Raw genomic sequence first — 287,314 nt, 5'->3', positions numbered from 1 at the left:
TCTTCTCCAAGTCCCTTGGGTATTCAGCCTATGTGCCAGCATTATGCCATTACGTGCACCTTGCCTTATTTACTTATTTAATTCATCTCCTCTGTGGAAAATATGGTTCCGCTCATTTAGCTGAGACCCTTTCAATACAAACACAGCAGCCTAATAATTTTCAAATTAATCCTTTTTCACGTGAATTGATTAATTGGCAAGGTATAACCTCCTTTGCACAGGCCTGTCCCCGCCATGGTGGTTGGTTGAATGTGTGCATTGTGGCTCTGAGGACATGGCCTTTGTAAAGAGCGCGTGGACCCATAATGATGCTAATCACGCATTTGCATTTCAAGATAGGCTATCACGTGTATAAGGAATAATTGCCCCCCCCCCCCCCCCACCCCTGGTGTATTACGGTGAACTGCGCAAGCGACAATGTGGACAGTAATGAGCAGATGCTGGAGCGGAAAAAAAAAAAACAATTTCCTTTGGCACTTACTGTACCTGACACAGTGTAGACAGGCCTCTTATCTGCAGATGGGGTGTTGGGGGCGATTTCAGCGGTGACCTTTTGCTTTAATGTAGAGTGAGTTTCTCTCACCAGCACAAAGGCACCAAGGTGACAGCAATTGGGTTCCAGTTCACGTTTCAAAGAAGCAGGTGTGTGTGTATGTGCTTTTTTTTTCTTCATTGCTCTCCAATAAAGAACCATGCAAAATATTACAGCAGGGGCCTCACCTCAAATCAAAATGAACAAAAGGACAATATACATTTGGTGTATTGGAGTGTTCTGAGAGATAGGTTTGATGCTGTGATTTGCAGACTTTCCAAGCTTCCAATGGTTTCTCTTGCCAAAGTACCCCCACACACCAGATCTGGAAGTGTGTGACTCATTTGTTTCACCTGATTAAAATAAAAATAAAATAAAATAAATCCAGGGCTCTACTGTTTTTTATTTAATATATCCCATATTTCATTAATACACATTTTACAAAGCATGAGATGTGTAATATGTAATGGAAGCATATTTATTAAATAGAAAACAAACACGTTACAAATATAAATTATTGCTGATGCTTAACATTATGAAGGTGATTCACATTTGTCTCTATGAAGCTATTTAATTACATGAAGCCTCCTCTACGACCAATCAGGCAGAACTCATGTAAAAGGGCTCGATAAAAACTGAAATACAGATTATCAATAGATGTTGAAAGTATTTGTGATTAATTCATTCATTTTTGCTTTGGTCCACATAGACTTTCTGAAAACAACAGTTTGTATTAGTTATATTTTGTATACGTGTAAAATCTGACAAAACTTGTGGCTTCATTTCATTAATACACCCAACAGAAAAATCCTTCAAATGCAATACACCATCATCATCATCATCATCATCTTTAGTCTTACTAATTGCCTGCACTATCATTTGTATTGTCCATTCTATTTTGACAGCATGTTAAGTAGTTAAGGCATGTAGTATAGTATACCATATTTTCCACTTCCAGCAAAAATTGCAATCCCATTTTTGAAACAATATATGTTCATCAAAAAGATAAAAATTAATGTGCATTACAAATTTAATAAAATAAATGCCTGTTACCTTTGTGACCAACAAAAAATGCCTGTTACGTTTGTCACACACACACACACACACACACACACAGAATTTCTTTTATTATAAAGTTCTTGTCACACACTGAATCTCAGTATGAACAGTTATATTGAAAGAGTGTGGGCATGTATCTACATTGTAGATTGTATTATTTGACCTGCGATGACTTATGGCGCTGATCCATTGAGGTGCATGCCAGTGGAGTGCAGAGTTTTCATTATTCGAATTTCAGCGGTTGAACAGAAAAAAAAAACAGCGGAATGTCAGAGGGCCTCTCGTAGCTTCATTTTGTATTCAGTTCTCAATCCCTTCAGCAGAAATATTACACTAACTCATAAATACGATCAGGAGAGAACCAATGACAGCTGATTAAAGTTGTTCAGGTGATGAAGGCCAATGAGCAGAGGGAGCTGCCGGTGTTAAGCTGAACGGCAGCTGTGACCCTCATTACCATTGGCTGATTTATTCTTGATGTATTCTTCTCTTTCGAAAAGAGTAGATAGGCTACTTACGCACTTAACTTAAATAGTAGCAATCTTTGTTGGAAACAAATTAACGTAGCTCCTGTGGGAACATATGGCATATTTCTCTCTTATTAATAATTCAAATGAAATGGGTAAAATGAGTTCGCTCGGTTACTGCTGCATTTTGTTTTGCATCAATTTCGCAGACATTTTGGAAATGGGGCTATTAAGTCAAACCCGAGGCTAACACTTCAAAAAAACTGTGCATTTGAACCTACAAAATATCTTTCAAAATAAAATTTAAAAAGATTGCTCAGAACCAGTAATGAATCACCTGTATTTAAAACTGGTGTGCCTTTTATTGTTGTTCAAGTTGTTGTTGTTGCTATTCCTGTTGTTGTTTTTGTTCTTGTTGATTAGTTGAATTTCTTTCAACTGAAGTGCTTGAGATTTTTCCAGGAGTACAATAATTAATCTATGTGCAATCTAAGGTTAGTGAAGTAACTTTATTTCCCAGTCTAGACAAAAATGATCTGTTCTATTATTTCTTCAGCAACAAAGGAAGATCAATGTTTCTTTCAGTTCATCGTACTAGCATGCATATGAGTCCCCACACAGTAAAATTTACAGTGTAACAAAGTACATAAAATTGCAGTTGGAGTTGGAGCTGAATTAACACTCGACATTTTACTGTGCATGCATGACTGTGCTTCATGTATACTAAAAAGTGCTCCACAAAAACAAATCTCCCTCTGTTCTTTCAACGCGAGTTATGTGATAGCCCAGTGCCTGACTTTCATCTACAATGCAAGGTTGTTTAGCAGAGCATATCTGGTCAGGCACTCGGCATGTCACAAGGAAGAGCATGTCAGTGCACCCTTTACCAAAACATAAAGCCAGCTGTCAGAATAAAAGCGGTGCATGATATAAAGAGGAACACTCTGGAGCACACAACTCGCCAGGCAACAGATATCAAATCATGCTCAGGCTCAGAGGAAGTAGAACCCCTGGAGCACACCACACGCAGAAGAGTCAGACCCTACGACCCTGAATAGAGTAAGTCTAATTTGACACATCATATCCATAAAGATCCACAGACATAACAAATTTCAAACAAACAGGTAGGTCAACTGCACTCTGAAAGACTCTGTACCAGGATTACTGCACTCACAATCTCAATGTAAAACAGTGCAGATACATTATTGTCTTATTTTTGGAAGCTGACAAGCGATGGTGAAACCTCTAGGCAGTCTAATTCTGTCTGAGCTTCCCTGACATCACCACAGGCAGGGGGGAGGTGTATCTAAAAGGCTGTAATACTGTCCACATGTGTTAAATGCTGACACTGAGATATAGGGGGCTGCTGATTCATGACAGGAAGCGTGTGGCCGTGTCATTACCCCACATGACAAGTGACAAGGCAAGGCCCTCTGCCCAGCTCACAGTGGGCCCCCTCAGGCAGTTGTGTTAACCTTCGGCGGCTGTAATCCCCCTCGCCCCTCAAGTCTCTGCAACTCTGTCGGGTTTTTTTTTTGTCACCGTCCACCGCGCCCCAGGGGTCATTTGGGCCCAGAAGAATGGAGAGCCGCTTCCTCCGAAGACCTTCCTGCCAGAGTGCCTGGACGAGGCGGTGAAGTGCAGAGCGAGGATGGGCGGCCGGGCGCCGTGCCATTAGCTCGGACACGTCATTAGAGCCCGGAGCGCGCCGGGTGACACGGGGGGCCAGCGCACACACGCGGGGACTCGAGGGCACTCTCGGCAGAGTTCCCTTAAGGAAATGACCCAGGCTGGCACAATGGCTGAATTGGAGGCTTTTAGACTGTGAGTAGGGGCGGAGAAAGCCTCCAATTCAGCCCCCCCTTTTTTTTTTTTACTTTCTGGTACAATACATGACCCTAATGATGGGATAAAGAGGGGGTCGGGAGCAGGCACCACTTCACTGTCAGCTGTTGACCGGGTCTGTAGATTTTTGAGGTTTGCCGAGGAGGAAAAATGAGTCTATGGATCAGCAGGGGAGAAAGAAAACAAAATGTGACACCAGTGTCCACTGGCTCAACACTGTTACCTATATGTAAAATCACCATGTGATTTGGACATTGTATTGCATATTTTTAAGCCGGAGTTAGTTCAAGGCCAAAAAATGGGCATTGCTGAAGTGAATTTTTATCTGTAAAATTAAATTATAATAATATGTGGAGATTCTTTATTTCTCTGTACATTTAAGACAGAGAGAAATTGAATCATTATAATTTCAGTTTTGTAGAGTATAAATAAGAAATACGTCAATCATATTTTTGAGGTGACATATTTGTCATCTTTTGATAACATTAATCTTAAGTATTACCTTAAACATATTATTTATGGTTTATACTAGAATACTACTTTTCCATGCTGGTGATGCTGCAGGTAAGATTTATACAACATCCACTACTATAATCACATGGCTTTACCAGTCAGTGAATTAACTTTTACATTTTAATTCCATTTTTTTTCCATTGCATGATGGGAGCAAAAATTACCTACATGAATAATGATGGCATACATTATTAATTCATGGCTGGAATGTCGAATAAATTACATTACAGAATTATAAGGTGCCTTTCCTGCTACAGTAATTGTGTACCATTTTATAAATTGTATGCAATCCTGTTTTTTTTTTAAGTACTCCATTAGAAATTCTGTTAGACAAAGAATGAGTGTGGAATAAATTGACAAGGAAGTGAAGAATACAATTCATATTTATCTCTCCCCTTTCTCTGTAGCTAAAGATGTTATCACAGCTGCCACAGAACCCATGAGATGGGAAGATAAGAGAGGGAAGGATCCATCAGAATCTCGTCAATCTCATGAAAGCATGCCAGAAACTGAAAACTGCCTCTGCATCTGAAATAAGAAACGGTGTCTGCCAGTTTAGCACTGAGTGAACATTTTTCCACTGTAGATTTAGATGTAGAATTAGACTAGACAATGAGTGTGCCTTTAATTTCCTGATTATAAATCACATACTATTATTCAACTCCTTTTACCTTGAGGCCAAACACATTATCCTAAGCGACATTTTATCTTCCGACCCATAAGTGATGGTCTGATGAGAGGACCATCACACAAATCATACTTTCTCTGGTAGCTCAGAATATATCTTCCTTTCCTGAATTAGACATAAAATGTAAGTATCATTTCCTGCACTAAAGATTATCTTACATGAAATATAATAGTCCTTTAACTCGTAAACATATTACAATATCACACTGTTCACCTATCATGCAGGGTGAATTTGATCTGTTCCAAGATCACAGATAGGATTTTGAGAAGCTGCTTTTTGTGAGTCTACTTGTCTGAAAAAAATGTAAAGAATTTGTGGGTGTTTTGTGTTTGGTGTTTATGTCTATTTGCCTTGATTTATTTTACATTTGAGAAGGAGTAGGGGATTTCACAAGTTATCTGTCAAGCGTCTGCATCTTGCAGTCATTGTTTGGGTAAATTGGTTAAAATCTGAGATGTGGCTGAGGAAAACTGAGACTGAGGTTTCAGTGCTTCATATCACATGACCACATTTGGAAACTGTTTCAGGAAATTCCCAAATGTTTTTCTTTGCCCTGAAGTGAAAATGGAAAGCATACTTGATAGAATGCTAACATATTTTTTAATGAAAGACTGCATTAAAGACAACCTTTCAGTCCTCATATTTACATGTATTTTTATGCTTTTAAGGCTTCAGCCTATTTCAAATATCCAAACAACTTTAATTATGTTTTGAATGCTGACAATGTGCAGACTAATGGGATGACACAAACAGTGAAACTAGTCCGTAATGCAATTTCAGCTTTAATTATTGCTGCCAAGATTTTTTTTGACTGTGTTTGCCAACTGGATTATTTACAGGATGTTATCAGATAAGATATATCCAATGGAATAAACCTATAGGGAATAAGGAAATACATACAGTATATCACAGCAGGCTCAAATGTATTGTACATATCTAGAATGTATGCCAGCATCAATATCCCAATGTAGCCTTTTTCATTTAATAGTTGGAGGTAAGTAGTGCCACATTCGGTATTACTTGGGTAAGAAGGGAAGTTGGGAGCACTGAAGTTGCTGCTGCTGTGGCATTGGTTGGCCAGCATGTGGAACCCTCTTTCTGGGCCAATGAGATGGCAATAACAAAGAGTAATGATGGGGACATTGATGCATCCATTCAATTATTTTTCCCTAAATTTGATCCACAATTAATTGTTCGAGTTTCTTTTTTTCTTCTTCCCAAACATAAATTTGCAAGTTGGCACTTGAACCTGGGGAAAACAAATTACATGACAGCTTTTCATCACATGATGAGAAGCATACTTGGTGCACATTTAACTTGCATCATTAACCCTCTTGTTCCCTTTTAATTGCAACCAATGCCATTGTATCAAAAATGCTGTTGCAGATCACTACTTATGTTACAGCTGATGAAACCTTTGCAGTTTGTGCAATAGGTGAGATGAATGGAGGTAACTTCAGTAATTTCTTTATTTTTACGGCTAGATCTACAATGATGCTTGCCAATGAAGTGTGGCTGGAAATCCCCAGTGTGATTTCACAGGAATTTGGAAAATAATCATGTTCGATGAACAACAAGGGGTCAAAAAGTATCGCAGTCTAGACATATATCAATGACAACCAAATGTTAATCAACATGGAGGAAATGCTATTCTACAGGACGTCATTATACTGTAGTATATATATATATATATATATATATATATATATATATATATGTATATATATATATACATATATATATATACATATATATGTATATATATATATAATTACTTGTGCACCCTTCTCCACAAGTTATGATACATTTTTTGAAATATGAATGAGTGAAACCTGATCGAAAAAAAACCCTCACTGAGTTTTATAATAACGTCCACCAGAAGAAATATGGTCCCCGGAAGCTTCATCACACTCAGCAGTCTCAACACCACCCATAAATTGCGAAATCATTGTGTTATGCGTCCTCCTCCTCTACTGAGCGTGTAAGTGACAGAATAGGTTTTGCCGATGACATTGAAAAATATTTATACTGACAATGCCACGAATCACCACAAAGCGAGTTTAAGACTCAATGTTCACAGAGTGGACATCTAGTATATTCTTGTTAAATTCTCATTCACTGTGTGATAAATATAGAAGCCTCTTTTCTCTTCTTCCTTGTATCTGAACACTGTTAACTATAATAGTGGTAATGAGTTACTTAAAGCTAGAACAAAGTGAGGAAGGGGGAAATCCCACTTCCTTGGATGTATCCAAAGTAACTGAAAGATAATTCTTGTAACAATAGTCTCTAACTTTACTTGTTAGGGATTACTTGTTTAATATGTACAATATTACAAAGAAGTGATATATACGAGTTTCCATTTGTGTTACAGTAATTGCAGTTATATTGATTTAGTGATTCACTGACTCAGTCTCTGCAGCATATGTAAGCCAGTCCAAGGAATTTATCCAAGCGGTGTCATAGTGCTTTTTTTTATCCTTAGACTACCAAGGTTTGATTTTCGTAAACCATTCTATACCATTAAATACCTGATACTTTACGCAAGTTTAGGTTCTGTCTTGTGATTCCAGCTGTTGTGAGTGCTGTCCCACCCATGCTTTTATTACCGCAGTAATGAGGGCCCCTGTTTCAAGCCTTATTAGCCATAATTTTTTTAATGTGCGTGTGATATTCTTCAGTATGTCTACTTTAGGCAGATTGTTAACATAAGCTCAATTCTGTAATATAGCATGGACAATTAAGTGCACAATTTTTGTGTGAATGCAAAAAATCCCTCACTGTGAATAATTTAGTTCAGCCACTAGAGCATATTTAATAGAGGTCTTTCAGCAATGGCTTTGGCCACAGAAAACTAATTTCATTCTGTGCTTTGATTTAATTAGATTTTGTGATGTATGCTAGCGCTAATTCACCAGCTCCTTTTGCGGTGTCTAGGTATCTCCCCCGCACTGGTGGCGAGCTGTCAGGCTTCCATTTTTAACAGTATTGAAAAATTCAAACTTTATTATTGCCCGCTCAGTTGCTCTCTCCCATCAGATGTAAAGTAATGAGCTCTTCCCTTTTTTTGAGAACTACCAGAGAGAGAGAGAGAGAGAGAGAGAGTCAGTCCCTCCCCTCTGCTCCAGGCTTCCAGCAGTATTTACAGCCTGATTCATGAGTTAAGTTTCCTAACTGCCTGTGGCTATTAGCTTTCAGTCATTTGGCTGTCGTTTCGTTAAAAAGAGTCTTTGGTTAATGCATGGCTTTAATGAGATTCCGTTGTTCGTCTATATTTTTTTTTTCTCATGAAAGGTCACAACAGGAAACAGGAAATATTAGCGTGGATGTAACGCGACGGCGATACTGTCAGAAGGCGGGGGGTGGGGGGGGGACTGGCAGGCAGCCCGTCTCGCCCCAATGCTGTAATGGGCTGCGGAACTGATGGGCTCGCGCTCACCTTAACGCTCGCGCTCCATCCATCACGAGCGCTAAGCAGAGAGCGAGCCCGTTCGCGGGGCCAGACACAAAGAGGAGGCATGGATTTCATTACCCATATAATCACCCACATGATTGCCATACAAGTAATGGAGACGCACATCAGCTGAGCTCCTGCAAATGTATGAATTTAAGCTCGCTTGACGTTCACAACGTGTTTGGCGTCGACCAGAGAAGTTTAGCAGGAACAAAACACTTTTTAATTAGAACTTATACCTAATATCAGCTCTAGAAGGCGGATTTTTACAAATAGGCATTCTATCGGTTTTGTTAATTTCCTCTTTTCATTATAGATGTTTTTTTTTCTTGTATGCATAATTCAGTCATAGTAGCTAAATTCGAGAGAGACTACATACTATGACGTTTTTAAAAACGAACCTGTTTCCATGGAGTGGTTCTTGTTATGGGCAAGCAGTCTGCACAGTTTTGTCAAGGCTTATGTGAGGTTCTGAATTGTTACCATAAATATACATTTTATGCGCAATTTAAACATTAATAGGCATGTGTGTTCATATGTTAAAAAAATTAAAAACTGTACCCCCCCCCCCCCAAACCCTCAACTTTTTACATCATACCTCTTATGTTCTTCCGGATTTTTGATCAATTTTCTTTTCAAAACTCGATGCAATTTAGATTTAAAATTATGACATGATATATTTTTTTCAATAGTTGAAAGCAGTTTCTTTTGTAACTGACAATGTGGGAACTGATAATGTGGGATGAGACAAATCCAACAGTATGTCAAATGCTGAATTAATGAGCAATAATTATTGAATACACGGGCTCACGAGGGCAGCATAATGATGCTCACATTGTTAAAACTTGATAATTAACGGATAATGGAGACAGAGAATTAGATTATAGTCGCCAGCTGAATTCTGATGTGTCATGCTGAATTACCACTTCACGCTGGCCTTAATTAATTTGATATGCAGAAAAGAGAGTTCAGGAGAGAGAGAGAACATGGCGTTCTTCCTGGAAGTGCCAGGAACTCCAGCGTGCTCTGTGAGAGCGCGTGCAATCCAATGACTCTAGGAAAGGCCAGTTTTCTGGCAGAGAGCGCGTGTGCTGCTGTGTTGTAATCAACAGCCGTGCATCAGTCAACAAACAGCCAGGCCCAGCCTCCCCCACTGTCCGCCTGCCTGGCATGCTGTCAAGGAAGGATTAGACAGGCTAAGGGAACAGAAAGGTGCCCATGTTAACCCCTGAACCGCATAATCTAACACTAATCCATTCCAAAGTAATCAAGCATTTACGAGGCTGCAGAGGCAGCAAGGGAAGTTAATCCATCATCCCCGCACTCTCATTACCTTCCCGGGCATCTCAATATGCCCATGCAAATGAGACAGGGGAGCTGTCGTGGGTGTGTGTGCACGCACAGAAAGTACAAACAAATATTCATCCATAACGCTGGCACGATTCATACATCTCCAGCAATAACCGTGGCTGCACTCGCAGTCCGCGGTATCAATTATTTATAGAGCAGGAACTGACGTGGCTGTCAAAGTGAATTAGTGGCACGTGCCAAGCTTAAATTGTAAATCTCGGCTCACTGTAACACTTCATTTTCTTTGGATATATGGGCACAGTACATGGAGGATGATACAGTATATTGGAATAACAAAGCAGCGGAGGAATTCATCAAGGAAACTTCCGGAGAAAGTGGGTTGAGACTGGACTTGGGGAAAAGGGGGTGCAGTGAGGTTATGTTGAGTCAAGATTTGGGCTAATAAATGTTCTCTTATTGATAATAATAATAATAATAATAATAATAATAATAATAATAATAATATTATGGAGGAGAAGAAGTGTGCTTGATGTTGAGAACTCACAATTCAGCCCGTCTAGTCTTGACATTTGGCTACAGTCTAGAAGAACCTGGCTCTGATTCAAGAATGGCATTTCATACTCCAGGGGTCTTTGCATTCTCAAAGACCCCCGGGAAGCTATTGCATGTATTATTAACTCACTATATGAAAATAAAATATAAATAATTTCTGTTTATGCTGATGCTGTGCTGACATACATGCGACATATAGGGAGCAATAAACGCAATATAAACACAATAATATGTATGCTTGTATGCATGTTCTCATAAGGTCTATTTGAAATACAATAATTTTAAACAATTTGCCTGTAGGCACATGAGGTTGCAGGGTTTTTGTTTTACGAAATTAAGGAGAGACCAGAGTCTGTAGGGTAGCCAAATCAACGCAACTCAACCCATCCATGAATCTGCCAGGGTTTTGACTCCCCAGTATGCTAGTTTCTGTACAATGATCCCATCACTATATGTACCCTCTCTACTCTTAAAAATAAACAAATTATTTACTCAGCCAAATACTATTTTTCATTTGGATACTATGGATACTATGTATGTGTAATCATATGTATAGTGCATGCTTCATTCATTCATTCATTCAATCAATCATTCATACTGAGATCATTAAATATATATATTTTTAAATAAATGTACATTATGTGAAAAAAACAGACATACTAATCAAATTACAATGCACAACAGAACTGCTTGCAGAATTAATCAACATCTTTCTTTTGCATCTAGATAATGCAAAAAAGTTTCATTTTTGATGACAATGTCAGTAAAGATTGAAAGCTCATTATATTTGTAGATGTTTTCAGTTAAATTAAAAATACATGTCTTTATACACTCTATTAATATTTAGGTGGGACAAGGCCATCAACATCACGAAAAATGGTTTTGTTCAAAGGGAACATGCCTGATGGTATTGCATTTTGACCAGCTTATTAACATTTGATATTTTTTCATGCGATCTCTAGGGAATTCCTTAAATTATTGCTGAAATGATATCAATGCAAGATGCTAGCAGAGAAATATAGCAGCTCGTGGCAGGCTTAACATTATAGGACAGGGGTATAAATATGCAGGCCCATACATGTATTTGTGTCAATAGCCTACCTGGCTAATAAGCACCACGAGAAAGGTTATAGATAAATAAAAATACAAATTGCATCCAATAGAAGGGAACACAAAAGGGAAGCAACATATACACTTTAAATAAATGGCATTGCTTCTAGGGATGAAGTGAAATGAATAAGAACGATGAAATGGAGTTGAATGGTGAATTCTAAACAAGCAAGGTGACGTATTACGCTGAGTACGCAGCGTCACTTCTGTTCTAAAGGGGGAGGTTCCGTGGAGGCTCCACGTGGCTTGTTGTTTACATCTTTCAGGAATGCCAAAGAGGGGGCGAGAGGAATAACTGGAGATTGTGAAATCGCGTTGCTGGGTAAGATTACACATCAGGGCTAGTCATTGCATATTTATAGTGTAAACGTAGTTTTAACATTTGAGACATGTCATATTGTTGATTAAAGCTCCGCTTGCTGCAGTAAGAGGTCAGTGAGAGACAATTGCCTTTGTATTGTTTGCCAATTGGCTAGTTAGCTGGCTAGCGTAGCGTTAGGCTGCTGGTGAGCTTTGTTCTGAAGCTAGTTTGATGCTTTCGTAGCACTTCAGTAGCAGTAAAACAAACAAACAAACACTTGTTTTCTGGTGTTGACGGATATTTAATGACGTACTTGAATGGATATGATAAGGCTATCTTTTTAAAATCTTGAATTTGTTTGAATTTAAACACATAGGATATCGATCTACTGATAAGAAACGTTTAAACTTGAAACTCGTGTATTCACCAGGCCAACTGGTGCCACTACTTTTTGTGTCAAATTATAAAAATATACTGTTATATTTTTCTATGACGTACAAAAAGACAACAAAAACATGTGCAGCCAGTTTACAAATATGTTTTGTATATTAACTTCTCCTGTTTTTTGTAGTTCATGTAGTTATTTCTTAATTTGGGCCAGGTTGTCGAACATCATAAAATATATCCTTGTTTTATGTTTTAGGGATTTTTTCAGTAATTCATACTGTTTGTGTACTGTTTCAGAAAGACTTCTGTTTTTAGAAACTCACCAAAATGTTCCAGCTTGGAAGCAGACTGGTCCAGTTTCAGTTGACTGCAGATCCCTCTGAGTATCGTGTAGAAGATGACGACACAGAACAGCTATCGCACAGTTTTAACGGATTTCTTGATAAAGTCAGGTACAAATCGCTACTAATGGGAGGGCTTAATGGACTACCTATGCAAAGTTATACCTCATTTTCGTCTGCGTGAAGGTTTAATTGATATCACTGACGAGGAAGAGAAATTGTCAGTCGTGGTAACAAAGTGTAAACTGTTACGCAATATCTGACTTTCCTTTCATGTTGATTGCTATGAAGAAACGTTGGCGGACTGAAAAAAGAAGACATGTTCTGCAACTTGCGGATTCCTAACCAGCATAAGATAGCTAAAGATGAAATCAACCTAGTCCTTCTCACAGGTAACAATAGATACTGATCGCATTAACGTTATCTGTATGCTACATACTGAGGATGTTTTTTAAAACAGTTAGTGATACTGAGTACCACAGCTTTAAGCAAGGAAGCAAGATGTCTTTTTCATATTTCCTTCTATTTTGTAAGGATTAAAGCCTAAAATTGATGTAGGAAACTGTGTTTATGAAGTTACTCTGAATCTGATAACTGTTTTATTTTTAAGAAGACTCCAGCCTCTTGTAACAGCTATTTTTTTAGCAGTATTGTCAGCAATGACTGCAGCAACGTTTTTTTTTTAAAGCTAATGATAGTTATCAGCAAGTTTGCTCAACTTTGGCTGACATTTAGGTAGCTTTTGCTGTTAATTTTCACTTTTCAGTGATATGTTAGATCAGGAATATTCAATGGCCCTGTCCCATGATACTGAAAACCAGACCAAGAAAAATTCTTAACTTAGTGATCTGATCTTCAGGTGTAATTAATGATTGCTGCACCCGAAGGCTGCCTTGAGGTGATAGAAGAAATGAGTTTTCCTTCTCAGCAACATGGTGTGAGATCATTATTTGAATTCTCTGTATGAGTTAGTCATTATAGATACCTCTCATTGCCATACTGAGCTAAAAAAGGAAAAAGAAACACACAGAGAAGGGTGGATGTACAGTTTATTTTCCAGTGTCCCCAACTCCTCTTTGCTTCCCATGCACAGGCCGTGCTGTGTTCTGCATTGACATTAAGTGCTGGAGGGGCAAGGTGTCGGCGCAGAACCAAAATTGGCAGCTCCAGCAGAAAAAAGAAGACCAAAACTTTACCAACACCTCCATCCAGCAGGTGGCTGACCCCATTGAAGCCATTACGGTAAGGTCACAACACAGGAGCATGTGCCATGTGGTCAGGCTTTTCTCAATGCCACGGTTTGTTTGAGCATCAGTTTTTGACTAACCTGTAGGTGTAGTTTGTGATACATACAGTATTACCTTATTCGTGTAGAGAGTGGCAAGATGGAGAAATGCTTCAATAATTTAACACATTAAATATTTCCACCATATATATTTCAATAATTAAATAGTTAAATGAATTATAATCGATTAGAGGTTACAATTTTTTTTGCACAATATCTGATATTAGTTTTTGATTGATTCTTTTATATTTAGTTTGTTTAGAATTTGGGCAACAGCACATTTTGTATAGCTGGGTAAGTGCTTCCAGTATGTGAATTTAATGTAACATATTGTTAGGATCAAAGACACAAGTTTTATGTTACTGTAGTTAATTTCCATTGAACCAGCCAACTGGAACATGTATTTAATCCAAAAATGTTTCTGGAACTCTTTGCTCAAACTACCTACAGTCTCATATTGATCATGCATATAGAGTATGCTTTATCATTGTAACAAAATTTTAAGTAAGTACATTTTCAGGATTTTCTCTGGTAAGATCTGCAGGCCAATAGTTTAGTTAGCCATTCTATATTTTTTATAGTTCTGGATTATGCTCTGAGTGCTTTTTTCAGTCGAAATGATGATTTATTCAGAGGTAGCACATTACTTTGCTGAAGAGCATGGCCTTACGTTTGGATTGCTCTAATCATAGTCGCTAGAGGAACAACAAGGCCTCACGCCAGCTGTGTGCCAAAATCCTCTGCATAAAAGTTCTGTTTCAGCAGTGGCTGGAATAAGCATGGCTCACTTGCACACCTTAATCGTGATGGACAACACTCTGCTCTTTCAGACCAAAACAATCAATCTGTGGAACCACATGAGACGCAATGGGGTGTCCGTGCGACAGACGGTCTTCCTGCCCAGGGTGCTCTTTCTCTCACCCGACTGCCAGCTGGAAGAGGGACTGAGGAAGAGGAAGGAGCTGGTGTCTCATGAGGACTTGGAAGCGTTCCTGCGTTCCTTCAGGGAAGGCTATGTGGCCTGGTTCTCCGACGCACTGACTCCATCGTGGTTGACTGGTGAGCAAAGCTGCCATCTCATGAAAGGAGACACTGTAGGAAGCAGGACGTTGTAAACCCTAAATATGGTAACCCAGAACATCTGCTTGGCTAGACTTGTACTCTGTTCCAGTGTTTGTCAACCCACGTTCTTCACGTTCCTGTGCATATCTCTGGGCCATTGCAGCCCAGTTTGCCAGTAACTGACCATGCTCTAAATGTATTCTACAGTGAGCTAGCAAAGTCTTTAGTGTACCTGGCATTGATTGGCTATAATGTAGTGTGTCATTTCAGTCTGTGTGTTTATCTTACACCACCCTGTAGTGGATATCATGATAATTCATGTTTGCGTTGGCAGCAAGTTTCAACAAAAGGCCGTTAAAGATGTTAAAATGTAAGCTAGCTTGTTTAGTGCATGTTATCCACTCTAACGTGTTCCTGAGCAATTGCAGTGTAGCGTAACGATTGAGTAACTGTGTTTGTCTATGAGGCTGTAGGTGCCCAGGTGGGGCACTGTTGTTGTACCTTTGAGCAATGTACGTGAATTGCCTTGGTAAAAATCCAGCTGTAAAAATGGATTGTATGTAAAGAGCATACAAGTTGTACCACTCTGGATGACAGCATTTACTAAATGCCTAAAATATAAATATAAAGTTAGCATTATCAAGATTATAGAAATTATGTAGCATCGATAGCAGCAAAAAACATTTTTACATAACCTAAATAATCAGGCAACATTTGTGGGAAAATGTCCCCCAAAAAATTAAGGGAAACACTGCAATTTTTGGTAATGCTGTCATTTGCAGGCTAAACTAGCAGTGACAGGCGGTTCCACAGCAGAGCTCACACAGCTAATGCTCATTTGAGGGCTAGTATCCATGACAGTCAAAAAGTGCACTTAGCAACAAACCTTTATCCCAGAATTTTTCCTCCACTCCAAAAGTGCGCCTGAAGGGTATGCTAAAAACCTGAAATACTGTATTTTTGCCAATTGTCAAATTGAGAGGTATCGAGAAAGTTAATTGGATAAAATCAAGCTATGCTAAATTGTAAAATTGACTGTCCATATGCTCATTGCGAAACCGTGACGTCGGCGGTTCGAGTTTGACCGTGCAACCTTGTCGGACGTCTCTCCCTTCCCCGTTCTTCCTGTCTCTCTACACTGTCCTATCCAATAAAGCTGAAAATCCCATAAAAATATATAGATATTTTGCTCTATTGTTATTATTATTCAGTTTTCAGTATTCAGTTCAGTTTCAGTTTGTTGAGTCCTGTGTGCTTTTATGTTGCAGGTCACCTGTCGTACCGACAGCTGGGGGAGGCGAAGGAGGTTCTGAAGAAAATGGGCACCTGGGACCTGGTGAGACTGCACTGCGGTGAGCAGCTGAAGGGAGACTACCACGGCTGCCAGCACATCGCTCTCAACCGGCAGGAGACGGACAAGCTGGAGTTCTCCAAGCTCAGGGCGCTGTCCGCCGGTTCCCTCTGGGCCCTGCTGGGACACACGCCGCAGGTAAGCACGGCCCCATCCTCCTGTGCGATTCGCCTCCCGTGTTTCTCAGGAGATGCAATGTGTAGGTGAATGTACGCTTCCAGACAGGCAAATGCAATAACACACACACGCGTGTGTGCACACGTGCGCGCACACACACACACACACACATGCACACACCGTAAGGTGCAAAGGAAGAGGCTTTCAATGTGAGAACAGTAATTATGTTAAAAGAATAGTAGGGTCATCTGTTTAAGTCAAAACTTTTTGAAATGCTGCATGATAAACTCTATTCCTCTTCTTGCATCTGCTTTATGTTGAATAAAATAATTTAATCTGGAGATAAGTACTTATTCAGTCATAAATGAGAACAACAGTGAATATACATTTACTGAAACGCATGAATATCCCATGGAGACGCAAGGATACAGAAATACAATTAAAATGTAAATTTTTTTTGCAGATTGTTGTTAGACATTCTGAAGTATTGACTCGAATGACAACGCTCTTGTAATCCACTTCAGTTTTTCGAGGAGTGCACTGATTCGTGATGTAGTATTATACGGGCTTCAATTGAAGAACTACCGCAGGACAAAAGAGAAAAAAAAAAAAGAAAAAAGAAATGATGATAAATAATGAAGCAGAAATAATTCCCATGTTTGGGTGACAAGAGAAGGCCGATAAGTTTGCTTTTTTGGTTTATCGCGGGGCGTTATCCAATCGGCGGCATGCGTTTCGTATTTCGCGGTAGCCCATGAAAATGAGGGATGTCCAGGAATGTGCCGGCGGTGAGGCTGGCACTTTCAATCAGGGCCCCGGCGACGGGGGACAGGCCCTTATCGAAGCCGTAATAAATTACCCGCGAGTCCCGCGGAACAATAACAAAAAAGTGTGCGCCATCCATTTCGCCGCCATTTACAAGAAATCAATATCAATACTTAATGCAATACTGCTGAAAAATGAGCAAAGATACAGGGAGCATAAGAAAAGCGCCAACGAAAGACCTTGGGGCAGTTCACCTCCTGGGGGGGGGGGGGAAGGGGGGAGGAAGAGAAAACCCATTTTCATCATGTTTTCACGTTTGTAATGGCGTGATATTTTTCATCGCGGCCCGCTTTGATTCGGTGTCCTACCTATCGGGTGCCGCGCAGTCACAGACCTGTGGAAAGTGAGGGGAATCTGTCATTCTTCTGCAGACAGTAGTCTGTTGTGTCTCTTTGGTGTGTGTCCTCCACAATCCCAGCATGCCTGATTGCTCTCGCCCCACATGTAAATATATTTTATGGTACTGGCTACCATAAAGCGACACACTGTTTTTCACTGATAGGATTAGCTGTTTTGTTTCTTCTGGGAAACTAGTAACATTCTCAGTATCTCAGTACACCTGTTCCCTGTTACAGGTACCTGTGTGTCAGGACTTGCTTGAACTTGCAGGGCATGAAAAGCATGCGAATGTGTATGCACGTCAACACGGCCTTGTGAATTTTTTATTTGATTCATGCTACCCATGGTCAGCTTTGAGGTGGCCAGAGTGGCACACAGTTACCCCCTTGCTTCATCTGTTTAACGCAAGATGAGGTAGTTTGAATAAAACAGAAAAATTGTATGGCTTCCTGACTAAATCTGCCCGATAAAAAGCATTGCTTTAAATGTTTCACTTTTTAAAGTGTTGTTGCTTTTTTGTATACCCTGCAGAGTGATGTTGTGATACATACATTATGCTACGCTGTACTTTTATTGTCAAAATATAGTATCGTCCTCTTGAAAAGTTACTTTTTCCTACAGGCTTTGTTACACACATCCTGAGTTACTTGTCTTTGCTAGTTTCATTACCTGCAGTTCGGGCCAACTTTAGATGTCAGGACAGACAGGTATTCATCACTATGGGTAAGAACATTAGTGCGGACGAAGTGTGCTGATAGACTTTTCATCTAAATTCTGAGGACGGAGTGTAGCACAGTGTAGGACTAGATGTACGAAAGGTCCAGTTCGATTCGGGTAGGAACGTGTACCTGGCAGTACTTAACAAATGCTTCAGTATTTCCACGTTAATGAACAAGTAAATCATGTTAGTGCTCTGGATAAGCGTCTGCAAATGCCTGTAAGTAATGTAAGAATATGATGTAATGTCATAGATCAAATCTCCATTATGAATACAGTCTGGAATCTGAATGCGAAATTAAATCTTGTAGGTCCTGAGCAGGTTATTTTTAGTCGGACCTCACTGTTTCGACAGTTTTCCCTTTGTAAACATATCAGAACACATCTCTCTTTTAGTCCAACACATCAGTGCCACAATTGTTTATATGAATTAGTGAATGTATGGTTGATTTTCCAGCCTAGAACATGCTGGTTGCCAATAGTGTCACCAGTGTGTGGGCTGTGGGTGGCACGTTCCCTCACACAAGACTTATCCGTGCATAGTTCCAGTTTTTCCTCACCTACCAGTAGATGGCACTGCCGTCAAGTTTTACTGGGTGAGCAGCCAGACAGATCACATTGCTAAATAGAAATGTTCAACTGCATTTCTGTTTCTTTGGTACGGTGCAGGCTTTTCACAGTTGTGGGCAGGAGACGGCTGTGGAGGGGAGCGCACAGAGAGAGTATCAGTGACGGTTGTACGGGTTGTCCGTGAACATTGCCAGCGGTTCCAACTGCACTTATACCCTGATTTCCCTTAAAGGCTACCTGATCAAATGACTCTCTTTCTGAGAAATACAAATGCTTCTGGTCATATAATAAACAAAATGGCCACCCCCACCCCCGCCTTACTCAAGTTTCCAAGCCTCAAAAGCACTGAAGATATGCTTAAGATTTGGAATATCCCTTTCTGTATGATAAAAAGGTGAATAACACCAATTAGTCTTTAGAGCATCGAGTGTTTTGTATTGTTGGGGTAGGTATCAGGTTCAGGAAGGAAACTTTGTCATTGTCTTCAGTTAAGGCCCTTAGAGAGTTGGTAAGTGTTTATTAGACTCAATAGAAAGCGAAGAACAAAGGAGTCAGATATTCTTACGGACTCAGATAGTTGCGTCGTAATTACAGTATATAAGCTGCAGCAATCACCAGGGGTAGAAATTTGGCAGCATTTCAAATTAAGCTTTTGAGTCAGCTGGCCCAATTGTATTATGTTTTCCACCTGGGGATGCTGGCAAACATTTATTACCAGAACAATGCTTTTTTACTTTGACGGTATCACGTATTACGTAGCTGGCGTAGGGCGAGCCTAGTCGAATTCGGGAGTGGAGCAGGGTGACCTACATAGATAAAAGTTCACAGGACGATGTGCCGGGTCTGTCTTGTCAAACGGATACTGCATTAAGTGCTGTAGTCTCCGTTTGAGTTTTGGCCTGCCCGGTGTGTGTACTGTTGAGTTCATGAGGGTGTTTAGTCTTACAGACTTGTGTGCTGTTTTAAAGGTTTTGCATGTCCAAATCATGTTTGAATGAATCAGTAAATGACAAGTGTTTCTAAATTGTAATGTTCAAGTAATCCGGCTGTAGTTAGGTAAATACCTGTTTTTTTTTCTGGCCTGTATGAGAATTTGCAATGTGTTAAGTCTCTATCACGTGCTAATATGTCGCAGATTTTGCTCGATTGTTAAAAGAAAAAGCACAGTAAGAATAAATATATATATATATATATATATATATATATAGTTGTGAGAGTATCAGTCTTTCAGTAATGGGCCCTAGGAAAGCATGCATGCAGAGATAGTGTGCCCCTTTTTAAGGCAAGGACATTTTGAGAGCTGTTTTGATGAGTCACCGACCTTTAAAGAAAGGAATAAAATATCTAGATATGGAGGTTTTTGGAGAGTAGAGGCACTGTACATGACCACAATCAGTCAGTATGCATTTTCTGTGTTCTCCAGAGAGCAGGCATTGGGGATTCATATATATATATATGTCTGCATATTTGTGTGTGAGTGTTTGTGTGTGAGTGTTTCACACATGCATAACAACAGTGTGAAAACTGCATAACTACAAGGATGTGAATCAGTTTGCAGGCCAATCTGTGTGTGCGTATGTGCGCTTGTCCATGCATGCATGCGTGCATGTACGTTATTTGGAGAACATCTGATCCCCCTGTAACTAGCCCTGTTGAGGAATAGTGTGCACATATCGTCCAAAATGTATTCACCAATTACAGTAGACGGTGCCATTTTGAAAAGTAGCGTGTGTTTTTATGACACAGGTCAAGTGCTCTGTTGCTCTTACTTGTATCTCTCAGCTTCATTAACTTTTACGATCACTTAAAATGGCTGTTTTTACCTGCCATGTGCATTATGCTGTAGGTTGGCTGCACGCCTTTGTTTATGTCATCTCAATGTAAGAACTGGCCTCGTGACTCACAGATGCTCTCCGTGATAATGGAGGAGAGTCGCATCTTTCGGCAAATGCGCCTCTGCACTGGCCGTGCGAAACATTGGCAGTCAGATGTTTAATGTGAAAATGTAGTGGCAGTGAAGGACGCATCACAGAAATGCCAGAGCAGCTATTACATTTTAGTTGAGGAGCGGCAATCTCAGATGCGCGTTTTAGCATTTCTGCATGCGTGCTGTGCTGTGCTGCGTCTGTTTTATCACAATGATCTGCGGGAGAAGGAGCTCTGATTGGGTGGTTCTGGCCAGGTCATGTGATGTTGTGTGAGTGTGTCTCCACTCAAATTGCCCTAACTCGTCCCCCCCCCCCCCCCCACCGCCCCACCACACCACACCAGCCCCCGCCTTTAATTCCCCTCTTTCCTGGCATTGATGATTTTTCAGATCACTTCCATTAACATTGGCATGCCGAGCGCTAATTACTCACTCGCTGTTCTGGGCCGCCAAGTGCTCGTCCCGGTAAGCAATGCTGTCCGCTTGCAAGATGCTCGTTAACCGAACGCGCTTAATTATATAAGAAGGTAATTGCATGTAAATGTTGCGTCTAAAAGCCCCTATCAAGCCCGCTCGCCATTTTAATAGGCCGGTGCCTGGGATTTCTGTTTTGTTTATTTTAGAGGGAGGCAATTAATTGATTTACCTAATGAAGTAAATATGCCAGATGCTCTCTCTTGGTAAGGTGGCAGGCACCCAAATTGGATCCAGTTAACATATACCCAGTGGCCATGTTTGATTTTTTTAAATTTATGCTCTTTGAGATAATCTCCCACTAAAGGTGCTAAATGCACAACTAAGTGTGCATTATTGGCCGGCTCGATCTGACATACTACCTCGCTCATCAGTCAGTTGGTGACTGTTTTTCTTTTTTTTACAAAACACCTTGTTAATATACTCCTGATGAACAGCAAAGCTCCATTACAAGAATTGCTTTCAAATATATATTTTTTTTCTTGTGACACTCAAGGATTGTGGGTGGATCTTATAAATAGCAGACGCATGTTCTTCTGCCTCACGAGAGTATTTAATATATAATTAGCATTCAGAAATAAAATACCATGTCATGCTTTGCAAGTGCTATTCCCTTCGCAGGACTTACATGATACATTGTAGTAAAAAATGTATATACATTAGTTGGAGACACAATAGAAGCCCCACTCTTTACCTTTATTTAAACACTTCTTTAGAAAGAATGAGCCAGCATTTCCTTTATTAGTGTTTCATTGCCAGTGACAAACGACGTGGCTTTAAATCCCGTTTAATTTGAGTGCTGTCAAACGAAAGCCGTTCGGCGTGTTTTTAAAGGAAGGGAAGTCAAGGGTAAAGACAGGCCCAAGGTCAGAGGTCACGGGGGTCCCGCGGGACAAACCGCCGCCCCCGCAGAGAAGCGCAGCGTCCATTAGGTGTGGTAATGGAGGGGACCCCTCCCAGAAACAGAAGGCAGCGCTCCTGTGGGACGGCCCGGTCTGGACCCTTGCACCAGGATCCATACCGGGCCTGGATCACACCACCCCCCCGGCACACGGACATCCAGCTGCTCCGCATTCGATATGGGCCACACCGGTCATCGGGCCAGTCTCCAGTGAGCCTGGACCGGCCCACTGGGACATGTTGTGTTAAAACATGATATGTTATTTTCCAAAAAATATTTGTAAATGGAGGCCACAGTGTTCATCATTATGCACTCGCCCCCCCTGCCTCCACCCCACCATCTTTCAAAGGGAAACGTGATAGGCCTGCTTGTTTGAAAGATGTCACAAGACGTATGCCCCAAAATTCCTTTTCTGTGTAACGTGTCCGTCTTACTTTGCTGCCAATTGTTTCTGTCTTCCTTCTGATCTCCATTGACCAAAACCTGTTATCTAAATCTTTCCGATCCCACGTGATCGGTGATCTCACACAGTCGCGCCGCACACTACGGGAAGAGGTGTGAGAAGAATGCAACGCCGCTCTGTAAAATATTGGTGAAATGCATACGTTTATTTATTTCTTTTGTTCTTGCCTTAGCCGCCGAAATGGAACCGCTAAATTCCTGGAAAAGTGCAAATGAATATTAAACATGCGGTGTTTCTGGAATGAGCCCTTTTAGATAATAAATTGACATTTCGATTAGATTGTCTTTTTGCAGAGCCACTCAGGAAACAAATCCGCCACAAGAAACCAAATATTGTAGAGAAGCTGACAGAAAACGCTCCATTGATTTTCTTCTTTTTTTTTCGTCTTCTTATTGTACATTAACAAAATCCAGCCATTACGCCCAGTGCATTTATACAGAATGGCAGATAATATTGTAAATCACGGTCGAAGTAAAGGCAACATACAAGTATTTAGCAATGCTAAGTTGCATTCAGCATAAGAATAAATGGGCATGTCTGGTTGGTTCCGCATCATCTGGAAAAGGAGTTGGAGTGAATTCACATAGGATGAAATTGTATAGATGGATCAGTATGTCAAACTCACAGTATGTAAAAAAACAAAACAAAAAAACAAAGTATCATACAGCATCTATCTTGTATCAGGGAGAAAATGTTTCTTCTGAAGGGTTGCGGCACTTGCATGTGAAATGCGTCCAGTGTGTTCGCTTTGCAGATGCATGGATCATGTGCTGTAAGTAGCCGCTGCTCGGGGACGCTTGAGTGTATCGGGGAAACCCGATAGCTCCCCCGACGCGTTTTCAGCCCCAGAAATAAGATGCATATTTGATTTGCTACCTGTAAACAAACGGAGACCGGGGACGGTTCTGACCGTTCGGGCTGAAGTACGACTCCGAAATCTGTTTCGAGAGAAGGATGATCACTCCACGACGAGTGCTTTCCCTGAAACCACCTGCAGTGGTTTTCGGGAGTTCAGTGCAAACAGCACTTTAAGTTTGGCTGTTCTCTCAAAATATGCAAATTTGGCTGCGTCGTGGTTATCGTTCAGAATGCATGCAAATAGGAAATGGATTCGATTTTCACAGTTGTTCAGGTAATATCAGCACTGATGTTGAAATTTTAACGCTGGGGATGTGCTGGGTGTTCTGAGCACATATCCGCTGGATAATCTTCGCAAGCGTAATTTCTCTCATGGTGATATGTCTGTGTATTGTTTTCAATTTTTCCCAATTCGGAACGTCGAGTCCTACTTCTACGCCTAGGTACATTCAGAAGAGCTGGAATTAGCGTGTGCATTCTCCACCTCCACAGTCGCACGAAAGGTCGATCTATGAATTTTGAGGAGACAGTCCGCTTATTTATTTATTTGTTTGTTTGTTTATTTACTTCTATATGCATTGTTTTAAATAATCAGAGGTGCGTGTTATGGAGAGGTGCAATATGCCAGTGACATGGCAGGCTCTCAGTCGTAAGGGTCAGACGTAACTTTTGTGGAGTGCTACTTTCTGCCACTCTACTCCTTTTTTCAAATAAAGTTCATCATCTCAGCATTCATTGATGTGACATTACATAGAAACAGAATGAAGCAGTTCAATTATTAATCGTATGAATGTAATAGAGGGGGGGGAAAAAGTCTTGTTCTTTAAATACAATAAATCCAGTTCATCTGACGAAATGATAAATTAGCCAGTTTTTCATGCCATTCGGAAGTCTGCTTTTTCAATCAAGTTTCCTTCAAACGTTTCGCTGATAGAGGCCAGCTGAGAGAGGGGAGGGAGTCGGGGGGGGGGGGGGGGGGCAGTGTGGGTGGAGTTGATGTGGTGTGTGCAGGAGGGTGGGGCGGGGGGGGGTGAGATGTGACCCCTGGGTGGAGAGTGGACGAGCAGAACAGGCTACAATTAATTAATTACGGAGTTTATTTGCAGACCGCTGTGCTGGCCTTATTCAATTTCTATGGATTGAGGCGTAATCAGTACTGATGACTCATAGAGCAGCCCTGGCCATGCATCCTGGCCTGAGTGCTGTTCCTCCTGTCTCTTTGAATGTAGCGTGCCGCTGGATTGTGTCATTGCTGCAAACTATTGACAGCCTCAATCCCCACACAGGCAAACACACACACACGCACGCACACACACACACTCAAAACGCAGATATGCTGTAGATTTCCCCCCCAAGTCCCTCCCGGCAGTCTACCCTTGTCGAAAGCTTCACGGGGAAAAAACCATGCAAATTCATGGCCATCGGCATTAGGGCCACACATCGACGCTCGATTGGATTACGCAAGAGGAAATTTGATTTCGCGCTGGGAAATTGTGTGTTTGATCAAAGTTGGGGGATTCAAATGGTACCTCGTTGTGTCATGGAAGTCCATTTACAGCATTTTGCTCAAACAGATGGCCACTGTCTATCAGTCCGGTTACCCAACAAGGTTTAAATCAAGATGAACATTATGGCGTAGCGATCGAAAATGCAGTTCGGCAAAACGCTCTGACGAAGGTTATCGACCGGACGGTTAGCACGAGCAAACATTAATTTTTTTGTACAGTATACTATGCTAACGGTATACGGGAGCTTATCACTGAAGTTATTTTAATGCCTACAAGGAAGAAGGAAAATAACTTTCTGTATTTAATAATTACGTCTAAAATGCTAGGACCATTTCTGCTATGCTCAGTCTTTTCCATTGGCAGTGGTGACATACATGACAAGTCTTCACAGGAACAGGACTGGGGTGTTTTGATGCCGGAAGGTTCCGCTGCGGCCAGCGTAGCCCCTCTTTGACGCACGGGTCTGCGTGCAGCACAGCAGTAGTGGGACCGGGCCCCCGGCTCGCTCCTTCCTCCTCCTCCTCGGTCAGCTGAGCCTCTCCCGCCCGCGCTTGGTCACGCCGATTGTTTACCCGCACGGACGAATCGGGCCTTAATTGGCCATGATGAATGTGATTGCCTTTAATAGCCTCGCCCGTGTCATATCTGAAAAATGAACCACTTCTTAATTTTCCAAAATAGACGCAATTTGCCTTCCCGTTTTTCTTTTTGTTCCTTTTAGCTTGGGGGGGGGGGAGCCGCCACAAAGACCCTCCAAAAAATAGACGCGTCTATTTTTTTCTCCGCGCTAAAAGCTGGAGCGCGAGCTGTAATTTCTCCCCCCCCCCCCCACACTTTTCCCGGTGTGTCCTTTCCTTTGTCTTTGACTGGTGAGAAGGACAGTGATGAGTCAGGTCTGTTTAGGCGCGCGGCAGGCCAGCGCCGGTAGACTGTCTGCCTCCAGTCTGTGAACTTGACTCGGCGCGGTGGGGCTAATGTGGCCGGCGAGAGCCCCACAGGAAGGGGAGGGGCGGCCGAGACGTCAAGTCCGTCGGTCGGCTCACGATTAGACGTGACACCCCACGTTCCATAGATCAAATTTTGGACTTAAAAAAAAAAAAAATGTTAAAATTCTTGCTTTTTTCCCCTTTCTTATTTTTCGTCTATTTCGCGTACGTATTGTACCCGCTTCAACGCTCTGCGACCGTGATGACTTCTCATTGACCTGAACTCGTTATGCCCTCCCAGAGGAAGACTCAGGCAGTCAGCGAAGATGCGCCGAAGAAATGAAACACCGTAATAAAACAGCGCTCGAAATATCAACATCCTCGGACTAATTAGAGTCGGGCTAATGGGCCCTAATTGCAGTATCCGAGATGCGCCCGATGAGTTCTTCCAGTGTAACTCGACCACGCGTCTCTTTGTACTGATTAATGGAACCGGAGCCACAAACTAAAACGCAGTTCATTTAGCGTAAGGACTATCAGAGGGTATGAGAGGGGGAGATCGTGAAATTATCAGCCTCCTGTCGCTGGAGTTACGTTTCGCGTCTGACTCACTGCCGAGTCCGTATAGATTAAGCTTGTTCATTTTACTTAGCCCTAGCATTCTTCTCCGCATTTCTGCAGCCCTGCTTCCGTGTTTCCTTTGGGCTGAAATGGGCTGAGGTGATTGGGGGTGGTGGGATTTGAAAAGAATCCACATCCTGAACAGGTCATGCTAACAGTGTTGTGCTTTTAATTCATCTGATTACTGAAAAGGGGGGGGGGCAATTTTCTCTATTTTCAGGCTTAGGCTTTTATGGTTACTTTCTCCATTTTTTTTTCTTCAATCCTTTTAGTCATAAAAAGATTGAGCTATTTTCTTCCAGCAAGCAGGACAAATATTTTTATCAATAAGAACAAAATGTATTAAAACCCACCCCCCTCACCCCAGAAACCTTCTGCAGTGGGTTCCTTTTTAATCAAAAATATATTTATTTCATTCATAGTTTTATGTTTTAGTGTCTTCAGTCCTGGGTTGTGGGACCCATCCATGCAGTAGAACAGTGCCTTAACAGGATGTGCCTCCCAGGTTAATGTATTTTAAGTGGTACGGTAATCTGTTCTCAGATTTAGCCAGGGTCTTTTCAGTTGAGGCTTCATGAACTTGCTTGTTCAAATTAAAAGTAAAAAAGTACATCCTCAGCATCATTTATACCATCATGCTTTGGGTCACCTCTACTAAGCCTTTTGCCACTTGTTTCAGATACAGATATGACTCATTCTGCCCCAGAAACGTGTGTTATGTATCAAACAGGCATCCAGGGCTGTAAGCACAGTATGCGTGTCATTTACGCGGGAAACCTACACTTAATACATATGTATTTAAGGGAGGATCGTGCAGTAATGGGTGGAGATATTATAAGTGTGGCTGGTTTTGTATTCCATTGAATTTATTACAGTTCATGCATTATTACAGTTTTTGCATGGAATTTGTCCACCTCTAAAGAGCAGGGATATGTAAGGGGAGGTACCACAGGTGAATAAGAGGGAAAAATTCCTTTCCTCCTATCAAAATAATATTTCTTTCCACCTGCATGTGTTTGCACTCTGTTGCACTGTTTATTTATTTTCCACAGGGCAAAGTTTCCAGAATGTATATGGTACTCGCTTAAAAAAAAAGGAGAAAAAAAAAACGATTGAAAGCCACAAATCACTGTGGTGATTGGACATCTTAGTTTGACAGGACTGTAAATGTAAGTACCTGTCATTCTTGTGCGGGTCAAGAAATACTTTAAAAGTTTTTGAAGGAAATGAAAATCGATAATGGAATTTTTCATAATGCAAAACTTTTTCTTTTTTTTTTTTACGTGCTGCTCCTGAAATTAGTGGAAATTATACCCATTTTCAGATTTCTACACTTGGGAAATGGTTCTTCAGAACTGGCAGTGATTGGAAGTAATTGGCTGCAAAGTACATATCGGAGGTTCTGTGTAATTGCATATTACTTAAGTACCACGAATCTAGCCGGGCATGGAAATAACTGCAGAATCACAAGTATCATTAATGAGTGTTTTTCTTCCTGAGGGGCAAAGTCAGGCATGTACCTGCAGAGTATGATTCATTACATTCTAGCCCCTTTTTTCATCAAAACATTGTTCCTTGAGTAAAACATGATGTGGGGAGAATCATTGCCTCTCAGCATCCTGGTCACTCTGGCAAAGGTTTGGTGAAAGCACTGAGCTGAACTTTCTGTCGACAGAAACTTGTGCCGCCTGTTCTTAAGGAGGTTTCAAATATTCCCTATTATTATGTTAGCATTGAACGCATAGACACTTGTCCATTTTTTGTTTCATATTTTCCACAAGAATAGTGATGATCAGCAAAAGCACAATTATCTCTTTCTCTGTTACAGATAAATGAGTGTTCGTTTCTCAGTGTTTGAACGTTGTTAAACAATGACTGAAGTAGAGCTTCAGTGTCTGCCGATGGTAGACCTGTCTAATTGGCACTGTGGAAGAAGGCCCAGCCATCTCTATCACAGACTAAGGGTGTTACTGAAGAGTTTCATGTGCTTCCATTAATGTGACATTCCTTGAGCCATTTATTTTAATACTTGACTGGAGGTTGAGTTTACATCTTTAGTTGAATTCACAAAACCAAATTTGTGAAGAATGCTGTATTACTATAACGCTGTGATTTTTAATGCAGTGTTCAAGTTGACATGACGGGTTTTTGCTTTCTCAGAAAGTTAGGCAGGGATTCAATCATAACACAGATCCCCCAGATTGCTATTGATTCAAATTGTGTTCGATGCCTCTGAGAGGTAATGAGCAGTTTTCTTGAAAATCCTTCAACAAAGATGTGTTTTCAAGGTGTATAAATATATCCAGTATATTATATTTAATGTAATACTAACAAAAAATAATGAAATAATAACTAAAACAGCAGTTTAGCAAATGGTTATATTTTTGCATCAATAGTATCTTGGATCATCAGGACAGTCACTTCTGGTGATTGCATAATGAAATAACCCAGTGACTTAAGTATTCAAAAACCAAAACGGACAACAATTGTTAGTCAGGCATTATCTTAACCCTTTATTAGAAGGAGCATCAGTTTCCCCACGAACAGCTTGTTTCAAAACTACATTGAAACATATAGACATAATTGCATAATTTCACACATTGTGAGTGTTAGTAGGAGAGATGCTAAATTGTATTGAGATATCTTGATTGACATCATAAATTTGTGTGTACCGGTTCTTGGAGGACATGAACAAGTATTTGCCATATACAATGCTCAGAGTGATGTCATTGATCTGTGAAAATAAAATGGTCAACATTTGCTCAGCCAAGGAGGCATTAAGAATGCAGTTCATTCCCTCTTCCCACATCTGTACTTTATTTTGAAATTATCCATTTATTTTAAAAGTCTGTGGATTGACATCATCAGTTTGTGTGTACTGCTTCCAGGAAGACATGACCACTAGCTAAACCTATTCAGTGTGTTTTTGCTTCCAGGAAGACAAGAGCACTAGCTAAAAACCCTGTTCAGTGCGTATTTGAAAAATAAGACCAATCTCTGCCCTAGATTTAATGGTAAATGCTGGCGTAGAAAATGATTGTATTTTGAATGCAGTATGCAAGTGGCAGTTAGTTATGGTAAATGTAAGACATTAGTCACTGCGCTTGTTAATTAAAAACATTCAGAGTAAGATGGAGCTTATTGGGTTTCCATGGTCACTCATCTCTTTTTGCCCTCTGGCTGCTTTCAGCCCGTCACGTCGTGCGTAATGGAGAAACCTCAAAAGAGAAGGGGTTGCCAGCGCATTGCTCGCAAGCTTGCGACATTTCAAAACTTTTATTTGTTTTTAGTTTTTTTTTGATAAAGACACTAGATCTACACCACCGGTTAGAAGTTTTAAGTACACCCACAATTTTCAAGCAAGATTAAAAAAAACGAATAAAAAATAGACACCTTTTGTTTTACAAAAAAAAAAAGTATGTGAATCAGAAATAACTGCTGAGCATATTCATGGCATTTGTTCTACAAGGACAGTCATATGGTTCAGAAAGTTCACACCTAACGCTGCTGTAGAAGTTCCCACAGATGTGCTGCACTTGTGGGTTGCTTCTCTTTGACCTTTCTGTTCAATTGTTTCCAAACCAGCTTGGTTTTTACTTCTCTTGTTGGGAATGGAAATAATTTGTTTACCTGTTTTGCCAAAAATGGGTTTTTTATTCATTTCAAAATTCCAAAGGAGTGAACCGTGCAGGTAACCCTGAGAGCAAAGTCAAATCAACAGTGAGTACGCTAATGTCAAGCAGTGGTCCCCGCTGCTGCAGAGCCACATGGTCTGCTTGTCTTTGTTTTCATCTTAAAATCAGCAACTAAGACCAAAGACCGAAGTAACCAGGCAAGGAGACTTACCCGTGTAACTACAAGTTATGAATTAAATGTTGAGTGACAACAGAAAGAACAATAAAGCAACGCAGTACAAATGAACCCTTCCGTTTATTTACTGAAAGAGACTTGTCAATGGAATAACATAATCCACAAGCGCACCCCCAGGTTGACATACACACAGTAGATAAATACCTCCCGCTAACGAATAAACAAACAGCACCTGGCCGATTAAATGCTACGTAATTCCTGCGTGACAATCCATCCAGCACGGTTTCCAACGGATGCTGCAGAGCTGTTCAATAGAGGCACTTTCCCCCCCGCTCCGTAGTCGGGCTTCAAATCAGCTGCCGTGTTTTCCACTTGTAGCGTATTGATTTATGGGCTAATACGCCTTCCATTGTCTGACAATTAAGGGATTTTTTGTCACCGCGTTGGCATCAGCACACGCCTTCGGTACCAGTCGCTTAATTGCCTGCCGTAGCTCGGCGTAGGAGTTGGACGACGTTAGCATTAGCGAGCGCCTTCTGCAACGGCACATCTTCTTACCGATTGTTGCCTCTCGGATGCCGTTTACCGTCGTCGTTTTTCTTGTTTTTGTTTTTGCGCCGTTACCGTTTGGTTTTTTTTTTTTTTTTTTTTAATTGGACCCGGTCATGAGGCGCGGAGCGCGGTCAGGGGTTGCACTTTAAACATCCATTTGTTTAGGCCCCCTGGACTTTTACGGTCGGGCAACAGATAGAAATAAAAGGGAAATCAATAGCGGTTCATTAGAATGGCGGATGGACCGGGCCTGCTGCACACGGCTTAATTACAGTTTCAGAAGCGTTTGCTTTAATTGGGAAGAATAAAGAGAGTGAAGTGGAGTGGATGGTGGAATTAGCATATCTATCAGTGAGTCAGATCACCCCCTGGCCCCTCCACCCTCTTGCTCTGAAAAGTGTTCGCTGCTGGTCCGGGGAGGGGGGGGTGTGGGGTAGGAGTTCTCAGGAACGGACTGTAGAAATATTGGATGCTAATTTGCAAATAATCTGTTTGCAGTAATTCAAAACGAACTTCATCATTTATTTTCTTAATTATTTTTATTTCCGACTAGATTGTGCAAGCCAATACCGGGATGGAATTGGCAACGTTCCAACGGAGGTCTGCTCTGTGCTGTGTCACGACCGACAATGAAGTGTGCAGTTTATTTAGCCGGTGATAGTAAGAAATGCGTCGGTTCCTTTATTGTTGCAGCAAGAGCACATTTATTTGAATGGAGACCGTGACTGTAGAAAGCGGCTGTTTTTTTTCCCTGCGGTAAAATCCTGCTTTATCATAGATGTTCCTGAGGTAAATGGCCAAATCGCATTCATAACGGCAGAGGAGATTTGCTAGCGATCGCGCGCATTCGCGGGAGCCGGTTTACACCTGTCACGCTGGGAAATAGTGCGAGTCATTCGAACCACAACACAGGGCTATTAAAGTCTGCCGTGGCGCGTCCGCAGGACTCGGCCCGGTACATCACGCCGAGCCGTAAACATTACGGGGAGAGAAGCGGAACGGGGGGCTGGGGACGGGCGGCTGAGATTGGGGGCAGGACCATTGAATGCGTCTGTTAGAGCAATTACTCATGTCATCATCTGTTTCTAGGCCCCGGTCCCCATTCCCCCCAAAAAGGCAGCCGCATGTTTCAATTAACTTAATGACTCAAAAAGTATTTTATTTTTTTTTTTCTCCCTCCAAATGCTTTTTGTTCGCGGGCTCTGCGCCTTCGCGAGGCGAAGGTCCAGCATGCACTTCAGCAGTGAAAAGGTTGATTTATAATTTGCGGCATTGCCATCTGTCGTAGTTACGCGAAATTACAGATAAACCAGTTAGTAAACACTTTGCCCCATTGTCTGTTGTTTTGATAATCACCCATAATAACATCCAGCATCAATATGGTCTTTAAACCCGATTTAGGAGTTAATGGAATAAGAGGGAGGCAGTCAGTATATGCACCGGGGGTAATGTCATTAGAAATGTTTGTGAAGAACAAATTAAATCAGCTGTAAATTGTGCTCTCAAGTCAGCCAGAAAACCAGCCTCATTGAAGAGAGGGGGGATTCATATTTTAACCTCTTGCAGAAAATGCACTTAAACAGATTAAAATAAAGTAGGGACTATGTGGATGGATGTAAATGGTAATTGCTGCAACTCTAATGGCTTCCTGTTAGCCATGTCAGACTGTAGGCTGAGCTATTTTAAAGTTAGCCAGTGATTGAGGTCATAGCTTTGAGCAATCTGGTGATTAAACTGAATTGTACATGTCACCAAATAGCAGATTATCTGCCTGATGGGCTTGTTCAAAACAGGCAATTTCCACAGTTTTTTGGAGGGCTGGTAGTTTTTACACCTCCGTGATGTGGTGCTTTTTGCAGCGTTTTCTGTCTTGTTGAGAATGTGGCGTTTTAAATGTGCGAGAGTGGTCACACTTGTCACCGTGTGCCTTTTTCCCCTAGCTGCAGTCTCCTGTTTTAGTGTGGCTCTGTGTACCCGTGCCAGGGCAGTCGTTGTGGGGACTTAGACGGCAACAACACCAAAAAAAAAAAACATAATAATAGAATTATACATTTTGAAAAGTGATAAGCAGGTTTCAGAGCAGAAAAATCTCCAGCTGCTACTTCTTATTTAAGCATTGTTGCATTTTATAATTTAGTATTCAAAATTTAGTGTAACTCTGAAGGTTTGTGTCTCTTCTAGTTTCCAGAATACTCTGGTTGTACCTTGATTACCTTTGATTAGTTAGTATAATAAAACACTAAAAATGCTCATTTAAATTGCACTTTATGGGCAAGTTTAGCACACTAAGAGTAAACTATAGCATGGCATTAAACGTTGGTGATTAATACAGTGAGCTCCATAATGTTTGGGACAAAAACATTTTTTTTTGTGATGTGCCTCTGTAATCCACAGTTTTAAATTTGTAATCAAACAATTCACATGGTTAAAGTGGCGATTCTCAGCTTTTGTTAAAGGGTATTTGGTATTTTTATACATTTTGGTTTCATCATGTAGAAATGACTTTTTATATGTAGTTCCAAATTTCAGGGCGCCATAATGTCTGTGACAAATGGCTTCTCAGGTGTTTATGATTAGTCAGGTGTGTTCAATTGTTTCCTGGGTGCATGTATAAGACAGCTTTCAGTATCTAGTCTTGATTTTATGCTATTGATTACCTTTGGAGTCTTCTACCGTTCAACATGAGGACCAGAGTTGTGCCAATGAAGGTCAAGGAAGCCATTATGAGGCTAAGAACCTGCAAAGAAGATGGCCAATTGCTTTAAAATGTCATGGGTTTAAAACAATGTTATTAGTAAATTATTATGATACGTTACTGTATTACTAGGTGTGCAGTGCAGTCTTGATAATGATTTCCACCTAAGACTTGATTGTACTAATCTCATTATGTACACCATGAAACACAAATAGTAAAAAAGTTATCACGTGGTCTGCAACATGAATCCTGGTCTAATCGTAACAGTTTAAGCAACAAAAAGCAATGATGAGTAGTAGTTATCACTTAGTTCATTTAGTTCAGTTTATCATTTAGCTCAGTCCAGTAAGGTTTGTAGGTTTCTGAAGGGACAGAGCCGCGATCACATGGTGCCAGCCCGTGGATGTTACGGCCATGCTCGGCGAGAGGGCGCTTTTTTCAGCGCTCTCAGCCGTCTGAATCCGCTGATAGATGGGCGGACAATAGAGGCGGCCGTCCCCAAGGCTCGGTGTGGGCTTACACTCGGTCCGGGTTCACCTGAAACGCGGCACCTTCAGCCCCCGGGTAAAAACGGCCTCCCTGATATTCCCCCGCATTGTGTAAATTTACAAGGGGGAACCTTGTGCATATTGAATGGCAAACACGCGGGTGCTGACACGTCCTCCAAGTTACAAAGTGCGTGTCATCGCTCACGGAGCGTCACCTGCCACCCCGCCGATCCGTCACCTGTCCCCCGCCGGTCCGTCACCTGCATAGACTCTCAGTACCGGCACATCTCCATGCTGGAATGCTGGATTTTTAAAAAAAATTTTGGAGGGGGAGGGGGACCGATATCGAGTGACATTAAAGGTTGTCATGAGGTCATTCAACTTTTATGAGTGTTGCTGTCCTTATAAGCTGGGAAAAATAATGAGTGATTTGGGAAGATGGGGAAAAAAATGCAGAGCTTAGCTCATTGTGGCAGAGCAGTACTCTGTACACCCCAGCTATATTTTCAGTGTCTGCATTGGCTCAATGCTGGGATTCACTTACTTATTGTGTGTGTGTGTGTTGGTTTGTTTGTTTGTTTGTGTAAAATCACAAGATACAAGATAGATTTAGCTTGTTGCATTGTGTACATTGTTTAGTCACTTACAATATAATGCATCATTATAAAGATATATTACTTGGCAGTTACGATTTATGCAATTGAGATTTTTAGACCTAGATAACCAGTGGGTTATCCTAAAATTGACCGAGTTTGTGATATGAGCTCATGGTGGTATTGCATCTACAGGTGGATAACAGGAGAGACCAGTTTGCATCAGAGAACACTGGGAACAGCTATAAATTCCCACGATAGCTCTTTTGATGGGGGGTGGCGGGGGGAGAGAAAGGTTCCATATCAGATAAGGAGGGCAAGAGGTGAAAGGTAAGAGCAGAGGCACAGCAGAAAGCGGCTCCCTCGGTGAAATGCGAGGTCTGATGTCATAAAGGCGTTTCGCATGACACAGAAAGCCCCTACCGGGGTGTGAGGATTTGGGCGGTGATGTCATCCTCATGGCGGGCCGAGGCGAGCGCGGTTAGACGAGCTCCCGGCCCTTTGTGTGGCTCCTGGGGCCCCGCCCACCATCCCACGTCCCCAGGGGCCCCGCCCACCGCCCCGCGTCCCCAGGGGCCCGGAGCTCTCAGTGGAGCATTCTGAAGAGGTTCCCTCCCTCGGGCACAACGGTTGACACACCACAGCCTGATGGGGATATTGACTGAGGGGATTGTGCTGTATTGTAGCCAAAAGACATAGATCTCACTACAACTTTGGGGGGACAACAAACAGGAATTTTCTTTAGGATTTTGTTTTTTGGTTGGTGGGGAGGCATTTCCTGTTTTTCCAAAGTTGGGGGGGTGGGGGGGTGGGTAGATCTCCATGCTTATAGGCATCGTCATTCTCCAAACCCAGCTTAGCACATGTGTTTGTGACCCTCCCACCTAAAGACTTGATCGTGACCCTTAACCCCCCCCCCAAACACCATTCCCTATTTTCACTCAAAATGTAAATCTGAGGCCTGTTCAACAAGCAGGCAGAGATGTCTGAGTTAAAGTACAGATGTTCACGGATGTGCTGCTTGTTTGGGGGTAGGTACCTAAAGGTCTCAGACAGGGAGGAGGAAGGATTGGGTTAATTAGTACATTTTTCAGCATGTTAACACACTTCACCATGTTCCTGCTCTTATCTCAGATTCCCCCAGACCGCCGTCTCCAGTGTACATAAAATAAAAGCGCAAGGAAAACCATCTTCCTGACACCTAATCCCTCCGTTTTACGCCGGTTGTCTCGACCGCGCCCGTCAAGAAGTCCCTGGAAGGCAGGTTGAGTAGACCATGCCAAATTCCCCTATGCTCTTTCCTTGAATTATTTGTCAGCTTGGGCAGGCCAGGAACCCACCGGGACTGCGTTTGTGTTCTGGTTTTGCGTGTAAGAGAGCTCTTTCAACATTGCTGTTCTTGTTGTTTGTGTTCGGCGTTGGGGAATACAGTTGAAGCGGTAAAGAGAAAATCCCTCAGACTGATGGAACAGATGCTGTCAAGGGGGTGGCCGCAATAATCTCTGTGGCTCATGCTCTGGCTCCTATTCACCCATACCCCCCCCCCCCCCAGAAAAATCCCCAAAATACAGGACCACATTCTCTTCTTTCACCTCATAAATTCATTACAAAATAATTATATGTGTTGATTCAAAATGCAAACAGCCTAAATCAAGTTACTTTTCATGTCAAAGTGTGACAGTTTATCTGTATGCACCATGAACAGTGAATATTGTGATGCTCATTTTGACGAGAGCTCTCAGCTCCATCCTGTGTGTTTCCCAAGTCACATAAGTGTTAGTCTCGAGCTGGCTGGGTTTAGAGCTGTTATCAGCTTGTCCTTATAAACGGCAAATATTTGGTATGCATTTATTATGTTAAGAATTTTCAAGTGCTTTTCTACAAGTTTAACTTTTCCCTGGAAATTTGATAGAAAATAATAAAGGTAGTGTTAACAGTGTTTCAGAATGTCAGATGAGATTACAAAATGGGGGTAAGAGCACTCTAAGATGTTTTGAAATTATACTTTGTTGCATTTCAACTAGAAACCATAATCATAATATTCTGCCGCAAAATTTAAAAAAAACAGAGTACTTAAAGTATAAATCTAGGTAAATTTAGATGGTCTAAATGGACTGTTCTTGTCATTCTGTATTTTTGTTCTTATGTTATAAATTATAGGGTGAATTGAGAACAGGTTGAGAACTTGTTGCTTTTGAAGTTACAGATAAACCTTGTGTATGAAAGCATCATTGCAGTACTCTTAAAAATGGACTTAGTCTTTCATTATCTTATGTCAGTATTGAGGCTGGCTGTCCCAGTTATTCCAATTGACGATATGATGAAAATTGCCACAGCATTTGCAGTACACTTAGTCTGGCTGTCAGTTCAGGCTGTATATTGCAACTTATGTGGCTGTTGAAGCATTTTTAAAGGAGACCAATTGAGATTTTTAGTAGATTCTGAAAAATGTAGATGTATTTCCCTACATCAGATGTTATATTTGAAATATGTTTCATTTCTAAGACAGATTAAAGTAGTAGAAGACTTTTTTTTTTCCATTCACGATAACTGTTTTCAGTTTTCATCTTGTTTTTCGGTTCATATTGTTTCATTTAGTTTTTCATTTTCTTTGTACTTTGTCATTTCCATTCTGTGTTTTATCTGTAGAATGGTTTTGACATTATCATATTGATTTAAAATATAATCCACTTGCTAATGTGCAATCAGTATTTCAGGCAATTATCAATAATCTGTAATCAAATTATAGATGCTAAAGTACTGTCATGTGGGCGAAACCACAGCTCAGCCAGTAAATGCATGCCTAGCCAAATGTGACTGGGATAGCTAGGTGTTCCAAATGGAGTATTTCCTTCTGGGACATGGAAACATATACAGTGTTTAAGGAAATCTGTAAATGAAGAACAGGATTTGGGCTGATTCCTCTTCAACAGAAACTGCCAGGGGTGGTATTTCGCCCTGACAAAAGGCAGTGCAAGTACGACTTGTGGCCACAGTAATTCTGTCTCTGATCATACCTGGCAACCACGGTTATAAAGTATCTTTGTCCAGACAAGAATGCCCCCTGATTACGGAAGGAATATAAACTCCTGACAGGTTCCAAGTCCTGAATGCTATTTAAAGAGGAATTCAGCACAACAAGCTAGAACAAGGGGAAGGGAGAAGTTTGTCTGGAGTCGGCGATGCAGTGCATCTTGCTGGGAAACTGATGACAGGAAGCAAGGCCAGTGTAAAAGGAGAGCAGCAATGACTTTCTTACCGTGCTTTTCTGGCGAAGGGGGTCACACTTCCTGGCTAGTTCAGCAGATGTGTGCGCAGTGTCACGGTGCTATTTATCAGTGTCGGGCTTGGTCGTCAGTCGACCGCAGAAATCCAGAATAGCATATTCTATAGTGAGCTGTTTTATTATTACCATTCCCAAGAAGAGCAAGTGCTGGGCAGTTTAAAGAAATACTCTAAACTGATGTACAAAAAGGCTTTGTGGTTTTGTTTCCTTCCTTTGACTGCAATGACACAAACTAGCACTTTGTTCTATCTCCATTGCCTTTACACAAAAGGAAGCAATGTCGCTATGATTTATGATAAATGTATAAAAGCACATCAAGTGCATGGACAGTCAGGTAGTAAATAACATGCACATGTGTGGCTTTGAATCATATTTTTGAGTTGGGAACTTGGAGTGTGGTAGTACTTGCATGTGAACTAAATGAATGCAATCTATCATTTCCTTCATTTTCTTTGACTTAAAAAAAAAACACAAAGAAGGATGCAGCATGTGATCAATGTGCATGTGTCCTAAGTTGGTGCTCCGACGGTTTTGAACATATTTTTCTCTTTGTGAGCGGAGACAAAAGTTAAGTCTTTTATAAAGCATACCAGTGCATGCATAGCACATCTCTTTATGTGGCAGACATGAAAGTAATTTGAGAAAGAAACCAAATAGTCTTGTCACACTGTCTTCCATGTCTTACACTCCCTTAGGTCAAAACTTATGAGGGCCAAAATAGTGCCTCAGATGCTACCTCCACTTTATTATGACACCCCCACCCCCAACTGAAGAACTGTCGAACTTACCTCCACCCCGACTTTCCACCTTTCTGAATCTTCTAGAACACTTTTCCTTACCTGAACTACATCCACGAAAGTAGTATGAATGCCTTTTTGTTGAAACTGTAAATTATCCCCCCCGTCCACTCCAAAATGCGCAAAACAAAGGAAAAAAATTGAGCGCTAATATCAAATGAACCCAGAAGATAAATAATACAGGGTGTTTTTCGGAATTAAATACATTATGCGGCAACAGCAGACCCTCTGGGCTAAAATATTGTTTTCTTCCTTGAAAGTCACACTTTTTTTTTCATACAGCACTACAGCTACAGGGATGTCTAAATGGGAGAAACTAGGCACTGCTTCCCCTGAAGGCAGACCATTTGATGGCGCTTCAGGAGTATGATTTATGGTAGTAGCATTCTGCTACACACAAACAGGCAATGCTGTTCTTCTTAGGGCCATTTTCACGCCAGGTTCATTAATAAAGATCCGATTTTGAATTCACTTAATGTCTCGCTGAGACGCTGCCATGTTGGCTTGCGTTGTTTCACGCTACAACGTTCTTCAGAAATGTAATTTTCTGTGGCTCTAGATTAAGTTTTCATGAACCGATATCAGTACCTAAATTGTAGTGGATTGATTGTGTATTTTATTTGGCATCTTAGAAGATTGTTTTGATAGAGTTGGTATGTTGAAAAGATTTTTTTCTGATTGTTTATATTGTGTTAATATGAGCTATTTTTTTTGTCCATGGCAATAGCTGCAACCACAGGCTCTGCAGTAATGGAAAAGCACTAACGCAGGGTTTTCAGGGGAAAATACAAGTACAGGGTGCCCGGTATATAATTGCTATATAATTTAAATGTAGTTGCACAAATGACTAAATTGGTTTGTACACACTGCACCACAAACTGGCCAATGATCATTATTTACCCACACTTTCCAGGCAGTTTTTTTATTTTTTATTTTATTTAAAGTACCTGGTAGTTATTCCCTCCATTAGTCCACATTCACGTATTTTGATGAAAAATAAATAATTCAGTTGAAGGCATGAGTACATCTGTGTCCAATAGCGTGAAAGTGATTTCACTCTCTTGCCAAACCACAAGGAACCCATAAATCCATTATATGAATTGTAATAATACGAGTATGAATACCTGGCAGTGTGAATTAAAACAGGCTGTTAAGGAGATATCCCGAAATATGATTTGCCGTGTCTGACGCCGTATAAGCAGCTCTTTGATTGCATAGTGCCTGATTGACAAGTGTGGTTGTACAGAGAGTTCCTCAAGAGATCGTGAAGTGTGTCTGTGCGTGTGCGTGTGTGTGTGTGTGTGTGTTGGGCGGTGGGGGATGAAAAATGAAAGTTACTAGCAGAAAGTTATTGTCCTAAACTTTTATGAAGATTCATGCAACCAGAGGTGGCTTTTGGTATTGTAATAACAGATGTCAACTGATAGCCACATTTTTTGATTTGTGTGTCTAAAAGCATGCGTGTGTGTGTGAGGGAGACAGAGAGAGAGAGAGAGAGAGAGAGAGAGAGAGAAATTGCACCCGCTATTGTTTCGCGTAATTAGTTTAGCAGATTGAATGTGCGGGTGTCGGTGAAGTGTGGTGAACGCGAGGCGCGGTATCACACAGCTTACGGTGTAAGGGCCCGGGGGATGCAGTCTTCCCCAATCACACAGCCGCGTAGCTCACCACCTCTTCACTATTAAAATAATCACGTACAATTACGGACAGAAAAGAAGGGGGAGAAAATCCTGCAGCGAGTATTTTTCTCCACCTCTGATGCTTATCTGGCTTTTGATGTTTTTGTGTGGAAATAAAAGGCCTTTTGGCCGTCCGCGATGACCCAGACAATGGTCTTCGGCTGCAGCCACTATTAACTCAGAGGACCTGACAGTTTATTGAATGCCGGAGATGAAAGAAAAAGAACAAATAATTTAGAAAAATTGACCACCTCCAAAAATGAAGAAAACAAGAACTGCAAAAAAGGCATCGAAATATACTTTAATCTTCCTCCGCCCGAATGCAAGGAAAATAAGAAATGCCATTAAATTGTCCTTTGAAATGGATGCGGTCCAATTACGCGAGTGTCCAAATCTCATTAATGGACCCATTGTCAAGGCGAGTAAACAGGAACAGCAGTACGCAATACAGGTGTAGGGTGTGATAAGTGTGTTATTCAGACTCATTTGAGAGATGAAAGAATGAGAGCAATTAAAGTTAAGTCTCTCTCTCACTCTCTCTTTCTCTGTCTATATATATATATATATATATTTATATATAGATATATAGATATATATGAACGTATGAGGCTGAAGAGGCCAGTTGCAGGTGAAAGAAAAAGATTGAAAGCTCAAATTGAATTTCTGTTTGCTGTCAGATTGAGTACAAGCAGAGCTCTCTCTCTCTCTCCTCTCTCTGGGAGGGGAGAAATGAGCGAGCCCGACCACAGAGATGAAAGCCCAAAGTGTGATTAGACTCAGCGACAGTCATTTTAATCAGAAGAGGTGTTTGGCTACACCAGCCGTGCTTCATGTAAGTTAGGCTAAACAGGCTTACGAGGGGCTGCTGTCACTGCGCCGCATAGATGAGCTTCTTCCTCATTATTAATGAATGTGGCTCCAAGTCTCTGCTGCGCCTCTTTGAGTGCGAGAGATGTTCTGCCTTCTTTCGAATTGGCACAGTCGGCGCCTAGTTTCATCCATCTTTACGGTCCTTTTACTTTAAGGAAATATGCTACGCATGTCGTCCTTATCAAACCTGTGTTTCTAATTGAACCTGTGTTTTGTAGATGACCAATGATCCAGGTATGCACTTTTGTATGTCGCTTTGGATAAAAGCGTCTACGGAATAAATGTAATGTAATGTAACAGTGAAGGATACTACAGAGATGGACGCATGAATCTGCTTAGTAGTCACTGTGCATGGGCTTGTCCAGACCAGGTAAAAGCATTAAAAGCTACAGACTAGTTTTCCCAGAAGCCTTTGCCTGACACGTGGAGGCAGTGTTCTATATGGAAGGTAAAGACCTGCCGCGGAGGCCCTCCCTGATGCCCGCCTCAGGTCCGCGCCAAGCTCGTATCGATCTGCGGCGCGCGGGACGCGGACTTCCTGCGCCGGCCGCGGCGACAGCTTGCGTAGGTAAAGGGCAAAGGTCAAAGCCCCGAGAGCCCGCAGAGGTCCAGACTGAGGTCAGGAGGTCTCAGTCAGTGTTAGGACCCCGCTGACCCCCCCGGCGGGGTCCCCTAACAGAACCAGAACCTCACCTTCACCTCCACGCTCGTGGAAACGGGGGGGTTGCGTAGACCTCTGAGTCAATCTGGGAGGGGAAGAAAACAACAAAACGAACAGCCATATATTTAGGTGTTCAGATTTTATTTAAAATCTGCACACATATTAAATGGAGGTGCTCAAACATACAGAGAACGTGCTGATTTTATATGTTGATTTGTCAAACAGGAAGCGATGGATGTTAAATATATGTGAAAAACATGGCAGCTGAGTCGAAGGCTGTGTTAGAGGTAGGTTTGAAAAGGTTAAATGTCAGAGACAGTATTTTCTGGGACTTCCAAACCTTTACAATTAAAATGTCCAAGGACTTTTTACTTTGCATACGTGTGGCCCATCCAACAAATTATTAATAAGTTTCAAATTAAACAGCATATATTCAAAGACTAACTTATATCCAGAAGATTTTGGAAATGGATATTGCGTCTTGATTAGTCTGCTCATTTTCTTGTTTAGTTAACCCTTTGTCTGCTTGGTTGAGAGTGATAGTCTGGGTTCTCATTAATGAAAGCTCATTTCTCCCACCCCCCCGGGGTAAAACACAACGAGGCTCTCGGTCAGACCTGTCAGCTCTCGCGCGCGAGAGAGGAGCCGGGCCGAGGAGGAGGAGGAGGAGGAGGAAGTGGCGTGTGATATTGAGACCGTAGACGCCGCATTCCTCACCTTTCGCCGTTTGAGATTTATGTCGGAAACGCAGCCCGCGCGAGGAAGGGAAGAGACACATTACCCCCGGCGATGCGCTCCCTGTCAGGAGGAGGAGCTTAATGGATAGGAGTCCGAGCAGAACGCCGTAAAGCTCGTTTGACACCGACCATTTTGTGAATGCCTTGTAGTGTTCTCTGCAGCACTGTTAGCCATAAGTCGTAATGGTGTGTCGAAGGAGCCGGTATTTGTGTGTGCGTCTCTATATAAATATATATATTTATATATATAATTTACCTCATTATTTTATACAAATATGATTAACTTGTAATGCACTTTACACCCATTTACCTTGTCGGCAGTCCTACTGAAGAGAGCTTGCGCTTGACTGACTGTGATTTACAACTCATTTCAGCCTGCAGTTCCATTTACCCTGCTTTTCAATTTACCGTATAATGATGCCATTAGAAAAGAAATACATCTGGAAGTTCATTTGGGGGCACCTATTCCATTTTATCTTATTATTTTTTTGTGTGGATATAAATGCAACAGGTTTTGAGAGAGTGGCAGTATGCATAGCCAATGCCTTTTTTGAATGTAAAAAATGTATATATACATTTTCTTTATATCAGTACATTTGTTTAATATTTTAATATTTATATTTAGAATTCAACACTACAATAAAATAATTTTAATAGTTTGAAATGGCGCAGTTTTATAGCTTATTCCCTGTAGTTGAGCAGATATGACTGTAGCATTATATTACATTACAGGCATTTATCAGACGTTCTTATCCAGAGCGACTTATGCAACTTTTTTTACATAGCGTTTACATTGTATCCAATTATACAGCTGAATATATACTGAAGCAATGGGTACCTTGCTCAAGGGTACAATGGCAGTGACCTACCGGGGAATCGAACCTGTGAGCTTTAGGTTACAAGACCAACTCCTTACCCATTATATTACACATAGCGGTACTGCTACCCCCGGGGCAGTCCTGGCACTGGGGCGGCACGGCGACCTCTCACCCCGGCTTTCCCCCTCCTCGCGCAGGTGACGGTGAAGATGTACAAGCGCGGCGGGCAGGCGTGGCTGGGGAAGCCCCTGAGCGGCACCGCCACCATCCCCTCCAGCGCCCACGTGATGTTCCAGGTCAGCGGCGAGGACTCGGACTCCCGGATCCCCGCCACCCGCATCCACACCATCACCCTCAGCATATGACCTTCCCCCTCCCCCGGCGCCGCGCCACCCGGCCCAGCCCACCCCCGACGCAGTGCTGCCTCACGCCCCCCCCCCGCACTGGCCTCACCCCCTCCACTCATACTGTTAATGAGAGGATGGCTGGCTGCTGGATGAGTTTGAGATGCTAGGCGAATGCTAACACTTCGCGTTTATTCTAAAGGTTGGTTTGTGTAAATATAGAATTTTGTGTGTCGTTTTGGTCTTTCTTTTTTTTTGTACGCTGATCCGATCAAAGTTAAAGCAGGCCGTTTTCTATTTTATAAATTCAGTCCGCATCCTGCAAGCGGTCTACTCATCAGAAGTGAAAACTGCTCAAATGAATGTAATAGGTATAAAAGGTTTTAAATTATTTAAAATTCATATGCTATGTATAAATATGCACATAACCAGAATGCCCCTACCTCAAAAACCGCCGCATAAAATTCCCACAATTCCACTGCCTGCTCGCCCCTTTAGTGGCCTTTAATCCTCGCTGACAATATTATGTTAATGCACCTTTTTCCAGTAATTAGTGTGATTAATTTTCTCTTGTTTTGAATGACAATTACAGTGCCTGCCAACACTTTAAAGTACTCATTAATTGCCAATTTAATCAGCACGCTAGTCTGTTTCGCCGAGGCACAGTCCTGTCATGTTTAATGTTATAATTGGGGGTGATTAAAAAATGTGTGGCCTTTACCATGAGAAGAGGTGTAAAACGTATTACCAATATTGTTTTAATGGTTCGGTGATTCATCATCTGCTCGTGGGGAGTTATGCTTTTAGTGCTTCGTAAATATGTTCCACCGCGGTAATCGGGAGAGGATAACTTGTTTAAGAGTTCACATATGCTCAAAGAGCACCATTCATTTTTACTAGATTTGTGTTTTATGGCGTTTTTAGTTCTCTACACTGCTCTGTGCGATTCTCGGTAAGAGAGCTGCATTAACATCTTACAACTCCATTTGTCATGGCTGGGATTGACTCAAATGAAGTTACTGCTACTTCCATCGGAACATCAGTGCCTTAAGCTAAGCTCGGGGGGGAGAAGGGCTCTCTCTGTATCCTCATCTGATCTCTGTAAGCAGCACCTCTCCACCTGAAAGCAAATTAGGTTTCTGCGGCAGCTCTCTCACTGGAATTGTCTGTTTACAAAATTCGCTTAGGGAAAATGGCCGCCAGTGAACAGATTTGGTGGTGATCTCAGGCAACGTTTCTGCACGTGCTCTGCCTAGTTGTCAGAGAGAATACACATTTTTTTACTGTATTTTTCAGCTTTTATTTACCCATACATAAGAGAAGCAATATGTATACAACCCTTAATGACAGTCTCAGGAAAAATACAGTTATGTACTCATGTGGTTGTTGGGTGGTCCCACAGCTATAACATATTACTTAATGTACTGTACATATGTAATTCTGTTGGCACTAGATTTTTGTTAATGTTCAGTTCCACTGTTTGTTGAATGGATGATGTACTGTAGTTTTGGTTTGGCAGTAAATGTACGTTACAGGAAAGAATTTGCATCACTGAAAAACACACACACACACACACACAAATATAATGTCACTGTCACATCTACCTGATTCTGAGACACTGTCACCACTGTTTACAAAGCCTCACTTTCTGCGAATGTATTTCCAAAGTCTCTAAACCGTTTGCCTTCTGGAACTTACTCTTCTTCAGAGGGTTCCTTGAAAAGACTCGTAGCACTGGTCCAGATTCATCTGAGGTTTTCTCCAATGGCTTTAACACGTGCCTTAAGAATGTTCCCACCACCGAGACCGTTTACAAGGCCGTTTGTCCTAGCATGTGCCCTTCATACAGCACAGCTGATAGGACCTCGGGCTTAGGGGAAAGACGGCGAGGTGGCCTGAATTTGTATCGCCCCCGATATGATGTCTTGATGGGGCACATCTGCGTTCCCATTTCAACGAGGTCTACATCTACACTTCCTCAGTGCAAGAAATCACTCAAAGTAATTAGCTGCCCACACTTGTGCAAGGCTCGACGAACACACAAGAACAGATACTTATGGGTTATTTTCAAATCCCATTCAGGACAGACCACAATATTGTCACAGCACAGCACCCTTTGTTGGCGGTGATAGAGAAGAGTGGGGTGATGAAATAGAACAAAATGAGGCCAAAGTGTTGAAGGAGGACTCGAAAAGATGCAATTTACATGTTGCTTTAACCTCCTCTGTGTTTGGAGTACGCAGGTCCCGGATGAATCTATTACCTCTTTTAACAATCCGAACACCCTGAATTTGAGTTATTTTCGTTGTTTTGTTCAGAGATAATTTATGGATCTTGAGGAAAAAGCACTTTCGACAACACTGAAGCATAAAGATGATTCAACCCCTTTGTACTAAGCTGGGATGCTTGCTTGTTTTTATCTTTGCGATTTCATTTAAATGGAAATGTGATCATGTACTCTGTACTTGCATGTCTTTATCCTTTGGTGTTTACAATAAAATAATATAAGAATCACTCCACTGTATTTGTTTTTTTTTATTTTTATTGTTGAGTGTCTGCATGATGATGATGTGCAGTCGTGTGGGTGGGGGGGGGGGGGGGAGGCTGAGGTGACAGCATGCCGAGGATGGTTTCTCTATCCCAGAATCCCAAGGGTGATGGATCGGCTGGGGCGTGTCCGCTCTAGCGTGCGTGTTGACTGATAGGCCTCTGAGTTCTGCGCTCATATACAGCCCAACCGCGTGTCTTACCTGTAGCCCTGACTGACCGCACAGCCATCCCTGTAATCTTACATGATGTGGACCTTCACTGATAGCACTATTGAACTGGAGTGCTTGTCTATGGATTTAGAACACTAAACCAAATGTATAAGCCACGCTGTTCATTCGCTAGCCCCTCTGGGTGCTTTACACAGGTTCTCACACAGGATCTTGCATTATGACGACATGACAGTTTGTTTTCATATTTTGATAACTATATTTTGTGTATGTATGTGTTGTTTGTGTGTTGTATGTGTTTGCCATATTTAATCATTTATTTGCTTTGAGGCTGCTGATGTATTCCTGGTATTTTAATTGATGAAGAAGAATCTCTTGACTGTGTTTTGTGAACAAGGGGTCAGAAGAGTACATTCTAATGGTGTTGTTTTCATTTAAGCCTGAACAGCATGGACAATGCTGCTGCTTCACGGGTGTTACACATGATTAGAACTAGTCCAAGACTGAAAAGCTGTGCACTGACCATGCTGACACACAAACCACCACGTATTCAAACAAACCCTCCTGTCCTGTCTCAGCAGGGAGGCCTGTGGACGAGGTAGCGGCTCACAGGTAGTCTTTTCCCTCCATGTCAGTTAACACTGTGTGGTTATTGTGTCAAGCCCATAAACTACAAGCCCTCATCAAAGACTTCAAAGAGGGAGATTCAAAACGTCCGTCAGCGACTTTCTTTTTCGGGCTCTGGAGAACGTGCATGATATTTCGAGTGGAGGGAGGGGGTGGGGCGGGGGGGATTGTTGCCTCCACCCTGCATGCGAGCGGATGCCAGGACGGGGGCGAGGGGGACAAAGGAGCCTCTGTCGGGTGGAGCGGTGGCAGTTGGGAGGAGATGGCGGAGGACGACTGGAGGGAGATGGGGACCGGACGCACCTCCACCAGGTATCAGAGTAAGCTGATCCCGGCAGGAATTCGGCAGGTCCCACAGCCAAGATCAAGGGGGCTCTCTGTCTGACGAGAGTCTAACAGGACATTGAGCTGAAGTGCACCGTGCCCCGAGGCAAAATTATTCGCGTCCCTACGTTCAGTCACACCCTTTTCAAATGTCTAAAATTTCTTGTTTGCTGTGTCTGCCCTGCATACTTTATCGCACACCTGCGGACGGGGATTTGTAGCCCGATAGCACGATATTCACTGGAGAATGTATTGTGATTTTACAACAAGTGGCCATGTGTGAAACAATTTTATGAATGTGATTATGTGTGTGTGTGATGTGTTTGTATGACAATTGTCGTCTATGACATCACAATTGCCAGTCCACTTTTCTTTTTTTTTTAACAGTTTTTATGGTTGTTTGAACGGCTGTTAGGACAGCCAAATGTTTTTGAATTCATGCATGCAAATAGATGAACTGTCAGCAGAAGTATTCCTGTTGCAGTCACTCTGCTCCTCTTGCGAGGGCCATTTCATTGTTCGGCAGAGTCTACGCGCGCCTTTTCACCGCGGCTCGTCCACGCCGCTCTAAGCCCTGTCCTTCCCCTCGTCCTGCCTCTCCGGGGGTCTGTCCGGCCCCAATTTAACCATTATGTTCCATTCAAGCAGCCCCATTATGTAAATACGGCCACAAAATGAACACAGTTTTTTTCGCAGCGTGTTTAAGTTAATGCCCCCCCTTAGCGGGGCTTTTGCTTTTCGCAAATTTTAAAATTGCAAGTTTAATAATACTATTTCTGCTCTCTATTGAAACCGTCTTGATTGTGAGGCCTCAAAGTCCACAGCCATTTGCAATCCATTAGTGGTGCTGTGTATGATAAAAAAGATCATTCAGGGTGCAATGTGTTTTACACAACTACGAAAGTGCATTTGGGTTGTTATTTTTTAATTATTATTCTCAAAGGAAGTGACACAGAAATCCTTTTTTTATGGCCTGACATTTGAATTGATTTTTTTTTTTCAATAGGCATAAGTACCTGCATTAAACAATCTCTAGTTTTAATTAGCGTACCTGCATCGCTGGTTCTTTTGTATTTGTGATGTAAATTGCCTCACGTGCATTTCTACGACTATTGGATTGGGTAGCTCAATATAATACACACTGGGGCCCTTCTCGTGTGCGTTTTTTTTATTATAAGCAGCGGCACAATGCGATCCAGCTTACTGCCGCCTTTGATGTTGCCAAAAGCAACCCATTTCAATGCCAATTTGTCCCTTTTTCCCTCTCTTGGCAATCATATCCCCTTCTCCGTAAACACATAACAAAATGTTGCACCCAGGAGAGCCTCCCAGAGTGACTGGCGTGAACGTAATCAACTGCCGCCGTATTACCGTGCACTCCCGCATAAAGGCTGGCCGCTCCTCCGGCGAGCGCCACTTTCTGAGTTCGCGAATAAATAGACCTGAATAAATAGGGTGCAGCGGATTTTTTTCCCCCCCTATATTTCCCTCGTTCTTCCCGAGCGCTGCCCGGGGTGGCGGTTGCTGAAATAAAGGTCCTCCCTCATCTGTCCCAGCACGGCCGGGAGAGGGGGTGTGGGGTGTGGGGGGTGGGGGGGGCAGGCAGGGAGCGGGGCTGAGGGGGGAGGGGGGGTGCATCTGACCAGACTGTGACCCAGGTGCCCGACCCTGACCTCTGGACACGGAGCAGGTCTTTCAGCCGCGGTCCCCCGGGCCCCTCGGCCGGGCCCCGCTGCACTGACCTCTCAGGGGCCGGGCCCTTGAACTGCGGAGCGGGGGGACAGAGGGAGCGGCTCCGGCTCGCTGCACCATATGTGACGGGCCATTCTGTTCTGTCCTCACCGCGTGCGCCGGCCACTGCGCCATTCACGCTCCTACAATAGCGGCCAGCCTCTGCATATGCTGCACGCTCCTATCGATATTGGAGGGATCAAAATATACAAGCGGGGTAATCGATGCAAGTGTCCCAGCATGCCACTGAAAACATTCCAAGCCCCCAGCAGTTACCGACTGAAATAAAGCTCTGGCTTTGTCAAATGTAACTGGAAAACTTTTAGAGCATTTTAGATTATAAACTAAGATATATTATTTTATAACATTGTATTGGTAATAATTATTTTAAAAAAAACAAGTAAACTGGCCTGTGTAGTTGGTACTGAGCAGGCAGGGAAATGCAATAGTCTGTTCTGCTAAAGCGGTGTCATATCATAGCTGGCTTCATCTTTCACATGACATCAGATGTGGTTAAAGCTAAGGTCAGCGTACCATGAGAAGAGTTTTGTATGCGAAGCAACATGAAATACGTTGTGAAGTCTATGGAATCTAATGCTGGTTGCTGTGCGGGACATCAAACACCTATGTGTCTTCTGTATCAAGTCTCACCCAAGTGAAAGCTTCTAGCTGTTTTGCTTAATAAAACAGCCAAGAAAGTTTCGAGATGGAGGGCAGAACCACATCTTCATGTGCAAACAGTATCATACTATTTCTCTCTAGTTGATGAAAGTGCTTGTTTGGCAGAACCTTATACAGGCTTTGACTCATTTACACAGCTGAGAAAAATGTATTAAGTTTGAAGTCCTTTTGCAGAACACTGCTGAGATTTCATGTTGAAGCTTCTCACACAACTGGGGTTTCCCCACTTCAAAACGCACAGAACCGGGGTCCATGAAAAGCCGTCACGATGCACGTGTGATTGGTTAGCCCCTGTTCCTCAAATGCAAAAATTCCTTCCTGCTGAACACCATGGCTGGGGCTTACAAATCATCGCCGTATCAATTTGGGCCTAACAGCTTGCCAACAGCCCCGTGAGCACACGGGCAGCTGGATGTACAATTTTAATCTCCATATCCCAGCAGGCTGTTTGTGTGGCTGAATAGGTGAATATTCCTGGCCCTGGTTTCCCTTGTGTGGTTGTGTTTTATATTGTATTGCAGTATAATAAGGATCAGTACAATTCACAAAAAAGAGATTGGAATAATACGAGCATTTGTTACGGGATATGTACTGGCACCATTCTCACTGTCAGTGGGTGGTTCCTGTTCCCCAGGAGCAGAATACTTTCATAGAACACAGTCTCCCACCTTATAAATTTGAATACCTCCTTTAGAATTACAGTTTTATATTTATTTCCTAACCCATTTTATCTCCGGTGTTTTTCTTTTCTTTTCTTTTCTTTTCTTTTCGTTTCTTTTCTCAGATTCTCGATTGGCCAATCGTATCCACGGTCCCGTCTCGTTCTCGTAACATCTTCGGATGAAATGGGAGAGCGCAGCCAACCGCGCGTTCTCCTCTGAAATGCGTGCTGCCGGGGAGCCGCAGCTCCGCAGTTCGCAAGCTGGGCTGCGCAGTCACTGCGTCTGTGGGGGGCGTTTTATGCACATCCCGTGCAGGCAGACTTCAGGTGCCCGATCAACCACAGGGGTAACTAGAGCGGCATAAGATGAGTACTGTCCTGCAAGCTGAACCCCTCTCTCCCCGGACAAACAGCCACACTGCAAAATGCGCTATGTAAAATCAACCCAGAGTGCTTTTACCAAATACAAGAGTGTGTATAATCCCTATCAGTGTCATACAAATTCTGTTAGAGCTGATTTAACACTGTGAATTTGCTGTTTATGAACCTACCCAAGGGCTACAGTTCTGCACAGAAACAGGCACTAACACGGTCAAAATTCAATACCGGACCACAGGGCACATCGCTCACTGAAACACAATGTTTTAGCTGGATAAGCTGACCATTAGCTGAAATTTTGTTTTTGCACATGACACATGGAAGGATTACATGAAGGACATTGGAACAAAGATGTTTAGAATGCAAAACTTTCAGCATGGTGGACCATCCCCGAACATCAACATGGGGAACTCAGCCTGAAATTAGACACTGCAGAACTCGAGGAGCAGCCGGTTTTGCAGACCTCCCCTGTTTAAAGAGGAAAATCCAACAGTGCACAGGATTGCTACCATAAATGAGGAATAGACAAAATGCAGATGCTGTACTCAGTAAACCCCTTTTCATTCGAAAGGGATCATAGTAAAATAATTTGATTTCTAGTATGTGAACTCTCTGTATTTTTAAAAAAGAAAATAATTAATATTTAATTTCAGAAAATGTAGTGCATAAATAGATTTGATATTTATTGTGTTGCATACATAAACATAATAATATAATAAACCTATATTATACAACAAAAATATAGAGAACAATATAATTACAATATTTTTTGCATTTACGAGATATTTATTAAAGCTTTTTGTAATTTTATTTACATATTTTTGGTATGGGAAAACAGAGTTCAGATTTTTCTGATTCTTGTTTGTGTGTTGTGCACATAATTGTCTCTCACCGGTAGAACCTAACATAAGAGAGCAAGCCGGGTGGAACAGCTCTATCCTTACCAAAGGACCCATGGAATTAATTTGTACAACTATATGTTATATGTTCTGTTCATTACAAGCACACCCACACACACACACAGGCGCGCGTGCACACACACACACAGGCGCACGCACACACACACACTTTTCGCAGTGTGTGTACCAACGTGACCCATGAAGTGGTGTTCAGAGTTTACAAGAGCACAGGGCTCATTCACTTCAGTCAGCCTGTAATGTTTAATCTGGTTCATTTTTTCAGGTATCGCAACAAACACCACTTGTAGAAATTATGTTCATCTGCATGTTCAATTGCAATAACATTTCAGGTTAGAAATCAGAGAAAATTCCCATATTCAGAAATCTTATAATTACACAAACACTCAGAAGCTTGTTCAGTTTTTTGATTGCGACAAACTAATGAGATAAGCCATGTGCCAGTTAACTCAGTGTTTAAAAACATAATCTATTTTAATGACCATTGTTAAACTAAGACTAATACTAAAGATACAGATAGATGGGCAAGCGTATGGACAGACAGACAACCCTATATCTACACTATGTGTCTAGAATGTTATATCCATCAGTCAAGCAACAGTGAATAATTCTGTTCATTACTGCTCTTGTTTGACAGCTGTATTCAACCAAAATGGGTTTTATCCAAAGGTTAAGAGTAGTTCTTTGGAAAGCAATGTGGTATTGAAATACTTCTCCAAGTAAAGTATCTTTTGATACATTTCCTTCATCATAAGAGCAGCATTCTGGGGAAATGTAGTAATTTTCCATCCCATTTCAAAGGCTTTTATCTGCAGTCTCACTCTCTGCGGTACATCTATGGCCAGGACCACAGGTCTGATAAAAGACGACTAACATTTTGCGGTCGACAAAGCCTTCTCTTGGATTACTGTTTTTTTTTTTTCATTAAAAGGCCACGGAGTATTCAGAACATTTTTTGGATAGAGATGTCGATCAATTTTTCTTACTTCTATCTTTTTGTAAAAAAAAAAAAAAAAAAACATTGTTCGGGCATTGATTGAATGTTCAAAATGGCTTGCTTGTTTGGAGCCTGATCTCGAAATGATTAAAGGCAGATGATTTTTGAGAGACCAGTACTTTAGAAGAAGAAGAAAAAAAAGAAGAAGAATATGGTTAATGATACATTAAAAAAACGAGTGGGGACGGAGTGGAAGAACCAGGACCGGCGGCCGATAGAATAGGCGGCACTCGAATGCCTATTAAAAGCATCATGCTTGTTAAAGCCTGTAAAAAGACAGGAAATCAGTAAGTGAAATGAAGCTTCTTTGCCAGTTATTAAAGAGAAAGTCCCCACCTTCGAGCTCTTTGTGCTCAGCCAACACCAGTCCCTCTCTCTTCAGCCATGCCCATTGAGCCTAGGTGCATTAGTGATCAGTCATGCTAAAGAGAGGCTGTTACAAAGCACGGGCGGGCTCATTTTCCTATCTGTTGTTAGAACCTCATTCATGGTTGTATTCACCGAATGCGGGGCCGGCTTTAAATCACTGCGCTTCCACCTATGCACTCAAACACTTGTATTTAAAAAAAAAAAATCATACTTCTTTCTTTTATTCTCCAGTTCAGCCGAAAGTATTAGTTTGAGGCATCAGTTCAGAAATCTAGAGGCTGTAAGGACTACTGCAATGCTGTCAGTTATCCTGGTTTAAGTTGTCTCCTGCATGGAGGTACCTGGGGGCTTACATCAGTACAGTGACTGCTGTGCCGGGGACAGGTACCAGACTTGTTTGTGCTTACTATGTCAGTGTGGTGGGTGCTGTGCAGGGGACAGGTAGAATGTCTGTGTTGCCTGTGTCAGTGTGGTGATGCTGTGCAGGGTACAGGTAGACTGTCTGTGTTGCCTGTGTCAGTGTGGTGGGAGGTGTGCAGGGGACAGGTTGACTGCGCTTCTGTGTCAGTGTGGTGGGTGCTGTGCAGGGGACAGGTAGAATGTCTGTGCTGCCTGTGTCAGTGTGGTGGGAGGTGTGCAGGGGACAGGTTGACTGTGCTTCTGTGTCAGTGTGGTGGGTGCTGTGCAAGGGACAGGCAGACTGTCTGTGCTTCTTGTGTTTGTGTGTTGAGTGCAGTGCAGGGACATATGGGAACCAGACCATGATGCAGACAGATGCTAGGTGTCAATTCCAGCCTCTCCCAACAGTAGCCTTTTCACGCTCCAATAAGAGCACAGCCTAGTTCCATATCCTTCAGTTACTTATTTTGGCCTGTTGAATGACAAGGACCGCAAGAGGTCAAAACACAGTGTAGGATGCATACATGCTTGCAAAATTCATTTTGATTTATCAATAAGAAGCCTTGCACTAAATACATTTATTAACTTGCTGATTTGGAGTGAAAAGCTGCTCTCTTTGCTACATTTGTGCATATGTATGTGTGTGTGTGCGTGTGTGTGTTTGCATGCATGTGTGTGTGTCAGTTCATGTAATAGACATCACATGACAGTTGTTATTAATTATCATTATTATTATTTAAGTAAGTGGTTGACACTGTCCAGTGTAATTCACAAAGGACTGGTAGAAATTATTTAAATGTGCAACATTAATGTGATTAATATTGTTCCAGGGAACACTGGTTCATCATTTTGTGTCTTTTCTAAAAGCTAAAAGCTATTTTGATCGGCCACGTATTTTCACTGATTACTGTGTTAACAAGAAGTTGGGTTAAACTCCCACTCTGCATCCTGAATCTGGCTACTGGTGTTCAACAGCCTGGACTTCAGCGTGATGTTACTAACCGAGGAAGTCCGACCGCGGCGGCTAGGCCGGACTGGGTGCGTGCGTGTCACCCGCGTTGGAATGCGTGAGCGTGACAGCTGTTTGCAAGGTTAATGCGCTCGACAAACAACATCCATCTTTAAAGCAGTTTCATTAGCCCCTGCGTGCTGACCCCTCCACATAATGTTGTCAGATGTGACACGCGTCAGATTATTGGGGGGGTACGACGATCAATAAATATGCAACGGAACGCTCCTGGCGTGGCTGCGGACCGCGAACGCCGTCCCAGCGCACCGCCGGGTCGCTGTCATCTGTCACAAATCTTTTAATAAATGGACGGGCTAAAGGCAAGAGCCATCAATAATAACAGCCCCGTACGGGTAATGATGAATTAGGCCCCGGCTTTTTACGGGGCCCAGCCTGGACGCATTGTTGCTCTAAATGAACAGGCACTAGACAAACACATTGAACCCGGGGATTGCATTAGTTAAAGCAAGTCCGCGGCCGAATCAATGGGGCAGCGCTCTCCCCGAGCCGCTTCCACTCTCCCCGACCTCTAACTGCCTCTAATGACAGAGCCAAACAACGGATGTAATTTATTCTGCTCCATTGTCCTCAGAAATGTTAATAATTGCCGATAATCACCGCGGTTTTGGGGGTGGGGTGGGGGGGGGGGGGGTGGATTGGGGCTTCTTCTTCTGCCTCTGACCTGAATCACTGAGATGTGTCTGAACATGACAGATAACTTATGTGTTTCTAACCAGTAGACACGACATGACCATCTCGCTGATGCCAACAATATCAATATCTGTAGATTATTTTACTAATTTTTCAGGCACATTTTTGTGCGAAGCCTAAGAAGCAATATCATTAATGAACAGCCATTTGTAATTGATTGTAATTGTTGATACCAAGTAAAACTGAAATGTTTTAATATTAATAATGTTGTACATTACATTAGTGATAATCAGTTTCTGTGTGCAGAATGAGCAAAAATTGCTTTTACAGTCCTATTGTTCCATTTCCCTGTGTACTCTCCATAAGTCTATTGATTTCATCTAGGGTTTATTCATTCATTGGGTGCATTTCGAACAACAAAATAGAATCTCTTTCTCAGATCTCATTTTTATTCATTTTTTTCACTTATTTTTTTGTTCTGCTTAGAGGTCATAGTGGCTAGTGAAGTCTCAGTTCACATGAGCAACATGACTCACATTTGTTCTGTTAGTTCGCCTTTTTGCATGGTGTCATGCGGGCCATCAGCTTGAATCCCTGAATCATAAATCCATGTTATGACTACTCGTGTAATTTGTGAGCCCCGGCATCAAATCGACTGTCAGTTTCATATCGGCCGGTATCAAAACTGACAGCTTCCCCACCGTTCGTTCCTCTCTCCTCAGCTCTCTCGAGTGATCAGGCATTCAACACTCTCCCTCCACACGTCAGGCATACTGAACCACTGTCAGCCTTCAGAAAACAGCTCAAAACACGTCTCTTTAGACATGCTCTCACCTAACCAGCATGGCCTGTTTCATTGCTTGTGCCTCAGTGCTCCACTTCTTACCACACAGGCTTTCACATTTACATTTTATTCCCAATAACCTTTCTCAATTGCTCTTAGTTTTAAAATTACTTTCTTTTTCTTCTTCTTCTTCTTCTTCTTCTTCTTATTGTTATTATTATTATTATTATTATACAATCCCACTTATAAATTGTGAACATAAAAAGCTAACCTGTGCTATTTCTAGTTATGTGTTTTATTTTCATGTGAAAATTGTCATTCAGTTTTTAAAGTCAGTGATGTGAAGATGCAAATGACTCAACGTGACCTATTTTCTTTTCACATATGGAACCTTTCATTCATATGTGAAAAAAGTGGACGCTTTTACACGTGACTTTTTCTTTTTACATGTGAATACCAGTCCTATGCTGTCCTTAGACCAGGTCTCTGCATATACAATACACGTGGTAGCCTATTCATACATGAATTACAGTGTTCTGTACATCTGATTCCTGTGCTTAGCAACAGAACTCATTTATCCTAGTTGTTTCACCCACCGTTCCATCTAAATTGATGACTAGTTCAATAAAAGGATGTCTCACTACTCCCTCGAGCATTCTAAGGCATGTTGTTTGTCGCTAAAACGTTGGCAACAGGTATGATTCAGATCAGGCTTGGACAAATTCAATCCACGTCTATTACCTTACATTCTATCATAAAATTGGAAAAGTCAATAATCTGAGATATTTTGCATTACAAGATACGGATACAAGACCAAGGACTGTTCAAAGGTGTGAGTTCCAAGTACAGGTTTATAACTTTTTCTGACTGGAGTGACCACGATAAAGCAGTCACATACTGATCTACCACAGGAACCCATTCACAATGGTCCAGTTGTGGAACTGGAAGCACCACTCAGAAATCCATAGCCACTGTGCCTGGGCTGAGCCTGGATGCCATCCTGCTGGCTGGGAGAAGGCCCTGACAGAAAAAAACCACGATAAATACCCCGATTCCACGGGCACAGAGAAGCAGCTCCACTCAGCCCCATCTCACCGACATCCGAGAGAACAAAGCGTTGAACAACACCAACTTCCTCGCCCTACCTTTCGCGAAAGGTAGTTTGAATCTAGATGGGATCTGAAGTGGCTGGAGAGAGAAAAAAACACAGGTGAGTGTATTGGAGATAGGGCTTCAGGGGGCCATTCTGAACCACTTCAGAAACTCCAAGATACAAATTCCTTTCAGGCCATCCACTGCACTAAGGACAGGGCCTCAAAAGGAAATGAAACATCTAAAGAGCACATCAGCTTTTCATTGACTTGAAATGAAACGGCTTCCATAAACTAATGTGATTTGCGAAGGGGGCAAACAGTAAGAGTATATGTTGCAGAAGAAGACAGACGCTGTACGTAAGCACTCTTAAAAAAAATAAAATCTTTCCTCAAGATTTTTTCCTCCAGCCTTTTCCTCATAATGATTTGAGTAATGGTCTATTCAATGACATCCTGTGATGTCTGTTATTAGCAGGTAATTATATTAGAAATGGCTGTGCATTAAGACCATTCATTTGAAAATCCAGGATATTTTTTAAGCAGTTAACAACACACTGTAAATAGCCATTATAAATCATTATAAATCAATTCCAATTCCAAAAGCAGAAGTTGTACCATTGCAAGGCATTGACATATAGTCATAAACAGGCAGCAGAGGCAACACCTAAAATAGTAAAATGTAAAACATCCAATTATGTTAAAGGCACTGTGGAGCTCTTTTTCAGTTCTCACTTGAATCATTGTGTTTCTATGGATCAATGGAAGGATGCGGTACTGTATGAATGTGTCTGACTGGGAAAGATGCATTATTTAATAAAGACTATTCAGCTCTAGAGAGAGAATATTGCCCTGGCTCCAGCAAAAAAAAAAAAAACATAAAAAAAGGAAAAGGCCTCTTTGGGACCTCTTGATCAATCTCTGCCCTTTAAGTACATTGCCATCTCACGGATAGAAGGTGTGCTAACAGAGACTTCAAAAGGAATGGGACCTGATAATTCAAAAAATGGAGCTGTCTGGAGTGGCTCTGCTGGAGGGTCTATAAAAGCGGCCTTGTTCTCCGCACACCTCCTCTCTGCGGCACAACAGCCAGTTAGGGTAATAGCCGGGAGAGAAAGCATAATTACAGGTAATCATTGGCTGGGAAAGAGCCAGTGATCATTACATTGTAACAGATTGTACTGTTCCCCATTGAAAACACAGGGGGGCCGGCTATGCGGCTGCCGGCAGGTAACGTCGGGGAAATTACCCTGCAACCTTAAACCTTCCACTATCATCTCTCTCACTCTCTGTCTCTCTCTAGCTCCATCTATCTCTGTCTCTCTCTCCCTCTCCCCCCCTCTCTTTCTCTCTCTCTTTTTCTCTTACTCTCTCTCTCTTGCTCTCTTTCATTTTTAATGCTTTTTTTGGCTGTATTTTGTTGTCGATTCAATGCTGGTGGTGAAATTGGGGAAAAAATAAACCATGTTCATAGCTTCAGATTCTATCTTCACAGTTGCATTTTATATGTGATTGATCAAACACTGTCCAGTTTTGTATATTAATGTACTTTTACTAATATTAGTTGTTTTTCTTTATCTTGTGATCGGTGCTTTAAAAAATCAGTGCAATACTCATGTATGCTTATAAGACAAAAGAATAGCGGTCTGGCTGGCTCTGAGCCTTCTGTTGTTGTGAATATTCTATTGTATTCCGTTTTGTTTTTGTTTTTTTCACTAAATTGAATATTTTTATTTTTGGAAATGTTTTTTTTTTTTCTTTACCACTTCCAATGATCACATTTCACTACTTAATCTGCACTGAAGCGATATTGATTTTTCAAAGGAAGTAAAAAAAAAAAGTTTGCAGTGAACATGCACAACCTACATTGCAAGTGCTTTCAGAATTACACAAATTATTACTGCAATTATCTATCTTGTCTGCACAGTACATTTCGGTCACTCTGTTGCAGCAGAGAATGCTGGCTTCGTTGCAAAAACAGCTACCTTTACCAGCTCCCAAGGCAGTTATAAATCTCTCAGCCTCACAAAGGATAGACGGGGTCTTTGTCTCACAGTATGCGGATAGCACTGAGAATAGAACCTGTAGCTTTTATGATTCTAGGGTAAAAGGTGATGTCATCACTGAACACAGCAAGCACATTCACACATTAGCAAATAGCTCACTGTAAGATTAGCCAGTCACAAAACCCATGGTAAGTAGTAATGGTGCATTTTAAAAATACTCTGAGCATTTACTCTATAAAGAATAATTGTTGGTAATACTTTCAGCTCAAAGTGTGTGTGTGTGTGTGTGTGTTTGGATGTGTTTAATGAACAGCGCATATAACATCAACACAATTAAAGAATTCCTGTACTGTGAGAATACTGCAAATCAAATTCACATTGTTTTGTGTGCTGAATAATGGTATTTGTCTGATCAGGGCAGTAGTGTAACTCTATCTATCTGCATTCATAGACAACATTCAGTATAGAAAAACTACACAATTTCATACTAACATTATTGAAGCTTCTACTGTTCTAGTGTGCAGTCAATTCATAATTGAACAATTTGTTGAGGTGTGTCAGGTTCCTATGAGCTACAATATTTCCTTCTGAAAGCAGAGTTCACCCAAAATTCAATTTCTGTCCTGCCAGAAGATTTTTTTTCTACCGTCTGCCATCCTTCATGCATTGTCCTTATGAAACAGTAGGAGCTGCCAGTGAACTATGTTCGTGTGCCAATAGATGTGCTCGTTTTACACTCCAGGCTACGCTGGTGGTGTGCCAGCTGTGTTTAAATGGGACTTCATTTTAAAAATGCCTGCCTTGCGGGGGACGCAAGATGCCCTTCACTTACTACAGTATATCATGCAAGCCATATGGCGGTCACAAACACAGAGGTGTTAGGATTTGGAGAAAATATTTTAAAAGCATTTTATTAATATAAAAATGTGCTTTCAGGCAAAAAACAATTAACTTGTATTCTCCATAATATAATGGCGTGTGCTGGTCTCATGGTCAATTTAAATAACCTGATTCCCTGTTGTTCAATAATAAGATTCACCTCTTTCACATGATTGGATTTCCATATTCATTTATTAACATTAGTGTCTGCAACTCTAAAACACCCGCTCTGGTCCAAGGCAGTTATGTGCTAATCAGTGGCCTGGTTATATGGCATATCAAGTGCACTGTAGCTACTTTTCAGTGGCAAATCATACAAGCCCAACCTCTATGATTCAGCAGAAAGAATCATACTGCATGATAAGCTCTAAAATCTCACAATTCTCAGACACGGTTTCAAATTGCTCTGTGCTGTGACAATAATCATAGGCAAACACTCTCTCACATATGCACACATACGCACAAACACGCTTTCACTCTTAAAACACTGTTTGAGTGATTCATGTCACATGGGGCATGCTCCTGTGTGGCATGCCTTGGAGCAGGGGGCATGCGTGTCCTCTCACAAGCAGACAGGGTCAGCAAATTCACAGGTGCGGGGTCCTCATTTCACAGGTGTTCTGCCTTTTGTTGACACCTGGACAATAGATGTATAGCAGATTCGACCACCACCCTAGGCACTGTGACAGCCTGCAGTCAAAGCACAATCATTTACTATATAATATAGCTTATTGATTTGTGAGCCAATTATTTATATGTACACACATATGCTATATACATACATACATATATTTGTATGTATAATGTATATATTTAAGTTTGTACTGCCCCCCCCCCCCCCGACACATACACACTCCAGCACAATCAGACATACATCCTGTGAGAGGCCTCATCTCCGAGCCAATAGCAGACAGAGATATTGATTTAGATCAGTACTGTGTGCGCCGAACTCAATCACTTGAATGGCTGTCTCGAACACGGTGACAAAGCTGATCAATCAGGATTATTAGTGTCCACTTTTACCTGTCTGTATCTGATACCAGCACAGATTTGTCAGCAATTTGCTCTACACAAACAGAAGGAGGCAGGAGGGTGGCAGGATGTCCAAGGGCCTCTGATTGGCTAATTAACTGCCTCGCCGTGTTGTCTTGAAAAGTATAAAACCAGGGGGTTGTCATTTGGAAAAAGTGGTTCTCGGTGCATGGACATGTGTCACATGTCTGATATCAGAGTACCAACTGTGCCAGTGCTGATTGAGGCCAGCAGCAGTGCAGGGCACTGCATAATTGGCTCTAATTGCCCACAGATGAAGGGCATTGGTCAGCAGGCACCTCTGCATGCAACTCCTTGATTGGTCAAATGCAGTCTGCCAGCACCAGCCATATTTGAAGAGTGCTCCTAGTGAACTGCAGAGTGAAAAAAGTTGCAGCTAGTGGTACGCACTTAGTAATTTTCTGCATTCTCCTGAACTGAGAAAAGAAGTTACGTGACAACATGTGAGAAAACCGAACTTGTGATGTGTTTACTGTGAAGTGACACATTCTCTTAGCGCTGCAAATTGTGAGAACAGGTCTGAGGTAGCGATGCAGTAATGTCACTCAAGACCCATGAGATCATGGCAGCTTCACACTGCTTTCACAATAGTGCCGGTGTAAGCCATCCCACCAGACGAAAAGGCGCGGTGAGATCATGCCTGTCTTGACCTACATGCTAAACAACACGGTGGAAGCACACCATTCCAGGGAGGGAAAAAAATAGAAGATTATCTGTTTTTGATGACACAGAACATGGGATGTGAGGGGTGGGGTAGCGTGAGAGGATGGGAAGGGGGGGGTTAATGAAAAGGCCTCAGACGATCTGCTGAAATGTAGGCGGAAATGGCTCATATTGATCTGGAGCAATAATGATCACCGGGGGGTGGGGTGTTGGGGGGGGGGCGAGAAGGGCGGGGGGGTCCTTCACTCCACAGGATCACAGACAGCTGCCGTGGCTATTCGGTCTCACGTGTCGATACATTTTCGCGCATGCCAGTCAAGCGAATGTTTCTCAAGGAAGTTACAGAGGGCAGACAATTCATTTCGGACTCCCGGTAGTCGCTGTCGATGGACAGCGCACGGTCATTAAAGTTCCCCGTGGGGTCGAGGATGCGGACTGTTTCTTCGGTTGATGTTCAAAGGGAACCACCAATGGCAGCTAATAACGCAGGTTGTAATGGATACACGGGATTGTGGTCCTCGTAGTTTTAATCTTCCCTCCGGCCATTCTATAGACAGGGCAACCTGAGCCCCGCAGATCGGCTGCATTTGTTCTGCTCAGCTAACCGTGAATGCTAATTGCGGGAAGGACAACCTGCAATCCCTGCCCTGTGGCCACGGGCACATTAAATAACACTGGAGGTTGCATGGCCATAGAGGACAAACAAAGAGAAAGGGGGCTGTAGAAAAGGATCTCAATATAATTTCTGTTTAAAGGGGATAAACAGCGAGCGCTTTACCAAGTCCCCTACGGGGCTGTCACTCCTCTCCTGACACATGATGACAGTGTATAGAAACTGCATGTCACTCAAGAGCTCAACATCACCGATCCACACAAAGCAACAAGTTCTAGTGCTTTCAGCTGGAATTTTGATTTTTGAGCGCAGGCACTGTCCTCAGCAGCCTATGTCTTACCTGGCAGGTGCCTCTCAGAGAAATGTGGATATTACCGTGCATGAACACCCTTTAGAATGACAGGGCTTTGAAGTGAAAATGTACCTCCCTATGTGTATGAATATCATTTGTAAGATGGCCAATATAAATAAAATCTGACTGATTGATCAGTGTATTTGCACCTATGTGTGTGTGCATTTGTATGTGTATGAATGTGTATGTGCATTAATTTACTGAGATTAAAAAGGAAGGGGAGGTGGAAGAAAGGGGGAGGGGTAGTGGCAAAAAGAGGACAAACACACTTGAAATAAATCTGTGGACATTGTCAAAGACCTGCATTCTCTTCAGAGAATAAACTGTCACCCAAGTAGGTGTGCTAACTTCTAGGCATTACAGCCTGGGGTCTCTCAGTGAATCTAACCACAGCCAATAGGAAGGCAATACTCATCGGTCATCTGCCCCTTGCCACTGCTTCTGGCTCCCACATTGTCACGTGACCCCTTCTGCACTGGCCTTTCCAGTTGTCGTCCAATGGCGATTAATTGTAATGAAAGGATTTCGTTACAGAAGTGGAGATAATCATTTCACTGGCTTCATCACATTTCCCGCAGGGCCATCTTTGATCACCGGCCTTTGACCTGTAAGGTTAAGTCCTTCCGTGCAATTGGTTCCGATTTGAAAGCCACCTTCCTAATTGGCTGATAGCTCATCAACGGGTTTCTGGCCCTTCACCTGTTTAACACGTGTACCTTTCCCTTCACATCCCATACCTCCTAATCACCACAGCTTTGAGTAACCCAAGAGGGCTCCTTGCACCTGAGTAGCCACTTTCTCAGGGTTAGAAAGATTAAAATCAGGCCTGGGGAAGTGCAGAGATTATCTGCAGGAGTCTAGTCCTGATTCAAGCACTGAAATTTGATGTGAAATATCAGTTCCAGAATTTTCCTAAAACAAACTTACATTAACATGCAACTTTGTGTGCTCAGAAGATTTCTACACAACTGAAATTCAAATGTTACATTTGTCACAAAATTGTAGTGGAAAAATTTAGTTCCACCTCTGCACAATCCTAACCTCATTTTTGGACAATATTTAGTTCTGATAATGAAAAGAATATGTTAATAAATGCAGACTCATATGTTAGTTTCTAAGCTCTGTATTTGAGTTTCTTTCAAGCTTCTGTGGCCAAATGTGGTTAAATGTGGTTATATGTGATCAGATGAAGAGAGCTTCAGCTGATTGCATATGACCACAATTGCACAGAACTGATAACCAGTGGGCAATTATTTGCCCAGCTCCCTTTTACTAGTATTTGAAGCTGTTCTTATATCAATTACACAATTCTATCTAAACAAATACAACAAACAGAACTTACAGAGTCATGGAAAACCTTCAGGTAATACTGTACCTGGTGGATGCAGGCCGTAGCAGTAATTAATATACTGCAAAGCATTATTACTCTAAATGAGATTGAGAGCTCTGTGCTGCAACTGATAATGCCTGCGAGGACAGGTGATTATGTCAATCAATAAACGTATTCGGCCAGGGACACTGAAGAGGGCCAATTTAATCACACAGGTTAAGAGGAGAGCGTAGCGGCGAAGCACTGGTACCAGCCAGACCCAGTGCTGGTCCAAGAACTGTGCAGGGACCAGTGTGTCAGGTGTCGGATCCGTTCGGTAGAGTGAGAAGCAGGTGCGCCCCCCCCCCCCCGAGGGACACATTGGGGGGGAATAAGAAGAGACCTGTGCTCACATTGTGCCGTGAAGTGGCCTCTGGTCCAATGGGCTGAATAGAGTAGGTTACGTATGTCCTATGTCCTAGATCCTTTTCCAAATACTGGAATAGAACAGAAACCAGACCTTTAATGGCTGAGCTCAAGGTGAATGTGTGTTGCATGGTAAAGTAAGGCAAACTAAGTGTGCCCCCTTGTTCCACAGACTACAATTATCATCCCTTAGAGAACGGGCTTTTACAAACACAAGATTAAGATGATTGTCGCACCATTAGTTAAGTGTTGGTTCTTCTCCGTATTGGAGATGTAAATGTTTTCTTCCCCTTTCACTTAGTCGCTTACAGGATCAGTAAATTATGCTGCAATTAGCACGCTTTTCAGTAGGGTCTTCAATAATGCAAGCTATTGACCATACCTTTAATTAAAACGGTATGGAAAATAGCAACGCACGCCACTGAAGTGCACTCTGTCAGATGTATATAATAAATTACACGCAAAGGGTGCTTTTTCGCAGGAATACACAGGTGTATACAGCAAAGAAAACTGTTTTGGTTTACTTTCTGTATCCCAAACTCTTAATTAATGCTGGTGCAGTCAGTGTTCTCCAACTGTTATACTTTTGAACAGTAAATCGCAGAATCACAGGAACATTTCTAATTAGAATCTGAACAATTCTCAACGAAAAACAGAGAAGATGACAAAAAAAGGGAGAGCTCATCCATCTAGTGGGAGCTTCACACTTCACTCATGATAGCTTAAGGTTGTAAACCACTCACTCCTCTGCTCACTTTCACCTCAGATCATTCATCGCTGGCAAACTCTACTGTGAACTCCCCGGGACCTCAAGAGCCCATTGCCCCCAACACCCCCCGGTTTTATCCAGGAGTACCTGGGCGACATAGCATGGCGCTATCTCAGCAGCCGCCAGAGATGGATGGGGGTTTTAGGTGTAAAATCAGGAATTGGATCCATAGCCCTGAGCCCCACCGGCTAATTAGTTTCTAATGTACCAACAATTCTTTTGAAGAGATGTTGTCTCACTCACCAAATCTCTTTAAAAGCATCCCTGGGGCAGCGTGAGGCGGTGCGGGGTGCTGCGGCCGGGGCCCGCTGGGCTCGGGTTACCCCCCACACCCCCCGTCCCCCCCACCCCAGCCTCCCGTGATGCATGCTCTGCGGGACGGCCTGGCTCCAGCCCCCGGCACCTCCAGCCAGCCTGCCCCGCTGCAGGGAGGACTCTGACACCGACCGCAGCGAACGCTCTCCAGCGCATGAAACCCTACACTCAACTAATGGTTACAAATGTGTTTCCAGGGCCCGGCCGGGGTCCCCCGCTGCCCGTATACAGTAGCTGCCGGCTCGCGGACGTGCTTGCGTGGCAGAGAGCGGGGGGTAAATCCAGAGAGGAACAGGGTGCAGTGGAGAGGTAGGAGAATTGCGAGGCTTTACTTCTGAAGTTTTAATTCCAATACCCATTCTAATACTCGTCTTCAGCCTTGAGTTGTCCAGCTGATTATTCAAATCCTACACTGCTGACAGTCCTTAAAAGGGTTAGTCCTTGCATCCCTCCATTGCCAGTTTTTCAGCAAATGTGAGCATGGATTATTCCTCACTAAACAGTTGGGGAAAGCATGGAATAATTCTTTAGAACTTTATGTGAAGTACATGTCTTTATCAGTGCCGTAAATAAAACACCAGATAAATGCATCAAATGAAAAAACAAAGGGATAGTAAAAGTTGGTGCAGACAAAAACTAATTAAATAAAGAAATACAGCACCTGTATAAAATGAGATGGAAGAGGTAAAATGCACATGCAGTGAAAGACCTTCAAGACATTTTTGAATGGGAAAAAAAAAGCAAATCTCGAGGAAAACCGAACGGAAGGGCAGTGACAGGGGTGGGTTTCTCTGACTGACACTTCAAACGGCATTAAATGAGTGGCTGCTTTTCCTCCCCTCAAAGACAATGTATTACTTTCAAGCGGAGTAATCACAAATGCCTAATTAGCTGTCAGGGGGTAGTCTGCTCCGCTCACTATGAGACCGATAGCTGCGGGGAGAGCGGCCAGCAGACAGCTTTTATCTGGGACTGAAAGATTTTCTTTCCAACGGCCCCACCCAAGAAAGAAAAGCACTTGATCATTACAAAGGACTGTTAAACCTCACCGTTAAAAAGATCCCGCAGTTGGCTCCCCGCAAAAACAGAAACAGCTCAGCTCGCCGTGTATCCAAAACAAGAGCGACTGGAGTTTTAACCGAGACCAACATGGTAACCCAGATGAAATGAGAGGTGGCCACCCCTAGGAACAAGTTGGTAAAATAAGGATATTTATAAAATAATACAGCATAACAGGACTAAAGGTGTGCAAAATAACATCAAGATATCAAGCTTAATGTCCTCATGTAGGCCTTTTAGGCCGATAGTCATCTAAATATATCTTGTGAAATCAAGAAAAATGGTCAATGAATGGTCATTTCCCAAGAAAACTGACAGTAGGCTATTCAACTTCTCACTTGTTTTTCACTAGTCGTCTTTTTTTATCACTAACACAACAATGGAAAATCATTGGCTCAATGTGATTTTTTCCTGTTTTATGAAAAGCCTTCCGTGACTTAAGATCAAATTTTGAAACAATCTCGTCAGATAAAACTGCAAACGGCAAAGTGTATGTAGGAGTCGTGAGCAGTGTAACCATATACAAGATCCCCATAATTCAATAATAGGAGGTTATTAATACATTTCTAGAAGGTTGTCAATATTTGCCGAAATATCATGTGATTTCTCCACTTCAGCACGGATTAGGTTGAACAGCGGCATCAGCCGGTTACAATATCAGAAACCATATTTACACGTAGAGTGCCCACTTGAAGGTCATCTGTGAGCCCTGAGTAAACACAAGACCTTTTTGTGGTTTGAGTAAATGTACATGACAGGCTGGAGAAGCACAATTCCCCCCTTTTTAATTGTCATGTAACTGTCTCTTGTAGAGCCAAACTGTCTGCAACACTTCAGCACTTGGAAATAAAACCCTCACCTCCTCACCACAGCTGTGGTTAACCGTAGCCGGGCACTTAAAGGAACAGCAAGCCAGAGAGGTCGTTCCGAGCCGCTCGTTCCCTGCGCTGCAAATCAGTATTTAAAAGTGTTCATTTCGCGAAGACTCGGGGAAAATTGACCACATTTTAACCTGCCATGTATTTATGGAAATATTTACGGCTTAATTTGTAGCTCCTAATTAAATGTGCATTTTATGTTATTTACTATACAATATGTAAACACGTTTTATTGCTTTTCCAGCAAATCTGTGGTACTGAAAAAAGGGCTTGATAATTTCATCTTCCCCTAATGTGTTGCCATTAATCTTGATTACATTAAAAGCACGCCACCACCTCTCCAAGCTATTCACATTACAGGTTTTATTAATAACTATTAGCAGTGCAGCAAGACAAACATTTTTCGCACAGCAGCCTTGATCGTTTCTAAAAAGATGCTAGCGAAACAGCTGAAACGCTCGGCATAGAAACTTAATTTTCTAATTTACTGGAAGATGGCAGGAAACCAGGCAAATTGCTGTATTCCACACAACAAACCCCGGCCTGCCTCTCTCTCTCTCGCTCCCCCGGCAAGCTCATGAGTGGTAATTATGCCTAAAATGAATGCCATTTTATATTAAGCTGAAGTCACATCAAAATGAGAAAGACTGACTCATTATGAGTAATCATGAGGGAGCTAGAAACATCATTTAACCAAACGAGCAAATAATGTCCAGGATATTGAAGAAGCTGCCTGCACTTCAGCAGACTGCAGAAAGTCCCATTACAAAAATTGTGGGTCTTAAATAGAATAATTACAATCCTTTATCTTCCTCCTGCTTCTTATTCTGAAGGGCTTTGGAGAGAGGTAGGAGGGTGGGGGTGGGATGGTGCTTTCAAACAACCACAAACAACTGTTGCAGAGTAGCTCTTAGGCATTAGCGTACGGTCTCTTTCACTGCAAAGAGCAGAACTGAACACTGGGAAATCAAAGGGAAAACATTAATTACCCCTTCACACATCAGTACAAAGCTGCCATTAAAGGCCAATGCATTAGTACATATTTGTAATACGAAAAGTAGCCATTTTTGAAGTCTATTTCACATTTATGCAGAGTCTAGTACTCACTAGACTTTTTCCCACCTCAGGTTGCGATGAAAATGTTTCCATCGATGGTCACTTTTTAGAAAATTTTAGACACTGTGTAATTAATTCAGTAATACCAGGACGAACACTAAAGCAAATTATCGTGAAGGTTGTTATAACACTCACAAAAGACTGCATCCCACTTAAGTCTATAATAGTAGGGGGATATAATTTGCAGCCTTTCAGAATACTTGAATAATCAAAACAATCAGTCCTTTTTTCCTTAAAAAATGCAGGTACGTGGCTACAGCAAAAACATAAACATTTTTGAAATTCATGTACAACATTATCGCTTAAGCTAATAAGCAAACTTTGCTAGACTGGTCAGATTTCTTCCACACTCGTATCATCCTATCTCCCAGCTCTGCCCTGGAGATAACCATCAGTGCAGCTTTTGGTCCCAGGCCAAGTGTGTACTGTTTTATGCTCTCCATTTGAGTATGTAGACTGTCTTATGCTCTCCGTTTCATTGTGTGTAGACTGTCTTATGCTCTCCATTTCAGGGTGTAGGCTGTCCTACACTCTCCGTTCAGTTGCTAGACTGTCTACTCTCCATTTCATGTGTCTGTCTGTCAGCTCTCCTTTCAGGTGTAGTCTTACTTCCTTTCAGTGTAGATGGTCTCACTCCCATTCAGTGTGTAGACTTACCTCTCCATTTCAGGTGTAACATGTTGTCCTACCCCATTTCAGTGTAGCATTGCCTACCAGAGTGTAGACTACAAGCCATTTCATGTGTAGACTGTTGTCCTAGCTCTCCATTTAGTGTGTACTGACACTTCCATTTCAGTGAGACTGTCTGTTTAGCATCTCTTTCAGTGTTAATTGCTCGTATTCCATTTAGGGTAGACTGCTTAGCTCTCCATTTCAGTGTGTAGACTGTCTGTCCTACACTCTCCATTTCAGTGTGTAGACTCTTACACTCTCCATTTCAGTGTGTAGACTGTCTGTCCTACGCTCTCCATTTCAGTGTGTAGACTCTTACACTCTCCATTTCAGTGTAGATGGTATCATGCTCTCCATTTCAGTGTGTAGACTCTTACGCTCTCCATTTCAGTGTGTAGAAGCACTGTATGCACATCCATGTTAACCCCCGCCCCACTTCATACATGATATGGAGCAAAATTAAAGCCAAAACAGAGTACGCAGGAGATTGAATAAAATGAATACAAATGAATACAAATGCACCACATTGTACACTTCGTGTTTTAGATTTTGTTTTTATTTTAAAAGATGCCACGTGATCTTGGATCCATTTAAGTGAAAAAAAAAATGAAAAATTTGTTACTTTAATACAAATGACAACATTGGCCCAAATTTTCTTTTAAGAAAATGAGAAAATACTGTTGTTTTAGCAGAATAGTAACTTTCAGGTATAATTGGCTACAGTAATTCCATGTTTAAGAAGAGCAGCAGTGATACAGCTGCACAGACATGGATCAATACAGAAAGATAGCAATTTTAAAATAAATGTTTCATACATAGCATAAACTATGAGAAATGTCCTTTTAAAAATGAAATGAGCAGTTTAAAAAAAGGAAAATGTCACGTGAATACAGTGTCGAGCAGAACAAACATTTGCAAAGTTGTAAAGAACACCAACAATGATCACATTACAAAAGTTAGAAAATTCAGAATAAAAAGCACTAAAATTAGTCAGAGAGTAGATGGTGTGCGTGTCTGTGGCCTTCAACACAACCCTACTCTTCAGAAATACAAGTAAAAAACACACAGGCGGATTATAGGACAGCAGAAAAAAAAGGGAGCAGGATTCATGTTCAACTGGATGCCAGCAGATATTCCCCCAAGAGACGCAGGCCTCAGACCGGGGTTTGAGGCGACGCGGCCTGAAGACCTGCTCCCAGGACGGGTTTAGGTCGACCTGCGGGGCAGAGACGTCACGGTGAACAGTGGGAACATGGGAACAGTCGGAAAACCGAGGCGTTTCAGCGGCTGGAAGCTGCGAGGCTAGCATCCATTGTTTAGAGTTAGGAACCACTCGCGACACCAAACGCCCCCTGACAAAAGACGTTCGGCGGCTCCGGCCCCCACCCACTCCCGGTTCAAGCCCGTATTGTGATGCGAGCAGCAGGGTTAGGAGTATCACCTCACACTTCTGAACTGCATATTGATACAGTTTCTGTTTGAACTGTCAATTCTACCAGCTTGTTTATATACCTCAGGCTATAATCTGACCAACCACTACGATTACTATGCTCCGAAAGTTAAACTATTAACACTGGGTTTGCCACAGGGGAATCTGCTTTTCACAGGAAATCCCACTCGTATTTGTGAAATTCAAGTCACGGTCCAATGATTTGCTTTAAAGTTTAGGTAGCCTCCCCGTACATCCGGCAATGACAAAATGGCCGAAGACCGCCTCTCTCATAAATCGAGTGCGGCGAACCGGTGCGCTTCCCCCCCTGCTCTGCCATTTCACCTCTGATATAAAACAGGATCGCGGGAATCCAATTCCGGCTCAGATCAGCCTTTTTAATCATTACAGTCAATAAATGAAGAAGCTCGTAAGGTTACGATGCAAGGAGGCAGTCCCGAAACCTCGTTACGCTTCCCTCAAATCCGGTTAAAGGCAGAAAAAGGTCCAGGGAGTTGCCTGTCTTTATGCACTGCACTTACTTTAACCATCCTCCCAAGCAGACGCGGGAGCCCTGCGTCTCGTCACTGCATTACCTACACAACACGCCCCCCCTCCCCCCTTCCCCCCCCTCTCTAGGATCAACCGCTCGCCAGCGGGCAGCATCTGGGGACATTTTAAACCCGTCTGCATCGGCTACCGGAAGCAGCGATGTTGCCGCTCGATCACCGGAGGGCTCGCTTCCCCTGGGGCGCAAGCAGCCCAACCGCGTCTGAGGTCATTATCCGGGAGGCTGCCCTTCTGATGAATACTGTAAAGGCAGCATCGTTACGGCTACTGTAAACTGACTTCAGTCATGTCTTTCTTCGGTCATTTTTTCCCCCCCCTCCGTCCCGATAATGGCGGATGGGTCAATGAAGGCTCGTTAGCTTCCCTTCGGCCGAATCGCCGGGTCGATCGAGCGCTCGTCAAAACCGCCGCAGTGACACGGGAAAACACTGCAGGTGCAGAGAGCGGGGGGCGGGGGGGGGGGCTCCGCAGTCAGATTAAAGCGACCGGCCGAAGGTGCGAACGCGATACCGGGAGCGTAAAACTCGGCCGAAACTCCGAGTGCCTTTGTTCCCCAAACCAGCCTGCAAAAGAGAGAGTCGCGCGGCAACACAGAATATAAAAAACGGAATGAGAAATAGTAATAATAAAAAAGAGCCTTTTCTCGTTCGTTTGTCAGACGTCTATCAGCTGGCGGATATTGAAAACCTCAGGAGAGCGAGATAGAGATCAGCCGGGGAGAGAGAGAGATCGCAGCTGCATGCGGACCCCATCAATAATGCCATTCATGGAATTAGAGAAAACGAAGGAGCGGACGGACCCTACGGGGATTACTGAGAGGGACCTGGGGGTTGGGGGGCGGAGGCAGGGCTCACTTGGGCTTGGTCTCAGCGTCGGTGACCTGGCGGATGAAGATGGCGTCCTCGGGGTGGCTGATGTCGCCCTGCTCCTGCATGTAGGACGAGGCGATGGCCAGGGTGGAGCCGTCGTTGCTGAACGCCAGCGAGGCGATGCTGGTCGGGTAGCGGTGGAACTGGCACAGCCGCTTCTTGTTGAAGGGGTCCCAGATGTTCACGAACCCGTCCGAACCGCCTGTGGGGACGTGGCGGGAAGGGTAGGCCATGAGAACCGCCACTCATGTTTTACACACACTTTACACTGCTGTCTTTTAGAACCGGGGCTCATCCTGGGAACCACTGTGTCATAAGACATACTGAGATGAGCTGCTGTGCATCACCCAGGTGGGTGCCACATACTGATGGTGGGTGAGGTGAGTTCCCACTCATCACTGTAAAGCACTGAACGTTCGGAATAGTGCTATATAAATTCATTCATTCATCTATCATACCAGTCAAATCAAAGCACTGATCAGGTTCCATGCACTGCACTAGTTACAGTGTACTTGCAGTTGGTGGACATGTTTAAAAACCATTTTGATTCTAGATTTTTTAAAAAGGGGTTGCTATGAAGGAGCACAATCAAAATTTGTAGCTTTGCCGCAAGATGCAATGTGGAGCATGGTCACAAACAAGGTAGCTCATAGCATACGTAATGCCTTGAACTAATGTCGCGATTCACATTTCCTGGCAGTTGGAAAGCAAACCGATGCTTTCAAAGTGCACTTCTTAGCTGAGTCTATGCTGCTCTCCAAAACAGAACATAAAGTACATTAAGACCAGAGCTGACTGTCTGGCATCACCATGCGACTTCTATCTCCCATCATGCAATAAAAAGCCCAGGGTCTTAACGACGGGAGTGGTCTCACCTGTGGCAAAGGTGTTGTGGACGCTGTGGAAGGAGATGGCGTTGACGGGGTAGACCTGCTCGATGCCGTTCTCCTTCAGCCGGTGACACTTGAAGGCGTACTTCTTCTTCTGCACTTCCAGGCTGGGGTCCAGGTACTCCACGGCGACGCGGCCTTCGATGGAGCTCAGCACGTAGCCCTGAAACGGAGAGCGGAGATTTATCGCACGTCCGCCGGTGACTCCGAGCCGCGACCGTCCGGCTCCAACTCCGAAACCCCCCCGAGTCGTTCGAAGTCAACTTTATTTATAAGGCGCATTTAAAAACGACCGACGCTGACCGGAGTGCCGCGCGGCTTGGATAAGTAAAAACAGACGCGACATCACTCAGCCTATCTGTGGCCAGTTAAGCGGGGGGTCGGCCAGAATCGATGCGGAAGGACGCCGTTTGGTCCGAAGGCGAAGCACGGCCTGAAAGGGAGGTGCGGGGAGGCAGCCTGGCCTGCGGGGGGCGACGGCGCACGCTCACCTGCTTGTTGGGAAAGGCTCGGATGCAGCGGGTCTGGTACTTGAGGCTGGACTCCCTCCTCTGCTGGACGTATCCCATGTTCCTCAGGTCCCACACCAGGACCCTCCTCCCCGCCGTGCCCACAATCAGCCTGTCTCCTGCCACAGAAAGCGTGTAGACCTGGAAAGATTGTGGAAGATGATTTATACAGTAATGTGCATTCTAACAATCAAACCGATCTCTCCATTGTTTCAGTAGCAGGTAGCGGTAAACCAGCTATTACCAGCAACTAGGTTCTGGGCACAGTAGGCTTTCCAGAGCTAAAAGCTCACAGGCCAGAGGAACAAGTTCTAGGGGTAGGAGAAGAGGAGAGAGGAAAAAAAAGACCAAAAAAAACCCTTGCCGCTTTTATTTGGCTCTTTACATATGCTGCACATTACTGTTATCATAAATCAACCACCCACACACCATCTCAGCCAATCTTCAGAGTAGTGGCAGCTGCTGTCTTTGCGAACCACTTGAAATAATTCTGATTATCCCGCTATTAAATAATTGTCATTCATGCCCGCCGCCAAGGCGATATGTATAACCGCTGGGTGCCGGCCAGACACTTGGATCCTGAATGATCTCTCCCGCCTTACTCGCGTCGTAAATCACTCGCGCGCGGAGCTGACAAATCTCGAAAAGATTCATGTGAAAACATCTACCCTGAAGAGAAGCATTACAGAGAAGGGGTGACATAATGAACCCGGTGGAACTAATAAACAGTTTAATTCGCGGGAGCCGCGGTCCGCCGTCCTACCCGTCGCGAATTCGTCCCCGCGCCTCGCCGCGGCTACCCATAAATCAGCGCAGTTATCTAATGCCGTCCATTTATCCTCAAAACGGGGAGCTCTTACTGAAATTGGGTCAGGAGTAATCTGCGCAACGGCGCAGCCCGATGCCGCGCGTAATGCAGCCATTAACACCTCAGACAGGGAGGAGGCTCACCTTTGACAGGCGCGCCCCACGGCGAAGCGGACTGGTGCCGGCGTTTTCATCCCGCTCCCCTATTCGCGGGACAGGTGTCTTTCGCGGGCCAGACGTTGGCCAGAGAACGGGAGGGGTGAAATCATGTGACGCCGTGATTATTGGCAAAACGGTTTATTTAGATAACTGCTCGCGGATACCGAAATTGCATCTGTCCCCCTCCCCAATTTGCTAGGTTTTCACAAATTCTGAAGCACACTGAATTTCACATGTTCACACAGAGGCAACCTCAGATACTCAGATACTCAATAATTGGAGCATCTGTATATTCTACCCATGGTGTGCACAAAATGACTTCAAGGACAGAAAACAGGCCAAATATCTCTTGATGATAGGCTGAAAAGTTGTTGGTTTTTAAATAAATCACTAGGGGCACTATAAACAGTCTGTGGCGACATCATTTTTCTTTCACTGAAGACGGGGCTGGGTTTACGGACTCCTTTAAATTTCAAAAATGAATTCCTTATCATCTTGTTCATGTGCCAGGAATCTTGGAGTGGTTCTGGACAACAAACTGTACCCTCTCCTGGAGGATATATTCCTTCCTCCACCACCTGCCCAACCCAACTCTCAGTCCAGGAGCCGCTCATCTCCCACCTAGACTACTGTAACTCTCTCCTAGCTGTCCTCCCTGCCTCCACCATCAGACCTCTGCAGCTCATCCAGAATGATGTTGCTCCTCTGATCCACAACCTCCCCAGACTCAGACATGTAACTCCCCTTCTCATCTCCCTCTACAGGCCAGGCCAACCAGCTCACATCATATTCATAACCGTGGCGCTAGCCTATCAGGCAGCTAAAGGGACAGTGCAGTGACATCTCCAAAAGATCATCAGACCCTACACCAATCAGACCACTCTGTTCTGGCCCCACGGCCTTAGATCCGTTATGGGGACGGCCGATCATCACTCGCCAGCTGCATGGGATGGCTTTACTGACGTTAATTGGGAAACATGGTATTTTCTGCCTGACATTTTCAAGAGAGGAGGACGAGTCATTCGTGCCATTAGATGAGCCATTAAAATGTTTGCTAGTTTGGAACGACCAGCCATCTAGTATCATGACACATCAATACAGGTGTAACGTAACCTGTACTTGTACAAATCACTGGACTGGACTTCGTCAAAATTATTTGGCTATTATTTGGCCTTCAGTGGACGACATGGACATGATGGCATTGAGAGAAATGAAAATGTTCTTCCAGAGGCCCAGAGCAGTGTGCAGCGACCCTAAGTGCACCTTGTCTAAACGGACAGGCATGCTAGCAAAACTACTGCCATGTAGTTTTCCATGTATGGCTCAACCCACTCCCACCCCCATTAGTACCTCCATCAACACAATTTCCCTGAAACTCCGCACATCTTACTGGTCCTGTCCTGGTCTCTCCTCTCCCCAACATATTTGCTAGAGGTTAAGTAGGTTTGGTTAGCCTTTATCGTTTTGGATTCAAATATGTCATCGTACGCACCTGCTCCTGAAATATAGCAATGAGGTGTATGTATTGCATGTGTCATATGTCTGAGTATCTACCTTTTCAGGCTGGGTAAAGGTACCAGCATTGCAGGGGGTCCTTGGGTCCCACAGTCGAACGGACCTGTCCCAACTGCCCGTTACCATGACGTTGACTTCTGGGCAGTATTCCACACAACGAATTGGGGCATCGTGTGTTCCCACTATTGTGTCTGGAGGAGAGAGAGTACAAGACCATCACATAAACTACAAAAAATAATAATAATAATGTAATTCCAGTATGTAGTTTATTCAGCATCCCAAATCAATGAAACTGAAAACACTGTACCATACATTAAAAAGAATGTACTTATTTAGTAACAGTAAGTGCATTCACTATATAAATATACAAGGTTCACAATACTCTTACTGGGCAAATGTAAAGTGGTAGTCATACCTTGGTCAGTATTTAAGTCATGTGTTTTCAACTGCATATCCAGACCCCCACTCCAGGCATGCGTGGGGTCCTAACAGGGGAAAGTGTTATCAATGCTGGTTATTTCAGGCTAAAACAGCACAAGAAGCGAAGATATTCTTTCCAATTCAATGTCTCGCTCAGATATTTTAAAACTTGGTGTTGGGACTGGACTTTAGAGGTCAATTGACAGTAAACAAGTTTTGAATTATAGAATTCTATCTGCAAATCATACAGTTGAGATATCAAGCTTCAAACAAAGTGAATATAAGTCCAATGCTTTATGAGCATTGTTTTTAGTATATCAGTATACAATTTGACATGTCAAGAGACATTTCAAGTGTTTAGCTTGCCGTTTAGGCAGACAGAATGTTCTTTTATCAAATCCATTTCAGTAATTCATTCATATCATTTATTAGGCTATTCACTCCATTCAACTCTATGCTTATATTTTATCATGTGAAATAAACAGGAATGGGAAGAAAGTTGACTTACATAAAAAGCACAATCGAGCACGGGCGCCAGGTGCTGGTACTTCATTCTCATGGAATTACCCCCAACATCGAAGAGACGGACAGTGGAGTCCCAGGAAGACACCAGCAAGAACTGCGCTGTGCTGGGGCTGAACTTCACTGCGGAGATGCTGTCCTCCGGACCCTGGTTCAGTTTAAACTCATTCGAACCAGTCATCTGAGAACGAAACGGATGATAGGAACACAATTATTTGTGGGCATTTTATTTACCGTACTTTATAATAAAATATATAGACAAACAATACAACCAACCATAGAAACACATTTTGCACCTCGATGACAGTTTTACCACGCTAACGGATTTTGTGAACGGGAAAATTACTCAAAATGAATGAACAACTTTGAGTGTGTATGTGTCAGATGCACACTGGGTGAAATCGAGTAACTTCGGCGGAAAGAGGCCCATGCGCAAAAGTTCTCGTATGGTGTCGATTCAAAGTGCAATACATGCAGACAGGGACAAAAGCTAGCTAGCAGCTGCAAGCTACATGCAGCAAGTCTTTATAAAACAAGACAAACCAGGCTCGTCTATCAGTTAGTAGCATGCGACTTTTATTGGATATGAAAAGCATGCTAGGACACACATTATTATAACTAATACTGGCTAACAGACCAAAAACATATTGCTAGTTAACAAACACGACAGCCTAACTTAAAGCTTGTCAGCTAACTAACTGGCTACTGTAAGCTAAGGAATTTATACCAGTTGTATTTCTAAACAGAAAAGGATTAGCAAGCTAACATTAGCTAGAGGGCTAACTAGGCCCCGTTCCGCCGGTAAACTGAAAACGCTCCCTTCCCCCGTATATTTTTCAGTTTTATCGAGCAATAATATTGCAAAATGTCATTGGATAAATCTATACTCACCGTTGTTTGAGTTAAAGTATTGCTGAAATGTAGAAACGTAGCCCAACACCAGTATTTTAGCTAATAAACAGCTCTAATGTTAACGCGCATGAGCCTGTACAACAACAGCTTTCTCAACTTCAACTTACCACCGAAAAAATCGGTCTCCTATTGGTCGACTCAAATCGTGGAAATTCCCGCAGCGTCCCTGATTGGCTTTAAAATCTTAAGTTCCTTTTACCAAAGTACTTCCGTTGTCAAACCACATACCACGTGACACAGGACAAATATATCACTTTACACATTTTCACGTTCTTTCGAAACCTGTGGCGTTTTACAGGATAAGTGATGATAACTTTTTCATTTTCAGACATCCTGAATCCGAAAGAATTAAGTCCACCCATTTCAATAGGAAGAGACTTAATAGCAGCTTAAATAGGTAACAAGCTAGTTGTAGCCAAAGTCCCTGGGAATACTCAGCACAGGTGAGTAAGGGACGAAGCCTAGTGTTTTGTGATAAGCGGCATGCTATTTCACGCATTATTATGCTTACCCCGATTTCCCCACCTTTAAATTAACTTTAGCTTAAAAATGAACACTTTTACTTTACTAGAGTGAAATACATTTGTATATCCTCATTCGATAGCTTAGTCTGTGTGCTACACTGCATTGTCTTTTTCAGCATTGCCAACATAAGTTCACCCACTAAGAGTATGCTATATTTTAGTAATAGCCTATGTTGTAAAATGTGAAATTGATTTAAAAATACACATTGCCGTTGGAGCTAAATTGAACCAAACAGTTGTGTTTGCCTAATGAAACAAGCTAAGTTTGTTTGAGGGAATATCCTGGAAAACTGTATAGTCCTACTATAGTCAGTATTTAGTACGAATTACCTATGGATAAAATGTACATAATTGTAGTTAAGAACTAAACAGTTAACTGATCAAACTTAGTTGGCAGTTTTGACTTAGAAACGTAGCCTATCATGTAACTACAGGTTGCATACTTTACGTAACGCATTCTAAAAATTGACTAGGTGATCGCACACACCAAATAAGACAAACTTAATGATAATGGTTAGTGTTTTATAACACACGTCAGTTCAAAACAAAATTCTGCTATTTGTATCCCTGTATTTGTGTAGACGCATCTTGATGTTGGTACACTTTCCTTATCAATTAAACAATAACAATTTGCTATTATTAGAAACAGTATGGTAGCATTTGAAATTGAGTTATTTCATCTTAAATAGGCCCACGACATTGAGACTTTTAGGATTGTTCAAACCAAAACCATTAAAAGCGAACATCAGCACAAAAGAGAACACAGATACACAGATACAGATATGAGTGTTCTATCAAGGATTCGCGCATAACATGGAAGAAAACACAGAGGCACATATACAGTAATTTTATTGTGGATGAGTTGTGGAGGGTTAGGCTACAATCAAGCACGAATTATTACCAATTAGCCTACTGCACTGTTCTCCAGACTGACTTAACCTGACAACAAAGCTAGCACCAAAGGATAACAAGGGGAAAACGACGGGTGGTTTCTGTCTTTACGCTTTTTAAAATATAATTTGGTTTGGTACACTTTCAGTTAATACGCTGTACAATCACATATGCTGCTGATTTGTGAAATGTGTAAACGCGCATTTAGATTCAGTGACCCCATAGGCTACTGAATGTTGAATTCATTGATTGTTTCTCGTGGTTCTTTGGTTGCCTATTAGCCTACCGCTCCGGCTATTTGTAATTCCATATTTATCTAAGCTCAAATAAACCGGGGAAGTGTTTAAATTACGTATATTGTCTTTTATATTCTAATAATTTCATTTACGCGCGGTTATGGAAGAATATATAGACAGGTGAATGGAAAACAATTGCAAATTCGGCTAAATCAACTGAACTTTCCAAATCATTTCCCCAAGACTGCGTGTAATTGACAAAGGGTGCAAACTCTAAACAAATAGTACACAATAATTAATATACACATGGTGTATTTGATAGTCTGTATATTGAGAAGCGTTCTTATTTACACAAACGTGATGCATAATAAGAATATACTTTCATATTCATCCAATGAGCATTTTATTATATACATACAGACATGTAGCGCATGTTTTAAAAGTTTTCTTTGTTTTGTTTTTTTTTAATCAATGCCCATACACGAAGTTAGTATTCGGTCTTATTATAAAGATTGTACAGCGGTAAAGCTGACAGATTGCCTGGGTAGTATAAAGGCGTTGGGAAAGCAATAGACCTAGGAACTGGAACCCGTAATAGGGAATTGTCTCGAAAAACAAGCGGCATCCCAACTAGAGTCTGTGCTGAGGCGTGTGCCATATTCGCTGCTTCCAGTTCTGCCGAGAGTTGTCGTTTCCATTTGTTCCGGCGGTTTTGGAACCAGGTTTTCACCTGAGTCTCTGTCAGTTGTAGACTAGAGGCAAGGCAGGCCCGCTCGGAGCTACTCAAGTAGCGTTTCATGTCGAAAGTGGACTCGAGCTGGTACACCTGACTCCGCGAAAAAACAGTGCGGGTCTTCTTCTTGCCCGAGTTATTGTGTTTGTCCTCACCGTCTCGTGGCCTTTCCTCAGAAATAGATGATATTTGGCTACACGGTCTCTCTCTGTCCTCTCTGTAGTCCTGAAACAGAGCGTGAGTCAAATGCTGCCGCCTTTCTACAGCAGATTGCCCTTGCGTAATTCCTTTGGTGGAGTCTACAAGAAGAAACAGATAATAAACATAATTATACCAGTGACAACAGCATGCATTTATGCATAATATTGTAAATTTAGAGGAACAATATATTAGCACAGCATCGACATGCCTTTTTCATTTAAATTAAATGAATTACTACCCATGAATTAAATCGAATCAATTATCGAGTTTATGTGGTGTTTAAAAATAAATAAATAAAAAAAAAACATTTTTAATGAATTCATGCAAATAAAGTATGAACTTATATAGCAACATAGAGCCATTTTGTATACGTTTCAAATGCAGAACCAATCTTCAGTATTTGGACTAATTCAATATATCAATGTGCTTCAGTGGAATGAACTACTGAAATTTTAAAACGATGTAATAATTTGTACAAGAGTTCATTAAGTTTGAACTTTGACTGCTTTATCGAATGTTGAAAGGTTGTAAGTGTCCCATTAAATAAACAATATCGTATGAGTAACGCAGGTTCATTCTACTAATTAAATTAGGTTACAGTGCATGGTCGACTGGGGGAAAATATTTGTTAACTGCCTATTTAATCAATTAACGAACTCAATTCTGTTTTTAGATGTAAAAAAAAAAATGTTCTTCTTTTTTCTAATCTAGCCAAATTTTGAATAATCTGAATGTGTGCACCTAGTACTGGTGTAGATTATAAAAGGAAACGTAATATCAGGAAAGCAAAACGTAAAGATACTGAAGATGCCGACAACTGTTAACTTACTCAGGCAAGAAAAGTTGAGAGGTTCATGTCGATTGCACGGTTCCCGATCTCCGGGCTCTGAGCAGAAGCAGTCTGAAGTGTCTTCTGCTGCGCTACACTCCTCGGATGACACCGATCGTGTGCGCTTTCTCTGCAACCCTCCTTTGGAATTCTCCTTGCGCGCGCCTTCGGATGTGGTACCCAGAATGGACTGAATGGTGAAGCTGGAGATAGGGCACTTGCTACCACTGTCCTCTGTACTATTCATTCTGGATTCATAGCATTCAGGCTATAGCAACAATAGCCTTTGCGTTTATGTAGAAACGAGCGAAACGACTAACCCGTGCTCCGTGTACAATAAGATAAGCTAGTTCAAAAGGAGGCTGGACGGTTTTTAGTTTTTGTCCGTAGTCATACTTGCTTGAACGTAATCCCGCAGGCTTCCACTCGCAGTGGACTCAAAGCTGTATTGTTGCGTTGGTTCATTTTGCATGTGGGTAAGCTTCGTGTGGGCCAATCACAGCCGTAAAGTAAGACCCGGAAATTTCAAACTCGCTGCCTTTTTTACGCAGTAGAGTGAGGAATATTAAAACATAGAGATCACCACGAGCAGGCAGTCTTTTTTTCTCAGCAAAGTTTTTTTTCCCTCAGTTAGCAAATCAAATATAATAGACACTGACATACACAGACTATACACGCACACGCGCTGCTTGTAAGGTCGGGACATGCTCAAAACAAATATGCATTTGCAAATATGCATTTCGAACAACTCAAAAGAAAAACATAACAGTGGAATTTTGGACATCATCTGCATACAAATTTTCATCGTAGGATGTATGTCATCGGTGTCAAATGTTCGTATGAGAATTTAGAATTAGTATCGGCTACCTTAATCTAAACGATTACCGCTGTTTTCTCGTGTAACTCATTAACTTCTCATTGAGCTAGGCATTTTCACATTAAAGTCTAATGACATTTTTTTATGAAGGACAAACAACATAGAAAATATAGGCTAGAAAAAGCATTATATAAAAATAGCAATTCAGTAAATTATGAAAACCTATTTAGAAAAGACGAATACGTGTTTGTATTTAACCTCAACCAGTTATCATCTCTTGTGAGATTCTTAAAAGGAGGAGTCACATCTCCCTATATAAAAAAACGAGAATTCACATGAAGAAAAGTAGCCTGTTTGCCATTATGGGTCGAAGTCGTAAAATAGGTTAGCGCTGCATAGTGTTGCAAGATAACTGCTATCTGTCTTTAATTGTTAATAGCATATTATTATTATTATTATTATTATTATTATTTTATTTGCAGTGTTTTCTGGACGCCAGTTATAGAGGCTATAATGCGCCCAAATTTTGACCTCCACATAGAGCGTAATGGAAACAAATTTACCCGGACTACTGAACATATTGTAATTTTATATTGCGTTTTCATGCATTACATTGGAAGCATTTTCACATTCAAGGCATTAATTAAATTAAATATGTGTGATGGATATTTTCGGGTATGTGATGGCGAGTTTCCTCATTCTTCTCAGCTCCCCTATAAACCTAATTTAGTGGGCACGCATAATGATTGTATCCATTGTGTCGACGATAAGCATTACGAGGCATAAGAAACTAAAATACCCTCGTAAGCGAAACCCAAATGAATTGTAATTTCTACTTCATAGAAGTAGTCAACGCTTTTGTCGTTGCTAGCCTGCTAAATGAGAAGCTAATGGCCATACTGCTTGAAAGTACCGCGATATAGCAACAGAAAGATACACGGTCATCGATGCGCACTAATCTTTATTGTATCCTCAGCTGTTATCATTTATCAATGGTCGAATAACTCGATTGTAGTAATAGCCTCCTCAAGCGGCGATTTTGATCAGGACTACAACGTGGATTGTACGGTCACAACGCTCAATCATTAAGTATTAATTAGACTACGTGTTTGTTGAGCGGACGCCTTTATCTTGATGTTTACAATATCCTACATATAATGTAGTAGGCTAGTTAAGTAGGTTACTTTATAAGAAGGTATAACGGCCGCGCCCAAACGTAGAATTAAAGCCCTTAATAGCTTATTACGCAAATGGATAACGCCGTGCGTAAATCTAATGATTTTAATCTGCGTATACGCATGCCTGTTGTCAGAAGAATTTCCGGTTGTGCTTGAACAAAATATGCGACCTTCCACACCTTTAGCACATAATCTACAGATAATCTCGTACTTAATTCTCAAGCGCATGTAAATATACTTGTTCTGTGTGTTCATTTGGTCCAATTAAGGATACATTTGTTAATTTCAAGGACAATCTGCATCACCTCGGGTGGCGACACCCTGCCCAGTTAATTGATTGACAAACTGACTAGTGGGTGTGTGTTGGACCCCAGTAGTTGCCAGGTCTTGGGGGGCAGGTGCGTGGTGGGATACGTTGTTCTACTACATTAACCTTATTACGGCTTTCCACGGAGCTAGGACACTTTACAAATGGTCAGCTTTAATCATAATGTCAACTCTTAACCTGAAGTGTTAAGGATATAAGGAGTGATGGCGACCCTGACCTTTTCCCAAAACCTTTGACCCCCTTTCAAGAGAGACTGGATCCCAGCTAACCCATAATCCTTCATTTCCACATATCCAAAATAAACACTTATTCGTTATCAAACTCTTTATGGTTTTATCAACAAAACGATTTTATTTTAAGTAATGGGAAACTAACTATAGCAATGTTCTGCCAATAAAAAGTTGCGAGACATCAATATTTATAAGTTTATAATGATAATGGTGCTGGCTGCTCCGAATTTGTTTAAAATTTTGAATTGAATAATTGAGGATGTAACCTTCAATGCAAATGTCACCTATATTGCGAGCAATGCCTTGTCTTTGTGAGAGTAAATAATAATAATAATACTAATAATAATAATAATAATAATAATAATAATAATAATAATAATAATAATGTGATTTGACATAGGCAAAATGCACTTGCTTATATCTTTATCAATTTCAGTGACTGGATATTTACTGTGTATGTTAAGGTTTCAGTGAAGCATTATAAAATTCGATAACTGTACAATTGACGCTGCTTTTCAGTGTATCATTGTAACATATAGGCTAAGATAGCGTGTTCAGGAGAATATGGAATCGATGAGACACACCATTAAGCTGCAGAGCAAAACTTTGGCCTAAGTTTTTTTGTGTGCAATATTGCTATTCCTTCCGCACGCAGCAAATGCTGAGAACGGGCGAAAGTCTCCGGTAGCATGGGCAGAAAGGGTTCTCTTGGAAAGACAAATGAAGCCATGAACAGCTTTGATCTGGAAATCAAGCCTCGATAAATATAAAACACAGATCATTTACACTCGCGCTTATGATGTATGGCGCGTCCAAACTTTAAAATAAGGAAATTACCAGAGAAAATGATCTCAATAAATTTTCTAAGTATGAACGTTGATTATGTTTCGATTTTCATTCAAGGACCGGAGCCAGCTCTGTTCTTTGGTTCAGATGACATCTCCAAGCTACAAGAGAGAAACGGAGAAAGGGGGGCAGAGGGAGAGTGAATTTTCCCTACGAGCTGGAGCCCTGGAGGTACAATTTATGTAATCTGTGTCTGAAAATGAATTGGGTAATTTATTGGAAAACAGAAAGTCATGAAGATTGGATCAGTATAGCCTATCCAAGGGCTCCTATCCATCAAGTTCCAATTAACAATCTAACCATTGAGCTTTAATGGGTTTCCAATCTACTGCTCTTATAGACTCATCAATTCCTCTGGGAGAGATGAGGAAAATCGACCGCCCCATGGCGTTGCGGTGTCATTCCTCTCTGCAACTATATGTCAAATTAAAAACACAATTAAAATTTAAACTGTTTCAATCAGAGGGTGCCCTGCAACCTATGTTTCACTTAATAGAACTTTGATGAAAATCTGATGCTTACACTCAATCATGAAAGCGAATTGGGAACTCGTGGTTGTTTGAAAAACAGGTTTTTATTCGCAAACAGATTACAAATAATTTAAACTAACTGCTGAACTGGCGTAGAGCCCATGCTAAATCTATGCCTAGACTTAATCAGCGAGCGGAAGGAATTGCGTATAATGTTCTCAAAACCAAGAGCCGTGAAAAGAAAAGCCAAACTTGTATTCTGCTACAAAACAGCGTTTAGGTCTGTTGAACAGGAAGCATACGCCGAAATGCCATGTGCAGTGGAGATGGAGCAACAACCTTCAATTATGGTTAGCCTACAGGTTACTGCTGATAAATGTAATTACATTTGCTTTCCCTGTTGGCCTACTCTTGATCCTGTGCAAACGCTCACATGGAGAAACAGTTTACTAGCATGGAGTGACTCAGTGCTATTTAAAATAAGCTTTGTAGACATGTAGCCCATAATTTCATTGTTGTGTTGATTGGCAGTTTGGCTTTTCTTTGAGTGGTCATAATTCCTCTGTAGATATAGGTATCGGTATTCTTGTGTCTAAAAAATAGACCTTTTCTTTAGGTGACGCAATAAACACCTACGAGACGTGCGACGAAGGCGACGGTGTTCTATATGCTTATGTGATTTTAACTGTAAATAAATAAATAAATAAATAAATAATCAGTGTCTGTTTCGTGCGTTGTTCCGTTCTATTGGGGAGTATTGAAGTAAAAGTAAAAAATGAAAGTGAGAAATCTGCTTACCTCCCAATGCCATGCTTAAAATGTATTTTAAAAAGTTCGGACCCTTTTTGAAGTAGCCTACGCTACTGGAAATGTTCACTGCACACAACCATTTACGCGAATGAACGAGACACGAGGTGACGTTACAATTTTAAAAAAGAGTTTAAAAAAGTACATTTAACATAACATTTCACCACTTGATAAGTTACGTAGAAATGGCACAGCAGTTAGGTAAAGTAGCCCAGGTGTATGATTGTGGACTGTTCAAAATAAGGCGCGGTTAATTTTAAATGATAGCGGTGCCCCATCAGCGAATAGCCCCCCCTCCCCAACACACACGTACACACAGACGACACCCCCCCCCCCCCCCCCCGTCTCTCTCTCTCTCTCTCCCTCTCCAAAAGTTGCGCAAATGAGATTGTTGTTGAAGTGATTTTTTTCCCCTCTAAAAAACATTTATTCGGACAAATCAAGGTCATCAGCATGAACGAAACATGGACAATGGTCTGCATTTGAAACAATGTTTTCCCGTCATATTTCGATCAATATAGGCTGAAGCATACTGCTTTACAAATCTATTAATGTTCTTTAATGGGCCCATGTTTAGTTTACATGGTATATGCCAATACAAGTGATTATCGGGAAAAAAAAAAAAAAACTATTTTTTTTATAACGACGCTCCATGCGTGGTTTCATATCGGCGTTGAAAATAAGCATGCACCATTGCCTATAGACTGATTGCAAGTTTTATCTAATCTTCAGAAAATCTGGAAATTAATTATTATGCTTATAGTTATAGCTATGTATTCAGTGGATATAATATAATGTTTATAACGTTATAGCATAATTATGATTACTGGTGGATTGTGAATGTTCAATTGTGCCTCGTTTTTATGTGTATTAATTCGTTTCGTGTTTTCTATGTTTCTGTGTCGGCCTAAATTATATTTCAGTGTTATGCTTGCTAATTATACAACAGAAAATCTGCGACTTTCCACAGTCCTGGGTTTTGGTAATGCTTGTAACTTTATCTTGTAAAGTTGCCTTGTCTATCGAAACATGCAATAAGTTATTATTATTATTATTATTATTATTGTTGTTGTTGTTGTTGTATCCACGTCGGAAAGCTTCTTAATATAGTCAGGTGTTTCAATTCATGTCATTAAATAGCTGATGTTCTTGCGGTACTAGTGTTGCCTTGCAGTGATATAAGAACTGGACATGCGTTATTCGACAATTTGGGAATTGATGTAAAACCATGTAAACGACTTAGAGGAAGAGTGTGCAATGTAGACAATTTTAAGGAGCCTGTTAATAAAGATATCAATTTGTGAATTAATTTCGTTCTGATATTTGCAGTATATGAATCATGCTATTTCGCCATCATATTTATGCCTGACCTTAATACATTTGCCTGACTGCTCTGAACAACATTGTCTTCGGCAAGTCTGTGAAACACAGTTGTCTTGAATGGTCAGTCAAGTCGGTGTAGCGTAAATGAACATCTCCACAATACAGTTATCAGTGTTGAGCTCGTATGTATGCTACATCATACCATTTAGCAGACGCCGTTAGTGAGAGGGTCTGATTTTACATTCATTCCATTTCTACAGCTGGATGTTTTACTGTAGTATTTTAGGCTACCTTCCTCAATGGTGCAACGACAGCGCCCCAGTTGGGAACCCACAGCCTCTGCGTAAGTTTCCAGTGCAGTGAATTGCATTACCGCTCTGACATGTAGGATTCTAACATGGATACATACACTCTATCAGAGGAGAATGTTCAACACTAGTGTTGATATACATTGTAGTTCATTGTAAAGTTCAGGTTAATTTGTCAATGCAGTATGTCTAAGTAATGTGACATCACTGACGACTATTATCGACAGGCTCTTGTGCATGATAATAATAATCTGGCCCTTCATTTACTGTGTCAACTTTGACGAAGAGAAATATTGTTATGAAAACCTTAACATGTTAATGATATTGTTTCTCATGAGTCACTCTATCATAAAATAAGTGGAACATTCTTTGACTAAGAATAAATACGGGATAAATACAACGCTAAATTCAAGTCTAATGAAAAATAAAATTAAAAGTAATTTACATTCAAGTAATACAAAACTACTTGTAAACGATAAAAGGGAATTGCAACTTCAACTAAATGAGGAGTGAATGTGGCTAGATTCTGCCAAGGATAATGAACGCAATATGCCCTTTCTGGTGTTTTGTATTGGTAGGTATGTAATCTTCCCGATGTGTCTGCGAATGGACAAAAACTTAGGCGAATTAGAATTAAAACTAATAATAATAATAATAATAATAATAACCATCATCGTCGTCCTCATCATCATCATCACAGCGTTCTTTCCTCCTTTACTGCATGGTCCACTGTCAACGCACCTGTTGTATTTCGATCAATTAGGCTAGGTCTTATTAATTGTAAATGTTCGCTCGTCGTGTTTGTGCAAAGATGAGGCCTAACACCAAACGGTACACTTTTGAAAAAAATATTGTGATTAGATTTCTCTGGCAGGCCTACCTTATATGCTACCGTTTCCACACTCTAAATAACGCCTGAATAGCAACTAGCGAATATAGGCTAATACACTTGAATATCTACACATGGTATGTCCAGAGAATGTCAGTCACTTGCATAGCAAACATCGTAAGTTGCTTTAAAGTAGGCATACACTGGGTAAGTAATTTTCAGTTTATTTCACATCTTAATTCAGCATTACAATATAAAAAGAAGTTTTTAACCTATACAAGTGGGGCCCAACATCTGACTCTTCTCCTTAGATTGCCTGTAGGCTATATTATATACATTGAACGTGTACTCCATTATTAACAGATCACAAAGTAAATTTGAGACCAAGTAATTATTGTGATCAAGTAAATTCCAAATCCCAATAAAAGAAAAGACATTCGGTCCGTTAACACGATAGGCTACATATAATTTATACAATTGAGACATACAAAAAAATGATTGTCACCGGTTAAAGCGCTTGATCTGGAATAGAAAAAGAATTACGTCAGTGCTTTTTTGTTCCGTTTCTGTAATCCGTTTCCGAATCGACCTCGAATAATGTTTTCTTTTTTTGTGGTGTACTAGAACACAATTCACCGCTGACTGCTGTACAGCGTGTTAACGAAGCCGACAGTATTGCACAAGTATCAGAGTAACAACGAGTATCAATTCTATCTGTCCTCATAAACAAACCATTGTTCACATTTATACAAAACACCGAAGCACGTTATAGCTACATGGTTTGTGTCGTTTAAAATCGACTGGTAATCCATCCAAATTATTTATCTACAGTGCTTACAAATAAGGTATATTGAAATAATTTACTGCGATGGAATAAAATGTCTTCCTGGATCAGTTTTATGAATGATTTTGATGAACCAATGTAAATTAAATGACTATATAAAAGGATAAATAGCCCTCCAATTAATAACTTAACTGTTCATGTATGGGTCTTTCTATTGTCTTTCTGTGAAACATTTGCTGAAGTAAGGGTGGCTGATATTATTATTATTATTATTATTATTATTATTATTAAGAAGAAGAAGAAGAAGGGGGAAAGAAAAAGAAGAATGTATTTTGAATTGCACAAATGATTTCACACATTAAAAATACTGAGAATACAGTTGTTCCCTGTAAAAATGCAAGCCATTCTGTTTTCTGTTTTTTTTTTTTTTTCTTACAAAAATAATAATTGTAATATTAATTACAGCCGAAGTAATTACGAATAAATTACATCTTGAATGGTAAAACAGTGTTGCTCAGACTGGTCTCAGCAGCGGCACGGAGGTCACTATGGGGTGTGAGTAATATACCGGGTGGGGAAAGGTGAGGAGCGACTGACTGACTGGCACGTTGCCCGTAGAGTTCCCTGTCTCTGAGGCTGAGTTCTCGTGGTACAGAATGGGCACTCTCACAATCCTCTGCGCTGCCGCGTGACTCAGGTTGGCGGCCTCCAACTCTGCGGCCAGTTGCCTCTTCCACTTATTTCTTCTGTTTTGGAACCAAATCTTAACTTGAGTTTCTGTGAGATGTAAAGAAGCCGCCAGACCTGCCCTTTCCGAACTACTCAGGTAGCGTTTCATATCAAAGGTCGATTCCAGTTGAAACACCTGACTCCTGGAAAAGACTGTGCGTGTTTTCTTTTTCCGGCACGGTTTTTTATCCGGGCTGTCCTCCCTTTTCTTCCAGTCATCTACCTCGTCCTCTTTCTTTGCTTCTTCTGAATCGCTCTCTTCCAGCACGACTTCATCTGCGCTTTTACTGCCGTCATCCTCTTTGGCATCTGGGTCGGATTTGAGCACAAGATCTGGCGAATCTCTGTCTGTACCCGAAGCTGGCGAAGAGTCCCTCACACTAGCCTTCTCCACGGCTAGAATGGAAATATAATTTTTGTTAAACGTCGACAACTAAAATTGTGTTTACATATTTGATCCTCCCTCCCGTGCCATATAAAACCACAGAACAGTATTTTCTTTTTTGGAAATTATTTAGAATTTCCTCGCGAATTTCATTAATGCAACACGATTGAGAGTATGAATTATCTGCAAATTATACTAAATTAACACGTAAATAAAATAAGGTATTCAGCAGATTAATTCATACTCTTGTAGAAATTGGGAACAAATTTAAATAATCTCTTCAGCCTAACAGTTAAATAGCATACAATCATGTGTCTGCGATAGGCTATGAACGCAATAATTTCGTACAGAATGAATAAATCTATGCAAATATCCTGTAGTTAAACTGGCATTCATCATTTCTAAAAGCATCATATCAGGAATATACATGACATAAAAGTTTGTTTATGCCGTGCGATCATTTTCAAAAGTGTAGGAGAACAAAGTGGATAATATATAGATCTCACCTGCTGTCCTGTGTATATGGCCGGACGAACCCAGGGTGTAGGGGTACCACCATGCTGAGGCTCGTTCCAAGTAATGCGCCGGCAAAGCAAACCTCTGGGTCGGTATGTCAAAACGAGGAAAGCTCAGGTCCCCCACTTGGGTGAGTGAAAAACCTCCTTCTAAAACTCCTTTTGCGGAAGCAAGGAGAGGTTTAGGTTTCGACGGTTTGTTGTCACAGTTCAGCAAGTTCTTAATAGAAAAAGGCGAGTCCTTAGAGGGAGCACAGGTTTCTTGCTCTGTCTCTGGCATCGCTGCTGGATTGTTTCTGTCCGATAACCTCAGACCATAAATAACTGAAAGGCAAAAGAGAGCGAGACGGGTGAGTTTAAAGACGGAAATTGTTCGTTTAATTTCTCTTCCTTAAGTGAGCGTATCTTCAGTCTTCCTTCTGCGGATAATTACATAAATAACACGTGAATAACAACATTTGAAGTAGTATTCAGTCTACATTCAGGTACAGCGAAGATCTTCAGTAGAAATGGAATTGGTGTTCACTGCGTCGGTGTGGTGCCAGATGCTAATGATGAAATAAAAATGTCATCCCAGTTAAATGCGTTGAGTACACGGCGATTGGGCACGTACCATGGCAAATGGGATTAAAGAAGAAATGGGAAAGAGAGCGAGAGTGAGAGAGAATAGGCTTGAAGCGAAGTCCACCCTCCCTAGACCCTGTGCCGTGGCTATAGGCTGCCAGCACTCGCATGTTATTGGTCTTATATAGTCCAATTAGGCAGCAAATGAGGACAACGCTATTAGTACAAAGGGATGTGGGTTTTGCTTAAGCGCCACTAGAAGCGTAGAGGCTACATATTGTTATTTAAAATCTTCAAGGTAGTTTTGAGAATAAATCTCTAGGATTAATTTCTCTTTGGTATTTTTTGACTGGTCATTATAAATACATAATTTAATTGCTGCGGGCGAAGTTAATATTCACGAGCACATTTCTCCTTAATTAAAAATAGCGAGATAACTTGACTTGAAATAAATAAATAAATAAATAAATAAATAAATAAATACATTACAGCATTGGAAACAAGTGGTCTCGGTACCCACAACGATGACAGTGACGCACAGAGCGCGTGAGCGTGTCTATAGCCCACAAGGACCCTGAATAGCAGTCTCCTAAGAAACATTTCAAAAATGCATCATCACAGTTCCGCATTCACAGCTCAAACATTAGCACCGAAGAATTATAATTGAATAGATGGTCTGTATTTCAACTACATTTTCTGTGTCGTTTTCCTTGAAAGAGACAGCATATTAATGTAAACAGTTTTACAGAAGCCTGTTTACTAAATGTAGGCTACCAAAACAATATAATTCTTAAGACGTCCATCTGCAAGACACTTATTAAAAATTGAACAGTTGCTCACGTCTTATGTTAAAAATGTTACAGATCAAATCAAATGTAGATCAAATCAAAAATAGGAAGGAAACACGCTTAATAAACCAATGAGGTTTGATTGAATTTTTCCATGGAAGCTCATTGGTTGGTAAAGCGTGTTTAATGTTATTGATCATGACAGTTGCATATTTTTAATTTGTACAATTCCTTAATAGGATGTGAAGTATCCGTAAATTGTATTTCAATTGTGGAGATCAACACATTTTAAAAATATATTACGTATGATATAGGCCAAATGGAAATGTGCCTGTTGAATCACCCTGTGTGTATAGGCTATACAATGCAATTTGCTGGTTGATTTAGCATGTTTGACCACTAATGGAAACAGCAGCTATACCTGGACAGCTTATAGCCAATAGCATACACTAGGAAATATTATAAATGCATAGCATTTATGTACATCATCATGTAAAAAGTTGTTGAAATCACATGTAATTAACATGACAACATTAACGTGCAGTGTATTATTATTATTATTATTATTATTATTATTATTATTTACATGATATACATCTATTTATTTTAATCACTGTCCTGGTAAAAAAAACAATTTTAGTGAAGAATAGTGTGGCTTTGATTCATATTATTACAAAAAATATAGTAACTATAATAAGTATACATTATTTCTGAGAAGTTTATGCAGGCTCTCCCACAGTTAGATATAGGTCGAAGACCGAGGACCATCTCATGAACCTTTTATGTAACATGAATACATTTTGGCATGGTAAACGGGGTAATAATTTAACAGTTTTATTTGATTTTAGCTGTTCATGGTGTTTATATGCTGTTCACTTATCCAATTTTCTTTAAACTGAGCACAAGATTTAGTGGTGTTGTTTTGACTACAGTGATTCATTCTGGCTACCCATTGTTTTAACTCAACAACTACTTTCACCAAGTAGCAACATTCGTCCTCGTAGAATCATTGTTTTCATCTGCACATATTACTGCAGCAGTATTTTCACTTTTCAGCAGAAGTATATCTATAACTTAGAGTAGGGCTTTAAATGAAAGCAGGGTCATAAGAACAGCAAAGGTTAAATGAAATGTATTATATAAGCATCTGTACTTTTACTCCATGTCTTTTTGTGTGTGCTGGTGTATTCTAATAATGATATACTATTGCTATTACTGCTACTACTACGTATACTATTACTACTACTACTACTACTATTATTATTATTATTATTATTATTATTATTATTATTATTATGTACATCCTAATTTTTTGTTATCCATCTGTCATGCTAGAGGTATTTTACTGAAACACTGCACTCTTTTAAGCTTGAAGCACTGTAATCATATACCTCCAGTCACAAAACAACAGAATGTGAATTTCTGGTGAGAAAAAAATCAAGTGAGAGAGCCCCACCTGGTGTTTACCTTTGGAAAACCAGCGTTGTAACTCAATATCTGAGCAAATGTGGCGCCAGCTTCTAATGCACATGGCATAAGTAAACAAACAGAAGAATAGAAAATTAAAATACAATGATGAAATGTATCACTTTGTAACATATTTCTGTACTCCTTTTGTTCTTTTTCTCCATATTGGAATGGAATGGAAATGCTGTACCACCTCACTGCTACAATTGTGCTCAGTTCAGAAGGGTGCTAATTAGCAAGCTCTTATTTTGAAGCACATGCAGCCAGCCACATTTTTTATATTTATTTATTTAACCTTTATTTAACCAGAAAGCCTCGTTGAGATCTCTTCTTCAAGAGAGACCTGGCTAAGGTAACAGCCAGTGCATTGTCTATGTAAAACAATGGGGTACATATAACATATAAAACATACAGTAAAAAAAAATAAAAATTAAATTAAAATAAAATTAAAAAATCACAGATTGAATTTGGGTGTTGTAGCTTTATCACACAAGGCTTTTACGTGCTTCAATTACAGAGTTTTGTATGGTGCTTTTAAAATCAGCCATTGATATGAAACAGGCTAATTTGAGCTCCTTCTGTAGTTTGTTCCAAAAGCATGGCACATAATAGCTAAAAGCAGTTTGACTGAAAAAGCCCTGGGAACAATGAAAAGCATCATCATCTTTCCATCCAACAGCTACACGTTTGTGCAGTTCAGTCAGTCAGTCTGCAGGCATCTAAATGTCAGAGGCCATTGTAATGGCAACGAGGAGGGGAGGGCCCTACTGACTGCAACCTTTGGGGAATGTATTAGCAAATTATGCACCAACCATGGAGCTACAACCGCAGTTGGCACTGAATTTGATTAGGGATTGGGAGGCATATCACTACACCAAGAACTAGTTCTTTAGCTTGATCCACCACACTGCAGTTCCCATTTAATCTGTAAGATTGAAATGTGCTTTCCAAGCTTGAGAGCGAAGTTTCACAAAGAAACTTGTGCTACCTTGATAGCTGATTGCGTGCTGAATAAGTAATAATGTCTTCATTTAGTTATTTATGATTGTTTTTTTTTACTCTTATGCCTTTATATTTTCATATATTATACCCAGATACCATAAATGTGAATTAAATAAACACACAAATACTCTGACATGTAGTGACAGAAAGAACTGCTGCCAATAAGCATATTGTGATGAATGAACAACAGATAGCGATGGATAGCTTCCATGTCAATTCGTTTTATGTTGCCTTGCCATCCATCAAAAGGTAAAGGATGGCACAACTCCCTCAAGAATTCACTAAAGGGTCCTCCTTGGAGATCCCTTAAATTAGCAGTTTTGGGAAACATTGTAAAGATCTGACCCACTTAGTTAAAATAAATCATAAGAATCTCCACTGACCCTGCAGCTTGTCACTCTTGGGGGAATGGACAGCTGGTCTCTGGAGGATCTTTAAGTTGTTTGTAAAGGACATTAAAACAGATCAGATTGAACAAACTCATGAACAGTAAAGCACAAGTAAAATGAATATGTATTATTAGAGCCATAGGAAGTTCACACTTTATGTGAAGGCAACATGTGCAGATGCTATAGATAATACTAATAGAGTAGTTCAACCCTACTCTCACCCTGTTCAGTTAGGATCAGGGTGAGAGTAGGCTTTGTTGAGATAATGTATAATTAAACCAGCCATACAATTGTTTTGCATTTGTTTTTAAGTAGATGCTGTATAATACTTACCCCCCCCCCCACACACACACACACAAATATTATATATATATATATATATAGAGAGAGAGAGAGAGAGAGGTGATCATTAGCGTTAGTGGTGATTTTCTAATCATGATGAATATACCTACAGTAGTTTAAAAGCATTTGCTAATTTGTACATTTTAAGTAGGAAGTATGCTAATTATGACATTATTAAAGAACCACAGCTATTATGATGGTTGATTGTAAATGTAACCCCTGGGGAGCTAAAGCATCACTATTATAGCAGTGTTGAACCCAGTATGCGTGTGAGCTTGGACTATAGGCAAAAAAGATTGCTATCACAAGCTAAAACAGCCCTTTGTTGAAGCATTAAATGATGACTATATGCACAGCACTCTAACAATAGGCTATACCATGTAACCACTCAGTCCTTGCCCATCTTTCGTTGTGGTCTGAAGACTCATCTCTTCAGACTATACCTGAACTAACTAACTGTCACCACTCTGCAGGGCACTCCCAATCTGTGATCATTTTTATCACTTAAATCCCTCTACTTTGTTCCTATAGTACTTTCGTGTTACACACCTACCTCCTGTGCCACTTTCTTGTTACATGGTCCTCCATCCAGCACTTATATAGTACTTTGTATCATTATCTTGATGTTGTAGCTTGCCATGCCTCCTAATTTGACTTAGCATAGGCTAGGTCAGAGGGTAATGTTTACTGTGTGAACTGGACTTATGTGTTCATGGCTATGAATAACTGTTACACAATGAGAATTGTACCTTATCGGACCTGTGTATTGTAGATGTTCCAATGACCTTCGGTATGCACTTATTGTGCGTCACTTTGTATACAAGTATCTGCCAAATGAAATATAATGTATTGTAATTCAATGATATTTGTAGAAATTAGAAAACAGTCTTGCTCAACTAGAAGGAATTGCATTGCATTACTTATTAATATTGGATGTTTCGATGGCCGTACATTTATTTTTCAGGTAACATTACAGTAAGGTTCCATTAGCTAACATGAGTTCATGCATTAACTAACAAGGCATTTGTTAACATGAACAAATCATTTATTTGAATTTTACCAAATCATGTACTATTCTCTTGTAGCGTTGTTTGTACATTTCTGAGGAAAGCTGTCTGCCCCAATAAATTATATAAAAAAAGCAATGCTATAAAACTGCTGTATGCATGAAAATTGCAATTTGTGAAATGTACAACCAATTTTGTTTTGGTTCCCTCTGTCCAGTCTTGTGGCTATTTGATATACTAATACATTTCTTCTCATTATTTGTGGTTAGACACAATAGGCTGGATAAATATGACAATGAAGTACTATAACAGATGCATCAGTTTCAATACTTTAGCAGTGAGCTATAGTGTAAGTAAGTAATTTTCACAGTGAATTTAGTCTTTTGTTTTGTCTGAATACAAATCATTTTTATGTATAGCAAAACCAAAAACTATACTTTTACTTACTGTAAAAAAATACCTTGAAGAGGCAAAAGGAGTATTATTCTTTGTACATTATTTTATAGAATAATATCGGTCTATTTCTGTGCCTTTAAGGTCCAGCATGGGGAGATGTAATGTAGCTCGACTTTTATGTCATTTATTTCAAAGCCATGCTATTGATTATTTCACACAGAAAATGACAAATGGCACCTCAGAACAACATGGTCAGCAGGTTCTATCACAGAAATGGTGGCATTGCTCATGGTTTGTTAAAAGGCTCAGTTTAGATACATTATAGGTCTACATCCATCACCATCTAATGACTGGAATGATAAAAAATTTGAACCCAGCCCACCCCGGGCCCGCGCTATAACTTTTATTAGTAATTGCCTCGAGACGTTGCAATGGATTTTTTGTTTTGATATCTGGTTAGAGTTTCTCTCTGGCTTTCCATAAAATGGTGTGATGGTAACTTTAGATGAATACAAAGAAGAGGCATTGGGAAGAAGTGTGCGGGCAGTGTGTGATGGGAAACACAGAAGAAGCCTGTGGCTGGCATTTTGCACCGCTCAACGCTCAAGATGGCGTCATTTAAATGCCGCTTTTCAACATTTAAAATCTTTATGGTCTTCACCAAAAGCTCAGGCAAATTGCTGTAGTAATTGAATTAATATTAGCATATGTTGGGAGTCTTATAATGATAAACTAAAAAAAAAAAAATAATGCTGATAACAATAATGGTGATACGGTGAACGGTAACAATAATTGCCATCATTGTCTGTATTTCCATTTTCATAATTGCCATTTTTACAGGTCAGTGATGCGTGACTGAAGGCTGTTGGTAGCTTAAGGAAAATCTCACTGTATCTACCGGCCACAGACATTAGTGATTCCAATCATTTGCAGATAATGCAGCACTATTTCATATTATATAAATTCTCCAACAGCTAGACCTGTGTAAGGGCACACAAGATGTTCACTGCTGTAGGCGTCAGAAAATACCCTCTCAGTTCTCAATCCGTCTAAAGTGGTTTATACAGAGCTGGAATTAACATGATCAGCTGAACCAAGGGTGCAGTTAGCTTGGGAAGAAGTGAATTGCAATTAGGTTTGCATTTTCACTTTTCCATCTAATCACCTTTTGAACCTTTTTGGCCTGCTGATGTTCACATTGTATACTGAAATTAATTTGTGAAAACACATTCAATTTGTTTTTGTTATGATAACAAGTAACCTTGGATCAAGAGAAAATATTTATTTACATTTTTCGTTCCATTTGAAATGCCGATCATATTCATAAGCCCTGTCTTACCACTGCAACATCCTCGTGATGAATAAACGGCAAGTAGCTCATGATCAAAAACCTATTAAGTCTGAAGAAGCTGGAAACTGAAATTGTGCCTGGAAAAAATGGTCAAAGCCCTGAGAAGTGTCAGACAAGGATTGACAAAGTACCAACTGCAGAGATATGAATGCATGTGTTCACCATGCTTTAAAAATGCAGCTATTTGTAAAACATCTTGTTGCCTTGTGTAGTGTTAGTAATAGCAAAATTGTGCGCAATTTAATTTGGTTATGCAAAAAGACTGCTTACACATGTGCATGTCTTCTTTTGCATTTCATCTGCTTGGTACAGTTTATGAACTGTGTAAATACATCTGGATGCCACATCATACAGCTCTGTTTATTTTTTGATTAAAAAAAAGCATTTTTAGTGAATGAGAATATGTGCTGCAATAATATTGGAGAAATTGGTTAATGTAGATTTGCATTCCAGATACCGTGATCGATTTGAATCTTCGGATGTCAGCTGACCCTAATGGCACTTGTGAGCTGCCATTATGTTTTAATGGCTTCTTTCCATCCACAGCGTGTAAAAAGGACCATTGAAAACCTGGAAGGTCAGGGAGGTCTCGTCTTAAATTTGCAGGGTTTAAACATCGCTCTTAACTTGTAGAGGAATTCGAGCGGCCTCTCTTTGACCCAAGTGTCCTAATTGTAATTGTCTAAGTATTGATTGCTGAAGGACAAGGGTGTCCTGAGTTATGGCGTGATTAGCAACATGCTTGCTGTTTATTCAACTATAGTGAGGCTGAAGAGGAGCGGGGACGTCTCGCTGACATTGAGAGGGTGAGAAAGTGCTGTTCGTCATGTCTCTTCAAACATCTCACCACCGCTTGATTGGTCAACCGTGCCTACGAGGCAGGAAATGGTTTTGGCAGGGAGTTTTAGATCTTATGTGATAACATGCTCTTTTAAATATTATGTTCCTTGTGTAACATATCCCAACGTTGTTGTTTTTTCCCCCCAGTGATTTCAAGGTGACCTTGAACACAGTAACCTTATTCAGGCACATTTGCACATCATTTCCATTTGAAGATCGAAACTATCTAAACGAATCCTGTTGTTGTTCTTACGATGTTGGACACTGACAGTTGCTGGAAGTTTTCTGATTTGCAAACGTATTTCTGTCAAGGTTCCAAAAAACATAGCCCCCCCCCCCCCCCCCCATCTGTGCTCATCAAGCTGTGAAGATTCCTATAAAATACCGGAAGCTGTACAATCGGTCTACCTCTTGATTGAGTGGCCATGGGTGAGGCATTGGGTGAAAGTACTGAGACATTGGGTGAATTGGGTGAAAGTACTGCGCTTTCATTAGGGGGCGCTAAATCCAGACAATGCCCCATCGCCACCAGCCATACACACACTCACGCCGACGTGCGCACATGCGTACAGGTGAAGGTGTGGGTGTGGGTGTGGGTGTAGATGCACGTGTGTGCATGCAAGCTGGCCCTCCACATTTCACAGCTCCATCCGTATTCTTCCTGCCTCTCTGTGTCATTACACAGTGTAATCTGGTCTGGGGAACAGAAGGGTTCTTATCAGTGTCAGGCCGGGATATAGATATGGGCTGGGTTACAAATGGCCGCATGTGCAGGCAGGAGAGCGCACCATCAATAAAGCAATTTCTGGTGTCATAACAGCTACGCTTTCCTGCAAAGCCACCTTTCAAAAACTTTTCCCTCTGCAAAGCACTGCGGCCCCGGCCATTAGAGTCTGCTGCGAGAATTTAATGGATTCCGTACAAATAATATTCTGCTGTAATGGAAAAGGTTGAAGTCGCCGAAGACAGATGAAGTCATAAACACACGTAATTGAGAATCAAAGACCGATAAATTTTAAACTGCTATTCATTTTCTCCTCTTAGATGATGATCTATGTCGCCGAGGCGACTGGGAAATGGAAGAGATTATGAGGGAAAATTATAACAATAAATTTTCTAAACATACACCTTGATTATGCTTCGATTTTTCGGGGAAGGCCCGGGGATCGCTGAAAGCTTGCGAGCTAAATGGCGCCATAAAATAGGTCCCCGGCTCCACTGGCTTTGCTACCCAGTGTGCCTGGAGGTGTGATTTTCTCCCCCTAAATGGAGGAAATGAGTTGTGTAATATATTGCAAACTCGAGCGCTGTGAGATCAGATCAGCATATCCCATCAAAGGAACAACAATCAATCAGAGTCTAGTTAACAGCTTGAAACACATAAACCAGGGCACCTAATGGCTTTCCAATTTAATAGATTGATAGACTTATCCATTCCCAGGGGATGAATTAAGAAAATCGGCTACTTTCACACATGCTGTGGCACGTCTGACAGGGGCTGTTTTGTATGTATATAGAAATAAGGGTGAAGTTCTGACAGTTGAAAGCTTGGCGAACTGAGAATTGTTATTCAGCAGGGTGAGGAAGTGTGTGGAATGTAGGATGTGTTCCTCAGATCACCAGGTCTTTCAGGGAATGTTCTGATCTGTGAAATTACTCGTAGTACCAGCTTAAGGAGATTTTCATTGGGAACTTATACATTTGACCCCAGAAAGGTCCTCTGATTTTTTGGCAAAAGGAGAACTGTTGTTGTTGCAAACATCTGTGATAACACATCTCAGCCCCAGCACAAGAGGGCGAACCGTGACCTTCACAAAACCAAGCAAAACCTACCCACCCATTCTAGCCAGGCACAGAAAATGGCTGGAGTCTCTCCTCTGTCTGCTGGACTGAACTAGAATATCAAACAATATGATAGACGGATGTTGTATACAGGTCCATTGAGGTCAGACCTTTAGCAGCACCAGATAATGCTGCTATTTGCTCCAGAGATCCCAGCTACATAGAAGGATCTTCTGCTAACACGTTTCATGTCTGATAAGTACAGTCATGGAGGATGACTGTGTCTGCAGATATTTGTTTCCTGTCAATCAGCAGTCAGTTAAGGCCTTGAGAACAAGGTGTGTGAGCGTTTTCGCCAATCAATGACTTAAATGGATCACTGGTGCTTAAAAACACCAAAAAACAGTGGACACTACAGCCCTCTGGGACTTGATTCTGTTACTTGTGTACTAGAACATGTATCTGTTCTAGTACAACTGTCAGAACCTTGCCGGATACAGTCACTCCAGGAAACAGAGTACAAACAGATATCCTGCAACTGAATTAATGCATGCAAATGACTGGGAGCGGACACAATACAATGTGTTCAGTACTTGTGCTTGAGCAAGTGGGTTGGTTGAGATGGGACGCATCACCGGGAGTCTACTTGGGTGACCCTGTGATTAGACTGCGTGACGCAAGGCGGAGGAGATCAGCCACAGATCACAAACATTATCGCAACTACTTGTGTGACAATTGCTGTTTTGTTTGCTCTTCATCTCCCAGTCCTCCCTCTCTTCTTCTGCTTGGTAGAGTGCGCTATTACAACATGCGATTAGTATGCATGGCTTCTTCAGCTATGGGGGTGTGCAAACATATAGCATGCTGGGGGTTGGGAAAAATTCTACCTGAAAATGGGAACTGGGGCAGGTTCTTTTCTGTCAACAGCCTGCATCAATCTCACGTCCTCATGTACAGTACATCTCATCCTCTGTTGGCGAGAGAAGCAGCATCTGCTTTGCTTATCGGTAAGCTAAAATAGGCTTTCAGTCCAGCAATTATAAATGAATCTTCAGGGTTCATTTTAATTATTATTCACCTTCACACCCCCACAACAGGAGGGAGCTCCATGGAGTTTTGGCTCCACAGATTTCCCCATGAAGTCCTGAGGGCAGGGAGCAAATTAACCATTAGCCGATTTATGGTCGTAAATTACAGGTCCCCTCAGAAGGACCACAAATCAACTTGATACAAACAAAGGACCCCCTGTCTGGGTCACGATTGGAGGGCATAATTAAGAATATCACTGAGAAGGTGGAAAGACACGTCTCGTTCCATAACGCAGCAGAGGGAGGCCTGGGAGGGCTTGCCAATATATACAGAAGTTGTTTGAAAACAAGGGCTCCACGTATTGGCAAGCGTTTTACGACACTTTCAGTTCTCTTTAAAAGGTTATATTTCCTCAGTTTATTTCTCCTCAGAGGAACAAGTGTGCTGTGTTACTCAAGAAGCAGGTATTGGATAAAAGAGCTTTGCACCAGAAGAGAATTTGGTGACTAGTATAACCGATACATCTAGAAAAACGAGCAATTCTCATGCATTAAGCTATAGGTCACACGCTCCAATTAGTCAATAAGATGAAGAATTGATAGTCCCTTAAAAATCTTAAAGACATGATTTTAAAAATAATCAATGGAGAGGGGATAGGCATTAACCATTTGTGTAGTCACTACAATGGCTTCAATAACATCATACTACCATCTCTTGAACTCTTAAGAAATGTATTCTTAGACTGAGAATGGAAGTTTTATTAAGGGTCTTATTGTCTTTTGTCTTTTATCCTTAATGATTCAAGGGTGCAGTTTTTACAGCTCCTAGTCCTATTTGTATACTTATTCCTTTGAGATAGGAATGCAGGTAAGATGATGAGAGAGAGAGAGAGAGAGAGAGAGAGAGAGAGGGTGGGAGGGAAGGGGCAGACAATGAAGGAAACAGGGTGCTGCTCAATGGGAGCAATCCACATTCTGTTATATTATGTCAAGGCACACAGCAGTATCATGTATTAACAGATGACAAATGTGTACTCATAGAACATCAATTGGCCATTATTAGTGTCTATTGACATGCTGGGCCATGAAATGGAGAGGGTCTCCACACTCATTTTTCACACTTTGCTCTTTTCTCCCTGATATGGTTTTAATGTTTATTCATGTTTTTGCCCATTTATAAAAAATAAATTAAAAAATAAATAAATAAAAATAATGATAATCTACTCATGGATTAAACAATATTTAATATTAAATTAAACTGGGTCATATAAACTAGCTCAGCTCTGCAGAGGTTTACCCCAGCTCAGGCTATGAAACCTAGCCAGTATAAATTCAGTTTGCTATTAATCTGTGAAGGTCAGTACTTGTAAAGAAGCACCTGTTTTTGAAATTTGACCCACATTCTCTTATATAAAGCCGATTTTTAAGTAAAAAATAAACTCTGTCCTTTCATCAGTTTGTACTTTACATTGTTTTTCAGCAAACACTTTTTGGAAAGCAAAGCAGCTTATATTTCTTCCTCTTTCTGCTGGAAGTGGGGTAGGGAATACAAAATAACGTAACTTGTAAAACTGCATCTCATGTAACTTTTTCCAGGGTTTGTTCAGTGAGGTAATTTTTGAAATTTAATATTTATTAATGTTATTAATGGTGTTTTTTCAGTCAACCTGTGGCAAGGCATTTTCTGCACACTGAACTGACACTCACTTGTGGTAAATAATGAATTTTGGAGCTTTTCCACTGTGCTTGTGAGATCACACCCTTACAACGGCTGTAACAGCCAGAAAACATTAGCAAGGATCTTGCATTCAAGTTGTGGACATGGTTGATATGACACTGAATCAAAGAGAAAGTGGACCTCCACTGTGTTTTTCATATTTATTTGATAATTTTTTTTTTTTTTTGCCATATCAAATATCAGAAACATTTCGCAATTATATTACATTACCTCACAATACAAATAATCTAACGGGATCCTTACTTCAGGCTAAATAGAGGTCTAGCCCAACCATTGATAGATTAATAGTCTTAACATGCTGTATATTCTTTCTTTCTTTATATACTGTATAAGTGTATATATATATATATTTTTTTTTTTTTTTTTTTTTCTTCTTTTCCCATCCACATCCAGATGGGTTTTAGGTGAGATATGTCTGGGTGTTTTATAGAGTGACCCTAATAAACTGCAGTGTGGCGTGGCAGGTTTGTCACTGTCACAGGTGAAAAATGTAATTAATGGGGCCCGGAGCCGGGCTGCCCGGCGCGTTCCCTTTAAATACTTCTCCAGCTGACTGGGTTTTGCCGGAGCCCAGCTGGACACGGCCGCGGCCGATCGATAAGGTCGGGGGTCAGTCATCCCTCCCGTCATCTCCTGGCTAACGATGCCTGCAGGAGCCGCGCGCGGTCCGCCATGCCTCCATCACGGCCGTCATTAACCTCTCCCTTCTGCGCGAATCCCTCGCTCTCGCGCACCGACACCAGGCCTACGCTTTTGCAGCACAGGTAACAAGCACACACGACCACACAAACAAAGAGTCTGTGCAGTTAGTCTTTCACCTCACAGCAACGTGTACATACCGTACTGCGTATGTGTGCAGTGCACTCTTTCTCTTACTACGCACCTGCTTTCTCTTACTGCACACGACTAATGTTAACAGTCACCAAGTAGAAATCTATTTGTTTTGTCTTTTCACTTTTCTTGTAGGTAAATTAAGAGAAATGCTTTTTGATTATGTCCAGTACATTAACTTAGGCTTCCTCATGGATTAATGAAACCATGGAGGAGCTGCAACATGTCATGCATTCATTACCATTAATTTCAGTAACACTTGTTTGTATTTTTATGTGTTTCTACATATTTAAACCTAAAATGTGTTTCTACAATATTACATGTCATAAAAAATGAACTAAAATGAGCTGAACTCAACATGTTGGCATGAATGCACTGCGTATTAAAGTCCATGATTAGTTATTGCTAAGTGCTATTATAGTTTAAATTACGTAGCTGGACTGGATGTCTCCTTAAATCTATAAAAAAAGGCAAACAGGTCTCGGGAATCTGGATGATTCTAGCAGCCCCAACCCCAAAGGAATCATTTTCCACTTGTTTTCATGAAACCCGGTAATACTACTACTGCTACTACTACTATTACTACTAATACTAATAATAATCACAAAAATAAAAACAACAACATGAAAGACTGATGACAAACAAAATAAATATGAATGAGAGGAACTGTCACAGTGAACATTGTTTTGTCTGACATAAGTGTGTTTTATGCATTGGCTCAGAGCTGAAATCACACAGGCCGCTGGCCAGTGGACCAAGAATGTTTTAAAATGGGCGGGAGCAGTTACTAAATTATCCCTGGACGGGCTGGGCAATCCATTAAGCCGTTCTGTTACTGTGAGTGAAATACTCGTAATAAGGTGACTGTAGGCTCAGAAATATCATTCAGGAAAGTGAGCTATGGTTATCAGGTGACACACGAGAAAAATGTCCCCACTTTTCAAGTTGTACAAATTACATTTGGCCATAGTAACTCAAAACTGGACACTTAATTTCAAGTTGTGTCTGACTGATATGGTCAAAAGCTATTACATCATCCGCTTTATTTGTTGCCTGCAGTTCTTAGGTTCGGATCCTCAAATGAATGATAGTAAACTGCCACTGTCGTCCATGTTACGCCGTTTGACTGGGTCTGGATGGTATTCATTGTAGTTTAAAATAGTACTTCAAAGCAGGCCTAATGTCAGGAGCCAGGTTTGACAGTTGCTGCACCTGCACCAGAGACCAACATCCCAAACGAATATCTATTAATAACATTAGAAAAAAATCAAATGGCACAAAAAGATGTGGATTTCATTAAAATATCAACAAAATATGTTAAGTCAGAGGTGGTAACATGAATATTGTTGACAGAATATTACTAAATGAAATTCAGAAGTCCAGAATTTTGCCTTTACACATGAATGTGAGAGGGACTCAAATTTCACATTTTTTTAAACTGTAGCTTCATGGTGTTACTTTAACACAAACAAATGTAGCGGAATATATTCTGAAGGCACAGTGGTAATGTTTAAAACTAATATCTAACATTGAGATCTAAACAACACCTGGAGTCTAATTCTGCAAACTACTCGAATTCTGTCTGTATAGCTGGACAGTCTTGAAAACTGAACAGAACTGTCAAATACTTCAGTATGCCTTCCAAAGGTAGAACTAAGCGGGGGATGTTTTGGATCATGCAGGAAATTAATCAAGGAAATGGGTTTTATGTGACATATACGAAATCCAATCTGTCCTTTATGCGCGTGTGGCTTGTTCCAATTCTCGAGGACTGCGCGCCCCTTTATGAAAAGCTACTTGTTCCCTGCATAATTAGAGTTCTCGTAGCCGCTTTAAAAAGAGGGGGCGGAGAAGGGGGAGGAGGACCTTGTTTGCCAATGTAAAGTGTGATCCAGATAATAGCATTTTCATCAAAGGCAGCAATTACATTCATTAGACGAGCTCCGGCGTGGTAGCTAGGAAATCGAGAGGTGGGAGACTGAAAAGCTCAATACTCGCTTTCTTTATTCTAATCCGTTCCCTTTTCCTCTTTTTCAAATGCCCCATGCCGAGTCGGAGATCTTGAGGAATAAATAGATTCCGAACAAGAGGAATAAATAATGCCGCAGAAGTCCCCCTTCACCTTTCCGTTGTAATGAAACTAGCAGTGGCGCCTGTGAAGACTTGTTACTATAGCTGCACTTTTCAAGAACCAAAAATCCTTTCTGTAGTGCTAATATCCTACGCAGCTTTTAAATGAGCTCAGCATATGACGGTAGCCTTGAAAAAGGCTCCAGGGCTTCTCAAAATTAATTCCCCCTGCCTTTCAGATGGAAATGAATTGTTTTGTGTTCGGTAAAACTGCAAACAGTACATAAATCAACCCGTTTAGTGGAGACACAAGCTTTTTTAATTTAGTCCCTTTAGATCTGAATTAGGATAAGTGGATAACTCTGACTTTCTTTATAAGCAGGTGTAAACTAGAGGGGTTGCATGTAAAGGGCAAAGGGCATATGCAAATACATGAAACTAGCGCAATACCAAGCTGCATCGTGGACCGAATTCCAGTTTGACATTTTAAACAAGGAATTGTGAGAAAATGCATGCAATACGAAATATAGGCTACACATACTTTTAAAAAAATGTCTAACAAATATAAGCAAAGTCTACATTTTAGTTTGCATTGCAAAGTACTTGAAAACCAACTAAGTATGCACACATTGATATAGCCTACATAAACATCTGTGTACAAAAAGAATGTATTGAAAGCACAATGGCGATAAATGGCAAGTTGCAAATTATGATAGCAATTGATAGTCTCCTTCCTTGCAGCATTGAGCCTGGCTTCGTAGCTGGAAGGAAGGGAGCTGAATCATGAAACAATATTTTAAAATTTAAGCCCATAAAGAGAAACCCACATAATTTCCAATATAGCCAAGTGCCACGGTCCACATATTAATGTATCTTGTGACAAATGTCTTCCATTTTCAGCTTGGAATTCTTCATAAACAAATCACAGGTTCCAATATTCTCATTTTTCCTCATTTGTTAGACCTGCAAAGAAAAGGTTGGAACCACTGCACAACCAAGAAGGAATCATGATTCACAAACCTCGATTTGAACGATCCGTAAAAAAAGAAAAAAGAGGCAAATTTCCTTCACTCACAACTGGATTAAGATACACATCTGGTGGTAGGACATATGGTAAAGCACATGGCTCTTTCATTACACCAATAAATAAATAAACTAGAACCCAATCTGAATCATACAGGGAAAATAAATGCAATCATTGAGATTTAAAAAAAATCAAGAAGGATAAGGGTGATAATTCATTTCACCTACTCTGTACAAATCCACCAAACTCAAAGAGATACGCATAGCATTTCTGAAAACCTGTAGACATCCCATAAAATGGTCATGCATTTCAAATGCACTTGTCCTGTTCAAATCTAGATTCATCACTGGTATCCACACCTTTAAGGACTTGCAGAGTCAGTTGTTGCAGTTCACCGTAGCAACAATGGTGAAATTTATTGGTGAACCTCACTGATAAATACCCGAAGAAGAGAAAACTTTCTTACACATATTTTTTTCAGTTAGAAATGAACACTTAGCTTTGTGATCCTCTTCTTAATTGTCTCAGAGCCGGTGCTCAGAGCAGTTTAGATACAGTGAAAAAAAACACCAAAGACTGTAGCTGTTCTGTGAACTGCTCTCTTAGTTCATCGTCATTTATTTCCCTGAGGAAAACTGTTCTAGAAAACACACTGTAGGAACATTGATCAGTGTTTATTATTGAGTCATCTTGCATGTTTTCCAGGCAGATGAAGTGACAGTACCTCTCCAGAGCTCCTGGATACATAGGGGCCCCTTTACTACTTACTTTGAAGTCCAGAATGATGCCATCCTTTGTGTGTAATTGTATGCAACTGTACAATAGTGCTGTTTATTAACATTAATCATTTAGCTATTTTACAAATATCTGAACAATAAATTGCTCCTGTAAAATTTGGAGTAATTTATACAGATTGTTAGCTGCGTTTTGATTGCCTATAAAATTATAGTCCCACTAACATTGCAATTTTCAAAAGACCTTGAAAATGAATTGGTTTTTCTCTGCGGTCTGAAAGGTTGACATTTACTGTTGTTCCTTTGGCTATTCAAACATGTTTCTGACAGCAGTAAAAAGAGAAGTATAGCATCTGCCAGTAACTCCTGTTTAGCAAATAAACAAGATAGAAAAACAGACCAATGTAGTAATGGTGGTAACATTTTCAGTGCATTTGAGGTCAGGTACCATCCAGAGAGGACATCTTCATTCAAAAGAAGCAAGCTAAGCACCCAGCAATCATATTTTACAGGGTCCATTGTTATTGCCAAATTGTGAGGGGTGGAAAATTGTACTGGAGTGGAAATAAGTATTCATAAATTCAGTCCATATTCATTGCTCCTCTGGCCTGTGAAACGAGGTGCATCTTTACTCACATTTTCAGCATACAAAACTGCTCCCAGGCATTAAAAACATTAGTAATGTCAGTACTGGCACAATTCATTATCTTAGCTGGCTGGTTGTTTTACATAGCACTAAATACAGAAGAAACCACAACGTAGTACCAAAACTAGCTTCACTGGCAGCTGCCTCAAAACTGATGAATACTATCTGCCCTTTTCAGGAAAAACCTTTTTGTGGAAAAACCTCCCACTAATTAAATTTATATGTGTAAGCATCTCTGTGAGCCCTGTTTCGTGAACCAAAACAGGTAATTAAGTTCATCAAAGGTCTATTGGATTCTGTGCATGAATCATCAGATTGAATATATATAATTTATTTTTATTATCCAAAGAGGTAACTTTGCCAGCTGTTACAGCCACCTGTCTGATTCTGCCCAATGGACTGGTCTCCAATAAATCTTGTTCCACTGACAAATGACGGCTGCTATGGGTGAATTATTTATTGTAAGTTCTCAGTCTGAAACTTGATAATTAAATTGAAACAAAACAGCATTAAGGGCAACAGGCTATTAGAAGGTGTTGTAATTGACCGCTGGTTTTGTCGCAGTCAGGTAGGACAACGGATACATTTACCCCAGCTGTTCCACTCCATGCCATTCATTACAATAAAACAGGAAAGAGCCTGGTCTCATTCATTAGTCATTTCAAATGACCTCTCAATATGCAGATGACATTTACACAAAATTTAAATGTCTGTCAGTAATGAACATAGCAATATTTTTTAATTGTGCCTTATAAAAGCTATGTTTTGATCAAAAAGATTAAAATCTTTAAAAATATGGTTGTACAGAAAAATAAGTATGAACGCTTTAAACAGCATCACACTATTTGAAAATATGGTTTTAGAAAACTGCACATAAAGATGGTCACCAGAAGCCAACCGTAGGTGGGATGTGCTTAATGATATGCTAATTGTTCCACAAAATTGACCAATCAATGAGCAGGGAGTGTCAAGTAGTATAATAAAACTTGCACGAGTTCTGAATGGTGGCTTGGCAACTGCATGACACTACAGTGATTTAGTTCTGGCACCTCATGAACCCTTGCTGTAGGATCATCTTGATGTGATGACACATGCCCTTATTCAGCTCAACTTGGGGAGAGGCTAAAGTGACAGTTACCCTTGCATGTCAGACTTATAAATACAGAACCGTATTTTACATTTTTGGCATTAGTTCAAATTATGTGTGACATCATAGGCTCAGACAAATTTGTGTGCGTTCCTCTTTCTTGTTAACTGCTATCCTGTGGTTTTGTTTAAGGCAAAACCTGAATAATATTTATCATTTGTATAATCAAATTACTCAAACTGAAAAAATTCATTCATTTCACAGCACTGCAGGTGAGAAATCTATGCATCCACTGTAGTTTAAAAAAATTGAAAGTTCCTATGCATTTGGGCATTATGCAATAATTTTAATAATTTAAATTTTTTTTTTGGGAATAGCACCAAGTCTCACATTTCAATACAGCTTTATTTGGCTGTATGGATGCACGTCCTCAGACATCATTTTTCATGAGTGAACCTGTTAATGTACTGGCATTGTATAATCCATTTGAAGCACGGTACACTTTCATCAGAGTATAGCCTGACATCATGCGCCACCTAGTGTCTAATGCTCATATTGCTATTGAGCAATAGAGGCAGGTTAGGTATAACAATGTTTACATGCAACCTACTAATCAATATTTTATAATATTTACAATAAACCACTTAATCTTTTTATAAACACTGTAAAACAGCTCATTTAAAATCACATTTTATCATTCAGTATTTCAACAATGATCATCCAAAATGAGAGAGGCAGAACTAATATTCTTGTAATTAATATTCTATTTAACAGAATTAAGAACTTGTCTTTCATAGAACAGACTCATATTTTTAATACCTTGTCCTTGTAGATTAGTTTATGAACATGTTCATCACTAATAATGTTTTGCAACTTTAGCATTTGCATTTTCAGATGAGAGACTTCATTTCGAAGTATTCATCAAGTGTGGCTTTCTACTAAGAAGGTGAAACAGTCAGGGTGTATCCATTCCAGGTCTTATTCAGCCAAGTAAAAACAAAACACAGACAAATACATTTGAATATTCTATATTCTATGTTCTACAGTGTTAAAATAGCTTTTTGAAACAAACACAGACCGTTAATTTTTCAGAACCATTTTTAACCCATTAAACTGTGACAAGAAGAGTATACAGAATGTTATCAAATGGACAGATACACACTTTCTTTTCCAAGGTTTCCAATATGAAGCCCATTCACATCACAGTGATGATGAGGGATCTGAACCCAGAGAAACAGGCTATGTGTCTAAGCTGCTCCATCTCTCTATGCTCACATGAGTCCACAATGCTATCATACAGCTCAGGTATCAAGGCATGTGTCTCTATTGCTGCTCTCCCCCTGCTTTTTGTCTCTAATCTCTTACTGGGGGACATGGGGGTGGGGCAGTGTGGTTGGACAAAAAAAATAATTCTGACCTTAAGGCACTGACACATGCACAAGTTCTGAAATTCACCCAAACAGAAAAATTAAGGAACAAACCTTCACGAGGAACAGTGAACAAAGGACACTGGATACAAATCTCATTCAGTCACGTACACCTGTATTTGCGATTATGATTAAACTGCCCTAAAATATTACTGTGCTTCGAGCATTATTGAAAAACCTGGAAACGGACATGAAAACACCACAAGGGAAACACAGCTACTGTCTCAATAAAAGCCATATGGGAAGGAAACCGGAAGCGGAACACTGCTTTAAATTGGTTACTTAAACATAACATGGTTCCATTTAAGCTATGCTTGCATTTCTCAATTTGTCAACTGCATTTAAAGGAAGCAGAACTACCTTATTGTTACGACAGAAAAATTCAAGTGGAACCAATCTATTCTGTATTGGAATTGCAAATGAATTATGGGGGGGGAGGGGGGTGGGAGTGCTTTTTATACTATACATAGCACACCTAGTGCCAGTCATCAGTAACAGTTTTCTTAACTTCACTATACTAGTCAAAGAGCTGCCTAACGTATTAGCAACAGTAGCGCATCGACACTACTGGATTTACATTTAATGACAAACAGCCAGTGGGATAGCAGCAAGAAATATTGGTACATTTTGCTCATGTGTCCTGCCAGTATAATTTAAAAACAGGTTATTGGATATCCCCGCCGAGTAGAACGTAATCATTTAGTGTATAGTTGATATGTGAAGAAATCAAAACTACTACACACTGATATTAAAATGCTTGATTAAACTGTTGTTGTCATGACGACAAAGGTTCAGCACAGCAATATTCTACAAAAAATACACAACTTCTTAAAGCATTTTCCCACCCACGCTCCAAACCCTGCCTTAGGGCCATATTTACTAAGCATGCGGCAAATTACTGATTACTAATTATTCTGCGTCGCTGCATGTTTTCAATTTAGCGGGGTATTTACTAACACTGGTCATGTAAATGAGCACAGCCGCAGTGAGTTTATCTGAATGGACTGCCGGCATTTAAGATGCGTTTTGCGCATGGCAGAAAAGCAACACCGCTCTGTAAAAACTTCAGAACTCAGTTTTAATATTTCAAGTTGTTTAATTTGTATCCAAAGACCAACCATCTCCAAAGTCACTGTCTCGCAACTTCTCTGGATGGAGGCACGTGCTTTAAACGTAGAGAAGAATCGCCATAAACGCTTTCTAAATGGATCACGTTCAATAACGTAATGTAGGCTATAATGTGGCTACCGTAGCCATTTCATTTCCTCTACCACCTTCCAAAGGAACGCCACACTGATATAACCTCTGCGGGAAATATTTCCAGAAAACTGTTTTTGAGTGAGCTAAGTAAATAATAATAATAATAATAATAATAATACATTTTATGTACAATAAATCAAATCATATGTCAAAGTTTAGGGATGCCGCATTTCTCTCATTTTACCACCTTAGTAAATATGGAAAAACGCTATTTGTCTCGCTAGAATCTATAAAAGCCCCGCAGATCCTTAGTAAATATGGTCCTTAGTCTTTTATAAAAGCAGTGAATCGTCGAAAAGTCGTGGTTCAGCTGTTGTTCATAGTTCAGTGGTCATACTCTTGGTCAATGAACTTGGCCATGGTAGTGAGCTGGATATTAGTAGTGCCTTCATAAATTGTACCTGTAAAACAAAATGCAACATATGAATACATTAACAAATGCACAATAAATTGCTGAAGATCTAGAGGCCTACAAGAAACTGTGAGTGACAAAATATGATACATACAAGGGAAAAAAACAAGAAAATGAAAATGTAGATTTTTATATTAGGCCTGTAAATATACATTTAAGCTACTGAGCTGAAGCAACTCAAGTTTACCTTAAAAAATGCTTACACCAATTGTCGCCCTAATAAATGACAACATAAAGCATGTTTTTCTGCTTATAAAAAGATACAGCTTTGACCAGACTGGAACTCAATCCCTTAGGTCACTCTGACACTAAAGAAAGGAAAGGAACCATTCTACCTGGACAACTTCTGGGCTGGACGGCCATTTACTGCCATCCATTTCTGCCCATTCAATGTCAGCCAATGACATAACAGCAGGGCAGCGTCGAGTTACTAGGCTCCCACGCTGCCGTATCCCACAATGCTTTGTTCCCATCTGATAGGCGCAGGCCACAAAGCTTGTTGCAATGTCACAACAGTCAGAGATAATATCAGCCCCGAAATACCAAACCAGATGCACTTGGGAGTACAGAACATTGGCTGTAAGCAGCTACCATTCAGCTGAACGGGTTCGGCTTCTCGACTGGCCTTGTATGAGAATGCAAAGGTTCGTAGAGCCCAAAGGAGATTAAATGTATGGAAGGAAGAAAGAAAGAAAAAAAACAATCACCATGCTTTAACCACTTAGGATTGTAAAAAGAGGGAAAGGCACCAGAAAACCTCCCACAGGCTGGCAGGAAACACACTCACCTATTTTGCAGTCTCTGTAGTACTTCTCTATAGGGTAATCTTTAGTGAAGCCCACCCCTCCCATCCATTCTATGCATTTTGATGTTGTCAAAGTCGCAACCTAAGAAATGTCAAAAATAAATAAGTAAATGATCAAAACAATGTGACGTTAGTACCATAAGGACATTAACGGCTCAGCTTGTATTTGTTTTTTCTGCTTTAAACTACACATCAAACAAAGATACTGAACACATAGCCATAGCTTTGAAATAGTAAAATAAAGCCAGTAAAAGCTGGGTCCTATTACAAGTCCTGATGAATACGCCAGAAATCATTTGTTTTAAATTAGAGTACTGCAACCTGAGGGTGCCTGTCTGCAAAGGCATTGTGAATGAATGGATGAATGGACGAATGAATGAATGAATTTATTTGACAATTTAAAAACAAGATTTCATAAGACTGAATAGCAGACAGTAATCCTTTAAAAATTGTCGAGGACAGAAACACGAGAAAGCCACCATTGTGGTCTTCTGACATTCGAACATAGACAAGATAGAGCATCAAATACTGTACAATTAGTGCAATACAAACAGATATGGCAGAACAATACATTCACCACAGGACAGACAGCACATCAGTGCATTAGACTGAGTGGATCACCTCAGCAGCAAAGTACTTGGCCATGCAGGCCTCCTTGATGAAGGGTCTACCAGCCTCCTTCAGACGAGCTGCGTTATAGGTCAGGAGCCTGGCCGCCTCCAACTGAGTGGCCACATGGGCGATCTGGTGCTGCATGCCCTGCAATGAAAACCACGCCCACTCAGCCAATCACTTCCAAGCATGTCCAAACATGGGCGTTCTAGCACGCAATGAAAACTTTTGCTTCAACCCTAATGTAGGACATTTCTATTTGTGGGGTCTCTAGCTGTTCCCACCGAGACCAGTTTTCTATTAAACAAAATAGGGGGCGGCTCAAAAAAACACAGTTACCTGAAAGTCAAAAATCCGCTTGCCAAACTGAACCCTCTGCCTGGTGTAAGGAACTGCATTATCAAAGCAGCCTTGAGCAAGCCCCAGCATCTGTAAGGCAATTAAATTGAGATTGGAGGAAAGCAGGGTCAATTATGACCAGACCTGCAAAAATAATTATCACTTTGAAAGCTTCAGACACATGTAAAATTCCCAGTTTTTGATAATGGTACTGAAGCCAAGTGGCCTGTCGTCATGGTGATTCACCTGAGCTGCGATCCCAATCCTCCCCTCGTTCAGCATTCCGATGGCGTACTTATAGCCATGACCGGCTTTCCCCAGAATGTTCTTCTCTGGAACCTGTAGCAGGAGAGACGTAGGGATTACTGCACTTCAGATCATTGGTCTTGCTCCACCTCATAGCCACGTTGTTTCTGGACATGGGGCCCACCTTGACGTTGTCGAAATTGAGGGGGCAGGTGGAGGAGGCGCGCAGTCCCAGCTTGTTCTCCTTTTTGCCGATCTCCAGCCCCTCCGTGTCCCGGTCCACTATGAAACAGGTGATTCCTCTGTAGCCCTGGTGGTAAAAACATAACTACAGGGTGAGTACTGGGAAGGAACAGTCTTGAGTGCAAGAAGGCTTTCTAATTCAACATCCTGAATTAAGTCTATTTATTTCCAACTGGAATCCAGATCAAAGAGTGCACCAAGAAAACAGCCTTGGAAACAGAGGTCTAAGTGAAATGAATTTTGGTAATCTGATTTGTGATTCCAGTGTTTTAAGACTTAATGTGAGAGTGATCCAATCGCAGGCCTTCCATTTTCAGGGGCAGAGCGCTTGAATTTGTCCTACTCTGACGTTTCTCTGCGGGAGTCACTCACGGCCGACGGGTCCACGTTGGCCATCACCAGGAAGACCCCAGCCTGCTCTGCATTGCTGATCCACATCTTGGAGCCGTTAATGACAAAATAGTCCTTGTGTTTCTCCGCACGCGTCTTTAAAGAGAACGCGTCGCTCCCCGACCCAGCTTCTGACAGGCAGAAGCTTCCAATCTACAGGACAAAGTAAGAAACAATCCAGTAGCAGTTATTCTGTAGCAATAACAAAAAGCTGTACTGAAGATTTGTTAAAGCATGTAAAAGATTAAGATATGAAACATCTGAGAATCCAGCTACATTTGTATTATACCTACAAACCTTACCATCCACCACACCATTGTATACCCTCATGTTCTGATGAGTGCACTCAAAATGCATACTTCTAGCATTCTTAAGTACAACCTCCCTTACATAAATGGAACTAAAAGGCTACTCAAAATACAATACGAAATTGTCGATAGTAGACTGTCTGGTGGCAGGTTTAGTCAGAAGCTGCATTTGTAATGGTCCTTTCTCTCTCCCTATGGAATCCCCCCTCACCATATCTGTAGAGAGTGCGGGGAGGTACTGCTGTTTCTGGGCCTCGGTGCCAAGCTTAGTGACCAGTGTGTTGATCAGCGTGTTCTGGATGTCGCAGAGCACCGCAACTGAGGGGTCCACCTTCGCCAGCTCCTCAATGACCAGGATGGAGGAGAAGAATGAAGAACCTGTGCCACCATAATCTGGGTCGATCTCAATGCCCATCAGCTGTAATTGGGAGCAGTAAGCGGGGTAAGTGGGGGGGCCAGGAAATACTAAACTTGAAGAACACATGAACTTCACTGTTCATTACAGTTGTATTTATATGTTATTTGCATCAAAGCATTTACCAAAATAATACATTCAGGCAAGACAGTATCAGTAAAAAGCCCATGCATCAATGCTGTAAATCCAGACATGATCACTTGCCATTCTTATAGCCAAGCATTGACATGATTCAAGTAACACTCAGCTACTGTTATTTCAACTGCTTAACCATGGACCATGAAAAGGCAACATACCCCTTGCTCAAATAGACCATCTATCACCACCTGATCCATGGAAGAGTTTTCATCCATCTTTGACACAAATGGGGCAATGCGCTCTTGGGCAAATTTCTTGACTGTTTATAAATGAAATGATACAAATGAGTCCATCGATAGTTATTTCACTGTCTACACATTTAGCTGTCAAGTTAGCTCTCATACATTCCCATGTTCTAACTTTCTTATATAGGTTAGTTATAAAAAGGATGTACGATTGGTACATGTAGCTCCTCCTATGAGTGATACTGTTCTTCAAATATGAAATACAATGAAAGAAAAAGCAATTTCTTATTTAAAGACCACAAATACATAGCCAAGATATTATTAAATGCACAAAAGATTATTTTTGTAAAATTATGTAGTCATTTGTTATGACTGGGACAAGGACCACAACAATAACATATGTGCTTCTAACTGTTCTGGTGCTCTACTGTCTCAGCTGAACTGCTGGAAACAATTCTTCCCTTTGAATTTACCAATCCTTAAAACTCACCCGCCTCCTTCATCATGGTTTCCTCTTCCGAGTAGGTCTGCAATGGTGGGTAAACTCCAGAAACCATGCCTCCCTGCTCTGCAGCTGCTTCTGCCGCGGACCGGGACGTCCCTCGCTGCAGGCTCCACTGCCTCACACACCATGGTCGGGACAAATGCCTCCCGAGCTGTGATCAAGTTCAGGTCATGCTATTTATTCACTAAACAATAGAACACTATTGCACGCGCTGTCTCTTTGCGCTCTTATTTGAATTTGAAAAGCCAATATCACATTTTCACAGCTGAAGGCGAGTCCCTAATGCAATTATACGTTTGGGAACTAGTATTGGCCCCTAACGAACTTGTTCTCCCTAACAGCTTGTAGCCTACCGTTGGGGCTACCTAACACCACTAGCTTCCTGACATTGCAATATCAATGTATTCATTTACAATTACTTTACATGCCATTAACTGTCACAATACCCAGCGTTACCTAACATCACAAAGCTGGTCTCCATTTTCTTGGCTTGGGGTGGATTCTGCCAGAAATGGCTAGCAAGCTAGAAAAGGAACCGATTCCGTAATTCCATTACGAGTGCAATCACTCCTAACTTTTAACAAGCATCAGATTTATACTTTCCGCAAGACAAAATGTAGTTTGCATTTCCATAAGATATACTTTCTACGTTGTATACCTGAAAAGCTGACAGATAGCTAACGTTAACCTTACCACAGTCAGTAGGAAGCTTGCTAGCTGCTAGCCTGCCAAGTTGCTGTTACGCAGGAAGCTAGCTAGTTATACTAACTCTAGCAGACTAGCTATAACTCGGAGATTGTTCTAAGGCGGTTAACTCATCGCGGTAAAAGGATAAAAATATAGCATTTCCTTGAAACAGTCGGTCAATCCTTCACTGATAAGCAATTTACTCAGGGAAAACATAATTTCATATCATCGATCCTCTCACCTTCCCACAGATCCTACTCAAGGGGGCCGCCATATTTCCCTTGTTTACATACGGGTTCTGAACAGGAAGGTGGGAGGGATCAGGCAGTGAAGCCACGGAGGTGGGAAACAGCCTCTACTGCGCATGTGCGAAAATATTACATTTTAATACCTTTTTGTAGCCTAATAGAAACCTGCTCTCCAAAAGATGCCTTTAATTCGCATTAGCGACTTTTTAATTGAGGACTAAATACTGACTTTTCAGCGTTAAGTATTCTTCAGTGTGAAAAGAAATGACAGAGAAAGGCCTCCATATATAGTTTGTACATCTACCAGCTGATGAGTGTCTTAATTTTCTAATGCAGTCTTAAAGAAACAGTCACAAAAACAGGAACACAGTTAATTTGAATAAATGTTAAGCAAACACATATTACACATTCACTTATTTTAGATTAAAGCCACTGTATGTAAACCCTCTTTTCCTACAGAGCCCTGTCTCCAATCTGTTGTCCCTATCTATACCCTGATGCCTCAGTAGCTCAGAATGCCACTGGTCAAAACTGATCAAGTGACTTCACTGATACAGCCTGAATATAGATTGAATTGCATTTTATCATGAAACTCTATTTAATTGAATTGTTTGTGAAATGGGTAATTATAACAAGTTTGCTTCCTACACATAATTAGTTGCTGTTTGGCTAAGAACATGGGGAGTAATCGTAAGCACATTACTTCATTACCAGCTTTTAAAGTTTACTGGTTGTACAATTAACAAACTTACAATATTGCTTCTTGCAATGCCCAGTAGCAGTAGCAGCTCTCTTGGCTGAGTTCTGATATCTGCTTGCAGCCAAAGACAGCAAGAGCATGCAGATCCACGCCACCCAGCAAAACATCGACATCATCTCACCTCTCCTCATCAGACAGTGAGCCTGGCAGCTTCCCCTGGCATAGCAAAGAGAGCAGAGGCAAAGATATGGGAGATTGTTAGCGACGGGTGTGATCCTACCTATCTGAAAGTCCCTGGGCCTCCCTTGCAGCGCTGGTGCAGAAGGATGACTCTGCATGGGTTACAGCCACAGGCAGCTTTATGCAGTCACCAGAAAAGGCTCAGCCCCTCCCTGGCATGGATGACACCCTGAACAGCATAGGGGCACCACCTGCTTCAGGTCCCTTGCACAGCAGCAGCCTGTCCCAAAATGGCCTTTACCATCAGGGAGGGGCCTATGGGAATTGAACATCAAGTGACAGTGACATTTGAATGACTGATGGACCTGGTCCTAATGGACATACCAGCTGCAGTGTCGTGTACCTAGACAATCTCCTGTTCCACGCCTCCAGGTTTGATGTAGAGCTGCAGCAATTCAGCAAGGCCAACCTCAAACCTCCCTTGAGTCTGCTGTTCCACAGGGAGACCAGCTTCCTAGGCCACGTTTTGGGGAAGGACTGGGTCGTCATTGATCCAACCAAGTGGAGATAGTGAGAAACTGGCCCACCTCTCATACTGGAAAGAGGTTCACCACTTCCTGGTGCTGGCCTCCCACCACAAGCGTTTCAACATGGACTTTGGCAGCACCACAGCTTTTCTGCCTGCCCTGACAGGGAAGAACAACAAGTTCCATTGGTCCACAGAGTTCTAGCAGTCCATCACCCGCCTATGCACTGCCCTGACCACAGCACAGCACAGCACAGTGTTTGCTCTGGTGGACCCAGCAAAGCCCTTCATCTTGCATGCAGACGCGAGGGACAGGCCTTGGCGCGGACCTTTTGCAGCTGACGAAGGGGTGTGAAAAGGGGTGCACTATGGTCCTATGGTCAAGCTAGGAAACAATGCATCACTTAAATTATTTAACAGGAAAGCATATATTTCTCACATGTAATAATAATAATAATAATAATAATAATAATAATAATAATAATAATAATAATAATAATAATAAAGCGGCCAAGTAAATTATTCGAATGTCGATGTGTTTTGTTAATTGAAAATAATAATTTTCGTACCAATCCACGAGTACAGCATGTGGATCGGTCGCCCCTCGGTTTCTTTTTTTTTTGTGTAAATATTTAACGTTCCTAATCGGTATTGTCAATCAATGTATTTATCTTTAAAAAATAACCTTCTTGCCAGGAACGCTTTTTCGCAGACACATGCTTCGGCAACCGGAACTATTTTGCTGTTGCGCTGACCTTTTACCCCAGGAGACCAAACGGTTTTTTTCCCCCTTTGTGTTTATGAGGTGGCTAGCTAAAACCCAAGGAAACATAGCCAGTGCTAGCTACTTCAACAAAAATCGTGTATTTCTATTTTAGACAGCAGGAGATATTGTTGTACGCAGGCCATACTGGATTTTTGAGTCTTTACCAGCTAGCTATATGGAAAAATCCTGGATTTCAGCGGATAACTGTGGTCGTGTCGTTAGTGATGCTGAGAGCTGCCTTGGAGTGTAAACACTGAATTACTAGAAGGTAACGTTAACGTAAATGACTGCATTTGTACACATATTAGATTAATAACGGGCTAATTTGCAAACCGTAAGGATTTTGATATCTAGCTAATGTTGGGTGTGTAGTTTTATTCGCCGATCTAAATGGCTATTTTACAGTGAGCTTTTCTACCACTACTACCTTGAATATCTGTCGATGATGGTTAGCTAACAGTTGGCAACACTCGTCGCAAGCAAAGTGCCACTCGGCACTCCACGGCTATATTGAAAGCAACGTAATAAGGCGATGTAGACGATAATCTCGATAGTTAAAACTCAGGTTAATGACTTGCCAGGCATTTTACTAACTTGGATATGAACTTGTTAGGTGGCTAACTGTCGAGGTGTCCCACTCAAACCTGCTGATTGTTCCGTTGCTAGCAGAAGAAATATCGAGCAACTTTAGTTACCTAAATTGTTTTAATGAGTTTTAAACTACCTATTTCTTGTACTGTTTATTATACCGCCAGGTGACAAATTGTATATTTCGCTGACGTTATTTTGAAACTGCAAGCTTGCATTGCTATTTTAACAACGTATAGAATAATAAATCAATTTCTGTTGAAAAGCGTGCTTATAATGTGAATCATAAGGATAAGACTGTGGTTTCGCTAGTCTAATGTTATAAATCCGATTCACTCTTTTCAGATCAAACTAACTAACGCCACGTAGCCTACAGTTGCGGAGTGTGTGGTTCTGAACAGGTAGCAGGCCATGGGATAGATCTAAAAGTTAGCGTGGCCTCATATTTCGGAAGTTAAAAAAAAAAAATATATATATATATATATATATTGCATGAAAGCATAACCAGAAAGTTAACATATTTCACTTGCAAAGCGATGTCGTTATTTATAGTACTACAAAAACAACAAATTACGTTGAGAGTTGCTGACACTTGATCTGGAAAATGTCGAAGAAAACGACCTTGTTAAATGCATTGAAAGAATGTGCTTGCCACAAACATATTTTGTCATGCGATATTAATTTATAATATTTTTAGCTATTATTTTCAGCTTTATTTTTAGTTTGAATTTCCAACGGCCATGTGACTGTTTAGCTGGAATTGCCCTGATGCTGTATTTGTCGGTAGGTGTGGCACCAGATAGGAAACGGAAAGAGAGCGTGCCTTGATAGAAAAATGGGGGAGAAAAAGCCGGAACCGCTGGATTTCGTGAAGGATTTCCAGGAGTATTTGACGCAGCAAACGCACCACGTCAACATGATCTCAGGTTCTGTGGGTGGCGATAAAGACCCAGAAGTGCTCCAAGGAGGTGAGACATGTGAGCAACACTATGGCTTCTTCTGTAAAACTTACATTCATGCAAAAGTAGGGATTATGAATGTGTATGCATTTAAAAATGACTATAACGCATGCTGTAGGTGTTTGAGTTTCACCTAAGTTTGAAAAATGTTATCCCTTTCCAGTATATTTGGCTGATATAAAGTTGTATGATCATTGTATTCCTCAACAATAAAGTGTAATTTTTTGTTATTATAAATAAGAAGTGCATTTGTGTTAGTTTCACATTTATTTTCAACCAGCCTGCTTTATGTTTATTCATGCAAGAGTTCTTCTGAATGTAATTGTGTCAATGGCTTTTGGCACCTATGAAAGATTGAATAAATTACCACCATTAGAAATAATAATACTAATCAGGTAATTACACACATGACATCTGGAGACAGAACAGTGCTGTACAAGTTACTTAGGAGTTACTTGAATTGTGGTGTCTTGTTTTAAAATAACCCACAATTGCCCCTATATGAGCCATTCAATCTGGCAGTTGTTAGAAATGTATATATCTCCAAGATCCTACACTAAAATTGAAGTAATATAGAAAATAAATAAATTAATTAGACAGTGAACTGTCCTTGTGAGGACAAATCTCAGTGTGGTTGGAATGATTTTAGGTGTTGAAACTTGCCGTGTCAGAAACTGTCATCTTCAGCATCACATATGAGTGGCGTTATGTTCCAGGTCTGCAGTCAAATCCTGTGGGAGTGCAGTCAGAGGATGGATATGAAGGTGATAGTGCCAGTGTAGAGTACAGACCTATGTTCTATTTACCGGCAGCCGGTACAGAGAACGACCAGAATGGGCTGGACCACCCATCCGTGGAGGTGTCCCTGGACGACGGCTCAGGGATGCTGGTGGACGGCTTCGAGAGGACGTACGACGGAAAGCTCAAGTGCCGGTACTGTAACTACGCCAGCAAGGGCACAGCACGGCTTATTGAACACATCCGAATCCACACAGGTAACAGGGTACAGGCTCGGCTTTCAGTACCAGTACAGTGTAATTCTGACAGTGGCAAATCCCTCTGCGGACGCAGTCCTTTTTGTCGTGTGCTGTTGTGAATGACGTCACTTTGATAACCTGAGCTAGCATCGGCGCGCCGCCCCTAACGCTCTCCCTTCTCTCCCGGCCGGCTGAAAAAACAGGAGAGAAGCCCCACAGGTGTCACCTGTGCCCCTTCGCCTCGGCGTACGAGCGCCACCTGGAGGCCCACATGCGCTCGCACACGGGCGAGAAGCCCTACAAGTGTGAGCTGTGCTCCTTCCGCTGCAGCGACCGCAGCAACCTGTCGCACCACCGGCGGCGCCGCCACAAGCTGCTGCCCATGAAGGGCGCGCGCTCCTCGCTCTCCAACAAGAAGATGCTGAGCGTCCTGCAGAAGAAGTCGGGCTCGCTGGGCTACGGGCGGCGGCTCCTCATCAACTTCAGCCCGCCCTCCATGGTGGTGCAGAAGCCCGACTACCTGAGCGACTTCTCCCACGAGCTGCCCCACCTGCACCCGGAGGCCTACGAGAGCATGGCCAAGCCCCGGGACGCCCACGAGGCGCTGGCCGACAACCCGCTCAACCAGCTGTCCACCCTGGCGGGGCAGCTGGCCAGCCTCCCCCCCGAGGCCCAGGCCCCCGCCTCCCCCGACGGGATGTCCTGCCGGGACGAGAAGCCCTTCCTGGTCCAGCCGCCGGGCGTCGGCGGCCCCGCGTCGGCGGCGTCCGGGGGCGGGGCCCGGGCCTCCACGCCCACCACGCCGGAGCCCCGCCCCCCGGGGCACAGGAACTACAGCCCCGCGGCGGGGCCCAGCAGCGAGCACAGCGGGCGCACCAGCACGCCCAGCGTCAGCAACAGCCAGCCCAGCACCCCCGCGCCCGCCCCGCCCTCGCACGACCCCCAGCTGCTGAACAGCTGCCAGCACTGCGACACCTACTTCGCCGACAACATCCTCTACACCATCCACATGGGCTGCCACGGCTACGAGAACCCCTTCCAGTGCAATATCTGCGGCTGCAAGTGCAGAAACAAGTACGACTTCGCCTGCCACTTTGCTCGGGGGCAGCATAAACAGTGATTGCACCGAGTCAGAGAGGAACCGAGTAACCGCTGCGTTTTTGTTTTGTTTTAGTTTTTTAAAAGAAAAGAAGCTTAACTTATTGTTTTTAACTTTTTTTTAAATTGGGAGATTTGGTTCTATTCAGGGTTTAGTGCGGGAAGTGAAACAAAACATTTCCTCATTTTTTTATATCTTAGAGAAACAGACTATTTCTTCAGAAAAACAGCCTCAGCCTGTTGTGGTTTTAAATCCGGGAAGCTATTTGTTGATGAGGAAGTCGGGTGAAAGAATAGGGAAACTTAACATTATCCTCGGCCCTATCCGGTAACCTTCAGCCACGGGTATGTATCGTCTAAAATGACTGTGTTGAGGGAATAGCGTTACTAAGCACAGTGTGTACTTTAAACAGTCCCACGCTCCCGCTGGTAATGACTACGATTGTTGTTCCTGACATCCAATCGAAAGAAACCATTACAGAATAACCGACTGTTAAAGTGGCTCTCGTGACACGAACGTTTGTCTCCAGTCTTTAAGATGTAGCCTGACTGAGTAGCACAAAGCACAGTACCTATACCGGAGTGGCCCGTGACCTCACTGCCTCACTGGCGTGAGCACACCCAATCACGAGAGTGCATTTCTAATCACCTGTTGCATTATGGAAGCGAACATCACATAGGAATTTACAGTAACACATTTTACATATACTCACTAAGAAGCTGTTTAACAATGTTGAGACTGATCTTGTTAACCCCATTCGGGATACATATGTTATGACTGACAGCAAGAGATTTGTGGGGATCAGTTTCACAGTTGGAGATTAAGTCTAGTCCTAGGCTAAATTCAATTTTAAATGGAGATTCTTTGTACAAAACTCAAATTAATTCCAGGACTAAGTTTAATCTGTGCCTGTGAAACTGGGCCTCAGAGTTAGGCCTAAATGTTACTTTCATAGGCAATTTCATAAGTTGTTTTGCATGAACGTGGTGGTCAAGTACACATTTGACAAGAATCACCAGATTTATCTGGTTTTAGCACAACAAACACGAAACACTCATTCATCTTTCTGGACAATGGAGTTTTCATGTCCAGAGATGGATACATTTAATTATGGAGAATTAAATCCCTGAATTAAATTCAATTGTTCATGGACACATTTCTACAGGAATGTCTCAAATCAAGTCTCAAATCAGTTTTTTTATTTTTTATTTCTTATTTTTTACAAGTGAATGTATGCTGAAGCTAGGTGATTAGACATGAAAATAGTTGGAATTGTGCATTAACTGTTTGACCACGTTAAAGCAAAGAAACTAGTTCCCCTCCCCCACCATGTGGGGTCATGTCAGCCTGAACCAACCTCTCGGTAAGCGATAAACATTCCCTGAACATCCATCAGCGTTTCCCATGTCGCAAAGATATAATTGGATATCTTTATTGACGTATATTTAACATATGTCAGTCAAGGTGAAAGACTTAGTTTTCCCTCTGTAGGACCATGCGACTGGCTAAAGCTAGCTCTGTATTAGCTAACAAATGTACACTCCCTGAAAATGCATTGACTTATTCCTGAGTAAAAAATACTATCATATTTGGAATTTTACTAAATATTTTGAAAAGAGTCTAGTCTTGGGAGTGTTCATCTTCAAGGTTACATATAAATGACTCCAGTTTCTGCTGCACAAGGTTGGAGAACTGACTAAGGTGCCAATAATATTGCCTTTTTGAAGTTGCTTGGTAGCACTTTAGTGTTTTGTTCTGCAGTACATTTCATAATAAAACTCCCTTCATTTTGGACTTTTTTAAAGATGATTCCATTATCACGTGTCCCATATTAACAATCACAGGATGTATGGTGTGAGCCAAGTAATTCAACATTTTAAAGCTAGCCAAGGAACATAACACAAAACTAAGCCTTTAAGAACTTGAATTACTCTCATCATTTCAAGGCCAAAGTATTCTAAACCTTTTAAAAGTATTTTTTTAAATAGCATATTTTAATAGCATTGTAGCACCTCTATGGAATCACAGTAGTGTTCTTTACAATCAGCAGTTTAACAATTGTGCATATGTTTGAGTATTTATAATGAGTTGCACATTTTAACAAGTATGTTTGTTATCAGTTCTTATACTGGTTTGTACCAATAATTCACATATGTAATGTTTTATTTCTGGAGAAAAACGAAAGATTGGACTATGTTATACTTTGTAGAGATGTGGTGATATCAGGTACCGTGTACACTAATTAATACAGTCAGCTTTTTTATTTTATTTGAAATATACAGCCCTCTAAAGCTATTCATGTTAGGGTCTGGTGTGTGTACATATTACCAAATTTTTTTTTTGGTGGTACGTTTATGATAAGAGGATTTTACTGAAGCAGATGTGTGAACATATCTGTGAACCTTCAGTGACCTAATACAAGCTGAAATTAGGGTAGATTTAAAATTTTGTATTTAATATCCCCAAACATCAGTTTAGCTGTTGGTTACTGGATAACCACACTTTTTTTTATTTAAAAAAAGCGATAACTGTCAGTATTTTTCAGTTGTTGTTCAAAACATTTTTTATTTTTATTTACCAGTTATATGTCTAGTTATATGTTTATGGGAATAAACTTTTTGTAAAGGTGTTTACTCATTATTATATTATCAGACAGATTCAAGACATAATAATCTTTTGTTTGTAACAAAATGACCTGCTAAGGAGACTTTGTAGTTGGTGCAGATATTCCTTAAATCTTAAGTACCATATTTTTAAAATCATCTTGCTATTTAATGGTGCAATATGCAAGTTTTCACCCTAGTGGCAACAAATGATAATTACATCAACGTTCAAATGTAAACAAAAATGCAATGGGAGAGACTATGGGAAAACACACACCGAAAATGCGGATATTATTTGGTGATACCCCATGCTGGTCCTGTTGCAGAGTGAGTGATCCATGCTTGGCAACCTGACAGGCTGTGTAGCTGCCTTCCTGAAGTAGCAAGGAACATTAGCAGGATTTATAAAACAGCAATATCAGCTGCTTTGCAATTCAGTGATGAGATGTTGAATGTTTTCCATCTAGGTAACAAGTTAGCCTTTACGTTTTATCTGTCAAAAGTCATGTTTTTACCTGATTGAATTACCTATTATACATCAGTTACTGTCTTTTGTGTAATGCCACTTGAGATGTAAATTGTTTAGTTTGAAACAGATTATGCAAACTAGAATGCTAGCAGAATATTACATACATTAGCAAAACAGCCAATACAATCCTATAATAGTTTATCGATTTCAATAATACAAGTGATCAACTGATTGATAGCCACGGAAACTACCTGTCTTCATGACAAAGCAATTATTGCATTTACGTAAGAATAGTAATGTTAGAGAAACACCCACAGGGGGAAAAAAAAAAAAAAAAAAAACTAAATAAAAAATATTTGCCTAATGCCATACATGTACTTTTCTGTTTATCATTTTGATCAATAGCTAATTAGTTACCACCTTTTGATATCCAACATTATTCATTTGTAAATGAAGTTTCTGAGACTGATGTTGGCTTTTAAAGTTGGGTTTGCAGCTAAATTTATGAACTAAATTAGGTAGCTAACATGGATGTCTAACTAGATTGGTTGCTGCCATACACTGTCTGTGATTGTGATTGTACTTCTGAACATTTGGACCAGCAAGATTTTGTGGGTTTCTATCACAACCCAAAAGTAGTCACTTGTAGTGATATAATTTTGTTTACAAACAACGATACCACCCAAACAGAGCCATTTAAAAATTCTAATTTAGAAGACTCAAAGAAGACCTAAGGTGCTTCTCCCACCAAATCTCATTCTGTTAGCTGCAAATTTATCATGGTCATTTAGTGGTAAATTATTGAAAAAAGTAGCCTTCTGCACCTTTAAAAGCATTTTCTTTTCCCAAATGCAAGTTATCAACGGTCAAATTATGATCAGAGCAAACTCCAAAAGAAATTTGTGTGTTAAGTGTTTTCTTGCCTTAAATATTTTTGAAGAGCAGTGTATTGAGATAAAAGCCTAAAGATTTTATCCTTCTATTCATGACTGTTGGTCCATTATCCTGGCCACAGTTGAGTATTTGATTCTGGATTGTGGGGTTTGTCCCTGCATCAAGAGCTAGCTCTTTAGCTGGGTGTTCCACTTCAAGAGTGGCCTGAAGTGCTTGGTTTTTCCTGAGTGGATATCCAAGGTTTTTTTTGGATTTATCTGTTGTTCTAGACTTCTGTTCAGGTCGTTTGTGCTTTCTGGTTATTATATATCCTTGCCAGTCTGCTTTTCTTGCAAGATTAATCCCTGAAGAATTTGTTTTGTGTTGATTGTCCATGAGCATGTTTCTGTTTTTTTATGCTCTGGAAAGAGAAAAAACAATAAGGTCAGTGTTTGTTGCTCTTTATGTTACTGGAAGTCTGAGAACTGTACTTATACTGAGTTAACAACTTCAATATTTCGCTCCCTCTCGAACAAGACAACAGAACATTTGTTTTTCTTGGAAAAATCAAGTGTAGATTCATATTAGCACAGTCTTGCAAGAAAGGTGTACTGATTAGGATTCAGCATAACCTGAAAAATATATTTGGGGAAATCTGACTTGAGCCAGCTAGTCAACTAGCCAAATGCACACAAACCAAAACTTCAAATATTTTTTACAGAAAAAGCTAAATAACCCTCCAATTCTAATTGAATTCAAGGTAAATCATAAAATAACTCTAGTTCTTAACAGTGATACCTTACGCCCAGTGTTTACACAGTGATGTGTGAACATCCATACCTTCTGATAGCTACTGTAAAGCTGATAGCCTTTAAATAACTTGCACATCATGATATATAAGATTTAAGGAAATCTGTTTTAATAGGATTAATCATACATCATTTGATACTCTAAATGCTGTACTTTGTAAAAGGAAACCTGTTCGATGTTGCAACTATGAAGGATGCAGTGATAGAATGATTGCAATTTATGTATATTTATTTAGTTTTACGGCTGTTTCACCAGTTTGAATGTTGTAAACACACCTTTACAAAAGGGCCTTTATTATTTAATAGCAAATTCAGCAAAGGCAGCCTTTGTGCTTTATTACCAGTACTAAGACTGAGATTATTCTTATTCCTTGCCTTGAGTCTAAGTAAATACAATGTAAATAAACAGACTTTTATTACTTGGTGAAAAAAAAAAGAAGAAAGAAAAGTTGTCATCACCATGTTTTCAGGTTTTCCTAAGTGTTCTGATTTTAGAATTTTGTCTAACCAGCGTGTGCTGATTCAGTTTGAAGTAGAACATCATAGTGGCTGTTAACTTTTAACAAATGGATGGAACACAGATATGTGCATTGCATTCAAGAGAGCATAGAGATTTGTTTATTTGTAACGTGCAGATGTGTACTTTCATCAAGAGACTTTTATTTTGCCTGGAAGTGAAGTGTCACTTTTGAGACTGTACTGTCATGAGTAAACCTTTGCTAGTGTTTTGATATGTAGAATGTTGTGTGTGTATGCGTAACACGATTTTGAAATGTAGCTGCTGTTCCCACTGCAAAAACACACAAAAAAAAAATCTGGCAAAGAGGAAAACGGGTAGCTTTTGTGGTTTGCTCTGGGAACAACACTCGCTGCAAATCATGCTGTGCTAAATATATTGTACATGTAAAAACACAACTTGTGTTCGAGTAACCTGAACTAATGTCTTTTAAAAACAGAGCTCTGCGTTTTGTACATCCCAAGTAAACAACTTTCTAACTGATCTGTTTTCCGTTTGCTGTTTTAAACGCAACATACACAACCATTTATTACATGATATAGGAAGACAGCTCTTACACAGTGCACATTCAAGATTGATTGAAACCATAAAATAAAATAGCATGACAGAAAAATCCACTTTATGAAATTACAAGTGTATTTTAATATAATGTAATACAAAAATACTCTGATTTCTGAGGGAGTCGGGGATATGAGACATACTATTCAAACAACTTCATAGGTGTTTCACAGGTTCTGTGGAATATTTTCTCATTATGTAATTTTTCTCCTGGTCAAATACAGAAACTGCTCTGCTCACCACCAGCTCTACATTTATGGTCTCCCCAGGGCAGATGGGATAGCCTTGGAGAACCTGTTTTCGTAGGTCTTCCAGGAATTTTGTCTTCAGCTGGTTTAGCTCGGCAGCTAGACTCTTCATGTTACTTGCAGTCCATTTACATTCTGCGAATGGGAAGATGTAGAATTTTACAGTCAGCTGAATGTGGTGCATTAACAAATCACCATTTTTAAACCTTGAAATTAATAACTACTCAAAATTACGTGTGGTATATACAGTATATATTCTATAATGTGGGTTTAAACATTCCAACCCCCTGAAATGCTTGTAGAAATATGTGTACAATCACTGCACAGAACGACTCAATTTACTGTACAATGACATCTTATGGCAGCAGCTTATATAATTAAGAAGTTCCTGACACCCTGCCAGCTTTATAATGGCAGGTATCAAAGCATTTGGGGGTTTTCGTCTAAAGTAAGAAATTATACTTACAAGCAACTCCAAAGCAGCTTGTTCAGTTATGCCTTATTAGGACAACAATTATGGCCATGTAACTTTGCTCAACACATCTGGCACAACCATAACTTCTGAAAACACAATGTCACTGTAAAATCTGCTTTGGAGTTACCTGAAATGTATTTATCTTCTTTACACCACAAACTCCCAAATGCCCCGATATCCAACACTGTAGAGCTGCCAGGTTGTCTGAGGCTTTGGTATCTAAAACATCCTGCATTGCACACAAAAACTTTCTGGGCTATACATACACAAAACATACACTAAAACTGAAATAAAAATAATAAAAACCTCTCTCTTAAAGCAGTTTATTTCATCTGCTTTTAAACAGATTGAATAGTTTATCCAATTTACCACTCTACTACTCCAATTAGTTAAAAATGAGTATACTGAGAGGTGAACATCCTAAATTATATGGCAATTTAATAATTTCAATTAGGTGGCTTTGCAAGAGATGGAGTCAAGGCAGAGCACTATAATATCAATTTTGTTTCAGTAAAGGCCATGATTCACTACTTCATACCGCTCCTGCTTTGAAAGGTTCAAAGCTGATTTGAACCTTTTGATCAATTCCTGCAAAAAAAAACCAGTGGATGCAGGGTGCCTCCAGAGCCATGGTTATAAAATGAGTACTCTATGAATCAATTCATCTCTCCTATGATTTTCACCTCTCTCCCTTTTCTGTCATAATGTTCATTCATGACACACTTTGCTGGGAACAAATCATGGGCCCTTCTTTTGCTCTGGTTTGGTGGTCTGGGCCCGACTTGGCCCCGGGACTAGAGTGAGGCTTACCTTTGGCATCCCTCATGGCCTGGGAGACGAGGCGCCGACAGGCCTGGTCAGCCTGGTGCACGATACTGGAGGCACAGCTCTGCCGGTCGGCCTCCTGTAGCACAGAGAACAGGCTCTATTGTGTTTAACTGTGCTTTGAGTGACAACACAGGCTGATTAAGACATTAGAAGGGCAGAAGCTAAAAAGAAAACCAACTTGCCATTTTATAACTTTATAACTTCACAATGTACAAATGAATACCTTTAAAATTTCTATATTAGTGAAATGGAATGCTTTGGTTTCTTCAAGACAGACTAGAATACTAACATGGTGAAACCATGTTAGTATTTTAGTCTGTCTTTCCATTTCAATGTAGAATAACTGTTAGGGAACTGGGAGTTTGACTCTCACTGTAACTTTGAGTTAGGTACTCATCCTGAAATTGCTTTAGCTGTATAAATTGATTACATGTAAAACTAAACTGTGTAAGTCACTCTGGACAAAAGCATATCCTAAAATGTTAATGTTATAATTAACGTATGTAGGTCAATAACTGATAGTCGCACATCCATATTTTTTTAACAAATATGTATATGTGCAAGTTTAATTAAAGACATAAAATGTTATGCCTTTTGTTCAGTGTTGTCCTGGATTGGCGTTAATGGATTCTCCAATGCAGCACCAAGCAACTGAATCAGCAGCTCTCTGATTAGGGAAGAAACACATATTCAGTACATGACATAAAGCCTGGTCATATTACAACAATAAACAATTAAAACAACAAATTACAACAACTAAAACATACTAGAGATACCACATGTTTAGCAGTTGCCTTCACCGATTACATTCAAAGCAATTAGTATTGGATTACAATTTTAATTTGTCATTGTTGAATGACGCATACATGTCCTGTTGTGAAAAGTCGATTGTACTGGTCAGTGTGAGACTCTTCTGCTCCCAGGTGTTTTTGAGGGGGTTTGGAGGCTCAATGCGCTTTGCCATCTCCACTATGACTTCATCAGGCAGGGGGCAGCCCCTCATGCGGTTTCTGGTAAGGCAGACGTTCAGAGGACACCGGAGATAAATCTGGCAGAAGCCTAGAGAGTCTGCATCAAAGGACGAACGAGAGGAAAAGGCTCTTGTTGAAGCTACCCACATTTCAGAAACACTCACAAATATGAACATTTTGGCTCTGTGTTATAATCAGGCGACTAACTCTAGTACTTCCCCGAATTTGTAGCTAAACATACCTAAATTAATGTAATTATAAAACATGTTTATATGCACTTTATATAATATAAACGACGTACGCTTTTTAGCCAGCTGGTACACTTCGTATCTCATGCTGGGATAGTAGAAGTTATCATCAAGCAGAACGAAGAGTGGCTCGGATTTTATATGCGACATTTGACGGAGTGAGTCATCTGACGCTTTAAGCACTTGCTGGTCCTGTGCAACCCGTTCAAATCTCGCCCAGGCTTCACCTCTATTCGCACATACGGGCGCATTCTGACTCTGCAGGAAGGCGTCCAGACACTGCAGCACTTCTTGTCGGTATGACTTCCAGCTAGATTGCTAAGGGATGCACAGTAAACATGAACAAAATGGGGACAGTGCAATACGAGTTCAGTGATAACAAGCTCACACAATGTCAACAGGCAGAAATAAACGCAGTATCTCCTAAGATTTGTGTAAATGACTGTAGGCCTACATTTCCAAAAGAACCCGTCTTAAACGACTTGAGAGGATGACAGAGCCGTTAAGTTATTACCGTGTCCATTAACGCGTCATTCTCTTTTCGCAACTCGTACGCCTCCTCCGGAATTATTTCATCATAGGACAAAATAAATATCCTCCATCCCTTCTTTCGAGTGTAGCTAGGGAGAGTCCGAACCAATGTTGACTTTCCTGCAGCTGGTAGTCCACACAATACACACAAGCAGATCCCAGAACGATCTATTTCTCCAGAAACTGTATCCATCAGCAAAATTTAATCGTTTTAATACAACTGCTTTGTGGTATCATGGGTTATGTTATAGTATATGTTTCTGTTATGTGTTAAATAGTGCAAGGTCGGAGGTTGCTCGGTAACCAGACATGCACTGTACTCCCAGCTTCCGGGTTGTGAAGTAAACAGGAAGTCTCAGAAACATTGGACAAATATGATTGGCCAGGTCAAGGACAAGGAGGGGCTTATGTTTTAAATAGAGAACCAGCTCCCGAGTAGGTGTGGGCCTCACATTGGCATAGAATACCAACTCCACACACACACACACACACACGCAGACATAGATGTATCCGCATATCTATATAAAGATACATGACAATAAAGCAGTGTGTCAAGTACGCTAAAACACAGCAATAAAAGTAGAGTTTTAGCGCCAGCAAATCACACAAATTTAGAACTGGGGAGAAAAAAACAGAACTTGTTTAACAAATAAATTTTATTTATATCAATCAATCATACGTTAATATATTCATTTAAAAAAAATTATAGTTTTTCATTAAAATATTTGCAATCATAGTGCCTTTATAAAATATGCATTTTTCATTTACAAATACTTGGAATGGAATTAAAAATGACAGAAATGGCATTCTGCCATTCTCTCTGTTCACTGACTTGATAAAACTGTGTACAAAATCACAGGTTTATTTTATGACTGCATTATGAATAAAGTAAACACTCTTTTTTTACATTAGCATATTGGGAGAAAATGGGCTGAACACACCTTTCACTGTAATGGGCTTCAGTTCTGTTCAAACAAAATAATTGCATCTAACAAAATCTTAACTGAGTAATGACTTTTAAGTTGCCCATGTAGAAAAGAAAAAGAAATCCTGAAGTCTTCACGAAAAACAAAAATCAAATTCCACTTAAAGATGACACTGCCTTGTAAACTCAGGGCACATCCACACAGTGAGTAGAAAACAATGAAAGAAAATCCACTGAGTGTGATGCGAAGATCAGCTAGCTGAGTCAGGGGTCTAATGGGATGGACTGAGGTTGCTTGAAGGTATGGGTCTGGGTACACCCGGCCCTTGCCTTGGCGCAGGATGATGAACATTGGCCTGGTACAGTTCTTCGTAACTGGAAGCAGCACATCAAAACACATACAACGTTATTAATGTTGTGAAAAGCATGTAGGTTATTATACCATGAAATATCAAACACTATACACCGCATGTTTATTGTGTATATAGATTGTGATGCAACTCATTCAAATAAATATATTTGGATTAATAGAAAACATTCCAATGTGAAAATGAGCATAAAATTAACCTAGAATGAAATTAATGCATGTAAAACTTTCTTTCTTGAAGATTGTGAATTATATAGAAACATTCACAAGAACATTTCTGTAGGATATCCCATCCCAAAAATTTTAAAATAAAACAATATTATAGATACATTACTTTTTATTTTTAAATTCAGGCATATGTTCTATAACTATATCTTCAGTAATCACCATTTATAAAAAATATTCAGTATTAGATGGTTAACAGTTAAAATAAGTGTCAGGTGATACTTTTATTTTATGAGAGGTTTACAGGTGGAAAATGGGAAACAAGGTGGTAAAACAAGCTGCTGCAACAGAAAACTAATCAGTTTAAATTGGTGTCCTGTTTCAGCAGCTTGCTTTTACCACCTGGTAACCCCAACCTCTCATAAAATCAATAAAGGTATCACTAAATTATTTATGGGTCACATTTAATTGAATGCATACCTGGGTGGGAGTCCTGAGACAACTTCTGGGTATGCAGGAGGTGGCTGAAAACAATGTATAGAAAACAATCTGAGAAACAATACTACTTGGATATAACAGTTCCCCCCATAAGTTTCACTACATGGAATGCTGGCTTGGGGATATAATGGCATTGATATTAATTTTATAAAAAATTCTGAATGTAAATTTCTGAAATAATGTTCCCTTTTGGAATCTGGCCTACTCAGTCATGCATATGACATGTTGTCTGCATGTTCTCACCCCACCAATGTCCTTTAATAGTATCATTCAACTGAGAATTGACTATTTAAATAGTTAACCTTGAACAAGTATGACTAGAACCAGGGGCTGAGTTTCCTTCATTTTAACAGCTTACCTGAAAAGATGGGGTGCTCTGTGTCTGGGTCTGTGGTGCTGCACGTGTCTGGCCACTGCCACTTGGTGGATTTCTTGGTTTGTTCCTGTGGAAGTGACATCATAATCGGAAGGTTAAAGGTAAAAGGCTTTTTGCAAGCTGGCAGGCTGTTACACTAATTTGAGCAGATTGTTTCTGCGTAGTGATTATTTCTGCAGTGCTGTACTTACTGCATCCCTAATACAAGGAAGAGAAAATGCAGGATGTTTGCAATATCATAGTATAACAATAGTATTATATATAGCTGAACATAAAAATGTATAATTTAGATTACCTTCGTGTTGTTTAAGCCCAAAAATGTTAGGGTGCTTGGGATAGTTTAGATATAAAAAATAAACACTCATATAAAGAAATAACCCTGACAGCACAGCTACATGACACAGGGCCGATCCAGGCACCATGTCACGCTCAATCTGTGGAAAGTAATCGTAATGTAGCAGGGAGGTAGTTTGCCAAAGATTTTTTGCAAAGATGTTGCTTATCACGGAGTCAGATTTTTGTCAAAATCAAAGAAAATATCATACTTTTGACACAGATTTGTGTCAAAATTATCAATCAAAACATTTGGTTGTCGGAACACGTTATATAGCAAATAGGTTCCTTGCACAGAAAAAACTTGTAGGGTCTAATTTACACCAGTGTGGAATGAGGATTGAGTCACTTGAGACTGTGGAGAGAGAGGTAAATATGTCTGAATGGTGCTTTACAAGTGACCTCAAGCGACCTGTCTCCTGACAGGAGCAATGGAATATTATGAGGTTCTTACTTTCTGAAGGGGCACTGAGTGTACCTCTATAGCCTGGAGAGAATGTACCTGAAAAGGACCATTATCCAGTCCCTCCTGAATATGTAGATCAGCACAAGGGCAATGAGGATGAGCAAGGGAACAACCAACAAGAAGAATATCAGCAGGCCGTTCCTGAGGGAGTAGTCTGTGGGAAAAAGCAAACCAGTGCTGGTCAACTCAATGAATACTAGGGTGATAGCAACATATCATTTTAAACAGAAATCAGAAAACTTCGTTGAATTCTTTGAGTTAAAATAAAAATAAAAAACAGAAACACAGATGAACAGAACTCTGTCTACGTGGAACGTTAGCGTATATTAATAATCTCAATAACAGTCAAATACAAAGCAGGACAAACGGCATCCAGAACAAAACTGATGTATGTCTGTTATTGACTTGCATTGAGGAGGTACCAAATATGACAACCTCCCACGCCCCCCTAATGAAAAAGGGGAGTGACATTACAGAAGAGGAGAAGCAGCCAATCGTACCTATCTGGGCGGGGCCACTGTCAATGCTGCCCCCTCTTCCTGCTGTGTTACAGGATGGTGGACCCCACCCATCGTTACAGTGACAGTGTCCCTGGTCATTGCACACCTGAAGAAACAGATAAACGTTGACTGCAAGCTGTCACACCTCCACCCCCACATCCCCCCCCCCCCCAACATAAAAAACCACTCACCCCTTGGCCATGACAAGTCGTCGGAGCATCACAATCTTTTTCCTGTATCAGTGCTGAGGAGTTGATGCACTTGAAATCCAGGCAAGCCTAAAAATGGTATTCCAAAGTGTCATCAAGGTCAGATTATAACACTCCTCTTCCTTCACCGTGATTTTGTGCAGAAAAATCAGCAAACAGAATATGGTTCTTCATACCACAAGAAACTTTGTCTACCAATTGATTTTTTAAATCATTTAAAAGACAGAAAAAAAAATCATATTCAAGAAAAGACTAGCTGAATATATAGTGATTTAGCAATTTCAGAATGTGATTACACATCAATATACATATCAAAAGCGGTTTTAGGAAAATATTTTCTGGTAAGTAACGAAATGGAGCAAAACAATTAAGAAAGTTACAAAGCATGATTTCACAGTGTATTTGACAACCATTTAAAAAAAAAGAATAACACCTACATTAGACGCTGAACGGCTGAAACCATTACATAAAAACATTTCAGACTGCAAACAATTATTAAATTATTTTTAAATAGTGCAGTTAAATTAAGCATTGTACTGCTGCAAGTTTCTAAACATTTGTCAGGGGCATAATGTTGGTAATGTTTGATAGTGGCAGTTGGTAAATGTAATTATTCTTTTATTCCATTATTCTTTTAAAAACTGTGATACATGTTGAGTGCAGGAAGAAGTAGCTCCGCCTGATTAACTAGATGTTGGATGAGTTGGATGTTAAGACACGATCACTTTAAGCTACAAGTGCTTTCTTGTTCAATTCATAGAGCAAGGTGGCAAGGTTTATTATTGTCTTCTGAATGGGTGTGACAACATTCCTCCAGGGAAAAGACGGAAACCAGAGTTGCATGTGCAAGAGCCTCTGGTTTACTATATTTTAAAAGGTAATATGTTTGAAACCCTCTTGAGTGAACAGGTTCCTCTAAACACAAATCAAGGCCCACTTCCTTTGAACTTACCTTCCCTTTACCGCAGCTACTTCCTGTACTAACATAGCCGGGGTCTAGGACGTCTGTGCCCAAGTTAAAGTCGACATTCACACAACGGGCACTCTGAATGTCCTCCACAGTGATTGTGGACCCTTTCGGTGGAAAGTTTGCATCGACATTGGTGCACTGAACCTTCCCACACATAGAATTCCTGCATTCACAAGATAGACGCACAGTCAGGATGGAAAGCAGAGGAACCATATTCAGTGTTGAAGGTTCCATGACTTTATTAATATTAATATTCATTTTGAAGGCATTCATATTTTGGGCAGCCAAAATGGCATTAACACCTGAGGTTCTTTCATGGGTTCTTCACAATCATTTTTTTGCCCAGGTACAATCAATTAATATCTGTCATTGATTGCCTGAAGAGGCAAACAGTGAACAGTGAAATGGAATCCTGTGACACGCCATTCTTCAGTGTTCTAGAATCACAATAAATTTGACTGCAAACAATTGTTCAAAATAAAAACTTTTCACATTAACCATTCCCGTCACTGAACATGCCTCAGATGATCAACTACTCATGTTAGCAGAGCACTGTTGCTGCTCTAACGTGCCTTTCTAGAACACTTTCAGTCACGTTTCACACGTGAATATACTACATACAAGAATATAAACAAGATCTGAGATGCTGAATGTCAACAGAATCTCATTATGTTAGCTCCAGATTTATCATTTAGTGATATCGGACTGAAGAATTTTGCACACTGTACCTCAATTCGTACCTAAACATAGTAACTTGGACTACTTACTCAGAGGCACATTCGACATACTTCGACCCTTGGGCACCACAGTTTCCAAACCGGTCTCCTCTTGAGTTGACCACGTTGAAGCAAATGTCATCTGCCTTTCTTGCAGCTGTAAATGAAAGTACAATGACAACAACACAGGCAGATGGACTTCGCTCGTCTCAATCGTCCCCTTGGGTCATTCTGAATTTGCCAAAAGTAATACATGCCAGTCTAGTCTCCCGTAAATAATCAAACAAGTATGAAAACAAACTAATGTAAAAAAAAAAAAAGAAAAAGAAACTGCTGAGACCACACCTCCACCGAAAAGATGCTGACACTGGAAGTCGTAAGTCTGGCAGCGGCCTTCAAAGCAATAGGCGGTGTTGTTGGCGCACGACAGCCCGTCCATGATGTAGAAGTCTGCAGGGCAGAAGGCCGACCGCCCGTTACAGAACTCCGGCAGGTCGCAGATGTTGACAGACGTCCTGCATGGCGTTCCTGCCACCTTGATCTAGAGCACAAAAACACCAGCTTGTTTGAAAGACCTTGAGCGCCCTCTGCACATAGGGAGGACACTGGGAGACAAGTGCATAGACAAAGGCTACAGGGTCTGTATAATGAGCATTAGCAAAAAACAGAGATATTCCTCAATCAAATCGTTAATTACATTTAAACAATATCAGAGGAATTAGAAGGGCCTTCAGTCCTTCACAACTTGAATATCTGTACTGGAGCACTGCTGAGCAGTTTTATGCGTAAATATCGACTGAGCTGTGACGTAACTAACACCCCCCGTTGAAGTTTCTCATGGAATGTGTTACGATGCTTTTTAAAGGCTTGTCCCTGTTTGTCCTACATAGTACGTGGAGGCTACATAACCTGTCCACTTGCGCTTCTCTGAACCCAGCACATCCTCAACTCTGCATTCTTAACACCGAACGCTCTGTCTTCCTAGCACAGAAGCCGAGGCATTTCAGTTTCGTGCATCTCATGAATATTCGTTCAGGTGTATGTCTGAGGAAAATACCGCGTCGACCGATATTCTGCGCCCTAAAATAGCACCAGAAACTCCTGTCACCGGCCAGAGCCTTGCCAGCCTTAGGATGTGGAGAGAGGACCGAAGGAATGCAAGACAACCATCTTTGTTAACCTATACAATCTGTGGCGACGCTGATGCCGCTCTGTACTCACCTGGCAGTCCTGGCAGCAGGCGCCCTGCGCGCAGACCGATCCCGAGGTGAAGTTGCAGGTGGCCGCGTCGCAGCACTTGTCTTTGCACACCTGCGGCGCACAGGAAGGACGCAGCTCAATGTCAGAACAGAGGGGGTTCGAGTCCCTGCTAAGGGGCCCAAATTACTGGAGTAAAACGCGATACTGAGAAAACTGCTGGACGTGCACAGACTGTCGTGTGCGTAGCATTTGTGTAATCACGCATCGCTATCTGCAATGCAACAACTGTAATATCCATATTAGCGCGTCGTCTGTGTTGAAGGAACAGAGCAGCTTCGAGATGCACGGCCAATGAAAATCTTTGAATGGATGCATCGCCTAATCTAGCTTAAAACGGCGATCTGTCCTGCTGAGGCACCTCTGGTTTGCCACAGTCGCACTGCTCCCCCGCCTCCAGCAGCCCGTTGCCGCAGTCCGCCACCGTGACGATGTCCGAGGGGGACGGCTGGTTTTTCAGGCAGAGCCCGCCCCCTCTGAGGACCAGCCTCTCGAAATCGTCGCCGCTGCAGTCGCTGAACTTGGTCGACCCCCTGAAGGCAGAAAAAGGACAGGGTGAAACCAAAGAGCAATACGCCTTGTGTACACATTCGAGCAGGCCTGTACTGCAAATATCAATTAAATAATGACAACAACTGTGCAAGTTAGCACCCAGCGCATACGAGCAGGTGCATACTTGCTTAAGGAGGAAATGTGTAGTGTAGCTGTGTACTTTCGTGAGGTTTTGAGTGGTGTGCAATGTGGAAGTGTGAGGAAGGGGGAAGAGCTTCACCCCGCAGAGGCAGCCATGATGCAACTCCCTCCACCGCAGTCGCAGTTGACTCCATCGTGGCTCATGCCCAGGTTGTGGCCCATTTCGTGCGCAACCACGGTGGATACGAACTGCAGACGATTGTCACTAAACTATAAGAAGCAGAGCACAAGATAAAACACATTACTGAAGCCAATGTTTCATGGTTTTCTGCACTTACCTAGAGTGTGCAGTTGGATTCAATAGGATAGAGGGACAAGCAACTATAGGTGCCAGGGGAGTCAGTCTCTAGTCCTTCTTGTCCAATGTGTATGCTGGTTTTGACTGAAACTCAAGTCTTCTTTTCTTCATTCGTTTCATTCAGTTAATTTCTAACTGTCTGATTGATTAATTCAAATATTACCATATACAAGAGGATCGTTATTAATTATAGTTACCTACTGTACAATCAAATGAAACGTAAAAAAAATTCTGGTGCCCTAGAAAACTGAAAATGTATTCAAATGACAACATTATGGAGCTCACTGTAACTTGTCACTTGTAAAAAGTTGTGTAAATTGCTCAGGATAAGAGTGTCTGCTAAATGCCTGTAATGTAATGTCATGTTATGTAACTTTCTTATGGGACTGGACATAGAAATGTGCTCGTGGGGAGATGGCTGATACAAAATAAGAAAATCTTTTTCAAGAAATTGGTTTCATTTTTCAAGAAAACCTTTAAAGAGGGTCACGAAGTACCGGTAAGGCGGAGAGAGAATGCCACAAACAATGTAAGGAATTCAAGAAGGTGAAATGGGGCAGCGATGTTATTTCCCGCGGTATGACTTGCACATTGTCTCTTTGGCGGCCTCGTTATTTTCCAGTCAGACTGTAACGTGCCGCGGTACATTCACGCAGGGGCGTGTCTAAATGGCTGGCATCGCCCTCCCCCCCCCCCAAATATGATTGGCCCCCCTGGTGCCCCCCCAATGCCATTGGGCTAGCGTACTGTCAATTTGACAATGCCCAATGCCATTAGATCAGAGCACTGTCAATCGCTGCCTGATTCCTGTAATACCACCTGGGCACAGAGCACTGCACAAGAGCCTGAATCTGCCCTGTTTCCCAATTCAATGCGTATTACTTCTGATAGACTTTTCTGATTTCCCATGCCCCCTCCCCCGACTGGTTCTTGGTCCCCCCTGTGCCACCTCATTTTTAAAATCCTGGAATCGCCCCTGCTATCGACGACAGTCGCAGTCGCAAGCAGTGCTGGCAATGGTGCACGTACCACACTGATTCCTCCAGCGGAGGCCGCAGAACACACGCTGCCCACGAACGCCATGCCCAGGACCCCTCCATACGACCGGTTCCGCCCCCTTAAACGGCAGCAAACGGGGGTAGAAATTTCAACGACGTTGCAGGAGCTCGACTGAGTCAGTATTATTCTGTTTGCAAACGATGCGTATATTTGAAAATAATATTTATAAATAATGATATCATCTAACTTTTTAAATAATAAAAAAACATGTTTTAAAGCCACCAGGCTAGATTAATCACCATAAGCACACAAAAAAAGGCCAGCTATTTTACAAATATTACTGTTATTGATGTGATATTCCATGTAATGGGACATAATATTCCCATTGACCATTTCATCCAAGCCAACTGATATTGTAATGGCTACAGTACAATCTGTATCCCAAAATACAAATGGGGTGATACTGCCCAATGCCTGACATGAACTACTGTAAATGTGAGAAAACATTTTTCATATTACTTCATACCATAAGATGCTATACCCCAATACTGAAGGGAAAAAAGATCAAATGAGTGAACACGCAAGGACTCAAGGACACTGTAAGAGTCCCCCCCCCCCACAAAAAAATAAATAAAATAAAATAAAATTTAAATTTAAAAAAAGAGTGCACCACACTTCATGACTCACACAATCAACTGCGCCACGTCATTCCTGATGCGGGGGAGCAGATCCTTTTTCCGCCACTTGACAAAGTTCCCCAGCACCGTGGAGGGCGGGTCATCCACGCTGAAAGGGTTCTGGTCCTCGAAGATCTCCAGTCCCACCAGGATCACGTAGATGTTCAGCTGCTTGTAGTACTGGAAGAGAAATCGCATTGAGGAACTGAGAGCAGAGAAAGGGAGACACGGTGTGAACGAGAATGCTCCGTGTGTGCCGTTTCATCCCAGGGGAACTGGGATGTATAACGAATTGCTTTCTCATAGCAGTATATAACAACAGAGACACAAATTAAGCATCTTTCACTTCATCCACCAACTGTCAGCACACCTGTAAGGACATTATGTACTCAATGCAGAGGGACAGTCTCTCACCCCGTCCAGCAGGTTAGCCAGGTCCACCATTTCCTCTCGCACAGCTGTGGCATTGCCTTTCTTGAAGTCAAACTTATAACACAGAAACGGACCACCATTATCTTGAGAAACATGTAAAACCAGCGGTCACTCAAAAATGAAATTTTTTTTTTTAAACTCACCCTCTTCTTGTCCACAACCAAAACCAACTCAACATATCTGGGTAGAGGCAAGTTACGTTTTTTCTGTGAAAGTAAAGAACAGAGCCAACCTTTCAATGGGTACAGGAGCAAATAAAACTTATGATATAATATTTACAGTCACAATGTAGATATGTTTTTCAGCATAATTCTTCTGGTTAAATTTTAACTGTTAAAATGGAACCTAAATAGGGCTGTTTAACTGTTAAACATTGCTCCATACTCTGAAAAGCCTGCTCATTGTAAATGAGGGGTCAGGGAAGGTGTGGCCATTAGATTGAGACATCTCATCAGTCACTCCACAAACAAATTGCTCAGGGTGGCTGTCCCACAGTGGGAACAGGAGGTGCTCAAAGGTTGTAGATTTGACAGCTGGCTCAAGTCCATAACTCTGATTCCCAATAAGAATGACACCCCTGGAATGAAGCAGAATGACAAAGATGTAACAAATGCTAGCAGCAGGTCTACATTGAGAACATGGCTGCCATTTCAAAGGAAGCAAAAATTCAGTTACCATAATTTCACCAATTTAGTACAGCAAGACCACTGATTGTAGACAAGCACCATATCACAAATGCTTTTTACCCCCACTCAGCTCGATTTATTCACAATTTAGTAAGTCATTTATTATTTTATGACAAGGGGAAAATGGCAACATTCGCTTTCCAAAGTAATGTATACTTTGGAAGTAGAGTACACTACATTCTGTGACATGAAACCATTTTAAACAATCATGATTCTGACATAGTGGTCCTGATGCTCTTTGATAATGAGCAGGATAAACCCAGTCAAGATAATTCAAGTACTGTAATTGCTTTTATATCTATCAGCAGCTAATAAGTTGCTATAGCGGGCCATGTAAAAGAGGTGTGTTCATCATTTCAATGCAAAACGAAAAAGACCTGCCTAAAGTTTGAAACATAATTCCCTCTCTCTATCTCTCACATATATATACTCCAGTAAGGGACATACTTCAGGCCTGTGCAGGTGCTGAGAGCCACCAGGGAATTTTCATGCCCCTCCACATGTCCATGATAATGACAACCATTCTGCAATGGAGTAACAACCATCAGGGAAATACATTCAAGCACAGGCCTCAAAATCAAACACTCAAATATGAAATGCTTTCATTAGCTCATACACCACAGGATTATCATAGTATTATTCAAAAACTCATTTCGAATAAAAACCATTTGTTTTTCAAAACGACATCCAAACAGGGACTTTTGCAACTTGAAGCAAGATAACTGCTTGAGACTACTCACATGGCTAGTGTTTTCAAGTCAAGTGTTTTGTTCCTGAATTCACATCCTCTATCATTAAACATTGCTGCATGTCATATTTATTTTCCTGTTCATATTGAGCAAGACATACGCAACATAATAAATTACAAATGATAATTTAACCTTCTGAATCTTCTAACAATGCAATCTTTTTATGAGCAAACACATTCATCATAATCTTCTTGTTATTAACCAATTAGGAGTATGTATCTACTTACAGTCACTTTAGGATAGGAGGTCACCAGATTACCATTGGCACCATGAGAGTGCTGCACAAAGGACTTTGCTATAAATTCTCTGAGCAAAAAAAGAGGGGCAGTTATATCAATGTGGGTCTCTCTTAATCTAAAGTGATAAAAAATGTTAGGAGTTAAAGATAACAACCGTTACTGAACAGACTGTAGAATCAAACCATTTAATGAAGAAAAAAGCTCACTTGTTCTTTTGCAGATGGAGAAAGTGGTCCTTGTTCTCAATGCTCAAAGAATATGTCAGCCTCTCTGGCTTTACTTCCTACAATAGACCATACGGATTTGTAGTTTTTCGTTGATGATCCCCCAGATTTAAAATGTGATGTCACCACATACCCCCAAATTGATTACAGTAAAACTTCAAACAGATAAAACTTAAACTGGATTTACCTCTTTTGATCGTTCACTAGGTTTGTCCTCCCTTTTTGATCGGTCCAGAACAATGTGAGGGATGACTACTTTGTAGTTACGTAATTTTGATGTCTGTGCCTGAAATAGACCTGGAAATGAGAGTGAACTGGTTTCATGTGATTCTTGTATAAACACAGCAGTATGGCTTTATGAATGCCTGGGCGTTGTCTTCCTGGTTAGAAAACATTCTGAAAGACTTAATCTGCATCTTTCCTATGGGCCACAAATGACATGGAACAGCAAACCATACATCAAAGACTGTCATTAGAATTATCTATGAGTGTTAATTTCAGAATATTTCATTTTACTTGGGGCGTCAGAAAAATAGGTAATTTATTGAAAAGTTGAAGATAACCAATGCTGCTATGCTGATCATTGCATGATAGAGGTATTTCAACATTCTAGTTTTACATGGTCCAGAAGTAACATATGAATAAATAAAGGAAGCTCAACTGTACCACTGCCTCAATTTGTCAGGCATCATCACAACTATACAAAATACACCTATATGACAAAAGGGATGTATATGTGTGTTCACAAGCTTTTTAAATGTATTGACTCAACTATATATGCAACTATATTAGTATATAAATAGGCCTATAAGCAAAATATGTGCACGCTGTAGTACGGGCTAATGAATAATTCACTATTTAATTTACTTCCTGTCAACATTAGAATGGCAGACGGCTGACAGTTTTCACTCTGTCACAAGTCACTTTTAAAAACGCATTTCTTAGAATGGTCTTTGGGCTAATTATGTTTTCACTTTACGTTGTTATCATTTCACTATTATTGTGCATTTCAATGTTCTCTTATCCTTTTCAAAGGTGCCTATGTTTTGTTGGACTAATTTTACCTTTTGGAAAGCGCTTTGAGCGTTATGTTCCGAAAAGCGTTATAAAACATTAGTATTATTATTATTATTATTATTATTACAATCGCGATGGGGGATTTTCACATTTGCCGAGCAATTAAGCGACCTCTTAATTTTAAATAGCAGGACTCCTAATCCAAACAAGTTCAATTAAAAGACACAACGTTCATAAAGAATGGGCTAAACCAGTCACGTGTACTAATGTAAGTAGCTAAATTTAAGATAATCGATCAGGAACTTTTTTCAACATTACTAAAGGCTAGCACCTTCTGAAATCGAATGCTTTTTATGAGGCTAGTTGTGGAACTAAGGGTTTGTTATCATCATATTGTAGGCTATAGGCGGAAGCGCATTTCCTATTTCCCTTGAATTTTTAAAGTTTAACAAGCTACTGACAGCTGATTACAATTCATATGCAACTGCTACTTCTGAGATATTAGAAATAAAAAAAAGTAAACGAAGTAAGGTGACTGTCGTCTTTGTATGGATAGTTGCCATGATAAACATAGGCTACACTACCGGTGAGCTACGCGTCACTGTAGCTACCAAGATGTAGCCTTGTTCAAGTACATATAACAATGGTCTTACCGTTGCTTTTGATTCCTGTTAAACAACAAAACATTAAATAGATTATCGAAAGACGTAGGCTTGTTCGTGACATAGTTGTTCATTCAATTTATGTCACCTTTGAAGGACTTCGCCTATGTGCTGGTATGAGTGTAGATGGAAAGCGATTTGAGTTGCACCAGGGGTTCAGGTAATTCGACAGGTGGGGCGGGTATGACTGGAAAAAAATGATACCGCGTAGCAAAGAGAAGGTGCAACAAAATCCGGTTTAGCAAGTAGCGCATTTACATTTCAACAGCGCACAATCTGGGTTCCCTATGTTCCGTATCTTTATATTAAGTTCGTTTTAAAATGCTAATTGATTATTGTTTTTTTCTTTCGGGATTAAAATTTCTTAACATACATATCTTCTCAGTATTTACAAGCAGCTTGTTTTGAAGTAAAGTGCTTTTTAATCTGTCCAATTAGTTTACAAACTTCACCTGGTGCCTGTTGGCCTGTGGTCGCGAACAGGTCAACATATACAGCCAGGGCCTCAATACTTCTGATAAAGACATATATATGTTTTATTGATTTGGCTCTGGATTCCATAATTCTAGATTTGTAATTAATTCACATGTGGATAAAGAGCATGTTATCAGCTTTTATTTAAGGGACTTTTAAAATATATATATTATGGTTTCACCATGCAGAAATTACAGCACTTTTTATAAACAGTCCCATGTCGGGGTGTCATAACATTTGGGACAAATGGAGTCACAGGTGTTTCTTATTAGTCAGATGTGTTCAATAGTGCAGGTATATATGGGCTTTCAGCATCTATTTAGTTTTGATTCTGGGCTTTTTTTCCCTCTTTGGAGTCTGTTATTGGTGTTTGTCAACTTGAGGACCAGAGCTGTGCCAATGACTGAAAGTCAAGGAAGCCATTATGAGCCTGAGAGAAGAAAAAAAAAAAGACAGAGACATAGGCCAAACCTATTTTTATACAGTCTATGGGCCAAACCTTCCACTGCTATTCAGTAGTAGTAGTAGTAGTAGTCATTTATTTTGGTCCTTATTAACAATTTTCCAAAAATAATGCACATAGAAATAAATGAATAACAATAAGGCATTACATTAAAAGGAAAACAAAAAATGACTGAAAAGGTGTAGGCTGAAGCTTTATCTTATTATACCTACCCTTTTTACATAACATATTCTAATAGGCAACCCTTTCACTACTAGGTTTAGGCTATACCAAAATAAAACAAAACAGAAACAAAAACAAAAGTTCCAAACGTTTCATACACAATAATGATCATAACTCAGTTATATATTTGCTTACCACATTATTTTTAAACATTTTTTTTTTAATTTTCAAAGTGAACTATTCCACAAGTTAACCCCTTTGACAGATATACATCTAATCTGTATATTTGTCCTTACCCTTGTATTTTTTTTTAAACATACCTATTCCCTTAAATTCATACTGGCTCTCTCTAATTTCAAACAACCTCTGAATACAGTTAGGAAGCAAATTTTTTATGCTTTGTACATTATCTGTGCAGTTTTAAGATCAACTAGATCACAAAACTTTAAAGCATGTAAGTTGATAAATAGTGCGTTGGTTGGTTCATAATAATCCGTTTGATTTACAATTCTTATAGCTCTCTTCTGTAGGATGAAAATTGTAGTAGTGTTGGTTTTGTATGCGTTCCCCCATACTTCCACACAGTAGGTAATATATGGAACTATGAGAGAACAATACAGTATGTGATTTCTGATTCAAGATTCAGGACACCATTAAGAAGAAAGATCCCTGGTGGGCTCAGAAATCACAAAGAGACCGGTAAGCCAAAAAATACCTCTACAGTTAACACACGTTAATAGACGTTAACTATTAACTATAGTTAATAGACGAGATACTGACAGTTCAATGCCTGCAACTAAGGAAGCAACTGAACACACCTGACTAAGACACGTGATGCCATTTGTCCCAAACATTATGACGACCTGAAATGGGGAGGCTATGCATAAAAATGTGCTGTAATTCCTATATGGGGAAACCATGAAAAATATCTTTGTACCAAACGTTGATGTTGTCCCCATATAGGCTACTCCAAGGATTTTCCGGACTCTTGTGACTACAGTTGATTTTAGAGCGGCGAAGTCAATGAATTGGCGAAGTACATCCATCTGTAGCGCCCGACCCGAAGTGATGATAGTGAGAAAAGAACTTACATATACTACTACATGTTTCCACAAATTGCATGTAAAATACATATATATTAACACTCGTGATGGATTAGGATTGTCTGGGTTTCAGTTAGTAAATAGAATCGTTTGTTTTAGCTTAGGCGAGCCAGGGGCAAACATTGGGTCCTTTCACTAAGCAGTAGTTGTCTCGCTATTTTTTTAAATCAACATACTTGGAGAGCAGAGCTAATTATCTTAAACGTTAAGTTAGCTGACTTAAGATTCGGAAACCGTTAACGTTACACTAGTTGGTAACGCGTTCAGGAACGATTATAACTCACAACGGTTATGATTCAGCAAGAACAACATGATTTGAAATCGACATGTTCACTAGCTACCTAGCCAACTAGCTGTTTCACTGGAAACCTACATTTGTTTATATAGCTACCGTAGATGTTCTAGCCAGTTAGCTAAAATTACTAACTGTATCCTTGAAGCACTTGATTTCTAGTGAGTTCATATAAATGTTATCGTCCTGGCAGTCTAGCTAACCGTAGCACACGAGGAATGTTGTGAAATGTATCTGTAGCTTGCTAGTAAGGTAGCTAGCATCTCCGATTTGCAGTCTGTTTCGTTCCAATGGCACAACAGTCAGCTGGCTAACTAAGGCTTGTTAGGTATTATATTTCCTACCAAATCGTCCACATTAATTCTAGTATACTCGCTTGCTAGCAGAGTAGTCGGCTGGCCTGATCATGACCACACAGAATGTGAGCTTTAGTAAAGACAGGCTTGTTTTTGCACACGTTTCTTGGGATTGCAAATCAGCTGAACGCAACCTTTGTGGCATCCTACATCCAGTGACTGCCAGCAGTTTAGCCAGCCTTACCCAGGTCTACACAGAGAACTCAGGCGAGTAAGTCACATTTCGTTGCGGTTACCGTTTTATATATGCAAGTCTTTTTTAAATGTACATTCAACAAGTTTGCGATCAAGGAACATAACAAAACTATTTCTCAACGTTGTTTTGTACAAATGAAAGAAAACGAATTTCCTAAGTGTAATTTTCATCGCAGCTTTAGCTTGATAAGAGCTCTGCTTGCTGATTTACTAGTTAAGACAGTGCTGTATTTTAGGCAAGTAAAGATTTTGTTTTCTTACTGTTGCTTAGTGAGAATGACTATTGTGGCAGGTAGGGGCCATAGTGCCAGAAAGCAGGCAGTTGAAGGGTGAGCCCAAACGGCACACAACCGTGGTTGTGCAGGGTTGCACTGCATGACAGTGCCACTCCCGTCTCTCTGCAGGATTGACCTGGTGTACTTGGAGCAGGATGCAGACACATCGCCATGCGTGCTCAGACTGCAGTGCGCCCCGCACTCTTCGGTCCTCATCTCCAGCCTGTTGATCGTCACTGAGGCTCGGACCATGGAGGTGTACTCTGGAGCAGGGGACTACTGTGGCACCTGCCGTGGGGAGCGACATCACACCCTTCCAAATGAAGGGTAGTGTATGTTTGTTTAGTTAGTTGGTACTAGTGGTGTTTATTTGTTTTTAGTATATTGGGAGAGTGAGGCCTATTGAACGCAGAATAGGAGAAGGCTTTGTGACCTGTCAGTCACTTATTTACTTTCTAGAAGATTCTATTTTCACATCAAATGAATGGGTGCCTAGATCTGAGGTGGCCAACCCTGGCCATGGGGGGGAGCTGCAGGGTCTGCTGGTTTTTGTTTTTACTTAAATGCAACAACCACTTAAGAGCTAAGAACCAGCTTGCCAGAACTTGAATCCAGTTTTCTGGACCTTTAAAACAACACCTTTGGATGTCTTTGTTGATGTCATCCCTTATGGATGGAAACTTATATCTTTGAAGGATACAAACTAAGTTTCATATGCCCACAAAATTTTTAAACTGGTTTATGTGCATCTTTTCAGTGCTGCTGAAGACATCTCACTTTTCAAGAAGTACTTAAAATTAGAGAGTCCACTGGCATCTTGTGATGTGAAGGTAAGACCAGCATTGCATGTAGTTTCAACACACCATTTAATGCGATGAAGTAATACAAGATATAAAGGACTGGAAATGGGGTGTTTTGCAATTCATCGGTCAAATTGTGACACAAGCAATGCAATTAATATTTGATTCACCAGGGTGCAGCACAGTTGCACTTTTCTTCACACTAATCTACCCAGCAATGGTCTGAATCAGTGCAATCACTTCTAAGCCGAATATGAACTCTCACTTTGTATTTGCTCCCTGAAGCACCTGTTCTCAGTGCGATGGTTGCAAAAAGTAATTGGTATTTTCAGAAAGTAATCTTCATGTAAGTAGCATTGCCAGCTGATGACTTCCGGACTTCTAGTAGCTGACACACAGCATAATCAAAACTCAGTCTAGCTTACTAGCTGTTTTTGTTGATATTTTCTTTCTAAACTTGCATGGTCTTCTGATCATTACATCTCTTTTCCACAGTGGAGTGTTGGGTCCTGTAAAGTCTGTACGTCCCTCTTATAGATAATCCTGTTGGCTGACACATTTTTCAGTAGGCCCACATCAGATCGTGCCATAGATCAAAAGCCTTTCACTTCGCTAACAAAGCAAGCTGTTCTAATCGCCGAGCAAGGAAACAAAGGATGTGCCCTCCAGCCCGCTGTTGTCGCTAGCTTGCGGTTGCTATGCGCGGCGGCGGCGCTTCTCGAGTGAAGCCAGGCGCGTGCTGAGCAGAGCTGCCGGCTCCCTGTTTGCACAGCTGCTGTCCCTGGGTGGGCGGGACCGAGTGGGGATCGCCGGGATCGTGCTGGGCCTGCAGGATGATGGGAGGGATGGCGGCTCCCCGACCGCGGGCCAGGGCATCGACCTGCGCCGCGTGCAGACCATGGTGGAGTCCATGGGCACCGGCCTGTCGCCCGGAGCGCAGAACCTCATGGAGATGGTGCAGTTTCAGCAGAAGGTAAAAGGGGGCGGGGCCCACGGTCCGTTTCTACAGGACTTACAGTACAAACCTTGGCAGACATGTTTCCGTGGCTGCCTTACCTTTACCCTTACCACAGATGAGGATACTTAGATTTTTATTTAACTTTTCATTTTCTAAACCATGTGTTTCCCTCAAACTATATATCTAGTTGGCTTATTTGATGTAATGTTAAAGTTTGACTGGGGATATATGGTGTTGGTGACTGAAGCAGACTTTAGTCCTCAGTCTGTAATGGTAAGTGTCAGAGTCTAATTTGGTGCATATGTATATTTTTCTTGTAGAATAAGGCCGATGCCCTGAGTGGGTTTTTGCCGCTGCTCCTGGGTAGCGGGTCGTTGGCCGCAATGGCGAAAGGCAGCGCAGAGTCCAGAACGGCGGCGGAGGACTCTCGAGCGCACGCGGACGCTCCGTCACCGGAGAGCGCGGTCGCTGGAGCGGAGGACCCGCCCGAACCGCCTGGCACCACGGCCCCCGACCGCGACGACCGCAAGCTGATGGACGCGGTGTCGTCCTTGCTGAATGGTCGTCCCGGGCGAAGGCCGGTCGGCTTCGGTCCCGACCTGCTCCCAGTGCTGCAGGGGGTCTGCGGTCAGGTGACCCAGCTCCGAATCGAGGACAGCTCATCAGCGACTGCAGCGTCTGCAGCGACAGGGTAAGAAACTCACTGTGATGCACACGTAAATAAACTGTTTTTTATCAATCGGTGTATGATCTAGATATTCCATTATACATTATCTTATTAATCCAGATCATTAGCAAACCTAACTGGTATTGGAACTGGATAGTGTGTGCCTTCCTTGCTTCAGTGCAATTTCATGTCAGGTTGAAGTATGAATTTTGCACATGTTGTTCTGACCAGCCATGAATAGTAATTAGTTAAAAAAAAAAAAGAAAAAAAACTCAACCTGGATTTCCTTGCATTTTTACAAACTTTAAATGTCCGGATATAAAAAATAATAAGTTAATTTCATGGGCATGGGAAAGTTGTTGAGCTTGGCGTGAGATCCAGAACTGTAGAATCATTTTCCTATTGGCAAATGAAATCTCAAATCGTCCAATCAGCCGGCTTCTAGCACGGTGACAGGCGCGTAACGCACAGATCCCCCGCCACGTGCGTTCTCCGCAGGGAGGAGCGCTCCTGCTGCCGCTCCCTGGAGCAGCGGGTGGAGAGGCGCATGGAGGAGATGGAGGAGCGGCTGAAGCGGCACATCGACCGGCGGCTGGAGGCCCTGGAGCAGAGGCTGGAGCGCGCCCTCCTGGCGGCGCTGCCCCTGGCGCACGCCCCCCCGGGCGTCAAGGGCGCCCTCGCGCCCGACTGGAACGGCGCCCACGGCCTCCTGAACGGAGACGCCTGACCCGGGTCCCGCCGCGCCTAGGCGCTAACGATAACCGCCCCCTCGCCTCCACGGCGCTAACGATGCCCGCCCCTTCGCCCCTCGGGGGTTACGCCCATCCTGCCCCGCCCCTCGGAGGTAACGCCCGTCCTGCCCCGCCCCTTCGCCCCTCGTAGGTAACGCCGTCCTGCCTGCCCCCTTGCCCCTCGGAGGTAACGTCCGTCCTGCCCACCCCTTCGCCCCTCAGAAGTAACGGCTGCCCTGGCACCGTGGGTGGGGCGCACCTGCGCTATCACCTACGGACACCCGTCGACCTGAAGGGGTTCCAACTGTATCAACAAAGTCGACCTGAAGCAGTGCAGAAGTTGGCCGACGATCACTGCTGCTGTCGAGAAGCGCGGTTGTGCTAACTCCGTCAGCCCGTAATAATTTACATTCAGCCTATGCAAATCACAACATCCCCGTCTGCGTTTTTCTGTGTTTTAGAATGCGTTTCTGCACTGACGTACCTGATCTTTAAGCTGCTGGCATCAAGTGTAAATTTACTTACGACTGTCTCACTATCCATGTTTCTCTTTGCGTTGATGTTTTTTTTATTAACAGTTCTGTCAGTTACGTAATTGTTTTCATTGTATTTTTTTTCATTGTTGTATTATTAATACAAATATATGTCCTCAAATGGTTTGTGGAATTATTCTGTTTATTTTATTAGATCGAACTTGGTTTTATATGAAAATGTATTGACAATGACATGTATTTTTTGAATGGTTGGAACTTGGAATGGTTTGATCACCTTCGTAGCTGGTAGAAGGCAGTAGTTTAAGGGGAAGCTTCAGTTTTCCTGAAACCACCTAAAAGTCATTCATTCAATTTTACGTTTTGCAGAAGTGTAAAGACCTTTATATTACTAAAGTAGACTCAGTGTTTCAGCCAAAGGGACCTTTTCAAGCTATGATGAGAGTTGTGTATTGGAGGTTAATGTTGAAATATTTATTGGAGTTACTATTTTGCATACCCTTGGGTTTGAGGATAGTCATCCCTGTACTATAACAAATAACTCACAATGGAGTGTGATGACATCCTTTAAAATGTGATTTTTACATTGAAAAGTGGAAAGATGGGCATCATCCTTGAAAGTCAATGTACCTTTATTCACACTAAATAAATTATAGGAGTTATTTCATATTATGTTGTGTATTGAATGTTTTTGTTTGTCTCACTAATTAGAACGTATCCAGGCTATCCGTTGTTAGGCTGAAGTTAATTATTGCAACTGCTACCTGTCCAACTTATACATTATATGACCAAAAGTATCTGGACACCCCTTGATCTCGGGCTGATGTTTATGTTTTGGGCTAGGCCCCTTAGTTCCAGTGCAGGCAAATATTAATGCTTCAGCATACAATCACATTCTAGACGATTCTGTGCTTCCCTGACAGTTTGGGGTAGGCCCTTGCCTGTTTCAGCTTGGCAATCCCCCGTGGCACACAGCGAGGTCCATATAGAAATGGTTTTGTCGAGAATGGAGTGGCAGGACTTGTCTGGCCTGCACCGAGCCCTGACCTCAACCCCATCCACCACCTTTGGGATCAGTTGGAAAGCCAACTGCGAGCCAGGCCTAATCGCCCAATCAGTGCCCAACTTTAGTAATGCACTTCTGGCTGAATGAAAGCAAATCCCTGCAGCAATGCGCCAGCATGTAGTATAAAGCCTTCCCAGAAGAGTGGAGGTTGTTAAAGCAGAGAAGGCTGGACCAACTCCATATTAATGGCCATAATGTTGGATGTTATGTTTGATGTCAGGTGTCCACATACTTTTGGCCAAATAGTGTATATTCTTTTATCTAATAATTGGTATTTACAAGGGTGCGCCTGTGCCACCCTCATACACTACTGGTCAAAGGTGTTGGTACACTTTACTCATGTTTTAATACTGTTTTTAGTTAACCTTAAGCAGTTTAACTTCTGTAAATGACCTCAAATGACACAAGGTAAGAAGCGAATAGACAGAAGTTAAAAAGAATCTTTTGCTTAACAGGATGGTGATGTAAATTTTGGAGTTCATTAAAAACCATCTTTGGCTAAATAAACTAGTGAACAAATGATTTCCATTTTCAAACAAGAGAAGTAAAATCCGGGTAGTTCGGGACCAATTGAACAGAAAGATCAAAGCGAAGCAACCCTCAAGTGCAACATATCTGTGGAAACCTCTACAGCAGTGCTGGTGTGAACTTTCTCAACCATGTGACTTTCCGTATAGTAAAAATGCCATGAATATGCTCAGTAGTTATTACTGCAAAAGGTGGCTATTTTGAGGAATATAAGATTTGGATAATGTTTTTTTTATTTATTTTTTATCTCTGATTTCTTGAAAATTGTGGGTATTTTAGAACTTCTGACCGGTAGTGTATTAACCGCTCATGTGTATTCAGGTGGTGGTTAGACTACGTAACTGAGAGTAACCTGGTTGGGATTGCTCCATCCTGCCCCTGCATGTTATTTTGCATGAATTTGTATATTAAAAATAGAGCTGGATAAACAGGATACTCCACTCCAGATGAAATGTTGTGTGAATTGCATGTTTCTGTGGGTAAGAGAATCTGCGACTCATTTTGCCAAACAAACACTTTTGGCAAACGAGTCATTTGTGCGGTTTAGAATACATCTTGAATGAAGGTCACAAATGCCACAGCAGCTTACAGCAAGTATCGAATCAGCAAGTCAAGCCCTCCCTATCCTCTGGTGAACTCTGGTTTGTCTGTGTATTTCTTCTTGGCTGGCCCTGCCAGTCTGCTTACTGTCCGCATGACCCGGAGCTTACGAATGTTCCTGTAACAGCGCATTACGGACTGAGACGGCCTTATTTTACCAGCCGAACTCAGGCACCCGGCAAGCTGCTCAAACCGCAAACACATGAGTCTCCAGAACTGGGGCGCAGCTGTCTCGCAAATAAAACGGCAACCTGCAGACAGCCGTCGACTTGAAGGGGTTCCAACTGTATCAACAAAGTCTCCCTCGCCCCGCCACAAAAAAGCCCTTTTTATGGCGCGTTGGTTCGCGGTGTTGACGGCTTCCTGGTTCTGTGCAATGTTTCGTGTTGCTTTGGAGAGGAAAACTGGATTCTAAACCGTCGTGCGGTGCCAAGTCTAGCTTGTAAGGGGTCCAAACCAATATCCTCCACATGTTCTGTAAAAAGACCAGAACAAATGGAAATATTGAGAGTTACAGTACCGAGTCACATTCTGAAACATTTTAAAACGTAGTCTACTTTCTGAATCAGCAGACATATAAATGTGTGTTTACCTAGAGACAAACATGACATGGCCAAAAGTATGTGGACACCTGAACATCACACCCATATGTGCTTGTTGAACATCTTATTCCAAAACCATGGGAATTAGTATGGATCTGTAGTATGGAAGGATTTCCAGTAGAGTTTGGAATATGGCTGCTGGGATTCGCTTTCATTCAGCCACAAGAGCATTAGTGAAGTTGGGCACTGATGTTGGGCAATAAGGCCTGGCTCGCAGCCGGCGTTCTAATTCATCCCAGTGGTGTTTGATGGGGTTGAGGTCAGGGCTCTGCGCAGGCCAGTCAAATTCTTCCCCACCAAACTCCGCAAACCATTTCTTTATGGACCCGCTTTGTGCAGGGTGGCATTGTCTGCTGAAACAGGAAAGAGCCTTCCCCAAACTGTTGTCACAAAAAAGGAAGCACACAATTCTCGAGAATATCATTGTATTCTGTAGCATTAAGATTACCTCTCACTGGAACTAAGGGGCCTAGCCCAAACCATGAAAAACAGCTGCTGGCCAGTATTTCTTCTCCACAATTGGCACTATTTGGGCCAGTACAGTTGGCACTATGCATTCCTCCAAACCCAGGTTTGTCCGTCAGACTGCCAGATGGTGAAGAGTGATTCATCACTCCAAAGAACACGTTTCCACTGCTCCATAGTCCAATGCCGGTGTGCTTTACACCGCTCCAGCTGATGCTTGGCATTGCGCATGGTGATCTTAGGCTTGTGTACAGCTTCTGTAGTGAAGCTCTTGACGAACAGTCCTTGTGCTGACGTTGTTTCCAGAGTTTTGAACTCTGAAGTGAGGGATTTAACCAAAGAAAGATGATTTTTACGCGCTACATGCTTCAGCACTCGGCAGTTCTGTTCTGTGAGCTTGTGTGACCTACTGCTTCGCGGCTGAGCTGTTGTTGTTCCTATATGCTTTCACTTCACAGTAAGAGCACTTACAGTTGACTGGGGCAGCTCTAGCAGGGCAGAAATTTGACAGACTGACTTGTTGAGAAGGTGGCAGCCTACGAGTGCCATGTTGAATGTCACTGAGCTCTTCAGTACGACCCATACTAATGTTTGTCTGTTGAGATTGCATGGCTGTAAGCTTGATTTTATGTACCTGTTAGCAATGGTTGTGGCTGAAGTAGCCAAACCCACTAATTAGAAGGGGCATCCACATACCTTTGGCCATGTACTGTATGTGCTTGAATGCCTTTTCACCATGTATTATCTGAAACACTGCCCTCATTAATGTCCTGTCATCCATATGGTAATGTGTGGAGAAGATGGAAAATATTTCAGGGTACGTACTGCAGTTAGGAATTTACAATATTGTATCTGAATTGTTCTTATTTTGTGGCTTTGTTCAATAAGTATTCCATTATTATAATGAAGAAATGTGTTTGTTTAGAAACTTATTTCATATACTAGTGAAGTTACTTTAATGGCAGATACTCTCAGCTTCAGAAGCAAGGTGACAGAGTTGAGCCTCTCCATACGGTCTGTACAGTAAAATGGCAGGTCACGTAATCAGGACAGGCGTCCATAAATCTGACGCTGACACACAACCCACATACACATATAACCATCTCAACTATAAATGCATGGCAGTCTGTCACTGAAGCTATTCTGAGGGTAACTGTAGCTGCTCCTGGGGATATTACTAGAGGTAGTTTACGAGCGCGAGAATTAAGAACAGTCAGCCGTCAGGTTTCATTGACGCGAGCGCAAATGTGTTCTAGTCACGGGGCCGTCAGTTAAAATAAATTGTGAAAACAGTTATAACATCCATCAGCTTCATGAGGCACTTACTGATTACACGTGCATTATGTTGCTCGGTTCGCATCTGAATTGCCGGTAGTCCTGTAATGGCATTTGAGCCATATATCTCACTCGTACTTTGCAGATGGATAAAGGCTATTACAAAATGTTTAAGACCGCAAGTAAATTTACTTGAGGGAGGGAAAAAAAGTACCTAATTCAACTGATGCTTTATTACCTGTGGCCCATACTGGATGTTCACACACTGACCTCATAATGGTCCAGGCATACACGTCAATTATTTCAAACTTACGTGGTGGGAGTTTTACAATGCAGATTTATACATGCATGTATTTTTCATTTTAAATTACATAATTTAAACCACTCTTTTGCACAGCAGAAGGAATATTAATCCTAATGCAGAATATTAATGCAGAATAGTGCAAACAATGGGGTATATCTTTTTCATAACCTTAGTGGTTAATGGAGATGGCGGTACCAGATAGATTTGTGAAGTACATGAATTATATTCCTTCAAAAGGTGATTTAGGTATGGTATTCACACATAAATAATGCCTATGCATTTTACTTATGGGATACAAAACCTTGACGGTGCCTGGCACATGACCTTGAAATATGTTTGATATGTTCTAATAAATGTTAATTTTTTATCAGGCCAGAAGCATACTGAACAGGTTGTCAAGGCCGCTGTCCTTCCTCGTATCTATAAACGATGCCCATGAGTTCAATAACTGCTTAAGAGATATAGCCGACCTTGATGTCTGACATGTGACCGCACAATGGGTGTAATGTGCCTCTGGGCTGATAATATTGTAAAATTTATTTTTATAATGAAGGCCACTTTTTATAGATTAGTTGCGGCAACTTACCAGGAGAAGCCTGTGGAAGTGCAATACCACAAAAACACCAAGAGGGGGCAGCATAGTCAAGATGATGATCTTCTTGCAGTAAGTGATACAACACAGCTCACATTTGTATTCACAGATGTTACATAACATGTCTGAATTTGCTCCCCCCCCCCTCCTTTTTCAAATGTTTCTGCTTGAAACATTGAACCAAACCCAGGGATAACATTTTTGCATGAAGTTTTTGATGGATATTGGAAGACTAGGACAACTGGTTCTGTTTTCCATTCACGTTTCTGTCCACTAGATCTCCTGCAGGCATTCTGAGGGGTCCAATAAATACTAAAGGGACAAGTCAGTGATCATTGGTCATCGGAGTGGAGAACTAGCATTGCAGCAGTATTTTTCCCTACAGTATCTGCTTAAAGAAAGCTTAAGTCCAAAAGTATTTACTTGAAATGTTTGCATTATACAGTGAAGTTGTGCAATAGTTTAACGTTTGCATGGCAGAATATGGCTGAGCTGGGCACTATATGTACCCTGATTTGTGTCAGCACTATGGGCGTATGTATTTGTACGCTCGTACGGGTACAGAACCTTAGCTTAGTCATAGCCGAAGTTCATTGATCTCGCCGTGGGATACATTTAGATAATTAGTCACTCCGCTGGAACGTTAATCAAAACCAGGCAGTGATCACATTCAGATTTCATCATTTGCATCTACCATTGGGAAGAGAACAGTTGAAGGAGGAGGTGCTTTGTGTGCATAAACATGAGGAGGGAGTGTAAAAAACACAGCTCTACGTAAGGTTGTGATTATAATATTAAAAGTGTTCACTAGATAGACTATTAAAATATTTTATTTCCCTTTCCCTTTTGTCGGCCAAAAGAAAACAAAAACACGTCAACAACAACAACAACAAAAAAAACGTAAAAAACTACGGTAGCCTGCAATGCCCACTCTTCTTTCTGCTTCTCCACTTCTCAATAGACTGGTGGGTTCCACTGGGAAATTAGAAATTAAGTACAGTATAAAAAATGAAACAGGAGAAGGAATAAGGAAACACTGGTCACTGGGGCTGGATTAGGTGACAGTACTACTGGCTTCTGAAGCATACATGGCAAAAAAGTAAAATACACAGATAGCTGAGGGTCTAAAATATGGTTGTGTTTTTCCCTGCACACAGTTCAGTTCCTGGAGGTGGAGTTTTCAGCCCTGCCAGGCCGCAGGGAGAGAGAGACTATTGGTTACAATTCTAAAGTGGGCGTGGCTCCAGACACACCCAGCGAGGGTCCATAGTGAGACACTGAGAACCAGCTCGTGGCGAGGGGAGTGGTCAAGGCTCGATCTCCTCGGGGACGATGGTGAGCAGGACGTCCTCGTTCCCGCGCCGCACCACCAGCCGCAGCGTGTCGTCCGTCTTTATGGCGCTGCTCACGTCGCCGGCGGAAGAGATGTGCTGCCCGTTGATGCTGATGATGACGTCGCTCTCCTTCAAGCCGGCACTTGGGATAAGAAGGGGGAGGGCACAAGCTGATGAGCTACTGCAGCGCGTTAAATTATAGCTTTTGTATACACCACACTGCGTGTTTTCTACTGGTCTGTGTCACAGCTAGAAATCAGCTCCCATACACACTGCACTGTGTATGGTCTAGCTCCTTGCACATTCATTAGAAAACTCTGGTTCAGCTGAAGGATACCCTGGTGAAATACATTAAAGTGAGATAAAGACACAAAAAGACTATCAAAATGTGTCTAGGTTGGTTCTTAAAGAGCATATTTGGTTACACAAACAGCATTTATGAATCAACCTTTGTCCAGCTAAGGACTTTCCCCAAGTTTCATTTTGAAAATGTATTTTTGCAGAAACTCCCATCAGTTAAATGGTGTGTGTAAAGTGTGAGGTAAACCACTAGGAAAGTAACAGGCAGTGCATAATGCCTTGATTACCGTATATGAATATCAATTGCTCCAGATTGGGATGTGATGTTAAATGTTGCTTGACATAAATAGTTAAGCAGGTATGTTTTTAAAGACGAAACCTCAAGCCCCGCCCACCCGTGCTTCAGTTCACATTCCCAAAATGCCTTTCAGCTGCGGTGTTTTCATGGTAACCATTACTTACGTCCCATTATAACCCGAAACATCTCGTATAACCATGACTGCTAAGAAAAGGCACAACAGGAAGTAAAGATCATAATTTCCAAAACGAAGGAAACTGCTGAATCAGTGGGCAATGGTTTTTCATCACTGTGGCCAGGGAATTATAGACAGACAGGAAATCTTTGAGCTTGAATAGCAGACAGGGGTCTGAATGCATTCTCATGTTTTTTTGAGGTTTTGTGTGTGTGTTTGTGAAAGAGAGAGAGAGAGAGAAAGAGAGAGGATATGTCTGTGTGTATGTTTGTGTATGAGTGGGTGAGCATGATGGTACAGCAGAAGTAAATGGAAATGTCTGGGACTGGAAAACTAGTCTACACAGAGAATAAAATATCAGCGTCCCACTGCAGAATGATGCAAAGCATCGGAAATTGGGTCTACCTACAAGCCTAGTTTTCTCGCCTGTCTCCACCTCGCCAGAATAGACAGGAAAACATGTACTCCCCACACGAACGGATCCTCCGAGACAACAGTCAAAACAAACAATAACCGCGCTTGTTTTGCAAACCCCTGCTCGGCTACTCGGTGCACAAGCAAGTAAGCGAGGCTGGCTTATCTCTACTTACGATGCAGCTGGTGTTTTGTCGATGACCTCAAGGACGTATGCCCCCGACGTGACATCGGGGAAGTCTTTCTGTCGCTCCTTCAGCTCCTGGGCCAGTCTGTGGGGTAGAGCGGCAAAGCATTAAGAGCTAGTGAGAATGGTTTGGCCCTACTGAAGTGCTGGGGACAATCAAATAATAATTTCTTTAGAATATATATATGCAGATATAAACACACATGAGTTGTAAATGGTGTTCCAGGTACTCACGTTGGAGTAAGAGTCATCATTCTTACGCCAATGTACTTCTTCTTTGGTGCCGCTTGCCCTGTAGACCAGAAACAGGATGTGGACAAACGTCAAAGAGAAGCATGGTCAGGTTTGTTAAGACTACAGACTTGTGAAGGTTTTAACCTTTCAGGTCAATTCTGTGTCAGGTGTGAGTGTGTGTCTCTGTGTAAGTGTCTAAGACGTGCGTGAAGTGTCAGTGCGACGATGAATGACGTCACCTTTGGCCTGCCTGTCATGTGACTCGGCTAGAAACTGCCGGATCTTGTCGGAGGGGATGGCAAAGGAGATTCCAGCAGTAACTTTAAGAGTGTTGATCCCAATGACTTCCCCGTCCTGTAAGAGAAGTTCACCTCAACAACTCACAAACTTCTCGTACAGTTCATCACCTCCTACAGGTGTTTGCCCTTGTCAATCACTACTCCCATTCAGCCTGATTGACAGTGTTAAATAAATCTTAAATAAAATTCTAAATCATGCATAACAAAATATAAAATATAGTCTGAATACATTTGTTTTATTTAGCCAAACTAACTCTATTTTAAGGCAATATAGTATAATTTTATCAGGGTCAAGTGAGGATTAATAGGAAACAGTGTCTTTTGACAAATGTTTATTAACTGGAAAAGGTAATATTGAACTATAAGAAATTGTGAATGAAGGTGCAATACTATTTGTTTCCCTGACTGGCTTTTTGTGCCAGGAATTTTTTAGAGCGGACTGGACTGGAAGAATGAGAAAAGAAAGAATTCTTACCAGATTCACCAGAGGGCCTCCTGAGTTTCCGTACTGAAAGAACAAACAGCCAGGTCAACTGAAAGGCCAGCCCACAGCAGAGCAGTGTCTACATGCCCTGTGTTTAAATTCCTTCGGCTGCGATGCAAACTGATAAAAACAAGCCCCCCTGTCACATTAGCCACAACAGCTCAGATACAGATCACAGCTGTCTCTCTGCACACAGTCTGGAGGGTGGCTGTGTATGCCCTGTGCTACAGGAGAAGCAGGTGAAGGTTTCTGCAACGAGCGCGCCCTGGGTCCCAGTCGAGGGTTCAAGCCTGGTTCCCCCAGGGAGGGTGCCTTTAAAGTCACCCAGGGTTCCATCCAATGCCACCCCCAGATGACCGTAGGCTATCAAATACCAGTGAAGGGATCTGCCTCTACTTTGATTGGCACTAGCTCTCCCCCGTAGTGCAGTGGAGACTGTATGGTGTAAAAGACTGAGACTCCAGCTTAGAATGGAGTACTCCTGGTGTGCAGGCAATGGAGGACTCAGCAGTAAATCGATTAGAGAATTAAAAAATTAAACAATGGGGAAAGAACTAAGAAATAAAATGGTGCTAGGTGGTGGCAAGGGCACTCACGTTGATGATGGCATCCGTCTGGATGTAGTCCATGTCGGAGTTGCGCAGGCCGAGCTCCTTGCCCCCGCGCTGGGTGGTGCTGACGATGCCGGTGGTGACGGTGTTCTGCAGGGAGAAGGGGCTCCCGATGGCCACCACGAACTCGCCCGGCCTCAGGTCAGCCGAACGGCCCAGCAGCAGGACCGGAAGCTTCATCTGCAGAGACAGGACAGGGCCACTGGTCAGGGACATGTCTTCACTGGCCTGACTGACCCAACCCTGAGTTGACCCAACCAATCTCACAACACTGAATCTTTGACCCCTTCTCCCACACTGGCTGGTTTCACTCTAGTATGCTTCAACAGCCCCATGATGGAAATACTGCTGGGTCGATCCATTCTTCAACTGAATTATTCTACAAGCTACAACTCTTTTGTTTCTGCAAGCAAGATTAACAGCAGATAGTATAAAATCCAATAAAGACAAGCAAACAAAACTATGGTACAAGGGAGGTTTAAAAACACCCTGAGGACACTGTACCCACTCTCATTGTGCAGACAGATCAGGGTGAATGTATCTCAGAATGCTGCCCAACCTTTCCTGTTTTCTTAGAAAGCTTTGTGACAAGTAGCGCTCTCCAGTGGCATCAAATTCTCAAAAAAGCAGAGCAGCACTACATACACGGGCAACCACAGCCATGTCACATGGACAATGACCCAAGAACTTGTGATTTACTGTAAGCACCCCTCTGTTTTAACAACTGTAAACAGGATTAACGCTGGTGGCAAGTCTAATCGACTAAACGCAGCAGTATCTTTGGAAACAACCTCTTGTTCACACCTTCCGCTCCTTTCGCAAACTGTGAGAAAAATTCGGAAAAGTCTGTAAGCAAAAGGAAAAGGACTGCTAATCGATGGCAGAGTCAGGGAGTTTGGATAGCTTTCAACCCTGGCCAGAGTGGAAGCTGGGCTCAGACTTGGCTGCTTTTCCCAGAACTACTCCGCTATTAATAGCAGGGGAGAGAGAGAGATAGAAAGACAGAGAGAGAGAGAGAGAGAGATAAAGAGGGTGTGGATAAATGTGGACAGGAAACTATCACCCTCTGCCCAGCGCAGGAGGAATCCAGACCTGACACAGGAATAGCAGCCAGCTCTGCGCAGGCATTGAGCACATAACCAGATGGGGTGGAAGTGCAGAGGAAGCGTCTGCGTTCCTGTGAAGAAGTCAGGTGGACCAAAAGTGTGTCATGATGTGTCATGTACTTAAATAGTTCAAATATTACCTTTATTTTACTGGATTTAAAAAAATAGGTTTTTTCTTCCTCAGATTTGGCACATTACTGGTTATAGTGCACAGACGTGTGCCAGGTCCTTTCCACTGCTCAAGTCTATGCTTAACTATTTCATAGCATTCAGTTTTTCGCCTTTCATTTGAAAGACTTCCAGTATGGTGTTCATTTTCTGTCAACATAGAACAATATCAGTACATTTCATGCCATGACACATATTTACATATATACTTTCAAAATGATATGTTAATATACAAGTACACAAATATAGCCTCATATTTCTATTATTAAATATAAATTAACAGTTTCATATTATAAGTGTTCATACCATAATATGCACTAAATATATTATTTTGATTGCTGATTATTTCATATTCCATGTTTCTTATCACATGACCTCAAGTGAACTCCAAGATTATAGTGAGTTCAACCTGACATCAAATTATTTATTTGACATTGTGTCGCCAGTGGTGAGAATATGCTCAATCAAAGCTATCGAAATCCAGTCAGTATTGATTCCATCATGTGACAGGAGCCCTCATTAACAGGATCGACTGACCTCTTTATCTGTGAATGTGGGGGAAATGGTCTTAATGACATTCTCTCCTGACCTTACACAAAATAAATAAATAAATGCATGAAGCACTGACAAAGGAGCCAGTCACAGCACTGGGCTGGGGTAGAATGAGTGAGAACAATAGTGAATGGCAGTGATTGGCAGAGACTCACTATTCATACACGCATAAACGAGTGTTTGTTTTTTGCTCGTGATCAAAACCCTCTCAACAATGCAGAGTGCTCAACACACCGTGCTGCAATTCACAGGCCATTTTTTAATAGCGACACAAAAGCAATAACACAGCATTGAAGACGGGGACAGGAGTTTTAGGATGCCCATATTCTTTGGTTTCACCCACGTGACCGTTTAGGCGGCCTGATGTTATTAAAATAAAACAAACAGGTGCAGGCCAATGGATTAGTTGGAACAATACTGGGAAGTAGAAACAAGATTACTTTTAAATGCCAAAGAAAACAAACTGCACTTTGGAAAAAGTTCAAAATACAGTTGTGATATATAAGTTTGTACACTCTAAAGTTTTCACCACCTAGTTAGCTCACAATCCACCCCTGGGTTTTAGAATATGCTGTTGTTAACAAGCTAGTTAACTACTTAAGGAGTTAGATATCAAAGGCAACAAACTTATTGGATTACTCAGTGAACCGATTCACTCATCAGTTATGAAGCTAGCCAGCTACCTTTGTTATTTCAATACTTACTTGCTTATTTGAATGAATTCTGCCAGATTCATAGCTGTCACATTGTCATCAAAACCTTGTTGATGCAAAGGGATAAAACCATACTTAACTTAAGGCCCTATAAGTCAATAAGCTGGTCAAGGGAGACAGGATTGTGCAGTTATGCACAATTGGCTTATTTGATTGGCTCACTTATAAAACAGCTGCGGTAGGGGAACCACAGTGGTCCGCATTCCACTGGGCCAGGTCCACAAAAGCACGACCAGCTCCGTCTCCCCAGTAACAGCTCCGCTCAGCTGTTCTCTCCCACTCACTTGTGATTGACACACCCCCCCCCCCCCCCCGAGCCCCCCCCCCCCCCCCGGCACATATCTGCTCGGCACCCGCCGTGCCAGCCTGGGCACCAGAGGTGCGGGCAGAACCACCCCAATGTTATCGCCGCAGCTCACCGCACCTTTCCGGCGCAATTACCGTTAAAGATGGGGGGACGCCACGCTTCGCCAACGTTTCCCAGTCAGCCTGGCTTTCTTTTCCATCAGACCGGGCTTGTCATTCAATCGAGGGCTTTACGGCGATCTACGATAAATACCGCCCGTTTCTCGGTTACGCTCGGTAACGTGCCAGCGCGGTTTGTAACGGGAGAGCCTGGGGCACGCCCCACGGGGGGCTTCCGTTTGACTTTCACCTTCCTGTATTTTGCTTTTCCCTGAGTAACAGGGTCTGTAGAGGAATGATAAGAGATTATTTTTGGACAAAGTGCAGGCTGGATGGGTGTTATATTTCTGCCGTGAGGCAGTGGTGGTGTAACTGAACCCTGCTTTGTCTGCCCTTGAGTGTTAATCAATAGAGCAGGACCCAGCCGGACTGCGGCACGTGCTAATTTTCCCTCGCACAGCATTAAGCAGCAGGACAAAATGGAGATTTCGCAAGCTTAATGGGGCACCGACTATGGCGTCCGTTTCCGTAGTATCCTCAGCAGCTTGTTGTACAGTAAGCACTTCAGGCAGGCGTTTGATTAGGGGTTGAAGTTAGCATCTAAGCCTAAGCATTTTTAAATGGTGTCCCCAGGGAAAGCGCTTAGTTGGCCGCGCCAAGCACACGAGGCTCTTACTAGGCTTACAAAGCTGACTTATAAGTGCTTAGCGTTATAGGGATCCATCCCAGCACTTTCCTGGGTTCCATTTGATCACGTGCGCACCCCTCAGCTTTTAATTATATACCGTGCTGACATTTATGTCTGAGCAGATGCTACCCGATATGCAGTGCGTCTGCATCGCTGAGAGTATGAAGGCAGCCAGTGATGCAGGAGAACAGAGGACAGTGGGTATAAGCCCGCCTCGGGTATTGTGAGGAGTGTGTAGTGGGGCGGAGGCAGCACTGAGGTCACTGTCCCCGTGAGCCTTGATTGACAATGCACCTGTCAGTGCCGTCTGCAATGGAACTGGGCTTTGGCCCCAGCGGCAGGTCAGGGTGTTCTGTTTTTCTGTGTGTCTGGACAGGCTTCCAGAAAGCAGACGGCCAGAGGGACAAATAGAAGGCAACGTGCTTCCATTGTGCTTCAGAGCATCACCAAAGTTCAGGCTGCACTGAACTGCCAGCGGGTGTTTCATTGGCAGTAAAACAGCACAAGTTCGGTCTTGTGTACAAAAGATCAGAGAACAGATGAGCGTGCTTTTCGATAAGAATTGGTTTTACAGTCCCGATCCTACCAGTGTGACTGCCAAGATCTGACTTATCTAGGCTTTTCTTTCCATGACCCCAATTAAACATGCATGAGTGCATCTACCGGTAAATCTGGCTTCAATTATACAGTCACTGGCTTTCTCGTTTGCCTCTGTTCAAGCCAACAGTACTATTTCAGCCCAGCAAATGCTTTTAAAAGGGAACTCAAGTGATATTCCATAAGTAACCTTAGTGCTTATCTTTAATGGTAAAAAAAAGAGGTAAGGTGAGAGATGGAGTAAGATCAAAAAGACTCTTACTTTCCTGGCATTCATCAGGACTAGTGCTGCAGTTTTCCCCTCTCAAATTCAAAATAATGACCATTTCATCATGGTGCACACAAAGTTCAGCACTGAAGGACAATTTATTACATCACAACTGATGTTGTTTAGTGAATATAATCAAAAATAGGCGTCTTTCTTATTTTACCTTATCTTTTAATTTACCTCTCTTTACCTTTAATCATAAACATTACTTAATTATTTTCCTATATATAACTTGTGATCTATGATCTGTGCACTACTCTAGCTAGGGGCTATCATTTCACATTATGGACATACTCTCCCTGAATAAACACACACAGGAAGTTACATGCTGAGCACCATTTCCAAATGGTGGTAATTCTCGGTTTCCCCGCCTCTCTGGACTGGTCTTCCTGATGACGGACAGGACAAGAAGGGTTTACACAGGTTCAGGTCAGTTGAAACTTGACCACAGTGTAACCACAAAGTAGCAAAAGTTTCTTGAGAGCTTTTACCTTGTTTCCCCACATAATTTTGAATTTTTATTTTTAATTGGAGCATGTGTGACAAATTTGTCTTGTCTAGACTTGACATTTATTACTCATACGGTCTCCTTTAGAATGACCTAGATAAGTAGGCCAAGTTTGAAAAAAAATTAAATGGTGCCACATTTATGCAGGGAAAGGATTGTCTTGTGCCTTTTCCTAATTTACTACAGCAGCTTGGATCTTAATGGAACGAAGAAATTGAAGTAGAGATCGGGAAATGACTCATCACTCCGAGGACTGCACTCTCTCTGCAGAATGGAAGAAGCGTATGTGACACACCATGCAGATCACATCCAATACCTCCAAACTGGAAACATATGGCTGAAAATCTACATTACAATATACTTCAGAGACCTCTTTGAAATTGCTCTAAATGTGCCTTCAACTTCACTAACACACACACTCATGCATGCACGCACATGTACACACGCACGCATGCACACACACACATGCACGTACGCACACACGCATGCACACACACTCACACACAGGAACACACAGGCACGCGCACACACACACACACACAAACAAATGCACTCATACAGATATAAATCAGGTCTAGATGAGACATGAGTCTCATCTCAAAGGCTGTCTACTTCGCTGTCGGGGACGCCTGTGATTCCTGCACATCGCTGAGACTAAATAAGTAATAAATACGGAATATTGGAAAATCTGTTTCAATAGAGAAGTCAATAGGTACGTCGCTCCGGATGGGAGCATCTGCTAAACTAATATAAAGCAAATGTAAATGAACATCTGAAAACTTTAAACCTAACTCTTATATCAACTTCCATCACTTTTCCCTTAGTTTTAAGGCATGACTTTAATGCGATTCTAACAGTCTCATGCAGCATTTTACCAATATCAGTCACAACTAAATCAATTATGTTGGACTGTGTAATGAAATGGGTAGCACTTTGGAATTAGCTTCTCAAATTTAAGAGCAAAGCACATTGCCTTTCCATTGAATTGAGCCGGGAGTTGGCCCAGTCTTCCTTCATAGTAACAAAACTCAAACAAACATTGGGGTATCTCAGAAACCATTTTAGAGCAATTACCAAAGCAAACATATTGATTCGTTCGTACGGATGCAGCCTCCTTAATGCTCTCCATTTAATGACAGGCACTTTATAGGTTCTGCCTGGGGACAGAGAGCACAAAATCTAACCCACTTTTGAGAACTCCATCTGTGCGTGACAGATACAGACAGTAAACTTCACTGAAAATTGCCCAAAGCCTTGAGAATAGCTATGAAAGACGTGTTTTGATGACTTATGATTTTGTACCTGCCAGCACTTAAATTAAGAAATTCAACACCCATCTTTGTTCGGCTAGATAAGATGCCAAATTCGTAAAAGCACAGGTATGGCCACCTGTGGGCCTGTTGTTGCAAAGGTTGTTAGTCATGCAGTTCGTTGTTAGGTGTGGTCACAGGCTCCACAGTTGCTCGGGTCGTGGCATTAAAGGCTGTTTACGCTGCTTTCCTGTTTACCTTCTCTTTGAAGGCAGCAGGCTTCTTGGCTTACAGTGAAGGTCTTTCTCTAAAGTTGGGGAATTGAGCCCTTCCTTGTGTGTATGGATCAGCACCTGATGCTAAGATATGGCACCATGCCACCACGCCCTCGGGGAGAATACAGTGCCCCAGTCTTGTGCCGGGATGCAGTACAGTCAAGGGCATCAGTCACCCAACACCCACACCCTAGCCCAACGCTGGCACCCCTTGGGGTCCTGCTTGACTTAGCCCATCATGCCGTTGCGCAAACTGGTGCTGCACAGACCAAGGTAAGGGCTCACTGTGTCCCAGATTCATTCCAGAGAGTCTAGTCACCCTTTCTCCTTCTCAATGAGCCAAACATGGGGCAGCAAACATTGGGGCAGTTTGGCCACTTGCATTGAGGAGAGGAGGTAGAGGAGACCAGGGTGGATAAAGCAGGTGGATAAAGCATGAATATACCTATGCCACCTGCCAATTTCCTCTGGGATAACTAAGGCTTGATGAAGGCCTGAATTCAATCAACTTCTGTCCTCAGATTTTTCCTCACACAGATTAATATGTTGGTTTGCTTTTTTCTGCACAAACTGTTGTTTATTGGGCAAACTAGGGAAATTGGAGAGAAAGAGCCTTAAGATTAGAATATTGTCATGCACCTACAAACTTTCTGTTGAGTGTTAAAATAAGCAACTATCGTTATACCAAAACATGCAAGTCAATTTCTTGCCTATTCAGAACATTTTCTTGGTCAGAATATATCCATCTTGCACTTCACACCCATTGTTCATGCATGGTAATGAAGTCTTAATTAATGTGCAGAAAATGCTAACAGAATAGCAATTGAGAGAGTAGGGGCAGAGTGGCCAGTAATGTTAAAAAACCCATTAGGAAGATCAATGGAAATGGCACCGTATGAAAATAACTGGTATGAATGTGATGTACAGTAGGTATGGGTGTGTAGCACAAAACTATGCTTGCAGACTATCAGAAAATGCAAACAACCACAACCCACCTGGGTCTTTTCAAATCCAAAGACCACAACAGAAGAACAATACACTTACTTGTGTGGTGCAAGACTTCCTGCCACATTCCTGTGGTTTTTTTTTTTTTTTTTTTTCAAACCTAGAGTGAAATAGCGGTTAGTCACTCTCACAGGAACGAACTTAGAGACACTTCAACAAAGATGCATTTGCTCCTCTGTGAATGGTAATTACAGCGTGCAAGCTCTCCTGCAAGTCCTGAAACGCGTCTTGTCATCTGTCTTCATTAGAGTTTGGCATACTATTATTATTATTTGGCATAAGATTTTTTTCATGATTATCTCATTATGGCTTTTGTTAAGACCTCAGAGGAAGTACACATTCCAGGTTTAGATACAAAGTATGGAAGTTATGCTAAATCCTGCCCCCAAGGCTGTGGTTGCACTGTATTTAAAATGCCTGAAAAGCTTTTTCATCTCCACAAAGTAGAATTTCTTGTGACACGTGGCATTCTTAACGATCAATTGTGTATTGTGTATTTCATGTCTAGACACTTCATTTTCTAACACAATATTAAATTTGTAAGATCCGAAAAGCCAAGGTCCTGGATACAGTAAGAAAGATGAAGATAGTTATGACAGATTGCATTTCTATAGCATCTATCATGTCAGAATCTCAATGCACTTTACAGTATAAAGGGAGAAACTCATCCATCTCAGCCATCAACAGCATTTAGCACTCAACTGGCTCATAGGAAATGAACCATTTTTTTCCGGATGTTTCTATGCATTCATATAGCCTCTATTACACTTTTTTAATGGTTCATCAAGTGCGTACTGAAACAGCTGGTAATAAATCCAGACCTGTCCATCAAAGATCACCCTCAGATGAGAACGTGCACCAGGGGGAAGGCCACACCCATCTTTTTGCACGTGCTCAAAAACAGTAGGCAATTAAAACAGCACTGAGGGGGAAATATAGCCATGCACAGCCACTCCAAGAGAAAAATCAAAGAACTAAGGCAAAAAACTAAACTAGAGGCAGTTATTTTATTCACTTCTTTTCAGTTTGTTTATTCAGCAGAGCCCATAGCCTACTGACACTTGTCCTCTTATGCCACGGAATTGACGTAGACGTAATTAACTGCATTTTAACATGGCGGAGAAACACAACCCTGGAGCTGAGCACTGAACGCCACCACAGATATCGCCGAAATAGAGCGTACACATAAATGGCCACAAAACAAATGCACCTAGACCTGTTCTATAAGTATATATAATCCCTTTCAAATGGCTTGGTTGGATGAGCCAAGCACATACGTCAACCCTGCTTCTGTAAATGCAACTGATTTAGTGAATGCTTGGCACATTTAGCAAGGGAAAACGCATTGACTCCAGCACTAAATTGTACAGTTTGTTTCGCCCTTGCTGTGTTAAATATGACCATTTCGATACTGTGTGCCAGGACCCTTATGAAGGCCAAACCATTGGTCAGATTAAAGGGGCGGCTCACATAGGAAACTGATTCCAACTGAACATAGAGAACAGGACAAAACAAAAATATTAAACCTAATTTTGAAAATGAATAATTGGGTAATATACACACGTATAACTTCTGAGGGCATAATGTACTGTACAAGCTGCTCAATGGTCCAACTGAAACTCCCTGCATAAGTAAATGCAAGGTGATGGAGTAATTGGCATGCTAGTGGGTGGTTGAGTTTACGGTATATTAAGCCAGACATATCCAAGCTTAGGCAACTGAACAAATATATTCAAAGCTCTTGGCAGGCTATGCTCATCTTGCTAGTTTAGCAAACCGAAAGGGAAAATTCAAATAAGGCAATTACCCATGAATAAGATTTGATGTGCTCGGTCACCTCAGGTGTATAGAACGGTTACTGAAAAGTTCTTTTGGCTGTACTGAACCATTTCGAAAGAAACCTTTAACGAGACCGTTTTCCTTCTGAGTTTTTCTGCATGTTTTGAATGGCTCAGACAGTTGTTATGTGTGATGAATGATATTTCAGATATTTACAGAAGTTTCTGATGGCCTGCAGGCTTTATATTGACAGACATAAGGATCTGTTTAATCTTATTTTCTTTGGAACTATATCCTATGGCCTTATGTACTCTGATTAAGAAAATTGTTATGTGGTTTCTATATCAACATTACTACACAGGTCCTTGGGAGTGAAGTTTGCACTGCTTCAGAAATAGGAGGAAAATAAGTACCTGCAAGATATAAAAAAATGATATTTATATTAATAATTAATTGTGAATATATGGGATAAAATTAAACTGCCTATATCTACAGCCTCCGGAAACATAGGATTGCTGATTAAGCTTTTGGAGCTACATGAAGCGTATCGCACCCGAATGACCCTGCAGCTGCAGAAAAACTGGCAGGTTGTCAGAATATTCCAAAATATCCTTAACTGCACATGGAAACCACCTTTATCAATAAAATCATTCAGTAAAAACTTTAAAAACAGCAACGGAATGTGCGTCGTTCGTTATTTTTCAGTTTGTTATCCATCAGTCTGCCCCTGGTTCATTTGAGTGCGCACCCTCATTTTCCCTTACTCTAACGCTAACCAGAAAATATATGTTTCAGACATACACATGATGCCCAGTGGACACTAAGTACACTACTTATAATCATTTAGAGAACATTCTTTGGTGCCTCCTAAGTCAGCATTCAGCCACTCAGTCAAAAAAGGGTTCAGAAAGTTCAGCCGCACCCAAGAGGTCACAAGTTCTTGGTGCAGCCATAAAAGTTACCTCTTTGTTGGTATCAGCTTTTGAAACATGAATGGCAAATGTATTTGCACAATATTCTCTGTACAAGCCACATTAAATTTAAACTTTGACTGACTCAAAACTAACTCACTGCTAAAAAGGTTTCAGTTTGATACAGCAGCAAAAGCCTTCTTGTAAACAAAAACACATGAAGTTAACAAAAAAAATGGCAGTTAGGTTACTACTAGAAATTAACTGCAGCCTGGTGGTTCAAAATGAAGCAGATGGGTATTCCAAAGGAATTTTTAAAATAGTTTATGCTTATACTTTACTCCTTTTTAAAATCCAGAGTTTAATATTTTGGGTTTAATATTTTAAAACAAGAGTTGTGGTCTATACAAAATGGCGAATGCAAATGTGCCTGATTGTTTCCATGAGCTCCGCTAGTCACTTGCAGTGAGTGACCGCGAAGAGTCAGCCAGGGGTCAGGGACACCAGCGCATTCTAGCGACGTGGCAGTGTTCTCTGCCAGACTTGAAGACAGCGGCCTTTTTGCACAGAACCTCCATATGCGTCGCGTTGCACCAAAGCTATTTCAGCACATTTTCCTCTGATTAGCGCATTTGGATGGGCGAAGGCGCTCCTGGCTAGGCTCTCGAACGTCAGTGGAAAACAAGAGAGGAGACTCAATTTTTATGAGTTGATAAACAGCCCCCTCCCCTTCTACCAAGCTCTCTCTGCAGCCCTGGGCAGGACCTCGAGAAGAAAGGCAGGCCAGTGCACTTTCCACAGCGATCCCCAGGGGGACTGCTTCACACAGCTTTGAGGGATGTTTTTCTTTGTGACACTGACACAGCCCCTACTGTCACCTGGGTGATTGCTTGTCTACTAATGGCTTGGGAGAGGCGGCCAAAGTAAAGCATGTTTTGACCCTTGGTTTTAGAGGACTGGGTGAAAAAGTAAAGTTAACCCTCGATGAGGCCTAAAGTGCAGGCTTCGGTCCATTAGGCTGGCTGTTCTCTCAATGTTATCATCATCTATTTTTTCCAGTACATCCTATTTACTGTGCAGGGGCAACTTACAACAGCCCTACTAAATCAAATGCAGAGATTCTCAAGAAAAGATGAGCGTTTGGATAACTATATGACCAAAAGTATCTGGACACCATTTGGTCTGGGGCTGTTTTTCATGGTTTGGGCTAGGCCTCTTAGTTCCAGTGAAGGCGAATCTTAACGCATAAAATAATATTCTAGAAGATTCTGTGCTTCCCCAACAGTTCGGGTAAGGCCCTTTCCTGTTTCAGTATGACAATGCCCCTGGGCACACAGCAAGGTCCATATAGAAATTATTTTGTCGAGAACGGTGTGGAATAACTTGACTGGCCTGCAGAGATCCCTGACCTCAACCCCATCCAACACCTTTGGGATCAATTGGAAAGCCAACTGCGAGCCAGGCCTAATTGCTCAATCAGTGCCAGACCTCACTAACGCTCTTCTGCCTGAATGGAAGCAAATCCCTGCAGTAATGCTCCAACATCTAGTATAAAGAAGAGTGGAGGTTGTTACAGCAGAAAAGGATGGACCGACTCCATGTTAAAGGCCATAATTTTGGACGATATGTTGGATGTCAGGTGTCCACATACTTTTGCGCATATAGTGTATTTTCTCACAGTAATTCCATAGCCCTGTATAAACAGCAGTCTTCTTACAATGACCTAAGTGACGAACTACAGAAGCTCTCATTTGTCTGGTTAACGTATGTTGTGTTAATCACTCTCAAACCATTAGTCATGTGACAGGCTGCGCATACTTCAGAGGAGGCGGGACTTACCGGGGTGTCGATCTTGATGAGGGCGATGTCCGCCTTCTCATCCACGTCTTTGATCTTGGCGTCGTAAGTGGCGCCGCTTTTCAGCTCCACCTTCACCCGGTGCTTGTTGGCCACCACGTGGGCGTTTGTCACGATGAGGCCGTCTTCCGACACCACAAAGCCTGACCCGCTGGCCACTGCCACCTCCCTCTTAGAAAACACCATCCTGATGGGCCGAGGGGATGAGAGAGACAGCAATGAGAAACGGAAATTACCAAAGAAAAGCAGAGAGATAGAGAGAAATTAAAGAGAAAAATGAGAGACGGAAATGAGAGAAATTGAAATGGAAGAAATCTCTGACAAAACAAAACAAACTGAAAGAAACCTCAGATAAAGGTGATTTGAAGAAAGGTTTATGAGCTCATGAATGAGAACTGAGAGACGTAAATTAGCCGAGAGGTAATACTGAGAAGGAGATAAAGAGAAAGAAATAACAGACATTCAGAGGAGACAGACACACAAATAGTCCACTTCTGATACTCTTTGTCAGGGTTTCCACTAAAATCTGAACTCTGCTTCATTACTTCCTTCTGAGACATCTGACATCATTGAGGAGCATGACTTAGCCAGTCCAGGTTGGCATGATGATATGACCAAGGTTGACCAGGTGTATACCCCTCCATATCCCACAAAAAAAATAAACCATTAATTATTTTCACACACCTGCTGTATACACTGCAAAAATGTTCAATCCTCCGCTCATGTGGTTGAACTCAAAGACACTCCCCACCTCAGGTTCATAACATCATCTTTCACACCATGTTCCTTCCCCACTTGGGGAATAACAACATGAAAAAGAGAGTTACAGATTGCTCACTTTCAATCTCAGGCTGCTGCCAACTAGGGGAAAGGCTGTTTTTTTGACCATATAAGGAGTGAACTGTAACGGGCACCAAATAAGTGCTTTTAAAAATAGACTGCTTCAAACCATTTACCTAAAGAACTATAATGTACATCTTGTAGTTATATGTTATGTATATTCTGCATCTTCTATCATTTATATGTTTAGATATGAAGAACAACAACATAATGATGTCATCTTAACTTGTTCCAGTTGGTATGCTACCTGGGTGATTTTGTAAATTAGACCCACAAATAAACTTGTTTGCATGGGGTTTTATTTGGTCATGCATAAATAACTGGTTCTGTTTCTTCATATATTCACATTTTGGTTGAGCATGTAATCTCTTTACTGGACAAAATTCAATCATTTTACCTCCTTGCTGACTCCCTCTCTGTCCCTCATGCTAACACACAAACTTTCAGACAAACTGGTTATCCAACATGATATTACCCTCGTTCTGAACCCAATTGTGTTTTCAAAAGACAAGCCAGTAGGAAAATACATAGGCATATACTTTAGCCCCTACATTACCAAAAGCTCTTCCCACATAACATTTTTGAATATGCAGTTATGTATAGAGTATGCCTACATATAGTTTGTGGTTCCAAGTACATTATAAGTTTACCCAAAGAACTAGAGAGACATAAACAGTAAAAGTACATAGGCCGGTCATGAGCAAATTTCAGCAACTGGATTCATAGAAAATTGAGAAGACCAGGATAAGAACAGCCAATCAACTCAGTGACCACACCCTTTTCTATTAATAAAAGAAAACATTTTATGATGGGACAACTGAGGTTCTACATATGAATATTATTTTCAGGAAGCACAATAGCTAACGATCGCTTAGAAAGCACTCAAGAACAAGACAGACATGGACCACAGTGACTTGAATATTTTTACTTGTCATTAAACAATTTATTTACAATGATTATCATTGTTTCATTGTGCATTAACGCTGTTTCTTTTTCTGGTCTTTCTAAGAACCCTGGTTTAGTGATTACATGAAGGGCGAAGCACAGACTTTGACGTCAGGACTGTCAGTGTGATTCCTTAAGTAATTCAGTCTCCAAACAGTAGAGGGAAATTGATCTCCATCCCAGAAAAGGGTGGTGAATCTGTTATTCCTTGTTGTCACAACGGGATCCATTTTGTAAACGGCTTAGGCTGTCTACTCATCTCTCAACTATACAGCTGTGCGATGCAATCCGGCCCCAGGAGCAAACTCACTCCTCTGACAGAAACATTAACCTCACCCTGCTCCTCCACTGTTCCTCTGAGACTCATACAATGCTGATACTGAGGTTCTAACCCATTACATCTTCTGTTAAATATCCAGAGGTACTGGCTTACATTCTACACATTCTACAGCCTGGCTGTCTGCTTATGAAACTAAGTCCCATGCAGCCCACAATCATTATGTTGTTATGAAATGGAACTGTAAAGGGGATTTATTGAATATTTATGCTAGACACTAAAACAGTCAGTCAAAAATTTTGAAATAAAAAACATTATCTCTGTGAATAAGACAGCAAAACAGCTCATTACTTTGCATGGCGAATGTGAATACACTTTCACCATATCCACATTAGAATTACTGAACCATATTTTGAATTACCCTCAGTACAATTAGAAGAAATAAACACAGCATTACAATAATTGGAAAAAAATCCAATGTGAATCGCATGCATTATTAAAAATACAATCATTAGATTTGAAACGTGTCCTTAGAGTGAAATAAACCACTGGTGGTTTAATTATCACGTGGATTTGCTCAGTGAAGCCAAGCCAGCTGGTCCATGACGTAACAGAGGGCTAAAAGCTCATGACTGCCAAGAGAGTACGGCACGAGGTGTCGTTACAGCACCATGCAAAGAGGGCTTTAGGGGATAGGGTACTCTCCTAAATAATCCAAATTAGTCTTACTGGGATCTTAGGTCTTCCCATGTATTAAACAAGTTCAACTGCAGTTTCACTGCTGTGATGAACTATAGGCGATTGCTATAGTGAGGCTTTTTGAAATCTCTGAACAAAGAAGCTACTATGTGAAGAACAGAAGTTGAGATTGATTCCTCTAAAACAATTCAAAATACCTCATTTCCAATTCAGATAGCTTAAATACCACTTTAATTCCAATTCGAACACTTACAGTTTCTTGTAAATCCCAGTCATAATCAATAATGTTTCCCCTAGGTAAGGTTATCCAGTTCACTGTCCATAAAACACCCCCAAAAAGCCTAAATACTGCATAGGAGGTGCAGAAAGAGGGTCTTACTTGCGATACAGTTCAATATGGACCACGGCAGGTGCGATCTTCTCCACGACATCAGCAATGAAGTTGTATCTGTGCCTCAGGCTGTCTGGATTCTCCTGACCTGCAAGATGTCAGGAAGAGGGACAGCTGTGTTGAAATACATAAGGACTAATAAAGCGAGCATGATACAGTAGATCAGGATAGGAATCATATGATCGTGATAATGGTTTGGGAACGTGAGCTCATGAAGACTTTAGCTTTATATAAATAGAAGCACACAGAAGGACATATTCAATATCATTCATTGTGTCTAATGAAAAATTACAGCTTTCCATTTTTCTTTGCTCATATGCCATGACTAAAATTATCTTCAAACAAGTCATGACTCTACAGGCATGATTCACATTGTGTTTATCCACTGAAGAACCATTGGAAGACAAGTCTGGGAATGTTCAGTTCATCAAATGTGTGTGACTCAATGTATCTCCAGATGGTACACCAAAGTTATTCCTAACCTCATATTGTTTCCATCAGAAAAACATTGATTGTTAAGAAATACTATCTAATAATCAAAAGATGGCTGTGGGTGGAGGCCTAAGTATTCTGCATTGTGCTCACCAGGTTGATAATCACCATCTAGGTGCATTCAAAAAATGTACTTCAATGAACTTCTCCTCCTTAATTGCTTGTGACTTATACCTTCGGACACTGATGAAGGTCTGATTGAGTGAAACGTTTGTCCTTGTTTTACCAGAACGTGAGCTTAAATTAACTGTTGTTGATTCAGTGAACACTGATATTTTGGCAGTGTGTTTGTGTGGGGTTTTTTTACTCATTTTTGGCTCTACACACCTGCAGTATATTTTGAACAGTTATTTTTTTTGGACGGAGTGCAACAACATTTTTCAAAATATGGCACCTGAAAAAACAGTGCAGTTGTTTTTCATTCCATCAAACACTGATACAGTAACAACCATCCTTGAATGAGACCACCTTCACAAATCTGCAAATTCAGCTGAAATTCCAGACAGAATTTGTGAAAAACAACCAAATCTCCTAAGCTTGACTGGCCAGTAATTTTAGGTCAAGAAAGCATAAAACTTATAGTGCTGTGTTATAAAAACTCAGGAAATGACTCAATCAGACCGTCAGCAATTTTGTTTTTCCTGTAGTGACTTTCTACTCTTCTTGGATTTCAGAACAGTCCAACATATTTATACAATGCAGGTCAACTGAGATTGATAGCACCTTTCCAATCCCTTCCTGGAATACTTCCTTAAAAAGTAAAAAAGAACTGTTTTTTTCCCCCTTTGATCTCACATAACATGCAATGAAAAATGAACAGGGCCTGTTCTAGCACATTGTGTTGGAAATGGTACAGCTGTCATGTTATCTGTTAGCCCAGGCCTGAATGAACGACAGACAGACCTGTCCAAACCCTGTTCCCTTCTCACAGTTGAGCCAAAACCACAGTTATTAGAATGCAATAGGCCAGACTTTGCCAAACCTTTCTGGTAAAATATTATCTGAACAGAAAATGACATCTACTCTTCTACAGCATATAGCAATCTGTTGTCTGGTCTTAAGAGAATATAACTTCGGTTTTTCAAACTTAGTGAATTATTAAATGGATGCGGACCTATGTCAAAGAGCAGTAACTGGTGCAAATAACCTCATGTTTTCCATTAGATATACAATATCTTCATTCTCAATCAAGTTGTTGTTTATATTTTGGCATTTAGTATGGACTACCCTATCCAGAGAACCAGAAATTCTTAGAAAAATACAATCTATTCATACATCAGGGTACTTTCACTGAAACAATTCAGGCGCTGAAGAGCCACTGAGAATATGAAGGTTCATTATACTTTATCATGTGATTATAGCATTTGACACTCATTGGTATAAATCTCTTCTTGCTTTCTCCATGCGGTCAAATGCACAAGGCCAATGAGCTCAGACAGACCAATCAGGTTTCAAGTTCCCATTCTTTAAAGGAATGATTTTTAACCATGTGTCCTCACCACTACATTTCATTGGTTTGTGTTCTTTCCTAGCAAAAATGCAGAATTTGATGATGGGGTGGCTTTGACCTTAACATCTGTCCAGTTGAAATGCATTCTTTTATACTGAATATCTGTTTGGAATTAGGAAATCTTGCTGACTAGAAAAAACATAGACCAGGCCACAACACAGCAGGTGGCCAATATTCACTCTAATCCTCAGCCATGACGAGTCAGATTTTAATGTAACAGCTCTCCCGTCGGTGGTAAGACAGAAAACAGACCAGGAGGAAAATAAGGGAGGAATTTAGTCAACCTTCAGACAAACACAAAAACATCTGCTTTTACACTCCGAGTCACAAACACTCCTTTAATAAAAATAAAAAACACTCCAAAAAACCTTGAAAACTAGAGAGAGAAAGAAAGAGAGAGAGAGAGAGAGAGAGAGAGAGAGAGAGAAAACATGAGAAAGAACGAGAGATCAAAGGGTACATTGAAAAAAAGCAGACCTTTTTACTTTTGGTAATTGCACGCATACTGTAAGCACAGAGCATGGAAGCAGATCCTGCTATCATCTTTAAGTAGGGCAGCCCACTGACTACCTGAAATATTCTATGCCAGTCCAAACATACTGAGCAGATATTTATGTGAGGGTATCTATTTACAAAACAAAACCGAGCAGCAAATAATAGATCCTGGAATCGGAATCAACATATATTTAGAGATCTGGGCCCTTGGTCCTCAGACACTGACTGGGAAGGGTTTGGGGTTTTTGGGGTGGGGGAGCACAGGCCTGGGAGAAGGACAAGTGAGGACAAGATCCTGTACCTCGACTGCCCCCGTTTGCATTCGTATCTTCTGATCTGTGCAGCTAGAGCAGGTGCTGCTCCCAATATAGCCCATTTACCGTAGGCTGCTTTCCCAGTTTTCTGAAGCAAAGCTAGAATGTCTTTTAAATTTGCAACTGCATTACATGTTTTCAGAGGGGCAGATTTCATGTCCGGACAGAGCTCCCTACCATACCCACTGATATGAGGTGTGCAGGCATACAGGCACCTATTTAGAGAGGTTCCGGGAGAAGCGTCACCTGATATGATGTCCTTCTAAGGTATGGGGGGAGAGGGGGAGGGGGGGGTGGAGAGGACATAAACAAACAAAAACAATAGCCGTCTTAATTTCAGCTGTCAAGTATCTTTCCTGAACGTGAAACACAGTCTGTTCTTACCTTCCCGAAAGTGATTTGTCACTGCTTCCTCCTCAGTGACTATCAGTTACCCCCACATAGCTCAATCCCTTCCCCTCCTACCTGCACCCAACCACCCCTGATGGTAAGCTTGTGGGGGGGTCCTGGGTGTTCCATCAGCCAGGAAGTGGGTCTCTGCGCCCTGGATTCACAAGCTCCTTTTGCTCGTGGTGAACAAAAGCCCCCAGAATGAAGCAGTAAAATGATACAGCCGGAGAAAAAAGCATTTCTGTTTGATTTAGGGATAGTCACGGAGGACGAAGAGAATTAAGTGTCCTTCCATTTGTCTCAGTACCAGCTAAGTACTATGCTGTTCATTTCCCTAATGGCTCACGCAGTCCAGGAATGCATGGGCCTAAACCTATGGCTTCAATCAAATTTAGGTCCATAGTCAAGACACAAGGGGAATGTTGCAGGCTGGAGCAGTGGGTGTGGAGCAATAGTGATTTAAGTGATAACTGCATTGCTTTGGTATGCAATGCAAGCCACCCTGTACACTGGAGGGATAAAACTGCCCTCCCAGTACCTCTACAGCCGGTCTCACAGCTCCATTGCGTTGAGAATGCCACCCATCAGGCAATGCACACTTGCCCTCCCTCCCCCGTGTCTACTTTTGTTGGTCATGTGACCTCACAGACCAACTGCCCCCTCTTCACTTCCACCGGCACTCCACCAGGATTTTATGAGATTTTCTATTCGGAAGCTGTCCTTCCTTCTCCTCCAACGTGCAGGGGAGGGGGAACGGCGGATTGGGTTGCAGGACACATCCCTCTGTGCCTTCACCCCCCCACCTCCACCCCATTTGCCCCCCCCACCCACCCACCCTCGCTCACCATGCTGCCTCAGCAACCACAATGAGCTGGGCGCTGCAGCTCAAGGGCTGTGTCCCTTGGCTAGGCCGCCGGATACTCGCTCAGCACTGAGCTAATGTTTATCGAGCGGCGAGGTCTTTCGACCTCTCTCCGCCGCGCAGACTCCATAAACTAGAGAGGACATCGAAAACAAGCTCCCCACAAGTCCTTAACTTTCAGTGCCACATCTACGCCTTAAGCGCCAGTTAATCTTGTCATCTTACCGTGTTTTATTTTATTCAACAAATGGTTGTTGTTTAACAAGTGACACAAAAGTTTCACAGGCTAAAACGAGTTTTTAAAAGCAAGGGAGAGACAGCATCACAGTTGTTGACTGAATACAGACAGACTGAACAATGGGCAGGAAGTTCACCAGCAAATTGTGCATCCCTCATGCAAAGAGAGGTCAATCTGAGGCAAGGAAATATGAAAAAAAAAAAAACCCAGCAAGTAATAATAAGGATAATGAGAGAGGTTATTCACCCTCCCTCCTGTTAAAAGAGAACACGGTTTGCTTTGAGGCACTGCATAATGATTCTAATACTCGCTTCCATTCCAGAGACTCAACAGAAACCTTTTGAGAAAGTTAATACCATAAAAATAGGGTCTAGCGAGAAACCCATTTTCTCAGAACTTACATTTTTATTGTTTGTTTTAAAATGAAGTTAAATCCAAAATTACCATGGATTCAAGACCAGCCATGAAATACGTATTTCTCAAAGCCGGTGCAAATCAGGAAATGGTTTTAGGTCAATTCCTTTTATGTTATAACGCTTAACTTATAACTGGAATTTTATGGTGAAGATTTCCCTATGGAAACCCTGGCTTGTCCTGCCAGTGTGGTTTCAATCATATTCATACAGTGCATATAATCACATGATAAAAAGGTTTAAACAAACATGGCTAAATGATTGCAGAATTTGACCTAGTTCTGGAGTCAGTTTGAATAAGTTATATAATGAACTTATTCAAACCAGATGCAAGTGACCTCATGGAATGTGAAACCTCATGTAACAGACTGAGGCATCCCAGAGCCTATGCCCAGCCTGATGTGCTGGTTAGCTCAATCAGATTAGCATTGGTCTGTCTTACCTAAAAGGGCCAGTTTGTGAGACTGAGGTACAACAAACACACACACGTACACATGCATGCGCGCACACACGTGCACATGCATGCACGCACACACACACACATGCACACATACTGTACACACACACATGCACACATACTGTACACACATACAGGCACACACACACAAGCATACACAGACACGCGCACACACACACACACGCACACACACACACACACATACACAGGCACCCACACACACTCACGCACGCACACACGCACATACACACAGGTAAGTTAATCAATCTGTTTATCCAGAGGGCTGAGACAGTTAACCAGCTAGGACTGAACTGGCAATAATGACAATAATTGACTGCATCAACCAGGCAGGAAGTCGCAATCACCTCTGCTCTGTGCTCTTACCAGGCCTGACACGCAGAGAGAGAGGCTGTGCTGAGATTCTCTCCACGGTGTGCTCTGGCTAGACTTGACCGACACATGGAGAGAAGCTACGCTACCATTCTCACCAACCCTGTGCTGTACCGTGTAGCGACAGACAGCATGAGGCTGCACTGCAGGCCCTGGACCACGCTCAAACTCAGCTGCATGCTGACACAACGGCTTCGATTGCACCTTCATCACCGACGCCTCACGGCCAAACACCGCAGCCCTCAGAGCCCCAGACGCTGAAGGCTGCTGTCTATTTACAAAGCAAAGCCCCCCCCAAAAGAGAGAGAGAGCCCGAGAGACGTTGGCGCTTTTTCAGTACGGTCTGACCCTGCTAACATAAAAAAAATAATAACTGCAGAGGAAAAGATTCCAACTGGCTTAAAAGAGCACCACACTAGACCATTGAAATGTCTGGTACTGCTGTGTATATCCAGCGCAGTGCCAACTCAACTGAAAAATATTGGCAGACATGGACTGCCCGAGATTTGTTACCCGAAAAAGGTCATAACAGGAGAAAAAAAAAATCTGAGCAATGAGAAAAATAAAGCCTTTGAAATGAAGTAGAACACTTTTAGCACATCTGCAGCAAATCCATTTATTAAATATTAGGAATATTATGGAAAGTTATGGAGAATGAATAAATTAAGGTTTTTCTTTGGGTAAGCTTATGGAAGTAGCAGAGCAGTGTTCTGACAGTAAAGGTTATCTTGGTTCTGTAATGCCCTGATCCTTTCCTGGCATACTGCAGTTGCGTTCATACCTTTACCAGCCAAGGTAGATAAAAATTGTTGCTTAATGGTGTAAATTGAGTGATGATCTTCAAACAATGTTAAAACATATCTTTCCAGCAGAGGGGGGTGTCTTTCGAACAATGTCCCCATCCACAGAAAGTACCCAGTGGCTACCACACAGTAAAATGTTCAACATTAAATCACCTCTGATAGAGTACAATTACTATGACAGAATAGGTCTACATTTTACACTGGGATCCTAAAAACTGAGAATTGAATTAACACTTTACTGCGTAGTGGTTGAGCTGTCAGAGCAAATCATTCTAAAGAAAGCTTCCACTAAACGGTTCTATCGCATGGATCCAAAACAAATCAATAAGGACATAAAAGGAAAATATTTTGGAATAGTTGAAAAACTTGGCAAGCCGGCCCAATAGTCTGTGGCTGACACATACTTCATGAATTTTCGCCTTGGCTGCTTTTCAAAGCCATTTTCAACTGACCCAGATTTCCAGGTCCGTTTATTAAAATGCCGTTGATTAATTAGCCTAATTATGGACATTTTTGCTTTTCCACAGTATTTTAATAACAGAGTTTAAAAAGGAAGCGTTTTTTCTGGTCGGTGTGGTCTCACACCTCCTCTGATGACCGGGGGGTCTCGGGACACTTTCCCGGCGGAGAAAAGCCTGTTCTGTTTACCCCGTATGGCTCAGATGAGGAACAGTGGGGTGTAGACTTTACTGAGTGCTGGTGACGCACTTTGACACCTGCTTTATCTGGGCCTATGTTCCCTGGTGCAGATAGTTGGAAAACAGCATAGACCTATAGCAAGTTTTTTTATTCACATTTTCCCAACTTTTAGTAAAGTACAAAGTTACAAGAACGACATGCCCCTCATAATGTTATGCATGGTACACGATTCGTTTATATGTTGAAAAATAGCATGCGTAAAATGTTTGATGGTAAATAATAACAGTGACAGAATAACTTGTTTTGTTTGTTTTAATGTCAAGCGCGAAGGAAACCTAACATCCCTAAGTGCCAATCACGTCAGAAAAAAAATATTTCTTAGCTATTGCTGCAACAGTTTGTTCTTGATTAGGTATAGTTTATTTATAATTTGAAAGGAAGTAGCCTATTTGAGAGTCTATACAAATGAATCCTGATTATCAATATTTATGTGTAAGTGGTATTTCTGAGTGCAGACTACGATACTTTGAATGTTTGGATTTGTGTTTGCACTCAACAGTCCTTCTATTTGAAACCACTTCAAGTGGTGTTTTTACTTACCTTGCCCGCAGACTCCTCTTTGGATAAAGATGACAGGTGGCTGCTGCAGTTTTTGCGCCCGACCGCTAACCCTTTTCAGTTCGCATACGTTTCGATAGGAGACGCCATCGCTGCCGCATACAGGGTCGGAACTTTTGCAAACGCACACGCCACTCTTGCCTCGCTTTCTGACTGTTGCGGTGTTGCCTACTCCGTCCGACACCGAGCATTCCAGCCCCTCTGCGCATTCCGGGTCGCCTAATCTGCCTGTACCACCACATATTTCACCCTCTCCAGATGCACAAACCGGACAGCAGTCGCACTGGTCCAGTATATCGCCGGCCAAGCAATCAGCCGGGATAGGGAGACATCGCGACTTGTCACAGCGATCTGGACAACCGATGACGTATCGTTTGGAGACCCTAGCTTCGGTGAGTAAAGGTACAAGCAAAAAACCGGCGCAAAAGAATAATGAAAACATTTTTGAAACGGAATGCAAGCTTTTTTTTAAATTAGCGCAACTTTGATTCTCTACTAAACAAAAAAATACTCTAAACTATGTTCACAATGTTTGCAGAAATTACTTTAAAAATGTATTATTTGCAAAATAAATAAAGCATTTACTTAAATGCACATATAATGTCTATGGTCAGCTTGGTTGAACCGTTCGAGTCTGCCTCACTCTGCACAGAGCACGTAATTAACTGATCTCTTTGATGAGAGATTTATAAAAGCACGGCGCACAACACTTCAAAGACAATATAAACAAGCTCAACCATTGGCTGAACCAACTGACGCTCAATTTTAAGGAGCGTGTGGACGTGTAGGGGAGGGTCTGTAAACCACGCCTCTTACAAGCGACCTGAACTACTGAAATGTAAATACATTTTATATCAGGAGAAGAGAAAATCATATAATCTAAGTCTAGGTTAGTTCATTATGCAACAATGTTATTTCAACAAACACTAATTCTGTCGGGACATGTGTCTCAATGTTAATTAAAGCAGAATTACCAATTTGACCAATATAGTGTAAAGGGGTTGTATTCATAATGTGTCATACGCGCAGCTTCAAAAACATACCACTAAACTTTAATGTTATTGGAATACGGCTTACGTCTTACCAAATAAATCTCATGTTACCTGCAAGTATGATTGTGCTTCATTATTTAGAATGGCAATTTACCAACCTGTGAGACTGTATTGACTACAACAGTGATAGACCAAAATTTACATTTTAATTGAAGGACATAACAAGGGTATAGCATGTTCAACCCATCCTGGAGGTCCAGCTGGTGTTGTTGGGTAATGTCCTCAAAGGCCAGGGTCTATATTGTGCTGCTCTCTGAGGGAAGTCCACCCAAGACTCATTAGAAGGGGAAAAAACAGAAACAACAGGCTGTCCTGGATATGAACCAAGATGCCGCTGCAGTGTTAGTTCCAAGGCAGGAACTGTTGAGTAATTCTGCTGCAGCCCCTCCTCCCCAGAGTGCCTGAGAGCATTTCTGTGTAAATACGCATGTGTGTGTGAGTGTGTGCCTGTATGTGTAGTGGATGCTTAATGTCTCTGTGTGTTTGTGTTTGTGTGTTTGTGTGTAGTGGATGCTTAATGTCTGTCTGCATGTGTGTGTGTGTGTGTGGAATTGATGGTGCATGACTCCGTATACGTGTGCTGGATAACTGTGTGCATGTGTGTCTTTGTGTGCATGTGTGTGTGTGTGTGTGTGTGTAGTGGATTCTCTGCATGTGTGTGATCTGAAATGTGCATGCATTTATGTCAGGTGTGTTTTGTGAGTGCATGTGTGTGTGTGTGTGTGTGTGACTGTGCAGTGGATGCTCCATGTGTATGCTATTCTGTATGTGGGTGGGGAGGATGTATTGGCGGGTGGACAGTTGGAAGTCCACATCAGCCATGAGGAATGTTTAGAAACTACAGCAACACCCCAGGCAAAGATCTGTGGGTTTACTGCATACTAATGTGTTATGCATTATATAATACAATGCTTAAACAGTTCTTCACAAAACTTCAAGGTTGTGTTTTAACAAGAATGATGTGAGTTCTCATAAAATGGCATGACACAGGAACAGAAAGCTGACAGCTGCTGGTCAGAATGATCTTGTTTATATCCAGATGTGGAGATGGAGGCTGTGTGTATCAAATAAATGTAAGCTGGTTGGTCTGCTATGCGAATGCAAACAGACTCAACAGAAACAGCATAATGGTGATATACTGTGTACCTGCACATCAGATCTGATATTTAAGTCTATTAACTAGCATTAGGAGCAATTGCATTGCTTTGATCATTGCACCAGTTATATAGTATTCTGATTGGATATTAGTAAAGATACTATATCCTTCCAGATCTGTAGTGTTCCATTTTCTTTAAATGTAGGTCTTATGGTATGTTCCATTCCCCCCGCCCTCATTCTGTAAGTGAAAGAAACAGTCTCCTCTGTTGGTATGGAGTGCTTAACTGAAGGGGCTGCTATAGGCGAAGAGTGTGAACCCTTTTTTGTGTAAGAACATGATGCCATTTTACAAACACTTTGCTTTTCTGATAAGGTTGTACCTCTATCCATGGTCTGTCCCTGTAACTTCAGTAGCATCATGCAGTGTGTTCTACCTGGAAAATGAACCCAGCCAAGGTGCTACCTTAAAAAACGTAACACAGCGTGTAGGTCCAAAGAAAGCATTCTTATTTAATGTCCTAGCTGGATGAAACATCATACTTGTAATAAAAGAGTAAGTTCATATTTTCTTATGAGTATATGATCTTTTCTTGCAGTGCGTGATATATTAATCTCAACATGGGTGCTCTGTGTCAGGCAGATACAGACCCACTGTTGCTTTAGATCCAACAGTCTCCATATGGAGGACCAGGAAGCCCATCCAGCCAACTGCCTGACTAATTTTCCTCTCCTCAAGTGTTTTATCTAGCTTTGAACACGATCTGAAAGCTATATGGCTCTTCTTTCCTGGACCTCCAGATGTACTAATGCCTTCCAGTAAAGGAGAAGAACTTTCTGCCAATTCTAGTGTTCCTTTTGATTCATTTCTCAGTGTTTTGACTCCATCATCTAACTGCGACTTACATCTCACAATGTAATAATTATATTACAACTATTAGGTGTCTTATCAGTATGAACAGCAGTGTGCAGGGTCGCAGTGTGACAGTGTGGTGGTTGGGGAACCGGATTTCCAAGGTTGCAGGTACCCAAAATGTACAGTGTGGCATTGCCCGTGTACCCTTAAATAAGTTACATGGCCTGTATTGCTTCAATACATATCCAGGGTAAGTATAGTACCTATACTGGTGACATATATTTTTTGCACATACCTAGTGGCATATGTTCTTAGCCTATACTGCTTCAGTACACACCCAGCATTATAGATGGATACTGTGCAAAAAAAGCTATGTCAGACACATTATGAAAAAGAAACTGCTGAGATAACATATTCGAATAAAAAGATAATCGAGTGATTTAGGACTTCAGAGCAAGCATCTCAGGACAGGTCTCATTCAGTATGATTTGAATGACTCCTGGGACTAATGAAGTTGCATTGCTCTGCTGGTTTGTGATTGACTGGAATCAAACAGTTGCTTTCCGAGAATTAACCCCACCCCCCCCCCCCAAATACTTTTCGAACGAGGTCCCAGCACACATGAGTCACTCTCATTTATTATCTGTGCCATTCAAAGCCCCATAACTCACTGTGAATCATCGAACCGCAACCGTGTTTAAGGCACTGCATACGAATTAGATTATATTCCAAAAATGCTGTCCGGAGCTCTGCTCATTCTGGGGCTGTTTATGTTACCAAACAGACTGTTGACACAGTCAGCAAAACAAGCTTGACTCTATTTGGGTTGTTGAAATACAGTGACCTGAGGAGTCAAAACTTATTGGTGTGAACCAATGCCTGTCCAACCCGATTTAAATAAAGCTCAATCCCCTCTTATGCATCACAGGAAACATACAGACAAGACGTTTAAAAATCAGCTTTAAACCATTTGGATGCTGACCTTAAGAATGGGCTAAGAAAAGACACAGTCAGGCCAAGAGACAAGCCAAAGGGTTCAGCTCCACTGGAAATGAATCCTTCCTTGCACTGTATTTCCTGACTGCATGGTCAGAACAAGACACCGGTTCAAAGTGTGTGGCTAAAGGCCTATTCTGCAGTTTTCTAACTGGCGTAGGGTTGTTTCCTATGAAACGCAATACTGCAACAGTTTGCTCATCTTTTCTTTTGCTGTCTGTTGCCACTTTAATGGGCGGGTACAACAAAACGGTGTCAATTGATTCTTACAGATCTTCATAACAAATCACAGGTCATTTGTCTTTGCAGTTTCTCTTGAGCTTACCAGTCTTCCAGTACCAGTTCAAGTACTATCATATTCAGAGTCTATCACAGAACATTCCCTCATTATCTGCATGGCGTCTGTTCAATCAAGGGCTGTGTTTATTCAAGGGCGGCAATTTTTTTAAATGACCTCAGGAACTGTAAAAATATTTTACACCCAAACACATCTGGTCATTGAAATTCAAAATGCATCAGCAGGGAACTGTTCCAGTAGTAACATGCTCCGTAGTTTATCTTCTAAGGGGATGAGCTGGTTGCTCGTCCATGAACATCATTTAGATATTTCTTGGAGTCACTCTTGTGTGTATAATACTGGTAAAATGCGCAAATTTTAAATTTTCATCGGCGTAATCACAAAGTTATATAAAGAGTTTTGGAGGAATGCCAGGGAAAATGTTTTATTTATGTATTCATACTCATAAATTTTCAAGCATTTTTTTTAATGCAGTGTTAATAGTGATTTGAATTTGATATTTAATAAGTTCAGTCTTGCACATAAAAATAAAAAGATTGTATAACACACATAAAAAATGTAAAAAGTTCTCTTTTTTATTTAAAATTTTTCCTCTATTTGTATATTTGGTAACCAATTTAAAATGCTACTCATGTTTGTGTACCCACCTCTTGCAAATCACCACTACATTTTATTATGTAGTCTGCTAGCTGAGCTACAATGTCATTGCCTTGGCAAAGTACACTTCATACAGACCTATGGGTTCTCCACAGACCTGAGTTGTTGCTCTTGTGCAACAGGACAGCGACAATCCTATGAGAGAAAATCTTCCCTTCATGGGTGACACTGTGGCCAATTGTGGCACAGTCAGCACGGGCAATCACAATCAGATTCAAGATCAGACTGCTGGCACATGGCTATACTGAGAACCAGTTCTTTAGAAGGACGCACAGCTCAATAGCCCTTTCCATTTGTTTTAGTAAAATGTCAATTTAATTTTGTAATGTGTACTATGACTTTAAGTACAATTACTCACACTGGGAATCATTCGTAGTGTGATTGGATTAGCTTTTGTCTATCAGTTTAAACAAAATAAATTCCAAAATTACAAGGAGTGTGAATATTGTCTTCCTCTGAGCTGGGTAAAGTGACTGAGGTCAGCAAGGTGCACTGTAACCAATAAGTATGTGACAAGTCCTTAATATCTTAACAAAACAATGATTTTTGTGATGCACGTCTTATGCAAAGAAGCAGGCATTCCTAGGACAATGTCAACTACAGACAGTACTTGTATGTAACAACGGGGTTGCGTAACTGAATCTGGCAAAGCAATGATTGAACTGTTCAATGGTCTGCCAGTGTGTTCCAAAGGGTTCGTCAGAATGAGCGATGGCTTTTGGGATGCTGGGATCGGGGAAGAGAACCAAGCCAAGAGAACTTCAGTGTCCCAGAAAAATAATGACACAAATGGATCAAGCTGTTGACGGGCAGCGTGCAGTCGAGGAAGTGAAAAGCTCCGTTTCCTGTTTCGCTGAAGTTGTTATGGTTACTGAACTTCTCCAGCTGTTCTAGTTGATGGTTACATAACCACCTCTCAAGGGCTTATAACATCATTACTGTCCACTGCAGAGCCTTGCTTGACCAAAAAAAACATGATCCCCAAAAGCATCCCTTGATGACCACGCACAGGGAAAAGAGGTCTAGAACCTCTCTGAAAGGTTCCAGACAAGATTAGTGTGACCTATGTGACCACTGTAATTATAACTGTATAACTTTTTGAATCATGACTTTCCAAGGCAGTTGAGTGTTGATGACTCCATACACTAGTGTTGCAAAATCCTGGTTTTTGAAAGTAAGCACAGAACACTCCAAGCACATGGCAGTGATCCTGTATCCAACACTGCCGTACCTTCAGGGACCAATATAAATGTGGATCCTCCCAAGATCATCATCTGGTTACCAGGAAAGTTGGAGACTTTTCCGAGGACAGAACAGTCTGTCCGTTTCAGCGTTCAGTGAAAAAATAAGATGTAAAGTGATTCATCCGGCCAGCAAATTATGTAATAGCAGCATTCTGTTGACTGCCACCTGAAACCAGGATATGAACTGGCAGCAAGCAACAATTGTGGGGGACAAGCCCAACTTAAGGCCCCAATGAGAAAAAATGAAGTCTGTACAAAATACTATAGCTGTAGTTATTTAGTTGTAAAGGCTTTGTGTCCCATTTGAAGCCATCCGAATGTCAACGTGACACCTGTGGGAATATGGCCCAGTAACCTCTTAATTTAAACCTGGTTCCCCATCACACCACCTAGGAGCTCAGCTTTTGAAGGTCTGTGCTGGATTCCCATGTCACACTATGAATTTCAGTTATGAGTTTAGAAATTCCACTTGACGTGTCACCATGACACGACCTACATGGCTACAGGTTCCTGGTTCCAGAATAAGGCTTTGTTTTTCAAAGCAGGGGTAGGTATATGTGAACAATTTATCCAAATAGTTAAGTCTACACTCACAATTCCAGCAGGGATCCAAAAAACCTCTTCCAGCTCCTCTAAATCTGTCATTATTACTGACAGACCTGCAGAACTTGAATGTGATTCCAATTGTGTCTATGCTTTGAACCGTCCCATTAAACTCATAAAGCTTCCAGTCATTTCTGGTCATAACATACTTAGTCAAGCAAATAATGTGCTCAAAGCAGGATTCAGATGCGAGCCGGAACAGCCAAGACCCTTAACCAGCTGGGACTGGGTTTCGAGGCAAGGCACAGGCCCAGTCGGATAAGGAAGGGAAAAAAGAGAAGGGTTCGGTGCCGCGATCCAAAACCGCAGCAGGGGGACTCACACGACGAGTCGCCGCCTCCCTCCTCCGAAAATGGAGCGGATCCCGGCCGTATTGAGTAACAAACGGGGGGGGGGGGGGCCCTCTGCTCTTCTCCAGGGTGAAGCTGTTCCAAAATCCATTTCAGTTGTTGCGCACGGGTCGGCGAGCCTGCGAAACTGGGGAACTGACGTTTCGATTCCTAACGGTGCCGGCGCGTCTGCACAGGCGAGCGAACGTAAATGAGAAACGGGCGCTCGGCGCTCGAAGCTGAGGCTTCGTGTTTGAGAGCAGACGGGGGGGTGAGTGTCCTCACCATCTCGAGGGGCTAAAAAACCTTTTTCCTCCCTGTGATCCTGCAGTTAGTGACAGATTCACAGGCAAAAGACTACTTTATGCATGGAGTAGCCTAATCCAGGGACACTGGCTTATAACCACTAAAAAAGGAACTCTGCAACAGCCACAACCCATTACTCAGAGCTGGAGAGCGCAAGCAACACCAGCAGGGGGCAGCGTTCTCACTGCAATACGGTGGCATTTCCACAGCATAATATCCAACGGCACCTAACGTTATTGAATTTTAAAGAGGACCATAAACCATACCAAGGATCTTCTAAAGGTGCGGTAAAAGGTTTTAGTAACACAAACATAAAATGGAAGTGTAGATTTTAATCAAAGGCCAAGCACTTGCAATAAAACCGATTGCTGAAGATTTTAAGTTTGATGTTTATGACAAGGTACGTAGATGTTTCAAAGAACTGTCAGTTCCACTAGCAGACTCTAGATGGCAATGTTACATCGTCATGCCATTCGACTGTGGGAAAGGAAGCTATAGGAACCTTTCCCATTGGAATGAACTTGCCATAAGCACAGAAGTTAAACAATGAACAAGCTATTTAACCCATGTAGGTTTTCCTAATGGCTACAAAGCACAATGACACCACCCGTCTGATCCTAAACTAGGTTTGGCTGGGCCATTACTGTGAAAAAGTGCCATCTCAAAAATTACAGAGGAGAAAGTTGCATTTCAAAAATGTGCTGGAAAAAACTTAAAAACATTTTCTCCTTATTTGACCGAATGAGATAAACTGCAATACAGACAAAATGCTTCCAGCAAAGACATTTTAAATTGGTTGATTTATTTTCCAACTCCAAGTAATAAATAATACATGATTTAAGAACACCAAGTACAGAATAATAATAATAATATTAATAATAATAATAAAAAAAAACGGGACCAAAATAGCTTGTTTTGTATAGAAAGAATGCAGGCACTTTACAGCTATACAGTAAGAGTTGTGCAACACAATTACAGGCCACAGGTTACCAGACAGCAGAACAGCTGAGATCAGTCACCCGTGCTCTTCGGCAATATAGGCACATGTTGAAGCTCCCACAAGACACTCGCTGTTCTTTGAACACGCGTTCTTAAGAATACGAAAAAAAGGAACAAGACAGACCGGCCGTACCCATGCACCCGAGCGTTTCATGCAGTCTACACCCACAGGGTGAGCTAGCCCACGGCGTCTCCTCTGTTCTCTCCGCCAATCAGCTTCAACCTGTGTGTCGTCCCAGGGTGAAAAAATAACCCTTTTCTGAGTTTAATGGCAGTGGAAAACCCCCTAACCGAAGCATTTTCTGCATGACATTTTATGACGCTACCATTACAAAAAGTTAAACTTTGCGCCCTTTTGTTTATATTTTTATAAAATCGGTACACCGTCAGGGCACAAAAGTTGCCTTATGAGTCTCTTAACCCTGCAGTTATTCAGAAGTCAAAATCAAAGCGCCACAGATCTATTACAGCAAGAAAATCAACTATGATGTAGTGGTGGAGACTGGAAAAACAGTCACTGGACGGTGAAGTAGGAAAAGTCTTTCACTGAATTATCGATGAGTGACAGGATGTTTCTACATAAAAAAAATACTGATTCAGGGTTTAAAATTAAATGAAGAGTCTTCATCGCAGGGGTCGACCGAGGGCGGGTCATTTATGACCCTGCGTACGGGGGGGCGTATACATAATATGCAGACAACGCAAGGGTTAAAGCACCTCCCCTTCCCTCAGTGCACATCTGACACTGTCTAAACACAGAGCAGCTGGTATTTATAGTGTATGGGCGTAGGAGGGCTGCTCTTGGGTTAGGCTAGCCTTTTAGCTCACGATGCATAATAAGGTAAGGATGCGGACGGAGGGAACAGGACCCTGGGTCAGAGCTCCGAGAGGCTTCATAAACACAAGGCTCGAGGACCCGACGCAGTACAAAAACATGCCCTGCACGCGCACCTAAAATGGAAGTCAGAGAATTTGGCAAACAGTTGACATTCAAGCGAGGAGTATGTGTGTGTGTGTGTGTGTGTGTGTGTCTGTGTACGCATGCGTGTGTGTGTGTTTTCCCGGATCTCTTGCTATGGAGCCAGGGTCGCCCACCGCCGGACTTGACCGCAACGACACGTCTGCTAGGTCGCTGCCCTTGCATCAGCCGCCAGTTATGTCAGCCCAGGGTCACGACCCCTGTCTCTGCAGAAAGGGAAGATTAGGTCATGCCGTGGGCATGCTAGCCAGTCATTAAAGATTAACAAAAAAATAACACCGATTAAAATTACCAGAAGGTCAAAGAGTTCGTAACATGGCAAGAAATGTAGACACCACATCGCACATGCTTAGTTTTACAGGATTACAAGGGATTGTGGGGAAAAATGCAAGGGTTCTCATTGGCTGCAAGTATGAACTCATAATATTGGTGATGCCTTAAATTTCCCTTACGCACTCTTGGCCTAGGTTGGTCAAATTTGAAACTAAAATCTCTCACTCCAAAAAATTAAAAAATAAAACCTACACAACATATGCTTTGTGCACTGGTATAGTACATTGTTAAACGTCAAAATACACATTTTCTGTTAATCATTCATCTTATTTTTTAAAGTCACCTTAGTTTAGCTCCCATAATTATACCCCAAAACAAACAAAAGTAGAAAATATCCCGAAAAGGAGAAACGGAGAGGGCGAACAGTGGGCAGTTTTTAGGTTGATTCGTGACAGACCGACTTGAGCTACTGCTAGCCTCCACTGCCACGGTCCTCCACTCTGAACTGTGACCTTCAGCTGCTTAAGGCAGTGAAAACTAACTTTAAAAAAACAACTAAACAAAAAGCTGAGAAACATGGAGCCCAGCGTGAGCTGAGGGCCTTAAGTCCGTCCGTGAGCTGGCTGCCCTGGGGTTGCAGCCGTGCTGGAGGCTGGCAGGCATGCAGGCAAGTTCGGTCTGAAGATGAAGAGAGGTGTTAGAAGAGGAGAAGTCCGCTCCGCAGTGTCCCCGTTGGAGAACGCTACGCCCCCCTGAACCACGTTCCTGTTTCACTTCTGCACCCCCGTCCCTCCTCCTCTTTCTCCTCTCTTCCTCGAGCGCTGTTCCATCCGAAAACCTGCCGTCCTGTCCTGATGATGTCATATGTCCTGGCTGCACCCCCAGGATGGTCCTGAGAGGTTTGGTGGTGGGATGGGGGCGGGGTGGGGTGGGGGTGCGAGGCGGGGAGAGGTGGGCGGAGCTCAGACCTGGCTGACGGGCAGGTCTCCTCCGTCGTCCAGCATCAGGGGGGCCTCCTCGGGGGAGCCGCTCTCGAAGCTGCTCCGGCGTCTCCACGGCGACGGGGCGCTCACTTGGAGAGCCGGGTCTCCTGGAGGGACAGGCGGGCCCGGGCCCCCCCTCGCTGCTGGCTGGGCCGGGGCAGGAGGCTCATGAAGTCCTCGCTGTCCCACGCCAGGCTGCGGGTGGCCAGGGTGTGGGCCGGGGGGGGCGGCGGCGGGGGCGGCGGGCTGGAGAACAGAGCCTTGTGGGTGAGGCGGGGGCCGTGCGCCGAGGAGGGGCGAGCGGGGGGCGGGGCGCCCCGGGTCGCTGCAGAAGAGCCCGGATGGTGCGGGACGCTCGCCGTGCTCCTGAAAGAGGGGGTGGGGGGGGGGGGAAGCAGGGAGGGGTGAGGGGTGTGCCCGAGCGGACACACAAACACAGTCAGAGACAGGCTCGCCGCGTGCGGGGCACGCCGCACCGCTGGCAGCGGTAGCAGCAGGAGCTGTGGCGGGTGCAGTGGCAGCAGCAGCGGCAGCAGGTGTAGTAGCAGGTGTAGTTGTAGTAGTAGTAATGGTGTAGTAGTAGTAGTAGTGAAAGTAGTAGCAGTGGTAGCTCTCATTTTTGGAATGTTAGTAATTCAGTGTCAGATTTTACTCTCTGCAAAACAAAAAGGGGGGGAGGGGGAAAGGACAAAACGAACAAACAAAAACAGACAAGGCGAAAGAGTCAGCAAACGAACGTTAGCATGCACTGCCTGAAACGCGCTCTTCGCTTCTGCACCCCCGGGCGGCTCCGCAGCCGTCAGATTCAAGGACCTGTCCGACGCGCTGTCCTCGGCGTTACTCCGGCGCGTGCGTCGCCATGGTGACGCGAATGTCAGATTTGCAGATCACCAGAAGCGTGACTTGAAAGCTCGGTAAATGACCGCTAAACCAGACTAGAGAGCGTGCCTTTCCACGGGCTTTCCAGAGACGAAAAAAAAACCCCACTATTCTGAGACTGCTGTTTGTTCCCCCACCGCAGTAAAATCCCTCTTTGTGATGCTACACACGCTACACTGGGTAGAGAAGAATCCTTTTTTACTGTTGCCTGGGTTCTTCCTCTAAATGAGTCTGGACAGCAGGTTAGCGTCTGAAAGGGTTTCATGCCCAGGAACCTTATCCTCGTGAGCAAGGAGATCAGTGTTGACTTCACGAGCTCCTTAAGTCCAGTCAGTACCTACCGATGCGGTTAATGTGAGATGCCATGCCCCAAAACTACCCAAAAAACAAGCAGCGCAATCTACGCGGATAAATAAATACCTAAAAGTGGAAAGGGTATTTAGGCTGGACGCCATCTGATTCTTAATGTTGAAATGCTGATACTGCAGAACTGGAGGCTGTCCAGCATTGTTTGTTCCGGCGTGCAGGAAAAGCAAGTCCGAGATTCCCAGAATGTGCATCTCTGGTCCAGCCCCCACAACCAGAGGTCCACAGAGAGGTCTTAAGGAGGGCGATACACAACAAGGAAGCGGAGGTTTGCTAACACAGCAATAAAAAATAGCCTGGAAATGGACAATGCAGCTCATTTGCGCCAGCGTACTATTATTGAAATTGTATCAACGGGTAGCGACTTCCCGAACTTAAGGGGGACTACAGAGGATAGCATTTACCGAAAATATAATTGCCCTGGTGGTTTAAGTTCCATGGTAGATCTGAGGACTTCAGCGAATGAGGTTTCACCATTTTGGCCAATTAGGGTAAAAGCAGCGAGCCAATTAGGTTATGTGGAAAAAAAAATCAATTTTTTTGCCAATTGAAATCTTTTTCTGAACCTTATCTAAATTCTTTCGTAAAAGTCAAATTATGTATGTGCTGACAGAGATCAATATTTTAGAACTCTGGCGACTTAAGATAAAACACATTTCGACATAAATCACGATGTGCTGTGTCAAATGATGGACACACTGCAGCATCCTTTCAAAATCGTTTTTTTCAGTTTCACGAGTTCCCTTTGAATTCGGTCCAAGGCTGCACTCCCATTGTTCCTTTCATTTTAAAAGGCTTTAGGGGCCTTCGTGGGCAACATCATCCAGAAAATAAAAATCGAAAAGCATGAGCTGGAAATAAAGCCAAATTTTTTTTATCGCGGAAAATAAATAAAAAAAAGTATGAAAGCTGAATCCTGGCAAGCCCAGTTACACTGCATTTCTATCATGGTTTGGGCGTGCGAAAAGAGTACCACTCCAGAGGCTACGGCGAAAAAGAAACCGAACGCACAGGAAGACAAAAACAAAATGGTACGGGCGACACAGAGACGGGGATAAACAAGAGAAGAGGGCAAAGCTTCCAAATGAGAAACTTAGAGCTCGGGAAAGTGAGAGGGAGCGGAGGGAAAGCATGCCGGCATTCACAATAACCGTCATTCACAGACAGAAACACGCAGAGCCACCAAAGCCAGTCAGACAATAAGCATTCACACGACTCACAATAAGTAAAGCCACATCCACATGTACCGATTGTTTGATTTTGCAGATGCCCTTATGTAGAGAAACTCTCGTGTCATTTGAGGCCGACATAACCTAGAGCTACAATAATCTATGTAATAATAACCCTGTAATGTACCTGCGTGAGCTAGACTTCTTAAAGCACCTTGGCCTCACTTAGCAGACTCTTTCATTTCAGCTGGTCATTAGCAGCATCAAATACAGAACAAAAGTGAGATTTGCACTTGTTTAATCAAAGAGCAAATTTTTAAGTAAGGGGATGTGAGTGTCAAGCCGAATGAGTAAGTCTGAGAGTGACATGCATGATCCCATGAGCTGCAGGAAGAGGTTGGGTGGGAGGGGTGGGCGTGGGGGTTTCCGTTTGTTAGACAGCCAGAGCATGAACACCTCTGCTAAGGGTCAGTGTGAGGAGCAGTGGTAAGGTTAGCGTTAGCGGTTGTGTTAGCGTAATAAGGAGGAGGGCCATGTTAGCATTTGCAACGGCTGCTACGTAGACGTCAGCATGACTAGCAGGGATGTGTACACGGGGGGTGACGGGGAGTGGGGTGGTAGTGGGCGGGGCTAAAGCTTGTGTTTCCACACCTCGTGAGCTAACAAAATGACCCAGGTCACCCAACTACAGTGACCAGAGAAACTCAGGATGCTGCCAGTAATGAAGCTGATGAAACTAGCATATAACAGTATATTTCTAAAATGCATAACTTATTTTGTGAACAGTGGTCGCTCATATAGATATATATATATACATTTGAATGTATAAATGTGCATGGACGTATGCGTATACTGCTACAATCATTTTCCTTCAGGGTATCAAAAAGTAATGGAAAATGAATGGACAAAGATTAAATGGGGTAAGGTTATATCCAGACGTTACCGCCCCCTGCTGGCAGCGCCTGCAGTTCAGGAGTGTGTCTGGGGATACGCAGGGTCAGGGAGGGTATGAGTTAGTCACATTGATGAGTAGTTATCAGATAACCAGGCGAGGGCACGCTGGGTTGGATGGGGGGGTAGTGGGAGATGGTACAGCCCCCGAGGCGGCGGGGGGGGGGGGTCTGTTTTTAAAAACATTTTTAAATAGCCTGCTCGTTTTCTTTTGCTTGGTTTTGGTGGCGATAAGCCGGTTAGGTTCCATTGGGCTCAAACTGAATCACGACGACTACGCTCCAAACAAACAGAGAGAGGGGTGGGCTTTGGACACAGGCTCACATACGTGCTGCATTCACCATTGCGGGATGTATACCTCTGTATACAAGGGTTCGACAGCCGTCTGGCCTGACGCATCTGCAACAACACATTGCAAAGCTCGATTAGAGGGGGAGGGGGTGGAGGGCCACTCCAGCCGAAAGAGGAAAAGGGGGGAGAGGAGGAGAGAGGGAGAGAGAGGGAAAGGGGGGGAAGACAGAAAAGGAGAGAGGGAGACACAGAAGGAGAGAGAGACAGAGAGAGGCTAGCGTGTGCTGAGTGTGCTCTGACAAGCGGGCCTGCCTTCCTCGGATTGGCCCGTTGAGGGAAGGCCGGGCCACGCCCCTTGAGAGAGCACGCGCACGGGAGCATCTGACCCAGAGCACGGTAAGCATGCTGCGCACGGTGTGTGTGTGTGTGTGTGCGAGCGTGCGTGTATGTGTGTGTGTGTGTGTGTATGTGTACTCCAAGCAGCAGAAATCAAACAGAGGACACCCTGAGGGTAAATCGCCATCAACTAGGCATTCCTGCACCCACCAATTTAACCAATAATATGACTGCAACTGGGCCGACAAAAAACACAAAAAAACTAAGCGAAAAACAAAAAAAAATCTTCCCCTGAGGAGTTCGAATGGGACAAAGTTATCAAACACACGGCACGAGAGGAACAAATCAAATGTGAATCTGAGTAACTGAGTAACAACGCCCCCCCGCTCCCCCACCCTCATCCATCCTCCCCCTCCCCCAGGGGCCCTGGTCCCGGTACATACAGAGGCTGCAGATCGGCCTGGTCCCCTCTGGGCAACGATGGCCCCGGAAATGGCCTTGATCCAGCTGTGCATGTCCTCCGGGCTGTCCGACTGCCAGACAGGAAGAGGACGAGGAAGGGCAGGAAGAGAGAGAGGGGTGACACGAAGAAGACACAAAATCTTACTGCCATTGTCCTCTTCAGCTGTAGTCATTAGTCAGGAGGAACAGTGACAAAACCGGCAAGGTCAGGGCCTATGTGGTACATCCTAACCTGTTCTTTTGATAACATGCATCTCATTGACATGAGAATGCGAAATCATTTTTTCTTTTTTTTTTATGCTCACCTCCTATAATTAATGGGCCTTCTTGTTAAAACCACACAAATGGAGAAGGGTACAATCCACAGAGCCCATAAAAGCTTCATTTCCAGCTCTTACCTGAACATAAAAGGTCCTGGAAGTGGTAACGACTTCAAAGAGATTGTCCCTCATCATAATGTCACTGTCAAGAGAGAAAAAAGATAATAAAAAATGGGGGAAAGAGGACAAAAAAAAATCACACGAGAGTTTCACAGAGACATTCATTAACAGGGGAAAAGGGAACAGTAATCTATTTAAAACCTGTTCTGCGCGTGCATTCACATAGAAAATGGAGAAGCAAAGAGAGAGGCGGGTCAGAGAAAGGGCGGCGGTGCACGTCTGGGCGGGTCCCTCAGCGGGGGCGAGGGTTCGCGACCCGCGTCTGGGCGGGTCCCTCAGCGGGGGCGAGGGTTCGCGACCCGGCTGCGCTGACGCACCTCTGTTTGCACTCCTGCACCTTGTGGACCTCCTTCAGGGGGATGACTCGCAGCGGGTCCTTCTCCTGGGGAACAGACCGCGCGTTAGCACCTTCAGAATCACCCAGAGTTCTCTCTGCCGGCATGGCGATTAGAGTGACTCCGCCTACTCTGGAAAAGCATGTGTTGGTGACGGGTGTGGAGAACTGCCGCCTGAAGCTGCCAGTGTGATCTGGGTTTTGTTGAAGAGATCATGTGGAGAGTTTGGTGCACATGCACCAACACAAACACACAGACACACACAAACACACACACACACGCACACACACACACACACACACACACACTCGCAAACACACACAACACGCACACACAGCAGAGAGACAGCCGTGCAGGTCCACGTGTGAACAGCACCTGCAGGCTGTATGCAGGGCAGAGAGAATGTGCACAGAATGCCTTTTACAACAGGGACAAAAAAAAACAACAAAAACCACTCAGGACTTGCGTCACTTTCCCCTCTACCCTTTAATTACCCAGCCCAAAATAGGACTTTTATTACCATTGTTCCGCTTGATTTAGAGCCTGACAATCCCCCGCCCCCCTGCCCACCCGCCCCCGGCCCCCGGCCCCCAGCACAGCGGCTGGCACGGCGACAGGCACGCTCAGGGAGTCGTGGGCGGGTTGGAAGTCACACAGCGCCACCGACTTCCTGGGTCCTCCGCTGTGGACCGCTAAAAGCGGGGGGCGGTGGGCAGGAAGTGATGCGTAATGCCGGGCCGCGGGAAGAGGGCGGCTCGCTTTGGAGTATTCGCAGAGGCCGGAAGACGGCCCGGGTGGCGGGGCTGGGGGCGGGGTGAGGGGAGGGGAGGGGCTGGGGGCGGGGCTTGAAAGGGCCGGTACGGTCTCTGGAGGATTAGGCGGACAGAGCCGCGGTGCAGGGGGGGGCGGGTGGGGGGGCGGACGTGCTGCGGCACGCTCCTGGTTGACACGGAGACGGCGAGGAATGGAATTTCGGGGCACATCTCGCAGCGTGTTGAGACAACCCCCCCACCCGCCTTGGCGGAACCACACAAACACGCGACGTGCCTTATACCGTGATTCTTACAGCTGCAGGAGCCCAACACGACTGAAAGTGTGTGTGTGTGTGTGAGAGAAAATGTGTGTGTGTGTATGTATGTACATGTGTGTTTATGTGAAAGTGTGTGTGTGTGTGTGCGTGTGTGTGAATACACTAACTGGGAAGGCGCTTTCACTGCTCAGATCAATTTGATAAGATACAGAATTACCCTTCCAAGAGGTGCATACACTCTATGATCTACCACATTGTGACAGTACTAATGGGCGTGAAGCAAAGGAGGGAGCAGCACAAACAGCAGTCCGGCGGTGCTATTCCGGCGGTGCGCTTAACAAGGGCAGCACTCCCAGAGTGCACCCGGGTACGAGAGCGCAGCAGTGCGTCAAGCGTGCAGAGATCACAAACAAGCTCGCACCGTTCCTAAGAAGGCAATGGAGTCTCGCCGCTCCTGTTCAGACAGGCCTTCCAAAACCCCCGATCGCTCGGATGCAGGAGACAAGCCTGCACGCAGGGCTCCCTCTGCAGTCGGAGGCAATAACAACATTTTACCAGTAGATGGCGAACAGCCGTGCAAAGCAGTAGCGACGGGAGGACAGGGCCTGCTCAGCTGTTGTTATTCTCTGAAATATGGTGAAAAGGGGGGGGGGGGGGGTGTGTGGGGGGGGGGGGTGAGCAGGGGGCTGATGGAAAACGGGTTTCAAAAACCGCAGTCTGTCTCAACCTCCCAGTGCGGAGGAGAGAGCGGTTGTGGGAAGACAAACAAAAAAAAAAAAAATCCAAGGTTCGCAAAAGCAGTATTTGGGAGTGTTGCCAAGAACCAGAAGTGTGTAAACAATGCACAGCCCTGAAGTGCTTATCGGATGGGTCCAGAGAGGGGGGGGCTGCCCGAGACTCGCAGGTGTGACACTGAGAGACCAAACGGCCCTTTGTGCTCAGTGAACCGGATGAAAGGAGCCGCGAGGCGCTAAAACAAGTCCCCTTTCACACCGCTAGCAGCAAACGCTACTGAATCTGCCACCTCCGAAACGGCGGCTTTACGGCACTGGGGCTTTTTTGCACTGCAAGTGAACTCACCTGGTCAGATTTGAAATAGCTCACTGAGTGTTCGTCTAACAGGAAGTATCTTCGTTTCCAATTTTTCATCTGAAAATGAGGAGGGGGGGAAAAAAACAAATACACAAAGCGAGTCAGGACGGAACACGAGCACCGCGGACAAGTTCAAATCCGTCAGGGATGAAAGTATGCAGTTATCAGCGCTCCTACCATCTCTTCAGAACGCCCACGCACTGGGACAAATCAACAGGCTGGCAAACGAGCTTTAAGACTGTTCCCGCGGACAGGAAGTGCCCCTGAGGTCCCCAGCATGAGCGTGTGCTGCTGCCGGCCCGCCCCCCCCCCCCCCCCGGGGGTACTCACCACGGCCCCCTGCTTGACGCAGTACCCGGCCTTGATCACCGCGTGGTCCGGCACGGGCCGTCCCACGAAGTAGGGCATCTGGCTGTGGGCCCTCTTAAGCCCCCCTCGGTCCGCCCCGTTCTGCCCGTCGCCCCCTTCCTGCTGGGGAGAGCAAGGACAGGACAGGCCATTCAACCGCGGCGATAAGAGTAGGACGTTCTGTTGAAAAAACCCCAAGAAATGTTGATTGGCTGCACCGCTAAGGCAATGTCTCGACGGGTGATAGCCAGCTGGGAGAGAAGGGAGGGACAGTCTCCCCCCAGGGTAACTACAAGAACCGTGACAGGCTTGGTTCATGGTCAGATGGATGATTTAGATCGGCTGGGGGTAGTTGGCCCTGGTGACAGTTTTGAAACCCCGCCACCTCCCACCCCACACACACACAGGAAGTGGTGGTTGATCTGGATATTTCATGTGTTCCATCTCAAGCGCTACTGATACAACTAATCAAGCCCTTGATTAGTTATATCAGGTGTGCTTGAGGTGGAACACATCGAATAACAGGATTCGGCTGGGGGTACCCAAGCGGAGGTTTAGGTACCACAGTTCTAGCCTATAACAAACCTCACTGCAACTGGCTTCCCCATCCCCCCACGTCATACAACAAACAGGACAATAAACAGCCTTTTCCACAGATAGCCCATGGCTGCGATTATCCAGTGCCTTGTGGGAGGGGAACACTCGATGCCCAGAGCCGTGCTGATCGGTGCCTACCTGCGTCGGCGTGATGATGGGCACTCCTCCTATGATCTCGGTCTTGTAGGAGACCTGTTTCTTGCCACCCAACAGCTCTGGCAGATTATCGTGCTGTACGTCACCCGATTTTGGCACCTGCGAAAGTGAGACAACATCCTCAACGGCTCGTGGTCAAGTGCTAAAGCGTCCCTTAAGCGTCTTTCAAGACATAAATAACCAAGTCAACAGGCTCGGCATGGCACGGGAGAAGAGATGAGAGAGGGTGGGGTGGGTGGGCGAAAGTTTCAGGTCGGTGTGTGGGTGAGGGCGTTAGGTGGGTGAGATGGTTTTGGGTGGGTGGGTGGATGAGAGGGTTTCGGGTGGGTGGGTGGGTGGGTGAGATGGTTTTGGGTGGGTGGGTGGAAGTGAGGACTTCAGGCTCAACCTCACAGGAATAAGGGATGACCGAAACACCCTTCCTGAGAAAGACTCAGCATTTCCCCAGACAGGAGGAACTATGGGGAAAACGCGGGGACTCAATGGGGAACCAGTGTGCGCTAGCTGAGTGATTCGGTGATGTGGGCCCACAGAGAGGGGGAGAGCCCAGATAACAGACAGACTCTCCTTCTTACATCTACTGCCGCGGCTACGGTCCGGTGCACCTGCGGGGGGATGGGGGGTGGGGGGGTTGGCAGGGGAGGGAATGCGGGCTCAGGGCTACAGGGACGGCGGGACAACTAGCGATTATGCGCTTCCCCTCCCTTCGCTGAGGTCAGTGAATGAGAGCCCTGTCCCGCGGGACGCCATCCGAGAGCGCCCAGGGGACCCGTCTCCCACCCAAACACCGCCGGTCCGCTGCAGCTGCGAGGGGGGGCGGGGCGGGGAGGGAGGGACGCCATTGGCTCCTCCAATCCCCGCCCGCTGCCCGTCACGCTACGGGGAGAAGAAAAGGAGCAGAGCGGAGTGAGTCACCGTCTGACTCACCCATCCGAGCAATCGTCGCGGAAACCGCGCTGATTCTGAGAAACGCAAACAAAAGCAGGCCGAGCGGGCCTGGCTGTTTCCGCCGGGCGTGCACGGGAACAACCGACCGGAGGAGACCGGGAGCGCCTCAGCTCTCAGACGGGATTCGTGTGACAGAGCAAAGCCGGCCCCTTCTGATAAACGTTTAAAAAAAACGCTTCAGAGGTCGAAACAATCCCAGCAGCCGTCAGAAGGCGTTGCAGAAACATTTCTGATGTCATTTATTAAAAAGCAGGGTGTGTTCAGGAGTGCAGACTTATTCAGGACAGCCCAAGAAGCGGGAATCCACACCCAAGCAAACGCATGGAGTGTGCGTGCTAACACTGAGAGTGAGCTATCACAGAGTGAGTGCCAACACAGTGTGTGCACACGCACAGAGGGTGTGCTAACTCAGAGGTTGTGCTAACATGTAGTGTGTGCTAACACTGAGTGTGCGCTAACACTGAGCGTGCGCTAACACAGAGAGTGCCTAGCATATTTCTCAGCTGCAGAGCAACAGCAGCACAACCCTTTTAAGAATGATGAGCCTCTTTTGAATCCCGGCCAGCTGACAAAACTGCTCAGGCGTGCATTGTGCCTGCCGCTATTAATAGGCCGGAGGATGTCAGAGCGCTGCATTAGCGTCCTGCGCGGCGCTGAGCGCGGGAGAGTGACAGCGCTCAGACAGCGCTCAGACAGCTGATGGCGCCTCGTGCTCCAGCGCCTGGGGGCCGTGTTCTCCACCCGGCCGATCGATGGCACCCCCCCTGGCCCCCCCCACCCAACCAACCACGCAAGCCAACAGGGCGCCAAGTTACCGGGGCACTTCGGTGGGCACGACAACATGGGTGTCACAGGGCAATTCAGAGATGGCTTCCAGTGCCGAGGGAGCTGACCCAGGATCAGTTTCCACCCTTAGCGCGAAAACGGCTGGGATTGGGGCCAGTGGTGAGGAGGCTGATCCTGGATCAGTTTTGTCTTTCGAGTAGTGGGCAGACCCAGGCTGTAAGCAGAGAGAATGCAGGAGGCTGCCACAGACTCCTCAGGCCTACGGTCTGACAGGCAGCCAGCACTTCCCCATCACAGAGGCGCCGGTGATGACAGAGAGCCTGTCGGGGGGAGCTCAGCGATCATTCACAGACACAAAGCCCATATCCGTCAAGGCCAGCTCAGGCGCTCGATCGCTCACTCGGCCCCAGGTGCGCCGTCTGACGGCTCGGGGGGAGGAGGGGAGACGGGGGGGGGACTCACTGTGATTTTGGTGGCGTTGTTGAGGACGTTCACCCACTCCACCAGGTCCTGTTGATCATTAGCCTGCAGGAAGAACTTCCTCATTCCGGCGTTGATGACTGCGGAGAGAGACAGAGGGAATGGCGGGGTAAATAAACCGGCGGGCGTGACAGGCCGTCGTTAGGGGGAAGCTTGTTTAAAGAAAGTTAAGCGTCCAGACCATTTGGGGACAGGGACGGGGGGACGGGGGGAGGGGGGGGGGAAGAGCGCTAAAGTGATTTAGTCAATTAGCGCCGCTGGTTACCGAGCAGCCCGTCCACAGGGAGGCGGAGCTAATGGAGGCCAAGCGGCGCAGTGCTGGAAGACGCCTGGAGCACTTCACATTCAAACAGCGCAGCCCAAAGAGACTGAGAGGAAGAGAGAGGCAGAAACGCTTACAAAAAAGAGAAACAGAGGGGGGGAGAGTGAGAGACGCACAGAGAGGAGAGGACAGAGAGAGAGAGAGAAACATCAAAAAAAGAGAGTGAGACAGGAAGAGAAGAGGAGAAAATAAAAAGTTGAGACAGAGCAGAAGTCGGAGGAGAAATGGAACACTGCATCTTCTGTGTTCTCGACCGTTGTTTTTCGTTTTTGTCTCCCCCCTGACGCACAGACCGAGCCCTGCTTATCGAGCTCTCTGCTGACTAAGCTGAGGCCAGCATATTTCTGCACATTGCCTGCTGCCCCCTCTGCTAGAATGCAGGCCCCACTAAAGACCAGTAGCTAATCACCTCGATCTCCTCAAGCTAATCTTTCAGCCTGAACAAACATCCCGACTGTATACTGAACAGTCTCGGCAGGGCGCTATATGGAAGCACCGGTTAAATGCTATTCCTTTGAGAAGGCTGCTATAAGAAAGCTGCCACTTTTCAAGTACAAGGATCATTTAAAAAAATAAAAAGTGGTGTGGACTGGTGCCAACAGACAGTGCCAACACCAGTACCTTAATAAACACAAGAAATATATACTGCTCACTTATATGTATATATATATATAAGTGAGCAACGGGACACTTGTGCGGTACGTGTGGTAGTTTTACTGTAGTGGGCTGCCCGGACAGGCCGTCCGTCTGCCAAAATGGGGGGTTAGAGCTCCGAAAGCGGAGTGTGTTACGCCTCCAGCGAGGGCCCACCCAGTACGGCAAATGAAATGACCGGCGCCCGAGCGGGGCCCGTGAACGAGACCGCGGGAACGCCGCGTCGCTTTAATATTAGCACGTTAGCGCTCGGGGCTTTGCTTCAGCGGGGACGCGTCGCGGGCGGCAGGGGGGCAGGAGGGCGCGACGGGAGCAGCCGGGAGGGCGTAGGCGACCCGGCGAAACGCTCGCCGCTTGACCCGCTTCGTCGCGAGGGAAGTTCCTCGAAGGGCGCGAACGCGGCTAACCCTCCGCGGGGAGTCGTGCTTCGCGTGTGTCAAACCGCGCCTCCGCGCCATGCTCTGTGGAGAGAAGGGGGGAGTTCAACCGACCAAATATTTGCCCTCGACACTCGTAGAATATTTGAGCGGCTGATTATTCCGAGTGTGGGTCAGTGCTGGAGAGACGCTCTCAAAGGAACAGGCTCCCCTCTCTTTGTCTCTCTCTCTCTCTCTCTTTCTCTTTTCTCTCGTTCTCTCTCTCTCTCTCGTGTCACCCGGAGCATGTCGGCACACAATGGCTGCATTCTTCCTCGGTGTGGGCTAACGCGTGCTCGCCCCTCCCCCACCGCGCGCTGCAGGCCCTGCACCCAGCACGCTCTCTGGCCCCGAGTGTGTGTATGTGTGGGTGTGTGTCAATGTGTGGGTATGAGGTGCATATGCGCGTGTGTCTATGTGTGCGTGCATGAAGTGCATTTGTGTGTATGTGTGTGTGTGTGGTGCATGTGTGTGTGTGTGTGTGTGTGTGTGTGTGCGCGTGACATGAGTGTGTATGAGTGTGTATGTGAGGACCCTCTCTCCCACTGGAATACAGGAGGGGACAGGAGAATCAATCCTCCAGAGAGAGGACAGTCTATCACTGTAGATCTGAAATGGGCCACTCACCAAAGCCAGTTAACAGACATCGAAAGACAAGCTGAACCGACTCTCTCACTAACAACTCACTAATGGACTTCAGCTCGTTAACGGGTGTCAACAGGACCTGTAACTCCCTCTGAAGAATGTGTCTGAGTGTTGAACTCCATTTTTTGCCGTTTCCCTGGGACAGACACCAAGGAGCACATCCTGTGTCTGAGGACTGAAAAGGCTCTTGTGTCCAAGCCTTCCGCAGCAAGCGCTCGACGCACCGCCGCCCCCGCGGGGGGTCGAGGGGACGCCGAAAATGTGCGGGCGAGAGAGGGGGGGGGCTGACTCACGACAGGAAGCCGTTCCGCGGATTCCATCCGCGCGGCTCACTCCTGGTCCCCCTGCGGCGGGGGGGGCTTCTGTTTCCGGCCCCCGCCCCCCCCTCTGCCCTCAGACCGATCCCGGACCCTCATTAGGACCGATGAGACATCCATTAACAGCCCTTATTACTGTAAAAGCCCCGTGAAGAGGAAAACTTCCCACGGATGATGCATGTTTTACTGAAAAACAGCGGTTTGTGGGGGGGGGGGGGTTATGGGAGAATGGAGAGAGACTGAGAGACAAAGAGAGAGGGACAGAGGGGAAGAGAGAGAAAGTGAGAGGAGAGAAGGAGAGGAAGGCAAAAGAAGAGAGGGAGTGAGGGAGAGGGTAGTGGGACAGGGCAGGTAAAACTGCAAACGGGACATGCGAGTCGGGAACTAAAAATACCCCGTTGCGTTGGGGTTCCGATCTGGACGCCAGCATCCTGCTGGGGGAGGGGGAGGCTGCCGGGTCGGCCCGCGCGGTCAGCGACGGGTCACCCCGCCGCTTCCTGCCATTGAGGGCCGCTTCGACAGCGCCGGGTCCGACAGGAAGCCGTCGCACGCGGGCCCCGACGACAGAGCCGGGGCTTCTGGGAGAGGGCGCCGAGAGACGGCTCCTCCGCGGGAGCCGCGTGGGGGGGGAGCGCGCTCGGTTGGGACAGAACCGTGATGGGATATGGGTAGGACCCGCGTTTGGCCTTCAGAGAATGCCCGTGCACAGAAGAGCAACATGGGCCATGTGGCCTTGAAAAAGGGGACTCTGGTCCCCTGGATTCCCCTGTGCAAAGCCAAGGTGGGAGAAATGACAAAACCAGCTGAAACTAGACCATGCAGCATGGTACAAACTCCAGGCAACGGTAGCGGCTAGGCTGGGGACAGTGAGAGCACACCCACCAGCTCTGCATCATCCTCCCCGAGGACCAATCAGAGGCGAGAGGTCGCACTCATAGCCACCCACCGACCTGCCACCTGCTTCCTCCCACACTCACAAACAGAGCGCTCTCTAACAATCTCTGTGAGCTCCCCTAATCCCCGCCCCCCCCCCCCCACCTCCCCCAGAACAGCACGGGCCCCATGGGGGTCCTGGGACAGGTAGAGTACCGCTGGCGCCGTCCCGTTTTGGCAGGGAGCGAACGCGGGCGTGTCTCACTGACCCTCACAGGGCCTTTCTTAATCCTACCATCAAACGCGCCACCTCGCTTTTAACGCATACCCAAATTTCTACGGTAGGAGCAGGTGAAAGATCCGCTCAAAAACCAGGTTTACCTGCTTTTCAGGGCCACTGAAGAAAGATGAGGAAAAATTAAACTGATAAGCGTTCAACGAAAGGAAAACTTAGAAGACAAACGAAGGCCTCGAAATGGAACACTGGGGAGTGATAAAACACTGACGTACAGCATCAGACAACATGAACAGACGACAGTAGTCCACCATTACCTTCCATGATTTTTGTAAATGATGCAAATGGGTGAACGACTCTCCCGCCTCTATGACATCGATGCGGACACCTATTTATCCAGGTCTCCTAATTTGAGCCGTTGAATAACGATGTATAAAATCGCGTTCGTCATTAGCGGACAGGCTGTGGGGTCGGCCATTTTAATTATTCACAAACCCGTGTTTCCTGCCTTATTCCGCCTCCATTAAAGCAGCACTCTGTGAAGCAGCCCGTAAAAGCCCGGGCATGACTGCTGCAGTCTCATGTGGAGTCTCACACCTGCTTAACCTCGCGATCACTAATGAATTTAAAGGGCCATACACATGGAAACCCAGGTTTTTGGAGTGTTTTTTGTTCTTCAAAATTCTAAGTCAGTATTCTAGAACTCCAGTCCTTTCAATTACCGGTTAGTGACTGTTACATCATCATTAGAATGTTCCATTCGGAATGTTCTGTTAGGAACATTCTAATGACACACCTGTGATCTCACACCTGTGATTTCACACCTCTCACAAAAGGGGAATTAGCAGCGCTGCATAACTGAGCCATGATCTGACTTACTGAAATCGGCACAACAATGTGGAGAACTTACCGAAGCAGAACTCCGCCTTCGGTCTCTGCTTGGTGGCATCGCTGACCTGAAAAGCAGCAGAAGGCGTAAGGGAAAAATAAAACCGCCAAAAGAAAAAAAAAAAAAAACAGCGCGTAAATTCTTTCCGAAATGCAGACAAACAAGTTTTTCCGGTCCGCCTAGGAAAATCAACCGGAATTAAAGCAGGGGCTGTCGGTCACGCCACTGACCTTGGAAATGTAGGTGAGCTTGAGGGAGCCGACGTGCGCCGCCCCTGTAGGGAGGTTCTGCAAGGCAAAGAGAGGACAGTGGTGAGGGGTCAAAGGTCACAGAAAGTTCCTGCTCGGCCTATCAAGGTCACGTTCAAGGACTTCCTTTTTAAAAAAATTTTTTTTAAAAATCCGAGTTCAGATATTAAACAGCGGGTTGAACCTCTTATCTTCGGATGACTCATTCTGCCGCAGATACCGAAAATTGAATCTTTGCTATTGACCAGGTTTAAGCACTCAGTCAGTGTAATTCCCTTATGTAGTAACAGGGTTCTGTTTCTGTCTGGTGGCATAAGGAGGGGGTGGGTGGGTGGTGGGGTGCGTGGGTTTATTGGTTTTGGAATGCAAAACATTAGATCCACAAGTCAGGCAGACAAACCGGGTTCTGCAGCTAAGGGGGATTTCCACATACAGCCTGAAAGGCCAGTGTTTATCTTCAAAAACCAATCTGTGAATAACTAAGTACGCATGCTCGTTTCCTTCAGAAGCGCGGGCTCGAAAAACGCTTCGGCGAGGTATTCTTGAAAAAAGGGTCTAATACCAAAAGCAATTTGTCACTCGATTCGGTTCCATTAAACTGCCAGTCAAGCGAATCGCACACGCTGCGCGCGCGGGGCGGCAGCGTTCGTTCCGAAGTGCTCGGCGGAGAACCGGGGCTGAGCGCGGCGCTTCCGCTGCCCGGGCGGGGCCGAGCGGCGCGTCAGCTCTGCCTGAGGAGAGAGTCAGAGGCGGGCGTTTTCCCCGAGTCAGCGGGAACCTGTTCTCCAGCACGGCGCGTGCCGGCGGGTTAGCCCGGCGCTAACGCTAACGTCAGCCCGGAGGAGGGCAGGCCTGCTCGTCACTGGTGCCGTCAAGCTGCGCGACGTCGCTAAACTCAGCTTCGCTTACAGGCTAGCGGACGCAGCGAAGACTGTGTATTTAACCACTGGACTCACCCTAGCAGGGAGGAACAAAGTCTCGTGAGCAGGGTGTCGGCTAACAGATTATTAATATTCAGGCTGACTGAGGGAGCCCCACGCATTTGTATTTCTGCAAAATATCAGGCCGTCAGAGAAAGGGATGGGGATTATCGCCGAGGAAAGATAAGACGTAACGCATTACAGATTATCAATCCCCGACATCTTTCGGTTGAACTGTCTTTCTAGCAGGAATATTAAAAATGGGAAGAGAGCAGACATCTTCCTCCGCTTCCTGCAGGCGAGCAAACACAAACGCCTTTTTGTTCGAGCCTGCTCCTTCATTTACAGGTGCATGTGAGAAAGCTGGGTGTAATAGGCAGGGGAGTGAGAGTGAGAGTTCTGGGACTGCAGTCAGCAGCACTAAATACACTGAAACACAACCCGACATTCTTGATCAGATTAGAAATACACCGAAACACAAACCGCCATTCTGGCTCAGATTAGAAATACATTGAAACGCAAACCGCCATTCTGGCTCAAATTAGGAATACACTGAAACACAAAACACCATTCTGGCTCAGATTAAAATGGCGCACGCACACAGCTCAGGAGGGGCAGTGAGAATCTGGTCGGGAGGAAATGTGAACAGCGCTCTCTAAAACTTTGAGAGTGTCTCCAGGGACAGAAAAACAACGTGAGAGGTGACTTACTTAAAGCCCGGCGGCGCATTAATAAAAGATGCGCTGTACCGTATCGCCGCTTGGCCATAAGTACCCAGTCCAGATATATGCCACTGATCTCTCAGGCCCAGGACAGGGACTCTCTGGATCCAACATGGCGCCAGCTCTGCAGGGCACACGCACATGCACTGCCTCTCCAAACAGGCGCTGCGCGTACTTCATGCACCAGTGGTAAAGCCCTTCAGGGGCGATAAACCACACTGCTTCTCAGCTCCTGTCACTTTCAGACGTTGAGGGAGCTGAGAGAGCGAGGGTGTGACGGAACATGCGAGTCTGTCAGATTCACCACTGTGACCACAGCGAGTGAGCCTGAGGAGCCTCTCTTGCCCATGACTCTACAAGGCTGAATCTAGAGGGAGGGAGGGTTGGGGGGGGCGGACGGACCCAGAGGACGCGGTTGCATCTTCAGAGAAACACTGTAACCAAATTCTCTTCACTTAACCGCAGCCCAGACCTACAGTGCCCGCCCACTTCCTTTTGATTGGCAGGAGCGGTCGGATCCCATTGGCGGATCAATGAGAAAGTGGGCGGCTGTTACAGTACTTAATCGAGCGACGTGCAGGCACGCGGTCCACACGCGCCGTACCGAACGGATCATTCCGGAAACGCTCCCGATGCTCAAAATCAAATGGGCGGACATCAGCTCGGGCGTCGGTTCCCACGGCAACCACGCTCTCAGTACTGACAGCCCTGCTTCTGGATCGGCCTGGCGTCATCAGTGCAGCTGGCACAGGTCACAGAGCCCTCTACCGGAGGCCCACAGGCTCGGTGCCGCTTCCTCTGTTCTAGCCTAATCCGCCATGCCCGCGTGGCCCGATGTGCAACTCCTCTGAGTCTGGACTCTCAGACATGTCTCAGTGTGCCGGCGCCACAGCGCCCCCTGTCTGCCGGGCAGAGGAGGCGGCCCTACCTGCGGGTTGTCCATGTACCAGACCAGGCTGCCCTCCACGGTGTCCAGGATGAAGTAGCGGCGGAGGAACTTGCCGCTGCTCTCATTCTCCTCGATGTCCAGGAAGCCACAGATGCGGTTCTGCCGATCCACGTAAGGCATCTCCGGGCCTGCACATTCCACTGCTGCGGGCGAGAGGGGGGGAGGGAGAGAGAGAGAGAGTGAGTGAGTGTGAGAGAGGGAGAGAGAGAGAGAGAGAGAGAGGACGTCAGGGAAAGCGGGAGCGAGGCAGGAAGTGCAGCTCGGGCGGCGGGAGAGAGCGCGCGTTTCTGGCTCCCGCGCCGGCAAAGCCGATCGACCCCTTCCTCCCGCCTGACTCCGCCCCTCAGCCGTGACACGGGCCGCCCGCCCCGCCCCGCCCCGCCTCCCTCCCTGTTTTTCCGCCAACATCTGGCCGGCGTTCCGCCGTCTGGGGACGGAAGTCCGTTAGCTTTGAGCGCTGATCGTAAGCATCCGCTTAAGATGTGAATCAGAGATCAACGACCAGACTTCTTTCAACGTGACTAATCCGGGGAGGAAGTGCAGATCCTGCACGCGCTACGCGGGCCTCTGCTCTACACAACCAAACACGAGGTTCACGTGCTGCTTGAGGGAGACGTGTCCCGTACCTGAAGGCGCAGTTAGCCTGAACCCGAAGCGCGTGAATTCTCGTCAGTGTGATGTGTGGAGCTCCTAATAACGGAGGGCTAACATAGACTGAAATGTACAGCCCGTTGTACAATGACCTCCAGATCTAGACTGAGAGACAGAAAGGAGAGAGAGGGTATGAGAGAGTGACTGAGAGAAAGTGAGAATGAGTGAGTCACAGTGAGTGAGTGAATGAGAGTGTGTGAGTGAGTGAGAGACAGTAAGACAGTCACAGGGAGTGAGTGAGTGAGTGAGAGACAGAAAGAGACAGACAGAGAGAAAGAGAGAGAGACACAGAGAGACAAAAGGGAAAGAGTATGTGTGTGTGTGTGTGTGTGTGTGAGAGAGAGAGACACTGTCCCAAGGTCAGTAACAATATAAAATGAATTTGCCTTTCTCCCATGTGACAGCCTGCCTCACAGATGAGCCCTGCTAACTCTTTCACCCTGATGAATACAAATGGGCTTCTTTTGCACTGTCACTGCCTGTAATACCAGGAATCAAGAGTCCAGCAGTACAGCAGCGACACACCAGCCACTGAGGTCACCAACACAAGCTTTCATTTTCACAGCTTCTTGAGAAATAAAAAATGTGTTTAGCAAAGGCCCACGTCAGATTCAATAGTTATATTTTACTTAAATGCACTTAGAGGCCAATTAACAGTCACATGAATGTATTTACCCAAGTCCAATTTCCCATCCACTTTATCACCAATCTGCTACTTCAGAGCAAATAGAAAAAGCACTGAATAGGCACTGAGGTGAAGCTACTCTGCTGATGATTCTGTGATTGAATGGTAAAATGACAACTACTTAGAGGGGCAACACAGTCACTGAGCGAACAAGGGAGTGAATGGCTCACTGAGTCTGTCAGGCAGTCAGTCAGGCAGGCAGTCAGTCAGTCAGTCAGTCAGTCAGGCAGGCAGTCAGTCAGTCAGTCAGTCAGTCAGTCAGTCAGGGAGGCAGTCAGTCAGTCAGGCAGTGAGGCAGTCAATCAGTCAGTGAGGCAGTCAGTCAGTCAGGCAGTCAGGCAGTCAGGCAGGCAGTCAGTCAGTCAGTCAGTCAGTCAGTCGGTCAGGCACTCAGGCAGTCAGTCAGTCAGTCAGTCAGGCAGTCAGTCAGTCAGTCGCAGTCAGTCAGTCAGTCAGTCAGTCAGTCAGGCAGTCAGTCAGGCAGTCAGGCAGTCAGTCAGGCAGGCAGTCAGTCAGTCAGCCAGTCAGAGAGAGGGAACATTCTGTGTGATTCCTCCGTTCACAGCAGATCCTAAAGGCTGTGTGAGGATAACGGTCAGATGAGTTTTCCACTTTCCCACGAAGCGGGCTCCAGCCACACAGAGCTCTTTGATCCTTTCCTCTGAAGGCACTTGTAGCCGATGGCATGCGAAATGTTGCAGTTTCCGTGGCGATGTCGCTGCTTAAACACACCCCCCGACACACGATGCATTACGAACAGGCCTTACGGGAAGCATGGGGGGGGGGGCGATATCACGACACCCGTGCAGCCGTTTGCCGACGGGGCCGTTCTCAACCCACACGCAACCGCCGCCCCCCCCCCCCCCCCCGCCCCAAAGGGAAATCACGACCAAAGAAATGAAAATAAAGCTCCCGATTAATAAGCGAGTCTTCGGCAAACCGTTTCAGCGCGGCGGGCGGAACAACGCGCCCCTTGTCCGAGATCGCATTCCCCCGTCCCACGCACAGCTCCAAAATACGAGAAAAGAGAAAGAGGAGCCTTTCGCTGGTATCGAGTTATAAGGTCAGGGTGTTTCTGAGATCTTCACAAACGCGCCGTTGAAGAGGCCGGCTGGAGAGGCACGTGGACTGCAGGCCTCCGTGCGCTGCTCTAGGTCACGGCTGCCCAACCCTGTCCCAGGAGGTCTACTGCCCTGTAGGTTTTCACTCCAACCCTAACAAGGCACACCTCATTCAACAGCTAGACATCTCATTGAGCTGCTGATTAGGAGAACCTGGTGTGCCAAATTAGGGTTGAAATGAAAACCTACAGGATGGTAGATCTCCAGGAACAGGGTTGGGCAGCTCTGCTCTAGGTCCACACTGCTGGCCTAAACCTGAGCAGGATCAGCGTTCATAATGCTGTGGGCGATGCTCCTGAATAGTATGCTGTGTGATGTCAGGAGAGAAGGGTGTACAGCCCCCTCCCCACCCGGCCACGCCGTCACCTCGGGTTCATGGGACCAGCGAGCTGCGCTTCCTGCCGTCTGCAGAGGACAGGATGTGAGCGTCGCTCGTGCCGGAACTACATGCAAACAAGCCAAGGGGGAGGCGGGGGGCGGGGGGAATCAGCTCCTAGTCGCCGGTTCCCGTGGCGATGGGACTGCTGCAGATCTCTTTTCCCATGTCTGTATGCTATCAATCATTGGGCAAAGTGACCCCCCCACCCCCCACCCCACTCGACTCCAGTCAGCAAACACTGGGCTTTAACAGACCAGACACAGGTAGAATCTGCCCATCGCTTCCTCCATCGTGGTTCCACACAGAAGCCGCCCCCATGCCCATTACCCACGCCAGCTGGTGTGTGGGCACAGAGCAAAGAGGGCGCGGTTGAGAGGGGGTTGTGGGCGCACTTTTTCCGAACCCAAAGAGGAAGAGAAACCGCAATGAAACGCTGGCTGACTGTCGATTACAAGGACAAAGCGGCCAGTGTGCCCCACGTGCTTATGGGCCGTTCCATTCGATCGACGTGACCTCACCAAGGTGTGGCTACTACTCCCAAAGACAGCAAAAATAATACTGCCTCTAAAGATAATAATGGTGACTCACCAGAGTGGTGCAATACTCATGTGTCATTCCACTGTCTTCTTCTTTCCTTTATGATCCACAACTGTGACCATTAACCACAAACGACATGCATACGGTTTGCTAAGCAATCAGTCACTGCGCCTAGTGCCTTTGACAGCGATTAACACACCCTGCGAGGCACTAATAAATGTGGAAGTACACATTCCAAGGTTGTGGTTAGGTTGGCGTAAAAAAAAAAAAAAAGTCCTCTTTACTCAGAAGCATGTAGAAAGGCTCAGCCAATTAGCTTGTTAGAAAGTTTCTAATAAATACAAGGTCGTTTAAGAGGTTATATCCTCTTGGACACAGTTTTCAAATTACTCATTTTCCCTAATGATGGCATTCAAGGTATTAAAGCGAACCTTGGCTGGACCTTTCTCATCCGCAAACTTTCATTCGCTTTTGGTAATCTGAGGCCTATTTCGTGGAGCAATAAAATATGAAAAAATAAATTAATGCCGCAGGGATATTGCAGGCGTTGGGTCAGAAGGCATTTTCGAGGCGAGAAAATTCATCAAAAACATTCAATCTCCAATGGAAAAAACTCCCCTGTCCTTCACAAGCACTTGAATACTGATCAGAACAGGCCTCATTATTTGCGACCTCACGGTGCAAATGTTCAAATAACTGAGAATGGGGTCTCATCCCTACCGATCGTTCACAGTTCAAGTCCATTACTGGAAGCCCCTCACACAGTAGCTGTGGGCTCAGGGCCAGCGGCACAGATGCTAAGACAGATACGGCTGTACCCAGATCAGCAGGGCTGTGCGCGAAGGCAGATTTGCTGCCCAAATATGGAGGTCTGCGGGCCAAGGGTGACGAACCGCCGTACTCAGAACAGCGGGGCTGTGTGGCCGCCGCCTGACCCGCTGTGTGGGCGCCTGCGTTCGTTCCTCTCCTCAGAGACGCCTTTGTCCGCCCCGAAGACCGCAGAGTGGACAGGCACAAAAACACAGGCTTTAAAGTGTGGAAATGCATCTTAGAGAGAGAGAGGGAGAGAGAGAGAGAGGGGGAGAGAAAGAGAGACATAGAGAGAGAAAGAGGGAGGGAGAGACGGGGAGAGAGAGAGAGAGAGAGAGAGAGAGAGGGAGAGAAAGAGAGAGAGAGAAAGAGGGAGGGAGAGAGAGAGAGCCGTTTCACGCTGGTGGTTTGCCGTCGGCTCGGTAAGCCCCGCCCCCTCTTTCGGCGGGAGCGGCCTAGGCTCGTTCTTCCGTCGGTGGCGTGTTTTCGACAGGCTCTGCGTGCTGAAGCTACCAGGGCCCGGGACAAGCCTCATCAAGCTTTCCCCCGGCCCCGCCCTCGATCACTCTCCCTTCCTCTCCCTCTTTCTCCCTTTCTACAGTCTACAGTCACAGACTCATAGCTCCAGGGTCTGCTCAGCTCTACCAAAGCAAACCCTACAGGTCGCTATTCATCATTATTTTCTCTCCTGGGCTCTTAGTAAATGAGTGTAAACATTCAATGAAAGAACCACTCAATGAAAAGTTCAGGAATTAGGCCTATTACTTTTTGTGAACTTTTTGTAAAGATTTTTTGTTTGTTTTTATTCTAACGGTGCAGATGCTTTGAACAGTTGGCGGGAGCTGAAGCGGAGCTCCATAAAAACACCATCAGCCCGCTCGCATTCCTGCTCCGGAGAACGTGATGCCATCTTAGAAAAAAAAAAGAGATGGGGTGAAATGAGCCGTGTTCGCGGGCCAATCAGACGTGAAAGCTTCTGCAGGACGCGGACGTGATGTTCCGTGGCTCAGACGGAGGGGGGCGGCTCTACGGCGACGGGGCGAGCGCGTTGCCGTGGCCTGCTCGCGTCCCCGACAGGGGACAGGAACGAGCGGGCGTGACGACCGGCCGCCGGCGACCGGGCCCAATCAGCCGGCTTTCCGTAAACATCCGTAAACGTCGACGACGGCGGCTTTTCCTGCGGCAGAACGAGGAAGCTCCGTATCGCGTTTGCCCCCCTACTTAAACGCTCTCCTTCGGCTTCCCTCCGGAACCTTCCTCCGTTCTGTTCTTTCTGCAAGACTCTCCCTCCTCTCCAGTTCCATCTCCCACCACCTCACTCACTATCTCTCAGCCCCTGCTCTGACTCTCAGTCCTTGTGACACACTCTGTCCATTCAGCCTCTCAGTCCTGTGACACCCTCTCTGTCACAGGAGTCTGTTCTCTCTCTCTCTCTCTCTCTCTCTCTCTCGCTCTCTCTCTCACACTCTGCAGCTGTGGTACGGGCCCAGCCTCCTCAATCTCACGCCTGCCTGAACACACGTCCCCCCGGGGATTACGTTTTTCGCTTTCTTTTTTTCCTTCCTCATTTCATCAGAGGGGGAGAGAAACAAGAGTGGGCATAATGACCTTTCAGCCCTCCCAGCTGTGTGTAATCACAGAGGGGTATACACACACACGCACGCACAAACACACACACACACACACACGCACGCACGCACGCACACTGTGGGGCTCATCACCGATTCCCGGCAATGCATTACAACGAGTCCCAGTATATCACGACATCGAGGACAAAACAAGCCATTTGTTCTGCGCTTGCACCATCGCCAGCTTCATGGCAGGGAACATTTAAAGGGATTTCGCAGACAAGCAAACAGTGGTGACGCAATTACGAAGGATTGCAACAGCGCTCGTGTTAGATGGGCTCCGCCACCTCTCCCTTCGCATTAGCGTGGGGCACAGATCAATCAGGCATTTGCTGTCTCCACACATTTCCTCTAAAAACACAAGGTGACGCTCTGAGTCAGACCAGCCCTCGCAACCGGGGCCTTAACCAATTTAGATAACCTCTCTCACTCCGTTTAGGTCTCGCTGTACTCGTAGCAGCTGCGCCGCATCCAAAACTATGTACATACGCAAGCCATCATGTGACCCCGCGGTGTGACCTCCGCCTCGGGTGGTGCGAGAGCAGCAGCTCGGCGCCGCTTGGCGTCGGCGTTTCCATCGAAGGCGGCCGAGGGTTCGGCGTCCCCGACGCCAGCCGCGCCGGCACGCCGAGGTTAGGTTTTGAACAATCATCTCCTCGGCGACGCGGGCCGCCTATGAATAATAAAGATCCATTTGGATCACCGGAGGACAGAAAGCACTTAGTCAGCGGCGATGCATCTTCATTCACTGCCCTCACAATCTTTGATGCCTACAGCACTGCGCGAGCTCAACCGAGCCTTGCAGTCATCCAAGGCGGGGAAACATAGTTGAGTTATCTACCATCATTAAAGGATGTTACTAGTGAGGAAGAACCGCTGTAGGGGGTTCCCCATTTGCATAGCAAGTGGACGCACAGGTTTCTGTAGACCTGAAATGTTGCCACATCCACTCACGATTGACAGATTTTCGGCTATTGATCTCTGCATTACCATATCAGAGGAGACCTGCCAAACAATGATGGGAGGTAGACTTTGCAATTACCAAGGCAGTCCTAGTTTAGACTTCATCTCAGTTTCGGTATATGACTGCATATGTTTCAAAGAGAACTCTGTCAAACTGCTCTGGCCCATATCGGAAGCACCAGTACAATTAATCCCCTTGCATTCATGACAGATTTGCAACTGAATGGGGGTCCACAATTTCCTTCCCAATAACACAGACCAAACACTGTAGAAAGTTCAACATTACAACACAGGACTTAAAGCAAGTATGTTATTCTGAACCAAAAAGCATTTCGTAATTTGGGCCGAAATGTTGTAGGTTACTTTTGGTCATTAATGTCGATGCAATCAATTCTCTGGACCTCCGTGTGTCTTTTAGTTCAATGCCAATTCTGCTGTACCACTGCTTGCTATTTCTTGTACTTCTCTGTTTTGGTCAATTATAATTTCCAGAAGCATATTTAATTTATACTTTGGGAGATTTTTGATAGGTAAAATGTCAGTTTTCTGAAATTCCAAGAGAGGTGTGACCAAGGATATGTAAGGGTACACCTGCTTAAAGACAAGGTCACTTATCCTTAACAACTTATTACCCTTGATAACCACAGAATGTTGTCGTGGACAAAAGCATGCTAAAACAATGACACAGTCAGCAAAACAACCTCAAAGGACACTCAAGAAACTGATTGCATGCTTTACTGTAAACTAAATAGGGGAAATACGGGAGGCACTTCAAACCCATCAAGTATATCCACTTCTTACCCAACAGATGGCCAAAGGCAAACACCTGTATAGTGTGACACCAGTGAGGTGATCAATGAAGTGGCATAAAAAGGACAAGAATGGTGGCAGAACAGTACGTTGTGGCAAGTCACAAAAGTTCTGGCTGCGACTAAGCCATCAGAATGTTTAGGCGAACAATAATGCTTATCTAAATGAATTTTAACGGCTACTGAGCCCGTTTACATCAGAATCACAATTACATACAGTGTCTCAGTATGCATCCTTATACGTCGTAATGAAAATGCCACATATGTGGGCACAGATGAATGACATTACAACGTCCGCAAAAACTTCTTTCAATGGGCAACTAACTTCCATAGAATGCCAGTCACTTGTTTTTCAACAGGGATCAGCTGAGTCAGAGAATCTACAAGCTCGCTAATACTAATTTAGCTAGCTAACGTTAGCTGGCAAAGTGCATTTTCGGTGCATGGTGATCCACAGGAAGTTAATCCAAGTATTTCACAAATACATATTCGAATTACATGCATGAATAATTACCAGCTCGCAAGCAGTCGAGAAAGATCACCAGCTGGAGTGCTGAAGGTAAAGCTAGCCAACACGTTAACGAAGGTTAACGTTAAATTGCTTTTCCAGTTAATTAGTTATCGAGGCTAGCTAACTAAATGTGTATAAATAACGTACATCGGGCCTTTAAACCTCTGAAACCCCTCTTGACAGTATTCCCGTCCGTTCTAAACCGAGTCTCATTACAGTTCGCTAACTTACAGCGAAGGGGTAGCTAAACTGTACAATCTACAATATAGCTAGGTAGTTACATCAGTGTGTGGCATACAAGCAGGCTGGCAAATGAAGAGCTACACATTCTTTCTAGTTGGCTAGTTAGGAAAAGGTCCTAGCAATCCAGGCATTAGCAAACCAGCAAGCTATGGTCAGCTAACTCTCAAACATTTTCTCCAACGTACTCAACACACGTTCATCGATATGTCCAGTATACCTACTTATGTATAAACTTACTCAGTTAAGTTCTTCAGAAAATCTTGATAGCACCGCACGCAATTCACATCAGGTCCAGTGTCCCGTGCTTCAGCCCATCTCCTTGATTCCCTACCTATCCTAACACTCTAGGGTGGGGGATGAAGGGGGCGGTGGGCGTGGAATGGAAAGGGATTTTTTCAGGAAATGATTTTGCAAAGGACGATGGTATACGTAGTATTAGACGACTACATCCATGATATCAGGCATTACATTTTGGGCTGATTTTACAAAATCATAATTAAAAAGCACGATCAAACAGATGAAATTATAATGTCTGATTTGTTTCAGATCAGCTTTGTGATATGTGGGCGGCAGTGTTGTATAATGGTTAGGAAATAAGACCTGTAAAAAGTTCAAAGTTGCGGGGTTGATTCCCGACTAAAACACTACTGTTGAACCCTTGATCAAGGTATTTAACTTGACATCTTACAGTATATATCTGTGGCTACTATTTAGTAAAAAATGCGATAGTAAAAAAAAAGAGGATCTGATTAAGTGCCTGCAATGCAATGATACACTTCTAATTATAAAATACTTCTAAATTGCATAATACATTATATTATATTTATTTGGCAGATGCTTTTATCAAAAGTGATGTACAATAAGTGCATATACAAATAATAATACAAAGTATGTGAGTGTCAATGGGTAGTACATTTGCTGGCCAGCAACAGTGACATCACTGGCCTATCCATGGCAAGCAGCCACATTGCTTGGTTTCATTCGTATGGTCTGTAAACAAAAGAAACAACCAACCTTCACTGGGAAAATATAAGGAAACAATCAAGGTCTGTTTCAATATTTAAAAGATCATTTACCTCTCGTGACAGGCATTTCCCTCTCCACACTGTGGCTCATTGTGGAGATGAGAGCTGAAAGGTCAGGTGACAGACCACAGAGTGTGAAGCACACTAGACTGAACTGCCTGAGTACTGGAGTTTTAAGAAATGCTCTGAAACAAATTAACCTAGGTTATTTTTACGTATTATATTATATTTAGCAGGTGCTCCAGAACAGGACCATTTACAGAACAGTACAGGCACGGCCACTGAGAGTAGCATAGTCAAAACATTGTCATTCCATAAAACATGATATGATAATTATGGATTGTACCAAATTATCAAGAACTAAATACAGATTAGCATAATTTGGTGATGAGAGAAAGCAGGCTTTCAGTTGAAGGAGGCAAGATGCAACATCATATTTCACAGAAGGTGACATCACCCCATCCATCCACAACAATGGTGTTATTAATAACAATAATAATTATAAGAATAATTATAATTACAATTGTAATGAATATAATAATTATAATGATAAGAATAATCATCATCATCATCATTATTATTATTGTTGTTGTTGCTGTTGTTATTTATTTATTTATTTTAGAATGAGGCACCGATCTTTCTCTCATGAGATAATCCTATCTCTTGTTATGCCATGTAAGGAGTGGGACCTGCAGTTGGAAACCTACCTCTGGTGTATATGCGTATGTTCAGAAAGAGGGGTGACCAGTCAGAGAAGCCACTCGCTGGACGCAGAGAGATTACTGAAGTTACCATGGACAGCCTGGGACAGAATCAATCATTCATCAACCCATCCTCTCGCAATTAAGCAGGACCAGTCGAGCATGCAAAGCTAATAATAACTTGTGACACCTGCTCTTTGCATACAGAAACAGAAGCTGTGGGTGGAAACGTGACGCAGCACTAGGTAGGTAGTACTGAGATCGGCTGATGTGTGACAGCCTTGGGGGGGGGGGGGCAGCATTGTGTAGGATTACATTATTGATGTGTATATTGTCTGGATTGTTTACAATGTATTTATTATATTTGTTGTCTATTGTCTGTAAAATGTACCTTTATTGTGCATGACAGAATTCAAATTGAATGAATTCAATTATGATCAAGTGTGTACGTATTTATTTGGCAGATACTCTTATCTACAATGAATATCAAGGTCACCACGGCAAGACACATCAAGTACACGTCACTACGGAAACAAGAACAAGGGCAAGCGGGAAACGAATGATTAAACACCCGATCACATCCCACCTCAGTACCGAGCGCTGGATGCGATTGGCTCTAAATCCATAGCCTGCCATTTTTCCCTAACAGCGGGGATATTCATCCATATGGCGTTGTGATGGAATATTTAAGCGCGAGACGAAAGTCCTCACATCCTGGATGGCAGAGAGCCCATGCGAAAACACAGAGCATGTTGAGCAGACGCACTTCCTCTCCCTCGAGCTGGAGCGCTCTCAAACAATAGCAATGAAACACATTTAGCAAGCGGGGAGGCTATTTTCAGAAAGGCAAAGGCAGTGTTGATTTTGTGAATGATTTAAATGATTTTAAATTGTCCTTTGAGGATTTTTTACCCTCTTTGTTAAGGGACAGCAGCAGAAAAACAGTAGAATGGAGGTATCAAAGTCAGTTTTCAAAGATCAGCCTGTTGATTCATCAAGACCCCCTTACGCCACGAGAAGCAATTTTTCCATTAACTGTGCAAGTCAAAATGGAAACATTACCATCTTAGGAAGTGTCAATATGAAACATGTTTCCTCAGAATTTGCACCTGGCCAGACTTGTCTAATTTGTTTCAGCCTTGTATTATCTTTAAAAATAATTACATCCATTATATTACAAGTCAATTTCACCCACACAGTCAAATAATATGTAAAAAGTCAAAATGTTTTGTTTGTCTCATTTGGCCATTCACAAAGAACACATAGAAGAACATTTTTTTTTTTCTTTCAAACGCTATATTTGATAATTTATTCAACATATTTCCTTTCAAAAAAATAGTCAGATTTCAAAACCTTGTGGTACTATAGAACAGACATCTTACTGGAATTCTGAAATCCTTTGATATGGGAGTTAGGGTACATATCTTGTTCAAAAGTACAAAAACAGAAACCCACCCAGAACTTCAGTCCACATTCCCTAACCACAAGTCTAAGCGTAGAATATTTGTGTAAAATCCTTCTCAGTTTTTTTCCTATCCAGCATGCTGCTCTCTTCCATTCCCCCACAAGCTTGCCTGTGCTTTCACAGTTGGATATTCTGTGTGTGTGTGTGTGTGTGTGTGTAACTGTGTGTGTGTTGTGTGTGTATGTATGTGTGTGTGTGTGTGTGTGATTGCACATGTGTGTGTGCGTATGTGTGTTTGTGTGTGCACTCACGTGTATGTGTGCACACGCGCATTTTTGTGTGTGTGTGTTTGTGTGTGTGTGTGTATTTGGAGCAACCTCCTCAGCCCAACACAGTGCATAAGACTATAGTCCAGTGCAGTCAGCACTTTCTGACACAGAGAGTTATTGCAGGATACTGTAGCAGTATAAAGCCATCTTGGGAACATTTACAAAGCCTACTGCCAGCAGACCCCCCACAGGGCCAACCGCTTGCCTTTAAGGTGCACCATGGGTATGTCTGTGACAAATGGAACCGTACTTACTATTATTATTTCACATTTTTTTGTCAGTAGTACCTTCATATTTTGTTACAACAATATAAACAATATAATATATATGAAAAGGAAAACGAGTTCCACTGAAGAATATACAGTCTGGTGACCAGGGTTGCTGATGGCTGCTTATAAAAAAATGGTTAAGGGAAGGGGAACGTAAGATTGGTGATGGGGAGAGGCTAACATCCAGTGTATTCAGATGTGATCCGGGCTATTCCTTCCAGAGGTGAGTGGTATATATCTCCTAAATTACCCACATAAACCATGCCTATGGTCAAAGCACTCCTTTCACCTCTGAAAAAGAAATAAACAGGGAGACTGTGTATAGACTTGTGGGGAGAGGCATTGTCTGCCTTTCGCTTGCTAGTTCTACAGAGTTGTAGTTTCAAAAAGAATAGAAAATCACAGGGTCCTCCAGGATTTATACGTACGTTTCATGCTATCACTTGCGGTCCTATGGTTTCAAGTAGAAAAGTGTAGTTCTTCCATTGTCTTTCCCTCATTTGCATTCTTGGAGACAGTACTGTTTACACACATGGGAACTGCAGTTTTGAAAAAAAAAAAAAAAAGTCTACTGCAGCCTGCTGGTCAGATTTAGACTTTCTCCAGATGAAGATTTTTGCTTCATTCATGTGTTGCTTAAACTTATTTAGTACACAAAGGTTCTTTTGATTTCACTCGGCTTACTAAGCCCACAACACAAATCCGCCTTACTGCATGGCTAATTATTCATGAAAATATTGTTTGATTATGTTCTGCCACCCAGTGGTCACAGCAAACACAGCAGTCTTCTATTTGCTGTTTTCCATACCATGCCCCAGATAAGCCAATGGGCCTATTCTGTGCCAAACTGTATACCCCGAGGACACAGCTTTAATACAAAATGACACGGGCGCGAGTTGTGTGTGATTTACCGACATCTTCACCTGTAGAGAAAAGCCATAAATTCTATTTCCCAATGTATGAGACATCTTGAAGATGGACCAATAGATGGGGTGTGGTACCAAGCTGACACAACTTCATAACTCAGCACAATGTGCGTATTAAGAGACTGCCTTACATTTTTTTATTCATTTGGAACCCATTCTTGTTCTTGACTCATGGGTTTGCATTTGACATGTTGAACAATTATACACATTAAATTTATACTTGTAGTTATCTTGTTAGCTCAGTTCCCTCACCACTATTAGTATTAATACTTAATACTTCTCCTGGGGACTTCCTGCCTTCTTATGATAGCTTATGATAGATTATCCTCTCCACTGACCCATCGGAGAGCAACAAATCTCTCACTGACTTCTCACAAGTGTCAGAGCTGTACAGTGTATTTACAGTGCTTTGCTCTATGCTGGTCTGGGTCCTACAGTATGTCAACAACACATATACGCATATTTACCTATCAACAGAGCATTCGTCTTTGCAGATGCATGGGTAGGAGCAAGGGTTAAAAATATATCCGTTACCATAGAGATTTAGGTGACCAGTTTTGAAAACGGCAGATCTTACTGCGCAAGTACATTCCAGCTTTTAAGTCGGCATACTTTGAGAAGATATTCAGTAAAAAGGGCTGGGGGAATTCACATCGGCTGAATCTATTCCCTGGGGAGCAGAACAGCGACATCAAAAGTCCACTTGCGATTTACAGAACGTCCACTTAACATTTTTATGATGATGAAAACATGACAGAGACCATGAGGCTTCAAGTGACAGATGGCGGAGACGTCATCGTTCAAACCTACAGAATGTTGTGCTTTTGGAGGGCTCTCTCCTGCAGCTGTTTGAGGCATTACTCAATGATTGGACCTTCAGGGCTGTTTCTTAGAACATCACAAATGTTACGGGAAAGCTGAAAGTGGGGAGGGGGTGATATTTATTTGCCTTTTCCTGAAAGGCTTCTATAATTTTTTTCTGGGAATGCAATAATCCACCATATTAAATGAATTAAGGAGTTCGTACGCTTCTCATTGCTGATGTTGCACTGATTAGCAAAGCCGTACTGTAAGATAGCAGGCTGTTTCGCTGAAATCACTAGCTGCTCTCCAGCACAAAGAAAATTGATTAATAAAGATTTTGATCTCCCTGCTAGCTATAGATGTTACAATAGATCCACACATTGGCCCACACATTGGCTGCAGATATATATACATCCGTGTGGAGGTCTGCATTTTGCAGGGATTTCACCATCACCAGTTCTGCAGAAAGCACAACAATTTCACGTGTGTGCTACTCTAATTCACAGGCAGTGTCCATGTAGCCTTACAACACTTGACTATAGCATCAGACTGTAACTCACCACATATTCCACTGTCTAAAACTGTAATTTAACTGTTATTCAGCTCACAGTTGAGCCCAAACTGACAAATTACCAGTATATACATTTTTTAAAAGGGTCATGATTTGAATTGAGAACATCTATCCAAAGTATACAGTGAGTCATACAATACAATAATCCCTTGCTTGACCTGAAATGGTTAATTTGAAAAACGCTGCCAGAACTTTAACGATGGCATGAGAACAGGCCATGGACTTACATGGAAAAAGTCTAAAAATAAAACAGCCTCAATAACAGGCCTTTTCCTTTTACAAAATAATATTATTTTCTGCTTAAAACTTACCAAACTTGTAAGACATGTACCATTTGTTGGCAAGGGTATAATAATGCACACCTAAAGCAAAATGTATATCATAGCTCAGGCATACCACAACAGAACACTAAGTGAATCATTTGTGTCGCTTTTGATTTGCAAGTTTATTATGCATGTCATTGTACATTATATTTTCTATTGTACATAATTGCAATTATACGAACACATTTAAGATTTTGCCTGAACTTTAATTTGGCTGGCAAATTAAAGGCTGTATGGTTTGACAATAAAGTATCTTTCAGAGGCAGCACATTCTTTAAATTTTCTCCTCCAGTGAACTCTGATAACAGTGTATTTGTGTATACAGTAGATGTCATCAGTGGTGGTTGATTGTGCAGGTGTACTTCTGAATAACTGCACGCTTTGGTATATAAACACAGCTGTGCTCCTGTGAGTTTATGACAAGTGTGTGTGTGTGTGTGTGTGCATGTGAGTGTGTATGCACGCATGCATGTATGGGTGTCTACGTGCATGTACCTACATGTGCGCGTACAGTAAGTGTTTGCACATGTGTGAATGCACACATGCATTTAGACGTATTCCAGGCAGGAGTCAATAGGAAAATAGGATACAGTCTTTTGGCTTTGGATTGAGCTGTCCTGGATAGGTTCATAGCAAGGGTCAGAGGACAAGGGTCAGAGTTTGGCTTTGTGTTTGGGTTTCTGGAGTGGAGGGGGGAGTCCATGTGGACTGGGATAGCTCCGTGGCTGATGTAGAATCCAGTTGTGGTACCTGTACTAGAACCCATAGTGAAATCTAAACACAAGACCAAAATGGCTTTGATTGCAGAAAAACTTCCACATTAGTAACTTTCATTCAGCACAGGGTATAGAACCATGAAACTGCCCCTAACATTTTTTTTTCTATTGATTTAGGAGGGCTGCCATAACTTTCGCACATCCCTGTGAGGGTGTTTTAAGCATTCACTGCAGTGAGTCAGCTCCTGTATCTACCCATTAGCAGCTCTCCCACCCTGCTCCTGGACGCAGCACGATCACACGCACCAAAAGCAATGCCAGAAAGCCATTAATTATTCACATGCATTTCCAAAATAAAATTGAACAGGGGTTTGTGAAAACTTCTTCCTACTGCGGTCTATGACCATAGTGTGATAAATCTAAACGTTCCAAAAATTGTTCCAAGACGCATGGAGATTATTAAATCATGAACAAATAAACAATGCAGTACAGACACTTATTAGATCTTGCACAGTATCCAATGTAGATTTCAAAGGGTAAGCTAAATCAAATAATTCCAAATTTAACAGGTGGTCAGATCATTTCTACCATGCTATAGCCAAGAGCCACACTACACTACTGGGGGTTCTTTTAGCATTTCTATGCTGATCCAAAACAAAGGAGTTGGCATAACATTAGCCAAATCATGATTATCTCATATTCCCATTCAGCATCGATGTTACAGTTTAATGTTTTTATCTTCTAAATGGAAAACATCTCCAATAGTCATACCATTGCAATAATCATGGCAGCAACTGTTCAATTATCAGTTAAGATATCAAACGTACTGTAAAACAATCAAAAAATTCAAAATGGAGTGATCTGAAATCATTCGGCCTTCAATGTACCCACAAATCATCATATGGCCAGACTGGATACACTGCAGATAGCTAAAATGGCGTCCTCTTGTAAGTTATAACATATCGCCTGCACAACCAATAGAAATGGCAAAGCTTAAGAGTTAGGCACAATTATGGCGATGTAATTTTCCTTGGGCAGTTTACAGCCACTCTCCAAAACACAAGCAGAACATAGAGAGATAGAAACAGGGGCACTCAGCAGAACAGGCCGGGTCTTGCTCTACCCATAATTCTTTTGGTGCAAGCTGGGGGAAAGTCCCCTGAGGTGGAGCTACTATTTTAACTAAATGATACAGCAGCAGCTGAAAATGTCAAGCTTCATAACAGATTTATAGGGTTCAGATCTGGCATTCTTCTTAAATGTTTATAGATGTAAAAGTCAGCTGGTTGCCAAAGGGCACACAGCCAGTGTATATAGGGTGGCAGGGTGGGAAATGGGACATGGAAGTCCACAGTGCACAGTGACATGGCACCAGACAAATAGCCACATCCTCAAAGGAAGCCTAACTATGGGTTATCAGGGTTGAGGACCGTCTGTGAGGGAAATATTGCCACTGATCCCACGCTACAAAAAGAAGTTAACAAAGGCTGGCAGCTTCACAGTGAAAATCGCCCTTTATTGTTGTTAAGATGTAGAAAGCAGAGCTGACTTCATCATCAAAGCCAGCCGCTGAACATGAACAATTTAAAGGAGCGTGTTTCTCAAGGACAGTGTGTTTTGCTTACTATTACGATTGCAAGATAATGCAGTCTACATCTGATTACTACTAAGTGCTATTTCAGCTTTTTATTATGATTTAATATATTAACATATACTTTAAAAATGTTTATTTTTTCATGATGGAAAGCAGCAGGAAAAAGCACTATCATATCATGTTCACAAAGTTTAAGTATTTGACAACTTGCCCTAACTGACGTGAGCACTTGAAAGAGTTCTCTGAAATACACGCATGATAAACTGCACAGCTGACAGGAGATGATGAAACTGAAGCCACCTGAACTCCTAATATACTGTCCTGAAAATATGGTACACTCTAGAGGGGGACATTCTGTAGAGAGAGAGAGAAATCACACACACACACACAGACACTCAGAGTCAGGGATCGATATTTGTCGCTTTGGGCTTCGGTTACTTGAGAGCTAAGATTCAAGGCTAATGACTTGTGCCTGGGATATTATATGACAGGTGCTAGGCCTCACCTGGATAAAGGCAATCATATATAACCTGAATAGACTGGTCCTTCAGCCAGCTATATATCTAAAGTTCGGTCATCTGCAGGCCTATTGCTTTGTATTGGAAATGCACACACACGCACACACATACACACACAGGGCATGTATTGTACTCAAAAGACTTACAATAGATGGCAATTGTGTTAAATGCACAGAAGGCATACATACAAATAGCCTACTTGCATGTGTAATGTAGCAATTTCTTTGCAAATGACTCTACATAGAATCAGAAAAATGTTATTCTGAGAAAGTAGGCAGAGAGTCCATTACATGATTACATTTTCCTACCACTGCTCTGTGCTTACATGCAGAGCAAAGTAATTGATGTATCTCTTGCGCACGTTGTTAAAGCAAGCGTACCCTGGCTGACCTCGATAAACCTCTGCCCATGGAACGCAAAAGGGTTCATGAAGAGCGACAGTTTTGGCGTGGGTGCGTGTCCTTTCGTCCAAGTGAAAGGCTCACGTGCCCCCCCAGACACGCTGAGTCACTGCCTGGATTGAGGCAGGGGTCGGAGATTGCACCGGGACGTAATTAAAAACGGCCCAGCATCCCCAATGCATCACTTCTGTCAAATGGGCGTGCCGGCGCAACGCACCCATGTGTGTAAGGACAAACAGCCCTGCCTCTCGTATTATAAAGCCTTGCATAATGGCCCTTGCAAATGATAAATAGCCGTGCGCTAGCCACACTTTTCTTTGCATGGAGGGGGTAATAGCAAAGAAGGTAAGTGAGTCACCCCTAAGATGGACTGCCATTTCCTGCTACTCATCAATTCACTCTGCCAGAACAAATTGAAGACAGCAGTTGCCAAAACACACTAGCCACTTGACAAAATGATTTCTCTGACTTTAACTCTTACTGCATATAATTCATGATGTGACTGATCCTTATACGTAAATGCCCGTAGTTTTCAAGTTCAAGTCAGCTGTTACCACAAAAACTCAATTATTATCAAACTGTTATTCATACACTTTATATACACTGCCATATATTGTATATATTACTTACTTTTTTGAAGGGCTAAATTAACATTTTGACTTTCCCAATATATCAAATTAGGTGAAGTCTCAATGCAGATGCTAACTGTGATGAGGCAGCCGGCGTAAGCATCGCTGCATATGGTCACACAGGCTGGCTACCAGCTGCCTGGCCCTCTGTTCCCTGGCACATATGCAGGGTTCAGTCCAGGTCCCTGACTCGGTCACATACAGTAGAGCTGGTGTGCCTCCCAGCAATTAGCAAGGCTCTCCAAAACAACTTCTTAGCAGAGATTAGCGCGAGTGTTGTCATTTTGCTTTCCCTGACATCCCCCAAGCAGCCACGTAGCCGTTACCCAACAACATTTTCTACTTAGAGTTTCAACCTTTTAGCGAGGCTAGACCTCCAATTAGACAGACCATGAAATCAGACACTCCCCCAGGCAAGACATTGCACTCTTCCTCTGCTCTGTGTCAAATGTACTTAGCTTCCATTAATAAGAAATTAGCTTTAAATGGAAAAGATTTAACTTGCAATTTTGGCCATGTTACACTTTTACCATTTTATATATAACTAAAGATTGTAACTGTGAAATGCCTGATTTTAATACAATTGTTAGACATTAGTTCTTTTGATTACTGGCGATAAATTCCTTAATATATTTTAGTGACCCCCAGAGGCTTCAGGACACTTGCTAGGATTTACTGTTATAAAAGCTCTTCTATCTAACCTTGTGAGGTGGGCACCTTCAGGGAAAGAATAGAAATATGAGATTATCTCCACATGCCCAGCACACACACACTGACTGGGCAGGCTGGTGTGGACAGCAGGTAGAAGAGCTTCTCTTAGAAACACTGACAGGAAAGAGGGAGATATATATCAACTGCTAACGCACACACACACACACACGTGCACACACGCGCACACACACACATGCACACGTGCGCGTGCACGCACACACACACACACACACATGCACACACGGACTGACACACACCCAAACACACACGTGTCCACACACAGACAAAACTCACGCATGTACTGTAGGTGCCATGTATCGCAGTGGAATACACCCATTTTATCCCATAAGGCGGCGCTCTTTCCTACCAGCCAGAATAACCCCAGCATGCTTAGCTACCCACCCTCCCTGGGGGACCCACCCCATTACGGGGAGGATTATGCTCTGCACAAAAGCAAACCAAATTAAAGAGAATCATCTCCCGATTTGGGCAAGCAGCCTACTCCATACTGATAGCATCAGGCTGACAGCCGTGCCGCAGCAGAAAAATCAGGGCCGAACGATTTTCCCCCTCTTTTGTTTTTAGGAAAGCGCCTGCCGGGGTTGCCCCTGTGCCCTTGGCACCGTACCAGCGTCTAGAGCTGGTTGCTCCGCGGGCGCGTCCACGGTTACGGAGGGGGTTCCCCTCAGGCGGCCTCGTCAGCCCCCCAGAAAACGGAGCGACCAGCTGGAACTCAAACAGGAGGGGAGGACGCTACACAACAGGCTCTGGAGCGATTGGTGGATGAGCACACCAGTGCAAAGTGAGCTGAGCACTCATACAAAATGCAGAGGATTCACAGAAACGCGCTCCTCTATCTTTCTCCTCCTGTGACAGACATATTTCTCTGGCGTTTTTACTGCCGGGAAAAAAAAAATCACATTATCTGAAAAATATGCCATCACGGCGCACCAAATTACTCCCTCCAATTTGCCGTTTCAAGTACCGCTCCAGTTAAAACTTTTCACAAACCGCTATCAGTTTCAACATTCATCAGACGAGAAAAGCTCAGGGCAGTGTAAAATGATTCGATGGTGTCTAACACTAATGCAAAGTGAATCTGGCAGAGGTCTAAAGGCTGATTGTCTCTCGAGCGGTTGTGTAAATGCCAGGCAGCTGGCACAGCTCTGGTGTCAGATCTCTCCAGGTGCTCATCGCCGGGGCGATGCCAGTTTTTTACGCGACACCAGGCTGGCGAGGCTGGCACCGGCGGGGTCTAGCACTCCTCCTGACGGGCAATGCTCTTGGCTCGGGAACACTGACTTTGGCACACCGTGGGCACAGCGTGCCACGGGCAGATATCTGATGGCATACCGCCGCAGGGCCATCAGCTCTCGTTGAGTTACCGAGGCCCTCTGCCAAGGGCGGGCCCAGCTCTCTGCGGGTCAGGAGGAGGTGCACTTTTCTAAATCCCATCTCATGCTCTCTCTCTCACACACACACATACACATGCATGCGCACACACACACAGAATGACATCTTTTTTGGCCTTACTGTCGGAGCACAAGGCAGGTAATGACCTGTTTATTTAAAATATCACAAAACGGCAGGATACACCGGTGTATTTCAGTCAGAAAAGTATATAAAGAGATCAAAATAGACCGGTCCTTTATGAAAAATGAATTATTCTCTCTGAATTCTCTCCTGGATCCGGGACAAGCTGCACTGCAGTAGCCCCAGCCATCTAAAATGTGGCAGCATAGTCAAAGGCCTTGCATAGAAAACAGGAATGTTTTCTTTGAGTGCAGTTGTTGGTGATTGCAGAGCACACCTGACATGTGAGCGATGATGGTCCCCAGTCTACTTTTCAATCCTACTAAAGTGCTGCTGAGCAAGGAAAAGCATGCCATGTAGAACAGTGCACATAAAATATGAAGCATTTATCATTTTATTTGTAAGGGGAGTAAAATGAGGCTGTTTCCACGTCCAGTGCCCCACTGCCTTGTGCTCTGTGATGATGCTGTGGTATTTTTTGTTGTTTTTTTGTAGATTCCCACAGCTGTGGTCATAATCGTGACGGATGTGTCAGGGGTTCACCCCTTGGGGACGTGGCAACTACAAGCCGTTGGTCTATCCACATATGTATCGAAGAAATTGACCAACAGTGAATTCAGACTGACCCTCGTTTACACATCTGATAAGGCATATAAGCAAAGGAGCATTGTAAGCCAAAATTTTCACCACTTGCTTGGTTAAATCACACTGCTTGAATGTCACACTACGCTTAATGACAAAATATAGTACTTACAATTACATTACAGTGTGACCTGTACGTTCCATGGTAAATCAATGACCAAGATTAGAAATCATCACCAGAAGATGGCACTAATAACCTCCATAAGACCAATCTTTTTAGCAAGTTCTTAAACTTGCTAACAATACTTTGCAAACTCACTGAAGGAAACTGTTCTCGTTCTCTTTTTGCAACTGAGCATTAGTTGAGCCATTCAAATAAGTATTAGGCTATAATTATACTAGCCTGCTGTATTATATTAACACAAATCTATGCATCTCATTAATGTAAAACTGTTCAACTCTAATGTCCAACTCCATCTATCCATCCATTGGGCAACAGTGTAGTATAATGGGTAAGGAGCTGGTTTTGTAACCTAAAGGTCACAGGTTCAATTCCTGGGTAAAACACTGCTGTTGTACCCTTGAGCAAGGTACTTAACCTGCATTTCTTCAGTTTATATCTAGGTGTATAAATAGATGCCATGTAAAAGTTGTGTAAGTTGCTCTGGATAAGAGCGCCTGCTAAATGCCTGTAATGTAATCTATATCCACTTATCCTGATCAGGTTCTGCAGCCTATCAAAGCATGCATTGGGTGACAGGCTCAACTAAATAAATGAACAGAATATTGCTTTTAAGTCATCCTGAACCGATGCTCTTAAAGGTCAATATCTAGTTAACTTGTATCCTTAGGCATGCGTCCTTAGACAACTGATACTGCAATGGACTGGCCAGAATATTTCTGACCGATATTACTACAAAAATCTGTCAATGAGAGTCATATGAATATTCACAGATTTTGGTGGTCCATCATTTCACATAATCGACTTTTGGATTTAATAAAAGGGATAAGCTATATCAAAATGGGATTCATATAAAAGCGATATATACAAAAATCCACTACTCAGAGATGTAGGCTATGTCATATGAATATCACTAGACAGTAATGGCTTTTGGCGACTCATATTCGGAAACATGACTTTTGAACTTAATTAGTGAAAAGGATAGGCCTATATTGAATTTATTATTTCTCAATATTAGCAAGGTGATGCTTTGGTGGGTAGCTACAACAATAAACTCATATGACAATATGATATGAATAACAACATTGTACATGATTACGATGGGAGAAATCAATACCGTAGGCCTAATCAATACTAGTAGCCCATAGTTATTGTTTCAATTCTGAGGTTTGGGACTGAACAGACATAGAAATAAACAATCAAGCATTTTGGCACTCTTTCATTCACAAAAGGGTCCTGTTTCTGAAATAAATAAATAAATAAATAAATAAGCAAACAAATAGGCAAACATGAGCATCTGGAAAATCAATTTTGATTTGTATACTGTTTACACTGTAGTGGTATATGGTGGACCAATCATGTAATTATCATTAATAAACATGTACATTGCACGACATATATTAATTTGACTCCATTATTGACATTTGTTAGTGAATTCGGGGATAGCAAAGTTAGTAATGTACATCATTTTTTAGCTGATAAAGATTTCTAAGAGGGATATTTTTACAGGGACAGCCTTCCTGCAATAGCTCAAATAAAAACAGGACAAGGATGGTGGTGTAGATCGTGAGAAACATTAATCTCCAGTATATTACTGTAGCAAACGTCAACATCATGACATAATTTGCTACATAGTTTGTCCAATTCAAATTATTGCGCTCTTGAACTAAAACGCTGTGTGAACAACTACTCCCACAGTCCCTCTCGTTTTACATGTTTACGTATTTAAGTGCACGCAATGCCGCAATTCCACTACTTGCTCAAATGTCTTAGCCCCTAACACCCGATCTAAATTCATCTGGACTAAACCTTAATTCTATTTCTTAACATAATGTAAACGCATTGTGCTGATTCTGAGTCAGTACTTGGGGACAGCCTCTATCTCACTCTCTCTCGAACTACTAGCCCGCCCCCCACGACCCGCCTACACACTGTTGTTCATTTTCCTTCTCGAATGGTTGCCTTCTGAATATACCAATAACATCGCAGCTTACTGACGCTGCGCCCGGCGGTTTAAACGTCACATCCTAATATCTGTCACGCTGATTGGACCAGATTGTGCTTGCGGCGAGGTGACGCTGCTGTTGGCATCGAAGGAACGAGGGAGGGGGAACCCGAATGGAAGCCATCGGCGCAGCAAAACCAAGTCAATCGAGTTTGAAATAACCAAATAGATAGAAATAACTGAAAGTTAACTTTAAAAACTTACTTTATTCTTGACCTTGGTGCTACGAGGTTTGCTGCACTACTCGAAGGAGATCAATTTGGGTTTTCTGGAAGTAGTTGCCACCTTGTTTATATTTTGCGAGCAAGCTTAAAGGAGGCCCAGTCGGGTGCAAGTGGAGAGAAGCGGCCGTCTCGGATTGTGAGTGGAGTGGTTTGGCCTGTTAGAGCGCCAAGTAAGTCATTTATTGCAACTGTTCAATATTCAGTAGTGATGGAAAATATAGCTAAGGTACGAATTGTGTAATAACATAAGGTAACTATCTTGCCTGATTGCTTATGCAGGCATCGAAATAGCTAGTGTTGGTTGCTAGCTAATAGATTAGCCTTCTAGATAGCTATCTAGCAAGCATTCAGCGGTGTTCATTGGTGTCCCCGTCTCGATTTACTAGGCTATTAGCGTTAGCTAGAAACATCTAACTTCTAATGTGTATTTTGTGCTAACACGTCGTCAACTGTCGGTCCTCGCAATATAGACAGTTACATGTATCGGAATCATTCAATGATTTATTTAGCTGCTGCCTAACCCGTTAGTTTTGGTTGAGACGAAAGGCAGTTTTAACTTTAGCTTAGCTAGCGGTCTCTAGTTAGCAGCCATAGTCCAGTCAGGGTTACCAAGATGGGGAATTGGAACTTGCTACCGTTAGATACTAACGTTAGCTACATCTTTCGTGTTCACATAGCTGCAACCGAGGAGGCAAACTGCATTTTCAGACTACGTTAACATGCTAACTATGCGGTGCTGTCATTTTGGAAATTACATGAACGTTAGCTAGCTTGTTTGGGTAACGTTAGTTGATGTTGGCTAACGTTAGGTAGCCAGTCGCGCGTTATCAATTTTCGCTGTTGATGATAGCGCTTCCAACGCAAAACATAGAATCAGTCTGCGTATTACTAGTTTAACTTACGTAGCCATTTAATTCGCCCTCTACAGTAGCTAGCTACATTCGGCTTTTTAGCTTTCTAGGTGAGCTGGTTTTGACGTGTTTTAGCGCTTCAGATTTATCTTGGGCTATGTAGTGCTAGCGAAAATAACAGTAGCTAACGTCAGCTAACCAAATCGAACTCTAGCTGGCTATTAACACCGTTAGCTACCTACCTAGATACCATAGGCAGTGGAAATGCTAGTTAGCTAGATAGTGTCAGCACTTACTGGGCTAACGTTTTTGCAGTTAGCTAGACATATTTGAGAACTTTATCATAGATTTGCTTGTTTCCCTATATTAAAACAACGTAGCTACAAGTACGTAACACTATATAAGTGTAAGTGGCCTAGCTTGCAACGTAAAACTGACACACATAGTCTGGAGCTAGCCAGTGCTGCTAACGTTAGCTAACGCTAATATGTGAATGCAGTGTTTTGTATATTTTTTAGACAGTTCGAAGTTAATAAATGTTTACATGGATGTTCATATAATGGTGATGTACACGTTTTTTGATGTACCATTGTTGGACGAAGAGACCGATTAAGGCGATATTTGTATTTGTAACTCGCTACGTAATGTTTACAGTGAATGAAAGTCCGCTGTCGATTTTACGCATGCGTTACATAACGTCAGGTAGCCGGCTGTGCTAACGTTAGCCATATTAAAACTGATTACAGCTAAGTTGGCCGTCTAAATGCTCATTTTCGTATAGTTTAGAAAAACTTTAAGAAAGGATTTAATAATCTAGAACTTATGAGAAACCGCTAACTTATTTCTGACTATGATATGATAAACTTTTTGGAACATTGATTTTACTGGTTGCAATGGAAAGTGCTGTTATGAAATGGTTGACACAGTTTCTTTAGAAATATGAGCTTTCCATTGTTGGTCTGGAGTAGTTTATTCATTTGTAGTATGTAGATGGCCTGTCCTAGCTACACGGAATGCATTTATTTTGAATGTTTCACTATTTTAACTGCATAGTAAACCGTGTATTCAGTGAATTTCAGTTCAGCTAGTTTGGCATTATTCATTGCGTAGCTACCCAATATGCTTTGCGCATATAATGCTAAAGTTACCAAGATCTACATGCGCTTGCATTATTTTTTGAATCAGTTTTTCATGGGTTTGTGTTTTGCACAGTTTTTCCAATCAGCATGCATTGAAGGTGTAAGGCTATATTTGCATACTAACTGTGGGATGTTACAATGCAAATTTAATAAGGTAGGTCAGGCCCACTGTGCTGGTGTGAGTTTAGCTTGGTAGTCAATGTCTATGCTTATCATTTGATGGTAAATGGACTGCATTTCTATTGTTGTACTGTCTGGCATGGCAGCAAAAGACAGCACCCATTTCAAATATCCTGGATCATTTGAAATCATAAAAAAAATTTTAATTCACCCATTGGTCATAATCTTGTGTTATTTTTTAATTGAAAGTAAGAAAGAGTGTTGTGCCTGAAAAAAAAAAATGTCTGAATTTTCAGATCCAATAGCTGTCCTCCAAAAAGTACCCATGTTTGGTGACGCCTTTAAAATAACACCAGTTTTTGCGGCTTGGCCTTACTGTTTACTGTGAAAATGTTCCAGAGTGTATACTATCTCCCATTTTGCAGTTTTTTTTAATTTTATTTTTTTAAATTGGGCCGAATATTTTTATTTCTGTGGGATGTGTAAGCTGCTTTGAAGTTACTTGAAGTGTATTATCTTGCATTAAACCACAAACCCCCTGAATACCCCTATTTCAACCACTGTTGTGCTGGCTAGTTATCAGAAACTTCTGGATGCAACTAAAATATCCTTTTTCACTTGCAGAAACTGTCTGGGCCATACAAAAACATACACACAGAACCTGAAATAATACTTTTTTTTTTAAATCCCAGGAAGTGAACTATCGCTTTAAGTGTCATTATCCAAGTTATTGTAGAACTTGCTTTTACTGAAAAGCAACACTTCTGTTATCAAGTGGGTGGCTTTCTCCATTGATCAGATTTTGTCTGCGGCAGTTCTGTTTTACAGGGTTTTCGGGGAGGAAGCTGAATGTTTCTGAACATTTCATGAACTGCAGAGGATCTCGTAGCCTCCCACCTAGTTTCTCACGTTCAATCACGTTCACAAGCAATTTGCGGCATAAAAGGAAACTTATAGATTCTTATGAATAAAAAATGGCGTAGATGTTTTATTTTTGCAGCAGTTGAGCTGTTGTCTCTTGGTGTTTGTGATAAGGTTGCAGATGGAAACTTCCAAGTATGTTAAAAAGAAAAAAAAGAGTTGGGCCTACCACTCCATAGCTAACTTGAAAAAACGTGTTAATTGCATTTATGCCAGTTTGTTGGAATTTAAATAATTGGAATGACTCAGTTATTTATCTAGGCTACTTGTTAACAGACACTTGGCAACCTTTAAAAGCATGTATTAAAGAAGTATTAAAGCATGAAATGTTGGTTTTTTATTTTTATTTGATAAACTCTATGATTGGCACAAGACCGCCATTATATGGCTTTTCAGTTTTCAGCATTGGTGGGCGGTTCACAGTCCTTTTAGTTTAAAATGTGACATTTTCAAGAAAATGACACTTTATTAGGTGTCTTTTTGATTCGATGTATGTTCTACACATTCTTCAATAGGTGAAATGACCTTCAGTTGTTGCCAGTTAGTGGGTGCAGGTGTTTGGCTATTCTGTTGACTGTTCAGAAAAGCTGTTGAAATATCACTAAATGGTAAAAAGTTTTAAAATAATAATAATAATATTAATATTGCTGTGAAGACATAATTTATGTACAGTAGCCTTTGCTCTGAAGCAGAGCTGGGTCAAAGACGTATTTGTTTTGGATTCAAATACTTTTCTGTGCTCTGTTGATCTTGCCTGGTGCAACTGGGCCTGCCAGTAGGACCAAAAGGTGGGGTTTGCACTTTCTGAGAGAATGTCATAGGTTCCAATACACCAGACAAACTATTTTTGTCTGTATTTGAAGCCAAAACAAATATGTATTTGACCCAGGTCTGCTGTGAAGTATTTACTTGTTTTTGGAAGTGATTACATACTATTGTTTTTTACTTCTCCTAGTATTCAAAAGAACGAACATGTGATTTACCAATTGAAATGAAGATGTTCGTCCAATGAAACGTGTTCACAAATTTTTTTTTTTTTTTTTTGCGCAGAGAATATGAAACAGACGTCACAATGACATCAAGATTTGGTAAAACCTACAGCAGGAAGGGAGGGGACGGGAGCTCCAAGTTCGACGAGGTCCTGTCCAACAAGAGGGCCACCCTCAGCACCAAATGGGGCGAGACCACCTACAAGGCCCAGCTGGGCTCCAAGCGGCCGAGCGGCAGGCCCGAGGTGGCCGAGCTGGCCAAGAGGCCCCGGCGCGCCGAGGCGGAGGGCTCGGACGACCCCTTCGGCTTCGACAGCGACGACGACTCCAAGCCCGTCACCTCCCGCAGCGTCCCGCAGCAGCCCAAGGCCGCCGCCTCCGCCAAGCCGGCGTCCGCCGAGCCGCCCCGGTCGGAGAGGCCCGGCCCGACGTCCGAGCCCAACAGCCGGGTCGGCCAGCCGGCCGGCGCCGAGGCCGTGGCCCCCAGCAGGGCCGCCTCGGCCCCCGATGGCGAGAGGATCGTGCAGAGGTTCTCTGAGGATGGCGGCGGCGGCGGCAGGGGTTTCAACAGCACCTCTGCAGGTAAGATCAGGACCGCACATACAGGGCTCTACGCTAACATTTCCCCCCAAGCAGCACGTCTGCTCCAAAGCTGAATAACTTAGGAGCGCACTAAAATATCCCAATTAGTATAGGCGCTCCCAAGTTATTCTTCCAGTGAGCACACCTCAGATTCTGGGTGCTAATACTCGAAAAATGGGAATACTTTAGAGCCTTCAGACAGACACTTGCTCTAGCATAACATCTCCTCACTGCAGCTTTTTGCACATATATATGTATATATACTGCTTTATAGTTTGTCTCATGCTCTCCGCTTCTTGAGTTGATGAAAATACCGCCTCTGAGACGGGCACTTAATGACAAGATCCATCCGTATTTTGAGCTTGAAAGCAGCCGTTTATTTGCTGCGGGTAAGTGGCAGTTAAATTCACTCTGCTTCTTTAACGGCACGTTTCTGCCTGTGATATTAATTGTGTAGTTAGTAATATATGAACTCAAGGGCCTGTTTCAGCTCTTGTCCCAATCGTTGATGATTGATGGATGTGATTTTGTTTTCTTTAGCCAATCATTGTTTAGTCAAACACCAGTTATGTCAGGGAATGAACAGGGTCGGGGGCTTGATTTCCTCCACAGAGAAGGCTCGCGAGGGAGCTTTGGAAGGACGACATTTTTGTGCAACATTACCAAAGCCAGCCAACAATTTCTTTTCCATCATTTATGATTTTGAAGCGTTCAACAAATTTTGTGCTTCAGCGTGGTAACGGCAAGCGAAGAACACTCATTATAGCACGGTGGTGAGAAGTCGACTGGGAAAGCCAATTATCATTTTCGTTTTCCGACTGCATAAACCTCATCGGGGACTTTTTAATACTTTGATGGTTATTAGGAAAGTAAATATAGAACCGGCTCTTTTAATACGGAGTCCTGCTGCCTTCCGCAGCACTGCGAGGCGTGTCCTCGTTCCCTCTGTGCCGTTTGGACGGGCGACGCCCGCTCGGAACTTGACAGGCGGCTGTCACAGACCCTAATTACGCGCTGGGGAGCCCCCTCTCTGATATCCCAGAGCACACTGCTCTTTATTTCCGCGAGCAGCCATTGCAGCTGCCTGCCACTTAGCACACTTAAGTCGACGGTGCCCCAGAAATTGCCAGGTGTTGAATTAATGTTAGTCTTTGGCACTGAGGAGAGCGCGTGCAGATTTCCTTCTGCCGTCAGAGCTGCCAGCTCTGCCACGTTTGTCTTTGGGTTGAATTTTAAGAGATGTAAATGTGCATAGATGAGCTTGATTGCACGCCGTTAGTCTTTGCGAAAACTTCAGCAGATGCCTTGGGAGCCCCCCTACCTTCTTTTCCGCCTCCAAAGACCGGAATATTCTCAAGCAGGTAACATAGCTTTATGATGCTGTGTTGCATTTCGATTTGACGAACCCTATGATCAGTGACTGAGACCCTAAACCCTGGAATGTGACTGTGCCACCAGGGAACATAGCGAGTCTAGCACTCCTGTCTTCCTTATGTGTAATTTCAATGAGGTTAGGCTGAATTTTGCGATATTTAAGGGTCACGCATACTCGTTCTTCCCTGAGGGGTCTCCAGGATTATTGAGATAATTGAAAAAAACAAAGGCCCTTAATTAGGTTATTTAATTTTTTTCCAATCCTGCCTTCACACCATTAAGTGTTAATGTATCTTCCTGGCCATTAAGGATTAAACAAACAAAACTTTCCATTAAAGATTTTATTTTTTGGGGCTATTTATTTAAAAGCCTAGTCGAAACCTGAGACCATCTACTTGGCACTCCCTAGCAACTGGTGTCGTGCGCGAAGCTTAGGAAACGCTCCTCCTTCTCCTAAATAGCGGCTTTTCGGAAGAGAGAGTCGTACCGCCGTCCTTTTTCTTTGACCGACCCGTTAAATTGAACGGGCATGAAAAATAAATTCCATTTCTGAAAAGAATGCACTGGAGTCTCTGCCACAAAAGCGATTCCTGCCAGGAGCAATTCGGCGTCGATCGGCCCGGCTCCCCGCTGTTTGACCTCCAGCGTTCGGGCCCAAGCGGGCCAGAACGGGTCCCAGAAACGCACCTTTTTTGTGTGCCGTCCCCGGGCGGCCGTTCGCTGCCGACGGAAGGGGAGATTTGTTTACCCTTTGCATGGCAGGCTTGGGCTGTGCGTGACCGGGGCGGAGATGAGTCTGAAATCTCAAACATAAACAGGAGCTCGGAGAACGAACGCGGGCCTGCTGGGCTGGTGCTCCCAGACCTCCGTTTGCTGGAGGAGAACGTCCTCCGAGGCGCTTGGTGCTGATTGGGCGGAGGAACCTGGCGACCTCGCGGTAGTCTGACCGCGTGTCTGCTACGGCTGAGCTCTGGCCTTGAAGACGCATACCAAAATGCAATCGCAGGTCATAAAATATAAAATCTTTATATTTAAATAGGCAGAGTTTTTGATTCAGTATGAACTAGTTGCGTTTTTAATTTTTAATAGCTTAAATCAAAATTGTGAACCATTGTGTTTTGCCAATCTCTCAAAACAGATATTTTATTATATCATTCATGGCCTGAGTATCCTTCATGGCTTGAGTCACAAAATGACTGAGTCATTGTGAGGTATATGTTTTTTAGATGATAATCAGAATTCTGAGATTTGATGTGAGGTTTTCCAGGAATGGCTTTCATTCTGCTGCCGTCCAGTTCTGTTTTGTGTAGGGATTCAGGGTATTGTTGATTCACGGCCTTTTCCCCACCCCCCCCACTCCCAGAACTCTGTAGCTGGGGAATTACCATTGGATTCACAATCAAATACTTAGCTAAACAAGACAGTCATTTTCTTTGATTTTATTTTTAAATGTGTAATTTGTCATATCAAGGTTTCACAGTCTGGGGGAAGAAAGTGTGAAAATTGACAAAGGAGGTGAATACCTGTGTATCTGTAGTCTGTGTGTGGGTGTGTGTGCCCGTCCCTGTGCCTGTGTGTATAATATCAACTCGAAACAAAACGCATTAATGACCGAACATATTTCCTATATAAAGCGTTAAAGGTTTCTGTGAAGCCAAGCCATATGCTGCGGCAGTTTATTCACCATCAAACTGTAACAATCTTTCATTGTAGTTCCGTTTAGAGGAATGCTTATTCCTTTTTGAACTCTACAAGTTCCTTATTTACGTGGGAAGGTAAACTATGATCTTGTTCACAGAGAACATTCTGGTAGGAAATATCAGTCTGCTGCTGAGTTTCTTGCGAGTGCATTATGTTCAAAGTGATTGTAAAGGTAAATCCCCAAATAGCTTCAGACTACATTGTATGAGATAATAACGGTATGTATTAAGCATCAGCAACAGTACGAGAAATTGGTTGCATTGTAATATGGATTTATACCTGTCTGAACATTCCAATCTGGGGATTAAATGGGTGGAGTTCAGTTTATGACCAGGCTCTGAGCTATTGGGTTCTGGTCCTGATGTCGTGAAGGACTTGACGTAATGGTCATTGAATAGTAGTTTGAGGTAAATAAAAGTATTCTGTCCTACTAAAACGGCCTCTAAGTCTGAGTAAAACACTTTTCTATAGAGATTTAGAGAATCATTGTTCACGTTATCAATAGAGATTTGTAATGGTTATATAAAATCGTGGTGCTATTTTTCTGCTCTTGAATCCTTTACCTACCATATCTCTCTCCCAGTCTCCCTCCTCCTCCAACCTGCCCTTGCTCCCACCTTCTCCATACCTTTGTGATGGTGCTACCTGAACGGCTGGCTAGCTAGGCTAGTTGTTTGTCCCCTAAAGCTATAGGGCTATAGTCGTTTCATATCGCGTTTCATTATCGTCATTTCCTTTTGTGATCAAGCCTCCGTTGGCATCGCAAGCATGCCGGATTTACTCCATCTGTGCGCCCTCCCTGGATGAACAAACATAGAGGATAAGGTCAAGGGTAGCGTCACGGTGTTTCGTAAGAATGATGCAATTCATAAGTGACGGGTGGCGTCTTTGATAAGCCACGGCTACACCGGCACAATTGGTGCAAACACCCGCTTGCGCAGTGACCATTTCACAAAACTGGACGGCTTTCAAAATTATAACCAAAGACTTCTTTGCTTGGCCAAGTTCCTGAAACTTGTTTCTGGGGCTGTTCCCGGTCGAGCTGGTTGAAACTCCCTTTTTGGCTCATACATTATACGGCCATGTTTGCCCGATTGCACTCGCGGCCATGAAGCCCTCTGACATTCCGGATGGATAGATGTAGCGACGTGTGTTTATTTGCTTGTGGGCGGTACTTTTGGGAAGATCTGAGGGGGTGGGTGGGATGGTGGGGCGGGCCCAACCGTGCCCATACAATCCTGAGTATTTTTTCAATACATATTTTATGTCAGACTTAAACTGTGTGTTATTATAGTTATTATAGAAATTAATTTGAATAGATATTTGGTGGATGTGTAGTGGATACTTCCCTCTGTGATAATTCATGGTTATTGTAACCATTTCCGCCCCTTTACAGTCACTTTAATTGTTCTGCTTTTAAAGTCGCATTTGTGAATTTATTCCATTGTACGTTTGAATAAGGGGTTTTATGGAACACATATTTTTACACTGCAGGTCTGAAGGGAGTTAAATTTGGCTGAAAAGCCTCCTATGTTAAAGCATATTAGCCCTGATCCTTGCTGAGTGAGAAAGGGGAGCATGTAGCAGGTGACGCCAGTGCGTGTGCTACAGAAGCTGGGGCACACAGCTGAGTGCGGCTAGCGTAGCTCACAGGTGTCTGTCTTCACCTCCGATGTGTACTTTACTTCTCCAGCTGCTGTGTAGTACATCTTTCTCTGTCTATCTCTCGCTCTCTATCTTCCCAACCGTTGGCTTGCTGTATAAGGTTTACAGGCAAGCACAAGTGTTTATTGTTCTTTTCTAAAGGGATATCCCTTATATTGAAATTGCTTGTGTGTGTGTGTTTGTATGTGTGCGTTGACCATTTAATAAAGGCTTTTTTATTTTAAGTTCTGAGCACTGTTTTTGAATAAACCCAGTCCAAAGAAAAGTCCATTCAGAGCACGGTGCAACATGGCTGCCACGATGAATAAAGCTGTGATTGCAGCACGAAATGAACCGTTTCTCCCTCAGCCTCTCTGCCTTTTAAAGGCGACTGCTGGATAATCGCGCACGACGGGAGCGCAGCGCTGTGTGTACGAGGGCACAGGAAGGATCTCGCTTCGAAAGCGGCGCGCGTCACGTGACCCGGTGGGTTTGGCGAGAACCCGCGCGGCGAGCGGAGCAGGTGAACGCTCCCTCAACGCTTCCTGAAGCGCCGTCACACAAAACCCCGCGCAGCGGCGCGGAGGCGTCTCTCTGATCCCGCGCGGGGAGGAGGCGTTTCGTATCACCGCGCGGCGGCACGTCGGGGCGCAGTGAGCCGGGCGCCGGGTTAAAATGAACAGAGCGCGGATTAAATCTTTCTGTATCGGTGCATGTAATTGGAAGCGAATCTTGATGTCTCCCCGCCATGGTTCGGAAATCTAAAATATTAAAAGGCGCCGTGCAGGGGGAACGATTAAAGCCTGCCCAGGCTGTTTTTCTGCTCATCTCAATTAACACTTTGAATAACTTATTTATGCCATTTGCTCTGGACTTGTTTTTATATATATATTTATTCTATTTGTTTATTCGTAACTATTATATTTTGAACTGCAAGTATTTTAATATAACAAAGTTGGCTGGCCAGGTCACTGAAATATCCGTTTAAGCAAATATCATAAGCATGCAAAGCTGACAGGCAGTGAAAATAAGGGAAGATGTGTTTTTAAAAAAAGAAAAAGGAAAAAAAGTCCATATTCCTATTCACTTTAAGACGAGTGTATATTTCTGACGCCTAACTATGAGTGGCTAAAAGTTATGCCGCTAGCTTCTGGTTCATGTAAATTAAATATTTGAATTTGCTCCCAATTTATGTTCCATTGATCATTCTCATTGGGTTAGCATTTGGCCCTTTGGTGTGCAGACCCTTAAACAGGTCTTTTTGTCACAGTATTTGTTCGTTAACTTTAAATGCTCCGTCTTCAAATTGCATATGCTAATGAAAGTCATATTAGTCCTTGGAGCTCTTGCTACCTGTTTAGTGTCCTCCAGGCCCAAGTCAGGACTTGCACGTTGTGAAAACCGAATCGCTGAACTACCCTAAAGCCGCGGTAGAGGATTAGGCGCTAGAGGGGATTATTTATGACAGATTACGACACCGGGGTGGAGGCGGAGCCTCTGGTTTATTGGAAGGAAGCAACTTTTAGAAAATCCTGAGATTTGTTTGAACTGCAGTTAGCCCTGCGCCATCTGGCTATTTACTCAGCATTGTGCTATCCCATTAACCTTATCACGGGATGTGTCTGTCAGTTGAAATTCTGAGCAGGCTAGCAAGTATACTGTTCTTAAATTGTGATGGCACATCCTGTTACTGCATAGCTTCTTTGCTGCTCTTTGAGGTCCTCCTGTTTTGTATCCATGTGTAGTCTGTCAGGGATTAATCAATTTGGTACTATAGCACACACAGCTCAGTAATTCATTGTGGTGGAATATGCAAAAGGCATCAGACTGTATGTTTCTGGTTTGTAAATATTCTTAAATCCTCCTTGTAACCGAACCCTTCACAAACAAAGTTAAACGGTCTGAAATGGGCTTGATTTCTCAAGAGTTGTCTCAGCAGGTTGTTTGAACCCTTCCCGTACAACAGGAAGTTATCATATTTTACAGATAATTTAGGAAACAAGGCAACTAAGACCTGAGGTGCTATTTGGAGCATCAGCATGAAAATGCGTTTGTTGGGCGAAGCGATGCCTCATGGTCTTGGGCCGATGCTTTTTATTCCTTCCGAAGCTTATGGGCCAGCCGTATTTAATTCCGCAATCTATCCAGCGGGGTTTATCGCGGTGTAATGGCTTCTGGGATATCGGCCCAGAGCCAAGGCCTCCGAGAGACGAGGCCCCTCGCCGGTTTCGCGAACAAGACCGACGCGATGCAGAAACCATCTCAAACGGAACAGAGAATGTTCTGGAACGCGCTTGAAAATCGCGTAGTATTCGTCGCGTAACCCCCCCCGGCGGTTTCGAAGCCTCCCGTCCCCGCGGCGCGGCTAGAGCGATTAGCATTGGCGGCGGCGTCGCGGTGGGCTCCGCGCTCTCGTTCGCTGTTCCGCGGAGGGGACGGCTTTTTTAAGCCCATCCGAACGGGCCTGTTTTTTTGGAGTTTTTTTGGGTTTTTTATGTCTGTGTTGTTTCTGCCAGGCCCCCCTCTGATGGGGATGGGGATGGGGAGAGGGGGAATAACTGCAGCTGTTGTTGCTGGAAACTGCCGGGCCGCTGACACACAGCGCGCGTAACGAGCGGACGCCGCGCGCCAGACCGGGGCCTTTTCACACTTTGTTTTGACTCTTTCAGGGGCCCTGATTTTTATTTTTAGTGCGCCCGGGGCCTTCATTTCCACCGGCCCCGGCCCCGGCCTGGCCGCTCGACGCGCTAATGCGAGGGTTGCCCCTGCGTGAAAAACGATGACGCCTCGGTTGCGCTAAGGCTAGTTTTTAGACCCGTGTTTACGGGTTTCCGGCGTGCTGGAACGGCTTTTTCCTGGAGTCGCCGGCACTTAACGGGCAGCGCCGGCGAGCCGCGGGGGCATTACCCGTGGCTGCACCGCGGCGTGGTCGCCGCAGAGAAACGGCCGCCGGGTTTTGTCCTCGCAGCAGAGAGATGCTTGACCCCCCTCGGATTGTGCACTCCGCTCCGCACCGCAGTGCCAAATGGGCTCTTTACTGTTCGACCGGAATGCGAGCTAAAAGGAAAAAGGTCGATGAGCGTGACCGCGTGCTCGCTCGGCATTATTTCCTGGTGTGGTCCCTGATTGTACACCTGGCTTGTGAGGTCAAAGGTGTCTTTGTGACGCGAAGCTGAATGTGTAGAGTATGCCCAGTGGTTTACACAGACTTTATTCTGAATATCTTTTCTGTTTTTCCTTTCCCCCCCTTTGTCATTTCTTAGGGAAGGCATCACAAATGCGGTCTTTCGAAGGCTCTGAAAAACACAGCTACTCCTGGTACAAGAACGCATCGGAGAGCGACAAGAAGCCCGTTTCTCAGACCACCGCCCTGAAGACGGAGGCCAAGGACCCGTTCGACAGCTGGAGCTCCCTGACGGCCATCCGCTCCACCTCCCCCAGCGCCGAGCTGAGAGACCCCCCACCGACGTGGACCTCGGGGTACAAAACCTCCGGCGCCAAGGACGACGCGGCCTCCGACCCGGACGGCGACTTCGCCCACAAGCCGGCGAGCGGCGAGGCGGGCCAGGGCGACGGCGAGGGCGCCCCCGTGGAGCTGGCCGAGGACGAGGACCACTCCCAGTCCCTCCTCCGGCCCTCCAACTGCCGGACGTACCACCGGCCCAACAAGGGCAAGCAGGCCCCCGACGGCGGGCCAGCGGGAGGAGGCGGGGCCGGCGGCCAGGCCCCGGCCAAGGCCAACAGCGCGTCCGAGAGCAAGCCGGGCGGGCGGGGCCGGACGAGAGACTACACGGTCCTGCACCCGTCCTGCCTGTCCGTGTGCAACGTCACCATCCAGGACTCCATCGAGAGGAGCATGGACGAGTTCATCGGCACCACCTCCGCCGACCCGGGAGAGGCCGGCCGGCTGAGGAAGAAGACGGAGACCGCCACCGCCAAACCCGCCAGGTGAGCCGCCCGATTCCCCAACATCACCCTCCCTCTGGCAACGGGACAAACCGGCAGACCCTGCTTGGCCATTCGCTGGCTTGAACCAACTGTAGCATTTTACAATGAGAAAAAATATTAATTTTTTTTTTTTTATTGGTTCATGCAAGCTGGTCATTGGAAGCACATTCTTCTCATAATACGGTTTAGCAAATCTAACCGATTTCCCTCCCAGCAGTATAAATGATTTATAACCGTTCTGTGTTTTTATTTGATCTGATGAAATTGATAAATTTTGCATTCGTGCTTACCTCCAGATTTGTGTTTGTGACAAATCTAGCGGATTATGGTTAAATGGCGGGGTGCGTCCTTGCTGTGGACGTAATGCAGACTGAAGTACGCTGCGTGTCGCTCGTGCGGCAGAACAAAGCCCGATTCCGTAAATCTGACACAAATAAAAACCCCGGAGGCTGTTGGCCAGAGATTTATACTTGCCTACCGCGTTGAGAGCACTTGCGTAAGTTGCTTTGGCCAAAGCCTCTGCCAGATGACTAAACCTCAAACTGTAAATCATGGTGGAGCGTAAAGCCTGACCGTCTCCCGACCGTGATTCTGCCGCAGGTTCAGGCCCGCGCAGAGCAAGTCCAAAAAGGAGAGCAAGCTGGAGTTCTTCGGCTTCGAGGAGAACGAGGGCCTGGAGGCGGAGGGCGACCCGGCGGCCTCGGGCAGCACCAACTACAAGATCAAGTACTTCGGCTTCGACGACCTGAGCGAGAGCGACAGCGACGAGGACGAGGGCTCCCAGGCGGCCGAGAGCCGGAGGGCCAAGAAGAAGGCGGCGGCCCTGGCCATGTCCCTGAGCGCCCACAGCCCCCAGCCCAGCGACTCCCAGGACAGCCAGGCCAGCGCTAACACGGGTCAGACGCTAGGGCTCACGGAGCATGACAGCGCTCCCATTTTAGGAGCATTCGCCACTACAATACATTGTTTTTTCTTTTACTATACTCATATGTACACGTGTGTATTTCTCTACCTGTGTGTACATGTCAGTGTCTGTTAAGCACTTTGTGCTGACTCGGTCAGAAAAAGTGCTTCATAAATCTGAATGACTTGACTTGACTTGACTAAGAATGATGGTGTGCTACAGACCTGGGTCAAATACGTGTTTGTTTTGGATTCAAATACTTTTCTACGCTTTGCTGATCTTTTCTGGTCTATTGGAACCGATTATATACTCGCAACAAGTGCAGACCCCGCCTTCTGGTCATATCGGCTGGCTCAGATACACCAGGCAAGATAAATAGAGCGCAGAAAAGTATTTGAATCCAAAACAAATACATGCTTGACCCAGGTCTGGTGTGCTAACAGGAAGTAGTGTATTGGAGCACATCTACTAATTGGGATGCATTAGCGTGCTTCTACATCTTTCAGCGTAGGGGCACACGTGTTCCTTGGGAAGTGTGTTAGCATAGAGCCCTGTCCTGTGGCCAATGCACTACTGTTAGAACGGTTGGGCATGTTCATTGGGAGAGGATGAGTTAACCAGATGAGCAGCTGTCTACCGGATTGGCCAGCTTTCTTATACTGTACCTTATTGAACCGATAATTACAGGAAGCTTGGCGCGATCCCAAAGTCCAGGAGAGCCTCTGGGGTGAGCGTAGCGGGTGAGCAGGTGGCTCTCCTGAAACTCGAGTCGTTTATTTTGATTATTTTCGACAAGTGGGGGGGGGGGGTCAACGCAAGCCCGTCGATGCGGGTCTGCCAATCGGGGGTGCATTGTGCCGGGGAAAGAGGCGGCGGAGTTGAGATTGACTTTTTTTCGGTTCGGGGACGTGATTAAGTAAGTACAGTCTTGATTGTGAATTTCCGTCCTTGGAGAAGTGCCTGCTTATGAGCTGATTACAACGCCGCTAATTCAATCAAATTTCATTCCGCCGATCTGTCTGCATGAAGCCACACAAAGGCACCCAGCGCAGTCGGGCAGCTGAGCGTCGTGCGCTTAGCTATCGCTATACCAAGCTGTAGATGGCGGTCGAACGCAGCCCGCTAGCTTGCTTTCACTACAGTGGCAGCACTGTAGCACGGAGCTTGTGGCTAATGCAGTTATTTACATGTGCAGTCTGCAAATGGCTAAGAATGGGAGAATCGGCATAAACGAGAGCATTAATTTCTATGCATATGAAGCATGAGCCTGCTACTTCGTTTAATGCATATTCATTCTCAAGAGCCCTCAATAAATTCAGTTGCGATTCTTTCTTCGTGTCAAGAGTAGGCGCAGTATGTTTTATCATGTTTTTCCCTGAAGCTTACAGTCTTACATCAAGTTATTATACTGAAATCATGCCTGGACTGTATGCCATTGATTATACTTAAGCTCTACATAAATGGAGCCATTGTCATTCTTAATGGCCCTTTTGTTCCCGGGAAAGCCATAGGCAGCGTGTGCTGCGTTTTCCAAACTGATTCCCCTCTCCTTTCCTACTGCTAATCTCTTGTTCCCTCTGCCCGCAGATATTCTGGAATTCTCCGACGACCCCTGTCTCTCAGTACCGGAAGTGCAGCAGAGGTCACAGGGAAAACAATCGGACAAATCCAAGGAGAGCGGGAGGAAGATCTTCAGTGGTCCGAAAAAGGTAAGGACGATTGGCTCTGAGCTGGATTTTACCACGTCTGTTGCCAACGTGCATGCGTAAGAAACCATATCGGTAAAACCTGTCTCATGTTTGAAATCCGAATTGGCTCTGCAAATTAAACATTACTTAGGAAGAACATGTCTGTATTTTCTCCCCTCTAAACATGCAAATCCGCTGCATTATGTATTCTTTCTTGGCCTATTCCAAGAAAAAAACCTTTCCTGTCATCGGCATCAGTCAATATTTATGTCCTGGATCTGCGGGCTATTTGATATGGAACATGACAGAAAAGCACGAGAGGATTTTCAGTGAAGAGCTCGTTGTTGATTTGAGGATTTTGGCAGGGTACTTGTATCTGATGTTCGGCTTGGAAATGTGTACGATTGCTTTGCGGCTGCAAAGTTCAGAATATTGCAGTCATTATCTCGTAGACATTAGCCTAATTCTAGTTTTGGAACTAAGTGATGTGCGACACGACGGCAGGTTCTCTGGTTCAGAAATGTATGCTGAGATGGTGAAATTTGCATTATATATGCATTATAAATTCTATAAATTTCTATTTTTACACTGAATAGTTTAACATCTTTAGCCAAAATGTGATATTAGACAAAGGAAAATGGTAAACGCAAAGCACATTTTAAAATGATTTTATTCAATTAAAAAACTTTAAAAATCAAACATCCATATCACCCATGTGAAAAAAGTAATTACCCCCTTAGTTACTCAGTCATCCAATTAACCAAATGTAATTGATAATCAAATTCAGCTGATTGAACACTGCCAGGCTTGATTACAGCCAGCCCTGTTGAATCTAAAGCGCATTCATATCGAACCTTACCATCAGAGTGAAGTAGTCACCGCGAAATTTCTCCAAGCAAACTATGCTCACAATCAATAGAAATTCCAGAAGAGATGGGAGAAAAATTTGGAACAAATTGCAATGCTATTTCCAAGGCTCTGGGACTTCACCGGACCACAGCGAGAGCCATTATCTCCAGAAGAAGAACACTTGGAACCATAGTAAATTTTCCCGGGAGTGTACCAGAAAATTCTTAAAGAGAATGTCTTGTCATCTGTCCATGTGCTGAAGCTGAAGCGTGATTGGGTTGTGCGTGAAGACGATGATCCAAAGCACAGAAGCATGTCCACGTCTGAATGGCTGAAAAGAAACTAAATGAAAGTTTTGGAGTGGCCTAGTCAAGGTCCTGGCCTGAACCCAATAGAAATGCTGTGGCAGGACCTGAAGAGAGCTGTTCATGGTCAAAAACCTTCAATTACTTTTTCAAATGGGTGACATGGGTCTTTGATAACTGAATTAAATGGAAATCAAATTAAATGAAAAATACGCTTTGGGTTTACTCTGGTTCCCCTTTGTCTGATATTACATTTTGTCTCAAGATCTGAAACCATTTTGTTACATATATGCAATAGTAGCGGAAGGGGACAAATATTTTTTTATGGCACTGCATCTGACTAAATATACACAGTTCAATTACCATTTTTATGAGTCATTTCCCGTCTTTGCACGGAGTTTTGAGTGTCATTGTTGAGCGTCCCTGTCGTCATTAGACACGCATGGCCGTTTGCGATGGGATTGTCTTTGTTTTGGTTTTGGAAAAGGTGGAACTGAACGCGGTGAGCCAGCCTGGTTATAAACTGAACTGGAGTTCACATATTTCGGGGTTCATTCCCAGTCTGTGGGTGAGTGGAGGGCATGGTGATTTGCCCCAGGCAAGCATTGGCTTCAGAGGCCTGCCAGTCCTTCAGCTTCTGTAAACCAGGTCTCCTGTTGATTGTGACAGGGAACTTGTCTGACTCTCCTCATTTGCTGCATGCAGTGCTCTTTCTATTGCCTTTAAAGCCCAAAAAGAATACTTAAAATCATATATATAAGACTTGAAGTATCTCTTGTTGGGATACTTAATATTTAGGGCCACCAGTTTGTCTCCCCTTATTGGTGGTCGCAATAGCCTCTTTGTCTGGCCCCTTTTCAAGCAGTGATGCCATTTGCACCGCCTCAGTAATCTAATCTAAGTCATTTTCACTAATTCAGCACAGAGAATGATTGACAGTGATGTTTACAAGAGACACTCACTTACTACCGTGGACATGCTGCAGTATTTTAAAATGTTGGATAGGGGAATGACAGCTTTTGTCAGACGCAGTGGAAAATGCCCACATTAAAAATGAGAACAGTTATGTAACGTTGAACTTCCACAAAAAAGTTTTTTTTTTTATTTATTATTTTTACTTTGAGTCAAATCAGGTTTTTTAGTGCTGGATTAAAACAAAAAATCTGCAGCCCCACCTGCCCTTTTCAGATAAGACTGGACACCCCTGCTTTACGTGGATGCATTTTGTTTTTTACTGCAGTGATACTCAGTCCTGTTCCTGGAGAGCCACAGAGTCTGCTGGTTTTTCCCCCCTTAAAATCTGCAGATGACTCTGACCTATGAAACCAGGTGAAATTAGTTGTATAATCACCTACTTTAGCTGATCAATTGCCGTGCTGCTCATGTTTTGAGTAAAAATGAAAGCCAGCAGACCCTGCAGCTCTCCAGGACCAGGAGTGAAGACCACTGGCTCAGAGGCATGCTTTTCATAGCATTTAAACTTCCTAACATGTTCTCTTTCTATCCTGACTCTCCCCATATTAGATCAACTAATTGTTTTCATAAATGTTCAGAAACTCAGTTGTACAATTTGTCATGTGGCTGTACTCTTGGAGTGCCTATGGGGACCCCTGCAGGATAACCATTGAAAGACAAGTTTAAATCCCTGCAGGCAACAAGGAAACAAACTGGTGGCCCTGTTAATAATTTATAAATATATAATGTTTAATATAATTTATTTTGGGTGTGATCCGGTGCCTCTTATCTAACTCGCACAGCTTGCTTTATTTACATGCAGTCTACCTGGATATGTACCGGAGCATTTCGGGCCAATTGCAACAGCAGTTGAGAACTTTGGTAGCAGCGAGCCCAGTCCCCTTAGCACCGCACTGCACGGCCGCAACGTTCGCCATCGTATTTATTTACTTAGTTTGCTTGCGTCTCTCCCTCACGTTCCGCTTTCGGCCTTCCGTAGCGACGGCGTTTCCAGGCTTTCCCCTCCGCCGTAGTTTTGTCCCTCGCAGTGACGCTCCTCTTCCTCCCGCCCCGCCGCGCATCGTTTGGAACCCGATGGCCCTCATTGTTTCGGACGCTTTCCGGATAAGCGCTTCGCGCGCCAGACGGTTATTTTTCCCCCTCTGTCTCTTTTTGGAAAGGGCGCGCCTCCATTATCCCGCGGCTCCGGCGGGCCGGGCGCGGGGTCCGGGCTCCAGGCTCCGGCGCGGGCGCCACGTCTGAGCGCGGGCGATAAACGGGGTCTGGCAGCCGCCACGGCGACGGCGACGAGACTGGCTCCGGATCGATCCGGCGCGCCTCTGGAAGCGTCCGATTGCGGGAGCCTCTGTGCCCTGCCCTGGGAGAGGTGTAGAGCCCCTCTTCAGGGCTCACTGCAGGTGTTCACGGTGCTTAGTACCGACTCATTCCTGCGGTTGAATGTAGCTTAATTACCGCTCGCGGCTAATTAGCGTTTAGCCCCATCTTCTGTCCAAAGGGACGTGTAATGTTCTCTACACCGCATGAACTCAGCCCTGCTCTGTGACAAAAAACTCCTACTTACACAAAGCATATGTTGAAAAGAAATAAAGGTATAGAGAAAGATAATGTGCACTTGAATGTGATGACTCATGCATATCATGTCCTGTGACATACGTGCACTTTCACTTAACTGTTAACACAAAGGAAATACTAATTGCCACAGGCAAGTGGCCAATACCTTTTGTGAAGCCGAATGCGAACTAATGTTGCCTGTATAATGTTTAACTGTGATCTCTTATTTGATTAAGCAGCCCATAGGCAAGACTTGGAGCGGTGTGCTCTTTTCTTTCCCTCAGTGCCTCATTAAACTTTTTTCTACCCAAGTCTGGCCCCTAAGTGCAGTAAAGCTTGGAGTTGGCCTGGGACCATTCTCGCTTTTGCAGTTGACCATTATCAGCCCAGATGGAATTTGGAGCGGTACCAGAATAATACTCTGAGCGGTCTTGACGTTTTTGGTCCGGCATCTCAAAGGAAGCTTGCCTGTCGTTCACGCTCCAGAGGCTGTATGCGAGCGTGTGTTGTGCGTGAGGAGAGTCAAAATTGCGGTCGTCATGAACGCTGCCGTCGTAGAGGCAAGGCCTGTCGCGCGAATATCCACTGACCGTTTGAACTATCCGCTGGCCCCCTGACTTGGCTGCGTTCGGGCGGGCTGGAACGGCCCCACGCGTGCCCCTTGCTCCCGGCCCAGCGAGGGGTCAGAGCGAGGGGGCGCCCTGGAGCGTCCCCCGCCCCGGAGGGCTCCCGCTGCTCTGGGCCTGGAGAGCGATTGTTAGCGCCGAGGCTAAGAGCAGAGCCCTTCAGACGAGTCGAGGTATTTAAGCCATTGTCTCCTGCAGAGCTGCCTCTGAGCCAGCAAAGTTTTTTTTTTTTGTTTTTTTTAAGTCGTATCCCAGCAACAGGCCTGGCGAATCAGAGAAAAGGCTCTGATCAGAGGAGATGGAGCCCTGGGCTTTCTGTTTATGTGTTGGCTGTAGTCTCCAGCCAGTTCCGAGGTTTACGCTATGGGGACTTGGCTTTTGTCTTCATTACGCATTAATTAAAAAAGGCCCCTGTGGGTTTTGCGGTAGGTTGCTACAGAAACGTATATTAGGTGCAAAGTTTTATACTGCAGACTGATTTAGTCTTAATATGAAAGGTGTTATGTGCTGTGGTTGTCACTGGCAATATTAGAGAGAGCAGAGTGGGGTGGTAAAGGTTTGTGGCAAAGGCTTTTATTTTACTTATCTGTCTTGTTCCAAGATGCCTTTCTGCAACTGTATTTAGCATGAGCTCTAACAAACAAAAAGGCTGTAGCAGAGGCAAAGAAATGTTCTCGCAACTCATTCGCCTCCATTTTACACTGGTGTTAGTTTGTCTTTCATTACTTATTTCATATTTTTATTACGTCTGGTTCTTTAGGAAAGCGATAGAGGTTTTGTAAGCCCCCATCCCATACACAAGAATTACTTTGTTATATTTAGGAATGATTGCCTTTGGTGTGACAGAATGTATTTTCAGCTGATGGAAAGTGTTTAATATTGGCTCGAAAGGAACACCTATCCTATCTTCAGATTGTGGCATTTTCTCTGCTGGAAATAAAAGGGATATTTTGATATGTTCTGCCTAGTATGTTGTATATAGGTTACCAGTGACTTTCATAAAATTTTGTAAAGTAGAGGTCATTCTAATGTTTCTGTGCATCACATGAATATCCTGGTTGATGTTTTGTCACCTAAATCCCTTGTTGCACTTAGCACAGACTTAAATGCAGTTGTGTAATTATGTTGAGGACCTAAGAATGCCTTCTGGGGTTAGTCTGGATGGTCTGTACAAGAGCACCAGAATGCGGAAAAATACAACTTGTAGAGTGTGTGTATTTGTTGGATGACGCAAATATATAGACCATGAAGATCCCCTGTCATACAGTGGATTATGTTTTATCTTCACTGTGTTGATCTTAGCTGTTTATCTTCAGTTGCATCACCTGTTAACAGCACCACAGCTAACTTTGCTGTGCTACTGTGTGTTATTCTCCTACAGAACACTCATGATTTGTGGATGGTTAGAGTTCAGCGACTTACCTAATTAAGCAAAAAATAAGATTTTTTAAAGGAAGGAAAATGGGAAAATCTGATTGGCCCAGCTGACTAATCCCTCCCTCCCGGGTCTTGTCTTGTATCTCCCAGTCTCCCACAAAGGCTGTTTATAATGCGAGACACTGGAACCGGCCAGAGCCAGAGGAGCTGCCCCCGCCGCCCCTGTCTCGCTCACAGACCGCCCCGGTAAGTGCCCTCGCCCCCCTGCCCCCCTCAATCAGGATCTCAGGGCTGACCCGACGGGCGCAGGGTCACGACTCCCTTGACCATGATCTCAGACTGTCCTGCTTCCTGTCCCTCTGAGGGATGTGCATGACGTGATCAAATTGTTCTCGCCTGTCGAGAACAAATATTTGAATGCATGAAACACTCCAATCCAAGTAAACACTTCTCGGGTTATTAAAATATTATGGGTAGCCTACACTCCGTAAACTGACTACATATTACTTTTTAATGATAAATAACAAACATAGAAACGGTCTCATTTGCACGGAACGGCCATGGTAAAATATTCATTCTTAGGCCGACGTGAATGCACTACGGAATGTAATTTGGCATTGCACCGGCAATGCTGTTTGAGAAGATTATGACAACAATGACAAACCGCTTTGGGCAGGCAAACGTAACAGGTGCGTTAGATCACCGCGCGAAAGTGATGGATTTGGTTTCGTTTACCGGAGAAACGCTCAAGTGACCTTGCGGCAAGTCGTCTTTTTCGTTTTGATAAGTATTCCCCCCGCACGCGCTACACGCGTCCGGGGCCGGCTTTGACGGTGACTGAGCGATGCATTAGCCCGCTGTCTCTTTCCATATAAGCTAGATATGAAACGGTAAAACTTTTTTTTTTTTTACTCCCTTGACATTAGGCTGCGTTTTACTAAGCAGTCACAGCTGAAAAGGAAGGGAAATGTGACCGTCGGTTAGTGTAGGTACGTGCCTGCTTTCAGCAAAACGGACAAGGGGCCAATTCAAAGCGACTACAGTTACTCTGCCTAATATAGGACAAGGTATACTTTGTGCGCTACCAACACTCATCCTTAAAGTAATTTATGGTGCTAAATAAGAATGGCATAAAAATGCTGCATGGCTCTGACAGGCTAATTGATTAGCGTGCAGGTGCGCGAATATTTGAGCGGGCTAACCGATCCCCTGTCCGCGTCACCCCCGACCCGACGCCAGCCTAGCAGGTGCCCCTGCCCACGCCTCGAGCGATGATGTCACTCCGAGCGTCTCGCTTGACGGCTGTGCCGGTGAGGCTTCTGCTGAGCCAGTCCTCCGGGGCGCAGCTGACGAGCCGTCCGCCGCAAGCTGTCCCCCCAAATGGAGCTCCTCAAAGGCCCCATTATTCACTGAGCCTCCGCGCTGAAGAGCCGCCAAGACCGCAGAGCTGGCCCGGGTGAAGAGAGGCTGCCTGCATCTGGTGCTGCCAGTGAAACTTTATTATTTACACCCTCACACACACACACACACATACGCACACAAGCACACACACACTCTTTCACACTCGCACGCACGCACACACTCACTCTCTCACACACACACACACATACACACACACACTCTTTCACACTCTCTCACACACACACACACACTTTCACATTCACTCACTCACACACACGCGCACACACTCTTTCACACTCACACACGCACGCACGCACTCACTCTCTCACACACACACACACTTTCACACTCACACACACACACACACACACACACTTTCACACTCACTCACACACACACACACTTTCACACACACACACACAGACACACTTTCACATTCACTCACTCACACACACACACACACACGCGCACACACTCTTTCTCTCACACACACACACAAACACACACACTCTTTCTCAAACACACACACACATTTTCTCTCTCACACGCGCACCCACACACTCTATCACACTCATGCACACACACAAATATTCACACACACACACTTGCATGCACACAAACACAGAAATATTCACACCCACAAGTATTCGTATTAATCTTCTTTTTTTTTTTTAAACGCTTCATACTTAAGTGTTTCTAAAGTATCATATTTCGGGTCCGCTGCACGCACACTTGGTGACATATAGGGACTAGCGCTTCCCCTGTGCTCGGTTGGGTTCGCTTGGCTCTCCTGGCCTCGCGCTGCAGCTCTGACTGTGCTGGAAGCGGCTCCTGGTGGTTGAGTCACCCCCGCAGTGAGAGCAGGTGGTTGTGTGTTTTTTTTACAGGCCAGCTTGTCGGGGGGCAGCAAGGAGACCAACTCCCACAAAGACGACGGGGTGTTCAAGGCGCCGCCCCCGCCCCCCAAAGTCATCAAGTCGGTCACCATCCCGACCGAGCCCTACCAGGACATCGTCACCGCACTGAAATGCAGGAAAGAGCACAAGGAGGTGAGACGCCAGGCCCGTTTTACCACAGTCATGCAGTTACGCCTGACATTCGCCACATTGTATAAAGTGCTTGAAACAGGGGGTGTCTAACTCTTGTATTGCTAACAGAAGCCATTTTTATTTTTGCCAGTTCTCAACTATTGGCAAAATTTTTTATTATTTATTTATTTATTTCCCTGAAGAATGAAGAATTGAGTCATCTGTATCCATCACCCACCTTTCACAGCGAGAACTGGGTTGAGAAACCCAGAATTAGAATTAGAAACCCAGTATTAGAATTAAGCCAGTTTTTACAAGATTCCTGAAATAGTTTTTTGCTAAGCGAACCTTGGAGGGGATATGTACTTTTTTTAAAGACTGTTTGACTCACAGAGGTCAATTTCTTCTAACCACAGTGTAGCTTGTGCAAATACATGAGACATCCTGCACTATTAAATTCAACCCTCAGCTTTATATTCTTTTTTTATATGCCTGTGGTTTATGACCAAGAGGGATAGCCATTCATGCTAAGAATAGCCAAGCTGAGGCCAGTAGGAAACTCCACTTCCACTTCCTCTCCTCTGGAGTTCAAGGGGACCTGCAGCCTGTTACTGCCTGCCGCAAGTGCATCTTTCACGCAGCCGAATCTGCTGATCAACACTTCGGAATAACTCCGGCAAAGTCGCTGTAATTTATTACTCCTCCTGACGCAATGTGGGTGCCAAGCGTCATCAGTCCGGCCGGTGAGAAACGGCTTCACGGAGTTTTAGATTTATACCCGGTTTTAGGTTTCTGTCGCTGTTTATTTATCAAGGTAAAATATACTGTTTCGTTTATGGAAAACAGACTTTATAAGGATATCCAGTCCAACTCTCCCCCCCCTTTTCAAATTTTTTTTGAACATTTTTTGCTGTATAAAGGACGAATGGGAAGAACAAAGGGTAAAATTGGCAGGTTTATCCAGCTCCGTCATGCTGTTTGTGAAAGACTTTGCTAATAAATCAGCTGGAGCAGTACTGACCGCCTCTCTGTGTGTTCCTCTCTCTGCAGCTGTACACTGTTGTCCAGCACGTTAAGCACTTCAACGACGTGGTGGAGTTCGGGGAGAACCAGGAGTTCACAGACGATTTCGAGTATTTAGCTACGGGCCTCAAAAGCGGCCAGCCCCTCAACACACGCTGCCTTAGGTAATGTTCCCCCCAACTCCACATCACACGCTGCCTTAGGTAATGTTCCCGCCAACCCCTCAACACACGCTGCCTTAGGTAATGTTCCCCCCAACTCCGCATCACACGCTGCCTTAGGTAATGTTCCCAGTAAACCCCCCCCCCCAACACCCTATCCTATGGGAAATATTCCAGAAAACTCCTCAAAACACACCTTCCTTCAGGTAATGTATTCACCAACTCTGCATCACGCACTGCTTTAGCTAACGTTCCCTCCACATGCTGCTTTAGGTAATGTATTCACCAACTCCACATCACACGCTGCCTTAGGTAATGTTCCCCCCAACTCCTCAAGACACACTGGTTTAGGTAATGTTCCCACCAACTCCTCATCGGTCACTGCTTTAGGTAATGTTCCCAACAACTCCTCAACGTAAACCTCCCCTTGGGTAACATTCCCACCAACTCCTCACCTGTGCTGCTTTCCTACCAGCCCCTTTGTGCACGCTGCCTTTAGTTTAGTCTACCCCGTGGTCACTTAGTCATGAGCACACACTGGGGTTGCTTTCACACCAGTTGTCTTCCTCCCATAGATGCCTCATTGCGCTCTCTCTCTCGCCCCTCTCTCTCTGCAGTATTATCAGCCTGGCCACGCGGTGCGCCATGCCCAGCTTCCGCATGCACCTGAGGGCCAGAGGGAAGGTGGCCCAGGTCTTCAAGACCCTCAACGACGCCCCGCAGCACCCGGTACGCCCCCCTTCCCCCCCCCCCCCACCCCTCAGCTGTACCGCTCGTGCGGAACCATCCGACTATTCTAAGACTCCGGCAACGCACTTTTTACGCTTCCTCACTTTTCAGAGCCGTTCTTTTTACCCCGAGGATTTTAGTCCGCTATTTTAAGGCCGCTGTGCCTGTTGAAAGCTGGCAGCCACCGAAGGGCGCCTCGCTCGCGTTCGCTGAATTGTCGGTACTTCAGTGCGCGACTGTCACTTGAAGCATTGCTTTGGACCGTCCCCACAAGAAACAAAGTCTTGTTTTTTTGATTATTTAGGGCTCTTAAATTATGTAAGCGTCTCTCTGAGCGGGGAGTGCAGCCGCCGTGTTTTATTTCCGCAGGGCGACTCCGAGCGGCTCGTCGTAAATAAGCCCCGGTTTCGTATTCGCTGAGCGGCGCGGTTGAGCGCTTGGCCTTCCTTAACCCCCATCTCTCCCTCCCTTCCTCCCCCAACCGTCTCTCTCTCTCTGTCTCTCTCTCTCTCACAGAACCTGGCGCTCTGCACGGCCTCCCTCATGTACATCCTGAGCCGGGACCGGCTCAACATGGACCTGGACCGGGCCAGCCTGGACCTGATGATCCGGCTGCTGGAGCTGGAGCAGGACGACACGGCCGACGACCAGCTGACCGCCAAGGAGATGGTCAAAGTGAAGGAGAAGATCCGCAAGCTGTGCGAGACGGTGCACAACAAGCACCTGGACCTGGAGAACATCACGGTCAGCGCCTTTTATACGTCCCGGGAATGGTGTGATGTCACACTCGAGCCTCATGAACACTCTGATTGGATAGATTAGATTCATTCCCACTTTCGCATGCGTTTACATTTTTCACATACCGGTTTTTAGTCTTATGTCATAGTTTTGCGTGACACCATCTTTGGTGTCATTTGGTCACATTTCTTACATACTGGTTTTTAGTCTTATATCTTAGTTTTGCATGACACCATCTTTGCCCCCTCTAGTGGTCATCTTTCAAGGCGCTTGATGCCTGTGTCCTGGGGGATATGACAAGCACTGGTTTTCATTTCCATGCATTTAGCTTTATTAGATGCATTGCACTTCCAATGTTTGTAGCAATGGAAATGGAAGTATTTTTTCATCATCCGCAACTGCTGTTCACAAAAATGTAAAAGCCTTTTAGCCAGCCTGTCCCTGCTGGCTTTTTGACAAAGCGATTAGAGATTCTGTTACAGCGATACAGGACTTTTCAGGTTCAAAACACATTTGCCAGCAACTGCACTAATTCCCCGCCAAAAAGGCGATATTGTAAAACTGCGCATTGTTTCTCTGACCTATTTTACCGCTGAACGGTTCCAATAAGTCAAACTATCCCCGAGCTAAGTGTAAGCAGGCAGCCGTCTCGTGGTCATAGCGCATAGTAGTAGCGTTGCTTTAAATTCGCCGCAGTGGAGGTAGAATCGGCCATTTTTGAGCTTTTATGAGATTTACGCACTTGTCCAATGCGTCGGTCTTGAGCAGTGATTGATGTCGAGGAAGCCCGAGCACTAGCGCTAATTTGAAAGCCACACTGGGGATTGCGTGTGAACACAGAGGGATTTTATTGAGTGTTTTCTAAATAGAATGGCGAGTGCACCAGGGCTTTACCTGAGCTTTCCTCTGCAGGTCTGTCCGTGACACGCATCGCCCAGACTGCCTCGCTAGTCTTCAGTCCGTTTTACTCCCGTGAACACTGAAGAGGAAGCTGTTTATGACCCTTTAAGCGTACGCGCGGCACACTGCGTACCTGAGGACCAGCCACAGCATTTTAGCCGTCAGTCAAGGGAAAATAGCGTCTGATCAGAAGATGGGACTAATTTAAAGGCCCATCATCGCGTTTGTTTGCCTGTAGGATTTCACCACTTAAAAAACGATCTTCCTTCTACGTCTGCGGGGAATGTAGAAACTTAGCGTTGCGTCCTGTCACATTCCTAGCAGTGTTACGTATACCAGAACTGTCATCTTTCCACGGTGCTCTGAAATTATATCTTCAGACTTTCATAAACAATCATAAACGCTCCAAACCCGCGCTAGCATCTTCTCAGGAAGTTTTATTTTGCGATTCGACGCGCCGATGTCTGCATACGAAGTAGATACGCTTTCAAGTGGAAGTGTGACATTCTTTCTGAAACATTAGACTGCTCGTCCCTCCCCTCATTTCCAAACTTCCAGAAAATTATGATTTTTTCTTGACCGTATTTCTGAAAAAAGGCGCCTGACCGTCGTCCGGATTTAGTTTGGTGTAACAAGCCTGGTGGTTTCTCCCGGTTCGTGCAGACGGGGCACCTGGCCATGGAGACCCTGCTGTCACTCACGTCCAAGAGGGCCGGCGATTGGTTCAAAGAGGAGCTGCGGCTGCTGGGGGGGCTGGACCACATCGTGGATAAAGGTAGGGCTGCGTCGCCCGGCTCGGTTAAGCTGGAGCCGATCGTTAACCCCCCTTGACGACCCCCCCCCCCCCCCCCCGAGCGCCGGCGGGCAGCGGGGTGGGCGTCCCGGGCCCTCCAGAGGTCTGATTGAAGGCCGTATCTCTTTCAACGCCCGGCCGGCTTTGATTTACGCAGCGCATCGACGTGCCACCCGTCCGGCTTTAGCTTTGTTTTACTAACCCCGTTTCTAAGCTCGGGTTGCTCAAAAAGACCTCCGAGTGGCTGTACAGACGGCCATCTTCAACGGGGCTTCATTTGGCGCGTTCGCGAAGGACCGGTCACTTTGGATTTCCCTACTTCCTGTGAACGGAAGCCAGATCATATCCGCTGGGAAATGCGAAAGGCTCTAAGATTTTTTTTTTGCTAAATCAGACTTAGAAGTCTACAGCCAGGAGTTTTTTTTTTGTTTTTTTTCTCCTTTTCAGTTCAAAGACTGGAAAGTGGGGCAGCGTCCTCGTTTGTTGTGGAAGCAGACTCCAGTTCACCGTTGACTGGAGCCTGCTCTTTTCCTTTCAGTGAAAGAGTGCGTGGAGAACCTCAGCCAGGAGGACGACAAGGAGAACCTGGTGGCGTCGCTGTGGGGGGCCGAGCGGTGTCTACGGGTGCTGGAGAGCGTGAGTTCCGCTTCGGACGCTCAGAGGGGCCGGGGAGTTACGCTTCCAGAGCCGCAGAGCCGCAGAGTCTCCGTATCGATCGGCGGACTCGGCTGATTAATAGTTTGGCTGATCTTTGAGCTGTAGCGTGGGCGGGGTGCGGGGAGCGCAGGTCTTAAGGTGGAGTTATAATTAGGGAGGATCAGTGCGCTCTAATCCTGGCATTATGGCTCTGTATATTGATTGGCTCTGTTGGGAAATCCAATATGCGCCTCTTAGAGGGTGTGTCTGAAATTAAGGGCGGTTTTCATCTGGCCCGAGATCAGATCTCTGTGAATTGACTTTTCCCCCATTCTCCCTCTTTCTCTCCCCTTTTCTCTCTCTCTCTCTCTCCCTCTCTCTTTCTCAACTGGCACAGGTAACCGTTCACAACCCAGAGAACCAGAGCTACCTGATCGCCTACAAGGAGTCCCAGCTCATCATGTCCAGTGCAAAGTGAGTGCTCCCAGAATGCACCAGGAAGGCTGGGAAGGGTCAGATGTGGATATGAGAAGACTATCCCACACCACACACACGACATGGCGACACACCACCACAAACACACACACCACACACACAACAACAGGCACACGGGACAGCACACACACAAGACACAGAGCACGACGACACACAGACACACAACACACAGCCAACCGAGACACAACACCCCAGAGCACACACACGGAACACACAGAGACACAACACACAGCACACACACACACACACACACCACACAACACACAGCACGAGACACACACACACACACACACACACACACACACACAGGAGGGAGATGTGGCTGTGCAGGCTCCCCTCGTTACAGAGGAGAGAAGGCTGCTGGGATCGATGGCCTCCTGACGCGCCAAAGCCCCGTCAGCACTCCCGCAGGGCCGCAGTCCTCCAGGAACTCAGCGTACTCTCCAGAGCGAACAGAAGCTGTGCTGGACCGGAGTGTTACTGACGTTACATCACACATTACACATTACATTATACATTACACATTACGGTCCTGAGGTCTCAGTGAAGGTGAAAGTGCCTGTATACTGCAGGTTTTTGTCATTAATTAAAAATATATTTGTTAGCTGTGAATATATAGATGTTTAATGTATATATTCACAGCTGGTGTAATATACCTCATGCGCATTTCTATTTTATTACTTTGCTTTGCCTGTGTATGAATGGTTCATCTTTGTACACGTCATCAGCATTCAAGTCCAAATAAAAACACACACCAGGCTGGTATTACCACAGAGCTCATGTCACTGGCACCAATAGACTGTTTTGTATTCTATGTGGCTTTTGTCTGATCTCCTAGTGCTTATGGATGGCTTCTGAATTTATACTCCTGACCACACCATTGATAATTTCACCGGCAGAGTTGTTTATCTTTATTTGTTTCCTCGTGTAAACTTATTCTCAGATTTGAAGGCTTGTTTAATTTATTGCAGTGTGCTGGTGACTGTTTCGATGCTGTGGCACTGTGGAACTATAGCAGCTGTGCGTTGTGCTTAATTGAAGATCGTATCGCCACGATTTGTCCCCCCCTGAACGGATTCTGCAGCCTCCTCGGGATCTCGTCCTTAAAGCTGATTGGCCGAAGGCCTGCCCCGCTCTCCGGAGCGGTCCCTGAATGCCCCCCTGTCTCCCCGGCGAGATCAGTCACCTTCAGAACCCATTAGCCACGGCCCCCACCGCCGCCCCACAACCGCGCGTCTGTTCGAATTCTTCCGCTTTTAATCAAGTTAGCGGGGTCCCGGGCCGGCCGCGGCCGGGGTTCCTGGCCTGGGCGTAACCCCGGTGAACTGCGCCTGCACCGCGAGCGCTGGTGGGGGGCGGGACGGGGGGGGGCGGCGGGCGAGAGCGCGTCAACAAAGCCCTCTCTCACAGAGAGGCTCCCCGGCTGCATTCTCCCCTCCGTCTTAATTCAATTTCGGAACCCGAGGGAGCGAGGTTTGGGAGAGCAGGCCTTCAGTATTACTCCACCTCCCCCCCCCACCCCCTCGTCCCCTTGTTCTTTCTCCCTCCTTCCTGATAAGTGGACACTGCCTCCGCGGTCTGTTTCATAATTGATGACCTCCCATTATTTCAATCTCATTATTATGATGCTGGCCGCGCAGCAGCGCTTCTGGAGAGGCTAACCTTTAGCAGCACATTTGGCCTCCGCTCTCCTGCAGCTCTGTTTTCAGCGTCCTGCTAGCGGCAGGTGCGGAGCCCAGCCCGAGCGCTGCATTAGATTAGCTTTGTCTTCTTCTTCTTCTTCTTCTTGCCCCATGCAACGGACCTCCCACTTCACCCTCTTACTTTTTTTTTTTTCTTTCCTCCCCGCAAAGTTTTTTATCGCCACCGCAGCGCTGCTTTTCCCAGCCTGTAGACGTTCCCCTTTTTTTCCGCGCGAGGCTGAGATCTGAGAACCGCCGTGCCCCGGCGAGAGAGAGCCGGCGCTTTAAGAATAACCATGGTAACTGAGCTAGCGCCGCCGTTAGCGCGCGCCGCGAAGCCCGGCCCTTTTTCATCATTATGCGCGCGTTAATCCCGCGCGCCTGCGGTAGCGAGGCAGGTGTTTGCCGTCGGAGCCGCCGCTCCTGGGATCCCCTCCCCGGCCGTCCCGGTGCTGCCTGCCTTCAGAGTGATTGAAGATGCCCCCTCCCCTCCTCCCTCACCCCCCTCGCGAGTGAAGCGCGGTCATGAATACCATTTGCTGTCGCTTTTTACGTAAGGCCCTATATCAGATTTGTTCTTTCCGGGTAGGCTCGGCGGGACCAGCTGGCAGGATGGGAATAAACGTCGGCTAACTCACGTTACAGATTTACTGATTGGTCGAGATTCCCGTGTGGGCTTACCGGTGCTCAGTGTTTAACACTTTAAGGAGGAAGCACACAAGTGCAATTAGAATGTTCTTAACCAAGCATTCTAACGCAATCAGTCACAATTATGTCACAATCAGTACTGGTAAGCAGTGTGAAAGCAATGGAGCTCTAGAACACTGACGTAGAATTTTCAAAGAACAATCTGCTCTGCAAATGGTTAATGCCAGTTTCGTTCCCTCTGACCCGCTGGTGTCCCGTTATCCCTGGTTGGCCAGTGTAAGTTTGGGTATATGAGGTGTATGTGGCCTGTTCTGAGTCTGACTCTGACCCCTCCCAGGGGCCTGGGGCACTGCGAGGAGATGATCCAGCGCTACAGCCGCGAGGTGAACAGCAGCCGCTCCTCGTCCGGCGCCGCCCTGCCCCACTGCAGCTTCAGCAACGTGGGCAAGGCCGTGGAGGACTGCATGCGGGCCATCATCGGGGTCCTGCTCAACCTCACCCACGACAACGGTGAGTAAAGGAGCACAATTACTCAGTTATTCCAGCTGTGCTCATCCACAGGGCTCCAGCTGTACGTAATAATTAAAATAATTAAGGACTCCTCTCGAGCTCGCCAAGATTTTGACACCCAGTCTCCCCCCCTGCCCCCACGCTCGCCCACCGAGCCCGCCTCCGCTTTAGCGGAGAGGAAGCGCGCGGTTTACGAATTTTCCATTTGAGGGAAAAAGTAGAAAACGGAGTCGTTGGCAGCGGTGCGTCGACGCAGAACTGACTCCCCGCGTCTCTCTCTCTCTCCGCAGAGTGGGGCAGCACAAAAACCGGCGAGCAGGACGACCTGATCGTCACGGCGCTCAACTGCGTGCTGAGGGTCCCGCAGTACCTGCCTCAGGAGCAGAGGTTCGACATCAGAGTGCTGGTGAGCCCCCCCCCCACCCCACCTTCCTTTCTGCATTGTGTTCTGTTGCTAAGTGTTGAACTGTGCTTCTTTGGGTCAGTGCTTGAAGTGTAGTGCTGTTTGAAGGGCAGGCCTTCTGTGAGGGGGAGTGGTGGGAGTGTGTTCGGTCTGATTTACAGCTGTCTGTCCATTTGTGTTTGTCTCTGTGTCTGTCTGTTTGTTTGTTTGTCTGTCTGTTTCTGTGTCTGTCTGTCTGCCTGCCTGTCTGTCTATTTGTGTCTGTTGCTGTTTTTGGGTGTGTGTGTGTGTGCGTGTGTGTGCGCGCGTGTGTGTCTCTGTCTGTCTCTGTGTCTGTATATCGGTCTTTCTATTTGTGTCTACCTGTCTGTTTGTTTCTGTGTCTGTCTGTTTGTGTCTGTCTCTGTTCGTGCGTGTGTGTGTCTGTGCCTGTCTGTCTCTTCAGGGCCTGGGCCTCCTGATCAACCTGGTGGAGTACAGCGCTAGGAACAGGCACTGCCTGGTGGAGATGGTCCTGGACACGACCACGCCCTTCGAGACCTCCGTCTGCCTGGCGGAGGGGGAGGAGCTGAAGCCCTGCCGGTCGCTATCCGCCATCGCGGCTCTCGTGCAGGTGGGCGGAGCTCCGCGTGGAATACGCGCCGGGCGACCGGGAACAGAGCGCGGCCGTGGGCCCTAGCAACCGGACCCTCGAACAAAGCCGAGCTTCACCGTTCTTCTGTAGAGTGCTGAAATAATCTGCAGCGGGCAACAAAACCCTGTTTTTATAGCTCCTACACGAAACTGTACACTAAAGCAATTCTGCACAAAACCGTATCTGCCTGCTACAGCTTCTGCACAAAGGAGCCTCTGCCTGGTTCTGCTTCTGCACAAAAGAACCTCTGCCGGGCATTTAAGTTCAGATTGGCCCTCCTCGGGTTGCTTTTGTCGACCGCTTTGAAAGCGAAGGAAGGACGGCGCGCTGAGTTTGTGGGTCACCGTCGGATCGACCTCTGACCCCGTCTTTTCTGCTCGCAGCTCTTCCTGCAGCGGGAGCGCGCGGCCGTTCTCGCCGAGGCCGAGACGGACGACTTCATCAACGACACGCCCAAGCCCCAGCTGGACCAGAGCGGGGAGTGGCAGGAGACCTCCGGCGAGATCCAGTGGGTGGCCTCCGAGAACAACACCGAGAACAACACCGAAAACGACAAGAAGAAGGACAAGAAGGAGGAGGAGGAGGAGGAGCTGGACCTGAACAAAGGTGAGGAGGCGCGCGTGCCTAAAGCCATAGCTGCCTGAACACGTGTTAAAGAAACGTTTGCCTGCACTTACTGGGCACAGGTTAAAGGAACTTCACACATAGCACCATTGCTACTTGAACACATGCATGGCTACCTGAACATGGGTAAACGAACCTCTATTCACATGCCAGTATGGCTACCTGAACACAGCGAAAGAAACCTTCATACTTGGTGCCATAGCTACCTGAACATGGCTAAAGAAACCTCTAATCACATGCCAGTATGGCTACCAGAAAACACAGGGAAATTAACCTTCATACACGGTGCCATGGCTACCTGAACATGGGTAAGCAAACCTCTATTTGCATGCCGGCGTGACCACCTGAACATGGGGAAAGAACCCAGCACAGACTGCCACAGCTACTTGAATAAACACACACACGCCTTCATACCCATGCTGCTATTGCTCTATTACCATGAGTCTCCGTGCCTGTTTGTTTGTTCTTCTTTTGTTTGTTGCTCCTAATCCACCTTGTCCTGTCTTCTGAAATTGAATTGCTGTTTGCTTATGTCCTTTGTTTGCTGTCTTCACCTTCATTTTGTTGTGTTTTTTCCCCCTGCAGCTCTTCAGCACGCTGGGAAGCACATGGAGGACAGCATCGTGGCCTCCTACACTGCACTGTTATTGGGCTGTCTGTGCCAGGGGAGCCCCGTAAGTCCCGCCCCCCCCGCCGCGCGCCGCGGACGTAGCCTTGCAGCGCTGGGTAACTGGCCGAGTTCGAGCTTGCAGCTTACGGAGCGGTCTCGAGCAACACTGCTGCACGTTTTTGTTGCTTCTAATCGCTTCTAATTGCATACAGCTCTGTAGATTTCTGTTGTTCTATATCAAATTCTTAAAGCTTTATTGATCTATTGAAAAAGGGCATTAAATAGTAATTCGTCTTCAGCTTAAGTGGCTTAATGCAAACATGCATAGTGGTCCACCTCTGTGATGTCACAATTGGTAATGTCCGCATTAGAAGGCAAGGTAACATGCAGGTAGAGACTCATTTTGAGACTCATTTACCTTTAAGGTGCACGGTGAAACGTTCGGTGTCAAATTAACTCTCACAGAGTGCATTTTGTCCCTATTGGACTCGTATGAACTCTGTTTGAGTTAAATTAACACTGGACGCTTTGGCGTGAGGATGTTTCGGACGGACGGCGGGAGACCGGAGCAACGTTCTACCACGTGGTGGACGTTGACTCGAAGGTGTGTGGGCCTGAGACGTGGGGTCCTGCGTGCTTTGCCATAAGAAAGGGCCTTTGCCTATCGAACAGTCGCCGGCAAGCTAATTACAGCAGGCTCTAATCCTTACTGCAGAGCCCCTCATTTTGACTGGGCACCTCGTGAGTCTGCAACAACGACATTAATCACTGTGATGCTATTTTAATGCTTTTCCGAGGGACGGCGCGTTTTGCTCAGAATTGCGGCATTAAGGTCTCAAGGCTGACTATTAAAGAAGATAAAAACCTGCGATGTGCCGCTGGATTTAATGGCTTTTCTTTATGGATGTTATTAGCAATCCAATGGAGCCCGGAGCTTAGTTTCATTACACGTAATGGACTTTCCGATGGGGTGTTGGTTTATGATTGATGTCTCCGGCCGTTTTTTTTTTTTGCTGATAAACCTGCGTAAATCCCTCTGGCTCCGGGTTTCGGGATCCTCAGACGTGAAGGTCACTCGTCGCGATGTCTCGCGGGGAAGCGAAACCTACCCGAGAGAGATAAAGGGAAAAACGTTTGCCTGGCGCTGGCGCCCGGGGCCTCGCTGAGGGGAGTGGCGTCATTTCCGCGCTCTTATTTTGACGGAGGGATTACGTGTAGGGGCACGCTGCTGATCTGTGACTGAAGCAGTAAAAGCGTGCACTGTGACACCTGCCCGGGCCCTGCTGGCTGACCTGCGAACGATTCTGCTCTTGTCTTTCAGATGAATGTCACTACTGTGAGGGAGAACTTGCCGAAAGGGGATTTCTCGATAATGACCGAAATGCTAAAGAAGTTCTTAAATTTCATGAATCTTACAGTAAGTACGCCAGCTGTTTGTGTGTGCGCGCGTGTGTGTGCGTGCGTGTTTGTGTGTGTGTGTTTGTGTATGCGTTCGTGTGTGTGTGTCTGTGTATGTGTGCATGTGTGTGTGTTCACCTGCACACGGCTGAGTGGGTGTTTATTTGTTGGATCTCAGATGCTGTCAGTGTTGTGCGTTTGGTATTCTTGCTGATGTGCAACATTGCTCATTAAATTTTACTCAGTCTCCCTATTCAGTTGTATAATGTCTGATAAGCCAGTCTCGGCAGTTCATTCATCCACCGCATGCAGGCACGTAGATGTGCATGTGCTTGGCACGCAGAATCTCTCTGCTTCCCTCAGCAAACACAGACTTGAATTAAACGGGAACGGCAGCCTTTGATTGCCCCGGTCTTCTCCCCCCCCGCATCGACTGCAGACTGTTAGTGCCGTTAATGGAAGCGCAGCCCCTATAAAGAGCTTTATAGCGTGTGGTAATCCAGACTCCCTGTGCTGATCTTAAAATGTGTAGTAATGCAGAATCTCTCTCTCTCTCTCTCTCTGTCTGTCTCTCTCTGCCTTCCTCTGCATCTGCCTCTTTCTGACTCTGTCTTTCTGACTGCTTTTTTTGTCTGTATTGTCTGTTTGCCTCTCTCTCTCTCTGTCTCTCCCTCTCTCCTCTCTCTCTCTGCCTCTCTGTCTCTCTGCATCTGCCTCTTTCTGTTTCTCTCTCTCCCTCTGTCTTTCTGTCTCTCTTTCTTTGTGTCTGTTCTGTCTCTTTGACTCTCTCTCTTATTATCGCTGACTCTCTCTCTCTGACCCCCCCGTTCCCTCCCCCCGCAGTGTGACGTAGGCACCACGGGGCAGAAGTCTATCTCTCGGGTCATTGACTATCTGGAGCACTGCTAGAGAGACTCCGCCCAGCGCTGGATCAGGCAGGGCGTCGCCGGGACCGCCTCCTCGCACCGGGACCGCAGAGAGAGACTCCGCCCCTCAGCCGGACGCCACCATCACCACCACCACCACCACCACCACTGTCATCGTATTCATCACCACCACAGTCACCGCTCAGCCGGACAGCTTAACGAGCTCCCTCTTCATGTGAGACCGCTAACGTCGTTTCAGCGTCTCCCTCCTTCGTCCTTCAGACGAGGGCAGATTTGTCTCGACAAACCAGGAGCTCGCTCGGGACGAGAAAGTTGGAAACGCGAACCCTAACCGTGAAAAGTATGAAATAACACACTGAACAAAGTGAGCCAATTAAACCTTTTTGTTTGTTTTGTTTTTTGATAAATCATTCCTTGGGTTCATCCTGTTCTTTCAGTGGGTTACAGATGGTGCGCTGTTCCCTCAGAGCTCCTGATTCACCAGTGTGTACTTTGTCATTAAGGAAAGCCGAGTTATTATTTTTTAATTGTGAATATATTTTGTGTGCTCTGCTGTAGAAAATGTTCCTGTTTTAAGTTGTAATGTATTCAGGCAGGTCAAAACTTCTCATTACACCCCCCCACCCCACCCCCAGCACCGCTACTGTCTGTAAGCAGGAGCAGTCCTGAACATGTGTATAGGTCCGGTACTGTTTAGCATTTAACATACAGTTTACTGCTCCCAACTGTTCAGTGTTGCCTCAAACTGTCTGTGCCCTGAGAACGACATTATTAAAAAAAAAACGAAAAATGAAAAGAAAAACGATGTATGAGCAGTAACCCCCCCAGCCGAGAACTCCAGCACTCATCCAGCACGGGGCCGGTGTCACGCCATCTCCATAGCGACGCCGGTTTTCCTTTCGCTTGTTTTGTTTTTGTTGCGTTCCGAGTCTCGCTTGTTTGGGACGGGTCGACGCCGAGCGTTGAGTAAACGATCGGCCCGTTCGCGGCCTCGCCCGGGGGAAGCTGGGAGAGCCTGACCACCACGCTGGGATCCCCTTGCTTGGCGTTGCGCTCCCTGCAGGAGGTCCGGTACTCGCATTCATTTACACACTGACGGTGCCACTCAGTCACGTTTGTGCTAACTAGCAATACTGGCTATTTTTTAAAACCGTTTGTAGGGATTGCGAACCATTACGAAGGAGGCTATGTTAATTCTGCGTCCAGCTGAGGCCGATTAGGCAGCGAACAGCATTGTGGGCTCAGGCTGTCCTGAACGGTCGCTTAATGCATGCTCTGCCCCTCACCAGTTGCTTGTGGTCTGCACCAGCCCCCATCGCACACCTCTACCCCTTTTTCCTCCATCGAATGGTAGATGTTCATAACGGGGGCAGATTTTCAGTCTAATGGTAGTGACCATTTTATGTTTAATGCGTACCAGAGGAAATGCTGGGTGAGGAGGATGATCGTTCCTCTCCGTCCCTCCTAGAGGAATTTCATGGTAAAAAGTGTAAAATTTGGTAAAGCTATAACCCCTTTTCTTTTTAAAATTTGTGCAAGAGTTTGTTTGGATCCATCACCAGTGTGCGTGGTAAGGGGTTTCCAGTGATGGTCCTCAATGTATATATGCAGGCTAATGTGGCAATAAGTTTATTTTCCCACAGTGCGACTTGCTTTTTATTAAACCGAGGTGTTGAAGCTTTTTATCCTAATTTAACTGACATAAATCAGCAGGACTGGAAGATACTTTCTAATTTTACAATTTTGAAATAAAGCACTTGAATTAAAAAAAAAAGAAATGCATTGTTCATATCCTTATGATTTCATGAACAGCTTTTCTTAAATTTTCACCCAACCACCTCATTGTCAGTTAGTAGCCGACATCCCCCACACACTTCCATTCTCCCTCGCCCACTTGTGATGGTAGAGGAACTGTTAGACATAACTGTCTATGATACAGTATTAGTGCGTTGCATTGACCGAAAGGAAAAATGGTGTAACCGCTCTGTTTCGCGGTGAAGAGGAGCTGAGGCCGTTTCTTTATTTAATGGGAGCTGCATTCATTACCCTCCGGTAAATGAATTAGTCCGTTACCGTTTGTAGTATCTCTTCCGTCTGTACGGCCAAAGCGGTTTGCCTTACTCGCTGAAATATTTTGCATCCGTGACCCTACCGGAGGTTGAAATGAAATAACGGTGGGCGTGTGGGGGATTTTGCGCTGCGATGTACAGAAGTTGTGTCGCAAAAAACGTGGATGCTTTCTAATTTACTCTCATTTTGTTTATATTTCACACCGACGTGTTTTTCTTTTTCCCTTTTTTGTTTTTAATGCAGTGCTGAGGCATAGCCGTTAATGACTTCACAAATGTTCAGAATTCAGGTTTCTCTTTAAACATTCAGAAGTTCTATGAATACTTTGTAAGATAGCCTCTTGTGTTCCTAGCAGTTTTCAGATTAATGTGAACCACACCAGGAGCAGTTTAATATGGTTTTCTCATTTGTAAATCCTACGTAAATGTAAGGTTTACAAGGGGTTAATTTACAAAGCTGAAAATTAATTAACACAATGTAAATACTTATGTAAATACTGGCTATTGGAAATTAGAATGGTAGACTACTTTTCTGAATCCAATCCTATTTTTATTTTATACAGTTTCTCAGTTGTGTTATTTGAAGTAAAATAAAAGGTATAAAAGCCAACTGCAGGAAGAAAACCTTTGTACCAATTTCAAGAATAATGTCTTTGGTTACCTGTATATAATTTTAACTCGAATAAAAATTGCTACTTTCAGTACACCGCATGTTTCCATTTGTAGCTGTTTTTGTATTTTAAAAAAATGTATTTTATTTTCATTCTTTAAATAGCCATCTTGCCAACACTGTAGTTTAGGTGGATTGTACAATAAGTCAAATAACTTTTACAAATTAATATTTTATTAAATAATACTTTAACAATGATTTTCTAAACTACCATTTATGCTTACTATTAACTTCACACTTTCATCATACAAAAATAAAGACAATAAAACATGTAAGAGAATACCGTGACGCGCATACCAGATTCCAGTACAAAACGAAGCATACAATTCAAAATGCTTACAGAATTAATTCCATCATGCGTATTGTGTTTATTTCGTGCCATTGGGTCTCTCCCAGACGTCGATAAAACTTTTTAACTCCGAACGGCCAGTGCTGTCTGTCCTGTTCATTTTACCGTCTGCAATCGGCTCAGATGTGTCCAGAGGAATAAACTTCTCCGGTGGTCCAACCACTGTGTCCCCGGATGTGAAGCCCCTCGCTGCTCGCCCTGTGGTCGACTGCACTTGTTCAGTGGCCCCCTTCAGCCGCTGTCTGTCGAAGTCTGGGCCGCATCCCCTGTCCTGAAGGAGCTCGCTGAGCGTAGAGATGTATATCTGCGCCATCTGAAGCGTTTCTGATTTTGACAACTTCTTGTCGCTCTCGAGGTTGGGGATGACGCTCCTGAGCCTATCAAACGCGACATTTAGCCCCAGCATCCTTCTCCTCTCCCTGGCGTTTGCAGCCAAGCGTCGCCTTCTCTGCGCCCTGTCCACTACACTCGCATCCTGGTCGATGTAGCCGCTTATTCCCGGAAGCCTGACCTCAACTATTGCGCACGGGTCACGGTCCCTGCCCTGCGCTCTCGTGTCCAGCCATTTCGTCTGCACGAGAGCCTGAACAGTTGATCTGTGCTGAAAATCTGAATGGGGAATATTTGTCCCATATTTGTTATGCGCATTGTCTGTCTGCCTTAAAATGCATGGGTTTAACGGGCTTCTACGACGCGGCATCTTTTGTTTTAACGCTGCACTCACTTAGAACTTTCAAAATCGCAGAAACGACTTCTAAAAGTTTAGTTTGGAAGAGGGGCATTTATTGACAAATGCCAAGCGTGCACGGATGCAAGGGGCGTGGTGAAGGTCGTGTGCGACTAACGAATAGCAGTACGCCCGTTTGATAACAGCAGCAGGAAGTCTATTAACCAAGTTCATCAAAAGTGGATTAGGTTCGTCTCAGTGATCACTGGACACATGCGGCTCTCTGGCTTGGATAGGGGCCGCTCCTTTTTACTCAATCAATGGACCCGGCATTTTTGTCTTTAAGACTGGTGCATTTGTTGGCTCAAAAGACCCCGCTAACAATAGAAAATATAGAGTGCTTTACTTGGTATAGGCCTACTAGCAAGCAATACATTTGTTTTCTACGCATTTATTTGGCTGGATACTGTACAGCCTATTTATTGCGAACACTCATTGGTGCTAAGCTGTAGCTTACATGAACATCAAACGAGTTTCAAAGCTAAAGATAAAATATCCTATTGCCTGAAGTAATTACAGAAGAAAATGTAACATTTTTCGTAGATTCAATTTTCTAAATTCGAAACCATGGGGGAAACAACAAACTCTGTTGAGATTTATTTTGGAAGTCTTTTCATAGGATATATAGGCCTATACCTTGGGCAGTAGGCGTTTTCATTACGCTACTTTGTTAAGCAAAGGACGGTTGGATAAAAAAAATTACGTAAAACATCATTAAAACAAATTGTAAAGCCAAGTAAATAAATGCACAAATAAAAACTGTGTCCCGACCACAGGGTTACCGCATTAATTATAATATTATTATTCACTTTAAATCTAGCTTCGTTTTTTAAAAATCTATCCTATATTATCGCTTCACATGTAAGCTATGAGTACTTGGAATACAATATATCTAAAATTATTCATAAATCTCTTCGCTTTGAAGCAGTGGACAAGTTCTGTGTGGGTGCCCTTGTTAAGCGCGTAACTGACTGCAGCCCAGCTCTGGGAAGCGTTACTCCCACCAAATGACGAGCGGATGATAATTGGCAGGTCATATCCGCAGAGCTCGAGCTAATCCAATTAACCGGTGTTCAGAAAAACAGTGGGTTCGCTTTTTCATTAGATTAAATGTATTATCCGCAACGCCCCCCACTCAGCACTGACACCCAAGCATCGAAACAACAAAATATTCAACGCAAACTGAAACGCCGTCAGTTTCTGGAGCAAGTGGCGTTGTTGGGTTGGTGTTGACAGTCTTGGCACACTTTGTGTATTAAAACTACTGAGGCGTCTCATTTAACTGAAGGCCCAGGACGGAGATCAAAAACAGCGCCGGATGGTAAGATTATTGCCCCCCATTAAGAGGGTACATTTTGGTGGATGCATGCCTGTCACTGCAAAACAAGAAGAAATTAAATCTAATTTCTCTAAGAGGATTAGCAGTGGAAGGTAAACTGCCAAAAGTTTTCTCTTTTAATAGTATGCCAACAAAGGCCACATTTGACTGAATGCACAGGCCAAATGTTGAACTGATCCAGGTTGCCATGCAGTGCCGCTTGTCACAAATTATTAGATCCACAACGTCAGAACAGTGGGGGATAAATAAATAAATGAATTAATAAACATGGGTAATCTTTGCTAAGAGCTGTACTCATATTTAAATGCAATGGTTAGACGTAGGCTACCGCCATATGGTATTGCTCGTCTCTAACTGTAAAAATTACCCATTGGTGTCTGCTGGCTCACCAGAATGCATATTGTCGGGTGGATTTTGCACATGTTGAAATGATTAAACTGCTTTATGAGCAAAGTCCCAGATAAATGATTATTCAAAGGAATATATATATAAATAGGTAGACGGGTAGTTAAATAATATATTATAATATATTTGTAACCCGGGTGCCATTTAATATTCCTTACAATTCCCTGCCATTGGGATGTCTTACTAGAAACCCTTATTTCCATCAGTTTAATAAATAGTATCTTCACACAGCTGCTGTAACTTGTATCCACTGACAAACTAATAAATGGCTAGTATAGTACCAACTACTGCTTTGTGTAAAACAGAGAACTGCGTCATTGAACAGAATGCAACGCACAATTGGAACCAGAGATTCTTTAATAAGAACCAGAATTATATACTGCCGACAGCCAAGCCTTTGCACCACACAGTTCCCACTTGTAAACCGACGACCCGGTGTTTTGATTGACAGAATATGCAGATAAAATTAAATGTGAAATCAAACGGTGTGAAATAACACCTGGAGTGAGACGTGTTTTCTTAATTGCCTTTCTCTGACAGATAGGCAACACTTCCATTATTTTAAGGACTGTTCTGAGACCGTTTTGGACAAATATAAAAGAAAATTGCCTTTCAGTTATGATCCAGTTGTCAGTTAAGTGCATTGGTTGACTTCAGCAGGTGGCATTGGAAGATTACAGAATTAATATTTCCAAGCATATTTATTGTCTGCTTTGTCTTTTTCCACAACATAATTTGATTTAAAAAGGTCCTCACTGCAAAGTAATTCGGTGTTTCGAAATGGTAAACAATCAGAGCACTTCTTTGGGTGTGCTAAGGCCACGTAGCTCCCTGTCCTTTTTGTGCTTGTACATTCAATTTGTCTTTACAGTTCGACCGACTTGTTATTTGTTTCATTTAATATGACAACACAATAGAATACAATGGTGACTCACTTACACCTGTTTGCAAAGATTACATTTTCATCACCAGAATAGCACTATTAAAAAGCAATTATGTATTTTACTGATGTTTCGGAGAAGTATTGGAAAAGTTCTCCTTTTCAGAATATCATGATGCAGAGAGGTGTTTAAACAGGACACACTACTGCAGAGACGCTGAATTTGAATTGTTTCCATAAATATACAGTCTGAGGTATTGGTGTTATGTAAAATTAGTTGCCATGGACTTCTGCTAAACAAGTAAATAACTTACCTCTGGCCCACACTGGTGCCATTTCAGTGCATGTGTCTTTGATTATTTGTTGGTTGTCTCATTGGTCTAGAGCAACGCATTCTTTTCTTTAACAGTAAATAAGTAAAGCAGTGATCCAAAGCACAATATGGCCTGGTGATGTTACCTATCCTTTGAAATGTTTTTATTTTATTTTTATACCTTACCTAGTTTTAGTCAGGATGCCAGGATACTACTCATCAAGAACAGACAATATCCCTTCTGTCACACTTGACTGATAATCTGATGTCACTGTTGTAATCTGGTGTCACCCCTGACTTTGATGTATTCAAAGAGGTTGTGGTCCTAGATGAAAAGGGTGCTCCTGGATGACCGGCGGCGAGCCACCCTGCGAGCGGGACTCCCCGCTCCTCTCCGCGCACTCCCCTCCTCTGATCCCCTCATTTGTTTCATTTCACACTAGAGGAACCCTGGCCATTGTTAGCCCGCGTAGCGTCGGGCTCCCTCCGGGTCCAATTACCAGGCATCGATTAGCCCCGACCAGGCCGCGTGGACCGGGGAGCGCTAAATCAGCCGTGCCACTCGGCTAATGAAAGGCCCGCTTCCTCCACGCCCACTCCCGAGGCCCCCCACCCGCGCTTGAGATGGGGAGGCGCCCCCGTGGAGTGCGCCGGAGGAGCCGGGCTCCGCCCACAGAGCTGCGCCGGCCATTGTCCCGGTGCGGCGGTGGTGAATTCCTCACTGATTTCCGGGAGTGTGCCTGGGTGATCAGGAAAAGGGGTGGTTGGAATCGGCTGTGTGCCTGTCCCTCCCCCCTTTCTCACTCCCCTGAGGTAAGATAATTGGTTTCCATTCACATTTTTTTCCCATAGATACTCAGATTGATGGAGCTAACTGGATAGCTGACTGGTCTTTCATCACTGGCAGCTGGAAGCTTCTAGAAACTGGCACCATTGCAGCTTCAGAGGAACAGGCGGAGCACAATGGGCTAAAGCTCATCGTGCCATGATATTCATTCCCTCAGACTGGCAAGTATAAGTCTAATGAAATGGTCTCAGTTGCCTTGTTTTAGAATTTCGAATAAATTGTAATTTATCCGAAGCACTCAACTGATTGCCTGTTGACAGCCATTGTTACGCGGAGAATGGTGGCATTAAACGGAGCGGAGGAATTTCACAGCACATATTCCTCTGACAACAGCTCTGTTGTAGTTTGGCCGGCAAGTCCATGGTACTGACGGCTGCAGATTTCCTAACTAATAATTGCATATTTGCACAGGTGGAGCATGTCCAAGAGTATCTCTTAAGAGTTACGTTTGAGAGCTCATGAACCCTTCGCAATCTTCCTTTTCTCTCCTGAGGCATGTGCTCAAATACTAAAGCATACACACAAAATACATAGATATATCAGATTCTATTTGGCTACCTTTAGACTCAAGGGGGACAAATAACACATTAGGAAATGGGGAAAGGACGGAAGGAACATGTTCTAATTCTGAAGTAAAGCCCTTGCAATCATGTAAGAAATTGCATGCATTGAACACTCCTGCACACTTTCACGGTGTTAGTGTGGCAGTGAGTGACAGGTGGTGTATGTGCTGTGTGGTCCCTGGGACTATTATAAGAGTGTCATTATGGTTCTGCAGTGGTGTCTTCAAGCCATCATGGCTTCCCCCACCACCTGCTGAATAGTAAACTGAAGCTCATCATTTATTACAATGGATGATCTTCCCTAATGTAAACAAAATGAAATGGGCACACTTTGTTTAAAATGTCCAACAAACTTGTCTTTTGCACCAATTCACATCTGCTATTTAATATTCTCATTATTTACAAATCTGCAATGAAATACATCAAAATAATAAACGATCAAAGTGAATTTTCCTAGAGGTGATGTGGTGAAAATAACGGTTTTACTTTTTCTAGCTTCGTGGGAAGTTGTAATAATCAGTAAATTCAAATGTAACAGATTGTTGTAAGGATTTGTATAGCCTTTCGCCAGTGTGTGCCTCAGATCATTCAACATTCAACCATGTGCCTTCAATAAAAGGTTCTCTCCACCACCAAGATACCGATTTTAGCTATATCCATAGCTTCAGGTACATTTCAATTCCCAAAACGTGTTTACCAGCCATTTTATACTGCCTAAGGCCCGTTGCTTTAAAATTGCAGCTGGTTTAGCAAAGTTATCCCTCTGTATTCCCTGAAATACCTGACCACTTCTCAAAAACCGCACTGGAAACTACAACATGCAGCCCTCACGAATGCTATGCAGTATGGTAGCGGCTCAGTGCTGTGGCATCATGAGCTAAACCCTAATGATGAGGGGTATAAACTGTGTGTCTGCTTTTATGGAGGAAACAGACCTGCTGCTGTTCTTTTGGACCTGCTGAGCCAAGAGATGATCCAACATTACAAAAATAAAACCATCTGAAAAAATTATAATTGATGGACAGATCCTGAGGGATGATATCAGGGCGTACAGGATGTACATAATAATATGATTATTGCTAATAAAACAAATGTGTCATAATTGAAAGTGTAAAAAGAAGATGCAGCACTGGTTTCCTAATGGTACGGCAATTTCAGTCATTGCCCTAAAAACTTTATAAATGTCTTTTGCAATGGATTTTTGCTTATTTTATTTTAATTGTCTGCAAATCTGAAATTATTTTTGTGTGCAGTGCTTCTCTGGTCACCTTGTTATGGATCTAGTTTGATTTCCCAATGTTGTTATTCCTAAGGTTATAAAACTACCTATAAAATATCTGATGTAAAACCACATTTCATTAGAAAATTATCATAAAGCAGATAAAAAGATATTTCAAATGTAAAAACTGGCTTCAATAATTTACTAACAAAGTCATCTGAAAATTGATTCAGCATCCAGTTCAAAGAATATAACATGGTGTGCATTGTGAAAGTATAGATCTTTTACCAGTATCACTTCAAAGCTGGGTGGTATTACTTCTCAGACTGTACATAATGCTTGGGGTCAGAAGCCAATTGAACTTCAGATGGAGTCTGAGCTTCTGAGCTTCCAAAGTTTTCTATGTTTATCTTTCCTATACTAGAAGATCTTTCTTTCTGCTCTCTCGGGAAACACAGGATAACTGGCTTTTCATCTATTTTTATCATTTGTAAAAGCATTTTTTTTAAGTAAGCACATTCATCTATTCAAACCAAAGACCAGCAAACTCATCATTAAGCGGCATTTGCATACTGCAATTTTAATTTCAATAATTAATAATTATAATAATAATAATAATAATAAAGTGTTTGACTAACAGCAACTCCTGGTGGTGTAAATCTGAAGATCCTGGACATACAGTAGCATGTTGAATAATAAAACAATAAAAACCTTTGAGGGTGTGTTCTGTAGGATCAAGGAAAAGCTCCCTACATACAATCAAAGTTTTAGAGACAGGTCTGAGAATGTGATATACTGCAACACAGAGCACTCAAGCTTCAAATCACACAGTTAAATGTGAACATGTCAGTCTGTTGGACACAACAAGCCAACACAGAGAAGCCTCTTGTGTGGACAGGAATGACTGCTGGTACCTGACTGACAAGAGCAGCCATTGATGTGTGATACTGAAGGGACAATCCTTTATAGACTGAAACCCTCCTTCCCTGGATAAATCTACAGCCAATTATATATGGCCCTATAGTAATCCTGGCTACAGCTGGTCATGGTCAGATGTGTGATATTTCACTCTTGTGGCTAAATAATTATTCACAAAGAAGTGGTATCCCATAAATTATACAAATTATTTTGTTCTTGGAAATGTAGCCGTTTTTGTTCTTGCAGATTTGGGAAAAAACTTATTACTCATCATTTTTTCTTTCTGTTTTTCCTTTGATTTTCTCTTTTTCTTCTGTTTATTTAATTTTCACTCGTTTCACCATTCACAGGCTAGGAGCATCAAAAGGGATCAAAAAAGTATTGGCACTCCAAACCGCATAGTTGTGTTCTGTTGTTGCCATGCTAAATTATAGGTTAGGTAATTTGAATTAATGAAGTTGAATGGTAACTTTTAACCATGGCTATCCTTTCGAGCTAATGGAGGGGGGAAAGACAGTACACAGCTCATTTATAGTCATATAAGGGCTCAGACTTGGCTGCAAATGGATTTTTCAGCATAACAGTGGTTCAAGCATGGCTTAAGATCACCAGAGAAATGGCCGACTGGCCGCAAAATTGCTGTTTTGCAATGGCTATCTCAGTCTCCTTGAACCTGACACAGAAAATGTGTGTCTTGAATTGAAGAAGGCAGCTTGCAAGCAAAGACCAAAGGTTCTGAAGGATCCTGAACAATTCTGCATGGAGGAGTGGTTAACCCCCCCCACCACCCACCCACACACACACACACACACACACCCACCCACGTTCATCAATCTTGTAAAGCACTATATGTCTCAGTAGTGTTATCTATGTGAAGGGAAGGTACACAATGTACTGAAAATAGGGGTCTGAACAGCTGAGATATCTATTATTTCTTAAATATTTTTTTTTCTTTTCGCAATTGTATTAGCATAAAATAATATAATTTCCCCCTTGTTTTGCCTGTACAATATAGCTCATTACTTGTACTGTCTATTTTGTAAATACTGATCATAACGTTAAGCCATATGAAGTGTATAAATAGAACAAATATTACCTTGGTCTCTTCGTACTTGCCAGTTTTTCAATAATGACCTCACGGAACAAGGCTTTATTTGCAGCAGTGATGACATATTGAAAATGTCCCCTCTCACACCTTGCGTTGCCTGTTCAGTCATAAATTCTATTGATCCAAGACTAGGCTTGGTTTTTCCCGTAACGTACTATCTATTTTTCCATGGCGAGCTTTAAAAATGAATCTATTCAATAAGTGAAAACACTTCCCCAAATCTCTCGGGGCTGCTGAAAAATTAATGAAGGATCACTGTTAGACTATTGCATCTCGCTCCTGTCGGTCGACAATCTTTAATCACGTCCAGATGCACGCGCTGTGCATGTGAGAGCACTCCTGCCCATGCCCACTGCCATGCACATAGATGAGTGAAGTGGCCTATGATTCACCACTGAGAGAGCCTGAATCCCCTACCATTTCATTTTCACAGCAGAACCACATCCAGTCACTGAAAGTCTCCTCTAACGCTAAAATGCATGAAGTCATGCGGTATGAAATGGTTAATAAACTGCAAAATAAATACTGTCTCAAAAAGAAATTTTGAGTGACAAGTTGTAAGACGTAGGCCTATATCCCCAGAGGTCACACCGGCAGTTTGCTTTTTTACACTTTCTAATATTTTAAAT

The 287,314-nt window shown here is 43.4% G+C and overlaps 12 protein-coding genes and 1 long non-coding RNA gene across 35 annotated transcripts; 5 read left to right on the top strand and 8 right to left on the bottom strand.

Annotated features, from left to right (window-relative positions):
* The first annotated feature begins 11,708 nt into the window (after positions 1-11,708).
* Positions 11,709-43,886, top strand: si:zfos-911d5.4 (uncharacterized). Of its 4 annotated transcripts, none has more exons than XM_064320686.1 (7): positions 11,709-11,853; positions 12,517-12,671; positions 12,852-12,952; positions 13,654-13,802; positions 14,676-14,904; positions 16,176-16,396; positions 43,688-43,886. In XM_064320686.1, exons 2-7 carry the CDS (start codon positions 12,547-12,549, stop codon positions 43,853-43,855), a joined length of 993 nt encoding a protein of 330 aa, XP_064176756.1. In that variant the 5' UTR covers positions 11,709-11,853; positions 12,517-12,546; the 3' UTR covers positions 43,856-43,886. The 4 variants fall into 4 exon arrangements, with proteins under 4 accessions (XP_064176756.1, XP_064176758.1, XP_064176759.1 ...); XM_064320688.1 differs by having other exon boundaries at positions 11,752-11,853; positions 12,521-12,671; XM_064320689.1 differs by having other exon boundaries at positions 11,760-11,853; positions 12,535-12,671.
* A 25,932-nt stretch (positions 43,887-69,818) lies between these two features.
* Positions 69,819-78,026, bottom strand: LOC135247347 (mitotic checkpoint protein BUB3). Its single transcript, XM_064320685.1, has 8 exons — positions 77,862-78,026; positions 76,957-77,151; positions 76,444-76,513; positions 76,068-76,219; positions 73,530-73,688; positions 73,024-73,201; positions 72,134-72,350; positions 69,819-70,496 (listed from the first exon to the last, which is right to left on the bottom strand). The coding sequence occupies exons 2-8, from the start codon at positions 77,149-77,151 to the stop codon at positions 70,487-70,489; spliced, it is 981 nt and encodes a 326-aa protein (XP_064176755.1). The 5' UTR covers positions 77,862-78,026; the 3' UTR covers positions 69,819-70,486.
* Positions 78,027-78,083: 57 nt separating this feature from the next.
* On the top strand, positions 78,084-85,883 carry LOC135247349 (uncharacterized). The gene is made up of 3 exons (XR_010328204.1): positions 78,084-78,325; positions 84,753-84,866; positions 85,782-85,883. It is a non-coding gene; the product is annotated as an uncharacterized LOC135247349 (long non-coding RNA).
* Positions 79,977-82,139, bottom strand: LOC135247346 (homeobox protein HMX2-like). The gene is made up of 2 exons (XM_064320684.1): positions 81,297-82,139; positions 79,977-80,565 (listed from the first exon to the last, which is right to left on the bottom strand). Exons 1-2 carry the CDS (start codon positions 81,541-81,543, stop codon positions 80,021-80,023), a joined length of 792 nt encoding a protein of 263 aa, XP_064176754.1. The 5' UTR covers positions 81,544-82,139; the 3' UTR covers positions 79,977-80,020.
* A 2,757-nt stretch (positions 85,884-88,640) lies between the features above and the next one.
* Positions 88,641-91,573, bottom strand: LOC135247345 (homeobox protein HMX3-like). Its single transcript, XM_064320683.1, has 2 exons — positions 90,837-91,573; positions 88,641-90,341 (listed from the first exon to the last, which is right to left on the bottom strand). Exons 1-2 carry the CDS (start codon positions 91,123-91,125, stop codon positions 89,731-89,733), a joined length of 900 nt encoding a protein of 299 aa, XP_064176753.1. The 5' UTR covers positions 91,126-91,573; the 3' UTR covers positions 88,641-89,730.
* Positions 91,574-111,255: 19,682 nt separating this feature from the next.
* On the bottom strand, positions 111,256-118,288 carry acadsb (acyl-CoA dehydrogenase short/branched chain). Its single transcript, XM_064320681.1, has 11 exons — positions 118,145-118,288; positions 117,202-117,367; positions 116,685-116,785; positions 116,185-116,391; positions 115,648-115,818; positions 115,217-115,342; positions 115,033-115,125; positions 114,787-114,876; positions 114,457-114,594; positions 113,818-113,917; positions 111,256-113,019 (listed from the first exon to the last, which is right to left on the bottom strand). Exons 1-11 carry the CDS (start codon positions 118,175-118,177, stop codon positions 112,943-112,945), a joined length of 1,302 nt encoding a protein of 433 aa, XP_064176751.1. The 5' UTR covers positions 118,178-118,288; the 3' UTR covers positions 111,256-112,942.
* Positions 118,289-120,189: 1,901 nt separating this feature from the next.
* LOC135247342 (zinc finger protein Pegasus-like) lies at positions 120,190-129,700 on the top strand. 4 transcript variants are annotated; one of them, XM_064320674.1, is made up of 4 exons: positions 120,190-120,591; positions 121,699-121,888; positions 122,587-122,865; positions 123,051-129,700. In XM_064320674.1, exons 2-4 carry the CDS (start codon positions 121,747-121,749, stop codon positions 123,965-123,967), a joined length of 1,338 nt encoding a protein of 445 aa, XP_064176744.1. In that variant the 5' UTR covers positions 120,190-120,591; positions 121,699-121,746; the 3' UTR covers positions 123,968-129,700. The 4 variants fall into 4 exon arrangements, with proteins under 4 accessions (XP_064176744.1, XP_064176745.1, XP_064176746.1 ...); XM_064320675.1 differs by having other exon boundaries at positions 120,192-120,591; positions 121,699-121,879; XM_064320676.1 differs by having other exon boundaries at positions 120,247-120,591; positions 122,683-122,865.
* Positions 129,701-129,819: 119 nt separating this feature from the next.
* On the bottom strand, positions 129,820-133,427 carry LOC135247343 (L-seryl-tRNA(Sec) kinase-like). 2 transcript variants are annotated; one of them, XM_064320680.1, is made up of 6 exons: positions 133,060-133,427; positions 132,773-132,863; positions 132,193-132,394; positions 131,918-131,993; positions 131,309-131,402; positions 129,820-130,158 (listed from the first exon to the last, which is right to left on the bottom strand). In XM_064320680.1, exons 1-6 carry the CDS (start codon positions 133,267-133,269, stop codon positions 129,932-129,934), a joined length of 900 nt encoding a protein of 299 aa, XP_064176750.1. In that variant the 5' UTR covers positions 133,270-133,427; the 3' UTR covers positions 129,820-129,931. The 2 variants fall into 2 exon arrangements, with proteins under 2 accessions (XP_064176750.1, XP_064176749.1); XM_064320679.1 differs by having other exon boundaries at positions 132,599-132,863; positions 133,060-133,426.
* A 287-nt stretch (positions 133,428-133,714) lies between these two features.
* zgc:174164 (uncharacterized protein LOC570656 homolog) lies at positions 133,715-148,487 on the bottom strand. The gene is made up of 24 exons (XM_064313733.1): positions 148,452-148,487; positions 146,623-146,638; positions 146,526-146,540; positions 145,043-145,152; positions 144,838-144,914; positions 144,620-144,698; positions 144,091-144,167; positions 143,342-143,534; positions 143,101-143,163; positions 142,940-143,011; positions 142,536-142,705; positions 141,879-141,966; positions 140,631-140,761; positions 140,220-140,391; positions 139,823-139,912; positions 138,947-139,142; positions 138,653-138,758; positions 137,868-138,048; positions 136,898-136,984; positions 136,707-136,812; positions 136,243-136,360; positions 135,390-135,474; positions 135,014-135,057; positions 133,715-134,376 (listed from the first exon to the last, which is right to left on the bottom strand). Exons 1-24 carry the CDS (start codon positions 148,485-148,487, stop codon positions 134,274-134,276), a joined length of 2,415 nt encoding a protein of 804 aa, XP_064169803.1. The 3' UTR covers positions 133,715-134,273.
* Positions 148,465-154,173, top strand: c2h10orf88 (chromosome 2 C10orf88 homolog). 6 transcript variants are annotated; one of them, XM_064320673.1, is made up of 7 exons: positions 148,465-148,707; positions 149,541-149,591; positions 149,984-150,181; positions 150,612-150,684; positions 151,427-151,627; positions 151,933-152,303; positions 152,778-154,173. In XM_064320673.1, the coding sequence occupies exons 3-7, from the start codon at positions 150,105-150,107 to the stop codon at positions 153,004-153,006; spliced, it is 951 nt and encodes a 316-aa protein (XP_064176743.1). In that variant the 5' UTR covers positions 148,465-148,707; positions 149,541-149,591; positions 149,984-150,104; the 3' UTR covers positions 153,007-154,173. The 6 variants fall into 6 exon arrangements, 5 of the variants coding, with proteins under 5 accessions (XP_064176743.1, XP_064176740.1, XP_064176742.1 ...); XM_064320670.1 differs by having other exon boundaries at positions 149,541-149,595; XR_010328203.1 differs by lacking the exon at positions 148,465-148,707 and having other exon boundaries at positions 148,719-149,595; positions 152,778-153,093; positions 153,124-154,173.
* A 5,572-nt stretch (positions 154,174-159,745) lies between these two features.
* htra1b (HtrA serine peptidase 1b) lies at positions 159,746-186,799 on the bottom strand. Its single transcript, XM_064320668.1, has 9 exons — positions 186,107-186,799; positions 178,492-178,591; positions 175,334-175,538; positions 163,255-163,449; positions 162,650-162,682; positions 162,115-162,229; positions 161,876-161,933; positions 161,631-161,726; positions 159,746-160,409 (listed from the first exon to the last, which is right to left on the bottom strand). Exons 1-9 carry the CDS (start codon positions 186,564-186,566, stop codon positions 160,241-160,243), a joined length of 1,431 nt encoding a protein of 476 aa, XP_064176738.1. The 5' UTR covers positions 186,567-186,799; the 3' UTR covers positions 159,746-160,240.
* A 7,542-nt stretch (positions 186,800-194,341) lies between these two features.
* plekha1b (pleckstrin homology domain containing, family A (phosphoinositide binding specific) member 1b) lies at positions 194,342-223,362 on the bottom strand. Of its 10 annotated transcripts, none has more exons than XM_064320658.1 (13): positions 223,225-223,362; positions 214,630-214,793; positions 212,042-212,098; positions 211,833-211,878; positions 207,443-207,540; positions 205,229-205,345; positions 204,476-204,673; positions 204,134-204,202; positions 202,006-202,070; positions 201,647-201,710; positions 201,230-201,319; positions 200,488-200,558; positions 194,342-197,160 (listed from the first exon to the last, which is right to left on the bottom strand). In XM_064320658.1, exons 2-13 carry the CDS (start codon positions 214,768-214,770, stop codon positions 196,881-196,883), a joined length of 1,296 nt encoding a protein of 431 aa, XP_064176728.1. In that variant the 5' UTR covers positions 214,771-214,793; positions 223,225-223,362; the 3' UTR covers positions 194,342-196,880. The 10 variants fall into 10 exon arrangements, with proteins under 10 accessions (XP_064176728.1, XP_064176731.1, XP_064176732.1 ...); XM_064320661.1 differs by having other exon boundaries at positions 200,518-200,558; XM_064320662.1 differs by having other exon boundaries at positions 204,476-204,616.
* Positions 223,363-238,251: 14,889 nt separating this feature from the next.
* On the top strand, positions 238,252-278,053 carry waplb (WAPL cohesin release factor b). 2 transcript variants are annotated; one of them, XM_064320656.1, is made up of 20 exons: positions 238,252-238,570; positions 242,516-243,036; positions 251,019-251,703; positions 252,304-252,599; positions 254,195-254,316; positions 260,129-260,224; positions 262,267-262,428; positions 263,458-263,594; positions 264,209-264,320; positions 264,837-265,064; positions 266,622-266,733; positions 267,290-267,387; positions 267,785-267,861; positions 270,550-270,722; positions 271,013-271,128; positions 271,571-271,738; positions 272,143-272,365; positions 272,969-273,057; positions 274,315-274,410; positions 275,235-278,053. In XM_064320656.1, exons 2-20 carry the CDS (start codon positions 242,538-242,540, stop codon positions 275,298-275,300), a joined length of 3,555 nt encoding a protein of 1,184 aa, XP_064176726.1. In that variant the 5' UTR covers positions 238,252-238,570; positions 242,516-242,537; the 3' UTR covers positions 275,301-278,053. The 2 variants fall into 2 exon arrangements, with proteins under 2 accessions (XP_064176726.1, XP_064176725.1); XM_064320655.1 differs by having other exon boundaries at positions 238,252-238,604.
* Positions 278,054-287,314: the final 9,261 nt, after the last annotated feature.

Source organism: Anguilla rostrata, chromosome 2, assembly GCF_018555375.3.
Source record: "Anguilla rostrata isolate EN2019 chromosome 2, ASM1855537v3, whole genome shotgun sequence".
Taxonomy (NCBI): Eukaryota; Metazoa; Chordata; class Actinopteri; order Anguilliformes; family Anguillidae; genus Anguilla; species Anguilla rostrata.
The sequence above is the reverse complement of the archived record's forward strand: the minus strand, read 5'-3'. Positions and strand labels throughout refer to the sequence as shown.

Excerpts from the sequence above, each read along its gene's own strand:
- si:zfos-911d5.4 (XM_064320686.1), top strand. The coding sequence starts at position 12,547 with ATGTTCCAGCTTGGAAGCAGACTGGTCCAGTTTCAGTTGACTGCAGAT. Across the intron at positions 13,803-14,675 it reads ACCCCATTGAAGCCATTACG|ACCAAAACAATCAATCTGTG; the intron begins GTAAGGTCACAA and ends CTGCTCTTTCAG. Across the intron at positions 16,397-43,687 it reads TGCTGGGACACACGCCGCAG|GTGACGGTGAAGATGTACAA; the intron begins GTAAGCACGGCC and ends CTCCTCGCGCAG.
- LOC135247347 (XM_064320685.1), bottom strand. The coding sequence starts at position 77,151 with ATGACTGGTTCGAATGAGTTTAAACTGAACCAGGGTCCGGAGGACAGC. Across the intron at positions 76,220-76,443 it reads TGACTTAAATACTGACCAAG|ACACAATAGTGGGAACACAC; the intron begins GTATGACTACCA and ends TCTCTCCTCCAG. Across the intron at positions 73,689-76,067 it reads CCTTTACCCAGCCTGAAAAG|GTCTACACGCTTTCTGTGGC; the intron begins GTAGATACTCAG and ends CAATCTTTCCAG.
- LOC135247346 (XM_064320684.1), bottom strand. The coding sequence starts at position 81,543 with ATGAATAGTACAGAGGACAGTGGTAGCAAGTGCCCTATCTCCAGCTTC. Across the intron at positions 80,566-81,296 it reads TCTCAACTTTTCTTGCCTGA|ACTCCACCAAAGGAATTACG; the intron begins GTAAGTTAACAG and ends TTCTTCTTGTAG.
- LOC135247345 (XM_064320683.1), bottom strand. The coding sequence starts at position 91,125 with ATGCCAGAGACAGAGCAAGAAACCTGTGCTCCCTCTAAGGACTCGCCT. Across the intron at positions 90,342-90,836 it reads CCATATACACAGGACAGCAG|CCGTGGAGAAGGCTAGTGTG; the intron begins GTGAGATCTATA and ends TTTCCATTCTAG.
- acadsb (XM_064320681.1), bottom strand. The coding sequence starts at position 118,177 with ATGGCGGCCCCCTTGAGTAGGATCTGTGGGAAG. Across the intron at positions 116,392-116,684 it reads ATGGTCTATTTGAGCAAGGG|CTGATGGGCATTGAGATCGA; the intron begins GTATGTTGCCTT and ends TCCCAATTACAG. Across the intron at positions 115,343-115,647 it reads CCAACGTGGACCCGTCGGCC|GGCTACAGAGGAATCACCTG; the intron begins GTGAGTGACTCC and ends TTTTACCACCAG.
- LOC135247342 (XM_064320674.1), top strand. The coding sequence starts at position 121,747 with ATGGGGGAGAAAAAGCCGGAACCGCTGGATTTCGTGAAGGATTTCCAG. Across the intron at positions 121,889-122,586 it reads GCTCCAAGGAGGTGAGACAT|GTCTGCAGTCAAATCCTGTG; the intron begins GTGAGCAACACT and ends GTTATGTTCCAG. Across the intron at positions 122,866-123,050 it reads ACACATCCGAATCCACACAG|GAGAGAAGCCCCACAGGTGT; the intron begins GTAACAGGGTAC and ends CTGAAAAAACAG.
- LOC135247343 (XM_064320679.1), bottom strand. The coding sequence starts at position 133,269 with ATGGATACAGTTTCTGGAGAAATAGATCGTTCTGGGATCTGCTTGTGT. Across the intron at positions 132,864-133,059 it reads ATGACGCGTTAATGGACACG|CAATCTAGCTGGAAGTCATA; the intron begins GTAATAACTTAA and ends TGCATCCCTTAG. Across the intron at positions 130,159-131,308 it reads GGCCATGAGGGATGCCAAAG|AATGTAAATGGACTGCAAGT; the intron begins GTAAGCCTCACT and ends TCCCATTCGCAG.
- zgc:174164 (XM_064313733.1), bottom strand. The coding sequence starts at position 148,487 with ATGTTTGGGACAAATGGCATCACGTGTCTTAGTCAG. Across the intron at positions 144,699-144,837 it reads CTCCATCTGCAAAAGAACAA|AGAATTTATAGCAAAGTCCT; the intron begins GTGAGCTTTTTT and ends TTTTTTGCTCAG. Across the intron at positions 135,058-135,389 it reads AGAGCACCCCATCTTTTCAG|CCACCTCCTGCATACCCAGA; the intron begins GTAAGCTGTTAA and ends CATTGTTTTCAG.
- c2h10orf88 (XM_064320669.1), top strand. The coding sequence starts at position 149,435 with ATGACCACACAGAATGTGAGCTTTAGTAAAGACAGGCTTGTTTTTGCA. Across the intron at positions 150,685-151,426 it reads TGGCATCTTGTGATGTGAAG|CTGCTGTCCCTGGGTGGGCG; the intron begins GTAAGACCAGCA and ends CTGTTTGCACAG. Across the intron at positions 151,628-151,932 it reads TGGTGCAGTTTCAGCAGAAG|AATAAGGCCGATGCCCTGAG; the intron begins GTAAAAGGGGGC and ends TTTTTCTTGTAG.
- htra1b (XM_064320668.1), bottom strand. The coding sequence starts at position 186,566 with ATGTTTTCATTATTCTTTTGCGCCGGTTTTTTGCTTGTACCTTTACTC. Across the intron at positions 175,539-178,491 it reads CATATTGAACTGTATCGCAA|GATGGTGTTTTCTAAGAGGG; the intron begins GTAAGACCCTCT and ends TCGGCCCATCAG. Across the intron at positions 161,727-161,875 it reads ATGATGACTCTTACTCCAAC|ACTGGCCCAGGAGCTGAAGG; the intron begins GTGAGTACCTGG and ends TCTACCCCACAG.
- plekha1b (XM_064320657.1), bottom strand. The coding sequence starts at position 214,770 with ATGCCTTACGTGGATCGGCAGAACCGCATCTGTGGCTTCCTGGACATC. Across the intron at positions 205,346-207,442 it reads ACAACGCCACCAAAATCACA|GTGCCAAAATCGGGTGACGT; the intron begins GTGAGTCCCCCC and ends TCACTTTCGCAG. Across the intron at positions 201,320-201,646 it reads CCAGGACCTTTTATGTTCAG|TCGGACAGCCCGGAGGACAT; the intron begins GTAAGAGCTGGA and ends CCTGTCTGGCAG.
- waplb (XM_064320656.1), top strand. The coding sequence starts at position 242,538 with ATGACATCAAGATTTGGTAAAACCTACAGCAGGAAGGGAGGGGACGGG. Across the intron at positions 260,225-262,266 it reads CTCGCTCACAGACCGCCCCG|GCCAGCTTGTCGGGGGGCAG; the intron begins GTAAGTGCCCTC and ends TTTTTTTTACAG. Across the intron at positions 267,388-267,784 it reads GTCTACGGGTGCTGGAGAGC|GTAACCGTTCACAACCCAGA; the intron begins GTGAGTTCCGCT and ends CAACTGGCACAG.